Source organism: Phyllostomus discolor, chromosome 3, assembly GCF_004126475.2.
Source record: "Phyllostomus discolor isolate MPI-MPIP mPhyDis1 chromosome 3, mPhyDis1.pri.v3, whole genome shotgun sequence".
NCBI lineage: Eukaryota > Metazoa > Chordata > Mammalia > Chiroptera > Phyllostomidae > Phyllostomus > Phyllostomus discolor.
Window position 1 is genome coordinate 102,619,417 of NC_040905.2, and position 288,358 is coordinate 102,907,774.

General features: G+C 39.0%; 2 protein-coding genes, 1 long non-coding RNA gene and 1 other non-coding gene across 8 annotated transcripts; 1 reads left to right on the top strand and 3 right to left on the bottom strand.

The window, feature by feature from the left end:
* Positions 1 to 9,012: 9,012 nt before the first annotated feature.
* MRTFB (myocardin related transcription factor B) lies at positions 9,013 to 211,697 on the bottom strand. Of its 5 annotated transcripts, XM_036020918.1 has the most exons (18): positions 211,421 to 211,696; positions 203,134 to 203,197; positions 167,468 to 167,498; positions 146,082 to 146,298; positions 79,045 to 79,110; positions 76,674 to 76,729; positions 75,516 to 75,591; positions 71,237 to 71,398; positions 69,401 to 69,579; positions 43,770 to 43,907; positions 40,423 to 40,670; positions 34,278 to 34,410; positions 32,415 to 33,467; positions 30,713 to 30,850; positions 25,313 to 25,471; positions 24,854 to 24,991; positions 16,846 to 16,906; positions 9,013 to 14,540 (listed from the first exon to the last, which is right to left on the bottom strand). In XM_036020918.1, the coding sequence occupies exons 4-18, from the start codon at positions 146,233 to 146,235 to the stop codon at positions 14,005 to 14,007; spliced, it is 3,297 nt and encodes a 1,098-aa protein (XP_035876811.1). In that variant the 5' UTR covers positions 146,236 to 146,298; positions 167,468 to 167,498; positions 203,134 to 203,197; positions 211,421 to 211,696; the 3' UTR covers positions 9,013 to 14,004. The 5 variants fall into 5 exon arrangements, with proteins under 5 accessions (XP_035876811.1, XP_028385775.1, XP_035876810.1 ...); XM_028529974.2 differs by lacking the exon at positions 167,468 to 167,498 and having other exon boundaries at positions 32,565 to 33,467; positions 211,421 to 211,697; XM_036020917.1 differs by lacking the exon at positions 167,468 to 167,498.
* On the bottom strand, positions 38,813 to 38,919 carry LOC114513915. Its single transcript, XR_003685888.1, has one exon. It is a non-coding gene; the product is annotated as a U6 spliceosomal RNA (small nuclear RNA).
* On the bottom strand, positions 134,145 to 138,372 carry LOC118499565. Its single transcript, XR_004902060.1, has 2 exons — positions 134,816 to 138,372; positions 134,145 to 134,642 (listed from the first exon to the last, which is right to left on the bottom strand). It is a non-coding gene; the product is annotated as an uncharacterized LOC118499565 (long non-coding RNA).
* LOC114499249 (60S ribosomal protein L14) lies at positions 196,174 to 196,780 on the top strand. Its single transcript, XM_028515257.2, has one exon. It carries the CDS (start codon positions 196,201 to 196,203, stop codon positions 196,771 to 196,773), a length of 573 nt encoding a protein of 190 aa, XP_028371058.1. The 5' UTR covers positions 196,174 to 196,200; the 3' UTR covers positions 196,774 to 196,780.
* Positions 211,698 to 288,358: the final 76,661 nt, after the last annotated feature.

A 288,358-nucleotide genomic window follows, 5' to 3' on the forward strand; every position in this document is an offset into this window, starting at 1 on the left:
ACCTAGGTTGTTTCTGATTTTTCTTCATTACTAACACAGCTGCTCTGGCATCTTTGCACTTGACTCCCTCTGCACCTGTGTGAGGGTTCTTTAGCCTGCACGTCAGGGTCATTGCTTTCCTAAGGTAACTTTTGTTTTTAGCAGCCTTAAGCAAACAGTTCTGCAAATACCCGCTTGCTGGTGATTGAACCAGCCATCAGTGCCCCTGGGCCACGGGAGTGATACCTGCACCCTTTGGGTCCCTTCTTTTAAACTTTGTGTGGAGTTTGTTGGGGAGAGGCAGAAACAGTCAGCCACCCACTTTGTGAGACAGCACTGCTCAGGTCTGCCAAAGTGGTGCAGACGTGTGTCGTGGGTGTGAGTGTGTTGGTGTCAAACTGAGCAGAGTCCTGGGCTCCTTTCCGTGTCAGGAGCTTGTAAGAAACAATGTGTGAATGTCTCAATTGGTTCCTTCACATGTGCTACCACTTTCTATAAAGTGGTACCAGCAGCCCACACACGGATGATCCACAGTGTGTGTTCTCAACACAGTATAGGATCATTCCTTTCCTGTAGATTTATTAGTATTATGTGATATTTCAAAAACTCAAATCTTCACTCATACTGACTAGAAAGTCATTTTGATAGACAGGGAAGGTAGATGGGCAGGCACCTTTTTTGAGGCCACCTAATTTAAGATCACTGTTACGTAAATGATACTTGACCTGGTGGGTTGCACATGTTTTTAACCGGTACGTTTTGATGAATTCGTGTTTGCTATTGGGTCGTCTTCCACAGACGTCCCCTCCGCCCTTTTAAAATCTAGGAGTTGAAGCAGCATATGCATATCAAACAAATACATACAGTTAAATAATTAACTATACATAGTGAAATACACATAGTTAAAGAAATAGAGAAATATGAAGTTGGAAGTGACCACTGGATGTCACTTGCCATCACCAGATGCCAGTGATCACATTGCCAGCACTTGGTGTGGGTGGCGATTAGTCCCAGGTCTGTTCTTGGCGAAGTGGAAAGATAAATGGAGGAAGGAAATGAAAGCAAATGTGATGACACGTTGAGTGACAGAGAAGAACATGCCTTTCACATTTTCCCTTGCAACTGTGCTCTAGTGCTATTACACCATAAATGTATATGCAAAACTCAGATGTAAGAATGTCTAACACAAAATACAACTTTTTCCTTTCTCCTCATTCTCTTATGGACACATTAGAATTTCTTTCATGGAGATGTAAGATTTTATCAGAAACATTTTGTTGTTCTGTCTTATTTCACGGCTCTTAAAAAGCTGTCACCGTGTTTCTTGTGACGCTTTCTGCCTCTGTAGCTGCTTGTGGGATGTCAGCAAATGCCCTGGAGGCGTGGATGGTTTCTCCTGCGTTTACCTCAGTGTGTTTGCCAGTCGTCGGGCTGAGTTAGTGAGCACTGTTTAATCCTATGTTATCTTGAAAACAACACAAGGGAAAATATTTAGGGGAAGTATAAACACTACATTCAGACCTCAGCTCAAATAAAAGCCACTAGTTCGTTGGATAAACACACCTACAGAAATCCAGGGTGGCTTCTTTCTTCTGAATGGGTTGTTTTATTTGGTTATTTTTTTATACCCTTTTGTAATCATCCTCTCCTACCCCACTAAAACTAGCATCCTGCTCTCTGTCACTGTATGTTAGCTTGCATAGTCTAGAATTTTACTGAGTTGACCAAAAACTCTGTTTAGTTTTTTCCATAAAATAAAGGACACATGTTTCATTTTCACCAAAAACTTTATTGATTTGGATATTCTGAGTATGCTGGCTATCTTCCCCTATTGGCTTCTAGTGGGCAGAGGTCAGAGGTGCTGCTAAACACCTTCCAATGCATCAGACAGCCCCACAGCAAAGAATTATTTGGCCAAAATGTCAAGAGTACCAAGAAACTTCGCAAACCACTTTTGACATGTTCGCTCAGTTACAGTACCTTCTCCATACACTGCACAAATCTTGTTTTGCATTTCAGTTGTGTTTTTACCTTTCTTGAAACAATAAAGCATAATATGCAGAAAATGTGTACTTTCTTCCATCTTCAATATTAAAATGGCTGCACAAAGTTTTGATATGTTTTTTAAAAATGCACACTGATATGACAGCTGTCACAATACAATATAACAAAATTGTTTGGAATAAAGTTAAAGATAACTAAGCACTACTAGAGTCATTGTGTGAAAAAAAGTAAATGAACTTCTAGACCATCCTAATATATAAATGGAATCAAACAGTGGTTTTTTTCTGGGCTTCTTTTAGAACTCATCCATATTGTATATGGTTGTGTAGCAAGAATTCGTTCCTTGTTGTTATTAACTGGTGTGGACATTGATTTGCTTCATGTTTTAGGTGATTACAAATAAAACTGCTATGAACATTCATATGCAAAACTTTAAAAAAACTTTTATTGTTGACACTATTACAGATGTTCCCCATTTTCTCCCCCCTTGCCCACCTCAACCCCCCTTCCCTCTGGCCATCCCCACACTGTTGTCTGGGTCCTTGGGTCACGCATCTGTGTTCTTTGGCTAACCTTTCACCTTCTTTCATCCAGTCCCCCACTCCCCTCTCACAGCTGTCAGTGTATTCCACGTGTCCAGGCCTCTGTTTCTATTTTGTTTGTCAGTTTATTTTGTTCATTAGATTCCATATATAAATGAGATCACCTGGTATTTTTCTATGACTAGCTTATTTCACTTAACATAATAATCTCCAGGTCCATCCATGCCATTGCAAAGGGTAAGATTTCCTTCTTGTTTATGGCCACGTAGTATTTCATTGTGTGAGTGTACCACAGCTTTTTTATCCACTTGTCTCCTGATGGACACTTGTGCTGTTTCCAGATCTTGGCTATTGTAAATAACCCTGCAGTGAACTTAGGGGCACATATATTCTTTTGAATTAGTGTTTTGAAATTCTTAGGATATATTCCCAGATATCAAAAGACAGTTCCATTTTTAATTTCTTGAGGAACTCCATACTGTTTTCCACAGTGGCTGTACTACTGCATTCCCAGCAACAGTACAAATGAGCTCCCCTTTCTCCACACCCTTGCTGGTGCTCATTTGTTGATTTATTGATGATAGCCATTCTGACAGGTGTGAGATGGTGTCCCACTGTGGTTTTAATTTGCATTTCTCTGATGATTAGTGATGCTGAGCATCTTTTCATATGTCTATTGGCCATCTGAATATCCTCTTTGGAGAAGTGTCTATTTAGATCCTTTGTCCATTTATTCTTTTAGGGTAAAAATTTTTTAAGTACCTTTTATTGATTATGCTATTATAGTTGTTCCATTTTTTTCTCCCCTTTATTCCCCTTCACCCTGCACCCTCCCACCATGCAGCATCTCCCCACCCTTAGTTCATGTCCATGGGTCATACATGTAAGTTCTTTGGCTTTTTCATTTCCTATACTATTCTTAATCTTCCCCTATTTTCTACCTACCATTTATGCTCCTTATTTCCTGTACTTTTTCCCCATTCTCCCCACTACCGCTCCCCACTGATAACCCTCTATGTGACCTCCATTTCTCTGATTCTGTTCCTGTTCTAGTTTGCTTAGTTTGTTTTTGTTTTAGGTTCAGTTGTTGATAGTTGTGAGTTTGTTGTTCTTTTACTGTTCATAGTTTTGATCATCTTTTTCTTAGATAAGTCCTTTAATATTTCATATAATAAGGGCTTGGTAATGATGTACTCCTTTAACTTGACCTTATCTGGGAAGCACTTTATCTGTCCTTCCACTCTAAATGATAGCTTTGGTGGATAGAGTAAGCTTGGATGTAGGTCTTTGCCTTTTATGACTTCAAATATTTCTTTCCAGCCCCTTTTTGCCTGTAACGCTTCTTTTGAGAATCATCTGATAGTCTTATGGGAACTCCTTCCTAGGTAACTGTCTTCTTTTCTCTTGCTTCTTTTAAGATTTTTTCCTTATCTTTAATCTTGGGTAATGTAATTATGATGTACCTTGGTGTGTGCTTCCTTGGGTCCAACTTCTTTGGGACTCTCAGCTTCCTGAACTTCCTGGAAGTCTACTTCCTTTGCCACATTGGGGAAGTTCTCCTTCATTATTTTTTTCAAGTAAGTTTTCAATTCTTGCTCTTCCTCTTCTCCTTCTGGCAGTTCTATGATTCAGATGTTGGAATGTTTAAAGTTGTCCTGGAGGTTTCCAGAGTTGTCTCTCATTTTTTTTTTATTTCTTGTTCCTTCATTCTGTTCTGGTTGAATGTTTATTTCTTCCTTCTGTTCCAAATCGTTGATTTGAGTTCTGGTTTCCTTCCCATCACTGTTAGTTCCCTATTTGTTTCACTTTGCATAGCCTTCACTTTTTCCTCTAATTTGCAGCCATACCCAGCCATTTCTGTAAGCATCCTGATTACCAGTGTTTTGAACTCTGCATCTGATAGGTTGGCTGTCTCTTCATTGCTTAGTTCTACTTTTGGAACTTTGATCTGTTTTTTTATTTGAGCCATATATATATATTTTTTGTCTTGGTAGGCCTGTTACATTCTAAGGCTTTAGGTGTTCTCCAGGGTAGGGCAGCCCACTTTGCTGCGTGGTGGCACTGTATGTGGGGGAGGGGTGTGAGGGGGAACAATGCTGCTTGTTCGGCTTTTGGCTGGTTTTTAGTCACTTCCTCTGCTACCCACAAGCAAACTGGGCCCGTGCTGGGAATCAGCACCAGGTGGTGCTGGGTTTGTGTATGTTCCCAGGTGGGTGGGTTTGTGTACGTTTTAGGACCCTGTGAGTCTCTCCAACAAACTCTCCTGTGAGACCAGGAGTTTCTCCTGCTATTGCAGCCCCCACAGGTTTTTACAGCCAGAGGTTTTAGAGCTTTACTTCCCTGCGCTGGAACCCTGGGTTGCGCAGTCTGTCTCGCTTCCCAGTTGCTCGCCCCAGTTCATCTGCATGAGAATGTGGTAACATCAGGTTGCCAGCTGCTGCCTTGCCACACCGCCTCTGTGCCCCGGTTGCCTGGGTTGCCTGTCTCCACTGCTCCTACTGGTCTGAATGAAGGTTTCTCCTTTAACTCCTTGCTTGTCAGACTTCATGCAGTTTGATTTTCTGGCAGTTCTGGTTATTTTTTTGCTTTTAAATTTGTTATTGTTCTTCTTTTGGTTATGTGAGGAGTCAAAATATATCTACCTATGCCTCCATCTTGGCTGGAAGTGGATCTCATTTTTTTAATCCATTCAGCTACTGTATGTCTTTTCACTTGGAGAATTTAATCAATTTAAATTTAAAGTAATTATTGATAAGTAAGCACTTACTATTACCATTTTGTTCGTTGTTTTCTGAATGTTTAGTTCTTTTGTCTGTTTTTATCATCCTTTGTGATTTTTTTGTTTTTGCTGTAGTATGTTTTGATTTATCTTTTGTGTATATACTATAGGTTTGTGATTCAATATGGGTTTTTGTCAGATTCTTTTCCTGCATCCTTTGGGATGATTATACAGCTTTTGTTTCTTATTCTGTCGGTGTAGTGTATTACATTAATTGACTTGCAGGTGTGAGATTAACTCTGCATTCCTGGTATAAACTCCACTTGTCATGGTGTATACTACTTTCTGTATGTTGCTGGACTGGGCTTGATAGAATTGTGCTTAGGATTTTTGTATGTCTATTCATTAGAAATATGGGTCTTTTTTTTCCCTTGTGATGTCTTTGTGTGGTGTTGGTATCAGGATAATACTGGCCTAGTTGAATGAGCTGAGAAGTATTCTCTCTCAGTCTTTTTTTTATCAAAGAGTTTATAAAAAATTGGTATTCTTGCTTATATGTGCAGTGGAATTCACCAGTAAAGCCATCTGAGACTGGGTTCTTCTTTGTCGTAGTTTTTAAAATTACTGATTCTGTTTCTTTACTTGGTGTAAATCTAGTCCAATTTTCTATTTTTTCTTGATTTCAATTTTTGGTAGTTTGTGTCTTTCTAGGAATCTGCCTGATTTGTCTTAGTTAACGAATTTATTATGTAGTTGCTAATGGATTTCTCTTGTCAATCTTTTTACTTTTAAATCAGTCTGTTTTATATGAAATGTTCCTAACTCACTGAAAAGAATGGGGGGGTGGATAAAGAAATCAACTGCTGTTAAATAAATGCTTGTTAATATTTTTCTAGATGGCTATAGAATTACGAATTAAGACAATGAAGAAATTAAAAATATTCATTGTTAATTGAAGCCTACTCTCCCTTTCTTTCCAGAAGTATTGTGAATCTCATTATTGATATGAGTCCTTACCACCCATTTTTTATATTTATATCTTTATGTATATAAAAATACACAGCATTCATGTTTTAAAATGTTACTTGTATTAGATAGGCTTCATGCTATTCATTTCTTACCCTTAGCATTTTATTTCCAGATTCTTTTACATTGTCATAATTGGTGATAGTTCATTTATGTTACTTGCTCTTTGAATGTTCTTCAAATGAAAGACAGATCGGTTGTTTTCAGTGTTTTCTTTGTAAATGCTTTAGTGTTAATTCTTGCAAGTGATTGCCTGTGTGCATGTGTGTTTTTCTTAAGGATGTGTACCAAAAAAGTTGAGTTGCTGAGTCACAGAACTTGTATCTTCAACTTTTCTAGATATTGTAAAACTGTTCTAAGACTCTTGGGCTTTTGGGTGTGCTCAGGTGGCTACGGAAGTCCCAGCCTAGATAGGTAGTGTTTCATAATGAGCCATTGTGTGTGGCCTGGGCAGTGCGGGTCATTTAAGGTGCTCAGTCTCGTGCCCCAGCTATAGTTGTGGATGCTCTTAACCCTCTGTGTGAGTAGTTCCTTTTTAAAATGTGTGAGACTGAGGAGACTGGGGAGACAGTCAGGGGGGTGAACTTCACAATTGTCGTGAATTAAGTCAGCCAGTCAGCTGAATTTGTAGTGTATTTGAAGATATAGAGTTGGATGTACTGAGTCTACAGAAATGGTCTGGGTTCTGGGGTGTCAGAGCTCGATCTCAGATTCACACTCTTATTCCTTCATAATTTCAAGCAAGTAATTTTCCTTGTGTCCTTAGTTGCTACATCTGTAAAATGGGATAGTAAGACTTCCTAGGTCATGGACTTATAGCTCAATGATGTTATACATATAAAGTGCTTGGTGCAGAGCCTGGCATCTAGGAGCACTTAATACATTTGCTGCTGTTTTATCCTTCTGCCTCCAATCTCATTTCCATTCCCTGGCACTGTGTACCAGCAGCGTGTGGAAGTTAAGAAGCATTTGGTTGTAGCACCTGTTTTTGGTCTTCCTATTGTAGCTTCTATATCTCTAGTGAATGTGATATTCTAGCCAACTTTCCACATTGCTTACCAGACAAGTTAAGAAAATATGAGTACTTGCTTATTTATTTTTTTAAAAAGATTTTATTTATTTTGAGGGAGAAGGGAAGGGAGGGAGAAAGAGAGGGAGAGAAACATCAATGTGTGGTTGCCTCTCGTGTGCCTCCCACTGGGGACCTGGCCTGCAGCCCAAGTATGTGCCCTGACTGGGAATTGAACCAGCAATCCTTTGGTTCGTAGGCTGGCACCCAATCCACTGAGCCACACAAGCCAAGGGGAAGGGTATTTGTTTAAATAGCTTTGTGAACTTTTTTCTAGTGCTTAAAGAAGTCTTATAACAAAACCACTGGTAATCTCACTCTTTGTCTAGAGAAATTCACATGCCAACAGTTTTGTTTGGTGTTTTGCTTAGTGTTACCCAGACTTCTCCAGCTGTGGATGAGAAAATGCAGCAAAGCTCTCTGATGGGAAATACTTTAAATTCTTAGCTATCAACCTGGATAAAAACGCCCCCCCCCCCCCCCATCAGTCAAAAACTTCAGCTTCGGACAGGACAGTGCCAGCATTTGGATGCTTTTGAGTCTCCTGTCTGTAGCACAGCGGCAGTGAGCACACTGAAGTTACCTACCACCCACACCTGGAGTAATCACTCACACAATCATTCCTAAGATAGGAATTCAAAAAGGTGATGAGTGTCCTTGTTTTCCATCTAATTATACAATGTGTAGGGTTAGTTTTAATAACTTCTCAAGAAATTAGCAAAAGGGAGCCAGGAAGTCAGGATGAGGCTTTCTTTCTGAAAGTTAATATCCATCAGAAATGGAAGCTCAGCTACGTGTAGGAGGAGGAATGGAGGAATGGTCAGTAGGTGACTTGGGAAATCCTCAGGATTATGTAACACATGAAATTGTTGGTGATATTTCATTTACATCTGTCCTGAAGTTGGTCTTGTGTGTTACCATAATGTGGCCCAGCTGTCATTCACTTCGGGACTACCAGGTATGGGCCTGCATTTACAAATGCTTTGGTATTCACCCCAGTTGTACGGCAAATTTCTGGAGAGCGTTATAAAGACGCTAAACGATGTCTGTGCCCGATATCTGAAAAGCTTTCCAAGCCCTGTATTACTCAGTGTGAACGATGATCTGCACAAGATCCCACACCCTCCAAGGCCTGGGATCCTCGGATGCCCAATGGTTGCCCGCCCTCCCAGGCTGGGCCTCAGCACTTCCTGCGTGGACTCTGCGGCAGCCACACTGCAGCATCTGGCCCGCAGCCTGGCAGACTAGTTAACTTTGACCTCACCCAAGCTGCTTTCTCTGACAGGAATGTCCCCTCCATGTCCCAGCATCGTCTCACTGTGCACGTATGTATGTTATTGATCCCCGGGGGGAGCTACAGATTTATTACGTCTTTCATTTAGTGTTTCCTTATGTGGAAGAATGAGCGTGATTTTGGTATAAGTCTTGTCATGCTCAAGTTCAGCTAGTACCTTTTCTACTCTTCATCTCTGGTCCTGGGCCGAGGGGAGGGGGGTTCCCCTGATGTGTGATCTACAAAACCCTCCTTGACAAGCCCACTTGTTTTGTGTGGTGACTGTCTGCTGTGCCCTGTGTTCTAAAGGTGGCATCCCCTCCCAAATCCCCCCACAGGTCTACAGTGGCCGTCCTCACCTGCAAGGCGGTCTTTTCTTTGCACAGCAACAATCATTAAGTACATCAAAATGCCTTTTATTTGAGACACAAAAATGCAAAATTGCTGAGATATCAAACATTTTCCGGTCCGCTACAATACTGCCACTATGTACAAAAGATCTGATGATAAATGTGCACACATATAAAAATACAGTATGCATTACCTATGTACAGTACATGTGCAAAACGTATGGCATTCAAACATGATATGGAATTGATTTCAGGGGTGCAAACAGCAAATACAAAGGCATCACGGTTTTCCTTTTAAAAAACAACATAAAGGCAATACATGAATGGACCCCCGATTGCCATAATTTTTTTGTTTCTTAAACGAGTGCTTGAATAAGCAGGGCTCTGTAGATTGGTATCTTTCTCCTTTTTTTCATAAAGTGAGATGCTAAGACATAACGTGACAATGAAAATAAGAAGAGAAACACCTATCATGTTGCACTTCTATTGCAAGCAAGAAAACTAATTTGTACGTAGAAAGGAAAAAATTTTGTACTACTACTAAGTGTGTACTATTCCTAAACCAACAGAACAAATCTATACTATTTTACATGAAAACAATACAGAAATATCTACACCTTTGTGAAAATTATAACCTTAAATGGATAATACCTTTTTGGGACTGATTTTTGAGATCTCATTAGTCTCAAATTTTAAATAAAAAGTGCCTCTTTTTGGCAAATACTTGGCAATGCCTTTGGTTCCTTTAAAGCAAGTTTGCATTACTACTGGTTACTTGAGGTTAAGTACTTTTGGTAGATACTAAACCCTTTCCTAAATGCTTCTTCCTCCTACCAAATCAGCAAGTGTTCTTACAGCACAATGTAGAGAGGTAATCGCTATGAGCCTCAGTGATCCTACGAGCTTGGTGAAAGCTTTGTCTGAGCAGTTGGCATAAAGCTCTGTTACACACGACAGCGGTGTCACTGTCACCAATGACATGTTTGATCTGATTCCAGACAGCACCTTGTAGATCTGAGATTGCCATCCTGTTGTCACAAGATTGTGGTATTTTTTCAATAACGATTCACAGAGCAATGTGTTTGTGTGGAGGGTCAGAGCGCTTTTGTAAACATGTGCAGCTTTTTGCATTATAGGCCTCAGATGAGATTTCTGGTAGAAACCCTTTGCAATGATGCGTTTCCCTCAAACACTGAAAAAAGGGGCGAGCAGGGAAGACACGCACTGCCATGCAGACAGTCATTTCACATCAGAACGCAGCCTGGAAAGGTCACTGAGCAAGGTATTGAAAGTCTGACAAGGAATTACTGCATCTGAATTATTTTCCAGTTTTGACGGAAGCCACTTAAAAGATGAGCTGAAATGCAGTGAGGATGCTCTCCAAACACATGCCTGCACTTGTAAGCTGTGTCCCTTGATAAGCCTGATCTTCCAGTTGATGGTTTTTGATATTTTGGGCTCATTTTGTGGTGCCAGGGCCATGGACAGTCTGTTATTCTGCTCCATTGCCCATAGCCAGGACTCATGTTTGCAGCGATGGACGGCAAAACGGAGGGTTATTTGTGAGTGGGGGTAAAGGGGACTGTGCTGCTCTGCTGGTAGACGTCTGCACCAGATGGCCCACGGGGACAGCGTGTGGTGTGCACGGGACAGCTGCTTAGTCAGCTGTGTGGCTGGATTCAGCCTGGTAGTTCTGCAAGGACTCTGAAGAAAGCTATGTGGCCTGGAATGATCTGGGGTCGAGGGTAAGGGAAGCCTGAGTCAGCTTTGGTGACAAAATGAGTAGTGCTCCTGATATGGCTCTCAGTGTCTGCTGACTGCACAGCTCAGGGGCCCTATCCTGTGACCGCCACCCTGCCCACAGCAGGCGGCAGTTCGGAGGGGGCGCTAAACCGCCTCTGCCCTGCTCTTAATCTACCCTGGCAGGAGTGTCAGTTACTCGGGTCACAGAACTGTGCAGTTTTTAAAAAGGAAATTTAAATAAGATCTCTTTAGTATTATAAAAATATTCATATAAAACGAACACAAATAGTGTCTAAACGAGAAATTCCCTTAATTCAGAATACACCTATGTACAAATATGTGGCGATTACTATACAGTAGATTGCACATTTCAGGAAAAACACTAGAACATGAACCACTAACACTGTCCCCAAGGTTGTCTAGTACATGCTTTGCTGAAATGTACAAGATGACCACATACCCTTAGACTTCCAAAGACTATGTAGAAGCTTTGGTGTAACTGTGTGCCTCCCACCCCCAACGACACGACCTGATACCTATGTGCACTAGAAAGGTAAGCTTGATACTACTGTGTTTCAGGAATATTTAGGGAAATGAGACTGCATGTGAGATAATATGTTTTCTAGGAATTGTTTTCTTGGCAGTAGGATCTTCTGCAAGATGATACATAGCACTGCCGCCTCTAAACTACACACATGTGCACTGAAAACCCAGCCGGCTGTTCTGACCCGGGCTTCCACGGCTGTGAAACTCACCTCAAACAGTAAAAACCATCCTCTCTAGTAAACACACACCTTTCCCATCGCATTTACCTTTAAGCACACTGAGTTAGGTCAGAGGAGCCTTGGTTACAGAGTGTCATCTTTGGTCACGTCACACGTTGCCCATGGTCTGTGTCCTCACTCTAACCTGGAATAACCTGGAACGTGTAGCTGGGACCCTGGAGAGCAGCAGACACCCAGCTTGCTGCTCAGGCCAGGCCAGGCCAGGAGGGCCCAGCGGAATGGTGGGAATTGGCAGCTGGTAGACTTCCTAACTCGAGACTCCTTGCCTTCCTTCCTTGTAAAGGAGATGCTGGTACAGAAAGGTTTGAACACATATGTAAGGTGGACACATTAGCAACATAATGAAAAGTGAGCAGGCTGATGCGATGGCATTCTTTGCGCTGCAGTGTGTGTTTCTGGAGAGCAGCCTTCCAGTGGCATGTTTCAAACTCTATTTAAAGACACGATAAGGGGACCCGAGGGCTAGGAAATGATCTATGTACACAATTTGAAAAGATGGAAATAGAAAGTTAATTCATGGACAGTCAATAGCATTAGCTGTTCAGTTGCCTCCTATAGTCCCACTGATACTTGGTTCTAATTTAATAAGCCACTTAAATCTGAAAAAGGTGATGCCTAGAATCCAAGTATGGACCAGATTAGTTGCAGACAAAAATCCACTGCTGAGACCTGCTCTAAGAAATTACCTGCCTAAGTCACTAGCCCTGCCCTGGGCGACAGGCCCTCTGGAGAGGAAATGAATGACTGAGGATGCACATGCTGGGCTTGGTCACATGGCAGCATCTGGACGCCTCGAGCTGGGTCACCCATTTCTGAACGATTCATCTACTCACCACAGACCACACTGAGCACCACCGGCTCTGCCTGGAACCCTTCAGAAGCGCTTTCAAGGTGGAAGTGTCAGTTAACAGGGGGCTCCAGTGTTCTGGGCGACTGAATTCTGGAAAAATGGACTTTTCTTACACGTAGTGAAATTTACAAACTGAAATAAAAATTTGAAATAAGATCAGCTCTTAGGCAAAACACAAACCCAGAAATGATTCACAAATTCTTTTCAAATAGCGGGTCAGGCTGCCTCTGCGTGCCACCGTGTGACAGTCCCTGCTCAGTGACCCGGAGAAAGGTCACCCGGCTCTCGGGCTTACACAGGGGAGTGGAGAGCTTGACAGTATTTAATAAAAACCTACTTTTTGGTAGACTTGTGTTTTTTTTTAAAGTTATATACATGTCACGTATTTCAACAACTATTCTAAAATCATTTTGGAAATCCTGTGACAATTGGCATTTCAGAAAATTCTTAAGAAACTACTCAACAAATGTGATAACTTTCTCTCTCTATAAAAAACTAATAAAACCTCCAGTTTTTCAGTCTTCGGCTTGACAATGTAGTGAGAGCTCAGGTACAACTCCCAGTGCCAAGCCTGTGAAGTGAGGACCAGGATAAGCGGGAGGAGAGGTGGCCGGAGCAGCAGTCCAGAGGCTGACCTGGCGACAGGCTAGCCTGGAGCTGTTGTGGGAGTTTCCTGGGAACGACAGACCTTGCCTTCGCTTTGCAGCTCACCAGCTCAGAAAGATATTTTACACTTAAAGCTTTTTCTTGGTTCTTTGAGATGGGTCTGGTTACCTGAAAGTTAGTTCTTAAAATACAGAAATACATTGGCTCAAGTACTCTAGAAATATTTGAGTTATTAAAACAAGTAGGGCCACCGGATACCCAATTTCTCACCCCAAAGTAGGCTGTACAAGTCCCAATGTAGCGTGTACACAGACATGTCTAATTTATACAGTAAATCAATCTACTCAGTGCAGAGGGTTGCTAACAGGATTTTCAGTGTTATCAATAGACTTGGACTTTTTACAGGGGATCATTTATGACAGTATTTTGTATACATTGTCAGGTTATGGTGAAAACACTTCCATTTAAATTTAAATTTGGAAATCTGAAGTAAGATTCCAAAAATCACAAAATAAACTACAACGCAAAAAAAAATTACATTGGTTCTGAATGGAACTAAGTCTTCAGCTGGCGCTGTCCACTGCCTTTGATCCCTGCGGCATCCTGGGCGGGGCGCGGGCTGTTTCTAGAAACACACATGCAGTGACCTCTCACCTCCCTCACACCGGCATTCTTTTCTGAGTGGAGCTGCATGCTTTTTTATTAAGGGCCTGAAAGTGACCACAGCGGTTTAAATGTAGTTGGTTACCAGAGAAGCCTCATGTCGTTATCCTGCACATTACTCTCTGTTTTTATCTAAAGAACTCTTCCTTCTTTAGTGGTGTTTGAAGAAACAGATGAGTCTTCTTTGACCAGAGATTTTTCAGAAGGCCCTGTGCTGCATTAAACTGCACACATTCACTGCTGGATGCAATGAAATGTTCTTATACTTGGTTTCCAGGCTGTGACCATCTATCCATTTGCAATGATGCAACTATGGACCTGTCTCTAAAAACTGACCTTTGACTCATCTTCATCATCTTAAAACTCATGAACTCTGAGACGAGAAGCCTGTGATGTTAGTCCCATGGCAACGGCAGGTCTTGTGGATCCAGAAAGTCAGCAGAGAACATGCTGGGGGCAGTGGCGCTGAGAGGAGTGAGTCCTGACGACGCATTAGGCATAGTGATGTCTAACCACTCCATGTTGTCCAAGTTGGAGTCAGAGAGGTCAAGTGACAGACAGGGAGTGCTTGCGGCAAACTGGGCCTCGGCAGTCTCCATGGGTGAGTGTGAATGGTCCAGCACGCCCGCGTGACTCAGCAGGTCATTCTGGAGATCCTCGATCAGAGAGAAGGGCTCTCTGTCTTCACCGCTGCTTTGTAGTGGAGCAATGTCATTGGCTGAAGGTAAAGTCCCATCCAAGAAAGCTTCTAGTTGGTTCTCTAAGCTGGCAGATAAACTGCTCATAGGTTCTAAGGATACCGGTGGTGCCATTTGGACCTGGGGTGGTGGCCGGGACACCACTGTGTTGACTGGCATTGTGGTGATGCTGGCTGTCACTGGTCTCATTTTGGAAATGGGAGAAGGCTCTTCCTTTATAGGGAGGGAAATCTCTGTGCAAAATAACATAAGTAATCAGTGAGTAAAGATTTACTACTATTTAAAATTTTTATTAATTACTAACACAGTTATTTTGCTATTTTGTGGGGACTTAATTTATAGTCCATTTTAGAGAAAGGAAAAGAATGCTGTTGGTCCTTGATAACCTTTAGGATGATAGATCATTTTAGTTAAATAAACATTTACATTTATAACATTCTGATATGTGAATTTTTAGTGAGACTAAGCATTAAAGGCCATTATATCCCACCAGGAAGGAGATGATTATTTAGATTAATGGATCATTTGGTCCCATTCTCAGTTATATTTTAGGCTTAAGACAGGGCTTACGTCCTACTCTGCACCATGAACCTGCTGTCCCAGCAGCAAACCAGCCTCAAATGAATGTGGAAGTGTGCATCCTTGGGATCATGACAGATCTGATTTGATTTTTTCTTGTTGATCTGTTATTTATGTGTTATCAATGATCATTGATATAATTGTATATTATCATTGATTATATCATTGATATAATTATTGAACAATGTATAATAATCAATTATACATTTTATGTACAGTTCTGAAAAGATAACATGCCATCTTATGTCTTTTCTGATTAAAGCTAACATATGGCTTTTCTGACCTTATTTAAGATGAGGTGGATCAATTTCTTACTTTTTTTGTATTTTTTGAGTTTATATAAAATTTGAGGATTTGGTAAATATCTTAAGGAAGTACTAATCATGTTATTCCTTGCCAGATCAAGTAGCAAATTCATGAACTATCTGCTATAGATACCAGTGTTCACTCAGCTACATATATTTTAAAAAGTATCTTTGTCACTCTGAGGAATATCTGATTTGGTTTCATTTTTTACAGGTACATTAGAAACTGACTTAATCACAACTCTCACAGCTCAATGACTGAGGTGCGTACATAGGTGAGAGAAAACAGTGACGCCTGGTTTCCTCTTTGTGAACAGCTCGCTGTGCATACCATGTGTTTTAGGATGGCCCGTTCCTTTCCATTATCTGCAAGTCACCTCTAGAATTGTTTTGAAAGCTGAAGGTGCAATCTAAATAACTAGTCTTATAATCAACTATTTGAATCCCTGTTCTCATTGTTGGCATCAGTGTACAACAGTAATTTTCAACAGGTGGGCCATAAGGGTTTTTGAGACATGCAGTTTCTGATTAGTCAGAGGTATTGAACTCTCTTCCCCGAGACTGTCAAATAAAATGACGGCAGCCAACTCAGTAACAGCCATCTGCTATGACTGGATCAAAACTGCATCTATTCTTTTGTCAGACTGGCAAAAACATAGTCTTTGGTGTGGTGCAGAATTCTAGTAATTAGTTTATGTGTGTAATGAGATGAAGAAGGTTGAAAATCACTGGCTTACAGTAAGATAAAAAATATAATCATTAGATACTTTGCCATGAATATATTTATATTTAGAAAATAACTCAATTGTTTGATAAATTTGTTACATTTTAACTTCCAGGTTTAGGTTGTAAAAATTATTGTTTTTAATCAAAGTATTTTCAATAGATGTGGCAAAAAGCATTTTTAAAATTTTAAGTTCAAGGCATGGAATGTCTGTTTCTCTAATTTCCATAGTTTAGCTACATCATGATTTAAAAATATTTTGCAAGGCCAATATTATTCTTTGCAAAAAATTGCTATTTGCACACATAGATCTGTAGTCCAATATCAAGAGTTTTCTGTATCATGCCAAACACTGTGACAAGATCATTAACATCAAAATCAGACAGCACCTGGTATGAAAGGAGAAATTTTGATTACCATTTAAAAACTTGAATAAAACTTCTTTTACCAGGAAATTTAAGAATACTTAAACATATTCTAAAATAACATTTGAATTTTTGAAGTACTGATTTTATACTTATTTTTAAAGATATGTAATCTGAGGCAGAGAAATATCCTGGATATTTTTGGTGTGTGTTTTATATCACTTACCCCTTTTTAAGATGAGACATTGTAAAATCTAAGATTTTTCAGTTGTATGTAGACCATGTTTTAGAATCACCTTTGAATATTAATAAAGTTACTAGACCCCAAGCTTGGTAATTTGGTTGTTACAAAATTAACCCATGAACTGGAATATTTTTATCCCATTGCAGTGACTGATAAAACAAATGGAATGAGTTTTGAAGTTTTCAGTGTGCAATTTGAATCTGGTTCTACGTTGCTATTTTGAGATGGTTTGTCTTTTTTCAGCAGGTATATATATCTGTGGATAACTCCAACAGAGTTTAAAGTAGCAAATCCAGTTAGAATTAGAAGATGGAGACCTACCTCCACTCTTGATGAGGACATCGAAGAGGTCGTCCATTTGCTGACTGTGCGTGTGGGAGACCTGTGACCAAGGAGAGTGCAGATCAGCTTTCCTTCCCACACACCCAGGTGTGCCATGCACCTGTATGCTCCAAGAAACCTCACACAACATCTAGTTCTAATCAGTCATTCAATCATTCTGAAAACGCTGAGGTCCCCTGAGAGGTTAAACCATTTATGCAGTGTCCCAGATGGTACACCGACAACATTTAGAGAGGCTTCTCCTATTTTCTTTTAAAAATGTTTTAATTTACTTGTGCATTTTGGTAAAAATATAAAGTATGTATAAAGGTGACCATGCTATATTATTCAGCTTTATTGAGAGTAACCCGACATACAGTAAACTGCAGCTATATGAAACAGACAGCTTGGAAAGTTTTGACATATGTATATAACCATGTAAGACTACCAGCAAAGGAGAGATAATGAATATTCCAATGCTCCTAGTTTCCTCGTGCTCCTTTGTGATAGTTCTTCTATCATCCCTAGGTAATGCTGATTTCTTTCATTATAGATTAGTTTACATTTTCTAGTGTTATGTAAATGGACTCATATATGTACTCATTTTTTTGGTGGGGGTGGCTTCTTTCATTCAATATGATTTTGTGGTATATCCATGTTGTAGGTTATACCTTAGGAATAGTTCATTCCTTTTTATCACTGAGGTTTTTTTTTATTGTAAGAAACAGAAGTTTGTGTTGTTTCTAGATTTTGGCTATTGAAGATAAAGTTGCTATGAACATTGTGTACAAGTCTTTGTATGGACATATGTTTTTTTTCTCTTGAGTAAAATACCGAGGAGTGGAATGACTGGATCATAGGGCAGGTGTGTGTGTAACTTTTTAAGAAATGACTGTTTCCAAAAGCAGTTGCACCATCATACATTTTCACCAGTAATGTATGAGGTTTTCAGTGGCTCTACCTTCTCCAATATTTGGTACAGTTGGTCATTTTATTTTTAGACCTCTAATAGGTATGCAGTGCTATGGCACTGTGAAGTTAATGTGCATTTATTTCCCTAATGCCTTGACACTGAGCATCTTTCCACGTGCTTATCTGCCATCTGTGTATCTTCGGTGATGTCTGTTTAGATCCTTTGCCTGCTCCAGCACTTCTTATGCTCACTGTTTTTACGGTATATCTTTTTCCAACCATTTACTTTCAACATTTAAAGTATGTTTCTTGTAAGGCCCTTGCAGGGTAGCTCAGTTGCTTAGAGCATCGTCCCAATAGGCCAAGGTTCGATCCCTGGTCAGGGCACATAAAAGAGTCAACCAGTGAATGCATGAATGAGTGGAACAACAAACTGATGTTTCTTTTTCCTTCCTCTCTTGATAAAATCAATAAAAAAATAAAGTATGTTTCTTGTATATGCACACATTAGTTATCTATTGCTCTATTACAAATTTTCCAAAACACTTAGTGGCTTAAAACACTAAGTGATTATTATCTCAGTTTCTGAAAGTCAGAAATTTAGGAATGATTTAGGTGGGTAGTTCTGGTTTGGGATCTTTCATGAGGTTACAGTCAAGATGTTGGCTAGGTTACTGCCATCTCCAGGCTTGGCTCACTATGTGATTGGCAAGTGGGTGCTGAGTGTTGACGGGGGTGTCCACACAGCCTCTCCGAGAGCTGCTGGACTGTCCATGTGGCATGACAGCTGGCTTTCCACACAGCCAGCAGTCCGAGAGAGAGCAAGGCGGGAAGGGTGTGCCTTTTTATCACTTCATTTCAGAAGTCACATACCACCACTTCTGCCAGTTCTGTTAGCTAAAACTGGTCACTAAGGCCAACCCCGGAGAGAATATCAAAGAATCTGCAGAACTACCACAGAGCATATAGTTGGTTTTGTTTTTTTAAAAATCATTCTAATTATCTATAATTTAATTATATTGTTAACTAGTGTGCCTTATGTAATCATTGGTATTGTAAAATTTATACTTGCCATTGTATTATTTCTATCCTGTTTTGTTCCTCCTTTCCTGTCCTTCTAAAAATTTTTGCCTTTTTTGAATTCTTTGTCTCCCCCCCCCCCCCCTCAAACTGTACTTCTTAGATTCCTGTATAGCTATACGATATATATCCTTGCCCTGACTGGGTGGCTTAGGTTGTTTGAGTGTTGTCCCTTACACCAAAAGACTGTGGGTTCAATTCCCAGTCAGGGCACATACTTGGGTTGTGGGTTCAGTCCCCGGTTGGGATGTGTATGGGAAGCAACTGATGGATATTTCTCTCCCCCTGCCACCCGCTAAAATCAATAAACGTATCTTTGGTTGAGGATTAAAAACATTTATATACATCCTTAATTTTTCATAGCTACTTAATTTTATTTTTTTAAATTATTTAAAACTTTAAAAATAGAATTTATTGGGGTGACAGTGGTTAATAAAATCATAGGTTTCAGGAGCACAAGTCTATAACACATCATTTGTGTACTGTGTGTTTGGCACCCTGAGTCGAGTCTCCTTCCATCGTTTATCCCCCTTTACCTTCTTGTACCTCCCCCCACCCCCCTTTCCTTCTGGTGATCACCATACTGTCGTTTGTGTCTGAGTTTTTTTTCTTAATCCCTTCACCTTTTTTAACCATCCCACCAACCCCCACCCCCTGATGGCTGTCTGCCTGTTCTATGTATCTGTGCTTCTGTTGCTATTGTTTTGTTAAATTATTTTGCTCATTAGATTCCACATGAGTGAGATCACTTGGTATTTGTCTTTCTCTGACTGGCCTATTTCACCTAGCATAAGCTCTCCAGGTCCATCTATGCTGTTGTAAAAAGATTTCCTTCTTCTTTTTTTAATGACTGAGTAGTATTCCATTGTGTAATGTACCACAACTTTTAAAATCTACTTGATCTACTGATGGATGCTTGGGCTGCTTTCAAATCTTGGCTGTTATAAATAATGCTGCAATGAACATAGAGGTGCATATATTCTTTCAAATTAGTTTTGGGTTTCTCATATTCCCAGAAGTGGAACCATGGGGTCAGGCTACTTAATGTTGTACCACTGCATATAAAATATAAAACCCCTGTAAACATACAATCCATTTATTTCCCATATCCTTTATTAATTTTGAGTATTATATCTATGTATTTTATAAATCTACCAGGACAATGTTATTTGTTATAGTGCAGGTTTGCTTGATAAGAAAATATCTCTAGTTCACTTAACATTCTTCAAAGATATTTTTACTTGATACAGAATTCTGGGTTGACAGTTCTTCCCACCTTTTCCACTTGAAGAACTTTAAGGATGTTTTGCCACTCCTTCCTGGCTTCCACTGTTTCTGATGAAAAGTAGACCACAAATGAAACAGTTGTTCCCTTGTGTGTATAATTTGCTATTTTCTTGATGCTTTCAAGTTTTGCTCTTTAACTTTGGCTTCAATAACTTGACTATGATATGATGAGGCCTTCTATTTATCTTGCTTGGTACTCACTGAACATCTCAAAGCTTTATGTAAACTTGTTTTTTATCATATTTGTGAAAAAATTCAGCCATTATTTCTTAAAATATTTTACCTGCCTCATTTTTTTCTCTCCTCTCCTGGGATCATTATATTCATGTTAAATTATTTGATCTTAAATAACAGGTTTCTAAGGCTCTCTTAACCTTAAAAAGTTTTTTCTCTGCCATTCAGATGGGTAAGTGCTATAGATCTATCCTCAAGTTCAGTTTTTTTTAAAACCTCTGCCACCTTCATTCTGCTAAGATCATCTATAGTTGTTTCATTTCAGGTAGTATATTTTGTAGTTTTAGAATTTCCATTTTATTCAAAAAAATTTATATTTGCATACATTTACTATCTTTTTTCTTATTAATGTTTTATTTTTTAAGTTATTTTTTATTACAGTTGACATATAGTATTATATTAGTTCAGGTATACAACACAGTGATTACACATTTATATAAGTTACAAAGTGATCACCTCAATAAGTCTACTACCCATCTGCCATCATACACAGTTATTACAATATTATTGACTATATTCCCTATACTATGCTTTACATTTCTATGACTGTTTTTAATCTGGCAATCTGTACTTCTTAATGCCTTCTCCGTTTTTGACCATCCCTTCAATCCCCCTCTAATCTGGTAACCATCAATTTGTTCTCTGTATCTATACGTTTGATTTATTTAGATTCTACATATAAGTGAAATCATATAATATTTGCCTTTCTCTGATTTATTTTACCTAGCCCAATACCCTTTAGGTCACAGGTGGCAAACACAAGGCCCACAGGCCGAATCTGCCCTCCGCGTTTTTTTATCCGGCCGGGCACCTTGTTTCTACCCGGCGGCAGAGCCAGCTCCTTGCCCCTAGTTAACAAGTAGTCACATTTACACAGTCCTAAAATTATATTCAGCCCTTTGAAGGCAACTGCAAGGCTGATGTGGCTCCCGGTGAAAATGAGTTTGATACCCCTGCTCTTGGTCCATCCATACTTTTGCAAATGATAAGATTTCATTCTTGATTATGGCCAAGTAATATTTCATTGCATATATGTACTACACCATCTTGACATTTTAGTCCAATTGTCTGTTGATGACTAGGGCTGCTTCCATATCTTGGCTTTTGTAAATAATGCTGCAGTGAACATAGGTGTACATATATCTTTTTGAATTAGTGTTTTGGATTCCTTTGAATACTCAAAAACTGGAATTGCTAGGCAATATGCTAGTTCTCATTTTAATTTTTCCAGGAACCTCTGTACTGTTTTCCACAGTGGCTACAACAATTTGCAATCCTGCCAACAGTGCATGAGGGTTCCTATTTCTCCACATCCTCACCATCACATGTTGATTTATTGATGACAGCCATTCTGACAGGTGTGAGGTGATACCTCATTGTGGTTTTCATTTGCATATCCCTGATGGTTAGTGATGTTGAGCATCCTTTCACATGTGTGTTAGACATCTGTATGTCCTCTTTGGAGAAATGCCTACTTAGGTTCTTTTAGTAGATTTTTTCTTTTTGATGTTAAATGTTTGAGTTCCTTATAGAGGCTCCAACAGAAGTAATGCCTGCTTGAGTGTGGTTGGTAGGGTAATAACACAGGTATAATAATTATAGTTTCAATTTGAACATTTTGCCTAAAGTGTCATATGGTGTGCTTGAATGTGATATTGTTATGTTACAGAATTACATGCTTATGATTTTGTAATAAAAGATTTTACAATAAAAAAGGAGTGTTATTTGTGCCAGACCCTGTATATTTAGGACACTAGCCCCTTATCAGATGGGTCATTGGCAGATACTTTCTCCTGTTCGGCAGGCTGTCTTTTCATTTTGTTGATGGTTTTCTTTGCTGTGCAAACCTTTTAGTTTGATGCAGTCCCATTTGTTTATTTTTTCTTTTGTTTCCCTTGCCCAAGGAGACATATCCAAAGAAATATTACTAAGAGTGCTGTGAAAATTTTACTACCTATGTTTCCTTCTAGGAGTTTTGTGGTTTCAGGTCTTATATTTTGAGTTAATTTTCGTATATGATGTAAGAAAGTGTTCTAATTTCATTTTTTGGTATTTCTGTTGTTTTCCCAACACCATGTATTGAAGAGATGTCTTTAGCCTATTATATGTTCTTGCTTCCATTGTCATAGATTAATTGACCTTAAAGGCATGGGATTATGTCTGGGTTCTCTATTCCTGTTGATCTATGTGTCTGTTTTTATGCCAGTACGTGTTTCCATCCCTGGAGAGAGCTGCCCCTCCAGCCTTTGCCCTGAAGTTAGTCAGTTTAATTCCTCCTGTATATCCTGGTGCTTTTTGATCTGCTACCCCAGCATAGGAACTTAAAGTGAGTAAGTCTGTGAGCAAGTGAGTCAAAGGCATGATCACCTTCCAACATACAACATTTTGTAATGTATCAAAATGCTGTCATATTTCTTATCCCCTTTACACTTCCCAGGACCAGTAGCCAAATGATGTGGCTGTGACCAACCCTATTTATACATATGACAAAAATGACTTATCCTTGCTCCCACCCTTCCAAGAAAGCAATTGCTAGAGTGTCAGAATGCAACTGAAAATCCAGACCCCCACACCCTCCAAATTCTGCCTCTTTGCCATAACAATATTGGTCAGTTTTTGGTGGCCAATTTTTTACCCTGTGTGTACATATATTTTTTTCTTTGTACTAGCACTACCCATTTCAGTTTGAGGATTTTTTATTTGCTCCATAATAATGATCATCACCATAACAAGAGCTGCTACCATTTACTGAGTCACTGAAATTGCTAGACCCAGTACAAGCTGTTTTAAAATACATGATCCAATTTAATTCTCAACCCTGTGTGGTAGGCAATATTACATGTCTTAAAGATGAAGAGACAGAAGCTCACAGAAGCCAAGTTCATAGCTGCTGAAAGAGAAAGATACTACTAAAACACTGATCACATGACAGCCTGGCAAACTCAGAGACTGAAAGTAACCACACAGGACAGTCTGATCGCACATTCCTAACTGGGCTGGTCATAGCAGGTAGTCACATCGTAGGCTACAGCAAAGATCAACGTTTCCTTAAGGGAGCTCTGTCCATTGTTTATGCATCCAGGATAACATATCGGAGTAGTTTTCTTCTCCTCCTCCTAAAGGCGCAACCACCGGCACTGGAGCACGAGACCATGGAACCCCTCATTGTCATCTTGTTCCCCGCATACCACCTCTACGTGCTGTACCCACCAATGCAAGAGAGGTGTGTGTTCTTCTGTGATTTTTCCCACTTCCTTCACCTACCAACAGTGGATTTCATATAACTCTTGTCCTTTAATTCTAATGTATAAAAATAAGCTGCAAAACTGCCGTTTTGTGGAGATCAATTTGTAAGTTATAAAAATGTGTGATCAGTACATTCCGTATCAGTATGTTCTAATATAATAATGCATGTCAACGTGAATGAACCAGCACAATGAGAACCGCCCTTCCTAACCCGCGGAGATTTTCGGCCTAGCATCACGTGTGCTCTGTGCAGGCAGGTCCTTCTCCTCCCCCTGCCCCTGTCCAGCAGTCAACTACTGTATGGTCCCACTTATATGCGGAATCTAAAAAAACAAAATAAATGAAGAAAAGACCCAGAAACAGACTCAGATCTAGAGAACAAGCTGATGGTTCCCAGCTGATGGTTGTGGGGGGATTTTGGGAATAAGAAAAATGTTACAACAAAATGAGTACTGTATACAGCCCATCCATTCAATAAACACTTATGTAAAAGATTGAATTATGAAGTAGTATGATTCCAGATACATGTAAAAAGTTCTATGGACATAAAAATGGATTATATACAGAATATAAATAAAAGGACTCTGAGTGGTAGGATCATTGGTGTTTTTTTTTCTATTTTATACTCTCCTGGGATTTCCAAATTTTCTGAACACACATTTTTTATAATTAGAAAGCAAGTTATGCAAAGATTTTCAAGAGACTAGACGAGCAAAACATAAATGTTAAAAGTGAAAGGTGAGTAACAAGCTCTCTAGGAGCACAGGAAAAGACTGAAGTCAGATTGTTTCAAAACCTCAGACATGTCGCTGTGTCTCTAAACCTGCAAGAACTTGAAAGACATGGTCAGAGCTGACTTACATTTTTCTTCATTTTCTGTCACTATCAAATTGTCAATTCCCCTTAGAGGAGGACCTTATAGGAAAAAAATGGAAAAGGAAAAGAGGGACCTGTGTAACAATCACCTCTATCCTAACATGACCCCACTAACAACTGGCCCCAAAGGAAAAGTTGAAAGAGAGGCCCTTCATTTCTGAGAAATTGTAGGTTACACAGCTGTTGAAACCTGCTTGGAAGTTGAAGTCTTCACAGTAAAGGATATTTTGATTTTAAATAGCATTTAAAATGCAAATAAGGCTCCTAGCCATGACCTCTGTATTTCTACTGAGGCAAGTCCATTTTAGAAAAGATTTGATTTGAGGATGACTTGAAATTGACAGATGAAACAGAAGCCACTGGCCTCACTTACCTCTGGAAGAGAGGACTGGGTGCTGCGTGTCTGCTTGATGGCCTCCTCATAGCGGGGAGGGTCTTTCGTCTTGGGGACTGGGCTCCCAAACAGAGAGTGCTGGACGACAAACTGCTGGGTTGCAGGGGGTGAACTTGGCTGTGGCAAACACAGGAGCACATGTCAGCTTGGGGCAGTAAGCTTCCTCACACCCTGACTGGGCTCAGCTCCACTGTTCCTCACACAGTAATCAAATCATGGAGCTCCTAAGCCTATGAAGCTGAGTCAGCACGGGTGGGCCACTTGTGTGGGGATGGCCGTCTTCACTGTGATAACAGCTCAGATGCCCCTTAACAATGTCACCACAGTATTTTTAGCTATTTCTCCTACGAATACTGACCTTCAGCCATTCCAAGCCTAAAGCTTTGGAACGATGTATACCCAGTAAGCATGTCACTGCTGCGGTCACCACAGGATTACCTTGCTGGGAGGGCTGGGTCCGTTTTGCAGGGATGGGAGGGGTGCACTTCTGGACTGGAGAACACTGCTGGGTGTCTTGTTAATGAAGGGCTGCTGGACCGCTGGGGCGGGTGGTCTCTGATACGAAAGGACTGTATTGGATGCTGAGCTGGTGAAAGCCTGTAATGAATAAATATTTCCCCATCAGTTTATCCTTCTGCTGTTCCTACTAAAGAAAATCATGTTTTAATTAAAACAGGGGTCAGCAAACTTTTTCTGCAAAGGTCCACAGTGTAAGTTTAGGGTTTGTGGGCCATGCTGCCTCTGGGGTGACTGCTTACTTCTGCCACTTTGGCACAGAAGCAGCTCGGCCAACACATAAATAAATGTGTGGGGTGGGGTTCCAATACAGCTTTATCTGCAAAAATGTGGGGCTGGGTTTGGCCCATAGGTATGGTTTGCCACATGATTTTCAGGTGTCAGTGGTCCCTTTACTCGATGGTTTATCTTTGATGGCAGGGTGGACAGTGCTTTGTGGGAAGGCAGTATTGGCTCAGTATAATTTCCCTTGAAAATGACATCTCAATTTCTTCTTTTATAAATTTAATCTTGTTTTTCCATTACCATTTAGTCCCCTTATACCCCTTGCCTCCCAGCAATCACCACACTGTTGTGTATGTCCATAAGTCCTTTTTCCTTTTTGCTCAACCCCTCCACCCCAATCTCCCCCTTACTCCCACTAGCTATCATCTGTTCTCTATAAGTCTGTCTCTATTTTCCTTGTTAGTTCAGTTTATTAGATTCCACACATGAGTGATATCATATGGTATTTGTCTTTCTCTGACTGGCTTATTTCACTTAGCATAATACTCTCTAGGTCCATCCATGCTGTTGCAAAGGGTAAAATTTTCTTCTTTTTCACGGCTGAGTAGTATTCCATCATGTAACTCCCCCACAGTTGTTTTGTCCACTCATCTACTGATGGACACTTAGGCTGCTTCCATATCTTGGTGATTGTAAATAATGCTGCAATAAACATAGGGGTGTTTATATTCTTTTGAATCAGTGTTGTGGGTTCCCTTGGATCTATTCCCACAAGTGGGATTGCTGGGTCAAAAAGTAGATCCATTTTTAAATTTTTGAGGTATTTCTATATAGCTTTCCATAGTGGCTGCCCAAGTCTGCATTCCCTTTTCTCCACATCCTCACCAGCACTTCCGTTGTTTGTTGATTTATGGATGATGGCCATTCTGACTGATGTGAGATGATACCTCATTGTGGTTTTAATTTGCATTTCTCTGATGATTAGTGATGCTGAGTATCTTTTCATATGTCTATTGGCTATTTTTATGTACTCTTTGGAGAAGTGTCTATTCAGGTCCTTTGCCCATTTTTTAATTGTGTTTTTTTTTTTTTTGGTGTTGAGTTTTGTAAGTACTTTATAAATTTTGGGTATTAACCCCTTATCAGGTGTATTGGCAAATATTTCTCCTATTCTGTGGGTTGTCTTTTTTTTGTTGATGATTTCCTTTGCTGTGCAAAAACTTTTTAGTTTGATGCAGTTCCCTTTGTTTCTTTATTTTTTGTTTCCCTTGCCTGGGGAAATATATCCAATAAAAGATTTCTATGAGCAATGTTCAAGATCTTGCTGCCTATATTTTCTTCTAGGATTTATATGGTTTCTGGTCTAACATTTAAGTTTTGATCCATTTTGAATTTACTCTTGAGTGGGGTGTAAGAATGTGGTTTATTTTCCTTTTCCTGCATGTATCTGTCCATATTTCCCAACACTTTTTATTGACTAGAATATCTCTAGCCCATTATATGTCTTGCTTCCCCTGTTGAATATTAACTATAAAGGTGTGGGTTTATTTCTGGGCTTTCTATTCTGTTCCATTGATCTACGTGTCTGTTTTTATGCCAGCACCATGCTGTTTTGAATACTATGGCTTTATAGTATAATTTGATATTAAGTAGCATAACTTTTTTAAGTAGCATAAGCTCTAACTTTGTTCTTTCTGAGGATCACTGTTGCTAAGTGGGGCCTTTTGTAGTTCCATATATTTTTTTGAAATATTTGTTCTAGTTCTGTGAAATATGTCATTGGAATCTTGATAGGAATTGCACTGAACCTATAGATTGCTTTGGATAGTATGGACATTTTAATAATGTTAATTATTCCTCTCCAAGAACATGGTATGTACTTCCACTTATTTGTACCTTCTTCAATTTCTTTCTTTTTCTGAGTACAGGTCTTTTACAACCTTGGTTAGGTTTATTCCTAGGTATTTTATTCTTTTTGAAGCAATTGTGAATGGGATTGTTTTCTTAATTTTACTTCTGTTAGTTTGTTATTGGTATATAAAATGCAAGTGATTTCTGGATATTAATTTTGTATCCTGTCACTTTGCTGAATTCATTTTTCAGTTCTAGAAGTTTCTTCATGGAATCTTTGGGGTTCTCTATGTACAGTATCATGTCATCTGCAAATAGACAATTTTACTTCTTCCTTTCCAATTTGGGTGCCTTTTATTTCATCTTCTTGTTTTGATTGCTGTGGCTAGGACTTCCACTACTGTGTTGAATAAGAGAGATGAAAGTGGGCATCTCTATCTTGTTCCCGATCTTAAGAGGAATGCTTGTAGTTTTTGCCCACTGAACATGATGCTGGCAGTGGGATTGTCAGATATGGCCTTTATTATGTTTAGGTATGTTCCTTCTATTCCCACTTTGCAGAGAGTTTTTATCATAAATAGGTGATGGATTTTATCATAAGCTTTTTCTTCTCTTTTGATATAATCATGTTGTTTTTATCCTTCATTTTGTTTACGTGGTGAATCACATTTATTGATGTGTGAATGTTCTACCACCTTGCATTCCCGGAATAAATCCCACTTGATCATGGTGTATGACCTTTTTGATGCATTGCTGTTTGGTTTGCTAATATTTTGTTGAGGATTTTAGTGTCTATATTCATCAAAGATATTGGCCTATAATTTTCTTTCTTTATAGTGTCTTTACCTGGTTTTATCTGGACTTAGGATAATGCTGGCCTAATAAAATGAGTTTGGGAGTTCCCCTGGCCACTGAAATATCCCTCTGGTACTTCTGCTGCCACCTGTGGGAGCCCCACCCGCCCTCTCGAGTCTCCTCTGCACTCCCTACCAGTCAAGTTGCAGTGAAGTGGTTTCTTTTGTCCGTCTGTGGTTTTAAGGCTTCTCTCCAGCCAATGTTCAGTTGGTTATTCTGGATGATTTCTCTGTAAGTTAGTTGTAATTCCAGATTGGTCCTGGGAAGAGGTTAGTGTAACCTCCACTCACTCCTCTCCACCATCTTGGATCCAGTGACTCTCAATTTCTTATATTCCTCACTAGAGTGGTTGCACCTAATCTGGCTTTAGTGTTCACAGTGAATCTAATGATCCCCAAACCCACCTCTCTCTTACAACCTTGCATCCAAGTGCCAGAGCCACTTTTATAAACACAAGTATTTGGGATATATCAAGTTTCATAGATTCCAAACTCAGCTTTCCCTTTTCTTCCCTCAATCCTCAGCCTCCAAGGAAAAGTAATTCCTGGTTTTGCCTTCGTATTTTTTTAAACTTTAGTAAATGGAACCATCAGCCTATTTTCCCTCAGAGCTCACACCTCTTGGAAATGCCTCTTGGTTTGGGCCTCTGTTCTCAGTGTCCTACTCCAGGTCCTTATTATTTGTCACTGGAATCCTGCCCTAGGGAGCTCACTGTACCTCCCTGCCTGTCAACCGCCCACCGGAAGTATAATCTTAGCACACACACCTGATGGAGCTCTGTCTTTAGGGTAAAAGCCTAATTTTTGCTGGTGTGTAAACCTTCTTATTACCTGACCCCTTTCCATCCTACCTGAAAGGTTACACATGCTGTGGCCACAGTCAATTTTCTAGTTGCTTGAAAATTTCTTCAAATCTTTGCAAGGCTCCATTTAAAATCTGTTCCCTTCTAAGAAACGGTGTTCTGCTCTGTCAGGCAGAGGTGAGAATTTCTTTCTGTGGAACTACAAAGTGTTCTGTTTAGCTCCAGTGAAGAGCCAAAGGTTTTAGAACCTTTTGCAAATGCATGGCCAGACTATTGGTATTGTAACAATTTCACAGAACTGGTTTACTCATAAAAATATTTCAAATACTTCATGCCACTAGTTTCCTGAAGGAGAAAAACTTATCCCATATTTTTATTGTAAATAAACATAAGTATTTCTTAAACATGAAAGTACGTGTGTGTTTATATCCCTCCAAACAGTACAACTTCTCTGGGTGATGAGTTCTGTTAAGTATATTCCTCTTTTGAAAAATAGAATTTACTAATATTTGATAAAATTTTCTTCCTTTAAGCTGAAAGTAATTATTCCTAATTCTATTATTTTGAGATTCTGTGAATAAACTCTTATTTGTATAGATACTGTTTTTCCCTTTCACCCTAAAACAAAGAAAACTGTCTCAATGTGTGAACATTCACGAAGCTTATTCTACACTAAAATGTTATTTTGGGCCCAAACTAAGAGATACGCAACTAGAACTCCTGCCTTTTCTCAGAGAGTCTGAAAGAGAGGATGTGCATTAATTAACATCACGGTTCTGATGTGAGAGGCTGCCTCCGTCTGTCCTTTGAGTTGTCTCAGTCGAAACAGCTCACACCACCCTGGGGCACAACTACAGGTCCACCTACTTATCTAGGTTCTTTCACATAGGAGACAAAAACTCTGGGACTGATACTAATTCTCAAGGTTTACAATAATAAGACCTATTTTTGAGGCCTTAGTATTTTTCTGGCAAGATGTACACATAGCTCCACCTACTGGGTAAGTGGGAATTTTGCTAACTTTTGGGTGGGAATTGGTGTAGAGGACACTGAACCCTAGATCAACACCATAATTTTGAAGATGAGGAAAATGACACTCAGAGAAAGAAAGTGAACTGTACATAAGGCCCAACATGCAGGAGAAGCAGAATGGGATGTGAGGGTGATCTGGATGCGACATCTGTCACACCGTTGATCGCCAGGGTCGATTCAGCTGATCTGGCTGGCTAGGCGGGTGTCCCCTTTCTCACTCACCAATCCAAGTGTATCCCTCCTGAAGCTGCACACTCAGTGAAAGAGGATGACCTTCCCAACCGGGGGAGAGGGGCAGTCTTTGCCCAGGGGTATACGAGTAGCTGCGCTCCCCTGCTAACAACCTCCAAAGGAGCTCTCAAGAACTCTTTCTCTTTCCCAAATAATTGGATAATCTGCAGCCAAATGACATCTGACTTGATGCTCCTGGATGGGAGACAGTTCATAGAACAGAACAAAGGGAGCTTCCCCAGATGAAGCCCTGTGAAGATGCTGAGTGGCTGAGCAGATGAGAGTGCCAATCAGCCACTGTCTGTCACCCGTTAGCATTCACCAACCTTTCTGACTTGCTGTGGCTGACTGAGCACATGTGGTGTGAACGTGTCTGGTTTCTGAGGTACAGTCTGGACCAAGCCTGAGGACAAGGCGGTGGCTGCTATCTGAGGCTGAGTCTGGATTCCTGCTTGTGGTGGAGTCTAGGATGCAAAAAAATAATAATAAAAAATAAATTGTTGTAATCAAAGTTAGAATCAGGAGTTTAGATGTGGTCATTTGGGGATCACATCTGAAATAAGATAAAATACAGATAATACACTTCAACTCATCAGCACCTAAATTTGAGCCTTAACAATTCGAAACCATAGAGATAAACACCAGACCAGTTATTTTCATGTTCTTATTATTCTTTAAGTGGCTAAGATGTTCATCTGGAAATTCTGTGAAAATAAAAAACTGAAATAAAAAGAACCTGTAGCAACTGTATATTGAATAGGTCAGGTATTATGAGCAGCAAGGAAATCTGTGAGGCTCGAGAGCCCAAATTCCTGCATTTAAGCGGCAATGTGATGGCTCTCTGGGGACAGTCAGCCATGTGCCAGCACACACAGGCCCAGAACGAAACGCGGTTCTTCTCTTAGAGCTGGGGTGTCAGACTCATTTTCACCGGGGGCCACATCAGCCTTGTGGTTGCCTTCAAAAGGCCAAGTGTAATTTCAACTCCTACCAGTTAAGGAGTAGTTACATTTATACAGTCCTAAAATTATTTCAGCCCTTTGAAGGCAACCGTGAGGCTGATGTGGCCCCCGGTGAAAGAGAGTTTGACATCCTGTCCTAGAACATTAACTCTAATGGAAGATTTGGACAGGGGAAAAGTTCAGAAAAGCTACATTAAAGAGCAGGCTTTCCACTTCATAGATACTCTAAAGATTAAGCAGGGGAATTAGGATTTTTGCAAATGCCAAGGGCCTGTGGACCATGCCTTCTCACCTCAGGGCACACTCTGCTAAAGATACCTGGGTAGTCAAGGTGGAGAAGCACTGCTTGTGGACCATATTGTGCTGAAACCTATGGCCGTCACATTACATAAAAACAAACTTAAAGGTCAATGCACAAGTTATGTAAACATAAAAGGAAATTTCACTAGTAATAACTCTCTCAAAACCTTCACTTCTAAATGTTATGGTCACATTTTCCTTAGTGCAGGCATCTTCACATTACTGGTGCCTTTCAAGGACTACATTTGGGAGGTAGAATGTAAGAGTGGACATAAGAGTCTCAAAGCTCTGGAGTCAGAAGGCTGAGGTTTAAACACTACTATTCTCAGGCAACTTGCTAAGTCTTCAGGGGCCTCAGTTTCACTATCTAGAAATGGGTTTTATCACTTGGTTCTTCTAGGGAAGGGGGGATTAAATGAAGTAAGTCATTTAAAGTACTTGATGTTATGCCCAGTGCATAAAAAGTGCTCAGTGACAGCAACTATTATCATGATATCATAGGTATTTAAAAATGACTACATATACCATGCTATGTTCATTAAAGGTAAAAGGTACCATAAACAGAAAAGCACCCTGTGGTTTTGCTACACAAAAACAGTACTGATGATTCATAATTCTGAATACCCCAGTCCCCCCCAAAACAGTTTTCTGCAACTGTGAAGCCTGATTTGGATGCATGTATGAAAAAGCTCAGGTATTTGTCACTAGCAGAGTGTCCATTCTATGCAGGCTGCAAGACAAAGTAGTTAGAAGACACACTTCACACCTGGAGTTTGAGGCTGCCTACGGGGAGCTGCACTGAGGTGACACTGGAGCCCTGGATGGATACTGGGAGCAGCAGCTGAGCAGTTTGCGTGGTCAGCAGAGCCTGAGGCTGGGCAACAACAGCAGGCGGTGCCTGTCCCTGGGAACTCACGTAGAACTGTGGGACGATGCTCTGCTGCTCTGCCTGGGCCACAGACACCTCTTGCTTGATCACCACAGCCTTTTTGGCAACAAGGGTCTGGCCACCTGTAGAGACAGGCTGGCCCACAGAATGGCTCGCTCCTGGGACAGGCTGCCTGGGGCTGGAGCAGTCTGTGAGTGAGGTCTCATCTTTGATGGCGGAACTGATGCTGCCATGCTTCTGCTCTAACTGGCTGACAGAATTAGCTGGGGCACCAGGCTGGGGTTCCAGTGGTCGCTGCTGCTGCTGCTGCTGCTGCTGCCCTCGTTTTTCAACCTCAAGTTGCATTTTCAGAACTTCCACGAGCTTCTGCTCTTGTTCCAGTTTCCTCTTTAGCTCTTCAATCTGCTTCTCTTTCTCCTGAAGCTTGCGATCCTTCTCAGCTGCATCCAGTTCCAGATTGGACAGAGTGCTGCTGGTGGGACTTAGGCTGTCTTCATTACCTGTTACTCTCAAAGGAGATGAACACAAGAACTGTGAAGGAGACATCATGGTCATAATCTCAGTGAACGTGTCTGCCATGTTTGTGTCCTCGGCGCTGAGACTGGACTGTTCGGAAGGAGATGGTGAGATCGGCAGAGGCGAGTTAACAGTTTCCACATGGGCTGCATTGCTGGTTCCAGTAGATGGCAGTTCTGCCTTGAAAGTGGAGCCTGAGCTAGTTACACAGTTTTGTAGTGTGGTAACTGGCAACGCCATGGTGACTTCTGGGTTACTGGTGATGATGGCAGATGTTGACACTGCCACAATGCCATCAGTAGCAACGCCATTGCTGTTCATTTCCTGGTAGGGTTTCAGGCGTTCGATAAGGTTCGGTTTGGTGCCTGACACTGGAAGACCCCTTAACTTCAGTTCTGTCTTCAGTTCTGATACCTAGAAGTACAAACAAATCAGCTCTCTTCTGGTATTAAAACTTTCTTTCAAACCCACAGGACAGTTTTATGACCAGGAACGGGGCCTACATCTGGTAGACAACTCTGTATTATTGCATATCTGAAAGTGGGACAGTTCCTTTTTCCTTTTTAACACACAGAAACACACACACTATAGACCTGAAGACACTGAAAGGCCAGTAATAAATAACAAGGCAAGAATTTTTAGGGGTTAATTTCTGTTATGTCAAAGAAAAGATTTACTACTAGAAATGTTGATGACAGCAGCTCCATTTATTGAGTAATTACTATGTGCCAGACACTGTTGGAAGTGCTTTATTCTTTCACTTAATCTTCACATGAGGTGTAGGTGTTATTATTACCATTTTAAAGATGAGGAAATCAAGGCAGAGAGAGGTTGAATCACCAGTCCAAGCTACCTTAGATAACAGAAGGCTCAGTTTGCTTAGAAACTCAGAAAGGCTGGCCCTGGAGGTCACATTCTTAACTCACATTTCCCCACTTCCCCCAACTTGGCAATGAGCAGGGGGAAAAAATCTTCTCTGGAATCAGAAACAGGTATGGTGGTGGCACGTGGTATTATATACTCAATAAATGAGAGCTATTACTGGTCACTATAATGATACTGTAAAGTAAACTTAATGGATGTAAAAGGTAAGTGCCTCTATGAGGGTTATCATATTGTTGGTAAAGTTAAACATCTGCTGAAAACTACCTAGACAAACCTTCCAAACCATTCACATTTTTGTGGTACTCTCGTGGGTGAATAAACTCTACTTGGAATTATCACCTTTAAGTCATCCAGGCTGGACGGCAGAGGTCCTGGCTTTCTCATGGGAGCAGACATATTCTGTCTTGCTGTGTTAGGTATGGTGTTATTCAAAGCTGAATTCCCACTGTTGTTATTTTTGTCATTGAGAGGCCTTCAAAAGAAAAGGAAAATCAGAGTTTATAAGAAAATAATTTCTGGATTTGATATTGCTTGTGCTAAACATTTGACTGTTAACTTAGAAAGAGAAAAATACCATGGTCATGAATGGGAAGACACAGTCTGGTAAAGATGTTGATCTAATTAGGTCCCAATAAAAATCCCTGTAGGTCAGGGGTGTCTAACCTTTTGGCATCTCTAGGCCACACTGGAAGAGGAAGAGTTCTCCTTGGCCACACATTAAATACACTGAGGCATGTGATCACAAAAAAATCTCATAACTTTTTAAGTAAATTCATGATTTTGTGTTGGGCTCCACTCATAGCCATCCTGAGCCACATGTGGCTCATGGGCTGCAGGTTGGACACCCCTGCTTAGGTTTTGCTTGTTTGCTTGCTTGGTAGAAATTTACAAAACGGTTCTAAGCTTTATATGGAAATGCAAAGAGCCAAGAATGGCCATGGCATCCTTGAAGAAGAAAAACAAAGTGCAAGGCTGGGAGAGCCATACCACTAGATACCAACATTTATTAAAAAGCCAGTTATTCAGGTGTTGTGGTGCTGGTGTGAAGACAGAATAATAGACAAATGGGAGAGATCATAGAATACAGAAACAGACCCCCCTGCCTCGCCACAAAGGTGACATGGCACTCCAGTTCCACTAAATGGTACTGGGCCAAACTGGATATTCATACAGGGAAAAACAGTGTTCCAGATTGATCCCTACTTCACATCATTCACCAAAACCTGAGTGTGAATTTTGAAAACAATACAACTTTTAAAGAAAACTAGGATAATATCTTCATGGCCTTTGGATAGGAAAAGATTTCTTAAACAGAACACAAAAGCACTAGCTAAAAGGGACATCTTTAAGAGGGTGAAAAGTCAAGCCATAGGAGAAATAATATATTTTTCTCACAAAAGACTCATATCTACAATATATAAAGAAGTCTTGCAAATCAGTAAGAAAGACAGAAGACTCAAAGGGAAAGTCTTGAGTAAGCTATTCACAAAAAAAGTATGAGGTGTGTCCAGAAGGTATCTAGGCATGTAGTATGAAAAACAGACATTTACTGAAAAAGATACAAGATACAAGAAACATACAAAGGACAATGATGCCTCAGTCCCCTTCAAAGTAGACACCTTAGGACCTCACACAGTCGCCATTGGTTGCCCCGTCCTATTTTCCTGACTCTCATCAATGGTCTGAAATCTCTTCCCTTTCAAAGGGGATTTTAGTTTTGGGAAAAGCCAGAAGTTGCAGGGCACCAAATCTGGGCTGTAGGGGGTCTGAGTCACCTGGGTGGTTTGATGTTTCACCAAAAAACTACATGAGATGTGATGCATGAACTCGTGCATTGCTGTGATGAATCTGCCAATCACCACTTGCCCATAGCTGCGGCCTTCTGAATCATCCAAATAGATTTTGTGGAGGAATGTTCAAGCTTAATGCAAAATCTGATGCAGATGTGTTGCTCTACTTGCTTAGTCATTTTGAACTCGATGGCCACACAGACACAAGCTTACTCAATGGTGTCTACGGCCCCACTGACTAGAACAGTGAAGTTGTCATTGTTCACACATGCACATTCCAGTCCATTCTCCTTGGCTGCCAGGTTACATCGAACTGCTGTCACACAAACTCCTCTCGTTATATTAACAAAGGCTGGACTTTTTCCAGCTAGACCTCATATATCCAAATGATCAATAAATATATGAACAAAGCCTTAATCTCAATAGGTATGAGAAAAATGCAAATAAAAAGCACAACGAAAGAGCACTGCACATCCAGAAAGATTGCTGCTATATTATAGGCTGCTGATACCAACTACTTGGAACAGCCAGAACTCTCCCACACCCAAAGCTGGTAGAACTGTGAATTGGCACAACCACTTTGGAGAACTTTCACAGTATCTACTAAACAAAAACCCATGCCTCTCTGCTGACCCATCAATTCTATTCCTACACAGATATCTGACAAAGACATATATTTGTCAGTCAAAAGATGCACACTAGGATATTTATTATGGCATTTTTCGTAACAGCCCCAATTGGAAGCAATCCACCTGTCCATCAAGAGTATGGTGGATGGATAAATTATAGAACACTAGACAGCAATAAAAATGAACTGCTACTATTTGCACCAATAAAGATGTATCTCACAAACATAATGATGAGCAAAAGAAGCCAGACACACAGGTGTATTGTAGGGCTGTATTTATACAATATTCAAAAGTAGGCAAAAGTAGTCTACAGGATAGAAGTCAGGGCAGTCACCAAGAAAGTGGCTGATGATGTTCCATTTCTTGATTTAGGTGGTTATAGGGGGATGCTTACTTTGGCACCAATTTCACTTATGATTTATGCATTTCTCTGTATGTATGTTATACTTCACTTCTTAAAGATTATAAATGTTGGGTAGTACAAGAGTTAGGTGCTTTTGTACTGACTTCCTTAAAAAAGGAAGAAAAAACTGAGGTCCCTGTCCAGAAAAAACTGAGGTCCCCTTTAACTTCTTTTGATTGTGATATTCCTGGCCACAATGGCATTTCCTTTTCTCATGGCTGACACCTATTAAAGAAAGGTGATAAGATGGCTGACACCATACAGTCAATTCCACTGTAGCCTGAGGCTTTACCATCATATAAGCCTTGGTACTGAAGCCAGAGAGACTCTGAATTCCCCACTCTGAACTAGGGACCTGAGGTGATGATGTATGTGGGGTGAGGTCTGTAGTGGGAGAAGCTTTCTCACGTGAGCACGTTTGAAGCCAGTTCTGGCCTTGTCAACAGCTAACTCTGTACATTTAGCTGAGTCTTTTTAAACCTGCTTTAAATTTTGTTGAAGTTAAATACCTGACATACTTGAAGTGACAAATATTTTCTGTTATTCTCATTTCTAAAAACTCAACTTTTCCTATTTTTAAATTATGAAAACAATTTATTTAAATCAAAGTGTCTCAATTTTACATTTAATACTGTCCCTGCAAGAAGCCTTTTTATACGCCTTTTCCTTAATCACTTTCCCTATGAAATTTTAACACCATAATTATACCATATACCCACCTATGTAATCCATAACTGTGCTTTATTAAGTAAAAAGTGTTAAGACTCCCCTCGACCAACTCTTGTTCTCTTATGAATGAGATCATCTCCTTGAGAATGCATGACTTCAATGAATTAGTCTATTCATGCTGTCATTTTGGTTGAGATTCTATAATACACTTGGTAACCATGATGAAGAGTCAGTGTTTAATTTAACCTTTAAAATAAGAGAAATAAATTGATCGCTTTTTCCCGTAAATCAAGAGGAAAAAGTGGGTGATGAATGGGATCACTGTGTGGATGAGAAATCTGAAGTTGAGAGGGACGGCCTGACCTCCCAGACCCTCAGCCAGTGTACGGCTGGCACAACACTGGGACTACAGCCCCGTGTCTTCAGGCTCTTGCTCCTTCCACAGCACCCAGGGGCTGCATTATCAAGAAAATCCCACTATTGTGGGCACTACAGGACTTCCACATTTAGTTTCTTGTAATGGAATTTTGGTAAAAATAAAGTATGTTAGAAAACAGCATCCCCACTTTCAGGACCTGAAGTTAAACAGAACTGGTGTTCAGTCTTTGTGTTGTGAAATAATACTGAAAAATCAGTGATCTTTCCCCTTCCTGGCTCCTGTATCTTTTTGTGTGATGTTTTCCTTGGATGGGTTGGCTTGGCCACTTTAGTGGTGGGAATGTTTGAGGAGGAGAGGGGAACTGAAGCCTTGATGGAAAGACAGAGAACTGCTCAAGTTTAGAAACCCTGCACCTCAAATGTATTTCTCCCATCCATGAAGCTGGTCCCATGTAGTCAATTTATTTCATTACAGGAAAGACTATTTCATTAACAGCACCAAAAAAATCCTTTTATGGGGTTTCAGTTGACCTGTTTCCTCATCTGGGAATGGGGTCAATAATATCAAACCTCCTGGGGTAACTGTGCGGATGATGATGATGTTAAGTGTTGAGCACACGGTGTGGGGCACCCCAATGAGCACACAAACAGGAGCCATCACTGCTGTTACCATCACGGTGCCCAAGGAGGGTGGCACAGTGGGGATGCCTCCCTGGGACCTGGACAAAGCTGTGAAGCAGTGGCTGTGTTTGATGCTCTTCCAGCTCTCCACATTCCCAGTCCCCCGCCAATGTCAACAGCTCTCTCAGGCCTGCATGCTCTTAAAACAATAATATGCTACAAGATTCTTCCCTCCTTCATCTCTGTGCTCTGACACAGATTTAAGTGCTTTACAGGAAGGTCTGAATGACTAATTGGTCTAACCTTCCTTGACATATTTGGTTCTTGAAAGAAAACAGTGAATTGATAATCATTAGCATATGAGTAGATATTTCTTTTTATTTTTAAAATATGGAATGCTTCCTGAACTTGCATATTATCCTTGCACAGGGACCACGCTAATTGTCTCTGTATTATTCCAATTTTAGTACATGTGCTGCCAAAGCAAGTACAAGATATTTCTTAAAGAGAAGTTCTGAGTGAGTCTTAATTGTTTTCCACTCCTAGAAAACAGGGGCTCCCCACAGAAGAATGCTTAGCCTACGTGTACAAAACAAGTGTCTATAACTCATGTGATTATAAATCAAGGGGCTTGATTACAGAGAATAATTTTTCCTTGTATGAGATTTTTTCTTTAGAAGTATCTTTTTTTTAAAGATTTTATTTACTTATTTTTAGAGAGAGGGGAAGGGAAGGAGAAAGAGGGAGAAAAACATCAATGTGTGGTTGCCTCTCCAGCACCCCTTACAGGAACCTGGTCTTCAACCCAAGCATGTACCCTGACTGGGAATTGAACTGGAAACCCTTTGGTTCATACCGGTGCTCAATCCACTGACCCATACCAGCCAGGGCCCTTGTATGAGATTTGATCTTTTTCTAGAATTTTTTTTCTCAAGTTGAATGTAAATATCCCTTTCTCCTAAAAAGTGAACAAAATGAAGGACAGGGGCTTTGCATTTTTATCTGTTTCCCAGAAAAAGCACATTGAGGATTTATTACATAATTAAAGTAAGCAATAGATGTCTTGCTATGGATTGAATCTCAGAGACTGTCAGAACTCACTCCCTCTGTCCCTCCCGATTGGGCTCAAACTTTGTAAACGTGTTTTTTCTTCATGGTTGTTGGTCACAAAGACCTTTTATTCATTGTCTTTTGGAATATCCATCCTGTTCCTTCATTTCCATTATCAGTGTCCTTTTATTTTCTTGCATCTACTTTACCACACAATTTCTAACTAGTTTTCCTATTTCCACATCCCCTTCAGTACTGGGATCAAACTATTCTTCCCCGCATGTTGATTTTACCACGTCAGTGCAGCCCTCTGAAACATCTACCACCATCAAGATGAGAGTCATCCCAACTTCACAGTCCTCCAGACACTGGCTCAAATCAATTCTGTCTTCCACTTTTCTTATAAATTAATCATATTCATTATTTAACAGGCCATTTTTCTCACCATCCAATAAATAGGCATTGCACGGTGTAAGCAATCACATCATTCCCCTCTGCTTGGAGGGGCCCTTCCCAAGTTTAAGGCCCTTTCCAACATAAATATCCTGCCTTTTTCATAAAACTTTTCTTGACTACTCCAGTTTTTATGGTCATGCTTTTTAAAACAAACAAACAAGTAAAAAACTTTATACTTCTGATACTTTTTTTTCTTAGCATTTAATACTAGGCAAACCTTTCCTGGATAAGTAATTTTGAAAAGTCCCTTCTAACTTGAAAAATTCAGAACCTACTTTGGAGGACAAAAACTGGAGCAGCACACAGGCTATTTTCACTATCTTGACGTCAGACCCTGTATGCAGAGCTTTGATGACAATAAAATGAAAACAGTCATTAAGCACAAATAAATCACAACATTCAACCTTCAGTAACTAATGGGTCCTCATTAAAAAACCACAGTAAAATCCATTTTAGAAGCCAGCACTGCCCCCAGCCCCAGCCCGTACTTGAGTGGTGCAGGCAGGATGGTCTGGTAGTTGTAGTGTTGCTGCTGTTGGCTCAGGATCTGTAGCTGCAGGAACAGCTGCTGCTGCTGGAGCAGGCGGGCATAGTTGGAGTCCAGCTGTGGCTCGCTCTTCTCACCTTTCTGGTCTGGTGGAATGTATTGGTGGTACTTCAGCTTCTTTACCCGTGGTTTAGGGTCTTTGCATTTTTTGCTACGGTGTTTGTCATTCGGATTCTTAGGATGGCTTTGCTATTTGTGAGAAAAACAAAGTAAGAACATTTTTAAAGATGTCACCACATGTAATCTATTTTACTGTGCCTCAGTGATTTGAAATGAAAAAGCAATGCAGCTTCAGAATTGGTGGAGCCACTTTGGAAGGCAAGGTACCAAACACATTTCAAGAGCTAGGAAAACATATGCATGTACCCTTGACCAAGAAATCTTGTTCCTAAGAACTTATTTCTCCTGCTGCCTTGTTCCCTCAGACTAAGGGCAAGATGCTCAGCTTAGCATTATCCATTCAAATTCAACAAACATTAGCTTTGAGTTTTCTGTGTAGACACACTGTTAAGTGCTTACATATATTATCCCTAGTGAAAAATAGGTCATATATTACATATATAAGAGAAAAAATATAAAATAGTTTACTATAATATTTTATAATCATTAAAATCAATAAAGAATATGCAAAACCAAAAATGCTTGTAATGAGAATAAAGCAGAATAAAAACTATGTATTTCTATGGTAAATATACACATAAAAATACTGTGTAATGTGAATGAGTTTTAAAATTTTTTTCAAAAATACATTTTTATTTTGAAAACGGGGTGTGAGACTCCCATCTTATGACTAAGAATCAGATGACTTTTTTCTGAGTTTTCTTTCTCCTCCATTTATAAGTTATCAGATCACTTTCTACTTTTAGTATTCATATTATAGTTTCATCTGAATAAAAAAGTCCATCAACAAAACAACAAGGTATGGGAAATTATTCCTAAGTTTCCTTAGGTAAAATACTCAATAAGAAGACTTTGAGAGCACTACATTAAATGTGGTTATTGTGATCCTGTTATATATGTTCATATTTGAAGGAGGAAATTTAAAAAATAAAGAAGAAAATAAAAATCACCATATTCTACAGACCAGAAATTGTCACTATTCATATCCACTTTTTACCCATAGATATCCCCAAGGCAACTCCATCACCTCTTGTATATCTCTGCCCAGATGTCACCTGCTCACCTTGCCCAACCACTCCAAAAGACAGACGTGTCTCCCCTGCCTCCTCAAAGCCCCTGTTGTCACTTTATTCTTCACTGCCGGCCCACTCTGTGTGTTGTTGTCTGTTTACCTCCTGTTCCTAAGCAAGGTGGCGGTGCTTTGGGATGTTTTTATCACTGCTTTACTGACTCCTCGTACCCAGAACAGTGCCTGGCAATAGAAGGTGCTAGATAAATATCTGCTGAATAAATTAATGATGAATGTATATGCCATTAGAAATCACTTGAATTATCAGGCACTTACAAAAATCACGATGTCAGAAAATACCCTTGCCCACTTAAAATCCTCCTGTAATCTCATAATATCAGTCAATTCATTGTCGCCTGCTTATGTTGCTATCAATAATATATTTAATTTTTTGTCTTTTCAAACTGAACATACCAATGAATGGGGTCTGGGTTACAGGGGTTTGTCTCTAACTGCTGTGTACCAGTAAAACACCTGGCCCAGCTGCAGTCAGCAAGGAACCTGATGACAAAGGAGGGGACATAAACTCAAGAACCAGTATTCCTCAGACCAAATCTGCTATTACCTATTAGCTGGTAGGCAACATGCTTATTCTCTCAGGAAGTGAGGGTGGGAAATAGCTTTCCTTATAGAAAAACCCAAAGAATTGTGGTCTCTTTCCTAATATGTACTTGTTCTTTCCTCCACTAGTATAGTCCCAGGGTTCCCTTCCCAACCCCTGAACCTCACATTCTTAAGCAATGCCTCTTGCCCTAGAACCGAAGCCCTCCTTAAAGACAGACACTAGCAAATAGCAGAATTTCAAAGATTAGGAGAGGCAAAGGACAAACTCATAGTATCTGCAGGGAAAGATGGGTTAGCATTCAAACCCCTTTTGTGCCATTAGTGGTGCATGCTTGGGGATGTGGGAAGAGAAGGTATGAGCTGATTTTATTGAAACAGTTGCCACTTGCCACCCTCTGGAATTTCTGGCTCTAATACTAAGCGATGGAAGACAGTGAAATATACTACTAGATGCCCTTGAAGCCACACAGACTCGGTCACATTGACAAAGAGAGCCAGGAGTGGGAAGAGAACCTTCTTCCAAGAAGGTTCCAAGGACAGGCCCAGGGACAGATGGACATGAGGAATGCACCAGGCTATCTGCCTCTGAAGACGCCTGCAATGGGTTAACTGAGAAGGCAGAAAAAAAGCTGGACTGGACTTCAGGAGATTGAGGTCTTTCCTGGTCTTGTCACTTTTTTACTGCTTTGGGTCTCGGTCTCCTCATCTGGGAGGTGGATAGAGGGTTAGCTCGCTCTTTAACATTCTTTCTTAGTTCTGAAAGTTTGAGATTTATGTTCGGCCAGTTTTGGCAAAAGCCACATCTGAAATGATTAAAATTATTCTGCAGTTTATCTACCACCCACACTTTATTTAGCAGTTCTAAGTATACTTCAAAAAACCTTAAAAAGGTACTATATATTAAACATTTTGATCTGTCCTGGGACTTATTCTAACTGAATTATTTTGACCAAGTACAATGCGGGAACACTGCCACAAATCTGCAGCTTATCTAAGAACAAACCAAGCTTCATCAGGCCAAATCTGCTAAACCAAAAGAAGTATTTGCTTCTATAAAACCTTTAACCTATCGTGTAATGTATCTGGAATACCACTGTGCTAAACCTTGTGTAGAAAGTCCAAAATTCATCTTACCGCTAAAGGCATCTGTTTGTGAGGTTCAGGATTCCTGTGAGCCGTGTGAAAGCACCTCCGTCTCACCCTACCTCCCTTCGTTCTGCTCTCGTGGCTCGATGGGAGCAGAACTGGGCACTGCTGAGACAGTGACCCCTACAACCTTTCTCACTGCCCCAACCATTTTCTACAGACCACACGTGTGCTGTTCTGCGACTATAGCACAATAGGTCACACGTTGAAGGTGGCAGTTGCAAATTTTAGGGCCTGGTCTAGCAAGTCCTCCCATCATTTTGTTTTTAAGGCTTCAGGCTAAAAGACAGGCTGGGCAACATGGACACGTGCCTTTGTCTTTCCCAGGGGGTGACAGACAACAGTCCCAAGTAAAGACACCCAAACTAGTGCACATGCAGGGTACCCACCTTCACCAGTGCTGGCCCAGGCTTTGTTGAGGACACAGTGTTTATAGGGACCACAGGAGCTGTGGACCTTGTGGGGGGCTGATCCGTAGTAGCAGGAGTTTTCAAGAATTCAGGAACTACTGGGGACACTGAAGTAAACTGGTGAAAAAGGCAGAAAGGGAATAATCTGTGACATAAATGACAGTAAAAATAGAAAAACCAGAATTATAAGGTAGTGACTTCACTTAAAAGTCTAGTACAAAAGAAACAAAAGGAAAGTATATTGTTATAATGTGCCTTACCTCCATGAAGCCAATTATTTAGTCTTTGCCTCAACAGTATTGGAAAGCTAGGACTAGACTGACTATCTGTAGTGTTTTCTCAGAAATATGGTCAGAATTGCCCTTTTTTGGCAGAAAACAAGAACAACAATACATGGTATTCATTAGATTTTTCTTGTCAAACAGGTCCACTAACCCAGGCTAATTTAAATGTCATCTTTAGTCTTTGTTACAGGGCCTGATGTGTCTCCTCCACCACACCCAGACCCACGGTCAGGCCGGGTCTGGTGAGAAGCTTCCACTCCCTGAGGTCCACTCCATGCTTGTGTCCTTAAATGTGCCTTACAGCTTACGTTCCTACCTCCAAACCCAACTAGTACTCCCTAACTCTTTCCCCTGTTCTCACAATGAAGAAAATTTGAAGAATGTATTCTGGTAAGATTGACTTGTTTCATTGACAGTACCTTCACAGTCAAAGAGCAAGACGCTAATTTGTTACCTGGGCAATTAATTATTCAATCTCAATTTGGAGTCATATATTAACAAAGGAAACTACAGAAAGCTTTTTGGGTTTTTATCAACCACCTAAAAACCTATTCCCATTAGCAATTTACATTAAGTAGACGTTAAGTATTCATCTACTGGAAAGAGATATTACTATTGCAATAAATTAGTTAAATGTTGCCTATCCATTACTACTTGGACTTACTATCATCAGCCTTATCTTAAGGAAAAACATGCCTTTATCACTTACACTTCTCTGAACAACTCTCAAATTCATCGCACCAATCAAAATCTGTTCTCTTGTTGAAATACTTGGGTTTAAAAATAGCAAATTGTATTTTCCCTCCTTAAAATAAATGACCTGGGGGGTCAGAGGGCTATTAGCCACAACAAATATGAAGCTTGGCGCATAGTAGCTACTTAATAAATATTTAATGGGTGAATGGAAATTCCTTGTGGCTTCACTCATGCTAGGTCACACTCTCAAGCCTGCTGAGACTATATGTGTGTGTGTAATTAATTGTGCACGGCCATGTCAGCACTCTCCCTGAGGTCTTTTCTTTTGCCATTGATTTTAGCTTTTAACTAATTATCAGTAATGTAAATGTCGACAATATACAAGACTGGCCTTTCTAAAGATGGTTATACTCAACTTAATTTTCAAACAGAAATGAGAGAACTTATCCAAAAGTTTTGATACCTATGTTCCAGGCTGACTTTTGCCCCTAAATAGCCCTGAGATAGCCAGCTCCTCAATGAACCTCTGACATGAAGTAAAAGATGACAGCTAGCTGATCACTGCTTTAAGGGATAGGGTTTTATGTTATTTGTTTTCCTTTCACTTTGCATAGTTTTAGGAAATGAGGATACTTATCCCTGGGCCAATTTTCACATAGGAGAAAAATACTCCTAGGCTATTAAAAAATTGGCATATGAAGTAGAATCAGATATTTGAATTTTAAATATATATTTCTTTGCAGATAAAATCTACTAAGCTGGCAAGCTATTTTACCAGTCCAGATCTCACTGGCTCATTTGATAGTAATGATGCATCTGATGCAATCTGAAAAATAACCCAGGAGCATGAATGTGGTAGTAACTGTAATATTTATAAAAATGCTTTGCCTATTATTTCTAGACCTTGCCTAATTGACTTCAGCCTTGACTACCGACATTCTCCATTGAATACCTCTTTTGGTATTTCAGTGTGACTTCGTTATCCAGAAAACCACACACTCCAGCATAACACCAGACGAAGTCAACTGAGAAAGCAGTGATTACCTTTACCTAATTTGAAAATAAATTCTGGCTTAAAAAGGAGAACTGTTTAAACTCTGATTTAGATTGTGCCAGTCCTATTTATGTGTCTTAGAAAGGACTCTCCAAAATCCTGGATCATATCTAAATGTTAGGATCCTAGTGGCTGGAGCTACCAAAATAAATAATTAATTTATTAAAACCTAGATATTAATGCTTCTGAAATGATAGTATTCTAAAAAGGATTGAGAGACTATCCAAGCAATAAAAATACTATACTGAATTTGTTTCACAGTATATTGAACAGTATATTAAAAATCTTAAAAGAATGCTTTAAATATGTTTAAATTGCCACTGAGACCTAAGTTCACCTTATGTATTATCAAAATTATATCTGAAAATGGTTCAGAATCTTTTCTCCAAAGAAACAAAAATGCTGCAAACTTTGCTTTGTTCTCCTGGATCTGGTCACTGTTCTCATCACAAGTTATAGGTGTCAAGATTACCAGTTCTTTAATTATCATCATGAAAGGATATGTAAGGAAAAAACTGTTTAACAGTGGATATTTATATGTTAAATACAAAAGAAAAAACAGAGCAAATATTTAGGCTGACTAAAGTTTTATAACATTTCAGGTCTGCACTGGTTCCTTCTGAAAGGATGATATTACTTGCCAAGGACCAATCATTGTTGTCTGGTAAGTTCCTTCACTTTCTTAAAATATATTTTATTGATTGTGTTATTATAGTTGTTTCATTTTTTCCTCCCCTATATTCCCCTCTGCACTGCATCATCCCTCTCACCATCATTCCTTCACCTTAGTTCATGTCCATGGGTTATACATATAAGTTCTTTGATTTCTACATTTCCCATACTATTCTTAACCTCCCTATTTTGTACCTACCATTTATGTTTCTTATTCCCTGTACCTTTCTCCCCATTCTCCCCCCTCCTCCTCCCTGTCTCTGATAAGCCTCCATGTGATCTCCATTTCAGTGACTCTATTCCTGTTCTAGTTGTTTGCTTAGTTTGTTTTTGCTTTAGGTTCAGTTGTTGATAGTTGTGTTTGTTGTCCTTCTACTGTTCATAGTTTTGACCTTCTTTTTTTAGATAAGTCCCTTTAACATTCATATAATAAGGGCTTGGTGATGATGAACTCCTTTAACTTGACCTTATCTGGGAAGCACTTTATCTGCCCTTCCATTCTAAATGATAGCTTTGAGGGATAGAGTGATCTTGGATGTGGGTCTTTGCCTTTCATGACTTTGAATATTTCTTTCCAGTCCCTTCTTGCCTGCAAGGTTTCTTTGGAGAAATCAGCTGATAGTCTTATGGGAACTCCTTTGTAGGTAACTGTCTCCTTTTCTCTGGCTGCTTTTAAGATTCTCTCCTTCTCTTTAATCTTGGGTAATGTAATTATGATGTGCCTTGGTGTGGTCCTCCTTGGGTCCAACTTCTTTGGGACTCTCTGAGCTTCCTGGACTTTCTGGAAGTCTGTTTCCTTTGCTAGATTGGGGAAGTTCTCCTTCATTATTTTTTCAAATAAGTTTTCAACTTCTTGCTCTTCCTCTTCTCCTTATGGCACCCCTATGATTTGGATGTTGGCATATTTAAAGTTGTCCTGCAGGTTCCTAAGCCTCTCCTCATTTTTTTGAATTCTTGTTTCTTTATTCTGTTCTGGTTGAATGTTTATTTCTTCCTTCTGCTTCAAATTGTTGATTTGAGTCCTGGTTTCCTTCCCATCACTGTTGGTTCTCTGTACATTTTGCTTTATTTTGCTTTTCATAGCCTTTACCTCTTCCTCTATTTTGTGACCATATTCAACAATTTCTGTGAGCATCCTGATCACCAGTGTTTTGAACTCTGCATCTGATAGGTTGGCTCTCTCTTCATCACTTAGTTCTATTTTTGGAGCTTTGACCTGTTCTTTCATTGGGCCATATTTTTTTTTGTGTGTTGGTGCACCTGTTACATAGTAAGGGGTGGCGCCTTAGGTATTCATCAAAGTAGGGCAACACATGTGGCTGTGTTGTGGTGCAGTATGTGGAGGAGAGGTCTGAGGGGGAACAATACCGCTTGTTCTGCTTTTGGCTGGCTATCAGTCACTTCCCTCACTACCTATGAGCAAATTGGACCATTCTAGTGCTGATTCCCAGGTATGGGTTTGTGTACATTCTAGGACCATGTGGGTCTCTCCAACAAACTCTCCTGTGAGGTTGGGAGTTTCTCCTGCTGCCGCAACCCCCACATATTTTTACAGTCAGAGGTTTTTGAGGCCTTATTTCCCCACACTGGAACTCTGGGTTGTGCTGTCTGTCTTGCTCCCCAGTTCTTCCTCCTGGTTTATCTGCATGTAAATGTGGGACTGCCCAGTCTGCCAGCTGCCTCCTTGATCTCCCTGGTCCTCTAGCCACTGCCTTGCTGTGAGTCCTCTCCACCTTGGCTGACTGTCTCCACCCCTCCTACCAGTCTGGATGAGTGTTTCTTCTTTAACTCCTTGGTTGCTGGACTTCCATACAGTTTGATTTTCTGGCAGTTCTGGTTATTTTTTGTTTTTAAATTTGTTGTTGTCCTTTTGGTTGTGTGAGGAGGCAAGGTATATATACCTACACCTCTATCTTGGCCAGAAGTCCCCTGGTAAGTTCCTTTTTTATTAGAATTCTTTATGCAATTTCAAGGGATAGAAACTAGGTAAATAAAAACAAGGTTTCTTTGCGTCGTTGATTTAAAATCAGTAAAAATGTGTTGTTAATTTAGAATGCAGCAGAGATCTTAATTATACTGATAATATGCAAATAGATTCAAAATGCAACTATTTAAAAAAAAATGTTTCCATATGCCAATCTCCAAATAAAATGAGCACTAGTCAATGAATGACATGAATATAAATCAAAAACATGAGCTTCAGTTAATAGATGGATGTTTTATGTAATGCTAGCTTTGTTAAAACATATCACCTAGAACTGACCACTTGTTTATGTAATATATAATTAGAAGTTTAAACACTTCATTTTTTAGAACAAGTACTTAAACATTAAAAGTGAATTAACCCATTAACACAATATCTAGTGGACAGGTAGTTGTTACTTGATTTCTTGATTAGTTGTGAGGTATCCTCCTCTTGTAAAAAAGTCTCTTAAAAACTGTAGTAAAATAGCCCTGGCTGGCGTAGCTCAGTGGATTGAGTGCGGGCTGGGAACCAAAGTGTCCCAGGTTCAATTCCCAGGCAGGGTACATTCCTGGGTTGCAGGTTATGACCTCCAGCAACCGCACATTGATGTTTCTCTCTCTCTCTCCCTCCCTCCCTTCCCTCTCTAAAAATAAATAAAATCTTAAAAAAAAAACTGTAGTAAAATACAGAACATAAACTTTTCCATTTAAACCATTTAAAGTAGATAGTTCTATGGATTTAAGTACATTCACATTGTTCTATACCCATTACCTCCAACAGTCTCCAGAACTTCTACTGAAACTTTGTACTCATCAAACAACTCCTCAGTCTCCCCTCCCCCGCTCCAGTGCCTGGCAACTGCCATTTACTTTACATCTCTATGAATCTGACTGTTCTTGGTACCTCATATAAGTGTAATCATAGAACATTTTTCATTTTGTTGCTGGCTTATTTCATTTTGTATAATATCCTCCATGTTCATCCATGTTGTAGCATGTATCAGATTTTCCTTTTTTATTTATTGATTTTAGAGAGGGAGAGGAAAGGAGAAAGAGAGAGAGGGAGAGAGAAAGAGAGAGAAAAGATAGATAAAGAGATAGAGGTAGAGACAGATAGATGATAGAAAGAAAGAAAGAAACAAACAAACAAACAAACAAAACTTGATTTGTTATTCCACCCATTGGTTGATTCTCTTATGAGCCCGGACAGGAGATTGAACCAGCAACCCTGGCACACCAGGATGACACTCCAACCAATCAAGCCACTGGTCCAGGGCAGATTTTCTTTTATTTTTTAGGCTGAAAAATATTCCACTGGGTATATATACCATATTTTATCCATTCCTTTGTTGATGGATGGACATATGGGTTGCTTCTACCTTTGGTTATTGTGAATAATAATGCTATGAACATGAGTGTATAAATACCTGTTCAAGTCCCTGCTTTTAATTGTTTTGGGCATATACCCAGAAGTAGGATTGCTGGATCATATGATCATTCTATTTTAAATTTTGAATAACTACCATACCATTTTCTATAATGGTTGCACCATTTCACAATCCCACCAACAATGCACAAGGGTTCCTTCCAGTTTCTCTGCATCCTTGCTGACACTTGTTAATTTATGTTCCTTTGGTAGCTTAATGGTGTGAAGTGAGGTTACAGCTCCTTGTGGTTTTGATTTGCATTTTTTTTAGCAATTAGTGATATTGAGAATCTTTTCATGTGCTTATTAGCCATTTATTTATCTTCTCTAGAGGAATATCTGTTGTAGTCCTTTTTAAAATAATTTTTATTGTTGTTGAGCTGTGTGAGTCTGGATATTAACCCCTTATCAGATACGTAATTTGCATATATTGTCTCTCATTCTGTGGTTTGCTTTTCACTCTGTTGATAGTATCTTTTGATGCATCAAGTTTTTAATTTTGATGAAGCCTAATTACCTATTTATTTTGTTGCCTTGTTATCCAAGGCATATCCAAGAAATCACTGCCAAATCCAATGTCATGAAGCTTTATCCTACGTTTTCTTCTAAGGGTTTTATAGTTTTAGCTCTTATGTTTAGCTCTTTGCCCATTTTGAGTTTTACTTCACATATGGTGTTAGGTAAGAGTTCAATTCCTTTTTTTTTAATGTGGGTATCTAGTTTTCTCAACACTATTTATTGAAAAGACTGTCCTTTACCCATTGAGTGACCTTGGCACCCTTGTTAAAAATCATTTGACCACATAAATAAAGATTTATTTCTGGGCTCTGTATTCAATTCCATTGGTTGATATGCCTGTCTTTACGCCATTATCATACTGTTTTGATTACTATAGCTCTGTAGTAAGTCTGAAATCAGGAAGTGTTAAGACTTCTAATTTTGTTCTTTTTCAAGATTGTTTTGGCCATCTGGGGTCCCTTGAGATATCGTCATGGTTTTTAGGATACATTTTTATACTGCAAAAAACTGTCATTAGAATTCTGATAATTTATTCAATTTATAGATTGCTTTGGGCAGTACTGACATCTCGACAATACTAAGTTTTCTAATTCATAGTCATGGAATACTTTCCATTTATGTGTCTGGTTGATTTTTTATAGTGCCTCTTTTCTCATTTCCTTTGTGTATATTCTATAGCAGTGGTCCCCAACCTTGTTGGCACCAGGGACTGGTTTCGTGGAGGACAATTTTCTCATGGTCTGGGGCACAGGGGCAAAAGGGGTAGTTTTGGGATGATCCAAGTGCATTACCTTTATTGTGCACTTTATTTCTATTATTATTACATTTTAATATGTAACAAAATAATTATACAACTCACCATAATGCAGAATCAGTGGGAGCCCTGAGCTTGTTTTCCTGGAACTAGACAGTCCCATCTGGGGGTCACAGGAGACAGTGACACTTGAAGTGTGTTGCTTATGTCCAGTCTATTCCATAATTTCGTTTTGGTTGCTGTCACTGCAAAATACCCTTCTTCGCAAAGACAGGATGTTGGATACAGAACCAGGCTTTTCAGTGCTTTTGTGACAGTCTGAGGATATTCTGCCTTGACTTTAATCTACATTGCATGGAGATTTGAAGTTGTCTCAAACATACTTTTAAGGCCACTGTCATTTGTGATCTCAACCAGTTGACCTTCCAGCATGGACAAAATCGATTCACCTGGCTTATTCACAAATGGGTTGTGGATCCATTTCTTTCTTCCCAGTTCAGGGGTCTTTTGTGGTTTGGAAGTGATTTTCAAACTCTTTTGAAAGCTGAGATAGGTGATTATGCACCAGCTGGGAGAAGAAGGCCACAACTCAATCTCTTTCAAAATCTCTGCTAATATTTGACACACGTCAAAAATCCCAATGTTCACTTGTTGCCCCCATAATTCCAGTTTGGCTTTGAATGCAGCCACTTATCTGCTGACTTGAACACAGTTGTCATTCTCCCCTGAAGTGACAGATTGAGCCCATTGAGCAGGTTGAATATGCCACACAAGTAAGCAAGTTTTGTGACCCATTCTGTGTCACTGAGATGTGCTGCCAGTGGTGACTGTTTTTCTAAAAGAAGTCTCTGGAGTGGCTCTTGTTACTCAGAAACTCTGGCCAGTGATCTACCTTTAGAGAGCCATCTCACTTCTGTGTATAAAAGAAGACGTGTGCTCTGCATCCATCTCCTCACAGACCTGCATGAACAGGCTTCAGTTAAAGGCATCATGCACTTTAATGTGGTTGATAATTTTAATCACATCCTGCAAAACGCTGTTAAGTTCAGGTGACATTTTTCGGCTAGCCAGTATTCCTCCATGGATGACACCGTGCAGAGAGTCACATTCAGAAGCGAGCTCTTTGACCCGAGCAGTGAAACCAGAAAGCCGTCCAGTCATGGCAGCCACCCCACCCGTGCATATACTGACACAAAATGACCAATTCAGTTTTCCTGATATGTAATCATTCAAAGACTTGAATAGTTCTGCAGATGTGGTGTTGGTTGGCAGCAAAAGTGCACATAACATATCCTCATGCACACCCTCCTGAAAAATATATCGCACAAAAACAAGCATTGTTGCCTTGTTGTCAACATCGGTAGACTTGTCAACCTGGATTGCGTACCACAGTGACTCATTAATCCTCTCTAATGGTTGTGCCTCAATATCCTCTGTTATCTCATCAATTTGTCTAAGTTATGGTGCTAGCCAAAAGAGGAACACATACCAGCTTTTGAATTGCAGCCTAAAAGTCCTTAGCAGCAGGCAGGATCAACTCTTCACCAACAGTAAAGGGCTTCTTAGCTTTAGCAATGTGGTTATGAGTTTGCAGTTAGCCACTAAGAATGATGCTGTCAGTGCAGACATTGACGAAGTGGTGGCAGTCAATAATTATCTGTTCTTCATATTTATGTTTCTTTGTTTTGAAAAACTCTGAAGGTTTTTCTTTTAATGCAGGGTGCTTGGTCTCCACATGGTGAAGCAGTTTTGAAGGTTTCACAGCTTCCTTGGATTACCAGTCACCACATATTATACAAAGTGGGCTTGGACAATGTGAATCACCTGTTGCAATGAACCCATAATTTAAGTAGGACTCTTGGTATTTTCTTTTAAATGCAGTTTTCTTTTTGTTGGCAGCCTTAGAGTCTTCAGCTGTCTCATCATTGGGTCTTCCTCCCCTTTCAAAGAAGCTCTGCAGTGACATTGTTTTTTAATCATTTTGGCTAGGGTTAGCTTGTGCGCTTACCAAAACTGTGACTGAGACAAGTGTGCAGTGTGGGAAAGAGTTACAGATGGAAGTGGTAAATAAAAAATGGGCAGGCCACGAGAGGACTAAAATAATTGTTGGATTCTGACTTAAAACCTTCCACCAGATACAGCTGTATAATTGAAGTACATCAACTCACTTGCCACTATAAAGCCTGCCATCACATGCAGCTTAACTGTTGCTTGCCACTCACTGACAGGGTTTTGATATGAGTTTTCAAGCAATTGATTTGTGCAGTCAAACCTCTCTGCTAACAATAATCTGATTTGCAGCCACTACCCAGTGCTAGTGTCACCGCTTCAGCTCCACCTCAGATCATCAGGCAGTAGATTCTCATAAGGAGCGTGCAACCTAGATCCCTCGTATGCATGGTTCACAGTACGGTTTGCGCTCCTATGAGAATCTAATGCTGCCACAGTAATGTGAGTGATGGGGAGCGGCTGTAAATACAGATGAAGCTTTGCTCGCTCACCTGCTGCTAACCTCCTGCTGTGCGGCCTGGTTCCTAACAGGCCACCCCTGCTGCATAGATATTATCTTTGTGGTTACTTACCATGGGGGTTACATATAACATCCTAAAGCTATGACTTCTATCTCATATTAATACCAACTTCGGCTACATAAAAAATTTCTTTAGCTACATCCCCCCACTTTGTATTACTGATTCACAAATTACATCATTATACAATGTATCAGGCAGCCATTAACATAGACATAATTTTGTGTGCATCTGATGCTTAAGTTATATAGAAAATAAAAAGTGGAGTTACAAAAAAAATTACGTCCCAGGTGTCTGTGGGTCTGCAGTCCCTCTAAGCAGTCCCTCGGAGTTTCATATGCCATGGCTTCTGTTAGCTTGAGATCCAAATCATGCGCTTTTCCCTGTCTGCGTGCTGAGTCAGATAAAATGGAAACCAGTCCCTCTGGCAGCCCACAGACAAGCCAGAATGATGCAAACAAGTTCTTCCCTGCTCCTTCCATCCTGGGGAGGGAAGTGGGTAGTGGGCCACTTCTTTCTGACTATGCATGCTGGGAAGGGGGTGGGCAAAGGGTGAGTAACAACGCCATGACAATTTCTACTTTTTTGAATGTGGCTTCTTCTTGATGGGGTGTTGGTTTGGCTGGTATAGATCACTACCTGGTTTTCAGAGCTCTTACAAAGTTTTTTTAGTCAGTCTATAATTTAATGTCTCTGTGGGAGAATGAGAGTCTCCACCTTCCTGTTCTGCCATATTGTTTATAGTGAGACTTTCTATCACTTGTGAGACAGTGTTAAGCAGGAAATATATGCACAAAAATCTAAAATGAGAGTCTATTTATTTAGTACTTTTATATTTAATAGTTCTATTATAACACTACAACAATTAATGCTGCAAAGCAGAAGGGTGATTAGTCAGAGTATCACCAACCTACTCTAACAATTAATGAATCTATTATTTTTGGTGGTAAGAAGGATCAACATAAAAATTTCACTAATAGTTTAAATCAACTTTGAAAACCCCAGAGGCAATGTCCATCTTATTAAAATACAGTCCTCTTTATAAAGTTGTCACACATATTTATCATGTTCTCCAGAATCATGTAGAATGTCTATTACAACCTTGGTGTGACCCAGTTGGTGATTCACGAGTTAATCAAAGTGACCATTATAGGCCAGCATGTGGAAGCATAATAAGTATCAGGATTACTACTATTCATTTTTTAGTAAATGAGTTACAATACTTGAGTAGGCTGCATAGTTGAGGAAACAATGTTATGCATGTTTTTCTTAATACAAATAACAGTTGTGACTATGAGTTATGACAGGGTGACACAGGGTGATGTGTTAAAAGTGGTCTAAGGTGAAGGGATTGATCAAAGAACATATATGAAGGACCCATAGATATGGACAATGGTGTGGGGCTGACTATGGACCTGGGAAGCGGGCTGGGTGGGGGGGGGGGGTGAAAGGAAAAATTGGAACAACTGTAATAACATAAACGATGAAATATTTAAAAAAGACCTCAATTGCTGACCTGATAAGAACAAGGTCATTAGCTCAAACCGTGTGTGGGCCCAACAAATGCTCTGTTTTCATGACATCTTCTCCAGGAAATGCGTGCAAAGCAAGTAGCTCAGTGCTGGGCCCAAGTAAGTGCTTGGCACATATTGGCCATTCTTTTTTTATCATCATCTTAATTGTAGTCAATAAACATTTATTTATTTACATAAACAAAAAAGGTCTATTCTGCATAATGCACTATTTTAGGCATTTTCCTGTTGGTCACAAGCAAATTAAGAATTAGGATGGACCATAACTTCACAGTATTAATGCTGGAAACAAGGTCAAAATCTGTGTTAAGAGCAGCAGAGCCCTCTTGATGTATAAAGCATAAAAAGCATAATTGAAAGGACAACAATAGAAATGACAGTTGGAGACCCAAGATGGCTGAGGAGTAAGTGGAAGCTACCCTAACCTCCTCCCAGGACCAATCTGGAATTACAACTAAATTGTAGAGAGATTATCCTGAATAACCAACTGAACACTAGCTGGAGAGAAGCCTTATAACCAGACAGACAGAAGAAACCACTTTGCCACAACGTAACTGGTAAGGAGTGTGGAGGATGTGCTAGAGGGCTGGCTGGGCTTCCGAGGGCAGCTGCCTACGTTCCAGAGGGATATTTCAGTGGATGGAGGTTCCCCTGAGAAATGTGGGGAACCCAGGCTAGGTTCCCCAGTCAACAGCACCAGAGCTGAAAAGGAACCCAGGTAACATCCAGCTGTGAAAAGTAGCAGGGTTTCTGTCTGCCAGGGAGAGAACTCTTAAAGGAGAGCCTCTTAAAGGGTCAGTGCTCAAAATTTCATTTGCAGCCACTTTCCTGGGCTTTTACAGAGGGAGGGCAGAGTGGACTAGGGCTGCATAAGAGTCTGGGATTGGTGGCTCTGGGGAGACAACTGAAGGAACAGCTGCCAGGATCCCAGTGCTGAGTCATTTCCTCACACTGCAGAAGCCATCTTTCTCAGGCAGCGCACTCCCCTCCAAGTTGCATCAGCCTGAGAGGAGACAATAGCCCCGCCAGCAGGAATTACTTTGCTCCCCCCATCCCCACAGAGATTAAGCAGGGCTGCTGAGTATAACTTGTGGGTATATCACTGATTAAGTTTAGCAACTCCGGTGGATCTCTGGGAGCTCTGAGACTTCAGCTGACCCTCCCCAAGGCCTGGTGCTGGTAAACATTGGCCATGATATGCAGACTGGTTCTTTCTGCACAGAAACAGGCCCAGAAGAGGGAACCACAAGCTATGAACTGCCGACAACTACAAACAGGTTGCCCAGGGCCAGTCACAAGAGGTGTCTGAAAAAGGCCTGCACCAGGGCCTTTGCAGAACTATCTAATAAATAGAAACAAATACAAAGAAGCAGCCTAAATGGGAAGACAAAGAAATACAGCAGAAAAGAAAGAAAAATTGTTCCAAAGAACTAGATGAAATGGAGGCAAGAAATTTATTAAAGAATTTAAAGTAATGATTATAAGGATACTCAAAAGCATGAAAAAATACATAGAAACCATAAAAAAGGACAAGTCAGGAAAAAAGAATGAAATATCGGAAATAATACACAAACACATGGAAGCTAAATGACATGTTATTAAACAATGGGTCAACAATGAGATCAAGGAAGAAATAAAAAGATACTTTTAAACAAATGAAAATGAGAATAAAACAATAAAAAAATCTGTGGGACTAAAGCAGTCCTAAGAGGGAAATTCATAGCATGACAGCCCTTTCTCAAAAAATAAGAAAAAGCTCAAGTAAAAATCTAACTTTACACTTCAAGGAACTTGAAAAGAATAACAAACAATGCCCAAAGTGAGTAGAGGGAAGGAAATAATAAAGATGAGAGTAGAAATAAATGAAACAGATTCTAAAAAAATGATACAAAAGGTCAATGAATGCAAGAGCTGATTCTTTGAAAAGATAAACAAGATTGACAAACCTTTAACCAGAATCATCAAGAAAAAGAGAAGACCCAAATAAATAAAATCAGAAATGAAAGAGGAGAAATAACAAATGACACTGAAGAGATATGCAAAGGATTGTAAGATAATATTATGAGCATTATATGCCAACAAACTGGACAACATGGATGAAATAGATAAATTCCTAGAGATAATCTTCCAAAAGTAAACCAGGAAGAATCAGAGAATCTGAACAGACAGATTACACCTAGTGAAATTGAAGCAGTCATCAGAAAACTTCCAGCTAACAAAAGCTCTGGATTGATGGTTTCACAGGTGAATTTTACCAAACATTCTGGGAAGAACTAACACTTTTCCTTCTCAAACCATTTAAAAAAATTCAAGAGGAGGGAAGACTCCCAAACTCATTTTATGAGGCCAGCATTATCCTAATTCCAAAACCAGATAAAAACTGTTAAAAAAATTATAGGCCAATATCCCTGATGAACATAGATGCTAAAATCCTCAAAAAAAAAAAATACTAGCAAACTGAATATAGCAATGCATCAAAAAAATCATACACCATGATCAAATGGGATTTATTCTGGGAATGCAAGGTTGATACAACATCTGCAAATCAGTAAATGCGATTCACCATATAAACAAAATACAGGATAAAACAACATTATAATATTAACAGATGCAGAAAAAGCATTTGATAAAATCCAGCATCCATTTGTGATAGAAACTTCCAGCACAGAGGGAACAGAAGGAACACACCTAAACATAATAAAGGCCATGTATAACCAAACCACTGCCAGCATCATACTCAATGGGCAAAACTACAAGAGTTCACCTTAAGATCAGGAACAAGACGGGGATGTCCATTTTCACCTCTCTTATTCAGCATACTACTGGATGTCTGAGCCACAGCAACCAGACAAGAAGAAATAAAAGGCATTCAAAATGGAAAAGAAGAAGGAAAACCATCTTTATTTGCAGATGACATGATACTGTACATACAGAATTGCAAAGATTCCATCAAGAAACTTCTAGAACTGATAAATGAATTAGCAAAGTAGTAGGATGCAAATTAATATCCATAAATCAGTTGAATTTTTATATAGCAATAATGAACTAACAGAAAGTGAAATGAAAAAAAAATCTCATTCACAATTGCTTCGAAAAGAATAAAATACCTAGGAATAAATCTAACCAAGGATGTAAAAGACTTGTACTAGGAAAATTGTAAGACATTGAAGAAAAAAATTGAAGATACAAATAAGTAGAAGCACATACCATGTTCAAGGATAGGAAGAATTAACATTGTTAACATGTCCTTACTACCCAAAGCAATCTATACGTTCAGGGCAATTCCTATCAAGATTCCAACGACATATTTCACAGAACTAGAACAAATATTTCAAAAATTTATATGGCACCACAAAAGGGCCCACATAACAACAGAGACCTGAGAAAGAACAACAAAGTTGGAGCAATCACACTACCTAATATCAAACTATACTATAAGGCCATAGTAATCAAAACAGAATGATACTGACATAAAAACAGACACATAGATCAATGGAACAGAACAGAGAGCCCAGAAATAAACCCACACCTTAACAGTCAATTCACATTCGACAGAGGAAGCAAGAAATACATTGGGCTAAAGATATTCTAGTCAATAACAAGTGTTGGGAAATATGGACAGATACATACAAGAAAAGGAAACTAGACCACCTTCTTACACCACACCCAAGAATAAATTCAAAATAGATTAAAGACTTAAATGTTAATCTGAAACCATAAAAATCCTAGAAGAAAACATAGGCAGCAAAATCTTGGACATTGCCCATAGCAGTATTTTATTGGATATAGCTCCCCAGGCAAGGGAAACAAAAGACAAAATAAACAAATGGGACATCAGAGTGAAACAGTTTTGCATAGCAATGGAAATCAACAAAATAAAAAAGACAACCCACAGAATGGGAGAACATATGCACCATTACATCTGATAAGGCATTAATATCCCAAATTTATAAAGAACTTATAAAACTCAACATCAAAAAAACAAACATCCCAGTAAAAAAATGTGCAAAGGACCTGAATATACACTTCTCCAAAGAGGACATACAGATGGCCAATAGACACATGAAAAGACACCCAATGTCACTAATCATCAGACAAATGCTAAATTAAAACCCATCTGGTTTTAATCAGATATCATTTCACACCTGTCAGAATAGCTATCATCAATAAATCAACAAACAACAAGTGCTGGCGAGGACGTGGAGAAAGGGAAACTTTTCCACATTGGTGCAGCCAACGTGGAAAATAGTATGGAGTTACTTCAAAAAATTAAAAGTAGATATGCCTTTTGACCCAGTGATCCCACTTCTGGGAATATATCTGAAGCAACCCAAAACACTACTTCAAAAGGACATAAGCACCCCTATGTTCATGGCAGCATTATTTACAATCACTAAGATATGGAAGCAGCCCAAGTGTTCATCAGTAGATGATTGGATAAAACAACTATGAGACATTTACACAATGAAATACTACTTGGCTGTAAAAATAAGGAAATTTTACCTTTTGCAACAGTATGTTTGGACCTGAAGAACATTATGCTAAATGAAATAAGCCAGTCAGAGAAACTAAATACCATATGATTTTACTCATATGTGGATTCTAATGAACAAACTGAACTAACAAGCAAAACAGAGACAGACTCACAGATGGAGAGCAGGATGACATCTAAGGTGGAGGTGATGAGGGTTGGGGGGTGGTGGTGAGGGGGTGGAAAGATTGAGCCAAAAGGAAAGGACTCATGGACATGGACAACAGTGTGGTGATTGCTCAGGGGAGGGTATAAGAAGACTAAATGGTAATGGAAAAAAATACAATAAAAAAGAGAAGTTACAGTCCATATCTTTGGTACCCTATGCAGGCTTTCATCAATAAGTACATGTAATAAAAGTTAGTGTAATGCTGATTATTTAATGTATTAGTGTATGGCTTACCTACTAGACCTTGTTCATTCTCTTTGTTACCTTAAACCTAAGGTTTCTATATTACATGGCAAAAGGTAGTCTACCTAACTGATAAAAGTTACTGATACAATGGGAAAAAATAGATAGTAGATAGTTTACCAAATTTTCTAAGCTTGTCTCCCTGAAAGTACACAGAGTAACTGACCAACAAGTTTCCTTTCAGCACTACTTTGAATTTAGCACAGGCTTTGTCCTTATAGCACAGGCTTGAAAGTTAACACAGACCTTGTCAGACCTCACTTGCAGTTAAACATCTGTGTGTTTATAATAAATACTTAATTAAATAACTTAAGAAACTGCTGAGATGAAAAACGTCTTCAAATTAATAGAACCAGTGTAACAGCTTATGGTACCCACATGTGGCTAGCTGTACTTAATTTTCTACAGCTTTGCATTGTTCAAGAGTTGCTCAAGCATAAAACAGACTGAGCTCCAACATGTGATGTGTTCCATTAATATTTTGGTAAATTCCTTTCCAGCTGTAATCAGAATTGAAAAGACAAGAGCAAAGTCCAAGGAAAAGCAGTTTTAGTCTTTTACAGACTACACTGAAATACATATTAAAGGAGAATTGTTTTCACAATTAAAATCTACATTTTAAGGGAAAAAAATCGTGGTGTACTGTACTGTCTACATTTCAAGGTCATTAGCATTTTAGCACTGGGATTTTAAGAGAAGTACCTGAAAAATCTGTTCTTTACTTAGGTGTTATGTATTAAAATTTTTGTTGTAGGGAATGTTTCCTTTATCTGAATACTTTCCTGTAAGACTTTCCTTAATATTCTGGTGTCTGTGTGTTCTGAAAAGAATTAAGGAGACACTATGTCATAAGACATTTTGGGGGACTTCCGGCAAGATGGAGGAATAGGTGGATGCACCATACCTCCTCGCACAACCAAGATTAGAACAACAATAATTTACAACAATAATTTACAGACAGAATAACGCCCAGAACCAGCAGAGGATTTATCTGAATGGAAGTCGGGCAGCCAAGAAGTTGAAGTAGACGCGTTCATCCAGACTGGTAGGAGAAGACGACCCGGGCGGCGTGGGGCTGGCTCGGGTCGATGGCTCGCGGAGGTCTGGGAAGGTTTGGCGCGAAATCGGCGCGACAGCCATCCGGGGCGCAAGAACGCAGCGGTGATCCCTGAGTACGCAAGCTGCGGCTGGCAGACCCAGAGGGGTAGCGATTGTGGACCCAGGCAGAACTCGCAGCCCAGGAGCCCAGAGTAGGGTCTGAGTCCAGGAGACTGGAACTATCGCCATTGTTTTCTCCCGTCCCCGCTCCCGCTCCGCCCCCACATATAACATCACAACCTAGCAACTGGGGTGCCCAGCCCCAGTGAACACCTAAGGCTCCGCCCCCCACCGTAACAAGAGCAACCAGACTGAAAAAAAAAAAAAGGAGAGACAGGGGAAAAACATGTTTTCAACAGAGCAGATCAGTCCCCCAGGACTCATCCTTTTGAGCGACCAAGAAATAGCCAATCTATCAGATGCACAGTTCAAAACACTGGTGATCAGAAAGCTCACGGAATTGGTTGATTTTGGGCGCAATTTAGATGAAAGGATGCGGGTTACCATAAAAGAGATGCAGGAAGATACTCGGAGGAGAGCCAATAGTGAAAGGAAGGAATTTAAGTCTCAAAACAATACAGTGGACCAGAAGGAAGATAGAATCAACCAAGCAGGAAACCATGATGAAATAAGAATTCAAAAAATCGAGGAAAACATTAAGAGCATCCAAGACACCTTTAAACGTTCCAATATCCGAATTATAGGGGTACCAGAATCGGAAGGGGAAAAGCAACAGATTGAGCACGTATTTGAACAAATAATAAAGGAGAACTTCCCCAATCTGGCAAAGGGAACAGTCTTCCAAGAAATCCAAGAAGCTCAGAGAGCCCCAAAGAAGTTGGACCCAAGAAGAAACACACCAAGGCACATCATAATTACATTGGCCAAGGTAAAAATGAAGGAGAGAATCCTAGAAGCAGCAAGAGATAAGGGGACAGTCACCTACAAAGGAGTTCCCATCAGACTGTTAGCTGATTTCTCCAAAGAGACCTTACAGGCAAGAAGGGGCTGGAAAGAAATATTCCAAGTCATGAAAGACAAGGACCTACATCCCAGATTGCTCTATCCAGCAAAGCTCTCATTTAGAATGGAAGGGCAGATAAAGTGCTTCTCAGATAAGGTCAAGTTAAAGGAGTTCATCATCACCAAGCCCTTATTTTATGAAATGCTAAAGGGACTTATCTAAGAAAAGAAGATAAAGAAAAGACATGTATAGTAAAAGGACAGCAAGCTCACAAATATTAACAACCACACCTAAAGCAAAACCAAAAGAAACTAAGTAAACAATTAGAAAAGGAACAGAACCACAGAAATGGAGGGCACATGAAGGGTTAGCAGTAGGGGGGTGGGAGGAGGAGAGAGGGGGAAAAGGTATAGAGAATAAGTAGCATAGAATGTAGGTTGAAAATAGATAGGGGGAGGGCAAGAATAGTACAGGAAATGTAGAAGCTAAAGAACTCATAAGTATGATACATGGATATGAACTAAAGGGGGGAAAGGTGGGTGGGGGGGTACAGGGTGGAGGGGAGAGAAGGGGGGAAATGGGACAACTGTAATAGCATAATCAATAAAACATATTAAAAAAAAGACATTTTGGAATAAAGCTAATCATTAAGTGCCCTGGCTGGTGTGTCTCAGTGCATTGAGTGCCAGCCTGAGAACAAAAGGGTCGCTGGTTCAATTCCGTTAGGGCACATACCTGGGTTGTGGGCCAGCTCCCCAGTAGGGGGTGCTCGAGAGGCAACCACACACATTCTCTCCCTCTTTTTCTCCTTCTCCTCTCTAAAAATAAGTAAATAAAATCTTTAAAAAACCCAAATCATCAAGAAATTTTTAGCTTAATTTTCTCTCAACTTATTGTCTGTAAAAATAATTCCTCAAAAAACTAAAGGTGAGCCCTGGCTGGCGTAGCTCAGTGGATTGAGCGTGGGCTGCGAACCAAAGTGTCGCAGGTTCGATTCCCAGCCAGGGTACATTCCTGGGTTGCAGGCCATAACCCCCAGCAACCGCACATTGATGTTTCTCTCTCTCTCTATCTCCCTCCCTTCCCTCCCTAAAAATAAATAAATAAAATCTTTAAAAAAACAATATGATTAAAAAAAAAACCCAAAAAACCCTAAAGATGGAATTGCCTTTTGATGTAGCCATCCCGCTGCTGGGATTATAGCCTAAGGATCCCGAATCCCGAATTCAAAATTACCTATGCACCCCAATGTTCAGAGCAGCATTATTTTACAATAGCCAAGTGCTGGAAACAGCCTAAGTACCCATCAGTAAATGAGTGGATCAAAAAACTGTGGTACATTTACACAATGGAATTCTATGCAGCAGAAAGAAAGAAGGAACTCCTACCTTTCTCAACAGCATGGATGGAACTGGAGCACATTATGCTAAGTGAAATATGCCAGGTGGTGGAAGACAAATATCATGATCTCATCTATAAGTGGACCTAATCAACAAAACAAGCAAGCAAAATAGAACCAGAGACATGGCAATAAAGAACAAACTGACAGCAACCAGAGAGGCAGGGAGAGGGTTATAATAGGGGAAAGAAGGGGAAGGAGCAAGTCAAGGAACACGAACAGAGGGTTCATGGGCATGGACAGTGGGGTGGAGACTGACTGTGGGAGTGGGATGAGGGGTGTGGGATGGGGCAGGGGAGAGCAACAGGGAAAAGGTGGGATAACTGTAACTGAACAACAACAAAAAAAACAATCTAAAACAAATACACAGACTTGAACTTCCTATTAGGCCAAGTATTTTTAAAAAATGAATAGGAAAACTAATATACTTAAAAATATACTATAGAAATATACTATAAAATATACTTAAGCCATAGGATTAAATGTGCAGTACAAAATGATGATTAGTCTATCAAACAAATAAGTAAACAAAAACCAAACAAACAACCTAACCTGATTCAGGTAAACAAGAAGGAAAAGGAATTCTATGACAGGGCTACTCAAAGTATGGTCTGTGAATCTTTGTTAACTGCTTGCAACAAGTATAGGAAGACTTACAGAAATCTGATGTTGCCCCATTGATTTTGTTGTATTTTACAAGAAAATTAGTCTGTTAGGCTGTGGAAATTAAACAAACTATATGAAGAACAAATATACACCAGTCCCTCCCTACAGGAAAGAGCACCACTGGTCTAGAGTAACCAAACTCACCATCAAATCTTCCAGAGTTTCCATTTTAAAGATTAAAAACTAAGAATCCCAAAGAATGTCCAAAATAGAAAATATGTTGTTCTTTTGTTATCTTTGCTTTATAAGGGCTATTTTAATAACAGTAAAGAGACTGACTTTGGGTGGGGATATAATGATAATTCTAAAGCAGCAAAAAATATATTTCAGAGACCATCTCCTGGGACTTTTTCATTCATTAAGGCAATCAGCACTTGCTATGTGTTGGATCCTGTGTGTTCAGTATGAAGTTACTAAGATAAAATGATGGGACATCCTGCCCATTGGAAACTTTGTATCTAATGAGAAGCAATGTTTTTAGGTACTTTCCCCTGGAACTAAAAGTGTGAAAGTAATTATATTTAGGGAGATAAATATATTTTTTTATATATCAAGTGAAACACCTGAATAAATTCTATAAACAAATATTAGATAACTGAAAATACAAAATTTGCCAAAACAATATAGCACAGTTAACATAGAGATGCTTCTTTAACTGCATGAATAAAAATATAAATAATAAGAATCTGAATTCCTTATTTATAAATACTATAACATAACACAAGGGAATAAATGACATATTTTAAGAAGGTCTCAAGGTGTATCATACAGAAATTATATAACAGCAGTGAGCCAGCTTTGATTCTAGGTTCTTTTATTCAAATTGTAAGTAGGAAGTGTACCATTCTCTAAAGTGGGTCTTCTCCCTCAGGCCCAGTTGACAACTGAAGAGCAGATTGTCAGGGGTCAACACACAGCAGGCAGAACGGGTGCTGTAGCAAGCCTGAAGTGTTACAAAAACTGCTTAAGTTCAGGAGTGACCCAAGGCTTACTGTGTGTTGCACTGGCAACAAACAGAGCATATTTATTCTTCAGGAAACATTGCTATACCTTTTTCTCCTTCAAATAATTCTGGAATGTCAGCCGACTGGGTGGCACTGCCTCTGGTTAAAGTTTCTGACTTACAAACTTAGCTGAAGACCAAATTTCAAGAGCAAAGTAAAAAATCTACTAGTAAAAGCCATGCTGGGCAAAGGAGAATGACAATCTCCTACACAGGTGGAACAGTCATGAAGTCATTATTAGGTAGATGGCTGAGGTGGCAGAAATTCTGTGTTACTAAAAGCTAAGGACATGGTATTAGCTGTCTGATATTCTGACCTACTCAGAAACACAGAACAACCCAAATGGGTAAGTAGAACTGTTTTTTAAGGTTATTTACTTGCATACTTGACATTCCTTTTTAGCTCTATTTTTAAAGCTCAAAACCAGGGTGCAGCAAAAATGTGAGAGTGCAGTAGGGGCTGGATTCCCTTGCTCTCCCTCTCTGCCTGCTTAGACCTCAGACTGTGGGCTGGCCACTGACCCTTATCCTTCTTCTAGGTCAAGTTCCAGCAAACCTGAGGGGCTAGTCACTCTTGCCCTGTAAACTTTGACAGGAGCATATGAACTGCAGCTACCCATATTACTTTTGATGAATCCAAGCTGGAGAGGCTCTCTTCTTAAAGGAAGAACACAAACACCACATCTACAAGCTGGATGTCAGTAAGCTCTCATGGTGCTGAATTCAATTTAATGTTTACTAAGCACCTTTTCTGAAACAGGCCCTGTGCTAGATGTTGAAGACATACACACATGCAGACACATACACAATCACACGCACACAGCTCTTGCCCTCTAAGAGTCAAAGTCTTTCTCTCATAGGCTCACATTTTCACATTTAGAGGTGTAAAAAACCCCCAAATAAATTAATATATTTCACACTATGCTGATAAGTACAATAAAATAATGCTGAAAGACATAGTCCCTACCTAACAAATAGATGTTCATGAATGAGAAGAAATGCTGTAAGAAAATAAAATTTTTCTGAACCCAGGCCTTCTCTGGTATAAGAGTTAAGGCAGATAATTGCTAAATATCTTTCCAACTCAAAAATTCTATGATACTAGGCTTTAATGAGAACATTTTCTACTGAACTCCATCAATCTCATTAAGCAGCTCAATAGTTTTGAATTTAAAATAACAAAATTCCTCCCTGGCTGGTGTAGCTCAGTGGATTGAGCATGGGCTGGGAACCGAAGGGTCAAGGTTCAATTCCCAGTTGGGGCACATGCCTGGGTTGCAGGCCAGGTCCCCAGTAGGGGACTCTTGAGAGACAACCACACATTAATGTTTCTCTCCCTCTCTTTCTCCCTCCCTTCCCCTCTCTCTAAATAAACAAAATCTTTTAAAAAAATAACAAAATTCTTTTAAAATTTCAGTGTCAAAAACACCATGTGAACACTAAGAAAGAAGACACCTACTAAGAAGTTCTAGCGGCTAACAGGGCTCAAATTTAAAAAAACAACCAACCAACTAACCAACCAAATGATCAACCAGCCAACCAACCACCCAATCAACCAACCAAGAGTATAGCAGTCACTTCTACACAGGGACCTCTCACACAAACTGCACTTCAGGGAGAAGCCAGCACTGAAATGCCACCCTCTGCACTGAACTGCCTGCGTGCAGTGCATTTCTGCCATCTGAGCCAGCCCTTATAAAGCAGTACCTGGAATCCTATTTTAACCAATAGGACTGAGGCTTTCATCATCCAATCGGAGCTATGCAGCTCCAATCAACTACAGTGGCTCTATTCTGATCAACCAGGACAGTGTCTTTTGGACCAATCAAACTTTGAGGATTTGGAGTCCTCCTCTGCATAAGGACAGACCAATTAGGGCCAAGGAGTGAAGACTTCTGTCCATATAAGCCAACTCTCCTCTGGCTCTGAGTGTGCATTTTCCTTCTACATCAATTGTGTCTCCCTGGCTGAGCTAAAACACCAAAGATACATTGCTGAAGCAGAGCAGACCAGAGTGAAAGCATAGCACAAAGCACACCAGCAAGGAGAGCATAGCACAAAGCACACCAGCAAGGAGGAGGGCAGAGGGGCCTGGCCATAGGACTGCCTCAGAGCCATGCTGTTTTCACTGCCGTGCTATATGACAGTTGGGCTATGTTGCACTGAATAGTTTCCTTCTTCACTGCACCCCAAATTGGGGATTCCTATAGGCACAGAGTTGATGCTAATGACCATCAGTTGACAACCATAAGGAAAGAACAAGAAATTATATGAAGGACAGAGGTCCTTGTGAAACTGAAAGAAACATGAACACCCACTGAGAAATAAGAAATGTGAATTTCCAATGCAATTATTAAAAAATATTTATTGGATTCCTTTGCATGCACTAGACTCTTGTTCCCAATACCATCTGATATATAATAGGTGCTCAATAAATATTTGTTGAGCAAATGAATTCAATCTAACCAAAATCAAGGAGTCAATTAAAACAGTCAAATATCCAAATGGTGTTCAGGATTCAAGGTAATGATATTACCTATTTATGGTAAACACATAGTGACTGGAAGTCAGTATTACCTTCCCGGAAGGCAGTTAAAGTGTCTATCTTTTGCCCAACAAAAGGTTCAAGCCCATTTCAATATCTGGTAATTAGTCAAAGAAATAGTAAGTGCTCGACAATGTATATATTTTAAAAAAGGGTGTAGCAAATACGTGATAACACAGAAGGGGCTCTTACTGTGTTTATGAGTAAAAACAGGAAATAATACCAAATAACCAACAATAGAAAATAGGTTAAAAGTGATTCAGTATATCAGTTCAATTGAATACTACATAGCAATTAAAAGTGATAAGAATATATTTATTGATAGGGGACTATATCAAACTTAAAAAGTATGTGCATTAAAGGATATTATTAACAGAATGAAAAAGTGACACATGGAATGGGAGAAAATATTTGCAAATCATGTCTGATACAGATTAATATCCAGATATATAAAGAACTCCTACAACTCAACAATAGAAAAATAACCTGATTAAAAAATGGGCAAAAGACTTCAACAGACATTTCTCCAAAAGTAATATAGAAATGGCCAACAAGAATATGAAAAGATGCTCAACATCACTAAACATCCGAGAAATGCAAATCAAAAGCACAGTGAGGTATCACCTCCCACCACTGGAATGGTTACCATTAAAAGAACATAAACTAAGAAGTGTCAGCAAGGATGTGGAGAGTATGAAACGGTGCAGACACTAAGGAGACTGATATGGAGGTTCCTTAACCAATTAAAATAGAATGACCATATGATCCAGCAATCCCACTTCTGGGTATATGCCACAAAGAACTGAAAACAGGGTTTTGATGGCACATTTCCACCCCCATGTACATAACACCATTATTCACAATGGTCAAGAGGTAGAAGTGACCCAATGTACACTGATGAACACATAAACAAAATGTGGTAAATCCATACAATGGAGTATTATTCAGCTTTAAAAATAAAGATGATTCTGTCACATACTACAACATGGATGAACCTCGAGGATATTATATTAAGTGAAATAAGAGTCACAAAAAGACAAATACTGTATGATTCTACTTATATGAGATAGCTAAAGTAGTCAAATTCATAAAGACAGAAACAGAATGGTGGTTGCCAGGGCCTGGGGCAAGGGGAAACTGGGGGTTGTTTAATGGGTATAGTTGCAGTTTTCCGAGATGAGAAGGCTCTGGCGATCTGCTGCACAGCAGTGCCAGCCTACTTAACACTACTGAACTGTGCACTTTAAAATGGTGAGATGGTTAAAAAGAAGGTGGATTTTATAGTATGTGAATTATACCTCAAAAAGAAGTTTTGTGAAAAAATTCTTAAAAGTTACAAAACTGTGAAATAAAAATATGTATATAATACAGAAATAAAATGTAAGAATCCATTAAAAAATGTTAAGAGTGATTAGCTTACAGGTGAAAAATTGATATTTTCCCGCAATTTCAGACTAACCTGCTTAAGAATGTACTGGTGTGTAAAATACAAGATATATACTTGACATAGAAAAAACAAGAAATTTTTTTCTGTTTAGGGGTAAAAACAAGAAAGATGATACCTGGGTTGGAGTGCTGGTAGTCGCAGGAGATGGTGATTCACTAACTTTTGGCTCACTGGGGGATGCGGCTGACCCCTGCGACTCCTGGCTGGCTGGCTGGTCTGGAGACAAAGCATCACTGCTGTCTTCATCAAATGAGAAATCGCCCTGAGTTTGGGGATAGTCCTCCTTCCCAACGCCTAAAGAAAAAAAATCCTTAACTTATTTTGGCTTTTGGAATACCAAACTTAAAATGAAAAAGAAAGAGAAGCTTTTTTTTTTTAAATATAAGACACTAAGAAGCTGTTTAAAAAAAAAAAGAACATGATGTACTTCCCAGTGGAAGAACCCACCACTACCTACCATAAGTACTTGGGAAATGAACAAACAAGCAAATCAAATCTGAATTGGATTAAGCCTTTGGATCTGACTACCTGTTACAGGAAGCAGAGGAGATAAGAAAGTTTTTAATAACACCTGGGGATGCAAATGCATCCAGTAAAATTCAGAATGTGGAAATGTGATAGATAGAACAAGCACGCTTACCAACAGATGAATAGTAAGAAAAGAAAGGAAAAGACCCAACCAAACTATTAAGACTTAAGAAGCATATCAGCCAAAGTCAATGTGTAGACATTGTCTGGATCGTGATTTGGAATCCAACTGTTACAAAACATTATGAGGCAATGGGGAAAATGTGGTGGTGACTGGGTATCTTGCTAATTCCCACTTCCTGGAGTGGCCCAGCTATACTGACACCTTACTGTTGGGAGCCCATTTCCTTGGGATGGAAAGGTATCATAGTTGATTGCCCTACTTTTCATTATGTACTACAAATAGCCTAAGTTTGAAACTTATACTAATGCAAAATAGAAAGTCCCCATGAGTAATGGAAACTATCACGGTTTTTCAAATAGGATAGTAACTTTTAAAAATTGTTTGCTGAATAAGTGACAGTATTCTGGAATTTTTTTTCCTGCTAAAGCTTATGCCAGAAAAAAATGAAAACATTAGTAACTAAGTTAAGAGTGAGATAAAATGGACAGATACTATCATTCATAATGAATACATCTATAACCTTGCTGAACTAACACTGACAAGCTATTTTTCTCTATTTTTCCTGAAAGAAATAGAAAAATAATGAAAACTATATAAAAATTTTAAATATAACAATAGAAACTAAACAGTATAATACAGTAAGTTTAACTTAGAAAATGTAATAAAATGAGAACTTAAAAGACATAAACCTCAGATGTAAGGAGAATCTCTCTGTGAATAGGTAAAAGATGCTAGTCTTAAAATATTTAATATACAGTCAACCCATTGTATCCACAGGTTCTGCATTCTCAGATTCAAACAACCCCAGATCAAAAATATTTTTTAAAAAAGTTAACACTATTGCTGACATGTGTGATGTAGTTAAGCCTAAGATGATTGTGTCTGTACTAAACATGTACAGACACTTTTTTGGTCATTATTCCCTAGGCAATACAGTATAACAACTATTTACAGAGAATTTATACTGTATTAGGTATTATAAGTAATCTAGAGATGATTTAAAGTATATGAGAGGATGGCGGGTAGGTTACAGGCAAATATTACACCATTTTATATATGGTACTTGAGCATCCAAGGATTTTGGTATTCATGGGGATTCTGGAACCGATCTACCTTGAATACTGAGGGATGACTGTAATAATAATAATAATAATAATAATAATAGAACCAGCATTAAGTGTTAATTTCTAATTGATGCAGAAAACAATACTTATGATTGGTGCTGGTCTTTTAAATTAAATTTGTTTTATCTAAAACTGCCATGCCTTTTTCCCCCAGAATAAATTTTGAGAGTCTTGCCTATAATTGCTTCCTTAACACTGGAGTCTACAGGCAGGATGTTCTTCTCTACCAGCTCCATAGGACCAGGTCTCTGAGCAATCTTTTCATTCAGATCATCAGCTAGGCGAGCTCTTTTCAACTTCATCTGAGTGGCCTGGAGGGATGGCTCCGCAAATGTTTCTAAAAGAAGAAACATAGTTTTAACCATTACTTAAATTACTATCTCTATTCTATAATGCTATTTCAGGCCAACTAATTTAATTTAAACCAGTTTAAACATATTTATGTGTTCTTAAAATATCCGTGGAAAAAGAAAAATCCTCCTTAAGAACGTTCCAGTACACATTTTATATTTTTAGTCCTGGATAGCTTTATATTGCCTATTCAATATGATGTTTACAGACTCAAATTAACATGAACTTGAGCCAAATATGGGGTATTGCTATTATTTATTTATTGTAGAAGGGTCATATTCACATTTGTTAGGTATCAGGGATATAAAGGTGAACAGGAGCGATGTGGTCCATGGCTCAAGAAGTTCATCATTTTAGATTTGGCTTCGCTGGAAAGTTAATTCCTGGAAGTAGAGATATTGTATCTTAGGATATAAAGGTCTCTTCAGGATTCAATGAGAAGAGCTTCAAATCATATTCTTATATTGATTCCTATGTGTCTCAGAGTTGATCATCACAGTTAAGAATTTGGGTTTGTTTCTGCATATGTAATCTTATGTCTGTCAGGAACATTCAATTACTATACATAAGTAACAGTCACACAGAAGCATTAACTCATCTATTTACAACTGCATGAAGTTGTACAATGATGTGAAATTATTATAAACATAGCTTGTTCATGTGTGTAATTCTGTCAGTTACTTGTGTTTCTCATAACTCTTAAGTTTATTACACTGTTCTAAATAATGTTTAGAATTTATTAAAAACGATGAGATGTTGCCCTGGCTGGTGTAGCTCAGTGGACTGAGTGCTGGCCTGTGAACCAAAGGGTGGCCAGATTGATTCCCAGTCAGGGCACATGCCTGGGTTGCAGGGCCAGGTCCCCAGTTGGGGGCACATGAGAGGCAACCACACATTGATGCCTCTCTCCCTCTCTTCCCCTCTGCCTATAAATAAATAAATAGATAGATAGATAGATAGATAGATATCTTTAAAAAAATGAGGGGTTAACTCAAGATTCTGATTTGAAAGTACTTGCCTCTTAAATTATACAGAATGTCTTTAAATGAAATTCTCCATAACTATTCTCAGGATTAACTAATGTTCTTTATTTTGTAGGTAAAATGTCCTTGTTGAAGCCCAAAGGTCAGGGCAAGCCTGTGGACGATAAACTACTCTTTGGAACATCTCAGTATAGCTGACCCTTGAAAAATAGAGGGATTAGGGGTGCTGACCCTTCCCACACAGTTGAAAATCCATATGTAACTTCTGACTTCCGTAAAACTTAACTACTAACAGCCTACTGTTGACCAGAAGTCTTGCTAATAACATAAATAGCCAATTAACACATATTTAGTGCATGTTATATGCATTATATACCATATTCTTATAATAAAATATGCTAGAGAAAATTGATATTAAGAAAATCATAAGGAAGATAAAATACATTAATAGTATTAGTTGAAAAAAATCAGGTATAAGTGGATTCGTACAGTTCAAACCCATGTTGTTCACAGGTCTCTACTTCTTTTTCCACCAGTTAATTTATATAGTTACCAAAAGTGAACCTTGATTGTTCACAAAATACTTCATGTCTGTTGGGATTGCTATTGTTAATACATAATAAAACCAAATGTTGTGGGGGAAGAATAAACTTCCAAAATAAAATAATTATTTTTCAGAAACCTATGTTAAATGCTTTGGAACAACTTGATGAAGGTGAGCCATTAAAAAAAAATCATTGTCAAATTAGGGCAATTAACAACTGTAAAATATTTGGGAAAAAACTGTAAAATCTAGGATTTTAAAGTGAAGACTGCTTTTCAAGTGCCCTTAAGTTTTTGTTCCACCATAAACTGAAATTGTAGTCAATGTACAATGGTTTTGCTTTATGTAAGAAAAATAAAGTGAACTCTATTCATTAAAACCTTCCCCAAAGTGAAGGTCCTAGCCCTCAGTCAGAATTTTGGCAAATAAATGCACATTTTTATAAGTTAAAATAACATGTGGTCACCTCATTTTTATAATTTTCCTGTGTAACTAACTCAATGTGGCCCCAATCTTGTTAGATAAAAGACTTCTAACCATACAGGAAGATGATAGGTAGGGCGAATGAGATCATGCACACCACACTTAGATTGGTATTTAAATACTTCTGTTAAGATCTAGGTAGAATAGTCTTCTGCTTTTCTCTTCTCTCCCATAAATACCAGCCAAGTGATATCAGGAATATGTTTGAAAAGAAAATATTCCAAAAATAAATATCGGAGGTTGGCATTTTGGTATGTTTCTTTTCCTAGTCTTATTACAACCTCATTTCCATTAGGCTGAAGCTGGATTTTAGCTGCTAACCTTCAGAAAATAATTTAGACTTTTGCCTGCCAAACATCCAATCCAATGAAAACTGGGATAATGTTAAATAAGTTGGGGGTTGTTTTCAAGGTATTTAAAAGTTAGGATGACATTTTTCTTACTTAAAAAATCCCAACTTGAAAATAGATGTCCTAAAAACAGTGCTTATGGTTCACTCATGCACATGATTAGGTTTTTAAATGTTGGGTTGTCTTCTTTAATAAAAAGCAAATATTATTCCTTTTATGTATTCGTCTTGGTTTTAATTATATTAAGAAAGCCTGTTACAGTTAGGAGATATGCTGAAACAGAGAGCATTGTTGCATAAAAATGTCCCTTATAGGTCAAGATGTCTGCAAGCAGAGAAGCAGCCATTTACCTACTTACGAGTCAACTTACTTCTTTGAAGATGAACTTATCCCTGATAGCTGGTAGTTGCTCCTACCCTACCAATAAAATTCTGGAAAAGCTTTATCAGTCCAGTGGACTTCTGAGAACATGACCCAAAGTAGAGTTTATTAGGCAGGAGCTTTCACTTCCTGCCCCAGGTATGAAGACAGTTACATAATCATAGATTCTTTGGATGAGAAGAGACACTATTCAGGGTTAGAGAGTCCAGCTTTACACTTGGAACTTCTTTACAACATCCTTAGTGTGGTGTCAGCTTGTGCTTATTCCCTACCACAGCAGCCTATTTATTCCCTGTAGAGCACTTTTCTGAATTTATAATTCATTTGTTTTGCCTGTTTATCTGCCTGTGCCATTAGAATGTAAACTCCATGAAGACAGGCTAGCTTGTTGGGCCTCTGGTGTCGAACTCACTGTCCAATGAATAAACACCTCCAATAACAGCAACCATAGGCTTCCTAAAGATTTTATATTTGGACATGCCTGACCTTTAGGAATAATATGTTGAGCTACGATCTAACACTTTATAATGTCAATCTAATTCTAAATCTGTCATCAGGCCAGACACAACAAATCTTATTCCTTCTATCTGGTAACTTTGTCTAAATATTTGAGTTTTCAGATTCTTTCTGTAGCTTCTCAAGGTTTAACACACTCAGGAGTATTGCAGGGTCAAGCTCCTAGTCTTGTTTAATCAATTAGTCAGAGAAGCAAAACAATGAAAGAATATGTAACTTGAGGAATTTTTGGTGGAGATATCAGCTTTCAAGGATGTCTCTGTCTTTAGAGAGAAAACATACTGGCCTTAGGTTTCCACCAAAGATGGAGTAGAATCATCCCTACCAGCTTCTTAAGTGATACGGCTGTATCATTGAGAAAATCTTGTGGGCCGAGTAGAGAGTACTTAAGATAATGGTCAGAATGAGCTGGAGTGTTGTGGGTAAGCAACAGAGAGAAAATGTTAAGTGTGGGCATCATACCAAACAGACATAACAAGGTCCAAGTAGCCAAAAATCTATGGTTAGACTTGTGGCTATTGTACCCTTTATGACATAATGATTGGGTACATGCCCCTCGCTGATGAAGGAACCCTCTGGACCAAAAATGTTTTTCCAGGACAGTATGGTAGGAATACCTATGGCACCAGCTAGTGGGGAAGAGTCAGTCTATCAGCTGGTTATTTGGAAAATCAAACTTTCCCCATGTATCTAACATAACATTTAATACTGGGTTTACATGTTGCCATCTAGTTCAGAATATGCCAGCCTGTGGGATAAAAGTTATTAAATTAGGTATAAACAGAAATTGTGGAATTCTTATTTTTTTGAGAAAATGCAACAAAATAAGCAGAAATAAAATTTTACCTTCTAAAATGTGCATCCTGACAAGTTCAGAACGATCTGGTCGGCTCCGAATCTTGTGCTTCAAAAAGTTTTCAGTCTTTAGGGGAAAAAAGAGAAAGTCTTACCATAAATTATTTATGACTTATTGTGGTTTTATATGTTTTTCTCTCAAGACACCCCATTTAAATTAATTGATACCCTTTTGGCCATGATTTTGAGAGTAAGAAAAGAGCAGAAATTAGTACTTTGAGAAACAATTATCCAATACATGATTTAAACTATAGCCTTTAACACCGTACAAAGACTTGAAGTGTATGCTGGAATAAAGTAATCAATTTATAGACTTTTCTTTTAAAACTTGGGAAAGGCAAAGGCTCATAATTTTGAAGTTGATTTTTGAAAAGACATTAATTTTGCTTATTTGAGTAACTAAAATCAATAAAATCTAAATAAAATCACTTCAGGTCAAGTGAAAAATCCACCTACACAACAATTTCCCTAAAAATTTCTCATGTATTTTCTTTGATGAGTTCATCATATCCTTGGTCATATTTTCTTACTCAGAACTGTATTCAGCTGAAAATAATAGGGTTTTAAAATGAGTTTTATATTTTATAAGACTCAAAGAGATCATTATTGCATCCTGAGAAAATCCTAGAGAAATTTTTAGAACATGCTTTTCATAAAACATAATAAAAGTTTTCCTTAAAATGAAAAGAAAAATGTACATTTTAAAGAAGTATAATAAATATCAATTAGATGTGTAACTACGATGGAGTCAACCCAAAGAATAAAGCAGAGTGGAACACAGCCACAGTCTTTCACTCGGCCAGACTCTCCCACCCTTGGTCAAGAGTACAGGTGACACAGTTAGGGTCTGTGTCCATCTGCTGGGGTAGCACATTGCAGAATTACTCCATTATTATTCTAAAAACTGTGGTTATGCCCTGGAAGCAAGTGAAAAAGTGTGATTTGTCCTTTATGTACAAAATTAGTCACTGGTTTTAAAAGAACAAAATTTGAAAGTCATGTATTTTCTATCAATCTCCAAATAAAACCACCCTAGAATATATTACTCCATATACCATGTATCCTGAAAATATACTGCAACTTGTCCACAGGCACTTTGAAATAAAAGAGAGAAACAGAGAACAAGAACATTTAAAACAGATTTCTTACTCTGGCTCGTTCCAAGCTTTTTATTTGCTCATGGAATGCCGCTGGGCTCTTCAAAGCTGTGGGAGGAAAAGAAATCGGTTTCACGGTATAAATAGAGGAATTAATACTTCAGTCAAATGTTACAGTATGTCTTTGTTGATGTTTCCTCTTAATCATATTAGTTCACATCTACAGTTCCATTTATTTACTAGTTCCTTTAGTAGATCTGCAAAATTTGGAACCTTAAATGTTTCAGAATTAAAATTACAAATTGTACAAATAAAACAAGTGAACATTTAAAATGGAGTTGTAGTCCTAAGTGGTGTGGCTCAGTGGGTTGAGTGTCATCTCGCAAACTGAAAGGTGGCCAGTTCAACTGCCCGTCAGGGCACATGCCTCAGTTGCCTATGGTTGTTATTATATTGGCTGGGGGTGTTTGAGAGGCAACTGATTAATGTTTCTCTTTTAAAGTGATGTCCCCCCCCCCTTCTCTAACAGTAAGTAAATAAGTAAAATCTCTAAAATAATAAATAAAATGGAGTTGTATACATAATGACAATGCAAGTATCAAATCAGACTTGTTCCAACCAATAGTTTGGGCAAAATATTATGCCACTACAAAGGAACTCTGATGATTCCTTGATAGGTCTTTGCTTTTAATGGTCATATCAACTACTGGAAAAAACCCAAATATCCTTAGGACATTTAATCATGAGTGATCTAACCTTGAACATGAGGACACTCTGCATTCCATAGTTCACAGATCTGATTTCTCATTTACTGAGAACCCATAAGAGGCTTAACCCAGTGTTCTGTGGTCAATCACAAATATATTGCTGTTGGTCATCACAACAACCCTGCAAGGCAGGAATTACCCCAGTACAGATGAAAGGCTCAAAAGTAAAATGAATTCTTTAAGTCATATAGCTAGATGATGGTTGAAGTGGGATTTAAATCTAGAATTTTGAATTGAAATGTTCATGCTCTTTCTACCACACCACAATGCAAATCACTCTAAGGACACAGTAAGTCTTGAATACATTAACTGCTAGTACATTAAATAATGCAGAATCCCAGAGAAAAGGTAAGGGTAAGCACTGTTTATTTACTAAAATATTGCCTACTACAGTATTTCTGTCAACCATCTTTGCAAATTCTGTTATGTGTATGTCCACCACTGTCTGATAACACTCCGCACCTATGGCTACAGGCAGTCAAATGATACGGGTGAGATATAGGGCTAGGCTTACTTGGGCTGTCGTCTCTAAAACTGGGCCAGTCAGCTCTTGGTAGCATTACTATTGCCAGCTCTGGTGCTTGAGGCATAGCAAAGACTTCCAGCAACCCAGTCCAAACAGGACAGGCTACGTACGGATCAGCTTCCACCAGATTACAACTGGCTTAGCAGCGGTGTCTTAAACATCATAATTTGATCCTATTTGATTGATCCTGTGCCCAGTCAGGAATGTAGTGGTGGAGAAATCTGGCAGATTACTAAACAAGCTTTGACTCTGTCACAATGCCAGCTTTAAAATATTTAGATAATTAATAGTCCAAAAAAAAAGGTTTCAATAAGGAAAATCCACTGCAGAGAAAAACTGTTCTTTATAAACCAAAAAAGGTAGTATCAGTGACTCAGAAGACTAGGAAGCATAAAAGCATTGTGTAATTTCTTTCAGTTTTTTAAAAACCAAATACCTTACTTCTTAGATAAATCAATTTTTTGACAAAATCCATAAATAATCCTAATGACCTACACAAAATCACTCTTCCCCTCTAAAATATAACATCATCCTCAAACTTGGTGACTAAAGGTAAAGAAGACAACCTGGACAAATACTCTAAAATTAATCAACTTGCAAAAAATGGAGGGCTGAAGCTTAAAGATAGGTGGAAAATATCTGTACTTGGGGAAGAAAAATCTTACTAATTAAAATAGGATGTTTATTAGTCCTTAACCGATTATAGCCCATACATTAGCAAAGATAATTTAAATTAGAATAAGATTTTGAGTTAATTTTATCATGCTGCTTTTGCAAGTCTAAGTAACACTGGACCTATGTAGAATGATTATTTCAATTTCTTAAAACTAAAACAAATGTTGCAGTTTGAAGGAACTGATGTTAGCCTAATTGCAGAATTTTAAAGGTGTTCTTTATATAATATAAAATTTGAGTCCATCTTTTAATCAGCATTGGTTTTCCAAATGTGTTTTAAATAGTTCTCTTAAGTTGGCAGTGCTGAAGCCTGGTTTTTCCTTATACATTCATCTGGTAATTAATTATCTACTTGAGTACATGGATACAACTGAGTATAGTGTGTTCCAGGTTCTTCTTGGACATGCTTATTTTGTTACGTCACACTAGACATGACAAGGACACTGAAATCTTACGTGGCATGATGCCCTGGTCCACTAGCTGTTCTCTCGTTCTCCTCTGTTGCAGCCTCAGCTGGAGCACTGTGAAAAGGAAACAATCATTTACCACTGGCGTTTGGAGGTGACTGCAGGAGTCAACCTTATTAAAAACTTTCTAATTTCTAACTGAGTAAGGATACCACCTGTCACCATGAAACCTGTAAAAAGAAAATCAGTCCATGATTTCTGACTGTGGTGAACTTTGAAGTTCTTGCAAAATACTCTCTGATTACTTAGTTAATAATCTTAATTTGATGAAGAAAGCCAAGTATTGTTGTTTAAATACAATCACCCAGTACTCAGCAAATAAACAAAAATTATTGGCTCATACATTGTCTTATTTGTAGGAATAGAAATGTGAGTTCCTTAACATTGCTTAGTTTTTTGTTAAAAAAGTTATAGCAAAAAATGTATTTTTAAGAAAAGACTGAATTATTTGGAGGGATTTACTCCATTAGGAACAAATTCTAAGTAGCTTTAATGAAGGCCAATTGCATAATTATAATTAGACCAAGGAGATATCACTAATGATACAAGGGAAAATTTTCCAAATTAAGAATTTCAAGTTTAATGATCTTTGCACAAACAAAACACCATACCTCATTCTATAAGTTCTAAGAAAGTCACAAATCGATTGACACCATATCATTTTAATAAAGAGGAAATAAATAATTAGAATTTGTAGAAATCAAGGTATATATCACAAAAGGTGGAAATCCAGTTTGCTAACTTAATCAAAATAATCTCTTTTACTCAACTTCTCAAGTGGATTCCTTTTATAGCATCTCTATAATTTTAGCTGGAAAATGGGCTAATTTCAAGAGGAATAAATAAAGTAACTTTGAAAAATACTTTCCTTGGTTTACATTAAATTTTAAGTTTCTATTTTTATTTTTGTTTCAAACCCTGGATAAAAACCAAGGTTGGGATTAAGTATCTGCTTAAGGGTTGTTAATAAGCAAAAAACCCAACAATTTCCTATGTGTATTTCTTAAATGTAGAGAAGACAGAATTTTCTAGCAAAAGGGTGATGGCTGGAACAGGAGCTGGCTTAGACCAGTTTTTTACCCAGGCTCACACACAATGCACATGATGGCTCCTACTTGCAACAAACCCCTCAGGCCTGAAGATCCAGGGCCTGTGGCCCTCATTGCCTTTGCTTTTTGCTTGCCTTTGTGCTGACTGAAGAGCAAAGCACAATTTTAGGTACTTCAAAAAGATGCTATATGGTAAAACACCTTTTAAACATTTTTTAATTCATTGATAGATATGAATGTCAACCTTTATTAAGTACTTAAAATTTTTTTTTGCTCCTCTTGGGGCGGGGGGGGGGTCATAGGATCACAAAGCTTCCAGGCATCCCATTTTGAATTGAAGCAACAAAATTCTATTACACAAGCAAAAGAAAAATGTAATGAGTCAAAAAAAAATAAATGCACGTTTCTCACATTAAAATGCTTTGTGATACTTTGGATCAATTATGCTCTAACTCAAAGATCTGTTCCCTGATAATTTACAGTTTATTGAGGACAGTTTGTTCCCACTCTACTTTACTAGGAACGAAATTAAAGGAGTTGGCCTGTGAATCTGATAGCACCCAAATGGCTACACACTCCAACATTCTTCTGTGAATGTTAAAGTTAATGCTGGTATGAAATTAACACAGTTATATTCAGGTGGTAGAATCCCAAGAAAAGGAATATGAGAGGAGAAAAGGGTCAAAACAATCTCCAGTTCAAAGGCTGACACTTCTGGAACACAGTGGTCCACGTCTGTTGGAGACTCTCTAGCAGTCTTGCCTTTCTCCAAAGGGAGTCCTCAAAGAAAGGAGTAAAATAGAAATGGCAATGAAAACATCAATAGCCCTCCTCTTCGTTTTACAGCAAACAAACAAAGCACCATACTTGTGAGACAAATGTTATCAAATGCAATACATATTTTTGGGTGATGGTGTCTTGGAATGATGGATACATTTGCAACAACTTGATTTGCAAACCAACACTGAAGACAACAGCTTGTCAGTCTTGAAGCAGCTCCTGCCTGTACATTGGTCAGTTGCCCTCATGCACCTTGACAGCTATCCTGTTGGCTATATCATCCCTGATTAGAAATTACACTTTCATGCTGACATGTAACAGGTATCTGCTACTCGGAAGGAACACACAAAATTAATGCATCTCATCAATCACCAATTGTGAAAACAAAAACTGAATGCAAACCTGTTTATCTGATGGCAAAGCAATCAGTTTTACTGATGTCATACCACTTGAATAAGAAGCAAGCAATATCATTACACTACAAGCATCACTCAAAGTAGTATGGCAGGCAGCCTTCACCAGGCATGTTCATTTATTAAGACATTAGGAAGAACATGAATGGAAGAGGAGGCATATCACTAGTCACATTGTTAAGACTGCTGGTGACCCTGCTTGACTTAGTTTTAATCTATACTAATAGGTGGACAGTACTAGACACATTATATTGAATATGAGATCCTATGTACCATGTTAAAACATAATATACTATAACATTCATTCATATTAAATATAGCCAGTCACTCACAACTTGATAGTGGCTTTTCTGAGAAAAACTAATGTTACAAAGAGTCCAATCAAATAGGTATAGCCTCACAATTCTGGAAAATATCAAACTTCCTTTTAGCACTTCCCACTCATCATATTTATAAAAAAATTAATACACAATAAATGGCAACTATTAGATGAAGATGATATCTTCACCTTACAGAATGTCCAAGTCCAAGAAGAACAAGGCTTGAATGATGAAGACCAATGATTTTCGACTTTTTCATCCCATGGCACACTTAAACTAATTACTACTAAAATTCTGTGACACACCAAAAAGTACATTTTTTGCCAATCTGAGAAAAAAAAGGGTATAATTTAGATTCATCCACACCAGCTGGCTATTGTGTTGGCTGCTGTCATTTTTTAATTTGACAATGTAAGGGAAAAGAGGTCAGTGTCTCTGACTAAAGATACTGCATGTTTTAACTTGCAGCCCATCAGCTATGTCATAGCAAACTGGCTGAAAATCACTGATGTAGACAGCCTGAGCAGAATTTGGCAGTGCTTATCCAGGACTGCGGAGGGAGAGGACCAGACTCTTAACGACCAGAGGCATCTTGTGGGACCAAGATGCTTTATCAAGTTTCCTTGGGATCTTTGTGAACTAGGCCTGGAGACTGTCCTCCTCCCTCTGCAGCCTCCACATTCACGTCTGCATGGAGGAAAGGCCCAGATCATGGAATGTAACAGGGCCTGTTGCACAGGCGTACTTTCTTAACAACAACAAATTAAATGGTATGCTGGCTGATCTCTGGAAAACCTGACACTGCATGTGTCAACAAAACTGTATTTCTGAAAACTGAAGACTAGGCCCTGGTCCAGCACTGCTTCTCTGAGGTGGCAAATGGGTGGTGGAGGAGGAGGAGGAGGACAGCAGCCTAGGAAGACAGTTTCTTGGGCAATGGCCCCGTGTCCGAAAACTGAACCCAAGAGCAATCTCCCATGGTGCCTAGTTGAGCTGATCAACTGTGCTACTGGGCTGGCATAGCTTCCATCTTAATTTGTTAACAGACTAAAATTCAGTATCCTCCACGGCCACCTTGCCAATAATTACAAGCAAGTAAAGAAAACACATAAGTCTATAGAATTCTCAGGGAGAAAAAAGTTCAAAGCACTGTGTGAGCAACTACATCCTTTCAGAAAACAAAGGACATAGTAATAGAGTTAAAATAGAATTCATGTTATAATTGCACACATTTAAACATTTTCTAACAATGTCTTATTTATTTTAAATGTATATTTATTGTATTTTTTCATTACCATTTATCTTCCTTATACCCAACTCCCCCCTCAATCACCACACTGTTGTCCATGTCCCCTTTTTCCTTTTTGTTCAATCCCTCCACTCCCTAACCCCCATACCCCAGAGCTGTCAGCCTGCTCTCTATCTGTGAGTCTGTTCTACTTTGCTTGTTGTTACTACCGTTTGTTCATTAGATTCCACATATGAATGAAATAATATGGATTTGTCTTTCTCTGACTGGCTTATTTCACTTAGCATAATATTCTCCAGCTCTATCTATGCTCTAAGAATGTCTTTATCTTTGAAAAATATATAAACAAAAAATGATTCAACTTAATGGACCTATGATGACTTTAAGTTTAAAATGTTTGGGTTTAAACCTGTTTAATTTGTTCAGAAATGGGGGGGCATATAAAGTATGTATATCTCATTATACAGCCAGTATTATGTTCTCTGTACAAAAAAGTTCCTGCAAGTTAAGAATTCTATCATAGCTCTGTATTTCCTGACAATAAAACCACAAGAGACACGCAGAAGGCCCTCATCAATAGAAAGAGATACAGTTATGGAGCACTCGTTTATCATTCATTCAACCACAATTTCTTATTACATTTCAACAAAGAAAAAGGCATATAATTTTGAAAATTGTACTTAGTGTTCGCTTGTTAGAACAGATAAAAACAATATTGTGTCAGAGAGGTGCTTTAAATTTGTTTTTTTTTTAAATAAAAATTTGACTTTAATTACCATTCCAAAAAAATGAAAGGCAGCTTATTTAATGGTAAAGATAAAATGTCATTCTTAGTTCAGATATTTAAAAGTGTCTTTATGTAGTTCCTTTTTCCTGCTTTTTAAATGGTTTCAAGAGCTTTTAAAACAAAATTTTAGTATTAGTTTTCAATATGAAAGACATTAAAATATCATACTGTCTTTCACATACTTATACCACCTTTTGAAATTTCTAGGTGCTTTGTGAATCAAGCTGATATATCTATTATTTTTGTTTCTATAAGTAGATGCTTGAAATGTTTCCTTAATATGACATAATTAAAGTTGTTTTTCATGGTAAAGAAAAAATATGCAGCATTTTAATAACATATAGCAATTTAGCATCATTTGAATAAGCCAAAACAAAGCACAGTTTTGGCCCAGTGTTGCAAGGGGACATCTGAGGACTATACAGTAAGAACAAGGCAGAAATGCCACTTTCTGGAAAGCAGTATGGCAGGTAGCCATGGTCATAGAGATTCTTTATAAATAGCTAGTTATGGGGTATGAAGGAGGGTAGGCTGAAGAGCGGAGGGGAGATGAGCAGCTGTCTGCAAGCTGGAAAGAGGGTCCAGTGTATATTTTTTAGTTATAAGACACTGGACAGAAAAACTGCAGAATCATGAGGGGTGTAAAAAACAAAAAAACCCTGACCAGGCAAGAAAATGGCCGGTGAAAGCAGAGGTAGAGGCAAAGATAGGACACTGAAGAACACTGTAGGAACTATGTATTGAGTCTGGAGTTAATACTAGGCAAAAAACAAACACTGATTTCAGGGGTTTTATTGTATTTTTATTTTTTTAATTATTTTTTTAAAAATCTTACTTTTTTTTAAAGATTCTATTTATTTATTTTAGAGAGGGAAGGGAGGGAGAGAGAGAGAGAGAGAAAGAGAGAGAGAGAGAGAGAGAGAGAGAGAGGGAGAGAAACATCAATGTGTGGTTGCTGGGGATCATGGCCTGCAACCCAGGCATGTACCCTGACTGGGAATCGAACCTGCGACACTTTGGTTCGCAGCCCGCGCTCAATCCATGGAGCTACGCCAGCCAGGGCCTATTTTTAATTTATTTTCAAACAGATGTTTGAGTAGTTAAGAGAATACAGTATTTGGTTGGCAAAAATTTATTATGTATTGTTTAAACAGCGTTAAATTAAGGGTCTGATCCTATAAAAACAAAAGAATTTAGAAAAGTCAACATTCTCATTGCCTTTTGAATTTAGATAAAGAAGGGATTCAGTGGCAGCTAAGTAACACCTTAAGACAATTAAGTTTGAGGGCCCCATTCAATCCTGGTTTTAGTGTTTTATCAAGCAGTAGTTCAGCAGTAAAGTTTACAGTTGCATTTGTATATGCAGGTAGAAGCAAATATCTTAAAAATTTATACTGAAAGAGCAGAAGACTGATAAAACTATTAGTTTTCCTTTACATTAAAAATAGATGTTAAATTATTATTGTTACTATTACTTTAGATACTTGCCAAAGATAACCATATTTTTCAATATAAAACCATAGAATTTTTTAAAAAGACTATTTTTTAGAGCAGTTTTATTAGGTTTACAGCAAAATTAATGGGGAGATATAGAAGTTTCCCATATACCCACTGCTTCCACACACAGACAGCCTCCCTCATTATAAAGAGGATTTAAAAAAAGTAATTCTACAAAAACTCATGTATTTACAGTGCTTTGCTGTCTATGGTTATTTTGCAGTCAGACAGTAAGAAGTCTCATCCTGAAGGGTCAACTTCTGGACTGGGACGCAGAACTACCCTACTATATGTAGCACTAATATCTCTATTTAAAAATCCATGCTTTATACTTTTTTGTTAATATAACAGTGAGACATTAAGATAAAAAAGGCATTAAAAAGAAAAGTGAAACTTAGCCCATGTTACTGTAGACCTCCAGATCTTCTTATGCACAAAGGTAACCGCTGCTCAATTTGTAAGGCTCCAGAGAATTTTTTGTGAATATTCCAACAACATTAAATAGAAAACATGCAAAAGAGCCCTAACCAGTGTGGCTCAGTTGGTTGGACTGGCCCACAAATTGAAAGGTTGCTGGTTCGGTTCCCAGTCAGGGCACATACCTGGGTTGCAGGTTTGGTTCCCAGTTGGGGCACATACAAGAGGGCAACTGAATGATGTTTCTCACATTGATGTTTCTCTCCCTCTCTTTCTCTCTCCCTTCCCCTCTATCTAAAAATAAATAAATAAAATCTTAAAAAAATATGCAAAGGAAATACATGGGTTGGGATCAAACTAGTAATGTAGTTTGTGGTTTTTCTTCAAAAAACATTAAATCTAGCTCATTCTTACTGGCTGTACTAATGGCTGTATCTAACATATGGATGTATCAGTCATATTCTTTTAAGTTTTGAGATTTTTTGTATTATAAAGAAGGCTTCAATGATTCTTCTGATTCATTTTTTTTTGCATCTTTTGATTTTCATACCACACACACATATTATATTTCTAACAGTGAAACAGACATTTAAATATTTGGTAGGGGCACTCTGCAATCCAAATGATTGCACCAATCTTTATTTCCACTTACAAGGTAAGAGAGTACCTTTTTGTTCACTTCTTCCCCACCATGTACATCATCATATTTTAAAGTAACTTTAAATTATCTTCTTTTCACCTAAAACTGGCAATACGATCTCAAAATAATAGTAAAATTTAGGATAACTAATAAGAGGAAAGGGACCACCACAAGATATCAAAGGGATTAGTAAAAGTGATGGGACTGGTTTTTTGACTGGTTGCCAGAGCTCAGGTTAAGCTCTTGGAAATCACATATTTATTTATAAATTTTATAGATTTTTTTTCCTGATGTTCCAGGGTAGGAAACTTAAGCATTAAGACTTGCATTTTTTTCTTCAACTCCAACACAGTGTGGCAATATACTGGCCAGATTTTAGACCTATTTAGAATGTAACCAACAGTATGTGGTAAAGGACTGGATGTTGTGTTTGAAGGAGAAAGAAATAAAGATGACTCCTGGGTCTCTCGCTTAAGCACCTGAGTAGACCATTTACTGAGGTAAAGGGCACTAGTTGGCCATTAGGGAGTTCAGTCTGGGACATGTCTGAATTGGAAGTGGACACGACCAGACTTCAGAAGGTAGGTCTTGGCAGGAAATTGAAATTTGAAGTTGTCACTTATGTAGTATTTGAAGCCAGGTTTGCCAAGTTAGAGAATATAAAAAGAAAAGGCAAAAGAAGCCCATGTCTGTGCTCTTAGGAAAGTTAACAATTAAATGTCCATTTATAGGTTGACTAGGCAAGGAAGATCCAATAAAGAAGGCAGAGGAAGCTGCTTGGGAGGAGGAGGAGCCTGAATGACGTGTGCAAAGTGTTTCAAGAAGGGACTCATGATCAGTGCTGTCAAATGCTGCTGTTGTAACACACAGAGGAGCCAGCCTTTTGGAGTAATGAAAAGAAGTCATATTGGGAAGATAAGAAATAAAGATGGAGCAAGAAAGTGAATGACACTAATAGAAGCAATATTTTCAAGATGTGGCTCATGAAGGGTAGGAAAGAAGGTGAAAATCTTGAGAGGGTACAGAACTTCATATAGAACATACCAGTACTTGAGCAAGTATATAACCAATGAAGAGCGAGAAACAGGAAAGGGAAGGAAAGGGAAAGGAAGCAAAAGAGTGAGAATGAATATGGATGAGAGTGAACAAGAGACTAAAAGGCAGCTGGTCCCTTGAAGGGGAGGGGGTGAAGAGCATACAAGGACAGCCTTTGTTAAAAGACACCTCCTCTATCATAATAGGAGGGCAGTGAGGATGGGGTATAGCTGCAGGTAGGTTTATAGATTTGGTCTGGGATGTCCACTGAGTTCCCAAATGATGGCTTTTATTCATTCTCTCAGAGAAGGAGAAAAGTCATCTGTTGAAGGTGAAATGAATGACAGAAAGGTCAGTTCTGAGGTCAGTGAAGGAGGTTTGGAATAATCACTGCAGACTGTGAAGAGCAAGTTGAAAAGAAACATGGTTATTTATTACAGAAAGGATCCAACTAATAATGGCAACAGCTTGGGGAACAGAAGTCAGTCAGAAAACTGAAAAGTCACTCATTGGCTCTCAACTGTATCATTGTTATAAGAGAAGACCAAAAGATACAAAATTAAAATATCTGGCAGTTCTTTCCAAACCTCATTATATAAAATTTTAGTTAAGAACAGCGGCAGACCCGGAATTCCACTTCTAGGTGAAAACTGGTACTCAAACATACATGCACACATACAAGGTCTGTGAAAAAAGTCCATTGTTAATAAAATGAGAACAGTTTGTACGACATTACTGTACCCTGGCAGCCAAGGAGGGTGGACTAGAATGCGCATGCATGAACAACGACTTCACTGTACTAGTCAGTGGGGGCGGTAGATGCCGTTGAGTAAGCATGTGTACTGTGTGGCCGTTGCTTCAAAATGACTGAGTGAGTACAGTAATGAATCTGTATCAAATTTTGCATTAAGTGTGAACATTCCTCCATGGAAACTATTTGGATGATTCAGAAGGCTTTTAGGGAGATGTAATGAGGGCAGCACAAACAAAAGTGTGGCACAAACACTTCATCAAAGATGGTCAAGAATCTGTTGACAGTGATCCACATTCTGGAAGGCCTACAACAAGCAGAACACCTGAGAATGTTGAATGTGTACGGGCTGCAATCAACAAAGATTGGTGACTGACAGTGCAAGAACTAGAAGCTGATTTTGGGATTCCAAAAACTACTGTGTCTGAGATTTTCATCAGGATCTCAGCATGAAACGTGTCATGCCAAAATTCGGTCCATGGCTTCTGCTACCAGCAGAAGGAACATCGTGCTGCAGCTGTTAATGATGCTGGGAGAACTGTGTGAGGTCCCAAGCTATCTACTTTGAAGGGGACTGAGGCATCATTGTCCTATATACAATGTTTCTTATTTTTTCTTCAATAAATGTCTCTAATGTTCATAGTACATGGCTGGCTACTTTCTGGAGAGACCTCTTATGTTCACAGCAGCACTATTCACAATAGCTAAAGACCAACAGATGCATGGGTAAATGAAATGTGGTCAATCCATACAATGAAATGTTATTCAGCCATAAAAAGAAGTGAAATATTGGTACATGCTACAACACGAATGAAACTGAAAAGCATTTCTAAGTAAAAGAAACCAGACACAAAAGATCACATATTATATGACTCCAGATATATGAAATATCCAGAATTGGTAGACTCACAGAGAGGTCAGATTGTTAGTTGCCAGGAATTGGGGGTAAAGGGGATAGGAGTAAATGTTTAATGGTTACAAGGTTTTCTCTTGGGGTGATGAGAATGTTTTGGAACTAGATAGAGGTGTAGTTGCACAACATTATAAACATACTAGATATTCCTGAATTGTTTCATTTTAAAATGGTTAATTTTATAAAGTTATCAGAATTTTAATTCAATTTTAAAAAGGCAATTGCTAGAATGGACTTTAAGAAAGTAATTACAACCTAGGAAAACATCTACGGTACTGCTTCCCTGGCCACCCCGCCAGACCAAGAATGTGCAGGCGCACACACAAAGAATGGCTGTTGTGAAAGGGGATGAGCGGACTTGCAGGCTCTCTCCTCTGCATGGTCTTTTAGAGAATGTTTTTTTTTTTTTGATTTGGGGCAGCCTGCTTTCCAATGTTAGGCTGCATACCTTTAAGTACACACAGATACATATGTGTGTATGAGTACCCATATATATAAAATATATAAATCTATGTGTGCACATGTATATATGTGATATGTGTATACATGGTATTCTGTAGGGCTGGCCCCCAACACCTAAGAGTTTAAAATAAAAGCAGTTTTAAAAGATTAAAAGAAAAGAAACTAATTACATGGTAATTAGGTTTTCTTACTTCCCACTCAGCCTCCCTCTTACCACCATTTAACCACAAATGGTGCCATCACCTTTTACTGATTCAATAACTACCGTAACAATTACATTACATGTTCCTGATCATACTGAATTCTAGGTTTTGTTGGGGTTTTTCAGGCCTCTCTTCTGGACCTCATCATATATTCTAGCACTTTCTACAATGCTTTGATATACATGTTTTAATAAACATATTTGACTCAATTTTGCATGGTACACTTAATTTTCTAAGGAAAGAGATTGCTATGCCAAATTTAAGAATAAATCACCAAAAGGATTTTCTATGGGCAAGTAATTATCATGAGGCAGAACCAACACTGTTTTGCTTTGTTGTATGAATTTGAGGCTGGGGGTATCTGTGAACTGATGGTGGTGGTAGAACAGAAGACAAAATCTAATTGTGTTGCTTTGCAGGGCACAAGAAGGTACAAGTGGTACAAGAAGGGCAAGCACAAAGAAAAGGAGTGAAGAACACCATTAAAACCTAGTAGATACTAATTTCTTTTCATCTCCACTTAAAATTAATGTGAAATTCATGCTGTATTAAAGAGAAGAAACACAAGTACTTCTCTCATAGATGACAAAAATAGCAGCGAAAGATTACAGAACTTTGGTTATGTTTTTCAGGGGTCTAATTTGCCAATGAAAAAAAAATGAGATTCTTTAAGTCATTTTAAAATACAGAGAGCAAAGAGGCCAAAAACAAAACGGTGGTTTGTCCTGTGAGAGCCATGCTGTCCGTACTGACTACGCAAACTTCCATCACTGCTTTCTGTCTGGAGCAGACAGCAGAGGTATATGGTGTGCACACAAGCTAAACCTCAGGCACGATGAGGAGCAAACAGCATTCTGATCAGGAATTTTTATACTGTGATTATTTTCTGTTTAAAAAAGGGAGGGAAAACATAAAGTTAACTTAAAAAATTACACACAGGTGTTTGAAAAAGTTGGGCCTTAAATTAAGGCTACATAGAAAGCACTGCCTTTTATCACAATGTCAGGAAGTCTACCGTGTCCTTATGAAGTCCACTGGGGTGGGGAGTGTAGGGGAAGAGGCAGGTGGTATAAACTGCAGAATTCTAAACCACCGACCAACCCTTGCTGGTAAAGAGGTCACAGTCTAGAATGCAGAATGTACCCTCTATCAGGAATTACAGAGCAAAAATGCACTAAAAACTAAAATGCTAGCAGTCCAGGCTACCGTACTGTAGGCTTCCCACATTAACCTGCAGCACGAAGTGAGGAAGACAATGTTTTCAACACTGTGCCTTGGAAATTTACAGGCACTTTAAGAACTCTGGTTGGCTGCTGCTTCTGTTACCATGGAGACAGACTGCTAAAAATGGGGCATATTTCTTTAAACTGATCATACCTTCACACAAATTCCCTTCTCCTTTTTGTCAAAAGTTGGAATGAATTTAAAGTGTGCTTCTCATGGCATGACAACGTGATGTCAAGCCAGGGGGACTGGTACAGACAAAAAGACACACACATACACACACACACACATACACACACACACACACATCTCATTTGGTTAAAAAGTAGTGAAAATAAAGTACACAGTGGGATAAATGGAAGTATAACACAAATAAATAACACTCCACAAGCAAAATTATCCACCTAATTGCCTGACTACCAGCAATGTAAAGAGGTTAAAAAAATACTTGATTTTTTGGACAACTTTTAGTCTGTAAGAACACACTGGTTCCACACCTGATCTTCTAGATTTCTAGAAGTTGCCCCATATAATCCAAAAACCCCATATAATCCAAAAACAAGCTAATATTATTTTTATTATCTTGGGGGCAATCAGAAATTCTATATTCTACCACTGTATTAGAATTTCAGTGTGCAGCTATAGGTAGGGGTGCTCATGGGTTAAAGCTCTTTCCTAATTCCTCTGGAATGGGAAAATGTATGCTGTATAAAAGATTCTGAAATGTCTCAATGTAAATTCCTAAGGGAGGCTGCCTGAAGAAAAGGACAATTAACAATGAAACAGGAAAATAACAATGTTTTTTACCTCTAATTTTTCCCAGAATAGGAAATTCTACTCTCCACATGCTACTCTCTTGAGGTCACTTCATCCTGGCTCAGTATCTTGGTCCTTCTTCTCGTTTTGTGGATTCAGGAGTGTGACTTACACACACACACATGTATGCACACATGCATGTCTACACATAGACATCCATATTTATACCTAGGTATGTGCCTACACACATGCCTATCTTCCCCTTAAACATAAAGAAAACCCAAAACTGTCACTACTTGTGTGCTATTCTAACACAGCAACCATGCATGATGCAGGTGGAAGGATGAGTTACAGTTGTTCAGGCCAATGGGGTGGGGGGGTGGGGTGGGTGGGGAGAGGCATTTTGGGAGATAATAGGAGGGAGCGAGAAACCCGCACGCTTCTGAGACAGGGCAGGACCTCATTCAGTAAAGCAGGCCAGAGTGGGTAGAGAGGGATCAGCTGCAGGTCTATCTTTACTTGAATAAAGATTTCTATACAGACTCTATTTCAGGAAGGGTGGTGCCCATGGTGAAAGTGCTGTGGACAAATGCAATATTTTTTTGAGGTAGAATTTAGTAATAGGATTTGGTGATGAGGAGGCGGTCAAGGAAGGTGTCAAGGATTACTCTCATTTAGGTTCCTGATGTGGGTCAATGGACAGAGAGATACCATTCATCAGAGGATATGTCTCACGAAAGTATTATAGTAAGGGGCCCACTGGAGACATCAGTGGCGTAGATGACTTACAGGTTTGGAGCACAAGAGGCAGGCCTGGCCCTCACAGTTCGTAATGCTCACTCATTTGGACCAAAGCATACATGGTTTTCTTTTTTAGCTCTTTCACATGTGTGCATATTTTAACTCCTATGTCATCACTGCTGTGGCTTAAAGAGGTTTACAACTTCTATCATGATGCTCTGTAGAAACACTCAAATTTTGCCAAATGAAATTATTTCTAATAAACTAAACTATATAATTTCATCTCAAAAGTAGCATATGCCCATTTAAAAAGAAAACATTGAATTATGTCTGGGAAGAGGAATCTTTTACCTCTTCCTTCACACCTATATGCTATTTAAATTTATTGTAAGTACCATACATTACTTTTTAAGTTTACCTTTAAAAAACATTAATTTAGTGATACCTCACTTGTGTAACACTTTCAATTACAGTAGAGCATTGGCAGGGAACAAAGAAAGAAGTAATTTCCAGATAAATAAAAATAGATGTTGCAAAATTCATGTACTTTACTTAGAAGGCTTTGTAGTGTGCTTTATTTCAACAGCCTATTTGCCTATTTCTCGGTCTATGGCTCAATACATTGTAGTTGAATCAACAATAGAATCAGGATTCCACTATCACATTTTGTTAATTTGTTGCTTACTTTAAAGAAGATTAGAAGCAGCAAATCAGAAGAGGGACTGGAAGTAGCAGATGACAAAAATCAAACAATAAATAACAGTTCTAGCAATCTAGTAATGATCTAGGGATCATTCTGTGCATGGACAAATTATTTTATATACTTGAATAGTGCCTTAAGGCATCAATACATTATATTTTGGGCTAGCCATTAATTTCTAATTAAACTATAAATTGTATCTGAAGGTAATAGTTCAAGTCATATTGTTTAAGAAGGCAGGGCCGGGGGTATAATACTCTTTAAATACTTGTTGCATAATAATAATGTGTCTATGAGAAGCAAGACTCTGGGGATGAGGTATTAAAATGATCCAAACAATGATTCTATCTTCAAGAAATACTGTGCTCTAATAATGAACATAGTACAGCTATATACCATAATGGCAAAAGGTGAAATGTCTTGAAGAGATGTAGATGAATTTATCAGGAATATATGGGGGAGAAGAAATTATTTTTAGCTGACAGGATTGAGTGACTTTCTTTAGCGAATGGCATGGGGATTAGGTTTAAAGAGACTGTGGACCTGTAAAACTGCTGTGAGAGGAACATTGTGAGCAAAGGCATGGAGGAGGGAAAGGTGGAGCAATGCTGTTCAATGTAACTTTCTGCAGTGATGGAAATGATTTATGATCAATGCTGCTCAGTACAGTAGCCACTAACCACACAGGGCTCCTGAGTAGATGAAATGTGGCTCATCACATGTAATTAAGGGGCTGAGTGTTTGAAAATTATATTTCACTTTATTTTAAATTTAAATTTAAACAGCCACATGTGGCAAAGGACAGCATAGGTAGTATATGCATGAGACAATTTCCATCACTTAAAAATGTTTTGGTGCTTGGATAAAGGTATTTATTTATTTCCCCAGATTGGATTACTTAGAATTTATCAGACAAAAGTGCATTTTTTTCATAAACGGGTCTATTCTAGCCACGCCCTAGCACACCACAATAATCTACTACACTGTCTATACGCAGCATACCACAAACTTTCACACACTTTATCTCAACTGTTATTAACCAGCCTGTTGCCAGATCGGGAGTGTGGGCCCCCAAATCTGTAACTCCTACCTCCACGCCTACAACTGAGTGGCACAATGAAAGAGGCCCAGATCCCCAAGTCACTTCTTGAAGGACAGCTGACTAAGACAGCTGTCCAATCCACCTTGGACTATATTTTGAGCAAGAAATCACTTCAATTGGTTAAAAAAACACTTGAGTTTGGTGGTTGTTTGTTAGAGCAGTTAGTTTAGTTCAGGTAGTTCATACACAACTCAGTTTTCTTTTGGTGGTATTTCGTTTTTACCATAGAGAGCTCTGTACATTGAACATCAGTTCCTCTTTAAATCTATTTGCTACCATTTTATATTGATAAATATGGAACATGAGTAGCTGGTAACACTGGTATTATGATTCATTATCTTAATGAGTCTTATCAAGCCATTTATCTGAATTAAGTCATCTCAATTTATCTAAGTTTCTCTCAAAATTCATAATTCTTAATTCTTAATTTGTCAAGTCAGTGATTTGTAATATTCTTCTTTAGCTGTAGAATCAGAAACTATATTTATATCTCCTCCATGCTGATTATTATTTGAAATATTCTAACCTTTTTGTGGATTAGTCAAAAGTTGAGATTCCCTATTGATGCTCTGACAAAAGAAACTAGTCTAACGAAAATTCTCTATTTTGAATTTGATCAGGATTCATGTCATTCATTGTTATTGTCACCTAAAGCAAAAAATAATTAAATTCTCCAACTGTACTTATAGGTTGGCATTTATCAAAAGTAAGCATTAATGAAGCTGCGAGGTATTATGCTTTATTATCCAAATGACTCTCTGGTGTGTACTGACAACTACTTACAGGCAGCAGACACAAACATTTTCAACAGGTATTACTAAATTTTTTTGTTTAGATGTCACATAAACTCTTGAAATCTATGATTATCTGCTTGCAAAGTCTATTCCCCCCCCGCCCCCCCGCCCCCAGTAATAATTTCAGCTAACTAGTACTCTCAGGAATAGTAAGAATTTTAAAATATCCTAATATAAGCAGGACCTAGACCAACTACTTGAGAAACAGAGTGGACTTCCAACCATAGAGTAGACACATGTCAGAAACACCAGTGAGATAAACTGTGTCTTGATTAGAACTAAATGGACCCAAATTCATCCTTCCTCGTTACCTAGACACTTATGATCCAGACATTACAAATAATCCCAAAGGTTGTTCTTCCAAAAAAACAAAAACAAAAATCAACTTTGCCTAAAATGAATGGAAAACCTAACACAGTTGATATGAAATATAATAAATATTTTGTGTCTCTTAACAGATAAGGCATAAACCATTAGACATTACTAACACTTATATATTTGTCTATTATGACAAAACAGCATAGAATCTAATTAGACTCTAGGGTGTTTTAATGTTTGAACAACTGCAGCCAACTTGTGTGGATTAATACAACTGACGTCTGACCCCGTGCTTAAAAGCAGATGAAGTTCTACAGTGTCCTGTCCCTTGTTTTACCCTATGACTTTGAGAAGCTGGCCATTGGTTTTCATCTGCAGGCAGTGACTGCGACAACTGAATTTCACGAGTTCAATCTTGCATAGGAACCAAGGTGTTTTCATAGTACTCCAAATAATAAAGTAGCTTTCTTCAAAATTTCTCTCATATTTTCTGTTCTAAGTAAACCCAGGTCTAATCTTCTTTCACTAACAGATCACCCTCAGTCTCTCTATATGTTATTTTTCAAACCCTCAGCTATATCTGTACCAGAAAATGAGTAGAAATACAGTCTGTTGAGATAGAAAGCAAAACCCAGTTCAGTGCAACTGTGGTAAGAGAGATGAATTTTTATCAGCCAATCATTTCTGTAAAGTGTTTTAAAATATAAAAGGTCTTTCTCCTTACTTCTTTATACCCATAAATTTACATGATACTAAAATATAGAATACTTCTATATTTTGTCAATATATAGGATCTCAAAATTTAATTTTAAATAGAAGAGGAAAATAATTAAGGGTTAAAAAACCAAATAAGAAGAGGGATGGTAAGCTGGCATTAAACCAGGCACTTCATAAAAACACTGTGAAGTACATACAGTTTCTCCTCACTGCCCGAAACTTGCCCAGGGTCACAAGCTAGAAAATGGTATGTCTGGGATTTGACCTCAAGCATACGTCTCCCTTGAGAGTCCATGCTTTTGCTCTTTTGACATTACACTATTGCACATGTATAAATGGAAAGCGTGGTCACAATTGTTAGGGAAACAATCTATGCATTATGTAATCATCTCAACTCCACTTTGCTGTTCCTGTTGACAATTCCCCTATATCCTGTTTTTGTATTTATAATCCTTGCTTTCTATGCTCTTTTATCATATTAGGCTGTTGTGACATTCTAAAATTTTTCCTATTCCATTTTCCTCTACTTTCTCAGTTTTTCAAATAGCACAAAAATTGTTTTATTTTTAAAATTTCTTTCCCACAAAAATTGTTTTAAATTTAAGGCAGTAATAATAGCTTAACACCTGAACTTGATATAAATGATGCACAGATAATTCTTAGCTTTTTTTTAAGTGAATGATTTAAAAATTTTTAAGGTCCCCTCAGTGAATCTCCAGAACATGTCCTGCAAACTCCACTAGAACTGCCTCTGTACCAACCTGGGGTAAGGCTCTCAGTGCACAAGCAGAGGCGACCCCATTGTCTGGTGCCTGGCAACAGCTATTTATACCTCACTGTGTGTCATCTGCTTCCACCCAGATGTTTTTTCTACTCACAATGAAAAGTAGTTCAACTCTAGCAAGTCCACCTATTGTTTCTTATTACCTTTTAAATCTGTTACAACTTATCATGCTTATATTCTAAATGAGGGAGAAAAGGAGGAATATTCTTTTGGAAGAAGCTTAAACTTCTGCTTAGGTGGATAACTCTACCTTTACTCTCTGGGTCTCTACAAGATGAACAAGAGCGAGTGGAGAGATGAGGGGGTGGCTCATGGTACGAGCTGAAAGCAGATAAAATGAAAGAGAGGTTATTGTGGGGTTTTGCCTCCCAAAGAACACTAGAAAATCAAATTTAAAATTAAATGAGTATTGAGAGAGGTGATCTTCATACCTCAAATTTAGGAAAAACTTACTCTCTGTAGACCCTGAATTTCTTACACTATAGTCCTTGGTCCCCAGCTGCTACAGTGAAGCACAGGGTGCACTGGTCTTGGCACACTCAGCATGCAGGGACAGACACAGGACGGCAATGCCTATGCATACCTTTGGCCATTTCCTTAAACTAATCAGAGAGGTACCTCTGCAGTGGACACTGACAATAATTAACAGTATTCTTAAGCTTATTCTTTGCTTTGTTACGAAACCACAAAACTACGCAATGTGCGTTTAAAAACAAAACAATGCAGTATGCACTATAATCAATTAAACCAATCGTTTTGAGATATAATTGAGAAAGATAGCTACCTTCCTTGTTTTAAACAATAAAAGCCATAAACATGCTAACTGGAAAAAAATAATTTTCCTGGAATCATGTGTTTGTAAACCTAAAAGAAGCAGTGCTCTGAATAATACTGAAAAAGAAATGCCCTCTCCTGGGGTGAGGGAAGAAGGACAAAAAATTGGAGAACACGAGAAAACATACAAAATGAACCTGGAAAGATTTTAGTGAAGTGAGGACTGGCTTCCTAAATCCCCTGATTGTATTAATTACTGCAAAATCCCTGGAGTTCTATCGGTTAATGAATTTTTAGAGAGAGCTACCAAGAACAGCATTAAGCTTTCATTTCAAAGAACTCAGACCGTGTAAGCTACGGCAGGAAACAGAGAGACACGGCACAGTAATAATCAGACAAACATGCTCAGCCTGGTTGATGGGAATAGGAATTTGGCAGTTTTGGCCCTGTCCAAAGAAACACTGACCTTCCTTGAGACTTTTCTGGTTGCTCCCCTCAAGGCATTCCTTTTCTTTTAATGGCTCGAAATTCCCAGCAGTTAAAATCTCTGGGAACCCCTGTTGCTGCTTCTTAGAGCTATCGATCATGGTGAGAGGCTTCTGGAGACAGGAAGCATCAAGCAGGAGAAGAGCTCAATCTGCCGAACAGCAGAGGCTGGTGCTCAAAATACTCTGGTCCCTGGGTCCTGGGAGCCTCCTCACAATACCCCAATCACCAGTGGGCAATTATGTCTTTAAGCGGCTGAAGGCACCCATCAATCAGCCTTCAGTTCCCAGCCTGACCTGCACAGACACTCATGCCGCTGGAAGCCCCGAACTCTCTCCCACATTGGGAGGCAGAGCCTTGGAGGTTCGGTGATGCTGAAATCCCACCCCTTTTCCCAGCCAGCCCCTTTCCTTTGCCATTCCAGCTTCCCCCGTGCTGGGCACTTCAATCTGCAGTTTGATGGTCCAAATCATCTGACAAACACTGAGTCAAGCTGTTAAAAATAAATCCTCTAGTTGTTAAAAGAGAAGACGTTGCTGATACCTAAGACGACAAACTGCTGCCTGTGGTCGCTCTAGCTCTCTATAAACACAGCCGCAGTCTGTGGAAATACTTTCTATCAGCCAGACAAGCACATTCATTACTCATTAAGTTCTGCAGCTAAACAAGCGGCAGTCCAGGGCATTTGACGGAAGCAGGTCTTATCTCAGCAGAGGCACCGTGCTGAATAAACATGCTACTAGCCTATCTGGATAAAAACAGAGGCATTGCACGACCAAAGTTCTTTTGTGCTGTGCTTTTTACTGCATCTGGCTCTTCCTGGCAAAGCAGTGCTCTTTGTAACAGGGACATGTACTATCATTGCAGCTTTCAGCCTCACCAATTCAGACCTGAGCAGCACTTTTCCTCTGTGCCGCTAGTCGGCTGAGCGAGTTAACATCGCCATGATGGTTCTAAGGAAAAATCTCTTCTCCTGTACTAAAAGGAGAGACACTGAAATCTTCTATTTTACAACGTTCAACCCGTGACCAGCCCAAGTTTAATTTCCCATGTGCTGTCAACAACGGGCACCTCTTCTGCAGGTCCCAGACTGCTGTCCAGATTACACACAAGGGACGTTGCCTGAAGGAAGTCTCTAGGGATGGCAATCCCAGGCACACGTGGAGTCAAGCCTGTTTTTGTACATGCCAAACATATAGCCAACTGTAACTGTAGCCAAAAGAATCTAATTTTTCAGTGACTCAAAGTATGCTCCTTTGTGGGGAGCTCCTCTAAAGCCCACTAGGGGTTGTAAGGGCAGTAGACTGAATCCTCTTCCATGAGGAATGTTTTGTTCACGTTTTCATAACCAACATCTAGCAGAGTGCCAGGAATATTAGTTGTCAATAAATACATGTTGCATGATTGAGTGAATGAACTAAAGCAGAAGAAAGTGCAACAGGAAAAACTTCCTTTAATAATACTCAAGAGTTCTAAAGAAGTCCTACATCAATGACCAAGAAGCACTAATTTTAGATGAACGAATACATGTTCTCTAAAGGAGCACATTTTCTTTTTAAAAGAAAACACTTTGACATGATCCTTCTGTGGGATAAAGCAAGGCTTACATTTTTAGAGCCAGAAAAGTCAATACTCTCTTCACCATTTAAACACAGATGGGAACTAGATGAAGTCTATCCTTTGTCCCCAGTTTCAAGGCTGCTGTGCACTAAACCCGTGCTGTTCTAGAAAGATAGTTATCTATCCTTCTCCGGCGTCTCTTGAGAATGGGATTACACAACACATGACATGTTTCTTGTCAACTGAAATTCCTTCTGAAGCAATTTAAGCCCGTCGTTGGTAGTCTAAACCTCTGTAGGAACAAACAGGCACAATAAGCTTATCGCACTCCTCAAAAATGCCCTCAGATGCTCTGCTACTTTTCTGATCCTAAGACCTTTATTCTTCTAAATTAACTGTTCCTGCACCTTTAAAGGAGTAAGAAAAATAACCATTTTTTAAAGACATTCTTTAGAGTGGTCATTTTATTAGAAGTTTGCAAAGCTTATCTCATTCAACCCCCAACAGTCCTTGTGGTCTCTAAGATTATTTGTACATTATAAACATTTTACAGACCAAGACCAAAGTTACAAAGCTGGTAAGTGGAAGGCCTGGAATTTAACAAATCTGAGTTCTCCAAAACCTAAGTCTTTTTTTCTGTTGCATTGCAATGCCTTCTGTCTTCTAAAATATGCTCCATTTCTAGGCTTTAGTTTGATCTTGGGACAAGTTTAAGAGCAGAGGACATAATTTCGATGGCCTAGTACTTCTCTTCCTGGAGGGGGAGAAGGAAGCCAACATAATCATACAAGAAGGCTTTCATGAAAGCATTTTAACTTCTGAAATAATAAAGCAGGAGCCGCCTTTATTCAGTACTTACAATGTGCCACAGTCTAAGCACTTTTCATATATTATCCCATTTATTCTGTTGACCCGTGAGTTCAACATTATTATCCTGATTTACAGATGATAAAACTGGGGTCTAGAATAATACAGGCTATATTTTATAAGTGGTGACCAGGATTACAAACAGAAAGCTTTTCTCCAGGGCTTATATTTGGAATTACCTTACAAAAAGATTAAAAAAACAAACAAACAATAAACCCTGCCCTGGCTGGTATGGCTTAGCTGATTGGAGCATCATCCTGAAGATGTAAGGGTCTTGGGTTTGATTCCCAGTCAGGGTACACAGCCAGATTGCGGGTTTGATTCCTGGGTCAGGGTGACTTCAAGAAGGCAGCCAATTGATGTTCCTCCCTCTCTCCTCCTCTCTTCCTCTCTCCCTCCCTCCCTCCCTCTGAAAGCAATGAAAAAAAAAAAAGTCCTCAAGTGAGGATAAAAAAGAAAAAACAGAAAACAATAAACCCCAACAATGTCTTTTTCAGGATGCTGCTCTTTAAATACTGCCCAAGTTTAGAAACCTGAGTACATACAAGCTACACCAGAAACTTTAAAGTTCTTCGCTGGTTTTGTGTTGTGTGTGTGTATAGCACATGTGCTGAATGTGTTAACACACAAAACTTCTCTTTTAAAGATCCTCTGTAAGTTTACTATTTTTGTATCTGATAAACATCAAAACTCTTAATAAGGAAACATGTTGTTCAGCTACAGGTTTATATCAAAAGTCTTGTCTCTGTAGTTTTGAAAGAATATAATTTCTTTAGTGGTGAATATGCCTGACAGAACATTTATTTTGCTATTTTTAAAGATTTGACCCCTGGCCATTGTGGCTCAGTTGGTTAAAGTGTCGTCCCAGGGACTGAAGGTTCCCAGATTTGACTCTTGGTCAGGGCACATACTCAGGTTGTGGGTTCAATCCCCTGTCAGGGCTTGTACGAGAGGGTAACCACTCCATGTTTTTCTCTCACATCAGTGTTTTTTCTCTCTCTCCCTCTCTCTCAAAGCAATGAAAAAAATGTCCTTGGGTGAGGATTACAAAAATAATAATTTCAGGTTCACAGAGCATTTTCCCCCCAAACCATCTGTAGGTGGGCTCTGACATGATACCTCTCAACCTTCAGTGGTTCATTTCTACAAACAAGGATTATCTAATACAACCATAATATAACCATCAATATCAGGAAATTAACATTGATATATCACTGCCATCTCATCCACAGACTCCATTCAAGTTCCACCAATTGTCTCGACAACAACATCCCTTCCAGCAAAAGATCCAAACCAGGATCACGTATGGCACTGGATTGGTGAGTCTCTTTAGTTATCTTCCCTTCTATCTTCCTGGGCTTTTCTTTCCTCGAATTTGGAAGATTACAGGCATGTTATTTTGTAGAATTACCCTCAGTCTGAATTTGTCTGATGTGCCTTAATGATTAGATTTAGGTATGGCAGAAATATTTCTGTGGTATGGCAGGAATACCACAGAAGTAATGATGTGTTCTTTGTATCCTATTAGGGGGTGCAAAAATTCCATTTGTCTCATAACTGATAATGATTATTTTGATTAACTAGTTAAGGTGGTAGTGGCCAGGTTTCTTTATTGTAAAGCTTTACCTCTTTGTAATTATTTTGTGGGGCTGAATTATTGCTCTGATGATTACCAAAAGGTGATTTTAAAACTGCTATCATCCCTTCTACAATTACTAGTGGCACATCTGACTATAAGAAAAAGAATTTTCTTTATTTGGTTTATGGTATCCATTTATATTAGCAGGAACTTATAGATTTCTATTTTATTCAATTGGTTATAACATGTTTCTATCATCATTTATTTTGACACTAATTATTCCAGATTTGGCCAGTGGGTACAACTTCAAGTTGGTTTCAGTTTCTTATTATCATGACCCCGTATTCTTTGAGCACTTTCTCACTTTCTGGACAAAACGTCCCAGGCTCACCTTATATGCCCCCTGCTCTGATGAGAAACCAAGATTTGATGCGAGGTGTGCTCATGGCTATTAAGGTGTCACTACTCCCTTCTCAGACTTCTGTAGGTTTAGTTAGGAAATAATCTGTGAGTTCATTTGTGTGTATGTGTGCAAACACACACACACTTACATCTCTACATATGGATAGGTGTAAAGTATAGATCTATAGTTAAATATATATATCTACATTTATCTATGAATACTGAAAACCATGAGTTCACCCTGATGCCTCCAATTCTGATCCAATGTCACAGACTCACTCTAATTTTCTCTCTTTTCTACATTTGTAACCCTCTTCTGTAACAAGAAGCTTGTTTTCCATGGTTTCTGCCACCCCACTCATGAATACCCTGTTCACCCCATTGGCACTGCTGTAGCCAAAACCTATGCAGATGTCTCCCCAGCCTACGCAGCTTCTGAAGCCCTATGCTGGGTCACCTCCCCCCACTCCCACAGAGCAGCTGCCTTGCTTGGCCCCACATAATGTCTGTTGGATTCAATAAGGAACAAAGGACGGAAGGAGACATGCATTCTCTCTGAGTCAGAGAAGCCCGCAGTTGTCATATGAACTGCTTTCCAGAGGGCCTGCCCTTGCTCCTTACTGTACGTACTACATCATCTTCAGTGTCATTGGCTCTATTGTCATGAGTGACATTTAACTTCAACTGATAGGTGATTAAAGTCACTTTGGCTATGATAAATTTGTTCCCACAGGGTTTGTGTGTATGGAAACTCAAAAAAGCTGTTTTGTTGTGAAAGAGAGTAGCATAAATCAAGTCAATTTTCTCACTACAGATATTTAATAAGCGTGAGAAAAACTGTATGGCTTGGAGGCTAGGAACAATCCAAAAAAGACTTCAGGGAATCAGAACAGAAACAAACTAGGCTCAAGGGACCTACACTAAAAACTTGGCAGAGTCAATATATGTTTATAAAACCGGTGATAAAAAAGATTATCGCTGTGATGATGCTGGATTTCAATAAGGAAAAACCTTAGAATATCACCAAATAGGAAGTGTTCACCAATGTAAAAACAATCAAGAGTAATGAATAACGAAAATAGTCACAGAATGCAAAGAGAATGCTAAACATATTGAGTCTCGTTTCTCTCGTGGCATCCTGATGCTGCGATTAAGATGCACTGCCTTTTTCCTTTTCACCTTCCACGTTCTTGCACTTTGTAACAGGTCCTCAAGTAGCCACTTGCTGAAGCAAGTGGGGGTACACTTTGGGGCTTCCTTCACACAGTGTGAGCTACAGCATCACAAAATTTATGTAGATATAGTCAACTAGATTAGGTCCATTTAGGGAGAAAAATTTCAGTCTAGGTTACACCTTAATTTTTTCCTAAGGATACCACATTTTGAGTAAAATATATATTTGATCCTTAATTTTCTCCTTTTTAACATTATAAATACCACTATAAAATACTGTATCTTTAGATAATTGCTAAATGGTAATGATAAATCTCAATAATTTAATAATTATAAATGCCAATTTGTCATTCTGATAATTTAAAATATTTTTTTAAAAAAGGATGATTAAAGGGTGCTGTACCTGAAACCAGATGGCGTATCTTAAGTCCTTCATTTTTACAATTTTTTTAAAATACATGGATATCAAACATATAGTACTTCAGAATATAAAGAGATGAACAAATTAGCACTTATGAGAGCCACTGTTTCATGAAGAATACATTTTTCTGCCATTTCTAAGATACTAAGATTTTGAAGGAGTATCAATGATTTAAGCAATTAAATATTGCTTAACTATTAAATATTGCATAACTTACACACACACTACAACAGGGTAAAACAGCCTAATAATTTGGTTTGTAATTTGTGCTGATCATCTACCATCCTAGAATACAATCTTGGCACGGATGGCACTATGTTCTTGTATTTGCTTTATACTCTCTAAAGACAGGAACTGTATCTCTGGAAGGTTTTTCAAGGTTGGAATTTCACCATTAATGGTCTGCTGATTAACCTTGCTCAGTCTGACAGCAGAAAACTTCATGTGGAAGTTTTCCCAACAGGAAAGCGGCAGGTGAGGCTGCTCATTCCTAGTCAGGTTGTCACAGTATGACAGCCTCCCTCAACTGATGTCATCTGACTTCACACATGGAAACGACCTGTGCGCTTTGTCGTCTTCTGCCTGGACCTTTAGTATGGGTGATCACGAGACAACAGAGCACACTTTTATCAGCTTTTTAAACAAGTCACTCAGATCCTTTCTCTATTTTTTTTTTAAATTTCAGATCTTTTCTCTATTTCTAAACTTTATAGTTACTTATATAAATACAGACAACTGGCTGGAACATTTACAACAAAGAGCTTCCCTTAGATTATATATCTTTAGCGTGGTCTTCCTCAAATTCCCAGTTATGGAATATGAAGGAGAATGAGATGATTACAGCTTTAAAGGTCTAACAGAAATAGAAGGGAGTGATGAAAAGTTAAGAGGGTCAAATCCTAGCAAAGCCTAGAAGGCATATTATGAAGTTATCATCAGTGTGACTTTGAGGTCAGTGCTTATATTAACAACAACAACAAAAACTATCTACATAGTGTTTCTCAACTATTTTTATATCACTGTCCCTATCTCCTGACCCTCTTCTATGTAATGGTTTTCCTAATCACTTTCCATGAAATTTTAATACCACAAATTTACCACATGTCTGTTTATGTTTTGTATATATAATAAATATATATTTATTTATCTGTGCCTTATACATTAAAAAAAATTTGCCTATTCTCCAAGAACCAATTTTCACCCCTTTGAGAATTTACAAGGAAAGCCAACTTTTTCCTATTTTGGTGAAAACAAAAAAATTGGATAGTAAGAGTCAACTGCATGTAGGAAACCCATTATGAGAAAGTATTAACAAGTGTTTGCCATCTGTGATAAGGATTTTAGATTACAAGTCAAGTCAGCATATCCTTTGAGGATCTTTTGATACTCAGCAGCTGAGGTATAGTAAACATGTATTGATATTTGTTTGTTTAAAAAAAAAGAAACTGAAGTTCAAACATGAAATGATGTGTTCTTAAGTTAATCTGCTACTGAACACATTTTTAATACTGGTTTTCTGACTCCAACATTCTTTTCACTAAAAGCAAGAGCCTGTATGTCTTTTTTGTCCTTTTTATTAAATTTACATGTGATTTTCAGAGGCATGTATTAAGAAAAATTGGTCACTTAATTTCAGAAGGATATGATTACAGACAGATTTATGAAGGTTAGAGGCAGGATGGCTTTGTGGAAAGAACAAGTTCAGAATTAACAAATTTGGTTGTGAGATCTATGAGATCTTGAAAAAGTGGCAACAGCTCTGTTCTGTGGCCGCCTTATCTACAGAAATGTAAAAACAGCAGCAGATGTTTTCTGTGATTATAAAAATTAGGAACTTCCCAAATGGTAGTGTCTGTTAGGACTAATTTCTGGAATGGTCTCCCCTGTGTTATTCTCGATGGTTGCATGTTTCCTAGGTTTGGGATTTCTCTGGCAACACACACACACCACGCAGACTAGCTCACTGACCACAACAGCACACACGTGTTCTACATTTTCTACCCACACACTTTAAGGCTGAAGTGGGGTGCAGGTAAAATTCATCATTCTTTGGTTTGGTACTTAATACCTTCTAGTAACTTCCTACTACTTGAAATTTCACTTATTAGCTTATACATGCAGAGAACCCTGTTGACACTTTTTCACTTACTGGAATAATGATATAGAAAAACTGTCCCAAGTGACAAATCATGGCCAAAAAGTCAGCCGTAGGGGTCTAAGAATTGGTTAGAACCAACACACGTCAGCTTTGGTCCAGAGGGCAAAGCAAGTACACTCTGTGCTCACCTCTTCCCACAATTACATCAAAATTACAGCTAAATTATAGAATAACCATCATTGTGAACCACCTGAAGACTATCTGAACAGAAATTCTATAACTAAGGATATAAAGAAGCCATGATGAGACTGGTGGGAGGGGAGGAGACACAAAATGTACTGTTCTCATGCATATGGTGTGGTGATTAAGAACAGGGATGAATATCTAGGCTGTGGAAGACCACCCTGGGGAGTGAGGGGTCCTAGTATAGGGAAGGAGTCCACACAACACCTGGCCATGCAAACCTGTGGGCATTGCGTCCAAGTGAGATGAAGGGCTTCTGGAGTATCAGGTGTTCCTCTTGAGGGGCCCATGCATGGACTCACTTGGTCACAAATTAACTTGCTCTGTGCTACAGCTGAGAAAGCACCAGGGGCATACAGGGAGGAGCTGAACTGACTAGCTTAACAGTTAGGAGTTCAAGGAGCAGAAGTCAGAACAACTCCTTCAGGGGACAGAGGTGCTGGTATGCGCCACAGCCCCTTTGTGAACCACTACCCCCCACCAGCTGGCAGGTGCAGGTGAGTGCCAATTAGGAGCTTTCCATTAACCTGGCAAATATGGTCCCACCCTGGTGATGCCTTGTGACCTGGCCCCATCCAACTTGTGCACCCAAGCTGCTTCCAGTGGCTTTCCAAAACAAATGGCCTGCCTCTGCTCGTGCTGCTGACTTTCTTAAAATCTCTAAAAGGTACACAAACCCCAAACAAGCATCAGCTGGCCTCACTGTGCCCTGTACCTCTTGCTAAGAGGCCACCTGGCATGAACAACAACCAGTCTCATCTTGCATTGTAACTCCCACCAGGTGGCCCCAAGCCTGGCATAAGCTGCAACCAGTGTTTTCTTGGAATGCAACTTCAACTGAACAGCCAAATCCTGGCATAAGTGGTGGATGTCCTCAGCTCAGATCGTGTTACACACCAAAAGGTCCTAAGCCTGGCACTAGTGGAGGCCAATCTTGGTTTGCAGCATAGCCTCTTGCAAACACCTCCAGGTAAAGCACAAATGTCAAACAAGTGCAGGTCCCTTTGTGGCTCCCACCAGGTGGCAATCAAGCTGGACACAAATGGCAATTCACCTTGGACTGCACTGAAGCCCCTCCTAAGAGGCTTCATAATCAACACACCAGGTAGTTGGCTTCAGACTATACCAGATCACCACCAAACCAGCTCAACAAATGACATACCTGAAGGATGGATATGGTTGTTACCAGTGTCCTGCTAAAGAGACTACTACTATTTGAGGTCAGTCCCCACCCCCCCAAAAAATATATCTGTTGTTGTTGTCACGGCCAGCCCTCACAGTCAGTCAGCCTGAGGGTCAACCCCACCTAGTGATGAGCCAAAAGCAATCAAATCTCAACTACAACAGGAGGGTGCACACAACCCACACAAGGGACACTGCTGGAGCACCCAGCTCAGGTGAACAGAGAGAGATTGTGCCACTGGGCCCCACAGGACACTTAACATAAGGCAACTCAGCCAGAATTGGAAGATGTAGTAGATCTACCTAATACACAGAAACAAATACAGGGAGGCTGTCAAAATTAAGAGACAAAGAAACATACCCCAAATGAAAGAACAGGACAAAAAGTCAAAAAAACCAACTAACAAAATGAAGACAAGCAATCTACCAGATAGAGTTTAAAACACTGGTTAGAAGGATGCTCAATGAACATAGGGGAAGAAGAGATGAACTCAATGAAAGCTTCAACCAAGAGCTAGAAACCATAAGAAAGAACCAGTTAGAAATGAAGAACACAATAGCTGAAATGAAAAAAAAAAAACTGGAGGGAATCAATAGCAACTAGATGAAGCAGAGGATCAAATTAGTAATCTAGAAGAAAAGGTAACAGAAAACACCCAATTGGAATAGGAAAAACAAAACAAAACAGAGTTTTAAAGAGGACAGCTTAAGGAGCTTTCAGACAACATCAAGCTTAACAACATTCACATCATAAGGGAACCAAAGGAGAAAGAGAGAGCAAGAGATTGAAAACCTTCCTAACCTGGTCAATGAAATAGAAATACAAAATAAGGAAGCACAGAGAGTCCCAAACAAGATGAAACCAAAGAGGCTCACACTAAGACACATCATACTTGAAATGCCAAAGGCTGAAGACAAAGAGAGAATCCTATGAGAAGAAAAAGACTACCAGTCATGTATAATAAGGAAGCTCCCATAAGACTGTCAGCTGATTTTTCAACAGAAACTTTGCAAGCCAGAAGGAATTCACATAAAATATTCAAAGAAATGAAAAGCAAGGACCTACAGCCAAGACTACTCTACCCAGCAAGGCTATCATTTAGACCCAAAGCAGAGATAAAGAGTCTCCTATACAAGAAAAAGCTAAAGGAATTCATCACCAGTTAACCAGTATTGAAAAAAAAATGTTAAAGGGGCATCTTTAGGAAGAAAAGATCAAGAAATGAATAAGAAAATATAGGGAAAAGGCATCTGCTTAGAAAACAAACAAACAAACAAAAAACACTGAGTCAACCAACTATAAAACTGTTACGAAGATCAAAAGTCAAAGTTAGGAAGATCATGGGCAATTGCACAATAAACTAAGGGATACACACAAACAAGCACAAACAAAAAAGGAAAAAATGATCAAAACATAAACATGTAAGGGGAGAGTAAAACTTATAGTGATTTTAGAATGTTTGAACTTAAGAGCCCATCAACTTAAAACAGACTGCCAAAAATGTCGTTTGGTATACATGAAGCACATGGTAATCACAAACCAAAAATCTCTAAGAAATATACAAGAAATAAAGAGAAAGAAATCCAGTCCGGCAGGAGTGGCTCAGCTGGCTGGGCATCATCCTGCTGCAAACTGAGTTTGTCAGCTTGATTCCTGGTCAGGGCACATGCTTGAGTTGCAGGTTCGGTCCCCAGTTAGGAAGTGTGCTGAAGGCAGCCAATCAATGTTTCTCTCTCATATGGACATTTTTCTCCCTCCCTTCCCCCTCTCTAAAATCCAAAAGAAAAAAAATAAGAGAAGAAATACAAACACAACACTATAGAAAGTCATCAACATACAAGAGAACAAGAGAATAAGAAACAGTGAACTACAAAAACAATCAGAAAACAATTAATAAAATGGTAATAACTACATACATATCAATAATTACTTTAAATGTCAATGAAGTAGCTCTGGCTGGTGTGGCTCAGTGGATTGAACACTGGCCTGTGAACTAAAAGGTCACTGATTCGATTCCCAGTCAGGGCACATGCCTGGGTTGCAGGCCAGGTCCCCACTAGGGGGTGCTCAAGAGGTAACCACACACTGATGTGTCTCTCCTTCTCTTTCTGCCCGCTTCCTCTAAAAACAAAATAAAATCTTTAAAATAAAAGCCCATGAAGTAAATACTCCAGTCAAAAGACATAGGTTAAAATGGATAAAAACCAAGACCCACACATATACTGCTTATAGGAGACCCACCCACTTTAGAGTGAAAGGCACACACACAGACTGAAAGGAAAAGGATGGAAAGGATATTTCATGCAAGTGGAAACAAGAAAAGTGGGAGTACACATACTTATTTCAGGGAAAAACTTGAAAACAAGAAACAAAGCCATTTCATAATGATAAAGGAATCAATTCAACAAGAGATTATAACTCTCAAAAATGTCTACACACCATATAGGGGCACGTACATATATAAAGCAAATACTGATGGACACAAAGGGAGTGATCAATGGTAATACAGTAATAGTAGGGGAATTTAATACCCCATTGACATTAGTGGATAGATCATCCAGACAGAAAATTAACATGGAAGCAGTGACCTTAAATGGCACATTAGAAGTGATGGACGTAAGATTGTAAACATATCAAATATTCACTCTGATTACAAACATATGAAACTAGAAATTGATTACGAAAAGAAAACTGAAAAACACACAAACATGTGGAGGCTAAATAACATGCTACTAAACAATGAATGGGTTGACAATGAGATCAAAGAAGAAACCTAAACATACCCTAGGGCAAATGAAAATGAAAGCATAACAATTCAAAATCTAGGAGACACAGCAAAACTAGTCCTAGGAGGAAAATTCATAGCATTACAGGCCTATCTCAAGAAACAAGAAAAATCTCATATGAACAATCCAGCTCTTGAACTAAAAGAAGTAGAAAAAGAACAACAAAGTTCAAAGTAAGTAGAAGGAAGAAAACAATAAACATCAGAGGAGAAATAAATGAAATAGTTAAAAAAAATGAATGTCTAACTACTATGATGTATACCTGAAACTAATATAAAATAATATTGGATGTCAACTATAATTAGAAAGAAATTCCATTAAAAATAATAAAAAATAGAAAAAAGCAAAGAAATCAAGAGCTGATTCTTTGAAAAGATAAACAAAATGGATAAACCTGTAGCCAAAATTATCAAGGAAAAGAGAGAGTGCAAAAAATAAAGTCAGAGATGAGAGAGAAGTGATAAGTGACACTACAGAAATACACAGCATTATAAGAAAATACTACATGCAATTTTATACCAAAAATACTGGACAACCTGGAAGAAATAAAGAAATTCTCAAAAAAATATAATCTTCCAACACTGAATCAAGAACCAGAAAATCTGAACAAATTGGTAACAGCTCATGAAATTGAATCTGTAAACAAAAAACTCCTAACAAACAAAAGCCCTCAACCAGATGGCTTCATAGGTGAATTTTATCATTTCCAAAAAAGTTAATACCTATCTTTCTCAAACTCTTTCAAAAAAACTGAAGAGAGGGGAAGGCTCCTAAACTCATTTTATGAGGCCAACCTTAATACCAAAACCAAAGACATTACCAATAACAATAACAACAACAACAAGCCAACACCTCCAATGACCACAGATGCAAAAATCCTCAGCAAAATATTAGCAAACCAAATTCAGTAATATATTAAAAAGATCATACACCATTATCAAGAGAGATTTATTACTGAGATGTATTATCTGCAAGTCAATTGACAAGATATACTACATAAAAAAGGACAAGAATCATCTGATCACATCAATGGATGCACTCACAAAAGCCAACAACCATTTATGATTTAAAAAAACCTGTCAGCAAAGTGGGGCTAGAGGGAATGTAACTCAACATAATAAAGGCCATGTATTACAAACCCGTAACTAACATCATACTCAATGGTGAGAAGCTGAAAGCTTTCTCTTTAGGATAAAAAAACAAGACAAGGATGCCCATTTTCACTGCTTTTATTCAGTATAGTATTGGAAGTCCTAGCCACAACAATCAGACAAGGAAAAGAAATAACAGACATCTGAATTGGAAAGGAAGAAGTAAAACTGTCATTATTTGCAAATGTCATGATACTACATAGAGAGAACCCTAAGATTCCACCAAAAGTATTAGAACTAATACAAAAATTCAGCAAAGACGCAGGATACAGAATTAATATTCAGAAACTGTTTACATTTTACACAACCACAACAAACTTATCTGAAGGAGAAAGTAAGAAAACCTTTTACACTTGCATCAAAAAGAATAAAATACCTGAATAAATTTAACCAGGTAAGTTTATTCAAGAAGGTAAAATGCCTATACTTGAAACTATAAAACATTGAAAAAAAGAAATTGAAGACGATCCAAATAAATGGAAGGATAAACCATGCTCATGAACAGGAAGAATTAACATCATTAAAATGTGCATATTACCCAAAACAATCTACAGATTAAAGTAATCTTTATCAAAATAATAAAGGCATTTTTCACAGAACTAGAACAAACAATTCTAAAGTTTATATGGAACCACAAAAGACCCTAACTAGACAAAGCAATCTTAAGAAAGAAGAATGAAGTTGGATGGATCACCCCACCTGACTGTAAACTATATTACAAATCATCAAAACAGCATGGTACTGGCATAAAAACAGACACATACATGTACCAATGGAACAGAATAAACAACTCACAAAATAACCCCATGCCTATATGGCCAATTAATCTATGACAAAGGAGGCAAGAATACACAGTGGGGTAAAGATAGTCTCTTCAATAAATGGTGATGGGAAAACTCCACAGATACATACAAAAAACCTGAAACTAGACCACTTTCTTATACCATATATAAGAATAAACTCAAAATGGATTAAAGACTAAAATGGGAGACGCAAAACTATAAACTTCTAGAAGAAAACTATCAATCACCTCATACCTATCAAAATGGCTATCATCTAAAATAAACCAATAAACAAGTTTTGGTGAGGATGTGGAGAAAAGGGATCCTTCCTGGACTGTTGGACTGCAAATTGGTGCAGTCACTATGAAAACAATATGGAGGTTCCTTAAACAATTAGAAGTTAACTAAATTACCTTATGATCCAGCAATTCCACTCCTGGGTATTTATCTGAACAAATTTAAAACACTAGTTTGAAAACATACGTACTCCCATATTAATTGTAGCATTACTTACAATAGCAGAGATATGGAAGCAACCTAAGTGTTCATCAATAGACAACTGGATAAAGAGGAAGGGGTACATATCTACAATGAAACATTACTTGACCATGAAAAAGAACGAAATCTTACTACTTATGCAACATGGCGGATCTAGAGTGGCAACTTTCAACCTTTTTCCACTCATGGCACACATAAACTAATTACTAAAATTCTGTAGTACACCAAAAATATTGTATTTTCTGCCAATCTGACAAAAAATAGGTATAATTTTTATTCATTCACAAAAGATGGCTATTGTTGTGTTGTCATTTTTAAAATTTGACAATCTAAGGGAAGTGGTCAGTGACCCTGAATAAATAGTCAGGTACTGCATGTTTTCAAAATTCTTGTGGCACACCGGTTAAATATTGCTGACCTAGCCCTGGGTGGTGTGGCTCAGTGGACTAAGTGCTGGCCTGCAAACTGAAAAGTAGCCAGTTTATTCCCAGTCAAGGCACATGCCTGGGCTGTGGTCCAGGTCCCCAGGTGGAGGCATGCAGGAGGCAACTGATCAATATTACCACTCACACATCTCTCCCTCTCTCCTCTCTAAAAGTAAATAAATAAAATCTTTTTAAAAAATTTTAAAAAGGAAAGAAAATTGCTGACCCACAGGGTATTTTGCTAAGTGAAATTAAGACACACAGAGAAAGACAAATACTATACAATTTCACTTACATTTGTAATCTAAAATACAAAATAAATAAAACAAACAAACTCATAGATACATAAGACGAACTGATGACAGCAAGAGGGGAGAGTGGTTGTGGGGACAGGTAAAGAAGGGGATGGGATTAAGATGTACAAATTGCTAGTTATTAAAAAAGTCATGGGAATGTAAAGTGCAGGATAGGAAAGACAGCCAACGACATTGTAATAACTATGCATGGCATCAGATGGGTATGTTTTAGACTTATCGGGTGATCACTTTGTAACTTATATATAAATGTCTAACTGCTATGTTATACAATTGAAACTAATATATGTCAGCAACGCCTGGGAAACTATGACCACTTAATAAATGCTGCCTGCATGAATAAATAAATGTCACTCAACTGCCCAAAACTCATCTGGGCCTCTCCCCTACCTACCTAAATTCTGCCATTTCTCAGCGTGGCATAGAAAGCCATCAGTGCTTTGCTGCCCACTCTCTGGAGCAGTATTATTATTATTATTATTATTTTAAGATTTTATTTATTTATTTTTTAGAGAGGGAAGGGAGGGAGAAAGAGAGAGAGAAACATCAATGTGCGGTTGCTGGGGGCCATGGCCTGCAACCCAGGGCATGTGCCCTGACTGGGAATTAAACCTGCAATGCTTTGGTTCACAGCCCGTGCTTAATCCACTGAGCTACACCAGCCAGGGCTTGGAGCAGTATTATTAACCCCCAACATGTTCCGTATGCTTTGGTTACTTCAGTCAAGCAATCTTTAAGAATTAGTTCCAGTATCAACCTCTGAAGCTTTCCAGGATGTCTGTCAGTTACTCCCAAAAATTGGATCTCTTTTTTCTGCACACTCTGAACACTTGGGCCTGTCATGGGAGGATGTAACATTCTGTGAATAATGATGATGACGGTTCTAGTCACTAATGCTTATATGTCACTTACTGTGTACTGGAGCACTGTATTTATGTATGCAGAGTGCTAAGTGCTTTACATATATTCCCTCAGTTTCCCCTTCTCAATAGCTCTATCTACCACTATCTCCATTTTACAGTGAGACACCAAGAGTTTAAATTGTTCAGCCATGCTGCTTTTAAGCAGTAGAGAGTTTAACCTATGCAGCACAGTAGACTTCAGTCTACTCACTTTTTGCAATGGATTCCATGAGAAAATTAAACTCTAATGTCAACAGTTGTCCAATGTATAGGATGAATTAACGTCTCCTCTATGTATCTAAAATGGTATTAGTTATGTCATCCTTGGGGTAATTGACAAAGCAATTACTCTAATCACATTTGTAGGAACTTATTTTCTCACACAGTCTTGGCTGAGAAACACTAGGTGCTTTTAATCATTCCTCTATGCTTTCTCTCAGCACTTGTCTGAACACTTTTTCATATTCCTGATATCTGTTGTCCATCTCAGTAAATTTTACAATCTTCAAAAGCTGAAACTGAAGTTCACTCATCTTTCAGTTTCCTCAGAGATCTATTCCAGTGGTTTAATCATGTGCATATGGTCAAGTTTCTCTTTAAATAAATTCTTACATTCAATAGTCCTAACTAGATGATTAGTAACTTCCTTAAAGTAAACTAATAATAAAAACTACCTATTATAATATTTGGTTGTGGTTTACAGACATTTAAGATAATATTGCTGAGGCATAAAGAAAATAATATACATTCATTTAAAGTGTTTAGTGTGGTAAGCTGTGCAGGTAAACACCTGTGAAACCACAGTCACATTAGAGACACAGAACATATTCAGCAAGAAAAGCTTTTTTCTTGCCCCTTCTACTGTACCCAGCTCCAGATCATCAATGATCTACTTTCTATTACTATATATTAGTTTGCCTTTTCTAGAATTTCAAGTAAACTAGATCATACAGTACGTAGTCTTTTGTTTGAACTTTTTCACTATACCTTTGATTCTGAGATTCATCCATGTTGTGGCAGACACTGGTAGTTGGTTCTTTTCTACTACTGGGTAGTAATCTGTTGTATGAATATACCATATTTTGTTAATACATTCATCAGTTGATGGATTCCAGTTTTGAGCTACTATGAATACATCTGAAATGAACATTTATATAAATCTTTGCATATTTATACTCCTTTCTTTTATATAAAGGCTTCTCATACAGAAGGTATATGCTTAACTTTTGAAGAAACTATGGTTTCTTCAATAGAACTTTATTGGCCACTTTATTTGTAACAGCCTAAAACTGCAAGTCCATCCATACAATGGAATACTATCAGCAATAAAAAAGAGCAACATACAATAGGGATAAATGTAAAAAAAGTATGCCAGATAAAGAAGTCAAATAAAAAAGAGCACATACATATATTTCTGTTTTAAAAAATCTAGAAAATGCAAACTAATGTATAGTGACAGAAAGGAGGTCACTGGTTGCTCGGAGCCTGTGGTGGAAACAGGAATGGATTACTACGGGGCAAGAGGAAATTGTTAAGGGTGATAAAAATGTTATCTTGATTGAAGTAATGAAGAAAAGTCCTCAAGTTAAATACTTTAAATATGTGCATTTATTCTATGTCGCTTATATGTCAATGAATTTGTTTTAAAACACACATAATAGCACTTGTGGGAACAGACCGGAAAATTCCTTTATGTAATATGATAACTCTGAAATGGTCTCTGCTGTTTATAAAGCTTTAATGTAAAAAAATTATTTATCTGGGCACCTAAAATCTGAAAGCAACTAAGCAGCAGAATTTCTACAAATAATCTTAAAAAAAAAAGGAAGACAGACCAAACCAACAAACCTATTTATCCATTTAAAATAAATAGAATAATATATATCCCATGTGTAATCACAATGATTTCTCAAGTACATGGTGTGGGGTGATGCGGTATGCTGTGACTCATGGAGAGGCTTGTATGATTTTGGTGGACTGATATATGTTACAGATCAAAGTAGTGAAGGGACAGTGTTCCTAAACACAGGAAACACAGAATTCAAGTACAAAACATTATATGTGACAAAAATTATAGTGAGAATATACCAGTTATGATTATGCCCAAAACAACATAACCACCATTATAAAACAAAAATAACAGGAGATGGAATGACATAGAAAAGCATACAAATAATAGGAGCCTTTAATCCGCCACTCTCAGCACAAACAGATGAAAGAAATAGAGAGAAAACAAGGAGATATATGTATATCCACTCCAAAAAATTGGAATTATCATCTAGAGGGCAGTCCCCTTGTAGTACAGGCTCCCCTGACTAGGTGAGTATTCTGGTAACCCATCTGTATCAGTGTGCCAGCTGGCATTGTTGTGAGAGTCTGTGCTAGGCTCCCATGGATTTTTTTTGAAGACGCTTGTCCATTTCATGATGGGTGATTTACAAGCATGCCTGCCTATACCATGCTGATGTTCAGAAGTTTCTGACCAAAAATAGCATGACCCCCATGCTTTACTCTCCCTATTCACCTGATTGTGCCCCAGATGATTTTTTTATTCCCCTGGATGAAAAAAGGTCCCTGAAGGGAAATGTTTTACCAATGTGGAAAAGGTGAAACAAAAAACAGCAGAAGCACTAAAAGGAATCAAAGTTGACACATTCAAAAACTGTTTTGAGCAGTGGAAAAAATGTCTTCATAGGTGTACTACATTAAATGGAGAGTGTTCGGAAGATGACCGAAGTTTAAACACATATATATACACACAATTAAAAGTAAATTGTTTTTTGGGGGGGTATATATATCCATCCAAAACAATATAAGCAATAGAGATTTTATTGACAGTGAACTTGACACATTGTTGATAGAGAACATACACTTTCAAACATATGTGAAATATTTAAAAACAACCACATATTAGGTCACAAAGAAAACTTGAGTGAGTTCCATAAAATAAAAAATAATGTATTGCTATGGCCTTATAGTTAGTTTGAAAGAACAGAAGCATCCCTATGTTCACTGTAGCACTATTTACAATTGCCAAGATACTGAAGCAGCCCAAGTGTCCATCAGTAGATGAGTGGATAAAACAGCTATTTTACACAATGGAATACTACTTGGCTGTAAAAAAGGAAAATTTTGTGCTTTGTAACAGCATGGCTAGACCTGGAGACACATTATGCTAAGTGAAATAAATAGTCAGAGAAAAACAAACACCATATGATTTCACTCATATGTGGAATCTAATGAACAAACTGAACTAACAAGTAAAATAGAGACAGACTCACAGATAGAAAGCAGACTGACGGCTCTGAGAGAAAAGGGGTTGGGGGCTGGAGGGACTGAGCCAGAAGGAAGGAGGACTCATGGACACGAGCAATAGTGTGGTGATTGCTGGGAGGAAGGGTACAAGGGGAATAAATGGTGATGGAAAGAATACAATAAAAGAAAGTAAAAAATACTGTACACAACATTCATATCAATGTCTATATAAATACTAATAACATCTAGTAACTTAGAGAAAAGAGGAAAAATTAAAATAAAATGAAAGAAAAATGTTTTTGTATAATTAAAATCTATGGTATATATTTAAAGTAATACTCAGAGAAAATTCAAATCCATAAACCATTATGTCAATGAAAATGAAAAAATGAAAATAAACTATGTGCATAAAGAAAAAATAATTAATAAAAGAATGGAGAACAGAGTCCAGTGACTTAAATGGTTTCAAGTCTATCGTATATGCAACTGGAGTTCCAGAAGAAAGGCAGAGAGAGAATGAGGCAGAAAATGTATTTGCAAAAATAATGCCTAAAAATTCCCCAAGTGTGATAAAATACATAAATTTACAAAGGCAAGAAGCCTGGCAAACTTCAAGTGGAATAAATTCAAACAGAAATCAATAGCCTTCAGATACACAGACAATAAGCAGTTAGTAAAACAGTAGAGAAAACCCCATCATAACAGCAACAAAGAAGATAAAAACTCAGATGTAAACAATATAAAATGTGCAAAACTCCTGAAAAATACAAAAGTAGGCTGGAACAAACTGAAAGACAGCCCTTGTTTTTGTATACCACAATGAAAAAAATGTTGGTTTCCTGTAATTTACAAATTAAATACAATTGCCATAAACATACCAACAAGCTTTTTGATGGAGTTAGACAAGTGATACTTAAGTTCACATGGGAAAAACAAAAACACATAAGAAAAACTAGGAGACATAGAAGAAAAAAGTGTCATAGAGGGGAGAAAGAAAGATCTTTATTAGATAAAAATAAAATCCAAGTGGTTCTGGGATAAAAATGTTTTAAAAAATCATACCATATAGCATTCTACGTAAATACTGATGGGATAATTCTACAACCTGGACATAGGAAAAAGTTTTCTAACTATGACCCCAAAACCAAAAGCAATAAAGATTGATAAATTTTGGCCATATTAAAAAAAACCAAAACAGTGAAGAGGAAGGGCTAATCTCCCCAATGCATAAATAACTTCAAATATTAAAACATATAAAAACCTGACAAAGAAATGAACAAGTAATTTACATTTTCCTCCAAAACAAGATTTTTTTAAAAGATTTTATTTATTTATTTTTAGAGAGAGGGGAAGGGAAGGAGAAAGAGGGAGAGAAACATCAATGTGTGGTTGCCTCTCGTAAATCACCCACTGGGGACCTGGCCTGCAGCACAGGCATGTGCCCTGACTGGGAATAAATGGGCAACCTTTTGGTTTGCAGGCCCATGCTGAATCCACTGAGCTACACCAGCTAGGGCCAAAACAAGATTTTGAAATAGCCCTTACAGGTACACACAAAAAGTTCAACTTTGGCATGCAAACTGGTACAACCCTTTGGGAGAGGGATTTAGTAATATCTAACAAACCTATGAATGAATTTATACCTTTTAACCCCACAATCCCATATTTAAGAATTTACCTGAATATTATGCTAAGTGAAATAAGCCAAAGAAAGACAAATACCATATGATTTGACTTAAATGTGGAATCTAATGAATAAAATAAACTAAAAAACAAAATAGAAACAGGTTCATGAATAGAGAACATAATGATAGCTGTCAGAAGGGAGGGCTATTGGGGGGCTAGATGAAAATGGTGAAGGGATTAAGCAAAAAAAAAAAAAAATCCCTCACAGGTACAGACAATGGTATGGTGATTACCAGAGGGAAAGGGGAGTGGGAGAGAGGTAGTAAATGGTAAAGGGGGATAAATGGTGATGGAAGACTTGACTTCAGGTAGTGACCACATTATACAATATACAGATGATGTATTATAGCACTGCACACCTGAAACCTATATAATTTTATTACTAATGTCACCCCAGTAAATTCAATAAAATTTTTTTAAAATTAAAAAGGACAAAAAAAGAGTTTACCTGAAAATTATAACACTATAAAATGGTACATGCCAAAAGTTATTTATTGCAGTGTGGTCTGTAACTGAAACATACTGGAAATTATTTAAATGCCCATACACAGGAGAGCAGTTGAATGAACTGCGGTATATCCACACCATATATAGCTTATCGAGAAAGGACTAAGAGCTCCAAAAATTGATATGAGGGGTCTTCTGATGTTAAGTGACATAAGCAAACAAACAGTATTAATGTTATATCTGCTGTAAGAAAGAACAAGAAAATATACTTATGGCTGCTTATTTGAGGGGAAAAACTGAAGGGAAGGTAAACTAGGAACTAATGTGTGTGGTGAAACAGGGTGGGAAGAATGGGAGAATGGGAGGGGGCCAGAAGGTGGGAATGGCTCTTCTCTGAGGACATCTTTTTTCATACAGCTTTGGCTTTTAGAACCTTGTTAATATGTTACATAGTCAAAAACAAATGAATGCAATTTGCAAGGATGGAGGAACACCCATGTTTTAATACAGACACAAAAATGAGCCCAACTGTTTTCAAATAAATGACGTGGACACCTGAAGAGGGGATACAACCAGCCTTATCAATTTTTGAATAAAATATTTTGAGTTTGTAACTTTGTAGTACAGACAAAAAGAATGTAAACAAATATTCAACTCCAGTTAGCAAATATTTTTTAAACAGCTTTATTGAGATATAATTTACAGACTATAAAGTTTACCTGTTTAAAGTATAGCAGATTTATTTTTCATAGTGGTATGGGTTAGTGATTCTAAAACTAACTTAGGTATATTCTAGAATTAAACACACAGGAGAATTGATTGTGGATGATGTGAGCAGCGTTTTTCACTGACAGAGAAGGGACTTAGAAATATGGAAAAACAAAATGCTAGAATAAACCCTGTGAATTGAAATTGTAGGTACCAGTAAAGATGCATGATTTTTTAAAAGGTTTTATTTATTTATTTTTAGAGAGGGAAGGGAGGGAGATAGAGAGAGAGAGAGAAACATCAATGTGTGGTTGCTGGGGGTCATGGCCTGCAACCCAGGCATGTACCCTGACTGGGAATCAAACCTGCGACACTTTGGTTCGCAGCCTGTGCTCAATCCACTGAGCTATGCCATGCAGGGCAAGATGCATGATTTTTAATAATACACATGTAGGTATATAGGAACAGATGTGTGTGTATATGTGAGTAAACACGTATTTCCTATTCCTGTCTACTGAGAGGATCTAGAAGCAATGAACAAACAGTAGCAATGAACACATCTACTTCCCAAGATCTTGGTTATAAACATTCCACTAAAATGAACCAGACTTCCCAAAAGAAAGGGCTGATTCCAGGGCTAGGGCAGAAAAAAAATATAAGTTGAGCCTAGAACATCTTGCTGTGCCAGAAAGCAAATAAGTGCTCCAAGAATGATGGGAACTTGTCAAAAGAACATAGAAGCCTGCCTGAACTAGCAGAATCTACAACAATTTGAGCATCAAAATAAATAATAAAATTAACAGGATTATTATATAATAGTGTTATTTATTAATAGGTAAGACTCCATCATTCACACTAATATAAACAATAAAGGGGGCATAGAGAAAAGCTGTCTTTAAAGTGGAATGTCATTTACTAAATGTTATTTTCAAATGGCCATATTCTTAATGTTTAAACAAGAAATGTCAGGCATAACTTACTTGCCAAATAACATAGAGGATGACGATAGTTTGTACTATACCAGAGTCATTTCCTAGAATGATATCAGAATTACATGAGATAAGGAAATACCTATTTTGCAATGAGTCAGAATATAATGATTTGCTGACAGTTCTCATAAAATAAAATATTCATTTCTTCTTGGTCTTAAATTCGTACAAATGCTTTAAAATTGTTAAGTACTTCCTCATAGCTGTCTTCTTTTTGTAACAGAGGTAATCTTACCCCTAATTATAATACATTAATGTTTGTGTAAATGAATTATATACAAGTTGTTACTCTGAGGATACAGTTTAGATTAAAAAACCAAAATAATTTTAATTTAGAAAATATCTTTTTTCAACATAAATATAATGCATGCTTATTTTATATTTAGACCATTTTTAAAATTCAGAAAGATAAAAAGCAGACCACATAAGAAAAGTATAACTCCTATCTTTCCTGATATATTTCTATTCATATGATTTTTAGAAAGCACAATGGGGACCACACTGAGCATATATTTTATGAACTCCTTTTCTCTTCTCACTACTATAGTAAACATTTTTCCATGTTATTAAATATTCCTACAAAAACAAAATCACTTTTTATTTCTTTGGTTCATTGTAAGCACCTAATAATTATATTTCAATTTTGAAGTCATTATTTCAATAGCTGTACAGTACATTATTATATATGTATCAATTTAATTAATCCCTTATTATTCATATTTGCTGGGCTTTGTTGTTATGGTTAATTCTGAGATAGATAGCACTGCACCTAAATCACTACACGTATACATATTCTATAATATTTCTTTAGAATAAAGTTGTAGATATTCAATTATAGAATCAAAGAGTTTAACCTCTTCCTGGGTTCTTTAACATATTTCTAGTGGCTTTCTAGAAACATGATACCAACTTTTATTTAGTAGTACTTTCATACTTAACAACTTTTTATTGGTAGTGTTTGACAGCATTCACAGCATTCTCATCTACTTGAATAATTTTTGTCATTAAAATTTTTTAGGTTGAGCTATATTTTACACACATCAAAATGCACAGATCTAATATGTACAGTTTGATGACATTTTTCAAACTTTACTTTTAAATAATTCCTGACATACAGGAAGGTTGCAAAAATAGTACAAAGAATTCTTATACATCCTCCACCCAAACTCCCTGCTTGTTAACATCTTCATAATGCTTGCTATGTCATGCTCCTCCCATATCTGTACCTCATGTTTCCCAGAACCATCGGAGAGTAAAAGTTGCAGACAGGTTGCCTTTTTACCTCTAAACACTTTGGTGTGTGTTTCCTAAAAATAAGGATATTCTCCTATAGAACCACAGTACAATTATTTAAGCTGGAAATTAACTTTGATACTATACTATTTACAAATCCCAGATCTTATTCAAATTATGCCAATTGTCCCAATGATATCCTTTAAAAAAAAAGTTTCATGATCTGGTCTAAGATCACATGGAGCATTTAATTGTCAAGTCTTTCAGTGTCCCTTAAAGTGAGGCAGTTCTGTAGTCTCATTCTTTTCTATTTTTTTGTCTTTTAGAATCTTTTTGAAGAGTACAGGTCAGTTATTTTGTGAATGACACTCAATTTGGGCTCATCTCTTGGGGTCCCTCTGGACTAGAGCAGGTTATGCCCTTTTGGCAGAAAGACCACAGAAGTGATGGTGTGTGTCTTCTCAGGGACACAAGGTATCAGTTTGTACCAATACTGGTGAGTTAAGTTTGGTCACATGGTTCAGATGAAGTCTTTAGGTTTCATAACTGTAAAGTTATTTATCTCTCTATAGTTCTGTAATTAATAAGTATTCTGTAAGAAAATATTCTGGTATTATATAATTATCCTTTCCTCATAATACTCTCTATTCTAAATTTTAGTGTCCACTGGAAGTTTTGACCTAAAGCAATTATTGTGCTGGTAATTGCTAAGTGATGATTTTCAAATCTTTCTGAATTTTAAAAATGGTCTAAATGTAAAATAAGCATGCATTATACTTATGATGAAAAAAGAATCAATCCTAAATTTTCTAAATTAAAATTACTGTGAATTGGTAATCTAAATTGTCTCTTCATAGTAATGACCTATTATTTATTTATTTATTTATTTATTTATTTATTTAATCTTCACCTGAGGATATTTTTTATTATTGATTTTAGAGAGAGGAATGCGGAGGGGGTGGGGGGAGATATCATTGTAAGTGACTGGTTGTCTCCTATACCTGCCCTGACCAGGGATTTAACCCACAACCTAGATATGTGTCCTGACCAGGGATCTACAATCTTTTGACCTACAATCTTTTGGTGTACTGGACAATGCTCCAACCAGCTGAGGCACCCAGCCAGGCCTGTATGTAATTCATTTAAACAAATGTTAAGGTATTATAATTATAGATATGTAAATATATATCACTGTTATAAAAAGAAGCAAGATAGCTACTAAGAAAGTATTTAATTTAAAGCATTTCTATGGATTTTAGATTGAGAAGAAATGAGTAATTTATTTCATGAGAACTGCTAGAAAATCATTATATTCTGATTCTGTAAAATAGGTCTTTCCTTTCCTCATGTAATTCTGATATTGTTCTAGGAATTGACTCTGATATAGTATATACTATCATCATTCTCTATGTTATTTAGCAAATAAGTTATGCCTGACATTTCTTGTTTAAACATTAAGAATAAAATCATTTCAAAATAATTAACAAGATAAAAATCATTTCTACATAACATGGATTCCACCTAATTTGACTATCTGAGGGACAGACAGAGGACATAATATACTATGAACTTCAAAGCCACAATTTTGTAAAGCAATCTAATAATGTCAGAGAAAAACATTTTAGTGAAGTCTATGATATATAAGTAACAAGCAGTCCAGGATTTCTAACTACAAAATTAATTTACAGGAGGACTTTTGCCATCTCACAAACTGAAATTCTCTCATTTACCATGTAAACATACCTTGATGAACCATCTGAACAGAGGATATGGCATATTAGGCATAATATATAAATGAGACTAAATTTCAACTTAACTCCTTTATACCTGTAAAATAGAAACAATTCAACAATTACTCCAGATTTTTACTTAGCATTGTGTACAAGACACTATGCTAAGAACTTTGTTTCATTTCATTTAATTCCCTCAACAACCCTAACACATATTTATGTTTATTATCTTCTCATCCCAATTTACAGATGAAGAAACCATGGGTGGTAAGGTAACTGACTGGGATTCTTATTCTTAGAACTGTCTCTGGCCAAAGTCCATGCTCTTAGCCAGGAAATACCTTAAAACTTTGGGGATGCAAGGATGGTACAATATCCACAAATCGACAAATGTGATACATCACACAAACAAAATGAAGGATAAAAACCACATGATCAAATCAATAGATGCACAAAAAGCATTTGATAAAATCCAGGACCCATTTATGATAAAAACTCTCTGCAAAATGGGAATAGAGGGAACATACCTAAAAATAATAAGGCCACATATGACAAACCCACAGCTAACATTATATTCAATGGGCAAAAACTACAAGTGTTCCCCTTAAGATCAAGAACAAGACAGGGATGTCCAGTTTTGTCACTGTTATTCAACATAGTATTGGAACTCCTAGCCACAGCAATCAGACCAGAAAAAGAAATAAAAAGCATCTAAATGGATAGGAAGAAGTAAAACTGTCATCATTTGCAGATTTCATATTGTATATAGAGGACCTTGAAAATGTCACCAAAAAACTACTAGAACTGATCAATGAATTCAGTAAAGTAGGATACAAAATAAATATCCAGAAATCAGCTGCATTTTTATATGCCAATAATGAACTATCAGAAAGGGAAACTAGGAAAATAATCCCATTCACAACTGCTTTAAAAAGAATATAATATCTAGGAATAAATTTCACCAAGAAGGTAAAAGACTTTTACTCAGAAAATTGTAAGACAATGAAGGAAGAAATTAAAGAATAAATGGGCATATGTAATAGATACTCCCTATGGATAGGAAGAATTAACATTATTAAAAGGTCTCCACAAACCAAAACAACCTACAGATTCAACAGAATTCCTATCAAGATACCAATGGCATATTTCACAGAACTAGAATAAATATTTCAAAAATTTACATGGAACCACAAAAGACCCCAAATAACCACAGCAATCTTGAGAAGGAAGAACAAAGTTGGAGGAATCATGCTACCTAATATCAAACTATACTATAAGGCCATAGTAATCAAAACAGCATGGTACTGGCATAAACAGACACAAAGATAAATGGAACAGAATAGAGAGCTCAGAAATAAACCCACATCTTTACAGTCAATTAATATTTGACAAAGGAGGCTTTCAACATACAATGGCTAAAGACAGTCTAGTCACTAAAAGGTTTTAGGAAAATTGGACAGATGTGTGGAAAAAAAATGAAACTAGACCACCTTCTTACACCACACACAGAATAAAGTCAAAATGAATTAAAGACTTAAATGTTAGACCAGAAACCATAAAGACCTGAGAGGAAAACATAGGCAGCAAAATCTCAGACACTTGTAGCAATGTTTTTCCTAACACAAATTCTTGAGCAGGAGAAACAAAAGAAAAATAAGTAAGTGGGACTATATCAAACTAAAAAGCTTTTGCACAGCAAAGGAAACCATCAACAAAATGAAAAGATAACCCACTGAATGGCAGAAGGGATTCCCCGAAGATTCATACATATGATAAGGGGTTAATATCCAAAATTTATAGAGAACTTAAAAAACTCAACTCTAAAAAATCAAACAATCCAATTTAAAAACTGGGCAAAGGACCAGATTAGACACTTCTCCAAAAAGGACATCCAGATGTCCAACAGACATATGAAAATATGCTCAATGTCACTAATCAGAGAAATGCAAATTAAAACCACAATGAGATACAACCTCAAACCTGTCAAGATGGCCTATCATCAATAAATCAACAAACAACAACTGCTGGTGAGGACGTAGAGAGAGGGGAACCCTTCTGCACTGTTGGTGGGAATGCAGACTGGTGCAGCCATTGAGGAAAGTAGTATGGAGATACCTCAAAAAATTAAAAATGGAACTGCTTTATGACCTAGTGATTACACTTCTGGGAATTCAGCCAGGTTTTGGAAGCTGCCCAAATGTCTATCAGTAGATCAGTGGATAAAACAGCTATATGGTAGATTTACATAATGAAATACTATGTGGATGTAAAAAAAGAAGGAAATTTACCCTTTGTGATAGTATGGATTGACCTGGAGAACATTATGCTAAGTGAAATAAGCCAGTCAGAAAAAGATGAGTACCGTATGATTTCACTCATATGTATAATCTAATGAATAAACTGAACTAACAAGCAAAATAGAGACAGGCTCATAGAGAGAGAGCAGGCTGACAGCTCTGGGAGGGGGAGTTGGAGGGGTAGAAGAATCAATAAAACAAGCAAAAAAGCAAAATAACTGATGAACACAGACAACGGTGTGTTCATTGTGGGGGAAGGGGAGTGGGTGGAAGTGGAAGGGTATAGGGGGTGATACATGATGATGGAAAAATAAAAAAAAAAAAATAAAATTTAAAAAATTAAACAAAAAAACTTTACCTGAGGTAATGAAATAAGGAGTACCTTAAGGGGAAAAAAACCCCCTAAAAAAGCATTTTCAAAGTTTCAAATGTGGTAGTAGAAAGATTTTAACCTGTGACAAAAAGTAAAAAATAAAAACAGTTTAAGGGTTCAAGGGTAAGGATCTGGCCCTGACCAGTGTGGCTCAGTGGATTGGGCATTATCCTGAAAAGCAAATGGCTGCTGGTTTGATTCCTGGTCAGGGCACATGCCTGGGTTGCAGGTTTGGTCCCAGGCTGGGGTGTATGTAAGAGACAACTAATCGATGTTTCTCTCCCTTTCTTTCTCTCTCCCTTCCCTTCTCACTAAAAATAAATAAATAAAATCTATAAAAAAAAAAAAAAAGACTGAGGATCTGGTTAACTGATGCACTAACTTGAACCAGTAGAAATAATTAAATCACTGCTTATAAAACAAAATTAAAAATAAATACAAATATATGTAAAATTGAAAAATAAGAAATAAACTTACATTAGTGACATTTTAAAACCCAAACAGACTACACAGAAAAAAGATTAAGGAGATGCTACAAAAGTTAACAGTGAGTATCTGAATTATAGGAATATATATTAACCTTTTTGTCTCTCCTTTTCTTCTTTCCCACAAATTTACCATAGTATACATTAGTGACATTTTAGAATGAATAATCAAAGTACTTTTTAAAAAGCTAACAGGTTAAGTCTCCAAATAGCAGAAAAAGACCAAAAAATGAAAACCAAGAATGAGAAACAGAAACAATGACTGACAATGAAAAAACTTCATAAAAATGGTTATCAGCTACTTGCTTATGCACGATCACAAAATGGTTTTCCAGAGTTGTATTTGTTGTGATTTCATTTTGTTCCCTAAATATTATTTTTGGACACAAAGTTTAAAAACAAAACCCTTAGAGGATATTTCTTACATGTTAATAACAGCATATGGAAGTTTCAAAGAGAAGGGTGAACACTTCTAACATGGAAGAGAAAAACAGGAAAGAAAATATGAAACAGGGCAAACGTACCTAAAACACTGTCAAGGAAAAACACATTCTTAGTCACAACATTAGAGACTACTCAGACACAGAATACAAATATAAACAAAAAAATGTCAAAAGAAAGCAAGAAGTGGGATATGAGATATATTCAAACTATATTGAGAAGACATATAATACATATGTACTATATATATACATACACATAAATAATATTTAATAAGAACAAAAACTTTGTTTATTTCCCAAAACCTTTTTCCCAAAAACTTTGAGAAATAACATGACAAAGTCTATCTTTGTTTTTATGATACTGCATACAATTTTCAAAAAAGCCAATTTAAAAAAAGCTGGAAAACTAGAATATTCTAGAAATAGTTTTAGAAATAACAGGGCAAATTCATGAACACAGAGATCTGTAAAGAGCTAAATTGTGTGGATAGCCAAATAAATGCAGCTTAGAATGGTATTAATATCACCAATAATCAATCTTTTTCAAAATGAGGTTTATTATTACTTCAGAACATTCATAATCACATGAAACTTCATAAGCATCATACAGCCTAAACAGATGGATACACTCTCTAGGGCCTAAGAAAAGTTTTTTCATTTCCAAAGTCTGGTGTTAGTACTATGAATCAGAAAACAAACAAAATCCCCAAAACAACAAAAAACACCTGATTTTCTAAAGTATGTGCCAATGAGAGTAATTTTCTGTCACAAATGGCAAGGCTGCTGGGAGATGGTACTGACTGTACATAGTGTTATACTGAATAACTCAAACAAGTTAAAATAAAGAAAACAATATACTGTTTAGGAATAATATAGAGGCCCTGTTTCTATCAGATAAGAAATAGTTTTAAAAACATGGGTTTTATTGTGTTTCTTTATATTTGGTTGCTCCGTTTCTATAGCAAGTACAATACCAATGACTCTTTATCAATGATTGAGAGAAGAAATTAACTTTCCCTCTTTGCAGCCCTAGCACTTCAGAGGCCAACACTTAAATAATATATGCTACATCAACAAACAATAATCACAAAACCAGTTAGGTCAAAATTCATCCACTGACAATGAAGGTAAGAGTTCTCTATTATTTTCTTCAAAATAGAAGTATCTACACACACACTTATAAATGACCATAACATATAGGCACCCCCCCACCCCCCACAGACACACACCACCCTGAAAGGCTTCTAGCAGTTTTGGCAGAAATAAATCTTTATCTGAATTAATGCAGAATGAAATGTCTTCCAAAGGGGTCTTTACCCAACGCTTCACAAAAGCATAAATTAGTATTTATGCTTTCCTACATCATGTCCTACATTTCCTCCATCATTGATTTCCACTAATGACATTTAAGAAAGGGTTATTAGAAGTCTACAAAATCGTCAGCAAAGCAGAGCAAAGAGCAATGTTAAGGTCGTAAGTCAGCGTAACTAAAATTAAATTTAAAAACCAATTTCACTGACAACACTGTCAAAAACAGACTTATGTATAAGACATCTACACTAAAAATCAGAAAACACTGCTGACAGAGAGATTAAGGAGAGCCTATATAAATACAGGTATCATACTGATGAACAGGAATTAAGATGTCAGCTCACCCCACATTAACATATACAAATTCAACACGTTCCCAATCATACTCTGCTAGTTTTGATTTTTTAAAATTTATTTATTGCTCTGACTGGTGGGGCTCAGTTGGTTGGGCATTGTCTTGCAGAGTGAAAGGTCATGGGTTTGATTCCAGGTAAGGGCACACACCTGGGTTGTGGGCCTGGTCACCAGCTGGAGTGTGTGCAAGAGGCAACTGGTCAATGTTTCTCTCACACATCAATGTTTCTCTCCCTTTCTTTCTCCCTCCCTTCCCCTCTCTGTAAAAATAAATAAAATATTTAAAACTTTTTTAAATTGCATTTATTAATTTTAGAGAGAAACTGAGAGACAAAGATATCAATTTGTTGTTCCACTAACTTATGCATTTGTTGGTCTATTACTGTATGTGCCCTGACCCTGCAACCTTGGCCTACTGGGATAATACTCTAAGCAACTGAGCTACCTGGCCAGGATCCTGCTATTTTTTTCAAAGAAGTTAATTCTAAAATAGACATAAAAATGCAATGATACATGCAAAATGTACGATAAACCTACAATTTACTCCTTGCTTTTTTTACTCAATGTAACCTATATATTCTTGACAAGAAAATTCCATTAACACACATGTGAGAAGAAAAATATAACCTTTAAGTATCACCTCTAAAGTCTATTCTGCCGAGCTGAATCAAATTCAAACACTGAGGCAAATTTTTTTTCTTAATTTCAACATTTCTATAAAGAAATTAATATCTAGTCAGTTCTTTATTAATGAAGAATAGATTCTGCTCACCAGTGAAATCTTTCCTCTTTGGTGATCCCCACCACCACCTAAATGATGACTTCTTTTTTTTATTATTATTTTTATTTTGAACTTTTGATTTATTTTTATTTTTTTTAAATCAACTTAACTCTGCCATTGGCTCCAAGTGATACAAGAGACCCCGCCATGATTTCTTTTATGTAAATCTTGCTGACCATTCTGTGCCTACAGCAAGAACTGGAAATCTACTTGCCATGAGAACCAACCATAACTATGGGCCTCAGTCTTTAAATAATAATTTGGTTTCGTTCATTCACTGATCAAACAAGCCAGGAGCAACTCAGTGTGTTCAGGAGGTCTGAGGGTTTGAGTGGATCCAAAGAGACTCGTAAAACGACACTGCTGCTGCAGTCTAGTCTGAAAGCTAAGTTACGTGTCCTCAGAGAGGAAACGTGTTTCAGCGGAACAGCATGGGCCTTGTGTTCAAGTCCCAACTCCAGACTCCCATTTTCAGCTGTGATGGGCTACCAAGGAGTGCACTTTATCACTTGCCATAAAAAAAGAAGAAAACAACACGGTAAATGAAATAATTGCTTTGGGAAACAGGCAATGAAAGACCCACAGAAGGAAAACAAATGAGATAACCTTTACAGACACCCTAGCTTTCTGCCTGGAAATAATTTCCAGACTGAGTCCAAGGAGGGGTAATTCAAACAGAGTCAGTCTAGCTGAATTGAAGAGATAGAAATGAGAGCATGGAGGGCTATGGCAGCTGGAAGTTTCAGGGCAGATTTCTGACAAGGAAAGGCCAATGATGAAAAAAAGCTCTAGAAATCTGCATAAGGGTGGCTTTGAGTCTGCTGAGTACTAAGTTATACGTTGTCCATATTGTGAAATTTCACAAGGCTGGCCAAGAAATGAAACAAAAGCTAAACAACATCTGAAGTACACACAAAACTGGAGGATGTTCAAGCTCCCACCAGTAGAAAGAAAAGCCCTCTCTGGGGCATTAGTGGGCATTCAGCTGGGATTCCCAAGGGGGTCAAGGGTCAAGTCCTAGTAGATAAGGAACCATCCCTGGCGTGAATGCTATCCTGGATCTTTCCTAGGGACCTTTGAAAAGGCCTTGATAGTGACCCAAAAGTCCAAGATTTTTACCAAATCAAAGTCCAACACTCTTTAAAGATAACAAAAGCACAATCCAGCCACTTGGCAATATAACACAATATTACATCAAAAAAAAATTACTGGAATAATTGCCAAGAGGCAAAATGTCTCTTTAATAGGAGAAAAACTGTCAATAAAACACTCAGAAATGACAGGAAAAAAATGAAAATACTAACAGCTATTACAACTATGTAATGTATTTAAAGGAAAACATGTATATAATGACAAGAGAAATGGACAATGCAGAAAAGAACAAAAGGGAACTCATAGAAATAAAAATATAATATCTAAGATAAACATTTTATTAGATAGGATTAGCAGCTTATTAGACCTATATTAGAAAAGACAAAGACCATATGATCTCACCTATAACTGGAACCTAATGAACAAAACAAACGAACGAGCAAAATAGAACCAGAGACATGGAAAAAAGAAACAAACTGACAATGACCAGAGGGGAGGGGGGGAGGGGAGAGAGGGAAAACAGGGGAAAGAAGGTGAAGGGTCCAGTCAAGGAACATGTATAAAGGGCCCATGGTAATGGACAACAGTGTGAGGACTGACTGGGGGGGGTGGGGGGAAGGGGAGAGCAATGGAGGAAAAACTGGGTCAACTGTAATGAAACAACAATAAAAAAAAGGAAACTACAAAACAAAGAAATTAGTGTTCATAATATATGTGTGTATGTAAAAAAATCTGTGAACTCTTGAAATAAAAGTATAGCTAGTAAGATATAAAAATAGCAAAATGAAATACTAAAAAAAAGGCAAAAAAGAGGGTAAAGAAACAGAGAAGAGACTGGATCAACATAAAGCAAAATGATAGATTTAAACTCAATTACAATAGGTAATGCCTAAGACAGTCCCCAGTGATCCCTACCTTCTGGTATTTACTACCTTTTAGAATGTTCTCCCTTTGAGTAACTTGTTTCTAATCAATAAAATTGGCCTATGTTGAAGAAATGTTACAAAGAATTGTTACTTTGTCTTGCCAGTGGACTTTCTCTTACTGGCTTTGCTCAAGTCAGCTGTCATGTTGGAGAGTGACCCCCGCTGCCCCACACTGTGACAAGGAATTCAGTGTCCAACATCCCTTAAGGAACTGAACCTCACCAAGGACAATGTAAGTTTAGAAGTAGATCCTTTTGCAAGGGAACCTTCGGATGAAACTCCAGCCCTGGCTGACACAAATGCAAGCTTACAAGAAACCTTGAGGCACAGGTATCCTCTATCAGGGGTGTCCAACCTTTTGGCATCTCTGGGACACATTGGAAGAAGAATTGTCTTGGGCCACACATTAAATATACAAGCACTAACGACAACTGGCAAGCAAAAAAAAAAGGTTTTCAGTAAATTTATGATTTTATGTTGGGCCACATTCATAGCCATCCTGGGCCACATGTGTCCCATAGGCTGCAGGCTGGACACCCCTGCAGGCCGTGCCTGAATTCCACACTCACAGAAATTGTGAGGTGATAAATGTGTCTGTGTTAAGATGCTAAAGGTGTACTTGTTATACAGAAATAGATAACCAGTGCACCAGACAAAATAATAATGACCTTGCAATTGAAAGACAGAGATTTTCAGACTAGTTTCAAAAACAAAGATCCAGCTCTATGATTTCTAAATAAAATGTACTTTTATATAAAGGTATAGATGAGTTAAAGATGAAAGCTGGGAAAAGATTTATCATACAATGCTAAACATAAGAAACTTAGAAGGGCTATATTACTATCAAACAAATAAGACTTTAGTAGAAGAATCATTACCAAGGACAGAGGAACATTTTATAATGTAAAGGGCTCAATTCATCAAGAACACGTAACAAAGCCTCAAAATACAGGAAAGAAAAAACAATATTGAAAGGAGAAACACGCAAATCTACTAGTAGTTGAGGTTTTCAACATATATCTAACTCTTTGATAGAACAAGTAAAGACAGTAAAGATACATAAGACTTGAACAACTTTATAAGCCAACTAGACCTAACTAACATTTATCTCATCCTTAAGGGTACATGAAACACTTATGATCATTTACGAAAGGTACACATTTTCATGAGAAGTATACCTTAAATAGTTTTAGTGTAATAGGAGAATAAAACAAAAATCAAAGTACAGTTGACCCTTTAACAATGTGGGGATAAGGATTCTGAATCCTATGCAGTTGGAATTCACATATAACTTAAGTTGGCCCTTTGTATCTGTGGGTTCCCAACAGAGGATCAGGAATTTTGATCCACAGTTGGTTCAATCCATGATGTGAAACCTGGGGACACAGCCAGCCAACTACATATTTTTGGGAAAAAAAAATCCACATATGATGGACCTGCACATGGTAGACCTGAAACCTGTGTTGTTCAAGGGCTGACTGTACTGTCTAAAACCACTAAAATCCAAAATTTACAGTTTAGGAATAAGTTCTTGAATTTCTTTAAATTTCACTTTGTTCAGTCCTAACTTGATGTGACTGGGGTTAAATTTAAATTTCTTTATCTGGAAAATTCTCAAAATTATAGTATTTGGGTATCCAAATAAAATCTTCAACTTTTTAAAGTTGTAAGCATTTTGTTTCTGTTGAGAGTTCAGAAAACACTCAGCAATCAATCAATCAGCTACTCTGCTTCTATGCACAAATAAACAAACGAGCACACAATTATGCAACCAGAGATTTCACTGGTTTATCAGTGAGTTGCTATTCAACTAAATTCCATTTAGTTGAAAACTGAAAAGACTAGCTAATAGAAATAGATAGCAAGGGATAGAAAAATTTATGCTAGAAGAATAGACTGTTAGAAAAGTAATACCTTCTCATATTACAATCATGCCTAGTTTAAATATCCCTTTGCATTCTTGGCCTGAGAAAACAGTAACATAAACATTTATATCTTTTCCATCATAAATTTTATATATCACTCAACATCCACACAATTTTTCACACATTCAATAACTACTTGTGATCAATTACAAAGCAACTTATCATTTCACATTTGTATCCATTTTATTTTACTAAGAAATCTCTGAAACATCTTGGGTTTCTGACAGGTTATTAAAATACATGTAATAAAACAAGCTTTATTTTTACTACTAATTTTGAGAGGCTTGGGTGAGATCATATGTCAACTTACTTGCCTGTGTCCTATTTTTAAATTTGTTCAAAATGTATTATAATCCTACAACAGAATGAGATATCAAATCATAAGAAATTTTTCATTGTGAAGATCTCTTTAATTTAATAGGACTAACTCACTGAAAAGAAACATGCAAAGAAGGAAGCAAACCATACAAAATCCCCAGTAAACCTGATTCTTCAAATGAGGAACACTATTCACCTCTGGAACTTCATACATGCTACTCACAAGACTTCAGACTCAGACAACCATGAGGCTGAGGCATTTAAGGCCAACTATAAACCAAATAAGCCCTAATTACCCATTTCCTTAAGTTGTCCAGGCTTCAAATCTCTTGGGTTGTGTCCTTCTCATTTATTTTTAGGAGTGTATTCTTTTTTTAAAAAGAAATATATAATAATACACAGTAAAATATTTTTAGAGGATTCAGATTAACTGAAAAACAGCTTAAGATCTGCCCCCATCCCGGGTAACCTTAAACCCTCATCTATACAACTGCCATCACACCAAGACTTCATAGAATATTCTACAACAATAGAACTCTTTGTTTTCACATATAACAAAGGTCATTGTGAAACAAGTGATAATATACATATTTTAATGTATATTTGTTTTATACGGGATCATTTCTGAATTTAGTCAATTTTGGGAGGTTAATAATGAAAAAATTAATTTAGATATGGTTATGACATAGATTTCCTCAAATCAAAAAGAAAAAGAACTTAAGACAATTCAGAATAAGAAATTTTTCAACAAATAACTGTTTTATGACTTCAAAATACCAAATGTCTTCTGTATAGTACTTATCATATACATCAAATGCCTTAAAAGAGTCTCAGCAACCATATCCACTATCTTAATCTCTTCAGAACAAGCACATAAAGAGAAAAATCTGTAAATTAGTCCTCGATGACAGAGGGTTTGTTTAGGAGTTTACCAAATGGAATGACCCTGCTGGAATTCCCTCAAGCAGCCTGTGAAAATGTCAGAACAGACTCTGTTTTGGAGGTCATAGTCCCTAGAGAGCTCTGAGTTTTGGCCTGTTTGTCTTTTCACATGCTTTAATATTTGAAAATCATTTCTTGTAGACACTGACTGATGCCCAGGGAATGCTAGGATTGTGGGAACTGGCAATACCAACGAGAGAGAAACTTCATGGGAAATCAGTGCCTATTACATTTGCCCTCTCAGCTCTCATCAGATAAGTGGCTCTTCAAATGTCATAAAGGTACCCAGTGGGACATTTAAAATGCATGTCACTCTAAGGTCTTTAAAAAGAAATACTTGTGGAAAATGGGAGCAAAAATTACTGGGACTACTGAAAGCAACACTAAGTTATCAACCATGGCAGAACCCTGAAAAATGATATTCACTTAGTATGAATTGAAATGTTGCATTCTGGAAATATACACAAGTAAAAAATAGTTACAGTGTGCTAATTATATGCCCACACTGTTCTAAATACTTGACTTATAGGGACTCAATTTAATCCTGATAGCAACTCTAAGAAGTATGATCCCCATTTTGCAGATAAGGAGTTGAGGCAAAGGGAAGATATCTAATTTGTCTGAATTCACATAACTAGTGATGTTGTAGCTGGAATCCGAACTCACACAGGCTAGTGGCTCCAGAACTGGTGCTCTCCACCACAGTGCAGGCTGCCTCTTTCATGGAATGTTCACATCACCCATGCAGTGCTGAGTAACTGTAACATGTACTACTAATGTGCTAGTTACTATAAATGCTTTATTTCATTTAATTCTCCCAATAACCTATGAGGTACAGTTCACATGGCTCCTATTTACACATGAGAGATACAGGCTGTGTGTAACCCAACACCACACATCTAGTGCAGGGGAGCAGGCTCTAGGCTTGACTCTGCAGTTCTCTTTCTTTAAGACTGGGTTTTTTTCCTCTCAGTTATCTGCAAGAACCATCTCTACATTAATTTTCTGTAGATAGTTGAAGGAATTACTTTTAAAGATCTATGTGTGCAACATTTTTATGAGAATATAGTATATTTTGAATTGCCTATATTGTATCAGAGGCTTAAAATCTAAGAATTATTTTAAGGTAAGAGATGCAATGATCATTCAATAGATCTTTTCTAACAATAAAAAGTATGCCTATTTCCACTCTTGAATTTTTTAATACTTTGGGAGAGGTGAATATTCTGATATGGCAAACTTTTTTTAATATAATACATGATGTGGTTTGATCAAGCAATCCAACTGATACACTTCTTAACTGATATGTCGGGATCAAGGCTTCTGTCAAAGAGGGTCTCCTATTCTGTAGCTATAAATCTCAAATCTGAACAGTGCTGACAAATTCTAACATTTGTTAGTTTTTAAACTTAGCCTACAAGAACCAATGGCAAGTTGTGAATCAGACTTTTTGCTTTTCTTGTTACACCTTTATTAAACAGAGGTCATATGTCAAAAATTTAAATTGGTGAAGCAGACACCCAACTATTAACATTTTCTTAATGAAAGTAACAACATATATAAAAAGAAAAGAATATGAATAATGTGACCTCAAAAGAAAAAGCTAACTGTCTTTTAACTGATAGCTGAATGCTATTATAAAAACGTTAACACATACCTGCCAACCCTTGAAAACCATAAATAGAAAAATATTGCAATTCTAAATTTAAATATTGCATAATAGATACATTATTTTTTAGAATAACTCAATTTTTCTTTCCTCTTCAATATGGTGGAAAGTCTGACTAATCACGCAAGCTTGCATGTGTGTTTAATAATATACCTATGAGGAATGTATTAAACAGTGACATGACTGATTTCTGTCTATGGCAAATTCCATCAGTTAACTGAGACAGAAGTTATCTTCCGTTCTTTCCATTTCTGCTGCCCAATGCAGAGCACAAGGCAAAAGTGATGAGATATAAGGACACACAATGTAATGAGGGAGGGCAGCCAGAGAAAGACACATGGGCTGAAAGCTACCACATGGATATTACAATAAGCATACCGTGACACAGAGAGCGTCTGAGACTTACCCATGCTCACAGACTGAGTCAGCAGAGGAGACTGGAGTCCTGACTCCCAAAAGACTACACTTCCTGTTAATAATAGTGAGGGCAGCAGGTGAGGGTAGCCAACAGTATGGATTAATTTAAAGGTGTTAGAAAAATATTGGGTATGATACTTATTTATAGTCTGGGTAATTATTAACTATAAACCCAAGAGAAAATTCCAATACATTTGTTATTCCAACATATTTATCTTGTTGTTTTCTCCTACAACATTACTTTCTAAAAATAAAATAACAGAGGAAGAAAAATAATCATGAATCACTTTTTTCCAGTACACTCCCTACATTTATTGGGCTTTTGTAGAGTTATGGTAGGAAGGCAGGTATCCAGTATCTATCCTTTCGCTTCCTTTTTAGCTAGAAGAGGTGACTATGGTTGGGTTAGATGGCAGACATAAGCAAAAAGAGTACTGACTTAATTTTAACAAAGTCTCTTGGCCCAGCATAGGGTCTGATTCAATAATTCAACTACAAATTAACTATTCAATTCCAAGTAGCCCTAAGGTGCTAGAGGGTTATAGTTGAGTAATATTTAATAACTAATTATTTATACTAGGTTGGCCAAAATGTTTATTTCCATAAGATGGCTCTAGTAGTGCTTAGTTGTCTTTAGCTTCATTTGAAACAATCCTGTATTGTGACAGGTGTCATATTAGCGTGCATTAAAAAAAAATCAAAATTGGTGAATTTTGGTATAGTCATTTTAATATTAAAGATGGAAGAAAATAAGCAAAAATTTTGGCATATTATGCTTTATTATTTCAAGAAAGGTAAAAATGCAACTGAAATGCCAAAAAGATTTGTGTAGTGTATGGAGAAGGTGCTGTGAGTGATCGACTGTGTCAAAGGTGGTTTGCAAAGTTTCGTATTGGAGGTTTCTTGCTGGATGATATTCCATGTCGGGATAGACCAGTTGAAGTTGATAGTGATCAAATTGAGACAGTAATTGAGAACAATCAATATTACACCATGCAGGAGTCAGGTGACATTCTCAAAATATCCAAATCAATAAAGTTACTGTTGAAAATGAAAAATGTGTCTTTTATTTTAAAGAAAAGACTACACAGACTTTTTGGCCAACCCAATACTTTATATATTACCTTTTAACATTGCTCCCTGAGAAACAGGAGACTATTAAATAATAATAAATTAGCTTAATAAATAATAAATTAGTTTCTGTTTATTCACTGGCCCAATGTCTAATATAAATCACATGGTGAACTCCAGTTTTATGAAAATTATCTCAAATAATCTATATAAAATATTATATACTTCTATGGGTAATAACTAGAAAAGCTTTGTAAAAATTTTAGACATTTTTTATAAATTTAAGATAATGTGGTCTCATGCTGGATGAACTGTGAATAACTACATTCTGAATCTAACTTCGAATATAAATGTGTTAATTGCTGACACTTTAAGGGATTTCTGTGAGAGGATACAATTTAAAGAATGAATAAATAACTCGAAATGAGGCTTCAGGGTGTTACATAACTGGAGCTTATGGTCTTGCTGATGTACTTTTGAAACTGTAAGCTTCATCTACCCCCTCAGCAATAACAGAAGTACTCCTGTGTTAGTGTTTTGAACATGCCAGCTACAAATGGAAGACTGTAAGTTAACACTCACCCCCCTCCCTCCCTCAACACACACACACACATATTGCTTGGGTGTGTTCAGCAATGCACTGAAGCAAACTAAATGCTCAGTAACAGCAAAACTATCTAAATAAGAAACCCAGAGTACAAAAAAGAAGGTGGACAGGGTTACAGGTGCTTATTTACATTGTGAAACAAAACATGCTATTTAATAGCAGACTTTATATAAAGCCCATTGTGAAGGACAGCACCTCACCTTCAAGCTACCTATGTGGCTTCTTTTTCATTTGGAAAGGGTTCAAGAAACTGTCACAGATAAAAACAGTAGGAGAGCTACCACAATTAATCGAGAATTTCATTTGCCATTGTCAGGAGGTTCACAGCTGGCTTTTAAACTTTATAATTGTGGTTGGTATAAGTGCTAAAGCTGAATTTTCAAAAAATATTGAAAACTAAAAAAATTATATTTAAGGAGTACATATTTCTCTTCTAAGTCTAAATATTCCTAACAACTCCTAAAAACAGAAAAAGAAATTGTCTAAATATATTAGAATATTTATATCTTTAAGAATTATTTTAAATATGCAAGCTCCTAAATGTGTTAATAGTAAAGCCAGTCACAAGACAATTTTACAGAAAATTACTCATTTCTACTACCTCCAGTTGTAAAAAGGGAAAATCCATAGTTCCCTGCCTTGGCTATTTACCCTCTAATTATTTCTCTCCCATTAAGGACACTATGAGAATTTTATGCCTGGCTGTTTGCTCCAGAGAAAAATAGTTACATTTTCTCTTTCCTTTACCAGTCTCCATTAGGCTACACCAGCTCCTGTACATTCTAAAGAACAGAGCTGCACTCAAGACACACTCATCACTTTTGCACACTCCTGAACACCTGGACTGCCAGTAAGCCTAACAGGATAATGAGCAGTGGGGAAATGTTTTCAAAGTAAAACACAAAGAGAACTGTGAAACAGTTCACAGTGAAAACACTGAACATGTGCCATTTATTTTCCATGGAACAAAAGGAGCAGGCTTTTGGGTTTGTATTTTTTTTCTGGGTTCTATGGCAAGGCAAAATTCGTCTGACAGCAAATGGATTAATACTGGCATTGGATCCAATACAAACAGCCACCTTGTGTTCCCTTGTGTGGCAACAGGCTTTTGAATAAATTATTTTCTCTCTAGTAAGTGAGCATTTTGGAACAGAACGAGAGATGGTCTAAAACTGTTCAGTTTAATAAATTCAATGGACAGAAATCTTAAGGAAAAAAGAATTCAAGATGGGACTATACAAAAACCTAACAACTGTAGTAACTAGGTTTTACCAACGTTTAAGAATACCAACGTTTAAGAATAACAAATAAGTCTCTCCTCTTCACTGAGGCCTAAAACATGCTGACGATGTAATAGTAAACACAGTTTCAAAAGGTAGGTTAATACAGGAAGAAGAAGGGGCAAATGCTTATTCTCCATGCACTTGACACTACTACTTACAGCTGGCCTGTGTTGTCTGTGGCCATGTTAACATGATTGAGCCTTATCTTCAGAGATATACCATGAAGTCCTAAAATACCAAATAGTTTTATAGAAGGGGAATCTACATCAACTTACCCACTTACTGTAAGATACTGCTGGTAATGACTTAAAAGCTTAAATTCATCAACCAGAATAGATTAGTCTTACAAATGGCCTCATGAATGAAAAGCTGCTTCTTCATCGTCTCTTCTAGGTGTGGGCCTCAGCAAAGGAGCCACAGTTCTTTCCAATATATTGTTTCCATCAACTTTGCCTTTCCCTCCTTTTATAAAATTATATTCACTTTATATCACCTGAGCTTTTCCTATTTAAACAATAAAAGAGCTAAATGTCCCCTTGATTGATTCCCCTTTTATTCCCGCCATCTGAAGGAATGTTAATATTGAAACATGAAAATGAGTCTACTGTGTGTATAAAATGTCCAAACAAACCTCAATATTCCAGTGTATGCACTGTCTTAGGAAAGATACATTATTTATGTGTTTTTGTATATCTACTTTCTTTTATAAAGGATTCACTTGTTGGGAAGAGTTAGTTGCCTAAATGGCTGCCTTACTTTTGAAGTACCACTAACTATACAATTATTGTGGCCACGTTTATAGGTAAAGGAAAATGCTAGCTTATCTTTACTAAACATTTTTCATGTTTACTCCAATGGTGGAAATATTTTACCACTCCACTAGTGCCAATATAAATATTAATCAAAAATAAGGGAGATTTGCCCTGACCAGTGTGGTTCAGTTGGTTGGGCATCGTTCTGCAAAGCAAACGGTAGCCAGTTTGATTTCTGGTCAGGGAACATGCCTGGATTGCAGGTCTGGTCCCCAGTTGGGGCACATATGAGAGGCAACCAGTCAATGTTTCCCTCTCACATCAACGTTTCTCTCCCTTTCTTTCTCCCCTCCATCCCCTCTCTCTAAAAATAAATAAATAAAATCTTAAAAAATAATAAGGGGAGATCCTGGAATCATTACTTAAATGCCAACTTCATCTTCCTTGTAAAGTTTATATATAAACTATTTGGTGACATAATCCTTCTACATGCTGGGCCCAACTTGAAATGTTTTCACTTACCTCGAAAAGAATTCTAAAGTGAAATTCAAAAACTTAGGAATAACAATAAAACACAATATTTTAGAAAAATATCTAAATCTGATTATCTCAAAATAGCTAAACCATACTATGCATTAATTAATTTTGAGGCTAACACCTACATTTTGTATATGACATGATTTAAACATGGCATTAAGAAGACCTAAAAAATGAAGAGTAAGCTTGAAAAAAGCATTAAGGTAAGAAAGTTATGGTTCTTCTGTTTACATATTATTTGATGTGGTTCTAGTATACTCACATCAATGTATCAAAAATCCTAGATTTCTGATAGTTGTACAAGGATTCCATTTATGCTTTGTAATGTATATACAAATTAAGCTAATATATCATAAACCTAAAATTAGTGTATGCCTAAATATAAGGCAAGGTTTTTAACTTCCTCAGTAACTTGTCAGAAAAAAGGAGATTCTCTCTTGTCAGAATCTTTACACAATATCTCATATTATGAGATGCTCTTTCATTTAGTTAATAATAAACAAAAAAGGATTTGAGGAAAATGCATTAGCTATAGAAAACAATATGGAGGATCCTCAAAAAATTACAAATAGAGTTACCAAATGGCCTAGCAACCTCTCTTATGGGTGTCTACTAAAAAAAATCTGAACATATTTATTTGTAAAGATGTATGTACCCCTATGTTCACTGCAGCACTATTCACAGTGGCCAACACATGGAGACAACCAAAGTGTGCTTCTATAGATGACCGGATAAAGATGTGGTACATATATACAATGGGATACTTTCTCAGCCACAGATAAGATGAAATACTGCCATTTGCAACAACATGGTTCAATCTTGAGAATATTATCCTAAGAGGAATAAGCCAGACAGGAAAAAGTCAAGAATCATATGATTTCACTCATATGTGGGATATAAAACTGAGAGCAAACAAGACAAATAAATGAACAAAAACTCATAGACACAGACAACAATATGGCGCTTACCAAAGAGAAAGGGGGCTGAGGAAGAGGTGGTAAAGAGAAAAGGGGGTCAAATATATGGTGACGGAAGGACATTTAACTTTTGGTGGTAAACACACAACGCAATGTACAGGTCATGTATTACAGAATTGTACACTGAAACCTATGTAATTTTATTAACCAGTGTCACCCCAATAAACTTAATGTAAATATTTTTTAAAATTTACTTCATTCAAAGCTGGTTTTAGGACATTTACAGATATACCTTAATAAAATCAGAAAAAAAAACCTGGGAGGAAAAAATCAACACATTTATTATTTCTAGGGTATAACCTTAAAATTTAAAGTGTTGGATGTTGTTACAAAGCTTTCAAAACTGCTTTTAGAAAGTCATCAAATACTATTCTCTCAGGAAGGACGCAAGTTAACAGTTGGTAATTCTGGGGAAGTAACTGAGTAGTTAAGGGACAAGACTGGGAGGGTGACCTACTTTTCACTGTGTACCCATTTGTACACTTTAATTTTAAACTGTGTGAATATACAATGTTATTACTCAAAAAAGGATTAAATTCAGAAACAGAAACTACATAAAACAATATAATCTACCAGAGATCAAACATGAGTAACTGTGAATTATGAATATACAACTATAGATTATGAATATATAACTCAAGATTATGAATATACAACTATAAGACACATACAAAAACAACAACAACAAACAAACCCAGCCCACTGTTTTGTGAATGGTCCTTGTGGTTTATACATAAAATCTTCAGTGTTAGATCATACATGTGTTCAAAAACTGCTGTAACTCAAACAAAAGAGACAGAAATGAAGATGCACCTGGATTTCCATGCTAGATACATAATGCAAAGGGATTCTACTGATGATAAAAACACTACAAAGACTCATGGACAAAGTTTGAGCAAGATGATTTTATGAAATATGAGTTGTTAAAGCAATCCTTCTATATTATTGCACTCCTTCATAAAAGGTGACTTAAATTATATACATGTACCTAAATTAATAAATTAAAACTTTTACGATTTCATCTACCTTTCTAAAAGTTTATAAGGGGAGACTACGTTATATTTGAGCTTTCCTTATATTTAGGCATACATATTCAAGAGAACATTCTTGCAAAAGAATGTGGTAAGCTGGATTGAGTAGATCCCCACAGAGCAGAAACTTATTTACACACTTCACTTCTCTCCTCTACTACACAAAAGGGAGGGACTCCACCAAAAATGGATTTTATTTATAAAAAAAGTGTATTTATTCTTACATGTTTAAACTTTAGTCACCTTCAAAGTATCCTCCATTTGATGCAATATATCTATTGAGACATTTTTTTCACTGCTCAAAAGAGTTTTGAACTTGTCAATTTTGATGCCTTTTAGTGCTTCTTGTAATTTTTTGTTTCCCCTCTTCCACATCAGCAAAACGTTTCCCTTTGAGGATTTTTTTCATTAGGTAAACCAAAAAAAGTGGCTCAAGGCGAGATGAAGTGAATGGTGGGGGCCACAGCGGTTATGCCATTTTGGGTCAAAAGCTGCTGAACACTCAGCACAATGTGGGCAGGTGCACTAGTAATTCACTCATCATGAAATGGGCAAATACACTGAAAGAGTCTTCAAAAAAATTCACTGAAGCCAACACAGCATCTCACAACAACACCAGCTGGTATACTATTACTGATGGGTTCCTAGAACACGCACCTAGCAGGGGAAGCCTGTACTACAGGAGGCCTGTCCTCCAGAAGATAATTTCAGTTTTTGGGGGGTCATCCCTCATATGACCATTTTCTTGAGCAATTGTATATTAGGGCAATTTTATATCTGCTCAACTCTCTTTTGGCAGATAAAAATTTGAACATTATCATACTGATCCAAGTGTACTGTGTAGATTTGATCACATTTAGCCATGTTTCATGAAGTGTGGTTATTCTCTCTCAGCCACTAAGATAAAGCTTGGCCTCTAACTGATAGAAGGTTCTAAGGCCATCACCTGTCAACCACAGCCTCATGAAGGCTTTGACAGAATCTTAGCCAAAATGCTGCTGTATACCAATTGAACTGCACAAGCGTTGTGCCTAACACCAAATATAAGACACACGTATGAGATATCTTATTTGAGGGGGGAACAGTTATACTCCAAAGACATGTACTAAAGAACTAAGAATAGTAGCATACACCTTTTATCCATTTTCCTGAATAAGAAAGGCAAATACTGAAAAGAATTGGGAAATAGAACCCAGAAAAATAAGCAATAACATAGTACATATGGAAGTGTTCTACAAAGAAACAGTTTTATTTCTTCTGGCATTTAAAAAAATATAAATTTGTGAATATAAGACTCATCAGAACTGAGGAAAGCATAGTAAATCTGGTTGAAATTCTTCACTGTGTACTTTTCATATGCAGAGTTAGTGTGTTTGTAAATTTTAATATTTTATGTTTCTTAGTTTTTATATTTTAAGTATTAAGAATAAGTGTATATCATCTCTCTCTATTCACTTCCATTAAGAATTGGCAGTATGTGTTTTTTTAAAAACTCCAGTGATCAATGAACATTTCCTGAACAGATAGCAAATAAATAGAAACTATTCATTTTGTATACAAGGATAAATCAGCCAAAGGTGGAAAATATGGCCATTTCCAATACCCATTAATATAAAAAATAATCAAATAAAACACTCTCGCTTTCTTAGTGATCGTTAAGATAGTGCAAATTTTGCCAATTCTGAAATTAAGTTGCAACACATTGGAGGTGGGGAAATTGGGAGGATAATCTATTTAAATCCACAATCTGTTTTCCTGAGAATCAGCACAGGATGTGACTTTCCAACACCATTCTAGCATGACATCTTCTGCTTGTATTCAAATGACTGAATCTAAAACTTATTTCCAAAGATAATGTTGCTACCAAAGATGCAGGAGAAATAATGGAAGAATGGGATGGAAAGTGAAATTCTGCCTGTTACTCAAAACTAGCCAGTACCTCTATGAGGTTCTCTCTTCTGTGGCAGACTGTCAAATGCAACTGGCAAAAAAACAAAAACAAAAACAAACTACCAAAGAGAAATAAATTAGGCTCACAAAGAGATAAGTCTTTAAATCGAAATCCCTACTGCACGTGCTGAAGAACTCACCATTCTTCCTTTCATTCAGAGGGGGCAAGTACTGACTGGACTGCAAGGAAAGTTCCTGGAATTCGTGAGCAACGGCTTCACTTTGAGGACTTGGAGCGAGATGGGCTAAAGGTCCCAATTCATCCTCGGTGTCTAGTGTCCCTGTGTGATCCATTGTGCTCCAGCCACTGGCAAGAGGGAGTCCGAGACAACTCTTAAATGTGGTCTGTTGAAGGGTCTGTCAAAATAAAAAATGTGTAAGTATGTGGTACATTTATTTTTCTCAATTTATACAAAAGTATTAAAATGGGATCTTTTGGTTCTAGTTCAGGTTCATTGTTGTGTGACAATTCACCTCTCTAGACCTCAGGTTCTTTGTACAACACACAGGAATATTTCCCATCTAAAAACTGTATAAATAAAAGCTGAAAGTATTTTGTACCATTTTTGTATAGTATCAAGAAAAGTTATAACTATTGGTGTCATTACTTAAAGACTTTAATGCACCCTAAAATGGCAAAACTAATACTGATGAAAATAAACAAGCAATCTGGCTTGAAAATCTACCTGAATTGCTATAAACTAACCTGACTGACAGAAAAATCAGGATCAGAAGAGTCAGAGAAACAGCTTAGGGGCTGAGTAGTGGGCAGTGAGAAAACCATTACTGAAAACTAGAAAGATGGTAGTCCATATTACACAGTGGCAAAACATTTAATAGAACTGTTGCCTGCTTAGTAGCATTTCATATCACAGTTTGTTTTATGGAGTTGTCTACTGGTGGACATTTGAGTTGTTTACAGTCTTTGTCTATTAGAAATAAAGATTCTCTATATATTCTTATACAAGTATTTACATGGATATATGCTGTCACTTCTCTTGGGTAAATACCTAGAAATGAAATGGCTGGATCATATGGCAGCTTTATGTTCAAATTTTAATGAGACTGGCTTACTGTTTTCCTAAGTGGTTATGCCATTTTGCACTCTTACCTGTAGTGAATGAGAGTTCTACTTGTTCTACTTTCTAACTAACACTTGATCTAATCAATCTTCTTTACCTTATTTATTTTAATGGGAGTGTAGTGGTATTTCATTGTGGTTTTAATTTGCATTTCCCTAATGTTGTTGAGCATCTTGTAATGTGCTTATGCGCTATCTGTGTATCTTTGGTTAAATATCTGATCAAATATTTTCATTTTTTAAAATTAGGCAGTTTATTTTTTTATCATTGTTTAAAGATTTCTTTACATATCCGGGACAAAAATCCTTTATCAGATATGTAGTTTGCAAATATTTTCTCCAAGTCAGGGAGGGGCTTATCATTCTATGCTCTTCCTAGTGTTTTGTAAAGAACAGATAAGTTTTAAGTCCAATTTATTAATTTTTTCTTTTATGGATGTTTTTAGTGTTGTAGCTAAGAAAACTTTGATTAACCCAAGGTCACAAAGATTATCTCTTATGTTTTAGATATTTTATAGTTTTGTTTTACATTTAAGTCTATGATCCACTTTGAGTTAATTTTTATATACGCTATGAGATCTGAATCAAAGCTTATGCTTTTGGGGTGTTTTTTTTTAAATAAAGATATGTGATTGTCTCAGCACCATTTGTTGAAAAGGTTAAAATCTTTTCTTCACTAAATTGTCTTTGCACCTTTGTTACAAGTCAACTGACCATGTATACATGAATCGATTTCTTGACTGTATATTTAGTTTCCAGAAAGAAGAGATCCACAAAGAAGGAGCCCCTAAATTCTGTAAATAAACTCGGCCCAAGCCTCTGGCTGACCCCTAAATTATGTACACGCAGGGCAGACTCCCAACAGCCCAACTAAGGCAAAAAGAACGGAAATGAGATGTCAGCTGGTGTTCACCACAGGAAAGATGGAGTTTGCAAAAGTGAATTCAGCAAAGTTAACTGCCTGTTAAAGTAAAACAATACTCTTGAGAGGGAACCTTACTGAATACAGTTTCTTATAACTGTGCATCCAGAATTCCATATCCAACAAAAATACCCTTTAATGGTGAAGGCAAAATTGTCACCAGCAGACACATAGTACAAGAAATGCAAGAATTTCTTAGGCTAAAGTGCAGTGTTATCAGATAGAAACTTGGATTTTAGCAATGAAAAGCATCAGAAACAGTAAACATGTAGATAAATACCAAAGACTAGTTTTTCCTCTGCATTTCTTTAACATTATAGTCCAAAGTAAAAAATTATAACACTGTTATGGGGTTTATAATATATATATAGATACAGTATATATGGCAGTTATAACAAAGGATGGTGGAGGGTTGATAGTATAACAACATTCTTATATTTCTATACATTACATTAAAAAGTTGTATAATTTTAATTTGAAGTAGACTGAGAAGGCTGTATACTATAATTCCTAGAGCAACCATTAAAAATATACAAATGTTTTTAGCTAAAAAGCCAATAGGGGAATTAAAAGAAATTCTAAAAATACTAAATTAACCTAAAGAGAAAGACTAGAGAAACAAAAGATAGGCAAAACAACAAACACAGTAAAATAGTAGGCCTAAATCCAACCTTATCAATAATTATATTAAATATTAATGAATTAAGCACTATTACATAGGTTGACGGAATGCATTTTAAAGGCCTAACAATATATTACAATGAGTGACAGACTTTAAACATGAAGATACCAACAGGGTGTAAGTGCATGGATAGAAAAGACAGGCCATGCAAACTAAAAGCCCAGGAAAGCTAGCATATCAAAAATACGTGCTAGGTAAATGAATATGTGTGTAAAATGGCTTATTTTGCTAAGGAATATTAAAATATGACTTCCTGAATTTTTTCACAACTAAGAATTTTCTTTTCAAATTATTTATTCATTTAAAATAAAATACATTCACAGCAAAATAATTCTAAGCTATAAGTACCATAATGCCCTATAATGGCAAGATGTACAAACTCTGACATTAGTGCTAACAATTTTAAAGATTTATTTTATTTTATTTTTATTTTATGTTCCAATGAAGCTTTTTTTAAAATTGTTGTTCTATTAGAATTGTCCCAATTTTCCTCTGTTGCTCTCCCTGCCCTGCCCACCTGCCACTCCCAGAGTCAGTCCTCACCCTGTTGTCCATGGCTGTGGGTCATTCATACTTGTTCTTTAACTAGGCCCTTCTTACGCACAGCATTGTAAAGTATTTCCATGCAACAGTATCTATTCTTCATATTGAATAATTTTTCCCAACCTATTATTCCTTGGCATTATGCTCACCTTAAACTCCCACACATCTCTTCAAATTAAGAAAATTATAAGCTAAAAAAATCTTTATAAAATGTAGCAAAAGGAAATGAATAAGTGTTAGTGTATTCAGAAATTCTACTACCAAATTTGCAAACTATCACTTAATATCTTAACTGCTTTTTCTTTTGAAATCCAACATCAAACATAAAGAAACACTCTGTCCAACAGACTCTATTTGAGATATTTTTAAAAATGGCATTAGAACAGAATTCTTATTGGATCATAATTTAGTTATTAAAGTAAGGCAATTAGTGTTAACTAAACAAACTGTGATACAATATTAATTTGTCTATAACTGACAAAATAATATCAATGTAACATCTTACCTATCCCAGTAACATAACTTCATTTCAAAATGAAACCAACCAAACATTATCCCGCAACAGGTCAAAGTGCAGCACAGCACTGGTAAGATCACCCTGGGATATGGCTTCTGCTCACCAAACACAAAACCCTTCACTGCCAGATACTATGCTTAGAGACAAAATATATAATATGGAAAGAAAACAATAGGTATCACACTTTATTTGTTTATCTATTGATTCACTCATGGTTTTTTTTTTCTGAATGGAATCAAGGTGACACCAATAATGACCTTATATTTAAAAAGATATTAGGCTATTAACAGGCTAAGACAGTCCCAAAATCAGTGCTAACATTTGATTTGAGTCAAATGAAGTCCCAAGGCAAATCTCTTTCCACTGCATTTTTTTGCTCATAATGACTAATTTACATGAAATATTAGTAAAGTGATTCATAATCACCATTATATTAAAAATGCTAAATAATAAAGGAATTCAAAGAATGTAGATCAATATCAAACTACAGAAGCTTAATATACGATCAGCCAAATGCAGACAGGTAGGAGATCCAAACATACTAAAAAAAATGTTTTAGCAACAACAAAACTCTTCTCTCTGGCCTTTAAAGCTCCCCTAATTACAGATAGAAAAATACCTGCCTAATAGCCAGTAAAAATAAATTTCTAAATTAAAAAAACATAAAACTTGCATTAAAAACTTCAAAGACAAAATTTTCCACACACACAAAGTAATCCCCCACATTAGACAAATATTCACAATTAAGTCCTATGATCAAACAAGTTGAAAATTCCGTATTAAATGCACTTTGGAGAAACAAGACTTTGTGTCATTGGGTTGGGCAAACCACTGGGGTCAACCCTGTGCTATTCTATGTTATTTTTTCTCCTTCCAAAGCTCCTGCTGACATTTGTTAAACACCTAATGTTAGAGTTCAAAATTTAAGATAAGAACAAACTCTTGTCAACTGTATATAAAAAAACATTTTCTTAATAGTATATTGCTGCCCTGACTGGGTGGCTCAACTGGTTGGAGCATCATCCTGTACACCAAAAGGTTGTGGGGTTTGATTCTCAGCCAGGGTGCATACCTAGTTTGCAGGATTGATCCCCAGTCAGAGCACTTACAGGAGGCAACCAAGTGATGTTTCTCCCTCACATAAATGCTTCTCTCTGTCTCTCTGTCTCTCTCTCTCATCAATAAAATATATCCTTGGGTGAGGATTAAAACATAATATTTCTGTACTGTCTTCTAAATAAAATTTCTTAAGGGCATCAAGAATTCAGGATCGAATCTGTTTACATTTTTGAATAAATAGCATTCACCTCCCAGTTTTAAAACTGGGGAAAAGAAGAATTGCAGAGATAAACAATTTATCCAATCTGTCCAATATTCATTTTTAACAAACGGGATGGAACCAGAAAAATCAGAGTTCTAAAATTAAATGTTTCTACAATATATAAATATTATTTCATTACATACTACTTTTCCGTAACTCTTACCATGCAAAGTGTTTTTGTACCCCTATATTTTTTTTGATTTAATTGCTGGTTTGATTACTTGAATGTTCTTATATTTCAAAAGACTATATATATAAGTTCATTGAATAACAGAATATTTTATATAAAAGATATCTTAGAACCAAGGTTTAGTATAAGTGCTTCTCAACCTTCCTTACAATATGATAATCATTTGAGGGGAAAAAATCCTTGATAGGTGGGGGCCAAGGGAGAGTATCTGCAGAGATTTGGATACAATTGGTCTTGGACAGAGTGATTCTAACATGTAGCCAGTGTTGAACACGAGTTTTGTAGTTGCAGGCACAGAAGTTTTTCTCATCCAAGTATAGTGGCATGAGCAGTTATCACCCAGTGCAGGACCAGTGTAAAAAGAGCATGACATGGGGGGTCAGAAGATAAGACTGGTATAAATTAAAGCACAATTGTGAAGGAATGTGGACTCTAATAACAATGATATGATCAGATTGGTATCATAGAATGATAATTCTGGCAGAGGTAGGCAAATGATAAAACTTCATGCTGTAATGGTGAGGGACTAAGTTAAGATAGTGGAACTGCAAAAAAAAAGAATAAATTCAAATTAATATTTAAGAGGCAAAATGTCAAGACTTGGTGACTGGCTCGTTTGAGAGGTAAAGGAAAATAATGAACTGAGGGTGGCTGAGGTGTTTAGATTGGGGCAGTTGGGAAGGCTAGAATGAGTGGGAGGGAAGGTGAAAGTAAACTTTGAGAATCTACAGGCTCCTGGAGTGAGCTCTAAAAAAGGGTGTGACTGCAGAGATGGAGATTTAATTTTTGGCAAGTCACTTAACTTCTCATGGACCCAATTTCCTAATTTAAAAAATGGAAATGACAAATGAAAAGAAGAAAAGGGAAGAATAGTTACTGCATTTCTACTCAGTTTGTCACTAAGCCTAGTTTATGCATTCCTTAACTGTATCCTAATGACCACACTGTGGGTAGGTATTATTCTCATTTTACAGATGAGAAAACTAAGGCTTAGAAAAATTAAACAAATTTGAGAAACTAGTATCAGAGCCAGGATTCTTAACTTTAGAGCCCATATTCTGTCACAATTACATAACATTTATGTGCCAAAATACAAATAAGTTGGAACAAATAATTGGTAGAGACAGATATTTGGGGAGGAGTCATGAGAAAAATGGAGGTGAAGTTGTGAACATATTCATTTATATAATTCTTTAATATTCATACTGAAGGCCTAGGAGGGGTGTCTCTGCTAGGGCACCAAACTTTGGGCATCTCTGGGCCACACTGGAAGAAGAATTGTCTTGGGCCACACGTTAGACACACAAACAGTAATGAAAACTGGTGAGCAAAAAAAAGTTTTAAGTAAGTTTATGATTTTGTGTTGGGCCGCATTCCTAGGCATCCTGGGCCGCAAGCTGCCTGCAGGCCACAAGTTGAACACCCCTGGCAGAGCATTAGGCACTGGGATTCCAATGACAACTTAATCATACTTCTCCATCCCCGTATCTTCTGGAGGTAAAGACCTTGTCAATTAGGCAATTATAACATAACATTAAATGCTATGTAGAGCTCCTAGTTCTACTAGGAGCTAGTAGAATATGCTTGCTTTGTGACAGATGAAGGAAAGCCTCTTCTCTTATTGTTCCATTTTAGCAAACACAAAATGTAACTGACACTCCAAAAACAGAAGAAAATGAAATCTACACCTGTAGATTTACTGAGTATAAAAGGGCATGTTTTTTTATATCAAGTTAAAGTGTTACAAATAAACAAATTCTTTTTTTTTAAGATTTTATTTATTTTAGACAGCGGAAGGGAGGGAGAAAGAGAGGCAGAGAAACATTGATGTGCAAGAGATATATCAATAGATCGGTTGCCTCTCACATGCCCCAACTGGAGACTGGCCTGCATTCCTAGGCATGTGCCCTGACTGGGAAACCAACCAGTGAACTTTGGATTCTCAGGCCAGCACTCAATCCACTGAGCCACACCAGCCAGGGCAACATTAATAAATGCTTTATTTAACAGATGAAAACTATACTGTATTCCTGTTTCCCAGTACTGTAAGGCAAGAAGGGAAGGAGGATGGGAAAAGAAAGGGAAGAGGAAAAGAGAGAAAGGAGAAAGGGATACTAAAAAGAGGAAAATCTGTTTTCTAGCACTCCACTCTTCTTGATATTAGGAATCACTAGAATTTAAGCAAAAACATTTTGCTAAATTCAAAAGTATTACAAAATACATGAAAAAATTTTAATTTACTTGTCTAAAGTACCGTGACTAGTTTGGCAGCAAAGCTGGGACCATGAGTCCCCTAACTTGTAATCCAGTTCTTTGGTTTCTAATTACCAGAGGAGAAACCTCTTATCTGAGGCAAGCATGCCACGTAGTTCATGGGTAAACTGAAAATCTCAGTTAAAAGAGTCGTCATTAAAAATGATACATATAATAAATGTTTTAAGAACTGTATGTTTTAAGAATACATAAGACATACATACATACAATTCTTAAAACATTTTCATTTAAATTAGACTGCATAAATGTGCATTTGTTTGCCAGTCTTCCAATACAGGTTCAAAACTTTCCCTTTCCAGATGGGTCAGCTCTCTGGTGTAAACCATGACTGTCTGAATTTCTAGTTTCCACTTCTTTAAAGTAGAACAAAAATGTTTTTTTGTTCTATTAAAAAAAAGCTTTTTGAGCAAAGAATGTATCAACATTTGTCTAATTTTTAACCCAATTTTTTTAGTTTCTTACCCACATTCAATTCAAAAGTATTAAGTAATATGCCTTTGTGTTTCCAAACATTTCATTTTTTTCACACTCATATTTCACCAATTTACATAATATTTAGTCAAACTATTTATCATGATTACTACAACTACTGGCATGAACAGATTTAGGAATAAATACAGCTGACTTCTGGTTAGCACACAACTTGATTAGTGAGAATGGATGTGTCACGAGACTTCAGTGTCATTTCCTAGCTATGACCGTTCAGTATGTCCTAAGACAAAGGGACTGGAGAGGGCTGGTATTCCAACAAACTAGAAAAGTGGGGGATAAATAAGAGAGTTTCTATGACAAAGCATTTTAAAGCTTTATGTTGATGATAAGGACATCTCAAATTAGAAATGTTTCTTTTTAAGTTTTCTGGAATCTGTTAATACAATAAAATAATACACATAAGAGTTCACATTCAGAGTTTTATAACAGCACTCTAGTAGACAGTACAACTATAAATAAGTTTCTAGTATCATCAAATATGAAATCATCTATTCTTACTGTATCATAGTCCTTCAGAATGCTTATGAATTCTTCTCTGTATTAAATACACTGGTATATATCATAAAACAGCAATTTCAATCAACTTTGAAAATTTTATTAATTTTATAACAGTTGTAAATAAAAGTTTTTTATTGTTGTTAAGATGTAATTCACATGCCATAAAATTCACCATTTAAAAATGCACAGTGAAATAATTTTTAGTATTTTCACAAAATGTATAACCATCACTGTTTAATTTCAGAAATTAGAATTAAAAACAAAATTTCAGATTTGTTTTACATCTAAAAGAAATCCCATATACATTAGTAGTCATTTCCTATTCTCTTTCCCCCCAGTTCCTGGCAATGACTATCTATAAATTTCCTATTCTAGACATTTTTGTATCAATAGAATCATAAAATATGTGGCCTTTTATGTGTAGCTCCTTTCACTTAACATGAGTTCAAGATTCATTCATGTTGTACCAGGTTATTGGTATTCCCTTAATTTTTATGGCTGAATAATATTCCATTGTATGGATTTACCACATTTTGTTTATCTATTCTGCAGTTAAAGAACTTCAGACTATTTCTGCTTTTTGGCTACTATAAATAATTTGCTATGAACATTCATGTACAAGTTTTTGTGTAACATGTTTTCAATTCTCTTGGGTATTCTCATAGAAGTGAAATAACTGGGTCACACAGTAACTTTATGCTTCATTGTCTGAAGAACTGCCCAACTGTTGTCCACAGTGGCTTATCATTTTACATTCTTACCAGCAAAATATAAGAGTTCCAATTTCTCCAAATCCTTCTTTAAAATAAAAAACACGTAGCTATCCTAGTGGCTATGAAGTAGTATCTCATTGTGGTTTTGATTTACATTTCCCTAATGACTAATGATATTGAGCATCTTTTTATGTACTTATTGGTCATTTATATATCTTCTTTGGAGAAATGCCCATTTAAAAAATTGGGCCATTTGTGTTTTTATTGAGTTGGAGTATTTCTTTCTGTGTATGTGTGATACTCAATATTATTTATTACTGGGGCAATGCAATTAAAACCACAATGAGATACCACTTTACACCCACCAGAATGGCTATAATAAAAAAAACAAAACAGACAATAAAAGGTATTGGCAAGGATGTGCAGAAACAGGAACCATCATACAGTGCTGGTTAGAATGTGAACAAATAACCTACTTTAGAAAACAGTTTGGTATTTTCTTAATGTGTTAACCATAATTTTACCATGTGATCCAGCAATTCCACTCCTATGTTTCCATCCAAGAGGAGTAAAAACATATGTCCTCACAAAGTCTTATAAACAAATGTTCAGAGCAGCATTATTCATAATAGCCCCAAACTGTAAACTTAAACGTCTATTAACTAGTGAATGGTTAACAAAATGTGATCTATCCCAATAAAATATTATTCAGCAATAAAAGGAAATTCTTATACATGGACAAAACTAAAAACACGCTAAGTGAAAGGAACCAAGATACCAACAACTACATTGTATGATTTCATTTATATGAAATTTCCCACTTTCACCCCTAAAAAGCAAATCTATATAGGTAGAAAAAAGATTAATAGCTTTCTGAGGTTGAGGGTGGAATAGGGATAACGGGTAAATAGGTACAAGGTCTCTTTTTGAAATGATTAAAATGTTACAAAATTACTGTAGTTATGGTTGCCTAACTCCTGTAAGTTAACTAAAAATCAGTGAATTTTATACTTTTAAATGAGAGATTCCTATGGTATGTAAATGCTATCTTAAATAAGGATGCTTTTAAAAAAAAGTAGTCTGTCTGTATATGTCTACAGCAACTTTATTCATAATTGCCAAAAACTGGAAACAACCTAAACGTGTTTCAACATGAATGAAATGAAAACAAAAGTGCAGTGTGTCCATATATAAAATATACTACTCAGTTATAAGGAAGAGTGAAGAAGCTCTCTGGTTAATACTTATATGGAAAGACAGCTGATTACTGCTAAGTGAAACAGTAAATGAGAACAAGAGAGAAAGAATATAAACATACTCAACTTTTTGCTAAAGTGAAGGTCTATGTGAATATACAAGAAAGCAGGGGGTATTTCTGGTCAAGATTGTAGAGTAGGTAAACTGAGTTTGCCTCCTATAACCACATCAAAATTACAACTAAATTATAAAACAATGATTATTGAGTACCACCTGAAGACAAGCTGAATGAAAGTCCTATAACTAAGGATATAAAGAAGCCGCATTAAGAATAGTAGGTGGAGCGGAGATGTAGAACAGGCAGGTGCCACACACAGGGTGTGGCAATTAAGAGTCAGGAGGGATATCTAGGCTGAAAAGGTCCTCCCTGAGGAGCATGGGTCCCAGGCCTACACTGGGTTCAGTAGTCCAGGGTACCAGTGCCAGGAAGGGGGGTCTCCATAACATCTGGCAGTGAAAAACAGTGGGAACTGCATACAGGTAAGACAGAGGGCTGATGGAAACTGAGACACTACTCTTGAAGGGCTCACAAACAAACCCGCTTGCTCACAGACTCAACTCACTTTGGGTTCCAATATAAGGACAGCAGCTTGAAGGGCACCAAGGACATATGAAGAGGAACAAAACTGACTAGCTTCAGGAAGATGGCTAGAGGGGGAGGGATCAGGACAGCTCTCTCTATTGAAGAGCTTGCAGGCACCATTGTTCTTTTCCTGATTGCTCCTGCTACCCAGTCAGCAGGAAGAAGCAGACACGGCATCTGTTCTCTCATATACCTAGCTAACACTGTTTACCTTGCCCTTGTAATTCCCTGAGACCCTGTCCCCCCAAACTCACCAACCCAGCACAAGACTCCAGCAGTTCCTCCACACAAGCAGACAGCCTCAGCCCACACATGGACTTTCCTAAAATCTCTTCAAGGTCCACAGACACCAAACAAACAGTGACTGGCCTCAATGTGTCCTGTACCTCTTGGTAAGTAGTCCTAAGCCCAGAAGCACCAAGCAGCAACCAGTCTCAACTTGCATTGTAACTCCAATCAGGTGATCCCAAGAGGTGGCTGGGCTTGGCTTTGAACACTTTCAACTAAGGAGCCATAAGCAGGCACAAGTGGTGGCTAGCCTAAGTTCACATTGTGATGTGTGTACCAAAGGATCCCAAGCCTGGAACTAGTGGCAATCAGACTCCGGTCCCTGCATTGCCTCTCCCAGGTGTCTCCAATCCCAGCACAAGCAGCAACCAACTGCAGATCATTTTATAGCTCTTACTAGGTGCTCCCACACCAAGCACAAATGGTGGTTAAACCTGGCCTGCAGTGGAGCTCTACCCAGAAGGTAGGTCAGTTTCACACTACCAGATCACCACCTGACCAGCTCAACAAATGACATACCTGAAGGATGGCCTTGGCTCTTGCTATGTGGGGTCAGCCATGTGCCCCCAAATAAACTTGTCTGTCATAACCAGCCCTCATAGTCAATCAGCCTGAGGGGCAACCCCACCCAGTGATGTGTGAAGGCTCAACTACAATAAGAGGGCACTCACAAGCACTCACAACCCACACAATGGACACCGCTGGAGCACCTGGCTCAGGTGAAAAGAGAGACTGAGCCACTGGGCCCAACATGATACTTAACACAAGGCCACTCAGCAGAGATTGCAAGATATAGCAGATCTACCTAATACAGAGAAACAAATATAGAGAGGCTGCCAAAACAAGGAGACAAAGAAACATGACCAAAAAAACAACTAAATGAAAGGGAGACAAGCAATCTACCAGACACAAATTTCAAAACACTGGATATAATGATGCTCAAGGAACATAGAGGGTGAACAGGTGAACTCAGAACCTGAACAAGAGATAGAAACCATAAAAAAGAACTAGTCAGAAATGAAGAATACAATGAACTGAAATAAAGAATATATTAGACAGAGTCAACAGCAGATTAGTTTAAGGAACTTCTGGGACAACATCAAGCATACTAACATTAGCATCAGAGGGGTAACAGAAGGAGAAAGGAAAAAGCACACTATTGAAAACCTATTTAAAGATATAATGACTGAAACTGTCCCTAATCTGATGAAGGAAATAAACCTACAAGCCCAGGAAGTGCAGAGAGTCCCAAACAAGATGAACCCAAAGTCACATCATAATTAAAATATTAAAGGCTAGAAACAAAGAGAGTAGCATCTTATAAGTAGCAAGAGAAAAGCTGTTACTTATGCACAAGGGAGCTCCCATAAGACTATCAGCTGATTCCTCAACAGAAACTTTGCAGTCCAGAAAGGATAGGCATAAAATATTCAAAGTGATGAAAGTTAAGAACCTATAACCAAGATTATTCTACCTGGCAAGTATATCATTTAGAACTGAAGGAGAGATAAAGAGTTTTCAGATAAGAAAAAGCTTAAGGAGTTCATTACCACTAAACCAGTATTACAACAAATGTTACACAGACTTCTTTAAGAAGAAAAGATCAGAAATATGAATGAGAAAATATAGGAAAGAATAAATTCTCACTGACAAAGGCAAACACTTAATGAAAGCAATTGTTCAACTAACTATAAACCCAATATAAAGGCTGAAAGACAAAGTAGTAGGACCATGTATAATTACATCAATAAATTAAGGGATAGATACAAACACACATAAAAAAAGTAAACAATAATGAAGAACATAAATATAAAAGGAGTAAAAACTGTAGTGACTTTAGAGTGTATTCTAATTTAAGTCACCATCAACTTAAAATAGGCTGCTGCCATAAGAATAGCTTGGTATATATGAAGCACATGGTAGGTAACCTCAAAACAAAAAACTACAAGAAATATACAAGATATGAAGAGAAAGGACTCCAAATACAACACTATATAGAGTCTTTAACATATAAAAAAGAAGAGCAAGAGACTAAGAAAGAAACAGAGAAGACACACAAAAAGAATCAGAAAGGAATAAAATGGCAATAAATAACTACATACCTACCAATAATTACTTGAAATGTAAATGGACTGAATGCTCTAATCAAAAAACCTAGAGTAGCTGAATGGATACAAAACAAACAAACAAACAAGAACCATGCATACACTGCCTCCTAGAGGCCCACTAAAAATCAAAAGTCACACTAACAGTGACTAAATGTAGAGTGATAGAGTAAAAGACAGACTAAATGTAAAGTGTTAGACAAAGATATTTTATGCAAATGCAAACTAAAAAAGGCTAGGGTAGCAAAAACTTACATCAGACAAAGACTTTAAAACAATGGCTACAACAAAAGACAAAGAAGGCATTTCTTAATGATAAATGGATCAATCCAAAAAGAGCATATAACTCCTATAAACATTTAAGCACCTAATGTAGGAGCACCTAAATATATAAAGCCAATATTAAGAGACATAAAGGTAGAGATCAAAAGATACAGTAATAGTAAGAACTGATATCAACACCACACTGACATCAATGAATAAATCATACAGACAGAAAATCAACAAGAAAACAGTAGCCTTAAGTGACACATTATATCAGATGGAGGTAATTGGTATTTCAGAACATTTTACCCAAAAGCAGTAGAATATACATTCCTTTCGAGTGCACATTGAACATTTTCCAGGACATACCACCTGCTATGCCACAAAACAAGCCTAAATAAATTGAAGAAGACTGAAATCATCTCGAGCATCTTCTCAGATCACAATGGTATGAAATAGAAATCAATTACATGACAAAAACTGGAAAAGAGAGGGGGAGACTAAATAACATACTACTTAACAATAACTAGGCTAACAATGAGATCAAGGAAGAAGTCAAAAGATACCTTCAGGCACATGAAAATGGAAACAATCACCTCAAATCTATGAGACACAATCAAAGCAGTTCTAAGAGGGAAATGTATAGCAAGACACAAGAAAAAAAATCTCAAATAAAATATCTAACTCTACACCTGAAAAAACAAGGACAAGAAGAACAAAGCAAAAGTGAGAAGAAAAGAAATGGTAAAGATCAGAATGAAAATAAACAAAATAGAGTTTAAAATGAATAGAAAAGAATAGTGAATCCAAGAGCCAGTTTTTTTAAAAGATAGACAAAACTAACAACCTTTAGCCAGACTCATAGAAAAAAAAACAAACAGAGTGGACTCAAATAAAGACGGAAATGAAAAAAAAAGTGACAACTGACACCACAGAAACACAAAGGATTATAAGAAAATACTACAAACAATTATATGTCAAAAAACTGGACAACCTGGAAGAAATGCATAAATTCCTAGAAACATACAATCTTCTAAGACTGAATTGGGAAGAAACAAAAAATTTGAATAGATCGATAACAAAATCGAGTCAGTAATCAAAAAACTCTCAACAAAGAAGTCATGGACCAGATGGCTTCACAGGTGAATTTTACAAAACATTCAAAGAAGAATTAATACTTAGCCCTCTCAAACTATTCCAGAAAAATGAAGAGGAGGAAAACTCCAAACTCATTTTGGTACCAAAACCAGATAAAATCTTCAAAAAAAGTTAGCAAACTAAATTCAGCAATACATTAAAAAGATCACCTACTCTGATCAAATGGGATTTATTCCTGTGGTGCACGGTTGGTTCAATATCTTCCAAGTCAATGGATATGATACACCACACAAACAAAATGAAGGATAAATAGCATATGATTATATCAATACATTAAGAGAATGCATTTGACAAAATCCATTTATAATAAAAACTCTCAGCAAAGCAGGACTAAAGGAAACACACTTCAATGTAATAAAGGGCAATATATGACACACCCACAGCTAATATCACACTGAAAGGTAAAAAATTGGAAGTTTTTTTCTTGGAGATTAGGAACAAGACAAGGTTGTCCACTTTCACCATTTTTATTCAACATAGTATTGGAAGTCCTACACACAGCAATCAGACAAGAAAAATATATAAAATGCATCTGAATTGAAAAGACGTAAAATTTTCCTAGTTTGCAGACGACATGATACTATACAGAGAGATTCCTAAAGATTCCACCAAAAAACTAGAAACTATTAAACCTAATAAATGAATTCATTAAAGTAGCAGGATACAAAATTAATATTTGGAAATCAGTTACATTTTTATATACCAACAGCAAACCAGTAGAAAAATTAAGAAAATCTCATTCACAATGACATCAAAACCAATAAAATACCTAGGAATAAATTTAACCAAGGATGTAAAATACCTGAACTCAGAAAACTATAAGACACTGAAGAAAGTTATTAAAGATACAAATAAATGAAAGGCTATACTGTGCTCATAAATAAAGAGAATTAACATTATTAAAAATAGCCATACTATTCAAAATAATTTAGAGATTCAGTGCAATCTCTATCCAAACACCAAAGGCATTTTTCACAGAACTAGAACAAATAATCCTAAAATTTATATGGAACCACAAAAGACTCTAACTAGTCAAAGCAATCTTATAAAACAAGATCAAAACTGGAGGTACCATGCTACCTGATATCAAACTATACTATAAGGCTATAGTCATCAGAACAGCATGGTACATAAAAAACAGACACATAGATCAATGGAACTGAATAGAAAACCCAGAAATAAATCCACCCCTATATGGTCAATTAATCTATGATAAAGGAATATTTTAAGAATATACAATGGGGTAAAGATAATCTCTTCAATAAATGGTGATGGGGAACTCAACAGATATAGACAAAAAACTAAATTAGACTACTTTTCTTATACCACACACAATAAACTCAAAATGGATTAAAGACTCAAGATCATAGAATTCCTAGAACTAAACATAGGCAGTAAACTCTGACACTGTTCTTAGCAATATTTTTTGCATGTCTCCTTAGGCATGGAAACAAACAAAAAAATCATAAACAAATGGGACTACATCAAACTAGGAAGGTTTTGCACAGCTAAGGAAACCATCAACAAAACAATAAGACAATCTACTGAATCGGAGAAGATATTTGCCCATGATACATTTGATGAGCGGTTAATATCCAAAATATGTAAGGAACTCATACAACCTAACACCAAAATAACAAACAATCCAATTAAAAAAAGAACTGAGAGCCTCAACAGACATTTCTCCAAAGAGGACATACAGATGGCCAATAGATATATGAAAAGATGTTCAACATCAGTAATCATCAGGAAAATACAAATTAAAACCACAATGAGATATCACCTCATACTGGTCAGAATGGCTATCATCAATAAATCAACAAACAACATGTGTTGGTGAAGATGTGGAGAAAAGGGAACCCTTGTGCACTGCTGGTGGGAGTGTAAATTGGTATAGCCACTATGAACCAGTATGGAGGTGCCTTTAAAAAATTAAAAATAGAACTACCATATCACCTAGCAATCCTACTTGGGGTATTTACCCAAAGAAATCCAAAACACTAGTTCAAACAGATAAATTCACCCCTATGATCACTGCAGCATTACTTAAAGTAGCTGAGAGATGAAAGCACCCTAAGTGTCCATCAATAGATGAATAAACAGGATGTGATATATATATACACACACACACACAATGGATATTATCCATAAAAACAGGTGAAATCCTGCCACTTGTGACAACACAGAGGGGCCTAGAGGGTTATGCTAAGTGAAATAACACAGAGAAATACAAATACCATATTTTACATATGAGGAATCTAAAAAACAATAAATCAACAAACAAAACAGAAACAAACTCAGATACAGGGAAGAAACTGACGGGTGTCAGACAGAAGGGGAGTTAGGGGGACAGGTGAAAAAGGTGAAGGGATAAAGAAGTACAAGTTACCAGTTATAAAAACAGTCACAGGGATATAAAGTACAGCAGATAGAATATATTCAGTAATATGACAATGTAATGTATGGTGTCAGATAGGTACCAGATGTATTGGGGTGATCATTTAGTATTTATAAAAATGTATAATCACTATGTTTTACACCTGCTTGTTTCCTGGCCAAGGATATTGGCCTATAATATTGTATGTCAACTGTAACTGAAAAATAAAATAAATAAAATTTGAGAAAATATGAAACAGTTTCAATTATTATATATCTATAACACAATACTACACTGTTATAAGAAAGAATGAGAAAGTTCTCCAGGTAACATTGATACAAAAAGATATCTGATTTATTGCTACTCAAACAGTGCATTAGAAAAAGAGAAAAAGAATAGAAATATATTCACTTTTTGCTAAAGTGAAATTCTGAATGAATACATAAGAAAATAGTAGAGCAGTTCTGAATTGTGTGTGAGTGAGGTGATGTGATGGAGCAGTTGCTGACAGAGGTGAGAGTGAGTTTTAGTATTGTTTTATTATTATCTTTGAACAAGTGAATGTACACTATTAATTATGTGTAAAACTGAAAGAAATCATGAAGATCTTTTTGAATATTGTTCCATCCTCCAATATATATACTACTCTCAGCTTTGTCATTTGAAATTTGCCTTCTGTATATTCATCTTAGTCAGTACTTAAAATATTGAACTAAACAGAACTCAACAAATCTTTGCAATAAATAAGAAAAACTTTCCTACTGATGTTAATCCATTACTCTGCACTATCCTAACTTCAAAAGTTGCAAAAAGCTCAACTAAAGGGAAGTCATTTAACCTCTCTAAGCCTCTTTATAAAATAGGTATAAATAATATTTCCATTGCAGGGTGCAAATTAAAGGAGACAATATATATCAAGTGCTGAGCATCATGGTTGGAACTAAGAGGGCATCCAGTAATTGCTCATTGGCTTCATTTTCTGTTATGGCTGTTTCCTGGCTGATATAGTATTCAAAATGCCATAATGTTCAGCCTATATTTTAGGAGAGACCTTGTCACATAAGACCTGTGGTTGGTAAGAAACCTTTGTCCTCTGTTTGTTGGCCTGGTTAGGTTCAAAATCCAGCTGAAATTTTCTAGTTGGTGGTCAAGCCACTTAAACTTTTATAGCGCAGAATTTTTATTTAAAAATGGGGTGACAAAAGTACTTACTTCCCAGGATTAAGGGGAGAATTAAAGAAATATTAGATGTGAGGTACACAGCAGAGTTTTGGGCACATAGTAAGTAGTCAATAAATGTTAGCAATTAGTGTTATTATTTTGTCAACTATATTCCTGGTTCCCCATTATGTGAAATAACATAAAAAGTATTGCAATTATTACCTAACTTTTTGAAGGAAAAAAACCACTCATGCTAAACCTCATTTCTAGCTTCTCTTGACTTTCTAATTATACGTCAAACTTCCAAATAAAAAATGTATTCCTACCAACCATTCTGATACACACACACAAAATTATTCTGATGAATACATGATCATAGGGTTTAAACAATTTCCTAATACAGGCATAATGCAAGCTAGCTCTAAAAGTAACAGAGGCTAAAATCAGTATCAATATTTTTGTATTATTTTCTCCAACATTTAAGATTTAACAGCTTTGGATTTCTAGATATTTGGCAATATAACATGGCTGTATGTATTAGCTTAAGTTTTCTAAAAGAAAAAAAAACAAGTATGATTTTTAAAGAAAGAGATTCCTACAGTCACCTCTTAAAACTAAGTATGCAAATTAATATCAGCAGGTTACAAGAATTTCCCAAAGATTTTTTTAGTATAATCAGTAAAATAAATGTTCTCCATACACTTTTTATTCCTTATAACATGTTATCTCTTTAGCTTTTCCTTAAAGTAGCCAGAAACATTCAGGATTTTGAATTTAGTCCTTGAAAGTAATTACAATTTCTGTACTGGAAGTGACTAAACTAATGAAGGGAAAGGAGGCTCAGATTTCTGTGTTCCGCAAGCCCTTTGTTTTTCAAGTGGCATTATGTTAATTATTTCCTATAAATACATCATTGTCCTGAAAGAAAATATTTTTCAGATAAACATTAGAAATCTTTAATCATCACTTGGAACATCACTTGGAAATGACCTCAGCATATTATAAAACCTTCAAAACAGATTTAGTGCATGAAAGCCCATTTGCAAAAATAAAAAAAGCAACTATTACATGGAATTTCATTAAATAAGTTATTTTAGAAAGACTTTAGGGCTTTTATGTGTCACAACAGAATAGTTTTAGAAAATTCTGGGAGATAATGACAAAAAAAAAAGCGCCAACTGCACAGAACTGAGGTGTTAGCCAAGAGAGGGATTCTGCTGACCCTCACACACCCCTACTGCTACCCTCAACTTTTCTGAGGCTTCCGCTCCAAGCTTCTTCATTTGGCTGACATGACCATTCTCTCTGCCAGACCAGTATTTCAATTAACCTTGGGTAGAGACTGAGATTTCCTTCCAAATCCAAGAGACACCTGGGACTCCAAGTACACTTCCCCAGTGGAATTCAGACCATGAAGCAAAGATGGAAGGATTGGAAGAAGGTGTATCAGCTGCTGCCTTTATATACGCCCTCACCAAGATGGCCTGAAGAAAGGTGGACGCAGTTGCAAATGGCTGACCTGAGATAGACAGCAATGGACAGAGAGTCCTGTCAATATAGCATTCTAGTTTCTTTCTCCTTAGTACAGTGCACTGTTAAAGGTCTGCAACCTTAATATGGTCCTCGAGGCTGTAGGCAAGTGACTCTAGAGGGTCTTTATTTGAAATGCTAAGGGAATTCCAACAGGTATAAAGTACCAAGCAAAAGGCAGATTTCAGTTCTGAACAACCCAACCCCATGCACAACAGCAAAGTACTCAAAGAACACACAGGATAAAGCATAATAGGAAAAATGGCAGTAGTTAAAAATATGCAGTGGTTGTCTGTATGGAAAATTATACAATAATTAATAATTATACAAGAAGAAACTCAGTGTTTCATGAACTCACAAATGTAAACCTAACTTTTATCCACCCCTGTATTTATGAAGGAAAAAACTGGAAAAAAAAAACCCCTACTGCCCATCAGGTTAAATAAATATTTGTACATTCATGCCACTAAAATAATGCTATAATTAAAAAAAAATTCTAGAAAGATCTATAAGTACTGAAAAAGAAAAATGTTCATGACATATAATTAAGCAGAAAAAACTGCCTACTAAATAGAATAGATTACCATATTATTTTTCAGACTACAAGATGCACCCCCATTTGGGAGGAAAGGGGTACGTCTTATAGTCCAAATGTAGCTTACCTGACTCGCTGCGGGGGTGGGGGAGGGGGAGTGGGGGCAGCAGTGGAGTGGAGTCACAGGTTATTAAATATTTTAACTGCATTTTTTGCTTCAAAGATTTTTTTCCTATTTTCCTCCTCTAAAACCTAGGTGCGTCTTATAGTCAGGTGCATCTTATAGTCCTAAAAATACGGTTTGTGTGTATATAATACATACACAGAGAAAGCAAGAGAAAGAATGAGACAGGTAAGGAAAGCACCAGAGAGGCTGGTAGACAAGAGCAGGCAGGGAAAGTATGTGTAAAGCAGGCTGAAAACCAAAGAAATAGAGAGAGGGTGAGAGGAAAACAGGTAAGAGACAGAAGAAATGGGCAGGAGGCAGGGAGAGACCAATAGATATACAGGGACAGACAAGAAGTGTACATTCAAAAATGGCTATCACTCTGAGTGTCTCACACAATAGCCACTAGCCACGTGTGTCTGTTTAAATAAAAATTAATTTAAATTAAATAAAATAAAAAAATTCCCTTCTGCAATTGAACGAGTCATGTTTCAAGCGCTCAACAGCCACATCTGGTTAATGGCTGCCATACTGGCCATACAGAATAGAACATTTCCAACACTGTACAAAGTTCTGCTGGGTAGGGCTGTTCTACACCCTTTGATATTGTGTAAACTTTTTATACTTTTATAGTCTGCAAAGAGAATAAAACCATTTCCATTTTGAAAAAATAGTTTTTTTAGTCCCTATCCCCCCATTCTGTATCTCTTTTAACAGTTCTTTTTGAAACATCACAGAAGCACCAGAGGTTTGTTTCATAAGGGCTTTATGACCTGTATATTGCCAATTTTCTCTGTTATTTGATTCTTAATAACTCAGCTCTACTTAATAAGAGTTCAAATGCCACCAAAATAAGGAAGACAACATACATTTGGAGCATCGTGACATCGCTCTTGTTCTCTAAAATCAAAAAAAGGTCATGTTACTCATTCTTAGTAGAAGCAAGCACAGTTGACAGAAAACCCCTGAAGTTTAGACAAACATTTTAAATTGAACCTTTTCTTCAAAAGAATAATAGTATTTAAAAATAGCATTCATTTTATGACTCAATTCAGCACAAAGTAGAGAAGAAAAAAAAGAAAACCTAAAGTTAAAAAAAAAGTGCTACATTAACTAAAAAAATGACAATGCTAAGAACCAGCTTTCAAATGAAGGCTGTAATACCAAAACAATGAAGGTCCATAATAACCAGTTTTTAAAGGCTTTCTCAGGTTATACAAGTCTGAAGCACCTGGTAAGGTTTTAAGAGGGTAACATTTTAAGGAAAAGTTCATGGAAAAGACTCCAGGGGGAAAAAAAAGCACAAAGCATATGTACAATTTTGTGGGACATGTGCAAATAACATTTTGAGACTCCTAGTCCTCTTTGAAAAAACCACTAGTTGCTGCTGAAAATTGAGAGTCCAGCCCCTACTGCTATCTCCACCAGCATTCAGTGACCCACTGGGCCCTACAAGCAGATCTAAACTGTGTTCTCAAAGTTTTGCTCAAAAACCTTCACAATATAACATCCACCTATTTTCCTAATGCAACCACCCACTATTCTATTGCCAGAACTATCACCAGAACCAAAGTTCTTACCACAGGGCTTTACATAATATATAAATCTAGACACAAGAATATAGTACAGACCAATGGAGCAGAACCCGTGCATACTGAGCAATCTGATTGAATGCAAGACTAAGTGGCTTTATGAATTAGTGGGGGAAATGAGGCACTATGCATCAGACATGCTGGCTTGTGCAACTAGTTTATTCACACAAAAATTATTCCCTATCTCATACCCACAAACAGAAAAAAAATCCATATGGATTAGACTTATGCTGAAGAGCAGAACAAACTTTTAGGAAAAAAAAATATGGTAGAATCTCTTTATAACCCCAAAGTACTCAGAGTAAGACTTATAAACGTGATGCAAAAAGCTCTAACCACAAACAAGCAGACTAAAAAGTATGACTTGATTAAAATGTCAAACTTGAACACAACAAAGCATGCAATAAATAAAGTGGTAAGATAAGCCATTGGGAGAGTATATTTGAAGTTTAAAATATCAACAAAAGATAATCAGAATATCTAAAAACTAAAGATACATAAGAGGGGAAGCAATCTAATAGAAAAATATACAAAAGAGCAACAAAACCTCACAAAAGAAGAAACTGAAAGAGCCAGAGAAATACAAGAAATGATGCTCAATCACACCATAAATCAAGACAATACACTATTTCAAAATTAGCAAAAAATTTGAAAGTCTGACAATACCAAGGCTTGGCAAGGATATGGAGCAATAGAAACTCCCAGACAGAGATGTCAGGCATTGAAATTTGTACAACTACTCTGGAGAATGATCTGGCCACATCTAGAAGTCAAGGATGTGCATACCCTATGTATAAGCAATTCTATCTGTAGGTACAAACTCTAGAGATGCTATTAAATATGCAGAAGAACATAATGTACCATGTATTCATAGCAATACCGTTTAACAGCAAAACATGGAAATACCCAAAACTTCCACTGACAGGATGAACAAACTGTAATATAATCCTAAAATACCATATAAAAAAAATAAAGGAATTACTGCCATACATATCTACATGGATATATTTCATACAGAATGTTAAACAAAACAACTTGCAGAAATACACCCACAATATGACACCATACTGTACAAAGTTTGGAATCCACAAACTAAGTACATTGCTTATAAAAACATATGCATATAATATAAGAAGGAAACCACAAGATGGAATGGTACACTTCAGATGATGGTTCTTCTGCAGAAGGAAAAAGGGGAAACAGCACCTGAGAGGAGTACACAGGGAGCACTGACTAGGTGTGCAATGCTTTATCTTATATTAAGTTTTTAATGTAAAACAAAGAAAAACAATGTTAAAATTTAACTATGCTGTATTCGCAAAATATTTCAAAGTATGAGCAACTTGTATTTTAAAGAAGGAGAAAAAGAAGCAGAGGCTGAAATTTACCAAAATGGTTGTCTCCTGATATTAAGCCTTTGGCTATGGATAGTTTTTATTTTTTTTCTTTCTAGTCTTCTATATTTTCAAATTTTTTCTTTCATAAAGTCAACCCAGATACTTATAGCCCAATTTATTCTCACATTTTACTCCAAAATTCAACACTATACTTGCTTGTTCCTTTGGTGGAGAACGTGGCGGTGAAGTTCGCACTATCTCCTTTACTCAAGCATGGGCTTTTGGAGGCCATACCACATACATTCTCAGCCCTGGCAGGTGTAGCACAGTGAACTGAGCACGAGCTGAAAACCAAAGGGTCACTGGCTCGATTCCCAGTCAGGGCACATGCCTGGATTGCGGGCCAGGTCCCCAGGAGGGACCATGTGAGAGGCAACCACAGGTGTATTCTCATTTTTATACAAATTATGTATTAAATGCCTACAAGGTGCCAATTACTGTACCAGCAGCAAGAGAAACGTAAGTGAACAAAACATACACTTCACTTCTTCCACAGAGTTTAGTCTCAATGAAGAGAAACATTAAATAAAGATAGAAAGAAACTATATAACTAAAATTGTAAAGAATGCTATGAAGGACAAGAATAGCTGCTATGGAACAATACAACAGAAAGCCTAATATAACCGATAGATTGGGAAGGAGAAATAGAAGTATGCCAGGAAGGGAGGGGCGGAGGGCCTCTGAACAGAGACAAAACCCAAATCCCTCTTTGTGACTGGGCTGGAGCACCTATTACTTACACAGTGCTTAACAAATGTTTCCTAGTTGATTGCAAGGCAGTCTGAGCAATCAGGAGATTCTGTGCCTGCAGCTCTATGGCACCAAAGCAGTCTTTGGGGGATAGCCCCAGAGGCCAAAGAAACAGCCATTTAAAGAGACAGAACAGAATCTGAGCTCACTGTGTGTGGTAGTTCAACCCTCAAAAATCATTTGCTATATAGTCTCTCAACCCCCACCTCAAGAGAGAGCTAATTTACCTCTCTCTTCATCTGTCCATCCATCTGTGCCCTTCCTTGTCCAGTACCCTCACCCCACCTTATTCAACAACTTAATTAAATACATTTAAGGGGACCTACATATGCCAAGCTAGGAATATGAAGACCCACACAAGCATAGCCTCTGTCTCAAAGAACTTTCCTTCTACACCAGTGGATCTCAGCTAGGGGTGATTATGTCCACAGAGGACATTTGACAATGTCTGCAAACATTTTTGGTTGTGACAGTGGGGATTGGGCGGTGTGCTACTGGCATCCAGTGGTAGAGTCCAGGGATGCTGCTAAACATCCAACAATGAGGCTTACAATGACAGCCCCCACAAGAAAGATCTTCTGGCCCCAAAAGTCAGTAACGCCAAGGGAGAAACACCTAGTGTAGGTTGCTTAGAAACATGTCTAGAGTTGACTGCCAAAGCAGGGCAAAAGAGGTCAAGGACAAGAGGCAAGCAGGTCAAGTGTCAGAGGAGAGTATTAAACACCAGGTCATTAGATGAGCATATAAGAAATGTCCATAGTGCCTAGGTTGAGAAACCTATTCTAGAGAATTAGTGAAGTAATTATAACATAATACAGCAGGAGTGTAAGATGTCGACCAAATACAAAGGTGGGGCATCTACTCTAGAACTGGGATGGAAAAGCTTCTTTAGAAATGACATCTAACTCAGAACCTGAACAACAAATGAGTTAGAAAGGGGTGTAAGGATGGAGGCAGGATAAAGGGGCTATTCCAGACAAAAGGAAGGCAACTAGGACTGTGGAATGAAAGACATGTTTATACAGTGGAAAACTGGGGAGTAGCTACAGGAGAACTGACAAGCAAATGACCCAGGTCATAATGAGCTTGTAAGATGGGTTAAGAAATGTGGCCTTTATCTTTAGGGCAATAAAAGCCACTGAGAGAATTTACACAGAAGAGTGGTATAACCAAAACTTGTTTTAGGACATTCACTCTGGAGGATGGATTGCTAAGAAACTGAGCAGGAGGAGACTCTTGTAATCCAGGTGACAAAACTGGGGCTTGACCTAATGATGGCTCGAGGATGGAGGGGAGGCATTTGAGAGATGCTTAGACATAGTCAGCATTATAACAAGACATGTACCCATCATGGTTCTCTGCCTAGTAACTCCAAAGACTCCAAATTCCTAAACCTAAACCTCAACTAGGATCTAAGGCACCATACCAGAACCTGAACTGACTTGAGGCTATTTACCCTACTTAATGAGAATATTTCAATACAGAAATATTAATGTTTGATTATAGGGTACCACCCCAGACACCACTGGGTAAGCATATCAACTTATTAAATTTCAAAAAAGCCTATATTCCAAAATGCAGCAGGGCCCAAAGGTGTAAGATGTAGAACTGAAGACATGTACAAGGCACTGAATAAACCTTGTCAAACTACATTAAATTGGACAAAGTGAGTTTCTGAATGATTATGTATTCAGACTATTTTTTTCTAAATCACTGCTCTTACTAACAACAGTATGAAACTTCCGTGTGTGTGTGTGTGTGTGTGTGTGTGTAGATATATGCATGCACACCACCCATACCACATGACGCATTTTATGGAATTTGTCTTAAAAACCTAGAAATTTGGCATGTGATCCTTGCAGACTCACAGTAGTGAGATTTGGAGAAAGACCTAAAAAAAATACTTCACAGTAATTTCTTTCATAATTCCTGCTCCTAGATTTCCACACAGAAGGAAGAGTCAGCACAGCCACAAACACACCAAGGACTTCATTTTCTTGGTAGAGGAGACTTGGCCCTTTTGGTACTTGAGTCAAGCACTGCACATACTGTGTCAGGTGGTCACTGGCCACATGACAGTGGCACAGAGGAAGGGCCTAGGACTCACTCTCATTCATTCCTTCATTTGATACAAATCTGTGAGGAGGTTTCTGTGTGTCCTGGTTATTCTAGGTGCTGAGGATACAGTGACTCAGGAGATAGACATGGTGCCTCAGAGGTTATGAATTTCATGGAGGCACATGGACATGAAGCATATATTACAAGAAGGTGTACAATTTATGATAGGAAAGCATAATGTTGATGATATACACCATACAGACCGAATGTCATAGGAAGGAAAGAATCTAGAAAGATCTGCCTGAGAAAGTGATATTGAAACTGAGACTTAAAGGATAATTATAAATTATTGCTCTGAAAGGACTAGAAAGAAGGAAAGAAACTGAACTAAAGCAAAGCAGAAATCAGAAGAAAAGCCAAGATTAGGAAGAAATAATGGTTAAAAAAAGGCTGCGGGTGGGAAGTAGAAGTCAGTGAAGCTCAGAGCCACCAGAAACATGGTGGAGTACAGCTTCCAGTGTGGTCCGCAGAGGAGCTATTACCTGGAAGAAATCCTACTGGAAACTGGACTAGATTTCTTGATATTCTGGAAGGCACTTTGCACCAAAAAGTAAAAAAAAATCTGGGAACTGGGCTTTAAAACACTTAAACGTTTATTTTGTGCTTATTTGGGCTAGAGGAAAACAACCCTTCTATGTAATAAAGTACTCCTCAAATGCACTTCAAATGTTTAAAATGAGTAGTTGTATATTGAAACACTTAGAACACTTACAATGAGTGTGAATAATAAATTAGGTCATCAGCAATATATGGCCAATATTGTAAAGCATTATGGTCTGGCAGTGTGTTTTAAAATAATAAATTGACCAGATACATAATTGAGATATTCAGATGTCAATTGGAAAGATTTTGGCAACATTCAAGTTTCCAACCACGAATATAAATCATACTCTCTATTCTGAACCTATGACAGCTTGAAAAGCAAATGCTAGTACTCTATCCCCAAAGATCAGCAGGAACTAGCTCTCCACAGCAGCTATTTTAATTGTTGGATACTTGTTATCCCACACCAGAATAACACACTTTTAAAAACCAGTGTCAGTACATTTTAGTTCTATTCATCTAATACCTTTTATTCTGGAAAAAAAAAAATCAAGAGACCTACTTAAACTACAAGAACTCACAATGAACTAAATGCAGCAGGGAGAGCTGGGGTGGAGGGGTGGGGAGTGGGAATGAAACTTGATTGTAAGGTAGACAACACTTCACAACAGTTGCTTAGTTTTTTTTGTAAATATGCTTCTTCTTCTTCTTCTTTTTTTTTAAACCATTTCCTCCCCTATAGGCCACCCAGACCCTCCTAAAGTCCTCAATTAGGGGTGGGGCCTGATTTGCAGCTTCTCTCTCTGTGTAAACTCCTGCCATCACACTAGAGGAGTTGGAATTCCCTCTACTTACCAGTGTCTCGGTAATTCAACTTCCTCAACAACAGGAACCTTTCCATTCTCTTCAAGTTCCCACAATAACAATCACATCCTAGACCCGTCTTAAAACCTGAATTCTGAATTGCCTTCCTGTGAATACATCGTTTCCTCCTCCTTTATGCCTTTTGCACCTGTTGGTTCATCCCTCCCTTAATCTATCCATCCAGCCAGTCAGCCCACATCAACTAATGTTAAATATCTGCCTTTCGACAAGTTCTCTTCTAGGTGCAGGGGGTGGGAAAAGCATTATTTAAAAATGATTTAATAACCCAGACAGAAATCTCTGTCCTGATGTAATACAAAGAAGCAAATAAGTAAAATGTATACTATCAAAGAGTACTATATACTGAGAAATGGAAAGGCGGGGAAGGGAGGTGTTAGCATGTGGCAAGAGGAGCAACATTTCAAAGAGGGTGACCAGAAATGCCCTGAGGAGGAGACACCTCAACAACCCTAACCCTGAAGGAAGTGAGAGATCAAGCTATGAAGAATACTCTGAGTAAGGTGGAAATAAGAAAAGTGGACTTCTACTTTAAAATGATCGCTCTGGCTGCTGAGTCAGAACAGTTGATGGTGGAGGAAAAAACAGCAGGAGGAAAACCTGGTTCTCACCTTGCTTCCTCCATGGCCCTTTCAAGCGGTAGTGTTCTTTTTCCTCCCACAGCTCTCATGCTCCTGAGCTTGAAAGTGGGGTGGGTATCATCATGCTCATCACCACTGTTTCCAAACCACTCTCTCTCCTCCCTAAAGTCCCTTACCTTTGAACCTCATATCATCAGACTCCATCATCTATTTTTAATGTCACTGTCATCAAACTCTGTCACCACTTGTGGCTTTTAGCCAACAAGCCATCACCCAATCACCTCGATGATCATTCACCAAACCAAGAACATGCCTCCATCACCACAATTTCCTGCAGCAACTCTTTGACCAGTACCCCCTAGATTTACAGCTCACATTCTTTCAAGTTCTGGATCCAACAATCCATTCACCTTCTGAGGTCTCCATGCCACCAATCCTGTCACCTTTTTACTGTCTCTTGTTCCTTGATATGGCCTCTCTACTCTTCTACTTCATGGTCACTTAAACTCCACTGCTTCTTTGTGCCAGCTTACAGACCCTCAGTGGCAATTAACTCCCAATCCAGCCCTACTCCACACCTGACCCTGAACAGGGACAACCCACGGGGCAGAAGGACACCAACACTCAATAGAATGGTGCTCTTGTGTGGGTAAGTGGGGACAGGAGCCCCGAATGCTCACCTGCAGTAAGGGGAGGGAAAGCTCAGTGCAGCACACAGGTCTATACGGGTGGGTGGGTTTGGCAGAAGTTTGAGGACATTCTCTTCTGGTTGCTTCTATGTTCTCAGTGAATGGGAGTAAGGCCATCAAATGAGTGTGAAAAGGAAAGAAGTGTCAGAGGATTGAGAAAATAGAGTGGGAGAATGAATGGGCATGGTACCTCCCTGAGGCTGTGGCACCTCCCTCTGGTAACTTAACCAGACCTCTTCTGCCCTCACTTGTCTATTTTTCCAGTCTAGAACTGTGCAGCAGGTGACAGAAGGGATATAAAACCACTCCAACAATACCTACCCAACTCTGGGTTTCCCCATTCAGATCGCTAAAACCAAACAGAGCTGAACAAACTCAGAAAACTGATGAGTCCATCACAAACTTATGTTAATTCATTTCAACTGGATTCTCAATGCTGCTCAGTAAATCCTTCATTCATCTTTAGTTAAAGCCCATTCCAAGGCCCACTATCCTTACTAACAATAGTATGAAACTTCCAAATACCATACATACATACATTATGATTCATTCTGTGGAGCTTTTGCCTTGAACCCTTAGAAATATTTTTTAAATTTTTGTATTGTTGTTCAGTTACTTTTGTTCCCCTTTTCCCCCCATTACTCTTCCCTGCCCCACCCACTGCCCTTACACTCAATCCTGCCCTGCATTGCCCCTGTCCATGGGTCCTCCACACATGTTCCTTGACTTGACCCTTCCCCTCCTTCCTCCCTGTCATCCTCTTCCCCTCTCCCCAATGGTCACTATCAGTTTGTTCTTTATTTCACGTCTCTGATTCTATTTTGCTCGCTTGTTTGTTTTGCTGATTAGGTTCCACTTATAGGTGAGATCATATGGTATTTGTCTTTCACTTCCTGGCTTATTTCACTTAGCATAAGGCTCTCCAGTTCCATCCATGCTGTAATGAAGAGTAGGAGTTTCTTCTTTCTTTCCCCTGTAGTTTATTCTTCCTTTCTTTCTGCTGTGTAGTATTCCACTATGTAAATGTACCACCGTTTTTTGATCCATTCATTTACTGATGGTCATTTAAACTGTTTCCAATGCTTGGCTATTGTAAACTGTGTTGCTATGAACATTGAGGTGCACAGGTTATTCTGAATTTGTGTCTCAGGATTCTTAGTATATAATCCCAGCAGTGAAATTGCCAGGTCAAAAGGCAGTTCCATCTTTAGGAAAACCTAAAAATTTGGCATGTGATCCTTGCAGACTCACAGTAGTGAGATTTGGAGAAAGAACTAAAAAAATTACTTCACAGTAATTTCTTTCATAATTCCTGCTCCTAGATTTCCACACAGAAGGAAGAGTCAGCACAACCACAAACACACCAAGGACTTCATTTTCTTGGTAGAGGAGACTTGGCCCTTTTGGTACTTGAGTCAAGCACTGCACATACTGTGTCAGGTGGTCACTGGCCACATGACAGTGGCACAGAGGAAGGGCCTAGGACTCACTCTCATTCATTCCTTCATTTGATACAAATCTGTGAGGAGGTTTCTGTGTGTCCTGGTTATTCTAGGTGCTGAGGATACAGTGACTCAGGAGATAGACATGGTGCCTCAGAGGTTATGAATTTCATGGAGGCACATGGACATGAAGCATATATTACAAGAGGGTGTACAATTTATGATAGGAAAGCATAATGTTGATGATATACACCATACAGACCGAATGTCATAGGAAGGAAAGAATCTAGAAAGATCTGCCTGAGAAAGTGATATTGAAACTAAGAGTATTTAGAAAGTGGGAACTTTCTACTTTCTTCAGATTCTTAGAAATGTCCCCCTCCCATCACTCTGAATAGATGAACTTGGCTCCTACCTCACGGAGGGCAAAGCCCACTTGATGTGAGTGAACGTCTTTAAAACTTCCTTTCTCTGTGCCTCAAAATTCCCGCAGGTTAACATTTATTTGTCCCTCCCTCCTGGATCCCAAATGTTCTTCCCTTCATTCTATGACTACCCCACCCCTCTCTCTACCATTCTCACCCCCTAATCCACAGAGCTTTATTCAGTTATCCTACCTTTCTTGAATTTTGAATTTGTTAAATTTATGAAGAGAAAAAGATATTCCAGATGAAAGCCACAAAATGAACAAATTGTATGAGTAGGAAAAAACAGGAATGCTTATGAAAACAGTGATAAAACTGGTATCACTGCATAATAGGGTATGTTGGATGGTGACAGAAAATAAAGTTAGATGGGTAAGATGGGACAAGATTACAGAGGATCTTAAAAGCCACACAGAGTAGGCTGATGACTGCTGAAGAAGAAAATGCTCGTGATGAAAGCAATATTTAAGAGAGATGAGACTCAGAGCATGGGATGGGATGGGATGGGATGGGAAAGGAACAAGAACAGGATGGAGGTTGGGGGCCAAGAGGTGGAAGGCAAAAGGGTGAGGCAGTCATCCAGACAAGTATAATGAGAACCTGCCAAATGTGCAGGTAGTGAGAAGGGAAAAAAGAAAAGACTAAAGACATTTCCCAGAGAGAAATGGGCACAACCTGGTGACTAACAGCATATAATGGATCGATTTCAATGTAGAGGGGTGGTGTAATTACTATAAGATGGAAGGCACAGTGTTAGATTGGTAAAATTCCTAGAATCATAGGGCTTGAAGGGTGGAGATCATGTGATTTGGCATGCTCACTTTATAAATGAGGAACCAGAGACCCAAAGAAATGAAGTGACTTGTCTAAAGTCACAAAGCAAGTTGCTGAGAGAGCTGAGACCAGAACAGTTTCCTGTCTGCTTTTAGAGCTACCTCCCTGATGCTATGCTGTCTCCTGCAGGACCCATGCTAAGCTTCCTATTTGTCCACTGAGGCCCTCTGGTGCCACACTTCCACTGATAAAAACTACACTAGAGAGCTAGCCACCTGACTTTGGCTTCTGCACATATCCGTTCCAGGACAGTTAACTCTCAACCATCATGGCTTCAAAGCTGCTGGACTGACTCTACCCCAGGACCTTTCTAAAGATAAGCTTGGCTTGTTCTTTCATGGTGAGCCCAGCTCAGACTGTGGTATGTCTCCAGGCACTGTTTTAAAATTTTTAGTAAGTCTCAAGGCAATAAAGTAAATAAGACACACACCCTACTCTAAGAATCATTAAAATGATTTTGATATTAAAGGGCAAACCATATTGATCCTTATTGTTTCCTTCTCCCGCCCCCATTCTCCCTTAGTAACAGAATTTAAGATGCTGTTTGTTTCATCTATGATGGAAATCTTGAGCCATGTGTACGATTCCCAGGGAAAACTAGAATTTGTGTTTAGTATTCTTCATAATGTCAGTTCACAGAACTCTGCTGATAACAATAGTAGTCTATTATATTTCTAGCAGGGCTTCTACATATTTTTCCAGACAACATTCATTAGTAAAATAGGAGTTTCTAGGTAATTTCCTAGTGAACTTTGAGCCTTAACATAAATTAACACGAATACAGCTTCCAATGTTTTATGTAAATCAAGCATGATCATTTACACTAAATAAATATAGACAACTTGGCCATCTCATTTCCTGTCAGTATCAAGGACTTTATCAAGCTACCATGGACTTGACCAAGCAACACATATTATAAGACATTTACAGTGGACTGTCCTATACTATTTGAACTTATCAAGAACTTACTATTTGAAATCAATAGATAATACTGAATAATTTTATAACAGAAGAATTTAGTACTATTTATGTTTTCTCCTCATTTTTCTCATGAATTATAATAACAAAATTTTTTAAAGAAAGAAAAACTATAAACTATACCAAATCCTTCTTTGGGAAAATATTGACAATTCTGTGTTTTCAAGGACAAATTTTCAAAGTACCAGTGCTCACAGTGATGACAGTATTGCAATTAAATGTACACAATTCAGGCAGGCAACATGACCCCTTCGTTTATACTTTCTTCTAACTTTATTTCCTCATACTACTCATTTTGAAATTTATTTTTTAATCACATGCTTTGAGCATCTCAAAAGCACAAACTGAATACATTTGTTTGCTTAGCAGCTTTAAGATATTCTCTTTTATGACTAAGTGGCAGGTGCTATTCAGTTTATTTTCATACACGTAAACTAAGCCCTTGAACTTGGAGTGAGGAAAAGCATTCGGCTAAAAGTTCAGAAAGGAAGGAACTACACAACAGCTTCCTTTAGAACAGCCTGGTTTTTCAGCTTCCTGTATGAAAATAATATTATACTTTTATAGGAATTTCTAAGAAGCAATGAAGAAATTATATTTAAGCCTTTAGGCAGTTAAGCTTCAAGTCCTTTAAGAAGCAATTTCTTCCAATAATTTTGATATTTAAGTCAAGCCAACAGAAAAAGAGATTAATAAAATAAAATAGAAATATGGTACAAAGTTTAAAGTAGATTATGCAATTTTCAGATTATCATAAGTTACGTTTTCTTCCAGTAAATGACAGACATTAACACTTTTGGCTTTAAAAGTCCCCAGTATCAAGCCACTGTATTTGGCAGAGATGAAGAAGGAAAGGTTTTTCTCTGTTTGTGTGGTTGCTGCTATTGTTGTTATGAAACTATTTTGATTAAAACACAAGCACACCAAGTTTATTATTAAATGTAGTTTCTTAAACTCTAACTGAGCCAGAGGTAATTGACTATTCTCTTTAAAAATAAAAATAAAATGCATGCAGAATGTCAATTCCAGGGGAGAGAGAAGTAACCTCCTCCGAGTACAGGCCTTGAATGTCCTCTCAAACTTCTATGAAGTCACCAAGTGACCCAGCAGGTCGCTCCCAGGGCCATCTCTCACATAACAGATTTCAACCACTAATGTGCGTATGGCCAGCAAGGTGATTATACTGTCCATCAGCTCTAAGTTCTCTCCATGCGTAATTCTGTAGGTCACTTCTGTGCATTTAGAAATTTTCCATCAAGGGTCATTAAATGAAATAAAGCTTATGATGAAATTCAACCCATCCTCCTTACAGTACTCTTTCCTGAATGCTAACATTTCATCTTATTCAAATATTCAAGATTCAAGTTTGTCAGAAAACTCCAATCACTTGTACTATTTAGGAAAGAGCAATACAGACATGGGAAACTATAGCTATGGAGGCTATAGTCTCCTGGGTGTTCTTTAACCCACCCCAGTACTACTCCTGCACAGCATCCAGCATCGAGACCAGTAGCTGTGGCAAACACAGGGCTCAGGGAAGCATATGGCCCTGGCCTACGAGGCCAAAGCCAGGTGGACAGCAGCTCCATCCACTGCAAGTGCCAACCCTGGAAGCACTGCAGAGCACTGCTATAAGCTGGACCCTGTGAAGTAAAAGACTACTTAGAGGAGAAGCAATGGTAGGAACAGAAGGTGGATGCAGCTGATGTCTGGAACGAGAACTGTGTGCTTCCTGTTCCTACTTGAAATCAGACACTCAGAAAAGACAGTTAACAAAGTGTGTTTTCTGGAGTTCCCAACAACTCTTGCTGCGACCTGTCCCTGGTAGACCTTGTACCGTACTGCTACCCACCCTTCTGCATCCTCATTACCGGCACTGCCAACCCAGCATGTACTACATTTATGTTTATCTTTTCATTCGCCTATAAGATTTTAAGGTCATTGACGTAGAGGAGTTCATCTTTTCATCTTTGTACCTATCCCTAGTTTTTAAAATAAATTGGCACAAGGCAAGCATCTGGTATTTGTTCTTAACCTTTTTTTTGGAGAGTTGTTAGAAAAATAAAGCCTGTCTTTGTCTAGAGTATGTTCACACACCCCCAGCTGTGCCCAACCCCTATTCTATGACTAGTGTTCATTCCTTGAATCTGATAAAAATCCACTCTCAGGAAAGGATATAATAAACCTGTTCATTCTAAAAGGAAAAAGATATGGGGTTGACCTCTCTTAGTGGCCCTACCAAATGAAGGAATTCCAATTATCTATATGTGAATGGGAAAGAGGTTCCAGGTGGCAGCCCTGGAATCACACCACAGGGGCAATTGCTTCCCTCTTATACTGGGCAGGTCCATCACACAAAAAGGTTTTTCTGTTTATTTTTTTCTACTTCAACTCCTTTTTTTCATCTTCAACTCCTTTAGTTATGCCTAACTGCTATCTCTATCCTCTGTCCTCTCTCTGGTAACCAATCCTTAGGCTCCCTTGAAAACAGCAACTGGGCCACACAAGCAACTACACTATAATTAAAATGCTGAACAGTTACACAGATAGCCATATAGTACAGTTCAGTGTACACTTTATTTCATATTTGCCCATTTTCATTCTCAACTACATTGGAAGTTGCTTAAAGATAGGAGCTACATATACTTTTCCACACTGAGTCTTAGCCCAATGCTGAGCACATAGTAGGTAGGTATTCAATGGGGTACTGCAAATAAATTTTGTATTCCAGCAAGACAGAAAATGTTCTACATAATAACCTAGCTGTTACAAAAGCATTCAAAAACTGTCAGCAAGCTAGAATGAACAATGGCAATACTGATGCTGTTAAAAAAACAATTCACATTTATTTAGAGTTTATGGTCAAACTTTGACTTATGCTCTTCACAGTCAGTCTCTCATTTAATCTTCATGAGGTTTGGAGAGATTAAGTACCTCCCAGTTACTCTGTCAGGTGGGACAGGTGGCAGGGTGATTCCAGGGTCTACATTCAACCAGGTTATGAATTTAAAAATTTGAGATTGACCCTGACTTGTGTAGCTCAGTGAATTGAGTGTGGGCCTGTGAACCAAAGGGTCACTGGTTCGATTCCCAGTCAGGGCATATACCTGGGTTGTGGGCCAGGTTTTCAGTTGGGGACACATGAGGAGTAACCACACATTGATGTTTCTCTCCCTCTCTTTCTCCTTCCCTTTCCCTCTCTCTAAAAAATAAATAAATAAAATATTAAAAAATAATAAAATAAAAAATTAGAATAAAAATGTGAGGTTGCCCAAACATTTCCTAACATTATGGCTAAGGAGATGTATAGTGATATAAAAGAACTGCTTTAAAATAACTTCTCCTCTTAGCCTCTACCCATGTGGTTTCCTTTGTGGGAACATCATCCCATCTTCCTGTCTATCAGGCAAAATCCACATGTCCTTAAAGCCACCTTGAGCATTCCTTCTGCATTACCTCCCATTGCACCTCACACACACTTGCACTGAACCAACAGTCCTGCTCTAACCCAGGTGTCTATTATTTGCCCATGAAAATCAGAGCTCCTAGAGTTGAGAACCTAGTCTTTTCATGTGTATGTAGATATCTAACACAGTACCTACCATACAGCAAGTACAAGGTCAATATTTTTTTCTTGAAATAGTTGTAGGAGTAGCATTAAGATTTTTAGTTTGCAACATCTGTCACAGCAGATCTGTATCAAGAACTACATGATAACTTTCAACTCAATAATTTAAATTTGTTTCCATAGCAACTAGACAAAGTGCTTCTTATAACACTGAGGAAGGCAGGCTAAAACTTCAGGTTCAACCCACTGAAATACTTCACAATCATATGCTTTTGTTCTTAGTATAAAGAGACAGAATGACAGCATTTAACTTTCTGTAACTTCCTCTCTTTTAAGAACATTCTATCTAACTTTATCACTAACAATATAGCAAAACTTACTTTTTCAAACATAGCTATAATTTTCATTAATAAAAGGACAGCATCTTATTTCTTCACAAATCCAAAATGTCTGTAACAGAATAATATACCTGATCAAGCCATAGCTATATTTCAGACACTGAAAGACCAAAAGACATTTTTAAAGTAAATGTCACTCCTTTCTGACCACTGACCTTTTATGAAAAATGTCATGGACCATTCTGTAAGAGAGAGAGAGTACAGGAGACCTCTCTGGGCTAATTTAAAACATGGCCTAAATTAGGCAAAAGGGGTGCTATAAGACAATGTCTTCAGACCTCTTCCACCTCAGTAATTTTAACTTGAAGGAAAGAAAAAAAATGGGCTCATTTTTTCATTCTTAATTAGACTGCTTACTTTCTGAAAGTTTGCTAATTTCTATAATAGCAAATTTCAATTTCTGGGCATTTGTTCACATCTTTCTTTTAAAAAAAAAAGGAAATAAGATGGTCTCCTTCCTTCCATCCACTTCCTCCACCACTAACTATCAGACTAACAAAAAGCACTGGTGGAACTTAGAGAGGCCTAAGCTCTTATAGGGAAAACAAAGTAGAAATTTAAGTATGCCTCAGCTCAAGGGAAGGCTAACTACACACACACCGGTATAATTTCTTCAGCATGGAAGCCAACAAAACATAGATGGTGATCACACATCCTGACTGAGAAAGCTACGCAGTGAAAAAGGACTGGGGTGCCTAAGACTTTGAGTTAATTAAATCCTTAAAGAAAAGATCTCATCTTAAATTTACTGAGTCTCTCAAACCTTACATTTTAAAAACCTGTCTTTCTCAAAATTTTCAAAATCAAGGATCAGCAAAGGAACCCTCAGAGAAAATAAGGAATACAAAGAATAAAAAATCTTAAAGAATAAAATGGAAAGGATAGGAAGGTGAGGAGGGAGGCAGGGAGCAATCCAAGCAGAGGGAGCTGATATGCAAATGATCTCTCTACTTAAAGACTTTTTGTCACTCAACATTCTCCACCTCACTATCCTCCTTTAACCTGAAAGCTAAAGCAACAGGAAATGCACAGTCCAAAGTACCTATCTTACACTGTGAGGCTATTTATATAAAATTCAATACTGGGGTCGTGAGAGAAATTAACATTTGTGTGAGCACATATCTACTGTTTGCTGGAGACGTCATTACAAAGTTTGAGGCCAAACAAAATTGAAAAGCAAATAGTTTTAAAAGCATCTATACAGCATAGAAATTCAGTTGCATTTGTTGAATTAGAAAACAACTTTTGTATAATTCTAAAAGTAGATGGAGTGGATGAGGTGAAATCAGGTTAGGAAACAAAAACTCTCAATTAAGTGGCTTCTTATCTGCACAGATGACCATTAATTATTTCCTTGAGTCCTTGAGAAGAGAAAAATGATTCCCTACCCAAAATAGTATTAGACATTTACTGAGTGAGAGCTCTCACGTTTACTCATCTAGAAGAAAAGTACCATTATCAACTCCATTTTACAGATGAAAGAGATGAGGCTAAGTTCATGGTTATATGGAGTATAGAGGAAACAGGCAGGGTTAGAATGCAGGTTTCCTGACTCAACAGTGTGGGTTCTGGTCCTGGCACTATCACAAACTGGCTGCATAATTCTATTGCTGTTTCTACTCTACAAAATTAAGAACTTGAAAATTTTATAATGTTGAGAAGCAAACTGTTAAAGGAGTAGCTTGCTCTTTCCATCATAATTTTTTAAAATAAAGGATCAGGTTCATGTTCTTTATCATTATTATTAAGAAACTAAAATAATGCACATAACCCCTGGCCCTCAGGACCATTTGAAAATAACTCCTCTATTTTTTTACCTTTTGTTTCTTCCCTACAATTGACCACACTGGTATATCCCAGCAAACAGCTGTTCTGTATTTTCAAAATCCCTAAATATAGTACCTTGATTCAGATTGGAAAGAAACTCAACATTCTAAATGGATGCCAAGATGATGTTATTACTGGTTTCACTTCATTTGTAAAATAATTATAGAATGAAGCCTTCTTAATAATAAAAAATACTTTTAAAGAAGTTATAACATGTTAAGCAAGAAACAATTTTTGTTAAAACTCATTACTAAAGGAGACTAACTTTGCAGTGAAATGCTAATGTAAATCTTTAAAACAATCCCCCCATCCCACCCCCAGATTTTCCTCCTATTCAACATAATCCTGTCGGCAACACCTGGCACCACTGTTACAGCTACAGTTACCATGACCACTGCAAACAGTCTTAATAGAAATAAAGAGCAGATTTGGCAATTAAACCCAAGGGAACATTAGCTGTATGCAAAATTACTCTTGGAATATTCTAACACATTCTTCAGAATGCAGCAACCAAGAGAGAGATCTGCAGTCAGTGCAAAATAAACTTTAAGAACTAATACTTGAACTTGGTCTCATAGATTTATCCTAGACTTCAACAAAATAAGATCCCCCAGACATAACTTCTCCAAGGAGGCCCTCTTATTCTGCTCTTTACAGGCTAAACCCCCTTCTTATTCAAGTTGCACCATTCCTTGCCTTTATCACAGCATTGATTACACTGTAAGAACAAGAGTATAAGGCTGTGCATTTTAACTGTTTGTTTCTTTTCACTTCTGAGCCTCAGTATCCTCATATGTCTTAAGGAAAAAGTAATTTAAATTAAAACCTTAAAAAAACCCATACTGCAAGAAATTAGAAAAAATTAGCAAAAGAAAAATATTATTAAAATTATGCACAATACAATAAGCAGAAGAAAAGAAAAATGGAGATCAGAGCAGAAAATGAATGAAACAGAGAGAAAGAAATGAAGGAAACCAAAAGCTGTGTTGTTTTTCTTTTTGAGAAGGTAAATAAAATTGATAACCCTAAACTGGACTAAATAGGGAAAAAAAGAAGACATGAAATACCAATATCAGAAATGAGAGAGGTGGTATCCCCCAAATTGTACAGATATGAAAAGAATAGTAAGGGACCACTGTGAAAAACTTTATGGCAATAAATTCAACAATTCAGATGAACTAGACAAATTCTTGGATACAAAGTACCAAAACTAATTTCAAAAGCAATAGACAACTAGAATAGTCATATTAAAAACAATTTGTAGTTTTAAATCTTCCCACAAAGAAAATTCTGGATTGAGATGGCCTTGCTGGTGAATTATCACAAATGCTGAAGGAAAAAAAACTACCAATTCTACACAAATTCTTTCAGAAAACTGAACAGGAGGAAATAACTCCCAACTTACCCTATAAGGTCAGGATTAACCTGATACTAAAGCTAAACAAAGATATTACAAAAGGTTATTATGTCCCTTATGGACACAGATGCAAATTTTTTAAACAAAATTTAGCAAATCAAATCCAATCATATATAAAAAGGATAATACATCATGACCAAGTGGAATGCAAGGCTGGTTTACCATTCAAAGTACAATCAAGGTAATTTACCATATTAACAAACTAATAAAGAAAAACCATATGATCATCCTAATAAATTCAGAAGAATATCTAACAAAACCCAAAATCCATTCCTGATTAAAACTTTTAGCAAACTAAGGATAGAATTTCTGCAATCAAGGAAACATACACATATGTATGTGTTACATACACATATACGCACATACACAATCTATAGTTAACATCACACAATGGTGAAAAAGTAAATGATTTATGCCCTGGTTGTTGTGACTCAGTTGGTTGGAGCACTGTCCTGTAAACCAAAAAGTCGCAGGTTAGATTCCCAGTCAGGTCACATACCAAGGTTGTGGGTTCAGTCCCCTGTCGAAGCACCATCAGGAGGCAACTGATCAATATTTCTCTCACATTGATGTTTTTCTCTCACTTTCTCTATTCCCCTCCCTCTTTTTCTGGGATCAATGGACATATCCTCAGGTAAGGACGGATGGATGGATGCATAAATAAATAAATAAATAAATAAACAAACAAAAAAACACCAAATAAAATTATTTCTGAGATGAGAAACAGGATGAGGATGTCTACTCTTATCACACAGATATCCAGATTACAAAGGAAGAAATAAACTATCTTTATTCAAAAAAATGACATGATTATTTATGTAGAAAAATCCAATGAACTCCACAAAAAAGCTACTAAAATAAGTGAGGTTAGCAAAGCTGCAGGATATACATTCTGTATACAAAACTGAATTGTATTTCTATATTAGTAATGAATGATTTTATACTGAAATTTCAAAAAATATCATTTATAATAATGTCAAAAAATATGAACTATTTAGAGATAAATCTGACAAAAGATGTGCAAGATTTATACTTTAAAAAACTGCTGAGAGAAATTAAAGACATAAATGGAGAAAAATAACATGCTCATGAGTTGGAAGACTCGTTATGCTAAGAAGTCAATTCTCTCCAAACTGATATACAGATGTAATATAATCCCAAACAAAATCCTAGCAGGCTGTTTTGTATAAGATGATAAATTTATTTTAAACTTCATATGGGTATTCACAGCACCTGGAAAAGCCAAAACAACTTAAAAAAAAAAGTTGGAGAATTAGCACTATCAAATTTCAAGACTTATTATTAAGCTGCAGTAAATAAGACAACATGGTACTAGTATAGAGATAGACAAATAGATCACTGAAGCAAAATAGAGTGCAAAATAAACTGCATACATGGACCATTGATTTCTGACAAAGTTGCAAAGGCTATTCAGTGAAGAGAGAACATTCATTTCAACAAACGGTGCTGGAATAACTAGATAACATATCCAAAAAACATGAACTTTGATCTATACCTTGCACCACGCACAAAAACTAAGTCAAAATGGATCGTGCTCCTAAAAAAATATAAAACCTAAAACCATAATTCTGTAAGAAAAAAAAAGATAATCTCTGTGATTCAGAATTACGTAAAGCTTTCTTAAATATGATACCAAAAGCATAACTCATAAAAAAAACAAATTAAATAAACTAAACTTTATCAAATTAAGAACTTCTGCTTTTTAAAAAGATTTTATTTAATTATTTTTAGAGTGAGGGGAAGGGAGAGATAAAGAGAGGGAGAGAAACGTTGACATAAGAGAGAAATATCAATTGGTTGCCTCTTGTGTATGTCCTGACCAGGAACCAAACCTGCAACCCAGGCACATGCCTTGACTGGGAATCAAATTGGCAACCTATCATTTGCAAGATGATGCTGAACCTACTGAGCCACACCAATCAGGGCAGAACTTCTGCTTTTTGAAAGAAGCCATTAAGAGAATTAAAAGACAAGTGCTGGAAGCAACCCGAGTGCCCATCAGTAAATGAGTGGATCAAAAAACTATGGTACATTTACACAATGGAATACTACATAGCAGAAAGAAAGAAGGAGCTCCTACCCTTCATGACAACAAGGATGGAACTGGAGAGCATTATGCTAAGTGAAACAAGCCAGGCAGCAAAAGACAAATACTATATGATCTAACCTACAAGTGGAACCTAGTCAACAAAACAAGCAAGCAAGCAAAATATAACCAGAGACATTGAAATAAAGAACAATTTGACAGTAACCAGAGGTGAGTGGGGAGGGGGATATAGGGAGAAAGAAGGGAAAGGGTTGTCAAGGAACATGTATAAAGGTCCATGGACAAAGCCAAAGTAGGGTAGGATTGAGGGTGGGAATGGGGGTGGGTGGGGTGGGGGAAGCAGGGGAAGTGGTGGTGGGAAAATGGAGACAACAGTACTTGAACAACAATAAAAAGAAAAAAGAAAAAAAAGACAAGTCAGACTGGGAGAAAATATTTGCAAATCCTATATCTGATAAGGACTCTATATGCAGAATATATAAAGAACCCTAAAATCTCAATAATAAAACAAACAATCTAATAAAGAAGTGGGTAAAAGATCTGACATTTCACAGAGAAATGGCAAATAAGCACATGAAAATAAGCTCAAGTCAGCCATTAGGAAAATGCAAATTAAAAACAAAATGAGGATACCACTCTACTTATTAGGATGGCTAAAATTAAAAAGACTGACCATATCAACTGCTGATAGAGATGTGGAGCAACTAGAACTCTCATGCATTGCTGGTTGGGAAAGTAAAAGAATATAACAACTTGAAAATAATTTGGTAGTTTTTACAAAGTTCCACATGCACCTACCATACAATCCAGCTACCCCACTCCTAGGTATTTGTCTAAGCAAAAAGAAAGCATATTCCATACAAAGACTTGTATATAAAAGTTCAGATTAGTCTTATTTATAATAGCCAGAAACTGGAAACACCCAAATGGCTATCAACAGTGAAGAGATATACAAATTGTGGAATATCTGTATTTCTCAGCAATACAAATGAATAAACTATTGATATGCGAAACATGGATGAATCTCAAAATAATTATTCTGAGTGAAAGAAACCAGACAGAAGAAGAGTACACGGTATACAAATCCACTTACATAAAATCCCAGAATAGGCAAACTAATCTATAGTGACAGAAAGCAGATCAGTTGTTGCCTGGCAATGGAGGCAGAGGGGCATAAGGATTAGTTTATAAAGGGGTACAAAGAAACGTTGGGGAAGCATACAAATTTCATTATTCTTATTGTGGTGGTGGTTTTATAGGTGCATACATTTGTCAGAACTGATTAAACTGTATACTTGAAACACATGTCGTTTATTACATGTCAATTATGCCTCAATAAAGCTGAAAAAAATTGCCTAAGTTTTACAATATTCATTTTAAATTGCCCCTTTTTCATTAACATCTGAAAATCACTGGGCAAAGCAATCGATGTAACTGCCTCATATACACCTTTTCTTTTGACCTTTACTCTATATAAACACAACTGTAAAAGTAAATTACTATTGGATGAAAAAGTGAACAAACTGGTCTCTCTGGATTGCACAGTGGTCTGTTTACTGGCTTCAAATGAAGCCTGAATATTTAGCTAAACTACCAGTACTGAAAATATTACAACCACAAGCTGCCCTAGAGCAATTCATTAATTCAAATAAACATTTATTGCACATGAATTCTGTCTGGCATTATTGTAAGTGTTGGATTTCATGCAGAATGTTCAGTACAAAATTACAAAGCCATTTCGTATCTACTTGAGGAATAATCTGTAAGGTTTTAGTCATTGCATTTAAATAACACCACTAAAGAATAACAATGGAAATAAGCTGATTCTTCTAATACAGTGAAAGTTAAAATAAATGCTAGTGATAAGATGACTAAAGAATTGTACATTGACAGCTTAGAATTCCAGAACAAGGTATGTCTTGAAACCTAATTCAGGAAACTATGAATTCAGGGAAAATATTAAAAGTACTTCCATACACAGACAAAAGAGTGCAGCTTCTCAGTGCCAAGTCTTTCCAGCATAAAAAAAAAAGTGAAAAACCTAGGTAGTAGACAAATCCAAAATGATATGCATAAAAAATTAAAAAAATAAAAATAAACTTGGAAGCTTTAAGTAAATTACCTAAATATTAGTATCAAAGACAACACTCTGTGTCTTATATTTTTTTTTACTGTCAATTTTAGGGAATTCTATGCTAACTGGACCAAGGAAAGTAATTACGATTAATAAGAAAATGTAAGCTTATTTACTCACCACAAATAAAACTCAAAAGGTCTACATATCTTGCTATAGATATACAGACTATTTTATAGGGGTATCCATTTAAAAACCTTTATTTTTTTCCCTTTTGTAGTAGCACTTCTCTTTTAGGCTTTTTCTATAGAAGAATTAATGAACTCATGCAACAGACATAAAATCAATAAATATCCTTTGTTAAGAATAACTGCTTCAGATTCCCTTAGAAACTAATTCCTTTAGTGAAACGTTCAGGTTGCCTCTGAACTGACATATTTTGTGTCCTCAAAGAAACAATATTACTACACATTACGCTTTTAGTGAATTATGACTAACATAATGGAATGACCCTCTGTGCCACATGTCCTAAACATATGTCCAAATTCACACCCACATTACAAACCATTGCTAAGACTCTAAACATTCAGTAGCCCATGGCATTCCAGACCACAGGTTCTGTGGGCACAATCTCATCCCCACAGGGAAGCAATAAGCATTGAAACAAAAAGTGAAAAACACCATAGTACTCAGTCATTTTATCTTCTGTCTTTAGTTTTCAGATTAAAAAAAATGAAGGTTCTGTTTTAGGTAAAATGGTAAGAAAAGTATCCAAAAAGTAGATGCATTCAACAGCTAATGGTTAACATCAAGTTCCCACTATGGAACTTTTCCATCTTGCCTCCAATATTTACCTGGATTAAAGTGATAAAATGGCACCTGCCGCAGTATGAGTTCCACTCATGCTGGGAACCAAATATGTATTCCTTCCTGACACCTCCACTGTCAATTTGCCTTACTGTTACATTTCCTCTTGAAGAAATATACTGTTCTATTGTCTAACATCTACTGGTAATTGATAATGTGTCAGGCACTGTGCTAAAATACTTCATATGCAACATTTCCACTCACCCTCACAACAACATTATGAAGGTGTATTTACAGCTATGACCTTCAGAACTTACCCAAGGTCACAGAGCTATTTCACATGACTCATAGTACAGAGGAAATCTTGAACCCTTACGCAGTGAGCCTCCCAAGCCAGGCCCCAAGTGAGGCCACACCTGCCTGAAAATATGAACTCATGTAACCATGGTATTTGCTGTTCACTTATTCTCAAAGTAGTTATTATTCTCTAATTCCTTGTATGACTTAATATGGGAGGAAACAACATCGTGACAGGACTAGGTGAATATGACAATTTATCTTTCAACTTACCTTCCATGCTTTGGCTTTCAGGTACTTTTTATCAGAATCTTGCAAAGTCAGGCAAGGGCTCTTTTGTAAGAAGATAAGACTATTTTAGAGCTATGGGGTAGCCTAAGCAGTAGTGTGATTACTAAATTTTTAAACAATTCTGATTTAACATCATGTTAGCATTTACCATGTAGCCATACAGCATAAATGATAACAAATGGGCTATATGAATAATTTATCCTTTGCCCTACCCCCCCAAAATTTTGCCATTTTGTTAATGATAGCATGGAGCAACGGTTTCAAATGATGCTCCCAAAGCCCCTGCAGTGCCAGCCCAGCCTTCCACTGCCCTCTGAAAACACACTGGGGTTTCAGAGCTAACACACTCATAAAGTAAGTTGTGCAAACCACACACTCCACAACCCTTTTCAAATTTCTGTATACTATTTTACCATCTTTGAGATGTAGACAACAACTTAAATTCAGACTTTACTATCACAGGAGCAAGAACTGGTTGACTGGCCTTTGCCTTCTCTTTGTCTACTGAAGACTATTCAGTAGAGTGCGTAAACAAAATTTGTCAGCTACTTCAACTACAAAAACTACATCTAAAGTATATTAAGAATGTCTAATTACAACCAGAATACGTACATATTACTTAGAATCACTTATCAGATTCTTTATAACTGCTACGCAAACACATTAGCATAAATTCTACACATATCTAAATAGAAATGCATTCCAATTGTTTTATACTTTCCATATCTCAAACAAATTCTTCTTAGACTAAATCTAGGTAGAGATAAAATGTTTGAATTTCCCCCCATTATTTAATGCTCCTTTTTGAATTCTATTTATCAGTCACAGAAAAAGCCAAAGATGAAATAAGCGGAAATACTGTGTATGTGAATTTTACCATGCTCTTGCTGCCCTTTTAGCTGGTACATAACAGCGGTGACCCTGACAAGTCCAGAAACCAACTGCCAAAGGATGCGGGCCTCTTTCTTCAGGGCCACATGCTTACCACTATCTGTAAGAGCTGCTCACTCCCTCCCTCATACCTAGTCTGTTACCTTTTCTATTTTTAATAATGCCACTTCTGAAGAATTAATTAGCAAAGAACACAACTAACTACCTCTTAAGAATAAAATTATCTCAGAATATAAAATAAGCTATACAATATCAAGTGCATTTTAACTTTTTCTTTTTCTGACAAGGGGCCTCCAAAAATCAACATTTTAAAATGTCAGCTCAGATTTCAAAAAGGATACAATTTGCAGGGGTCTGGGGTTTTTCCATGTAGTCATGTATTTAACTAATTTATGCAAGAATCAACTATATCTTATGGTAATTTCAAAAGCTGAGATGTTATTATCTACTCAATTTGAGTTCTTAGAAATGCTCTATTAAATTACAAATTGCTAAAAGACACTGGCCTGTATTTAGAGTCAGGTAAATTTAGTGGAAGTTCTTTAGTAAAAAATTAAATAAATTTTTAAAAAATGGTTTACATCATTGCTGCTGAAAGGGAATATAAATACAATTATATTTATGCCTTAAAATGAAAAACAAACCACTTTTCCCAAGTATGAACATAATAATACCATTTTATATAAACATTGCCATGTTTTTCTAATATTTAAATAATAAATGTTATGGCATACCCAAACTACCAGTGATTTGGTTTTTCTAAATATAAAGGGCTGGAAGCACACTCACCCCAAAATTAATGGGTAAAAAACCAAAGTCAAATTCCATTTCTAGACTAGTGTTCCAATAGTAATTAAGAGATTAGAATCAGGAGTCAGATTTCAAGATGTGAAGATCTGAAACCTGCAATTCATTTTCTTTTTATATAAAAAATGAAACTAAGATAACATCTGCTATTCAGAATACAAAATTTAAGCCTTGATGTGCACTGAATTCCTACTTTTAAGGTGAACTTCCAGTCCTTTCCATTCACAAATAGGATTTGATTTATTAAGTTCCCTGCTTTATATCTCCAGAGTTGATCAAAGCACATTTTCTTAGTACAATCTGTATTGTTCCAAGTGTTTTATAAACATCTTTTGTGAGAGTTTACAGGAGTGATCTGAAATCATATCCAAGGTTTCATCCCATGAGTCAGTTATTCTTAAAAGCAAGTAGAATTTCTGTCTCTACCACCTTTATTTCCCTATCACAACCCTAACTCTATCACAAAATTTTTAAAAAATCATTGACAGGATTGTCAGTAGATAATTACTGGCATTAAATACTAGGCAAGGCAGAGAAAAGACACAATTTCACTACCTGGACACAAAAATTACAGGTCTACACAATACAAGGAACTTTCACTTCCTTAGCCAATAAGGACAACTCTCAAGGCTTGTCTCCCTTCTACCCCATACTGATGACTCCCAAGTCTATTTTCCTGTCCTCATCTGAGATCCAAACTGTCCATCCAGCTGTCTGCTGGAAGTGTTCACTTGAATTCATTTATTCACATCGATATTTACTGAAAACCTACTACTGCCAAGTACAGTAGGCTAGGTTATGGAGATTGATGGCAAAGAGAATAGAGAGTCTCTGTCCTCGCGAGGCTTCTAATGGTGAAGGAAGCCAAACCAATCAAAGAATTATAAAAATATGTGACATACAAATTGTGATTAGCCCTACATCCCAGCCTAGGCTGCTCTAAAACTGAACTCAGTCTACTCACTGCACTCTGATCTAATTGCTCCTGAACCCTTATTTTTGAGTGGTGCCATCATAAGTTACCAAAGCCACAAACTTGGGAGGTACTCTTGATCCTCACTTCCTCCTCAGATCTTCTCAATCTCTGGGTCTGGTCTATATCCCAGAGTAGGGGGATAAGGTTGGCTCCACTCAGAACCACCTTTTCCATACTTCTGTGAACTCTCAATGTGATGATGTTAGAGAGCTTCCACAAAGACCCCAGTGCCTGATGAAGCCACAAAACCTGAAGCCAAGAGAGCCCCTGGGATTTAAAAAACTATAGCTGGGAGGGAGAAGCTCTTTCTTCCTATTGACTGGAAAGTGTGAAGATGGCCACTGCTCCGTGGAAAAGTCTGAAAGAACAGGGGAAAGAGCACCTGTGATAACAAGCACCACTCTAATCCCCAGCATCACTGGTCTCTGCAGCATTTCATTTCTTTTGGGATCTTCTCCAGGATCTTCCAATTAATTCCCCTTTTCATTTAAGATAGTTTCAGCAGGGTTTCTGTTACCTGTAGTCAGGATTCCTGACTAATAGCTCCTAAACATTTACAGCCTGTGTCTTACCCAACTCAGCCACAAATGCCCTAGTTCAGGTCCTCATCAGCTCTCACCTGGATTAGTATTAACAGCCTAATGGGTCTTCTGTGTCCAGTCCTGCCCCTGCACCCAGCATCCATAATACAGCAGCAACAGTGACCACATCACTCTCCCCCTGCTGGACTCATCAACAGTGCCCCATCAATATGGGCAAAATTTGAATTCCTTAACAGAATACACCCAACTCTCCATAATCAAACTTCCTCTCCAACCAAAAAGCAACTGTTACTCCCTGCCTCAAATTTTATGCTCTGACTATATGAAACTACTTGGATTTGTTCTGCTTAGACAAACACATATACACTGCGCACATACCATGCTGAACTAATTAGACCTAAAGAAATTAAGCTGGTTTCTTTAGGCTCACTTCTAGGCATCAAAGTCATCACAGCTATATTGACATTTTATTATAGCAACAATCCTAAATATGGTTGCTGTAAGATATCTGGGGCCAGGAAACATGGCAGACACAATAGTAACAACCAGAAGAGAGAATCACAGACCATAACAAAAAGTTTTGATAGCCTACACATCTTTGTAGCCTGAGCACAATGTCTCCTCTTAATGAGGCATTCTCACCCAGATGGAAGAGAGTGCTCCCTCTCTCTTCTGTGTGCCTCCTCTGTGCATGTTTCCAGCGTGGTGTGTGATCTCTTATTCCTTGAGGACAGGGTGCATGTTCCACTCACTTTTGCATCCCCAAGCCCAGTCAAGTGCTCAGTGCACGAAACACTGATCAATGTTAACAGAATGACAACACGCATTTGAAGCTAGGTAGAAAACTGAAAAGAAATCTTACTTTTTCTTTTGAATTTTTTAAGATTGTATTCATTTATTTCCAGAGGGGGGAAGGAAGGGAGAAAGAGAGGGAGAGAAACATCAATGTGTGGCTGTCGAGTGCCCCCAATGGGGACCTGGCCCACAACACAGGCACGTACCCTGACTGGGAATTGAACTGGCGACCCCTTGGTTCACAGGCTGGGGCTCAATCCAGTGGGCCATACCAACCAGGGCTTTTCTTTTTAATTTTTATTTACTGAATTAAAGGGAGAGAGAGGAAGAGAGAGAGTCAGAGACAGACAGATATTGATTTGTTGCTAAACCAATTCATGCATTCATCAGTTGATTCTTATACGTGTGGTGACTGGAATCAAACTGCAACTTTAATGTATCAGGGGAAAATGCTCTAACCAACTGAGCTACCAGGCTAGGGCAAAAGATATCTTTCTAATTAAAAAAAAAAAAAGGGCACACTGGGTATTAGATTAGGAAACTTGGTCTTCTCACATTGAATTAGATGAGAATATTTGAAAACACAAAGGGCTTCTCGCCGAACGCCGCCAACATGGTGTTCAGGCGCTTCGTGGAGGTTGGCCGGGTGGCTTACGTCTCCTTTGGGCCTCACGCCGGGAAGCTGGTTGTGATTGTAGATGTTATCGATCAGAACAGGGCTCTGGTTGATGGACCTTGCACTCAAGTAAGGAGACAGGCCATGCCTTTCAAATGCATGCAGCTCACTGACTTCATCCTCAAGTTCCCACACAGCGCCCGCCAGAAGTACGTCCGGCAGGCCTGGCAGAAGGCGGACATCAACACGAAGTGGGCGGCCACGAGGTGGGCCAAGAAGATCGAAGCCAGAGAAAAGAAAGCCAAGATGACAGATTTTGATCATTACAAAGTCATGAAGGCAAAGAAAATGAGGAACCGATTAATCAAGCTTGAAGTTAGGAAGCTTCAAAGGGCAGCTCTCCAGAAAGCTTCTCCCAAAAAAGCACTCGCTGCTAAAGGTGCAGCAGCGGCAGCAGCTGCTGCAAAGGTTCTGGCCAAAAAGGTGACCGCTGCAGGCAAGAAGGCCCCAGCGCAGAAGGCTACCGCTCAGAAAGCCGCAGGCCAGAAGGCAGCGCCTCCAAAAGCTTAAAAGGGTCGGAAAGCTCCAGCCCAGAAAGCACCTGCTGCTCCAAAAGCATCTGGCAAGAAAGCCTGAAAACATAAGAGGCTATTTTAAAAGTAATAAAGGTTCTTTTGGAAAAAAAAAAAAAAAAAGAAAACACAAAGGATGTTTAATACCTCTAACCCACTATACAGTTAACTAGCTGACCATTCAATTTTGCACCAATTTTTTAAGTGGAAGATGACTAGCCCTGGCCAGGGTACTCAGTTGGTTACACTAAAAAGGTTGTGGGCCTGACCCCCAAAGTGGGCATATACCTAAGATGTGGGTTTGATCTCCAGCTGGGGCAAATGGGAGGTAACTGATTGACGTTTCTCTCTCACATCAGTGTCTGTCTGTCTTTCTGTCTGTGTCCCCCTTCCTCTCCCTAAAGTCAATAAACATATACTCAGGTGAGGATTTAAATAAATAAATAAATAAATAAATGTCTAGAAATAAGGGATGAGTTTTTAACTTACACAAAATTTCAAACACAGAGAAGACTGCACAAGCAACCAAAGAAGAATAGATGAATTGGAATTCATCAAAATTAAAAGCTTTTGTTTCAAAGAATGACATCAAGAAAGTGAAAGACAATCCACAGAATGGAAGGAAAATTTTACAATTCTTATATCTGATAAGAATGTGTGTGCACATGTGTATATCCAGAATAAAGAAATATTACAATGCAATAGCAAAAATTTTTTTAAATAGGAAAAGAACTTGAACAGCGATTTCTCTAAAAAAGATATATCACTATAAGTGGCCAATAAGCACATGGAAAGATGTTCAATATCATTAATAATAGAGAAATGCAAATCAAAACTACAATGAGACACAACTTTGCACACCCATTGGGATGGCTACTATAAAACAAACAAACTAAAACCCAGAAAATAAGTGTTGGCAAGGACATGAAAAAATTGGAATCCTCTAACATTGCTGAAGGAAATGTAAAATGGTGCAGCCACTTTGAAAAACCGTTTGGCAGTTTCTCAAAAAGTTAAATGTAGAGTTATCATAGGTCCCAGCAATTCTACTCCTAGGTATATATCTAAGAGAAATGAAAATATATGTCCTCCCCAAAACTTGTATGCAACATTTTCAGCATATTATGCTTTATTATTTTAAGAAATGTAAAAACACAACTAAAATGCAAAACAAGATTTGTGCGGTGTATGGAGAAGATGCTGTGATTGATCAAATGTATCAAAAGTGGTTTGTGAAGTTTCTTGGCACTATTGACATTCTGGTCAAATAATTCTTTGCTGTGGGGCTGTCTTATGCATTTGAAGATGTTTAACAGCACCAGTGGCCTCTACCAACTAGAAGCCAATAGTGGGAAAGAGGCAACATACTCAAAATCTCCAAATTAATAAAGTTATTGGTGAAAATAAAAAGTGTCTTTTACGGAAAAAACTAAATGGACCTTTTGGCTAACTCAGTATTATTCAGCCACAAAAAGGAATGAAATTCTGATACATGGTACAACATAGATGAACCTCAAAAACATGGTAAGAAGCCAGACACAAAGAGCCACATGTTGTATGACTCCATTTATATGACATGTCCAGTACAGGCAAATCTATAGACGTAGAAAGTATTTTCCAGAGGCTGGAAAGAGGTTAAGAATGGAGAGTGACTGCGTACAGGCATGGGGTTTCTTTTTGGGGTGATGAAAGTGTTCTGCAATTAGACAGTGGGGATAGGTGCATAACTCTGTGAATATACTAAAATCCATTGAACTGTATTCTTTAAATGGGTGAACTTCATGGTATGTGAGTCACATCTCAATACAGCTGTCATTTAAAAAGGGACTGAACAAAATCATATAGTGACATCTCTGGGCAGTGGCCCGGTTAAATCGCTCTGCCTACTATAGGATAACCTCCTGTAAAAAAATACACAATCTGTTCAAAAGAGGAAATGATTTCTTACAACAACCAACCATAAAATCAAATGTATAGTAAAAAGAGAAAAGAACAAAAGAGCACACAATTTGCAATTCCCTGGCAGTTATGAAATGGAATTAACCAAAGACTGCACAAAGAAAAATGTTTACCAGAACTGTTCACTTCCCTTTGATTACACAGATATAAACAAATCAAAATCCTTATTAACTCCTGAGTAAATGTGCCAGCTTCTTTATTAGCAAAGAGCAAGGAAAAACAAGCATTCTCTCCTGTAACATCCCACAGAATTAACATCCCACAGAAGGTCTGTTTGTACTTGGCCGTCAGAAACCTTTCATCTCAGAGCACTGCTAAATTAAACAAGCCTACATTGTATTGGACACAGTGAGCCAGACACCCTGGCAGGCTCTGAAACTTCATTGGTTGATATTGAAGAACTTAGAAATAAAGGGGATGGTATGAATGATGGTGATGATGGTGACAAAGTAGCTTTGTCTTCATTCCGTCCAACATTTCAATTATCTACAAAAATGGAAACAACCTAACAACTGTGAAATCCCTTTCTCTCTCTATGTGTATAAAGGAGAGCACTGACTCCCGAGCCACAGAGATCTGGATTCAAGTCAGATGTTTTTTTAAACCTACTGAAGCTGTATGCCCAAGGACAAATTTCATAACTGTGGCCTTCTATTGAGTGATTATATCTGCCCTCTCAGAGCTGTGAGAATGAAATGAGGAAATGCACACCAACAGTGGGGCCCAATGTTCAACATGTACATCCCACCATAAAAATCCCCACTACTCTCAACTCTTCAAAGCACAGATTCATTTTAGAACTTAAATGATCATATAAGGAATTGACATCTTTCATCCTTGTTTTACCCCAAGGACATCTAAACAACGAAAAGATCCTATGAAGATTTCACATTAAATCAATTATCCCCCTTCCCATAGAACTGAAGGTAGGAAAGTCATCAAGAAAGTCTGTTTTTAAATGTGTTTAACCAGGGCATAACACAAAGCATTCATTCACCTGAGAAGTATTTGAAAGCACTGAACCAAGAGAGATACACCAAGAGAAACACTTACTATTACAGAAAATGCATATTTTTAGTGCAATAATTGGTTACCTTTCCATAAAGATTGATGCAATCTGATTATAATTCCCATGTCAGTAATCAGTTCTTAAAGTAAAAGAAAAAGGAAGTAGGATGGTTTCAAGCACTCCAGAAAAGATGTAGGAGGATATCTTTTCTCACTGACAGCAATTAATGTTTGAGTAATGGCTGCTAGAACATTCAGACTGACAAACATTATTACATTACTGAAATCTATTTAAAACAAAATTTATTGGGTTTAATCTACACGACCTTCACCATACACTAGGTGTCTTCTCTGAACAAACTGGCATGAAGGAAAAACTTGCATGGAATTCCCAGATTTGTCATTATATTGCTATGATAAAGAGGAAATGATGCTTTACAGCCATACTCCCATGTTGGCATCTATTTAAAGAGAGCATCTAAATTGCAGTAATAGGCAGAGTCAGACTTCCTCTACCCAGCTCCATACACATTTCCATCATGCCACAACACTAGGCAAAGAAAGCTTCCAGGGTTAGGAGGGAAATATTTCTCAAGTAGGATGGGACAATCAGAAGCTAGGGATATCCCTAGAGAGGTTCACTAAGCTTTGTACTCTTTATGGAATTTGTGGCCCAAAGCTACTGTTCTCCATCTCTTTTTCTTAAAACTACACTTGAGATTCTAACTTAGTAAGACCTCTGTGAGAGACCAAGTCAATTACAGATACTGTAGATGCCCAGTGTTGGCTTTGCTAGGGATCCATTACCCACTGTATAAAGAAAGCACTTACAGTTTTTTTCCTTCCTACTGCAGTTCTAAACTCACATCCTGACCACAAGAGTTTCATCTAAATATTCTGCTACCACAAATTCTGTATATGAAGACAGATTCTCCTCTTTCCAACTTTTCAAACAAATAACCACTAACACTGCCAGTCTAAACTTTAAGCTTGATGGCTGAAGTAGGAAGAAACTGTTACAAATGCACAAAATCCAACCCATTAAGTATGTAACGATATCTTAAAATCTGTTTTAACACCATACAAAAAGTTTTACAAGTGCAGCTAAGAGGAGAAACAAATGATAAAGTCTTAATTTTAATTGCAACTTCAGTTTAACCATTACTACTAGTAATTCCTCACCTGCCAGGGGTATTTTTGGAATTAGGGTTTTAAAGAAGGGTTTAAAGAAATTAATTTATCAGTGAAATAAAAGCTACCAATAAACAAATTCCTATATAGCCACAGAAAAGAGATTTGAGAACCTAAAATTTTGGTTATTTTAGAAAACAAATACAAGGTTATACCATTAGCCACAATATCAGAGGGAAGAAGTCTAGGAAATCTTATTAATTTAGACTCAACTAACAAAGATTCAGTAATTTTAAGTTTGCCTACATATAACTTTGAATGACAGTATTTTTTAAAGAAGGAGTTGCTAAGCAAATTAAAATACAAATAAATTGCTAGGGGATTATAAATAAATTTTTTAAATTTTTACACGCAAATAACAGCTACTGAAATACTAGTTAAAACTAGCTCATGCATTCCCTTATAAAAATCCCATATTCCAGTGGAAACAAAATGTATGAAGCAAGAGTCTACAAAATTGCTAAATGTATTAGATAACTTTTCCATCTTCTGTTTATTTTGGCTGTAAAAAACTGGTGTAGGAGTCAGAAAAGCTTAATAGGCAGGGTATGGGACAAAGATTTATAAATTCTCCATGTCTGGCAATCCATATCTCTACTTTTATTTTTATAAATGTCAAAACCTACAATTAAAATATAACTCAGTTTCTTTCCATTATAACTATAAATTATTTGGGGGTATTCATTTTATCCTGTTTTCAAATAACCTAACTGACAAATACTCCCATGTCTATAATAGGAAACACACATAGGATTTCTCAGTAAGATCTAGAATCTTACCTAGTTTAGATTCTCATTTGCCCTTAACAGCAACAACAAACACAAATGAAAAGCATTATTTAAAACACACCAATATAAGTGAATCTGAAAATAAGTTGAGACATAGTTCAAATCAATAGTCCAAACAAAACGTTGTAAAATGTTAGGGTAGCAAGTGTCAACTATAATTAATTACATACATCTATATTTATATAAATTTAAAAATCAGAGGTACTAGTTTTAATCTCCAAGAAATTTTGTTTGAAGATTTTGTCATTGTTATTCTATTAAAGTTGTCTCAATTTCCCCCCTTTGCCCTCCTCTGCCCATCCCACACCCCCCACTCCCTCAGTCATTTCCCACACCATTGTGTCCATGTCCATGGGTCATTCATACATGCTCTTTAACTAGCCCCTTCCCCTTCTTTCCTTCATTATCTTCCTCCTCTCTCCCCTCTGGTCATTGTCAAGTCTGTTCCATATTTCCATGCCTGTGGTTCTATTCTGTTTGTTCGTTTACTGTTGTACATTTACACAATGGAATACTATGCAGTAGAAAGAAAGAACTCCCACCTTTTGCAATAGCATGGATGGAACTAGAGATTATGCTAAGTGAAATAAGCCAGGTGGTGAAAAACAAATACCACGTGATCTCACCTATAAGAGGAATCTAATGAACAAAATAATCTCTAAGAAATTAAATTTCTTTTCTTTTTTATCATCACTTGAGGATATGTCCATTAACTTTAGAGAGAGGAAGGTGTAGGGGAAGAGAGAGGAAGGGAAAGAGAGAGAGGGAGGGAGAGAGAAACATCAATCAGTTGCCTTCTGTATGTGCCTTGACCAGAAATCAAACCTGCAACCTAGGTATGTGCCCTGACCAATGATCAAACCTGGAACCTTTTAGTGTACGGGACAAAGCTCTTCTCAAAAGAGAAGAAGTGCCTCTCTTTTAAATCTTAATTCAAACTTAATGACAATATACACCAATCATTTACTCCTTCAAAAATGGTTTGTGTATGCCCTGGCTTTGTGGCTGTTAGCTGGAGCATCATCTTGCATACCAAATTCTCATTTAAGAACAAGAAGAGTTGCTTTGTCACCAGAAGTGACTTCAAATCCCTCAATTCCCTTTTTTAAAAAAACAATGTCTTTGCTGAATGTTATATATATATATAGTTATCAAACAGCTTATGGGTTTCCACCTACTAGGTCTCCTTCTCAGTAGCATGCTCTAAAACATGGAGATAAGGGGAATTTAAATGATCGCATTCAAACAACTCACATTTCTGGCATCCACCTTAAGAACCCCAGGTTCCATGAACTTAAACACTCCTAAAACAATCTCCCTTTTACACCTAAAGAAAGCAGGCTATGAAGAGGAATTAAAAACAATAATAAGAAGAAAAGGGTTTTTTTAAAGTTAAATAATAAAAAACTTACCTCAGTCAAATATTTAATTCTTTTCTTGTCTTACATTCTCTTTATCAGCACCTTTATTTTGAACCTAGAAGAGGAAAAAAAAGTGAAAATTACTTTTTACTGAACCCCTACTTACATGCCAGGAAGTGTGGTCAAATAAAGCCTTCTGGAGAACATGAAGTCTGAGATTAATAGGAAAGAACAAAACAGAAGTCACTAAAATGGGATAGCTGGGAAGGAAAGTGAGAGTTCAAGTGTAATTAACTAACCTCTCCTAAATTTCTCAAAAAATTATATATATATAAATGACTATATTCCATAAATAGGCTTCAAGTACTTAAGCAGGTGGGTTGCTAGACTCAAAACGTCTGCGATGGAATCCCAGCTCTCCCACTCCCTAACTTTTGTTACCCTGGGCAAGTCCCTAAGCCTCCGTGTGCCTCATTCTCCCCATACACAACACAGTAATAGTACCCAACACATAGTAATAGTACCCAACACATAGAATGCTGAGGATTATATGACATAATCCACATCGGGACTTTTTGAGTTCCTGGAATGTAATAAATGTTGAATACATGTTAATTATTGCTTTTATATAATAATAAATCTGTTTGTGTTTCACTGCCTCTACCATCACCATTATTATATTATTAAGAAATGGCATAATCTTGTCTTCAAGAGGCTTACAGAGTACTGGGAGAGAGAGAAGAGTTACCTAGACACACAATATAAAAGAAAGATCAAAGTCAATTATTATTCATTTATTTAACAACCCTGAAAGTCTATTCGCTGCCAGGTGTTTTGCTGGGCACTTCGGTGGACAGGACGGGGAGTTTCTCTCTTCACAGCTTCCAGTCTATCAAGGGGCACGCTACATAGGACAGATGAGCTACTCAAGGAGACAGATACTGTTTTCTACTAGGTATGGGACAGCATGTATCTGAACTGGTAGAAATGGACAGTGGAACACTTAATGATAGGAAATGCAGGACACCTGGGTAGCCTTGTCAAGGTGCATCCAAGAGGGCAGTAAGGTGTAAGGATAGAAAGCAGGAGGGATGGCAAATGCTGGTTTGGTCTGTTCTCAAGTATGTTGATTTTCCTGCTCAGGTTGAACCACTTCAATTTTAACACCTTTTATTTGTTTTAATTTCAATTCTAATATCTTTTTACTGTTTTTTTTTTTATAATTTCTTTTTTTCCCTTTTAAAGGTGAGAGGGGATAAGTGTAGGAGAAAAAAAAATAACAGCAACCTCAACCCACTGTGGCATTAGCAGTGATGGCAGAAGTGGCATTACATGATGAGCTTTACATGTTCATTTTTAATTCTCCCAACTTTCTAGCAAAGATAGAATTGTTCCTTTTATAGATTAGGAAATGAGTCTGGGAGAAGTCAAAGAGATTCCCTGATGTCCACACACCTAATAAATGCAGACACAAAATTAAACCACAAGTTTAACTGCTCAGTCTTTCTCTTAGGCAAACATGTGTAAGGGATTTTGTAGAATTTAAAGCCTGTTAAAGTGACTTATATATTCTGGGTCTGTCAATATCCGTACTTACACAGAAATAAAGAGCTTTCATACATACAATCAAAATCACTTAGAAAAGATAAAGAGAAGATTGCACTTACAAAAGCAATGAAAAAATAAAATATTTAATATGAATTTAACAAGAAATGGGCAAAACCTCTTTAACTGGTGTGGCTCAATGGGTAGGGTGTCACCCACAAACCAAAAAGTCACCAGTTTGATTCTCGGTCAAGACACATGCCTGGGTTACAGGTCAGGTCCCCAGTTGGGGTTTTGCAAGAGACAAACCAACAAGTGTTTCTCTCACACATCGATATTTCTTGGCCTCTCTTTCCCTCTCTAAAAAAATAAATAAAAATCTTTAAAAACAGAAATGGACAAAACATATGAGAAAAACTTTAAAAGTTTCAGAAGGATTCAAGAGTAAAATCAAATGAAAAAAATATATATAATACTCTTGGATAGAAAAATTCAACACTAGAAAACTGTCAATTCTCCCTATGTCAGTGTATAGATTTAACATGATCTCAAAATTTTTAAAGAGTTTTCCCCAAAAACAAGACAAAATGACTCTCAAGTTCACATGGAAAAATAAACAAGCAAGAATTGCCAGGAAATTGAATGACAACAGGGGAAACTAGCTTCACAAGATATTAAAACATTTTATAAAATCAATAATGTATACTAGTGTATGAATAGAAAGACTAACGGAATAGAACAGAGTTGACAGGTGTACCCCATCAGGAAGTTCAGAGTACAATAAAGGTGTGCTATATTCTGAAATAAATGGATAGATAAGACAACTGGTAGTCATATGGGAAAAAACAAAATTGAAACTATATATCATTCCTGAACACCAGAATAAATTCTAAATGGATCAAAGATTTAACTTAAAAATTAAACCACAAATGTGATCAAAGACAACAGGGACAAATTCCAAATTCATGGAAGCCTTTCTGTGATTCAATCCAGACACCATAAAAGATTAATAACTACCTAAAATTTAAAGATACAACTTTTAAGCCTGCTCTATACCAAAATACATGAAAGTAAGTTTAAAAAATGACAACTGGGGGCAACTGAAACTCATCACAAAGGGCTAATCTAATTTACAAGGAGAAATTGATTAGAAACAAAGCAATTCAAAGGAAAGATGTGCAAAGGGCAGGAACAGAGAGTTCATAGAAAAAGAATTAGAAATAGTCTTTAAGTATATAACATGTTCAGCCTAATTCATAATCAGAGTAATGCACATGAAAACTACACCAAGTTACCATTTTTCACCTATCAAATTGATATACATCCAAAGGTTGGTAAATGGAGCCTACTGCAGAGGCTGCAGAGAAACAGGTGCTCTAATGCATTACATAGACACCTCACATATACAACATGATATGCGTAAACGTTATTCATGCCAGCTTGTCTGCAACTGTAAGAGATTGGGGAAAACTCAAATGTGCATCGGTAGGAGCGAGTTCAATCAACTACAGCAGAGGCATACATGTTTGTTTTCTATACACCAACCTGGAAAGATCCCAGAGATATATTAACTAAAAAATGCAAAAGCAGAATAATTTACAAAGAATGCTATATTTTATATAAAAAGGAGGGAGTGTATACATAGTATACCGATATTTACTTCTATCTACACAAAGAAACAAGAGACTTCAATGGGAAACAAAAGAGGCTTTCTGTGGGAAGAGGGGAACAGATCAGACCAAGACAGTTGCTAGACTCCTCAAAACATTGCTGTTTTAATATTTAAACAATATGAAAATTTTATTTATACAAAAATAATTTTAAAGTATTAAAAGTATAACTCATAAAAAAGAGAACTACCCATAAATCAAAGCCAAATCTAACAAGCATTTAAAAAGAGATTTTTTTCTCTGAAATTAGATATTGACAAGCAATTTTAGTGTGAACATCACTGAAAATTATAAAAGACAATGTAATTTTTCTTCTTCAACCAAGCTAAAGTGTATGACTATAATTATTTAAGTTATTTGGAGGGGTAAAGAATTAAAAGAGAGAACAGGAAGCTGCAATGGAAAGGAAGCTTTAATATAATGCTTCTCCAAGTACGGTCCCTGTACCAGCAGAATCAGCATCTCCTGAAAACCTGATGAAATGTAAATTCTCTAAACAAGAAACTGTGGGAGCAATAGGTAGCAATCTTAAAATACACACTCAAGTTTGAGAGCCAATAATCCGATCCGACACTTCCCACACATTCACCTGCATCACTTGGAGGAGGATCATGTTAAAATGTAGATTCTTGTCCAGTAAGTCCGGGATGGACCCCAGAATCTGCATTTCTGCCAAGCTCCAGGATGCTGCTGGCTCAGGGGCCACACTTTGTGAACAAAACCTGATGTCCACTTGCAGAAGAAGGTGAGCAGTCTTCGTGTGGTTGAGTTTTCTGTGAAACTTGCCCTCAACATCAGATGGAAAAAGTCCTTACACAGGTTTTGTGGCTAAGAGATAACCATGTTGCTTCCCATATAAATTCTGTAATTAGCACACAGTAAATATGTTTTCAAACATTTTTCTTATTAAAACAACAATTATGAATTATTGAAATCCAATGTAAGGATGTCCCATTTGAGAAAAGTTTCATTTATAAAATGAACCTATGAGCCTTCCAGAATGATAAAAACCAAAAAACCATATTGATACATCTGCCTGGTTGTACCATCTGATTAACTTTACCTCAAAACACATTAACCACACTATGTGCTTGCCATGAAAATCACCAAGGAGTTTGTTTCTTCTATTTACAAATACTGATTCTCCATTGTTCTATATGGAAATAATTTTTACAGGAAGTTTCTGAGTAAAGAATTATGGTTTAGATGGAAAGATCTAGACATGTTATATATCTTAATTTTGCAAGTCATCCCTTGGATAAAGTTTTTGGTGTTAAAAATTAATTAGCCCTGGCTGGTGTGCCAGTCTGCAAACCGAAAAGTCACTGGTTTCATTCCAGTCAGGGCACATGCCTGGCTTGCAGGTCAGGTCCCCAGACAGAGGGTATGTGAGAGGCAACCCATCAATGTTTCTCTCCCTCTCCTTCTCCTTCTTTTCCCCTTCTCTCTCTGAAAATAAATAATTTTTTTAAGTTTAAAAAATTAATCAATGTGCCAAAATTTCTATGTATTCCCTATTTCACTGAATCTAAGATGTCATCAATTTTCAGATACACTATTGCAAGGATGTCAAACTCATTTTCACCAGGGGCCACATCAGCTTCAAGGTTGCCTTCAAAGGGCTGAATGTAATTTTTAGGACTGTACAAATATAACTACTCTGTAACTAGGGGCAGGGAGCTCGGCACTGCCACCAGGTAGAAACAAGGTGCTAGGCCAGATAAAACAAGGTGGAGGCATGGATTCAACCCTCAGGCTGTATGTTTGCCACCTGTGCACTATTGTTTTAGGTAATGCTAAGAAAAGCTGCTAACTAAACTAGGCCAATTTTAAGATACCATTCCATCTTAGATAGGCATCTTTAAAAAAAATCAATGAAAGTGCTTAGATTTATAATTAAGGTTTATAGGCTTAAGATTTATAATTATAATCGAGTATGTGCATAATCAGTGACTCATTTTCATCCATATAGGCATGAATTTTTGCCCATTCAACAATGTATCCCCCACATCTAAAAACTGGAATAATTTCCATATCTATGCAAATCATATTACTTGGTTCAGTTTTGTACAGATGAATGTAAAAAGTAGTAGTAATATTTTTTAAAAAATAGGTTTTTCCTTGGGGAAAAAAAAGGAAGTGACCTCTTTTTATCCTGGAACGTGATACTGCTTGTTCAAAGTAATAAAAATTAATTACGCTAAACTTGGATAATTTTCAAATCCAAAAGCATCTGATGTATCTATCTCTAGTCAATTTAAAATATATCTTTCTATTTTGATAAGTATTTACGTACATGTTTTGTTTCCATAGCACCTTTCAAAAGTAACAACGAATGAATAATAAACATCTTATAGCAAGAAACAATTTATCCATTCAACAAAAAGGAAAAATAAACTTGATTTGTAGATTTAACAAGACTTGAAGAAATTTACAATATTACACTGTAGCTATAAAATAGTCTAAGTTGAATGTTCTTAACTCAATTTGCATTTCCCCCTAAACTGCATGTCTGAGATTCAAGTGAAAAGGCAATTTTTAATGAATCATACTAGGAGGACTGAGGACATACGCGACTATAGGTCACTTTAATTTTCACCTTTGTACACATCTACGTTTCCTAAATTCTCTAATATGGATATTAGTATGTAGGAATAAAAGTCATTTAAAAAGTGGTTATACAGTACTGATTTGTATTGTAATTCAGGCCTTTTTATTTATACATCATTGCTGTCACTTCCCAACTCCATGCTAATCTCAAACTGCTCAATGATTCAAGAATTTAGTTGTCAACATTTCTTTATGTACATATATAATTTAATTTTTACACTATTTTTGTATTGTATTTTTTAATTACCATTTATCCCCCCATATCTTCTACCACCTCCACCCACCCCCTTCCCCTCACAATCACCAGACTGTTGTCTGTGTCCATGAGGTCTTTCTCTTCTTTTTCTTTCTTTCCCTCTTCTTTCTTTCTTCTCTTTTCCTTCCTTTTCTTCTTTCTTTCTGCCTCTCTCTCTATCCCTCTACCCCTTCAATGTTTCTAACAATTTCCATTAAACAAAGAAAATTTTTCAAAGGGACATAGGTACTAACCTTGTCCCCCACCAGAGATTAACCAATGCAAGTGTCAGTAGCCGACTGACAGTAGTCAGTAGGGACTGATTTTTCCATGTTAGAACAGAAGGAAAATTTCTTCCAACAAAACTTGTTTGAGTCAGTTAAATTCTGCCCCCCTTTCTCTAATAAGTGAAAAGACAATGGAGACTATTGGGTGTCAAGGGGGCTAGTACTGTATCCTAAGAAACATATTTAGTTATCAAAGTGATTGGAGACACCACTGGCATTAAGCGTGTGGGGGCCAGAATGTTGGACTTCATAAGATGCATGGGACAGACCCACATAATGAAGATGCATCTCAATCCTGAAAATCTTTTACAGATCCAGTCAGATTAATCACTGTAAAGTGGCATTACTCTAGGGCATAACACTAAAAAGTTTTTTATAAGACATTATGGGAAACCCACAATAATTTAGGAGAACATAGCTAATGTGAGGAATGTTGAGATAAAATAATCTTTGAAAATTAGTGACCATTTTCCTCACATCATATATTGTTAACTCAACACATAATTGCAGTGTCATAAAACTGAGCATATCTCAACCACTAATTGAGATACCAGCATTGAATCCTTAAATCTCAATCTTGTTATTTTATTCATTACTATGAGTGTCAGTACCTTAAAGCTTGCAACACAAAAGGTGCTGTGCAATGTAACTTGAAAATATGGCATCCACAAAGGGGTTATATTAATATTATTTATGTACTGATTGAGGTAGTCTGTTATCTTGACAATTTTATCTTATCCTGCCATTTTATCTTTAATTTAATGTAAACTGTTTATTATCATAAACAGGTTATCCCAACACTCAGGTGTATCCCCCACACACTCACACACAGTGTCCATCCATATCTCTGGCCCTTCTTTTTCTTGTTAGAAATACCTCCTAATATTTTTATCGCTCTTTAATCCAAGTGCATTCATTTAAAGCAGGTGCAAGCACCCAGGCACGTGCTCTCTTCTCCCACAGTATGTGCTACAATGCATGTCATACATTGTTCTCCATTTAATTCTCCTTTGCATTTAATCTGGAGCATCGTATGATTATGTGTATTTCATGATAAATTTTATTTCAGGGCCGTAAAGTGGGCTTTATAAACGTTTGCTGCAAAGGGAAATGGCCTCAGTTCTGACAAGTTTGAGCACCACTGCTCCAAAGAGTGCAGTCACATGCTTAACAAAAATCAAACTTAAAAGTTTCCTTCCCGTAACTAAGGAAGCCCAGGGCTCCAATATTCCAGTTCCATTCGACCTGACACCCCACACCTGGCACATCGCTACTCTAAGTCCACTTCTGCACTCTCACAGAGCCGAACAACAGCTCTTAACCATCTCAGGATCAAGGACCCTTTGGGGAATCTGACAAAAGCCAAGGACCATCTCCCAACAATTCATATACCATGTTGCATTCAACGTTGGGGCGGGTAGGACTTCCAGACACACCCTCCGCAGCCCAGTGGGGACCCGAGGAACAGAACTAGAGCCTTAAAGCTCTGCGAGTGGGGGTGGGGAGAAGGATGGGAGGGAAGCACGGGAGTCAATGTGCCTGCTTTTGAAGCCCCATTCTGCCCCTTCCCAGCAGTGTTAACTTGGGGCTGGGCGCTTCACCTCTCCATGCAGCAGCACTGGAGTGGAGCCGCTCAAGTGCTGAGCGTACAGTAAAGGCTCAAATGGTGTTACCACAGCCAGCAGCACCACGTCCTCGGAGCCATCCCGCCGCGGGAGTAAACTGAGGCGGGCCCGGGGGTCACACCGGAGCGCAGGAACTGCCTGCTGGGGGACTGGCCCTGGAAGCCCTGGCCCGGCCGCCCCGCCCCGTCCGCACGGGTCCCGGGACGGGGCTGACCGGGTGGCTTCGCCGCAGGCGCGGGGCCGAGCTGGGACGGGAGCTCCGGACTCGGGCCGCCGCCCGACCAGCTCCCTGGTCCGGCCTTTGGTCTGCGCTGCTCTCACCCCCTCCTCTGCCCCCAACGGCCGCCACCGCGGCCCGCAGCTCACCTCCCCGGCCACTGCCGCTGCTGCCGTCGCCGCCGCCGCCACCGCCGCCGCCGCGCGGGATCTCGCGAGACTTCGCTCCCCTCGGCGCACCCCCGCCCTCCCTCGGCGCTGCAGACCCCGGCCTGGAATCGACTCGGCGCGCTCTCTGTAAGCAGCCCTAGGTTCGGCGACAGGCCTAGCGGTGCTCAGGCCTCTGCGTCCGCCTTGCTACATCCATTTCGCCCACTTCAATGACCGCGAAGGGTTAAAAGCCAGGTGCAAGGCTGCCGCCTCCCTCTCACCTGGCCGGCCAGTACGCGCGCGCATGCGCACGCCTGAAGTCCTGGACCTGAGAGCCTTTGGAAAGACGCTGACCTTAGGGACAATAATCCCACCAGCCGGTCTGGCACTGCATACCGTGCAACGAGTACTTTTACCACTCCCCTTGGGTAGTCACAGTAGCCCTCAGAAATGAATATTACTATACTCCCTATTCCAGAGAGGAAGCAACAGAAGCTTGACAAGGTTAAGTCACTATCTCCAGGACACATTGCTAGGAAATGGCACCCGGGGTTGTCTGATTCCCAAGTTAAAGCCCCATTTTTCCCGCTCTGTGAACCGCACCCCCACCCCCCGGGTCCTGCCCCTGCCCCTGCCCCTGCCCCAACTCTCGCTGAGGGAGACCAATCTCAGCGCCAGTCTTTATTTCCCTCCTAAGCGTCACCAAAGTGAGAGGAGGCCCTCCTGGGTGGTTAGTTACTACAATCCCTCTGGGGTTTTTTGGAGCTGCTGGTCAGAAAAATGCTTCTCCCACATTACACGACCTTCATAAGGCCTCCCTGTCCAAACTCTTTACATGACTCTGAAAACTATGTGAAAGTACTCTGTTCTATTTCCTCTTCAGACTGGTGGCGTTTTGATGATGGTAGCATAGTAGTTCTATGGGACACAAGACATAGAACCAAAATGTACATATTAGGGGCACAGCGAACCATGTGACTTTTTCCTAAGGGTAAAATCTTAACATTATAAGCAGTGGTTTCCCCTTATCCAGGGTTTTGCTCACTGCAGTTTCAGTTACCCATGGTCAACCACAGTCCAAAAATATTAAATGGAAAATTCCAGAAATAAACAATTCGTAAGTTTTAAATTGAGGCCGTTCTGAGTAGTGTGATGAAATCCGGAGCCTGCCCAGTCTGTCCGGACCAGGACATGAATCATCCCTCTGTCCAGTGCATCCATGCTGTATACGCTCCCCTTCTGTTAGTCACTTAGTAGCTGCCTCCATTATCTCATCATCTGCCTGGGGATCATAGTGCTTGTGTTCAAGTAACCTTTTCTTCATAGGTATGTATGTGCCTAGTATATCTAGAGTTCAATACTGTCTGAGGTATCAGGCATCCACTGGGGGTCTTGAAACATATTTCCTGGAAATAAAGGGGGACTACTCTAATAGTTTCTAAAGAAGAAGGGCTAACCATGGTTGGGTGGCTCAGTTGGTTGGAGTGTCATCCCTTGCACCAAAAGTTTGTTGGTTCAATCCCTGGTTGGGGTGCATATAGGGGGCAACTAATTGATGTTTCTCTCTCTCTCCCTTCCTTTCTCTCTAAAATCAGTAAGTGTATCCTTGGGTGAGTATTTAATAATAATAATAATAATAATAATGAAGAAGAAGAAGGGCTAGCATTTATTGAGGGCATTTCAAGGTCACTACCAATAGTCTTCCAAGTTAACTCACAGGATAGTGGAGACTTAGGGGATAAAGAAACTGGCCTAAGGTTGTGTAATGAGACAGGATTTGAACCTGGGTCTGAGTTCAGAGCCAAGTACTGCCATGCACTCAAGTCCCATGAGCTAGCCTGATTTAGTTGGTCTGGGCCAAAAAGTTATTGTAAAATCAAGAGCCTTGCAGGTTCTAGCCATCCCTTCACCATGCATCAGAGCCTTACTCAGTCCTCCTGAAAGTCACATCAATGTCAGCAAATATCGGCCTGCCCACCCTCCAAGCCTGTCCACTCCCACCAGAAACAATGCCACTCTCAAAGGTCATAGGTGTCCCTCCATGTACCAGCATCACTCAAACCACTGGTGGAGGAAGTAAAAGAGGAAAGGAAGTCACATCTGATGGGCAGCAGCAAGGTGTTAAATACTACTCCAGGTGCTATCCATTCATTTAGTCCTCCCAGCAATATTATGTGGAAGCTATGATTGTACCCATTTTAAAGTTAAGAAAATCAAGGAACTGAGAGGGAAGAAAACTTGCCAAGGCTACATAGTTGGTAAGTGGGAAAGCTGGGTTTCTACCCCAGGACAGTCTGTCACCAAAACCACATACCCTGACCTCAGTGACCAACAAGATTCTTCCCTGCTCCCCAAAGTCTATATCTTTGTGAAACTGAAAGCCTAAAAATCCCATGAGTCTAAGATAGTGTGTATTGTTTTCTGGGTGGACCATGCCTCAATATTCTCATCTAAAATAAGGATATAAATGAGTTGTTGGGAGGATTAACCGAGTTAGTATTTGTGAAGCATGTACTAAAGTGCCTCACACAAATTAAGCTCTCAGTAAATTATAGCTGTGATTATCACAGGGATGCCTGTGACATGTTATTCTTCCCCATCCCTTAATATAAACTCCAAATCATTTTTGGAGGGATTTGACCTTATCTGCCCAGGCATAGGAATAAAATTAGTCTCTAGCCTACTGGAAAAACTAAATGCTCTTGAATAGACAAAATTACCCCTGTACTTCCCCCTGATAGTAGAAAGAGACTAGACTCTTTTGAAACTTTTCTCAGTTCCCTGGGAAACTGGCAGTTGGTTTTATAAAAGGCTCCCCTTGTATAGGAAAAGTCACCCAAATATGTTTAAGTTGTTGGCAAAAAAAAAAAACAAACACAAAAGAATGCTGAAACTTTTAAGAGACTTTGGCAAGGCTGAGGGTTAATATAACTACAGTGATATCATGATTGGGGGGAAGGCTTTAATAGGAACTGAGGCTACCACCACCCTCAGGCCATGGTACCGCAAAAGTTACCCTGACAAAAGGCACACCACACATTCCCACCAATGGCAGTGTCACACTGTGGAATGATCCTCACCATGGGTGGGGTGGACATACCAGGGTCTACTGAAGATCCATTGTAGTTTAAAAACAAAACAAAGCAACCGGGTGATTCTAATATGCACATCTCTAAAGGCTTGATGTATGGTTCCCAGGAAGCACTATTGAAATATCTTTTGATCCAAGAGGAATTTTATAAATGCCTATAATGGATTCATTTAATGCTCATTTGTTCATTAAAAACATATTAAGCACTTAAGTGCCAGTTGCTGTGTGAGTAGCTCTGAGTAAGACAGACCATCGTCCAGACTGTCATCACATTATGTCCTGGAAGGAGTGAGAGGTGCTAATTAAATAATTGAACCAATAAAGTGTTGAAATGTTATGTGGTAAGTAGAATGCAAAAGAAGAGCAAATGACTCCCCCTGGAAAAAAGTCTGGGTAGAAGGGTAGTAAATAACTTGTTTGAATTAAGTTCCGAAGGATGCATTAGAGTGAACTAGGCAAGGAGGAGAGGGGAGAATGTTCCCGAGATAGGAATGGCATGGATTGGCAAGGAGAAGGTAAGTGTTGGCAGCTGGGAAGACAGGAGGATGGCAGGGCCTCTAGAGGCATCTCAGACATGTGTGTACCTCGAGCACATGGGAAGAGAGGAGAGAACCCAATTGGAGGCAGAAGAATGTCATGAGAAATGCTGTTGGTCCCCACATACCCATTCCGGCCAATCCAAGCTTATATTGGACTCCTACCACCTCTGTCCCACCAGTGCTTGGTCAAGGATGACACAGCTGTCATATCTCTAGCTGATCTGTATTTGAGGAAATCGAACATTATAAAGTCCCAGCACCCCAAAGCAGAAATCCAGCTGCAAATTTCCTGCCTCCCTTCCAACTAGGACAAGGAAAATGACATAGGCTCTGCCAGCCACATGTACCACGTGAGACTAAATGTGGTCATGAGCTGTGTTCTGGTGAGTGACCAGCAGCCAAAGCAGTCAGCTTTGGGGATAGTGGTTGCAGAGTGGAGCTCCCAATGGAGAAGATGCACCAGTGCTGATGGCAGTGGTGGCTATGGTGAGAGCAGACTCAGGCAGGGTGGCAGCTAGCTCATGGGGCCAGGCCTGCAGTGTGGTTTGGGGCATTTTTCCTAGAAGCTTAGCTTCAAGTTCCTTTCTCCAGCCTTCACAATGATTCTGTGGGATACCCAACATCCTATATTACATTCTCCTTCTGCCTAAACCAGCTAGCATTTCCCAAGAATGCTGACCCTTCACAGGCCCAAGCCAATTGGAGCCAATGAGACTCAGAGAGAGGTTTGCTAAGATTAGAGGCCTGGGGAAGTTTCTCTGTTGTAAGAGAGAGCCTGGGGAAGCCAGCTTACTCTCTCTGCCTGGCATGGACCTCACTAACCACCAATGGCTCTCTCTGCAACTGTGGGATAAGATGTGCCTACATGGCACAGAGAACAGCAGAGGAAACAAAAGATCTTGGGTCCTTAACTACATCAGCAAGCTGCTGGACTGACCCTAGACCTACAAGGCCCTGGATGTCCCTGAGCTAATGCTGTGGTTAATCACCTTGAGTTAGTTTCTCTGTTCCTTGCTGTCCAAATATTCATACTGGTGCAGAAAGCAAGGGATCAACTTATGAAGAACGGGCATGTATCTTCCCTGGCTGTGTCAGGAGCCACCCCAACTCCTAGGCAATCATTTACATCTAACCTCATCCCCCCCACCCCCACTGCACACACTCCCACCCAACATCAATACCATTCAGTAAGCCCTGCCTGACTTCAAACACTGCTTTCAAGAAAACACACTCTGCCCTGACCAGTGTGGCTCAGTTAGTTGGGTGTCGTCCCACAAAACAAAAGTTCGCCAGTTCAATTACTGCACACGCCTGAGTTATGGCCCAGTCTCTGAGTTATGACCAGGGCACATGTGAGAGGCAACCAATAGATGTTTCTCTCACATGTCGATGTTTCTCCCCTTTCTTCTCCTTGCATTCCCCTCTATCTAAAATAAGTAAATAAAACCTTTTTAAAAAGAAAGAAAGAAAAGTTATCCTTCCTTAGCCCTTCCCATCTTTTGACCATTTCTTTGATGGACACAATGTGCTTCTGTTACTTGCTCAGCTCACACATCTGGTAAGTGGCAGAGCTGAAGGTCTGGAGGCAATCCAGATTCCAAGCTTTTAGCCACTAATTTGATGCCATACACCATTCAGCCGCCTTACATTAAAAAAAAGAAAAAAAAAATTATGAGCTTTAGCCAGGAAAAACAATAGAAAAGGAGCTCAAATCCAACTCCATATTAGCTATCTGGCCTTGAGCAAGCTTCTTAGTCTCACTTAGTCTCACTTGAAGTTAATGACGCTAGCTCCATAAAGTCTGGCAGTCATCTGTGCTGTTTGCCCATGACTTCTGGCTTCCCATCTTCTGGGCACATTGAGGACTGCACTTCCTGGTCCACTTGGGTGGGGTCATGTGACTAGTCCTAGTCAAGGAATGCAAATGAAGGAAGTATGTGTTGCTTCTGGGCTGCTGCTCTGTTGAACCAGTTCACAGCCAATCCATTGTGAACATAATATGACCAAAACCTCCAAACCTTTATTGTTTTAAGCCACTAAGAGTTGGGATTGTTGGTTGTCGTGGCACCTACTAGCCTATCCTTATTAATACATACAGTATGGTGATTTGCTCATTTATTCACTCAAGGAACACTTTTCTGCTATGGTTCAAAACCCCAGCTGGACAAAAGAGAAAGTTCAGGCTGCAGTCCTGAGGGTTCTGGTTCAAAATGCCTGGATGGTCCCAGACCACTACAGTTTGGGGACTCCTGATATACTGGCAAGCTTGAGACCAGAGCTTAACCATATTGGTCCACCATGTGATTGTAGAGTAGGACAAGGTCCCTGTCCTTGAGGGCTACATAGCTGGGAACAACAGGTGCAGAGAGAGAAGAATGACAAAGCAAACCTGGTTAAGTGGTCTGAAATCTGTGAAATTGAGAATATAGAGGAGATTTGTAAACGGTAAAGTTGTATGTGATAGAAAATAGACTTGTATTCTGGCAAACTCATTACTCAACTCTCTGAACCAAGACGAGGTACTTAGGCTCTCCGAGCCTCCAGTTCTTCATCATAGCATACACAGTATCATTTGTCTCTGTTTGCCAAATATGAAAATGGAAACTGCACAAAGTTCTAAAGAAACAGCTCATGGTCACATAGCTAGTACGTGGCTACAATGGAATTTACCCCCAGGTCCTTCTGTATCTAGAGCCCATGTTCTTAAACACTGGGCTTAGCTGATTTACACAAGGCCCCTGCTTATCCTTCCAGGTATAGTTCTTGTCTCCCTCTTCATCTACAACCTTATCTTCCAGCCCTAACAACCAGCCTGACATTCTAGGGCCGTACCATGTTATTTTATGCCTCGATGTTTTGGCTCATGCTGGCCCCTCTGCTTAGTGTACCTTCCCCCTCCCTTCCTACCACTCTGCCTCCACTGGCCAAATCCTTGGACTCCCTTTGATGACTCCATCCTTGGTTCTGTGACCATCCCCCACACTATGGTCCTGCAAATGGCCTTGCATACACCTCCATAGATGTTGCTGCCTTGTGGAGGGCAGGGCCTTGGGTTCCTTTATCTGAACTGGTATTGTGGGCACTGTGAAAGCATCAGTCACAGTTACCTGAATACCAAGCAGCTCAGCAAAACCCAAAGGCCCACAGCTTACAAGACAAACCCTCCCAAGACCATGTAGCAAAGTATTCAGAAAGCAGTTTCAGGATTTTAATTCAGCCTCATCACTTTGTAGCTTTGTGACTCCAAGCACCATACTAATCCCTTCTAAACCTCAGTTTCCTAGATGTAAATGGGATTAATGACAGTACCTGCCTCACACAATCATCTCAAGACTCAATGAGAAATAAGTGTACAGTAAATTTATGCATACTGCCTGGGTCATAGGGAAGAAAATGAATTAATTCCAGCCCCCCTTAAATTCTAGCTGTTATCATTGTCATCATTGTCTACTTCTTCTTCTTATGTTGCTGCTGCTACCACTCAGCAGGTCCCATAGCTATCATTATTACTCACCACATTCTCCCTCCCTTTCCGCCTGCCCTAGGTGACTTTGCTAAGCATTCCTTCCAAGAAAGGATAGTATTCTTGGAATTCTTGAAATGAGTTCTTCATTGTCTCACTGATGGTTCAGTGCCCGCAATGATTTAACAACCCCAGTGCCCCCAGGAAGCTGCCCAGTTGGCTCCTCAGGAAGTTTGTGTCTGCCAAGACCTTTCCATCCAGCTTCCTGGATACAACTAAGAAAATATGGGCTCTCCTGAGATTCCCTCTCCACTAACTTGACAACATCTTGCTCCAGGGTATTCTGAGTTCATTTCTGGTCAGCCCAGGCCCCTGCGAAGGTGGCCCCCGCCCTGGCCATGGGAGTGGCAGGATCCCAGTCAAACAGGCCTGGGAGCTTCTGGAGTCATTGATAACACTAAAAGGAATAATATCTGGAACGAGCTTATTTCTTTCTTCCAAGGGGGAGCTAAAAGAGTCAGGCTTTTGAGTTTTGAATAATAAGTGTTCTGTATGCCATCAGAGTGAGCAACACTGGTCCTTCCTAACTTATCTTTCACATATCCGGAGCCTGGTGGGCGAAATTTGGGATTTCAGTAAAGCATTCCCTGAGGTTTCATGCTGAACAACTCCAAGCCATTATGAAAGGACGGAAGAACAGAAAACTTCCCCAGGAATAGGGAACCAAACCTCAGACAACAAAATAAAGAAAACATATACTTGTTTTTTCCTGATTGAAAAGAGTCTGAAGCCTCAACCATGAAAGGTTTCTGCTAAGACCTGCTTTTTGGTGAAAATTCACAGAGTCTGGGAAAAAGGGAAATAAAGATGGAAAGTTACAGGGGAAAAGAACAGCATGTATATGAGAGGGGAGGGAGTGAAAATCAATGAGGAAATAAGATAGTCAGCAAGAGGCAAGGGGCTTTTCCAGGATCAAAGATAGTAGCCAGGTAAGAGGACCACTGGGTGAGTTTCCTCCAGGGGGCTAGAGCAGAAACAGGAGAAGTTCCACCCCTGCAAAACTGTGTTAATACACAACTGCTCAAATAAATTTGCATTCCCATCTGAACTGACTCATTTGGCTGGAACAATGAGCTCACATTCCAGAGCTTGGGCTGACCCTCATGAACCCCACTGCAGACAAAATATAAAGTGTATAACTAGTGCTTTTTGCACTAAGAAAGACCATGCAATCTGCTAGGTTCTCTTTGTCTAGCTTCTGACAGCAATATTGAGTAATGTTGTGTTCTCACGTCAGCCAATTCCAGGAGAGAAAGGATGAGAAGAGGGGCGAAATGGAAACATTGTTTTACAATTTATCAAGATTTGAAGATCAGCCTTTCAATAAAAAAAGAGGTATAGTTAAGGAAGGAGGCAGGAATGACCCTATGCTGATAAATTGAAATCAGTAGTATTGGTATGAAAAAAGAAAGTTTTCTTACATATATATGGAGGTACATACAGATGTAAATATACTAGATGTGTGTGAATGCATGGATGGTATATGTAATATATTTTCAAGTTCTGAACACTGAGAGGGCCTGGAAGCAAGGATTCCCCAGTAGCAATGAGCACACTTACAACCCAAATCTTGGTTTCTAAACACCATTCTCCAATAAAAGGAACCAGGGTTTCTTAGAGAAGTAGTTGATTCCAGAGCTGGGGCAGGAAAAATACAAGATGGACCTGGAACCAGAAAATAGTAACTTGAATACCAGAAATAGGGAAGTGCTTTAAAAAAAGTTGGAGGCTTTTGAAAAGATATAGGAGTTAATGTTAAAGAGCTGCCAATGGCCAAAGCTAGAATAATCTGAGCAAACAAAGTAAAGGTAGTGTTGGATTACAAGCCATAGAATAAAATAAATACCCCTAATTCTATATTAATTACAGATGCCACATTAATCCAGGGATTGAGTTTAATGTCACTAGTATAAGTCATGTTGTTATGATCCTCTGATACGATTTATTGAGAAGGGCACTTCGTCTTTGTGGTACCCTTTCCCAGACCCCCTGTCACATCAGAAGAAAACATCATACAAACCCAGCCCTGACCAGTATTTTTCTTAAGTGTCAATGTCATGAAGGACAAGGAAAGACAGGAATTGTCACAGATTGGAGGAGACCAAGGAGACATGATGACTAAATGCAATGTGGGACCCTGCACAGAAAGAACGTCAGAGGAAAACACTGGTGAAATCTGAATAAAGTCCATAGTTTATAGTTAATGTATCTATGTTAATTTTTTGTCTTGATAATTGTACTATAGTGATAAAAGACAGCAACATTAGGAGATGCTGGGTAAAGAGTATATGGAAATACTCTGCTGTGTTTGCAACTTTTCTGTATGTCTGAAATCATTTCAGAATAAAAAGTTTTTAAAATGTGGTGCTGAATTTTCCTAGTTATTGCCGATAGGATTTTCTAGGAGCAACCTGGAAAACATCCATTCCAAAACTGGTATAATTATTAATCATTGTTACCCCAATAATTTAATTTAAAAAACTGGTGTAAACTATAAGGCCCTTAAGAGCTATCCAGTTCTTGGGGGAGGAATGTGAGGGGGAGTTTCATTCAGCAACTAACACTTAGGCTTATTGAGTTCTGCACCAGGCCCTGGGTATATAGTGGCAAACATAACACATGGTTCCTATGCTCAGAGAGCTTACTATCTACTGGAGGAGAACAGACCAAACATAAAGTACAAAAAATAAGTAAACTAATTGTGAGCCGTGATAAACGCTTTGAAGGAAATCAGCGAAGTGACCTGGGAAAGTATTTTTAAAGTGATGATACTGAGGTTGAGGTGTAAAGAATGAGAAGGAGCTAACATATAAAGAATGGCAGAGCAACCCCAAGCAGAGGGAATGATGTGTGCAAAGCCCTGAGTCAGGAAAGAGCTCAGTGTGATTGAAGAGATGTGGCGCAAATCACCATGAACATTAGGCCATATGCTGACTTAGAATAGAGTCCTAAACCCACAGCATTTGCCACCACCACCACCACATCCACTACCACCGTATTTCATGTGGTTCTCCCTACCAGGGAGGGATGAGTGAACCAATCAGCACCACTACCGATACAAATGCTTCTAATGGTAATAACAAAATTGAGTATAGTCATGTACTGTGTTCTAAATGTGTCCTCCACCCCCTCAAAAAATTCATATGTTGAAACCTAGTATTTAATGTGGCGGTATTTGGACTGAGACCTTTGGGAGGTGATTAGGTCAAGAGGGTGCAGCCCCAATGGAATTAGTGCCTTCCCAGAGAGCTCCCTCACCCCATTCTGCCATGGGTGGACACAGTGAGTAGACAGCCATCAATGAACTAAGAAGTAGGCTGTCACTGGGAACTGAATCTTGGACTTCCCAACCTCCAGAACTGTTGAGAAATCAATGTTTGTTGTTTAAGCCACATACTCTACGGTATTTTGTGTTAACCTGAAATGGACTAAGACACCAGGCCAGTATTTAGGGTGGTGTGAGGGTGCATGGCATAATTCATAGCAGTGGGTAAGTTAATCTCCATGCTGCTCTTTCCCCTGACAAACCCGATGAGAGAAGAGACCAGATTCGAAGGCAGAGCGCATTGATGAGAGAGGAGAAATGCAAGGCAACATCCAGAGCAGAGTTCAAAATTAGTTTAGAAGAAATGAGTTGTTCTGATAAGAAAAAAGTGGAGAAGAATATTTGGGGTGAGGAGAACAAAAGAAGGGAGGAAAAGAAGGATACTCAGTAGACCTGACATTCACTTATAAGTAGTTGCACTGGAAACTCCTTCCAAACAGTTGTAAAGTCTACCGAACACTCAGATATGAAGTGCCTCTGTGTCTTTATGTGTGTTCATGCGTGTGTGTCTGTGTGAGTCTATGTGTGCATTTATAATGGTTCTGAGTTCGTGTGCACTGTTGTGGCTGTCTGTGCTTGGGTGTATCTTTGTTTCTATGTGCTTCTGTTTGTGCATTTGTGTGTGTCTGTATCTGTATATCTGCTTGTCTGTGTCTGGGTGTGTTTGTGTGTGTCTTTGTGTGTTCTGGAAATCACAGCCAGGGACTGCATGCCTGCAGGGTGAAGACAAATGAATTGCCACAAGGGCCAGAGGAAGAAAGAGAAGTGGGCAGGGACAGGAGGAAGTCAAGGCCCAGGTGACAGTGAGAATGTAAGGCTCCAGGAATTAGATGACATCTTTGCAAGGACATTGGAATTTCCCCAGGACTTGGAATGCGGGTGGGAGTGGCAAGTCAGGTTAGTATTATCTAGAGACTTCAAAGGGCAGGATGGCTTGCCCCCAAATTGGCACCTGGCTTCTGGCGTATTATCTCCTTTTTGTAGCTAGGACTTGCATAAGACTGAACAGAAACAGCCATGACTGATCTTCCTGGGTGGACTGACCTTTGGCTGAAAACTATGAATCACAGAGTGAGAAAATTATCCCTCTTTCAATTTGCTTTCAATCCTTCTGCTGAGAAAGTCTCTTGTTGATGCTACTCTATCTTAATACCTCCTGAACACTTGCTAATATTTTTTTAAGGAAAACATTTTTTCTTTATTATCAGTCAAGAGCATCCCAGCCTCAGGCACACTGCCTAGAATATATTATCATGGCTTTACATAACCATGGCCGTACAGTTATGTGATGTTACAACAATAGCACACCCCGACAAAATAATTCTAGAATCATCCATGAGTTAATTTGTCTGTCTTATGAACATAAATGTGATGGCATGGAAGATATTTTTCCATTTAGTAGACATTTTAATTTTTCCTAACTATTTCGGGAGTGAAATATGAAGAACTGAACTCTTTAGAAAACTAGTATTGACATCCTCCTGAGCTTTTAAACAATTCAAGGCTTTTGTGATATTAGAGATACATTCAGGAGAATCTTTTGGTTGGCTTCTTACTTTTAATTAAAAAAATTAGAGTTGCAAAATAGCACAATAAACTCTCATACCCTTTACCTAGATTCACCAACTGTTTACATTTTTGCCACATTTGCTTTCTTTGTGCATTATTATGTGTTGTGTCTGTGTATGTGAATAAGTGTATCTGTATATACACATATACGCATATAGACAAAATATATACACATATGTACATATAAATACATACACTTTTTAAAAAGCACTTCAGAATAAGTTGGTCAATGTTATGATCTTTATTCCTAAATACTCCATAAATCTCCCAAGAACAAGGACATTTCCTTACATAGCTATAATATTGTTACTAAATTCAGAAAATTTCATATTGGTACCATGCCAGTATCTAATATGCAATATCTAATAGTCAAAGTTTGCCAACTGTCCCAATGAAGTCATTTCAGAGTTTTTCTGATCCCAGATCCAATTCAGAATTCTATTGCATTTATCTGTCATTTCTCTCCACTCTGATTTAATCTGAAACAGTTCCTCAGACTTTGATAGTCTTTCATGTCAGTGACCAAACTCCCTTTTTAACAAAGGGAAACTCAGAGTTTTGAACTAGGCACAGTATGTAGCTAGAATGTGATCGGCTTTTGTTTTCTGAGTATTTATCTTGCCAATTATCTTCTATTTATGGCAAGTGACACTAGTGTCTCACTTACGGTAGTGATATATGGCTTTTTTAAAACTTTTTAATTTAAAAAAGTTAATTAGTTTAAAGAGAAATAGTAAGGCAATAATAGAACATGTGTGTAGATCTAGTCCAGGTCCTCTCAGCCTCAACACTGTGGCATTTGGAGGAAGATCATTCTGTATGGTGTAGGACTGTCCTGTGCAATGTGGGATGTTTAGCAGCATCTCTGCTCTCTACCTACTAAATGCCAGAAGCATCCCTGCACTCCCTTGGTTATGACAACCAAAAATATCTCCAGACATTACCAAATGCTCCCCTGGGAGGTGAACTCACTGGGGTAAGAGCCAATGATCTAGCCAAACAACATAGTGGAATGTGAGTGGTTGAAGTTTGGGACCCCTGGATGGAGTGCTTGCCTCTGTCCAGTTCAGCTCAAGTGATGTTGACCAAGTGCTACCACCATATCTGGCCCTGTGATAGGCACTGCGGGGACAGAGATGAGCAGGACACAGTCCAGGTCTCCAGCAGCTGCTGTGAAACTAAAAGCAGGCAGGGGAGGTCCAAGAAGTGGACAAAAGTAAACCCAAGAAAAAGGAGCTTGGAAAACTATACCATTGCCTAGAATTAAGTCTCCTTAAGCCTTGTGATCCTTACAGCCATTTTTCTGCCCCAATAATTCCTTTCAAGACATGAATCAGATTATTCCACTCCCCTGATTAAAAGCCTCCCGTAACTTCCCATCACCTATTGAAGAAGATCAAATTCCTTCTAGGACCTAAAAGACCCTGCACGATCCAGCTCCTGTCTTCCTCCTTGGCCTTGGTTTTCTTGTTCCTCATTATTTTCATGCTCTACCCACTCTGAACTTCTCTTTCTTCCAAGATCTCACGGTACATGTTTCTGAATGAGACTCTTTGCTTTGCTATGTTCTCTGTGCGGAATATTTTGTTCCCAAGTATTTGCCAGGCTGGCTCCTCATCAGGTCTCTGTTCAAATGTCACCTCCCCCTGACCACCCCATATACAGGAGTCCTCTCTCCCATAGTCCTGTTTGATTTCTCCTTAGTGACCAGGCAGCAGTGGCCATCTGCCTCAGGTCTGGCCAATAAGAAATGCTGGTGCTGTCCCTTGCCCCTCTTCCATGTTCCTGCTGAATCACAGGGGCAGTGGGAGAAGCTGTTCAGCAATTCTAGAGCCATGAGAGAAAGACCATGCAAATACTGGATTCTTGAGCCATAGAACCAGCACCAGTATCTCTTACTATCTGCTGTTCTAGGAAGTAAAGTAAATCCCTAGTGTTTACATTACTACAATTGAGTGACTTCATACTTACAGTCAAAAGTAGCCCTAAGTAAATAAAACACATTTGAAATTACTGCATTAATTTAGCTGTGTGTATTTTGTCCAAATCCCTCCACTAGACTCTTAGTGCCATGAGACCGGAATTCATATCTGTCTTATTCACTATGACATCTTCAGCCCTTAGTTGGGAGCCTAACTCATGATAATACTCGATAACAATAACCAGTCTGTTCCCTAGTTCCCTCACCTATAAAATAGGGACAGTTACAACACCTTGAAAGATCGTAAGGATTAAATGGGTCAATGCACATGGTTAGTGCTTAGAGCAGAGCCTGGTGCATAATCATCACTCAAAGGATTGCTATAATTAGTTGACTTAATGGCCTAATAAGTGTATGAAAGCAAGGATTCCTTCTCTATGTGCTTTGCAGCAGTATCCTGTGGCTTCTTCCTTCTCAGATCGAAGCTGTATTTACTTGGTGTTGACAAGGCAGGCTATCGATTAAGAAACATGACCGTGGCAGTTGGAAGAAATTCACACCATTTACAGTGAGCTGCCGGATTAGCACCTTCAGGGGGTGGAGAGGGAGACAGACACTGACACACAAAGGCAGGGTACATAAAGTCTGGCATATTCCAAAGTCCAGGCCAAGAAATGCTGGAAATGAAATCCAATATGAGATTTTGCTCTTGCGCACCGTGGGAAGAACAGAACTATGCATTGCAGCTGGGGCTCGACCAAAGTCACTCCGAGGTCAGCTGGAGGTTATAGGGTCAGAGGTTCAAAATGTGTTGGGGGGGAGGGGTCAAGTGGGGCTAGAGCCCACTGGGGTCAAAAGTATTTATTCATTCATGTACTCAACAAAATATTGATTAAGCATGCACTATATGTCATGCAGAGGGATGTTCAGGGAAACAATGAAAATTGCCTTGACTGCATGATTCCAAGGGTCCTGACAGTCTTTCTTCACTGCAACCATGTAGATTCCAGTCCAAATTTCAGATCCCTTGTGCATGGCCAAGACTGCTACTACTAACTAACATTTTCTAGTACTTCCTTCCTCTATACTAGGTACTATGTTGAGAACATGTTACCAGCCATGGCAGAAACCATTTGCTAGGAACCTACCCAACATCCAATTCCTTCTTCCTTAGTAACAACAACAAACCCCCCCCCCCAAAAAAAACTGTTGCTTTTATTCAGGTGTCATCAAAGAACACACCCCCCCCCAAAACCAGCACTCTATTTTATTGTTAGCAACCAAGCACACATCCTAATGAACAGAGGGGCATTATTTCATTCATCTCCCATCAGTCAGTGAGGTAAAGGGTAATATCACCCCATTTTACAGTTGAGCAAGCTGAGATTCAGAGAGTTTAATTGATGTGCCAAAAGTCAGACCGCTTCTCGCTGGTGGGGGTTGAATGTGAACCAAAGCGATTTGATTCCCGAACCTACACTCTTTCTGTTCTTTTGGTCTGTTCTTATGTGTACAGAAGCACATGTATCCATCCCTCAGCTGACCCTTGGACAGGTCAGATTCTCAAATATCAGCCAACACACATCTTTAATTGTCAGCTGGCTTCCTTCCTTGAACCACTTTTCCCCCCACTCTCGGACGAGCAGAGTGCAGAGTGCGGGGGAAGAGGGAGAGAAGCAGGGAAGCAGCCAGCTGTGTCAGGATGTCCCAGGCAGCCCTTCTAGAGGATTGTCAGGTGTGGAGAAAGCCAAAAGCAGAGAGGCCTTTGTATCATTTCACATATGGGATTCTAGGAAGAGACAATATTAAAATAAAATCAGTACACGACATGGTTAGGCAGAGGGAGGGCTTTGACTCTGCACCCAGAAGGTTCTGCATGCCCTGTGGGGGGACACAGAAAATAGCTGACAGTGCCAGTGGACACACTTTTGCTGTGGGAAGGTGAAGTGGCCCTGAGACAGAGAGCTACAAGGCAGCCCTACAAGAGTAGGGGGAGCATGGGTTTGGCAGCCAGACCCCATGGGGAACTTTGGCACCAGAGAGAGCTCAGGCAGGGCTGGTCAGCTGGGAGGTACTTTGAGTGGCCTGAGCTGACAACCAACTGTCTAGGAGTCCACCAGCTGCAGACCCAACAAGCACAACCTGCTGGGACCAGGGAAATGGAAATAATGGAGGCCACCTCCCAGGATTAGGAGGATACAATGAGGACGAGGGCCATGAAGGAGCACGACATAGGTCACACACTAGATGTGGGATGTCCAAAGGTGTCCTCCCTTCCATTCAGTTGTCCCGCCATGGATCCTACCATCAGTGGTGCCCAGAGTTGCTGGAACATGGGTGGTGGCTCAGGGACAGGAAAGAGACAAACAGGCTTCATTTTGAGGTTTGTGCAGACTCTGGACCTGATCTCCTGGGTGAGATTTATCTTGTCACCAATAGGAAGATTGATTAAATGAGTGAATGAATGATTAAGGCCTTCACCAAGGACTGTGGAGGTCGTGAAAACCTTTAAGGTGATAAAGAATGGAGACAGTCATAGGCACTGAAACTATGTCCAGGGGAGAGGAAATAGTTAAGTATAGATTTCCTTCTCTAGAACAGAATTGAGGGGGTTCAAAAGGGGATGCCAACTAGGGCTGGAGCAGATAGGAAAGGCCTTACCCTAGATATATCATTTATTATTATCATGTGAGGCTCTGGCATGCTTTTGGCAGGATCACCTAAATAGCAGAGAGAGTAACTTTTCAGTCTCAGTTCAGATGTCACCTCCTCCAGGGAGACATCCCTGATAACCCCAGCCTGGTTTATGTGCCAACTCTGTGCTACTCTCTGTCATCACACTGTGTATGATAGTCTGTTATTTGTGGTTCTCTCACTTGAAGTGAGTTCCTAGAGACAAAGCTGTGTCTCATTTCATCTTCCTGTGTCTCTAGCACAGAGTCTCACCCAAGGTGGGCATACAGAAAATAATAGGTACTTTAGCTACCAATGTCCTTGACTTTCTCAATAACCTCAGGAGCCAGAGTTGCTCTATTATGACATGTACAAGGAAGAAAGCTGAGGCTCAGAAAAGCTAAGAAGCTTTACATCCCTTCCTCATTTCTGCATCCTTCCCTGCCAGAGTGTCTGGCCTAAATTCTTGAGGTTTGGAAATAGTATGGAAACTCAGGATGATGGGGCGTTCTGGCTGGGTGGGTGGTTGGGTGGGTGGGTAGGAAGATGGAACAATAAAGAAAGAGCACATGTTAGCAATTGGTATCTGTACCACATGCCAGACACAATGCACCCTCCTAGACCACCCAAGGAGAGATGCCTAGTGGTCTGAGTGAGGGGTGTGAACCACGTGCTCTCCAGGCACCATCTGCTAACCCGTTTAGAACAAATAGGCACAAGGGAGCTTGTGATGTTAGGTACATGATGCCTCTGGCAGAGAGAACTGGGAGAAAAAACCCCTCAAAATCCCTGCAACACATGCAGACTTTACAGAGGTGAGCTGATGTGGGACATACACAGTGACATGAAAAAGCAGCTCCAAGAGCCAAAAGCTAAGAAAACTTCATACACTGTAGCACATCCAATTTTAAAAATAAAATAAAAGAGGGCCACTATTTTTGCTTTTTGAGAAGCCCCAGACAGACTCCTGAAGTCCCCCGGGACTTGTTCCTTTGTAGCCTTTCCTGGCACACTCTGGGCTACCCGTAAATCTGACCCTCTCCACGGCCAGGAGGCCGCTGGAGCTTGGAGACTCACCGTAGCAAACAACTTCACAAAAACAATCTGTCCCATAAACAAAGTCAGTGGAAAGCGTCCAGCCCCACACAATAGAGCTAATCTTCTGGGCACACATTTCCCGTCCGGGGTATTAGCTTAGACACTGCTTCCTCCTAGGTGGAGGTAACGCAACTTGGCCTGCGGATCCAAGAAAAATAATGCTCCGTAGACTCCCCACTTGTCAGAGGCACAACAGGCAGGAATTCAGAAGCCGGAGCCACTCTTTCTCCCTCCTTTCTTTGCTTAAAGAAGCAGAGCAAGTTTAAAGGCAGGGTCATGTATCGGAGAGAACATGGGTATATGGATTCTGATTTGGCTGCCCCACTGAGTAGCCCTGAGGGAAGTGATTTAATCTCCCAGAACCACAAGTTCCCTCTTGTTCAAAGGGGAGTGTGTAAAGATGTCCAGCCTTACTCGTACTCAGGCAGAGGGAAACCTGAAATGTTCAAAGGCCATTATCAAACAAACAAACAAACAACCAAACAGAAAAGAACATGTGTTGATGAGAATGTTGAGAAATTGGAACCTTTGGGCACTATTGGTAGGAGATAAAATGGTGCAGCTGCTATAGAGAACGGTATGGAGGTTCCTCAAAAAATTAAAAATAAAATTACCACATGATTGAACAATCCTACTTCTGGGTATATATCCAAAACAATTAAGAGATATTCATACACCCATGCTCATAGCAGCATTGTTCATAACAGCCAAGAGGTGCAAGCAACACAAATATCCATTTATGGGTGAATTGGATTAAAAAAACGGGTATATTCCACACAATGGAATATTATTCCATCTTTAAAAAAAGGAAAGGAAAGAAAAACCCCGTCACATGCTACAACATGAATGAACCTTGAGGACATTATGCTAAGTGAAATAAGACAGTCACCATGAAAAGACAAATGCTGTGTGTTTTCACTTACACGAGCCATCTGAAGCAGAATGGCTGTAACCAGGGGCCGGGGGAGGGGGGGGGGCGGGGGCGGCTGCTGCTCGCCTGCACGGAGTGTCCGTTTTGCTGACGGAAAGAAGCGCTGCCTGCACGAGGGCGTGAGTGGGCGTAACACTGCCACATGGTGCACTGGCCAATGGTTACGATGGTACATTTTAAGTTACGTGTTTTTACCACAATTTTAAAACTTAAAACAATACCATTTCTCTGATCATCAGATTGGCAAAAATTAAAATGTCTGGAAACATCAAGTGTTGGTAAATTGTGGTGGAAAGGAACATCCCTCTCTTGCAGGGGAGGTAAATCAGTGTGACTGCTATAAAAAACAATTGGCCCCATCCAGCAAAATATAAAATACACATACTCCAGAACCCAGCAATTTGCCTTCTCACTATCTATCCTAGGACCATATATGAGGATGTTTGAGTCATCACTGTTATAAATACAAAAATTTAAAACATCTAAATGGTTTGTTTGTAGGGATAGATAAATATTGATAAAAATAGTGTGGACTTAAATTTAAGGGAATGAATCATATCTATTTCTATGAACAGAGATTGATTTTAAAAACATATTGTTGAGTAAACAAAGTTCAGGTTATACATGTATACATGGTATATCACTCATGTAAATTAAAAGCACAAAATACTAAAACAGGGTGGGGCAAAAGCAGGTATACCATTGTTCATATGGATAATAATACAGTAATAATAAATAATAATACAAGAATAAACTGCTTTGCCCACTCACAACTGTAAACCTACTTCGGCCCCACCCTGCATATATTTTCTGTGTATACATAGAAATATAGATTAGGTAACCAGAAAATGAGTTACTCAGAAGATAAAACTCTTTATTAACGGCTACTGGGTCAGTCTCTGAGTGGCCGCAGTGATCCTGGCCCCCTGGTGGCCTCCTGGTGGCCCTGCCCTTTTGTGTTGCGCTCCCTTGCCTGTGCCCCATTCATTCCTTGGTGTCCCAGTCAGGAGACTGTGGACAGGGCAGCGTATGCCTCCTGAGGTTACGATGCAGAAAGCTTTGTGGCTTCCTCCTTGCTTTCTTGCTTTCTCCATTGCTCACTCTGGGGGAATCCAGCTGCCATGTTCTGAGGACACTGGAGCAGCCACGTGACAAGGAATAGTCAATGCCAACTTGACCTACATTCAAGGTGTAGCCGCCAGTCCCAGTCAAGCGTAGGTGACTGCACCTCATGAGAAAACTAGAACCAGAACCACCCAGCTGAGTTGCTTCTGAATTCCTGACCAATGGAAACTATGGTATGATAAATGTGAACGTGAACAGTGTTAAGCCACTGAATTTGAAGGTAATTTGTTATGTAGCGATAGATAGGTAAGTAATACAGATGTGGTCGCCTGCCTGAGGTTCTGTGCCTGCGGCCTGTTCTGCATTTGCTTTGGTAGGTGTTGGAAAGGTTGCCAGGGCACTTTGGTATTAAAACAAACGTTTTCTTCTTGAAGTAATTAGAGGGATAGATTGTTCTTCAAGGTGTATTTCTGCATTTGATATAAAGTCAGTTCTGCCAGTGGCAGAAACCCCTACCTTGGGAAACAATGATCCGGTCTGTCTGTTATGGGCTGAAATATGCCCCCCTCCCCGATTCATACACAGAAACCCTGGTCCCAGCACCTCGGGGTATGACTCCGTGTGCAGACAGGGCCTTTACAGAGGCAATGAAGTTAAAATGAGGACATTGGGGTGGGCCCTTATCTAAATATTCCTGGTGTCTATAAAAAGATTAGGCATAGACTTGCACAGGGGTGACCACTTGAGGACACAGGGAGAAAACAGCCATCTGTAAGCAAGGAGAGAGTGCTCACCATACTGGCACTTTGATCTTGAACTTCCAGCTTCCAGAATTGTGAAAAATAAATTTCTGTTGTTTAAGCAGAAATCGACCACCCATCTGTGGTACTTGGTAGTGGTAGCCTTAGAACACTGACACAAAGCTTATTACACTTGCTTTATGAATAATGACCTTAGGCCCAAAGGGTAGAAATGACTTGGCCGAGGTCATAGGGAGAATGTAAAGCAGGACAGCAATGAGAGCCCACATCTTCTAACTGTCCAATGGTTCTTCCAGTGAGAGACCAAGGTCCCAGAGTGGAGGAGAGTTCCCAGACAATGCTGGTTGACATCATTTGTGCTCCTTGTTCCCCGTTCACAAGGGCGAGTGCGTGTCCTCTGCCCGCAGCCTCCATCACCTCTGCCTGACACACTGCATTTCTCTCTGAGAACAAGCCCAGTTTGACTTCCCTTTTTCCTGTTTTCACAACAAGCCTTCAGAGCATCTGATGTGGAGGTGGTGGCCAGAAGCCCATGAACTTTCAGAATTCTCAAGAGTATGTGCATAAAGACTTTTTTAAAGGTCTCACCTCTTTGTGATGACAGACTCTCAGTGGAAGACCCTCCCATCCCAGAAGGAAAGTCTCCTGCCCCACCCCACACATTTCCAACCATCCCTAGACATCTCAATCTGGGTGTCTTTGCAACACCTAAATCCTGACAAACTCAAAATGGAATCAGTTCCCTCCAACATCTCCACCTACCATTGGCCCTGATCTCATGTAATGTCATTGTCATACAAATAACAGTGATCGACCATCTACTAAGTGCCTGCAATATGCCAGGTAATTGATACAAATAGCCAATCACTCAAGCTCAGCTGTGCTAAGTGAGCACTATCGCTGCCCTTCCACAGATGAGGGCACCCAAGTGTCCCACAACGATGTGTCTGCAGACTTGTAAATGGCAGAGTTGAGATACGCCTGCCCACCTCTGAGGCAAACTGGTGTTCCACTAGCCACATCTGGTCTGCAGATGGGTTTTGTTTGGCCTTGACAGTGGGTTTTTTGTTGCTTTTTTTGTTTTTAATCCTAATGAAAAACATTACAAAATCAGGACATATCCCATAAAAAGCCAGATTTCTGGAGTCTCCAGAAATAAGAAGGAGAGAGAGATGATGATCTGGCTGTGTAACCTTGACAAGATCATTAACTTCTCTGAACTCAGTAAGGATAATAAAAAGGGGGCAGCTGCTGTTCAGCTCTAGAGAGTGTTGCATGTAGGGTGGGGACGGGCCCAGCGGGTCATGATGGTAGAAATGGCTAATGTTTACTGTACACTCATCAAGGGCCAGAAGAGTGGAGGGGAGAACCGGGGTTCTGTCTGAGACCAGACTCCAAATCCCCAGGCCTATGCAACCCTGGACTAGGACGGACTTAGGTAGCCCAGATTCTAGTTATCCAGGGATTCAGGGATTGATCTGTGAGAGTAGCACTCAAGCTCACTCTTTTCTCTGTCTTCTCAGGTGCTTTTGTTAAATCACATGGAATAAGAGTCTAAAAACAAAATAAATATACACACAAACAGAAGAAACGCATGGATTCAGAGAACAAATTGATGGTTGCCAGATGTGCAGGGGTTTGGGAGGTGAAAAAGACGAAGGAATTGAGACATATAAATTGTCAGTTGTAAAAACAGTCACAGGGATGTAAAGTACAGCATAGGAAATCTAGTCAGTGATATTGTGTCAGATGGCACTAGACTTACTGGGGTAATTGCTTTGTAAGTTACATAAATGTCTAATCACTTATTGTACTCCTAAATCTAATATAATATTGTATATTAACTGTAACTGAAGTAAAAAAAAGAATTGGTGACTAAGGTAAAGTTAGTTTATAGCCTGGTTGCTTACTAAAAGGATAAACAAAGAATTGCGGTAAAAACAAAATAGCATACTGCACATCCTTTGACTTAGCAGTTCTACCCCAAGGCGTTTGTCTAAAAGATATAGTCACATGCATGTGGATATCACACATGTAAGAGGAAATTCACAGCAGCAGAATAATAGCAAAAAGTTGGATTCTGGTTAAATGCGCTCAGGGCCATGTGTCCACGCAGACACTCTGCTGCGGGGATGGGACTCGTGAGTAGAGCACAGACCAAGAGGCCAAATCCCAGGGTGGCCTCAGGCAAATCACCATGGAGCCTCGGTTTTCTCTTCAGGAAAATGCGGAAGTGATATACCCACATCATTGAGTCACTGAGGATTAATATCGGATAAAGATTTAGGGAAGAGTCTGGCACACGTTTTTAATAAGCATGACCTAAACATATCAACAGCAGTAATAGTAATAATAGTAGTATTGTGATTCTCTATAGCCATCAAAGGCAAGGTGCAACTCTGAATTTTGCATCACCTCTATATAAACTGCCTATTCAATAAATAACTAAATTTTTAAGAGAGAAAGGCAGGAAGGGTACTATGGAGCAGATCAGTTAGAATAAAAGCAGAGTTGGGGTCAGAAGATTCCTACCTGGGGATCCACCACCTGTCAGCTGTGCACCCCCTGCAGTCAGATGACTCCTCTGCACCTTGATCTCCTGGTTTATAGAGAGGAGTACATCACATGAGCTCGGAAGGAACGTACTCTAACACACTCTCCACAAAGCCAAGTTTGGTGTAGGGGCTGCTGCAGTTGCTTAGGGTATATGTGAGCATACTTTTGTGGCTTCAACTACTCTTCTGTTTGGGGAAGCACATACCGGAGTACAGCTACCCCAGTAGTGAAATTGCCAAAGGGTAAGGGCCAAATACTTCCTGACCATATTTCTGTCTCCACGGGGTGGAGGAAAACATGCCCTTCCTGGAACCAAAGGCAGGGTTGACCCAGTGGAGAAACTGTGGAGGAAACTGGGTGTGGGAGAGGCAGGCCTGGGGGGGTGGGGGCTTTCTTCCCATCTCACTGAAATGGGACTATTATGGGTTGAATTGTGCACCCCCAAAAGATGGTGAGGTCCTAACCCACCGTATCTATGAATGTGACCTTATTTAGAAATAGGGGCTTTGCAGATAATCCAGGTAAGTGGGCCCCTGATCAACAAGACTGGTGTCGTTATAATAAGGGGAAATTTGGACACAAGACACGTACAGAAGAAAAATGATGTGAAGACACAGAAAGAGTACCATTTACAAGCTAAGGAATGCCTGAGGCCATCAGAAGCTAGGGGAGAGGCATAGAATAGATTCTCCCTCCCAGGCTCAGAAGGAACCAGACCTTGACCTTGGACGTCTAGCCTCTGAGATGGTGAGACAATACATCTCTGTTGTGTAAGTCACCCAGCTGGTGGTACTTTACAGCAGCCTCAGGAAACCAATACAAGGCCTGAATGTCAAAAAGCAGTGGTGAGGCCCTGGGCCTGGCCCTGTCTGCCCTGGTAGGTCATGGCTAGGAGAAGGGCAAGGTAGTGCCACCTGTTGGTGCCAAGACAGACTGGAGCTCACAACCACAGAACAGGCAGGAGTGGTGGGCATTTGCCTTTTCACCCCCATTGTCTGTCTTCTTCAAATAGTGGTTTTCCTTTTTTAACCACCTCGTGCTCCCAGCATGACTTTTGATGTCTACTCTAAGAACACAAGGGCCTAGGGGGTCCCAAGGTCCAGAACTTCCCAACTGTGGGTCATATTCTAATGACTTTCCTGGAATTTGCATATCCACTTACTGCTGGCTCCCATTGCTTAACATGTCCTATCCACTTAAAAAACAAACTGAAATGCTTTCTTTACATTTATCTGAATACAATATTCATACAACCATGGCACTGATGTGCTAGTTATTTTTCTAGTATGTATTAAATATATAAACTATTAAAATGATAAATGTTGTTTCATGTACTCAAGTTTGGAGAACACTGGCCACAATCAATCCTAGCCTTTCCTCTTTGTTCCTCCTAAGTGACCAAAGAGAGGCCCGAGGCTACACGAGCCTTGCTTAGTCCTGCAGGAACCCTGGACACCCTGCCCCAAGTGTCTCATCTCACTGGAGGCTTGCCCTTGGGTCTGTCCTCACACAACAGTGCTCTGTTCCCTGGGTGTTTGTTAATGCATGGGTTTCTCATTCGGGGGCGACTGGCATTTGGAGCAGGACAATTCTTTGTGTTAGTCTGCCCTGTGCATTTGAGGACATTGCTCACCTCCGACTCCCTCCCATTGCATGTTGGCAATGGGCCTCTATCATCACGACAAGCAGAGCCTCCCACCTCCATTTCAACTTAATACCCACAGACTTACATTGTCTCCTGTGCCCAACATTTTATCTCATTCTCAAAGCATGAGGTTCATTTTATGGTTCCATTTCACAGATGAGAAAATTGAGGCACAGAGGGGCAGCCTCTGCAGCTTTACTTCCCACAGCAAATAACTGATGGAACGAGGGTCTGAGCCCAGTCATTTCCAGATCTGTAGCAATGAGGGGAGTGGGAGGGCACTGAGCTGAGAGCTGGGAGACCCGGTTGGGGGAGTTGCTTTGCTCCTGCCTGTACAAGGACATCACCTCAGAGATCTCATTGGAAAATAAGGGCTTTGGGCCAAAGGCTTTCCGGGGTTTCTGCTGACTCCTAAGACCTGATAGTATCTTCTGTGAGCCCCAGACAGCTGGAGTGGACGGGAGGTCAGCAGCAGGCCCCACGAAGGCTGTGGAAGCTGACCCTGCAGGACACAGAGCTCCCATCCTCACCATGTGTGGCGAGGCCGCCTGCTGGCTGATCACAGGGCTTTTACTCTTGAGCCTCTCCTCCTCATGCCCAGGCATCTACCCGACCACACTCAGGGCATCTGAGGACATGGAGGATGTTATCTGGCCCAGAATGCTGGGCCCGGTTTCCGGGGAATGAATCAGGTGAGGCTGCAGGTAACCCAGATAGCCACTGTCTGCATGGTCCCCAGAGGAGGCTGCCCATGAGAACTGCCATGCCCAGGGGACAGCACGCAGGAACAGTTGCCTTAGCTGGACACTGATTCCTCCCAGCAGCTCCAGAGGTGGAGGAGGCAGTAGCCACAGCTACAAATACCTGCAGATTCTACAATGCCATTCCCTGCATGTGGTGTGCATAGTAATGATGAACATGGCAGAGATGAACCATCGGTATTATCTCTCCCATCTATTGAGGGGACCCTAGGTGGGGGGCAGAGTGCTTTCTACTCAGTATTTTTTCCTTTTAAAGTATTTAATACTCTGAGCCCTCTGGGTCAGGGACCTTTGCCCCCACTTTAGAATGGGGAAACTGAGATTCTAAAACCTTAAAGAAGATGCTCAATGGTTGATAAAGAATAGAGCTGGGATTCACACCTGGGCAGCTGACTCGCCACCAGCTGCTTGCCACCCTCACTAAAGCCCTGACCACTTGATGCTTGTTTTAACTTACTTTCACCTGGATACAAATGAAAAGTCAGTAGAGTAGGTCAGTGGGAAGAAGAAACCCAGATGCTGGGCCCAGCCCTCTCCACTGGTGCTCAATGGATGCAACATCACAGAGAGGAAGGTGAAAGGCATCGTACTCTCTGAGCACAAATAACCTGCCTAGCCTTAAGCCCTTGACCTGAATAATCTCAATATCCATCCACACAAGAGCTTAACAAGCTAAGGGGATGTTAGTCTCAATTTACAGATGGAAACACTGAGGCTCACTGAGGTGAAGTGACTTCTCTCAAGATCCCACAACGAGGAAGCTGCTATGGGGATTGAAACTCTGGCCTAAGAGGCTCCAAGGGCAACAATAAAATTCCAAGAGTTGCAGGGAGGTAACAGTTCAAAGGCCAAGTCTGTGCCAGGAGAAGTTCTTTCTCTCCTGGGCTCTTTGGCCAGATAGGAACCCTGGGAAGATTATGTCCCCCGCTAGGCTTGGGCCATCCTTGGTGTCCTCTGCCCACTTGTTTATTGCTCATCCAGAAATCCCCAGCTCTGTCACTCAGCCTCACCAACCTCCACCTCCAGGCTCCAGGAAACCTGAGCCTTCTTGCACCTGCCTAGGCAGGATCCCAGGACACAGCCTAAGTCTGAGCTTTTTCCTCCTATGTCAGAGTCAGACTAGGACAGACCTCGCACCAAGGTTATTCATTTATTTTCCAGTCACTTGTTTAAATTGGTTGCTATATGCCATGCATTATGGTGAGCACTGGGGAAACAGTGAATAAGATAGAATTCCTCCATAAAGATACTCCATCCTTTTTTATGGCTGCATACTGCTCTATTACTGTCCCCAGACTTTTATAAATAAGCCCCTTTAAAGCTTTTTCCCCCCTAAATTTTTATTTTGAAATAATTTCAGACTCATAAGCAGTTGCAAAAACAGTACAGAGTCCTCGGGTAACTTCACCTGCTTTCCCTAGTGCTAATACCTTACCTAACCACAATACAATGTCAAAAGCTAGAAACTATATACCTTATTCAGATTTCAGCAATTTTTCCATGCATTGCTATTTTTTATAGCTCTCCAAAATTCCAATGTGTGCAAATTTGTGCAATTACCATCACAATCAGGATAAAGAATTATTCTACCACCACAAAGTCCCTCATGCTGCCCTTTATGTAAGTCAGATCCTTTTTTGCCCTGACTGCTGGTGGCCTTCAATCTGTTCTCCATCTCTAGAATTCTGTCATTTCAAGACATCCTGTAAATGGTGTGATAGAGTATAAAACCCTTAGGGATTGGCTTTCTTTTTCATTTTGTATAACGCTCTTGAGAGCCATCCGAGTTGTTGGGTGTATCAGTACTGTATTCCTTTTTGTGGCTGAGCTGTTTTATCCATTTGCCTGTTAAAGTTCCAGGGCCATTACAAATAAAGCCGCTATGAGAAGCCATGGATAGGTTTTCTTGTGGATGTACCTTTCCATGTCTCCAGTACTATATAATGGGCAGGAGTGCAGTTGCTGGGTCAGATGGTGAGGGCATAATTAACTTTATAAGAAATTGCCAAATTCCTTTCCAGAGTTCCTGTACCATTTTATATTTCTACCAGCCATGGAGGCAAAGTTCAGCGCCCAACCTCCTCACCAACCCTTGGTATGTCAATATTTTTTTTTTATTTAAGCCTCTCTGATGGGTATATTGTTATATCCTATTGTAACTTTATCTTGAATTTCCCTAGTGGCCCCATCTTTTCATGTGCTTATTTGCCATTTGTACTCCTTCTTCAATGAAATGTCTGTTTTGCCCATTTTGTCGTTGGATATATGAGGGCATATATATATTTTTGCTGTTGAGTTTTTAAAGTCCTTTATATATTCTGGGCCCCAAATTTTGCAAATATTTTCTCACGCTCTGTGGCTGTCCTTTCATTTCCTTAACTGGTTCTTTCATAAAACTGAATTTTCAAATCTTGATGAAGTTCAACTTAATATTTTCTCTTTTATGAATTGTGCTTTTGGTGTTATATACAGAACTCTTCACCTAATCCTAGGTCATGAAAACTTGTATATTTGTACTTTATGTTCAGATCTCTAATCTGTTTTGAGTTAATTTTTGTACACAGTGTGAGGCTTAATTCAAGGATCATATTTTTGTCTATGGATTGCCAATTATTTTTGCACTTTTGTCAAAAATCAGTTGGGAATACTTGTGTGGGCCTCTTTCTGAGTTCTCTATTCTGTTGCATTGATCTAGGTGTCTATCTCTCTGCTAATACAGTTTTGATCATTTACTGTATAATAAGCTTTAACATCAGAGTAAGCTTATAACTTCCCACTTTTTCCTTCTTTTTCAATATTGCTTTAGTTATTCTCGGTCCTTTGCCTTTCCATGTAAATTTTAGAATCATATTGTCTGTATCTACAAAAATGCTGCTGGGATTCTCATAGAAATGTGTTAAACCTATAAATCAATTTGGTGAAAACTGACATCTACACTATGCCGAGTCTTTCAGTCTATGAACATGGTATGCCTCTCCATTTATGTAAGACTTTTTAAATATCTTTCATCAATATTTTGAAACCTCCAGGATATAATTTATGTCCATATTTTATTGGGCTTACACCAAAGTATTTTATTTTATTTTTTGGAACAACTATAAATGATATTGTATTTTAAATTTTGTATCTAGTGTTTCATGGCTAGTCTATAGAAAATTATTGATTTTGTGTACTGACCTTGGATCCTGCAACCTTGCTATACTCAATTAGTAGTTCTAGGAGCTGTTTTTGGTCATTTTTTTTTTTTGGTTCCTTGTCACTCTCCTGCAAATTCCCAGCGTTGTCACGTAGCCTCACAGACCTCTGTCTCCAGGCTGCAGGAAGCCAGAGCCTCCCTGCACCTGCCCAGCTGGTGTCCTTGTGCACAGGGCCTGGAGGAGGGGCAGCAAGGGACACAAAGCTCTAGGTCCCTTTTCCCACATTCAGAGTCACAACAGGGCAGACATTGCACTGAGGTTATGTGCTTATTCCCTGTTGCTTGGGGAGTTCTTATTATGTATAAGGTGCCTTGATATAAGCACTGGGGAAACAAAGGTAGTGAGGTGGAACTGGCCTGTAAAGACCAACTTTATCCTTTTCATGGCTGTATACTGCCCTACAGTGATCTCAAAACTTTTGTAATCGAGCTCCTTTAAGGTTTTGAACTTTAAACAATCAGTTGCTGCATACTGCTTTTTCATACATGAAGCTATGGGCTACTCTGTGAATATGTTAGGTACATTATAGGAAAGGAAAATTTGCTGTTTAGCATAGTGATTAATCTCCCTTACTTGGGAATGACTGCTAAAGTCCAGGTTCTCTGTGTCTCACATTGGGATAATAATAGTACCCCCCTCACAGAGCTGCTGTGGAAATTAAATGAATAAACAGGGCCTCACCCACAGCAAGTTTGTTCTTATTAAATCATGTGAAGTACAAATAGAAACATGAAGTTTAATAATAGATATAGAAGTTCTACATTTATTTCTTGCACGGCCTCTCTGAACGTGCTGTGTTTTAGTCAACCATTCCTCCTTTGGTGAATGTTCAGCTTGTCTCATTTTTGCTACTCTGAAGGACACAGCAGTAAGCATCCTTCTCTGTGGCTTCTTTGGCTTATGTGCCAATGTGGTTCTAAGGTGTCTTCTGAGAAGTGAAACTGCTGAGTCAGGAGAAACGCCCATTTTTAATTTTAACAGCTACTGCCAGGCTGCCCTCCGCCGTGGCCGTATCAGTTTACCATGTCCGGGTGCTGCTACTCCTCCCCCACCACAACACTTGATATTGGCGGACTTCGGGCTCTTTCTCTCTGGGGAGGGCAGAAGAGACCAGGAGGAAACGTGGTATTCAAAGGAGACACTGCCTTTATCCTCAGTGTTTCAGTTTGTTGACAACATGTATTCTTGAAGACATGTAATTAAGAATTAATCATAAACAACTCCCTTCAACATAATAGTCCTGATGGAGCTTAAACCTACTGGTTGTAGTATACATTGAGCAAACACAGAGTCAAAAATTCTGCTTGCAAATTGCATAAGGGGCTGTGGAGGACACTGACAGTACATGCTGATAACAAGGTGGATGATGGCGACGATAGCTGCTGCCATTAGGGGCCAGACACAGTTCTAAGCACTTTACACTCATAAAATCACTTACTCTGTAACCACCCCATGGAACAGATGCCACTCTCTCCATTTTACAGATGACAGAGCTGAAGCACAGAGCTTAGAAACTTGCCCAGGGTCACGCAGGAAAGAGAGAAGCCAGGATGGAAGCACTGCTGTCTGGCTCCAAAGCCCAGGCTCTCAACCATCTCTGCTACAGCTGCCCCTTCACTCTGGAGAATTCCTGACGGTGGCAGAGGGGGCGCCACACAACCTAAGAGCCATCACAGTACCGTGCGCTAGAACAACAGTGACTTATGTGCTGAAATTGAAGAGACAAAGTGCTTTTGCACATTAATTTTAAAAGGTAAAAGAGGATAATGACAGAGTTGTTAGGCCTTAGCTCTCACTGCTCCTCTACAGAGACTGAATTGGAGCTCAAGGGGGTAACAGGTTTGCCCATAGTGAGAGTACGTGTCACATTCCACTGTAGGAGCACAAATTCCATTACTCTGCCTCCTGGCCCAGTGTGGTGGACAGAATGGGGCCCCAAAGATGTTCACACCATGATTCCTGGAACCTGTGAGGATGTCATGTTACATGGGAAAGGGGACTTTGCATATGTGATTAAGGTTATAGACCTTAAAATAGGGAGATTATCCTGGTGAGCCCAATAAAATCACATGATTAAATAAATCCTTCAAGCAGAGATCTTTCTCTGGCTGGAAAGATGTGGCAGATGAAGTCACATTTTGAAGCAGGAAAGGGAGTCACCACACTGTTGCTGGAAGGGGGCATGAGGAAAACATGAGAAGGAATAGTTGCAAAGACCAGCCTCCAGATAGAAACAGGGACCTCAGTCCTACAACCAGAAGGAACTGTGTTCAGTTAACAATGTAAGTGAGCTTAGAATCGAATTCATCCCCCAGCTTCCAGAAAAGAATGCATTTCCATTGACTGAGAAGTCAGGTGAGTCTCTAGGCAAAGGACTCATTGAGCCACACTGTGCTTGAACTTCTGACCTATACAACTGTGACATCACAAACAGATGCTTTAAGCCACTAAACTTGTAGTAATGCATTATAGTAGCAGTGGAGAAATAACATACCAGTGTTGGTGTCACCACACCATAGGTGATTTGCAGGGCCTGAACACTCACTCGGTCTAAAAATATCCCTTCTGCTGACCTGCCACAGTGACTGATATTCCCACTGACAGAGACATATCTAAAAATTAAGGCTTTTTTTTCCTTTTAAGAATCTTGCTGATAAGCACAGATATAGCCTGAGGTGAAGTAATACCTTAGTAGTCTATCACTAATTAATGTGCGACCACCAGTGGTGCTTCCTGCCTCAGAACATGGAACTGGCATGTTTTGATGCAGAGTCCAGAACTTCCAAATGGAAATGGACCCTGCTCTGAAAGTCCTGAATAGCCTGTAGGGACTAAGGGCTCATTGGCAACAGGAGGAAGAATGGACCCCAAAATAATTTCATCTGGTGCTGCCATGGTCTTGCAGTAGTACCCTGACCTACTGCCTTTTCACCTGCTATTCTCTATGCTGAGACTGCCTTTCCCTCAGCTCTTCCTGGAGATGGCTTCCATTCATCGTCCAGGGTCAGCTCATCAGAAAGGTGTCCTGTTACCATCTGGCTAAAGCAGCATTTCTGTTTCCTAGTCACTGTGATCTTCTCCATGGCCCTATCACTCTGAATGATCTTCTTTGCATGTAAAGGTACTTACACTTCCCACCCCAACTAGGCTAGCAGCTCCAAGAATGCTGAACTTGGCCTCCTTACTGGGGTATCTCCAGTACCCACACAATGGCTGAAACATCATGGACATTCAGTAAATATTTTCTGAGTGAATAGAAGACTTAAATACAAGCTAATGTCTGCCAAATGCAATAATAAATATAAAGAATGAGATTCCACATGGGAGTAGAGGAGGCTGGAAGAGAATTAACGGAAAAGGTCCAAGATGTTTTTATGGGAGGAACATGGTTGAGGCAGATAGAATGTGGTCTATAGGAGGGTGAATCAACACAAGCAAAGGCAACCCTAGGGCTGCTCAGGTAATGGGAGTCAGTCCCGTTCGGCCAGAATAAAGGGTGAAGCTCATTAAGATGAAGCTTCAGCATTTACCACTTGCATGAGCATTTCCAAAGCCCTATCTAGGTGCTCACCTGGTCATGTGTTCCTATACAATTTATAAGACTCTGGTTGTTTAATCATAATCAATTAAAAGCAATCTCTCCTTCTACCTAACTTCCCTTCCACTTCACTTATCTCACTTCCTTTTATTTTCAGTGGTACTGGAATCCCTGGGGGCATTTTTTGGATCTAACTATGGGAAGTTGAATTGGGGATATTTTTAGTTTGGATTGAGTGGGCTATATTCCTGCAGTTCACAGTCGCTTCCTCACATAAATAAGTAATTGCTAGCCATCCTTGTATAGGAATAGTTTCCAGGAATATTCTGAACACCCATTGGGTCCATGCACCTGGAATTATGACATGAAGGTGTGTGGCAATAGGAATATACCCCCGAGTATGTGGGTGGTGGAAGAGAAACAGGTTTGAAATGTACAGAGCCAGAAGCTAGTCTGTGGAAAGTGATTCTAAACCTTTCAGCTCATACCTCAAAGAGAGTTGACAGTGATTTTCCAAAACTTAGCAAGAGTCTAAAAATTTGTTACCAATCAACTGCTGTGAAGTGGAAAAAAAAAATTATCACTTATCAATAACAGAGAACCAAATCCAACCAACATGCTGTAGAAAGATGGAAAAATCTTTCTTTTCTGTCTACAGGTAATGACATTTTAAAGACTTTGTCCAATGTAGAGGCAAAGAGGAGGAAGGAGAGAGGTGTGTGCCATTGCTTGCACCTGTGGTTATGGAAGTCAAGTGGAGGGAAGCAATGGTCAATGTTATAGAAATGGGATTGCTCGCCCACAGCAAGAGGAGAATACAGCGAGAGAAGGGGTTGGAGGAAGAGAACTTTGAGATTTATTCTCATTTAGTTAAGGGAAAGGAACAAGCATTGAGCAACTACCCTTTGCCAGGCATTGTGCTAATGACTGGATGTTTATTCTCTTGTTTAATTTTCAACGTACCTACAAGGTAAGAATGTTGTACTCTTTCCATGGACACGAAAAGGGAGCTCAGAAGAGTTAGAATTTAACTGAGGTCTGCTCTAAAACCCGTGTCATTCCCAGCACAGGGGAAGTGAGATAAAAAAAGAAGTACTTTGGGTCAGTGACAAGGAAGCTGGTACAGGACAGAATATGAGAAAGGAAGGAAGCAATGGCCAGGGTGGGGCAGGGGCTAAGAAGGAAAATGCAAATGTCCATGGGCCAGGCAGTAAAGCAAATGAGTGAAGGGATTTACAACATAAAAGTCCTGCCCTGGCTGGGTGGCTCAGTTGGTTGGAGTGTCATCCCATACACCAAAAGGTTGTGGATTTGATCCTCAGTCAGGGCACACAGGGGAGTCAACTGATTGATGTATCTCTCTCTCTCTCCCCATCCTCTCTCTCTAAAAATTAATAAACATGTCCTCAGGTGAGGATTAAAGAAAAAGTCACAAGCATAGTCTTTTTCTGCACAGATTAACTTATACTTCCTTTTGAAAATACATGGCCTCCTTAGCCTAGGTTTCATTTTCTTGGGTACAAGAACTGGTTTTTGACTGCAGGGAATACAACTATGTAAGTGCACTGGATTCTTGGTTTCAGTGGTGGGAACTGTGGCAAACTGGAGAACTACTCAAACTACTCAGCTCCAGCCCATAACACCAGGCAGAAATGCAGAACCAGGATTGCCAGACTGGATTTTCCGAGAGAAGTCAAAAATCCAGAATTTCATGTGAACTCTTAATTTATAAATGTTGTTGATGAGCTTATTATTATTATTAGAATTATGTGTAGCAACAAGACATAACTATGAGTCAGATATGGAACCATGTTTGACCTATAACTAATGAGGTTGGTGAGAATAATGAACAATGAAACTAAAATAATAATGATGATGGTAATGAACATGTGAGTATTTAATCCATGCCAACTACTGTTCTAAATGCCTTACCTGAATTAAGTCATTTAAGTCAACACAACCCTGTAAAGTTAGATATTATTATCCCCTTTTTATAATTGGGGAAACTAAGGTTCAGGTAGCCAGGAAGGGTGGAGACAGAATTCACAAGTAGTCTGACTCCAGAGCTTGGTTTTCAATCTCCAAAGCTGGTTAAGAAAAGGCCTCTGGACTTCACACTCAGGAGCAGAGTTGAAGGGAGTTGAAGCTTGGGTTCAGAAGGCACATGGACTCCTGAAATTACTTACCAAGTTTTATGTGGCTGCAAGACCGCGTTCATTGGAAAGGAAGTAGCTTTCCAATGAACTATGAAAGCTATGAAAGCTATAGCTTTCATAAGGTTCTCAAAGAGATCCTGAAAATGTGATGAATGACTGATTTAGGACCCCAAGTAACTTCAGCACTGGAGAAGCCAGTCCCAGAGTAAGGGACAGAGGCTGGATGGCCAGGGGTTAAACAGACAGGCAGTTGGAAAGGGTGGATGGGAGTCTTTTTAGAATATTGGCAGTGAAGGAAGAGAAAGCAGGGGAAAGGGAAGATTCTAAAGATTAGAGAGACCTGGGCATTTTGTCCACTGAGGAAGGAGGCCAGGGGAGAGGGAGATACTGAGGAATTTATGGTTCTTACAAGGCAAGGATGCTTTGGAAAAGGGCCATGATGTAGCTGCCAAAACAAGGATCCCGAGAAAGCCAGTTAAGCTGAACTAAAACAAGACTTCACAAAGGGAAAGCAGCTTCCCTCCCCTTTTCTGGCTCCCCCAGAAGTAAAGCTGGAGAGCTTTTCTTATCCACTCACCCCTTCCTACTCCCCTGTGGGGCTCCTGCCAGCAAATCTGCTCACCATCCAGAGCTGGGGTCAGTGCACTGGAGGGTCTGCTAGTGTATGTCTCTTACACAGCCACTCAGCCTCTACTTCCCTCCAGGACTGGGGGACTGTAATTACCTCTTTGCATTCTCAAGAAAAACAGCCCCCTTATAAATATCCATTCTTCCAACATAATTCTCACTCAGATTCACTTGATTCCTACAGTATATGAGAACCACTTCTAACAGGAAAGAAATGTGTGATCATCTCTTGAAACAGAAATCTTCTGAAGTACACTCTGACATCGATCTAATATGATTGCATCTATTCAGCTTATTATTTTCTCCAACAGCCATTTACAGAAGGCCTGCCATGCTAAGGGCTAGGGGCCAAGGGATATAATGGTGAGCAAAACAGGTGGGTTTCCCTGCTCTCTAAAGACTTAAAGTCCAGTAAGAAAGACTGGATTTAAAATATAGAAACTATGGTAAGTAGATGAATTTAAAAGAACAAGATGCTGTGAGTGTATGCTATAAACTGAACGTGTCCCTCCAAAATTCTCATGTTGAAACTTAGCCTCCAAAGTGGTATCAGGGAGTAGAGCCTTGGGGAGGTGATTAGGTCGTGAGGGTGGAGCCCTCATGGACAGGATTAGCACCCATGTAAAAGAGACCTCAGGAAGCTCCTTTGCCTATTCTGCCATATGAAGACACAATGCAAAGATAGCTGTCTATGAAACAAGAAGTGGACTCTTACCAGACACTGAATCTGCAGCATCTTGATCTTGGACTTCCCAACATCTAGACCTGTGAGAAATAAGTTTCTGTTGTTTAAGCCACCCAGCCTATGGTATTGTTGTTATAGCTGCCTGAATAGACTAAGACTAAGGATAAAGGTAAAGGTCAGAATTGGCTTTTCTGAGGATACTGTGTTTGAGGTGAGACATGAAGAATAAATCAAAGTTTATGAGAGCTAAAAATGTGGAAGGGTGGTGGTTGGGAGGTAAAGGACAATTCAGACCAAGTGAGCTGCAAGCACTGTGAATGGAGAAAAAGTGCACCCTGCCCTCCCGGAGGCAGTAGCAGACCAATGAACATCATGTGCCATCACAGCTTTAGGCACAGGCCCTGTGAGAACAACAGAAGCACCTAACTGTGAGTAGGACTCATGCAGGTGGATGAGTTAGTGGCAGTGGTGATGTCTTAGCATAATTAGGAAGTTTAATGTATAATTTCTTGGACCTTTTGCTGTACCGCTTAATTCAAGTCCTAGATTTGGAAAATTTTCCAATTTAAGTGTCTTTTCTCCTAAGATTGGAAGTGAGAACTCACTTTCCTAGATGCTCTTGAAGCTAAGATATAGGTGTTGTGTTTGGCTGTGTATCCTTCAGGTTCACTTATCTGATCCTGCTGGACATTCTGTGAGTTACCTACTACAGTCTAGCATTTTCCCTTTCTTTTCAAAGTAGCTAAACTGGATATTCTTGTTTGCAACCAGGAACTCTGACAAATACAGGAAGGATGATTAAGTCAGTAGAGGAAAATGGTAGGAAAGGAGGCAGGAAAGGAGCCTATACACAGGGTTGAAAAATAGTATGACGTGGCAAGGAAAACATAATAGTTCAGGATGCAAATTTCTCCAAAGTCTGAGAAGGAAGTATCTTCAGCTTAGGAGCAAACAAGCCCTAGGGGTATTTCTGTATTCCTGACCCTTCTGAGAACTTACTGGCTATCTGCTACTCCAAACAAAGGATTCCAGTGATGGGACATGTAATAAATGTGTAGAAAGGAGAATGTTAGGTACAATGAATACAATACCTTGTTTGTGAAGTTAGGGTATTACCTATATCTCCTCAAACCCTTTAGTCATCTGCCATGGGTATTTATGAAAAAACACACTCTTGAGAACCATGACCTGTTAATTGTGTGGCCTTGGGTATTAGGTCACTTCAGTTCTCTCTCTGTTTCCTCATGTAAAGTGAGTGTTATTTGATAGAGTGTCTGTAAGAAACTTTTGTAAACTGTGAAGTGATAAATAAATATGATAGATGGTTCTCGCTATATTTGTGGCACCAAAATAGATGTAAAAAAAACAAATGAAAACTAAGATGAATAATTTCAGTAGATCAGTATGTTCAGATGGGACATGAGGCCACAAGTTAAAAGCAGTCCACATCAAGAAAGGAACAGCATTTGACAAAGATGTTAAAAACACTGTAGTCAGTCAGGACTCTCTTATGGTTGCAAGTGACACAAAATTTGTGCCAAAGTGGCTTCAAGAAAAAAGAAGGAAGGAAGGAAGGAAGGAAGGAAGGAAGGAAGGAAGGAAGGAAGGAAGGGGAAAGAAAAAAGCAATCGAGAGAAAGAAAGGAAGAAAGAATTCTCATGTTACCAAAAATGATTCAGGCACAATGGGATTCAATGATTGTAGTTATAAGACCACAACTCTGACTCTTCTCTTGTTTCATTCTTATTCCCAGTGATTTTCAGACAAACTCATTCCTCCTGCTGCCAAGAATGCTATAGCAGCTTCAGGTCCGTATAAACCTAGGCTCTATCTATTTGAAATGGACATGGTTGCATCTCAGAGTTTCCTGTAAAAGCCTCCTTTCATCTCTTTGGCCCAAACTAAATGATGTGTTCTACCTGAACCAATAGTTTATAACTGGGGGAATGTGATGATCTAATTGGCCACTTCTGCATCAGATGACCATATCCAGAGCTAATCAACACCACTTCACTCACATGAACTGGAAATGGTATACAGCACACATATAAAAAGGAGTGGCTTTAAACAACTGAAAATAAGATTTCTGGTCAAGATGGAGGCATAGATAAACATGCTTCATCTCTTCACACAACTACTAAAGTTACAACTAGACTACAAAACAAAACCACCCAGATTCATCAGAAAATTGAGCTGTATGGAAGTCTGACAACCAAGTATTTAAGAAGCCACATATATCCAGATGAGTAGGAGGGGTGGAGATGTGGAGGTGCAGAGAGGCGGCGGAATGGGTGGTCCCACATTCATGTGTGGAGGATAAAAATTAGGAGGGACACCTTGGGAGCAAGCAACCCCAGCCCCAGACCAGACCACACAGTCCAGGGTTCCAGAGCCAGAAATATAAGTCCCCATAACTTCTGGTTAAGTCCTATGAGGGCTGGGGTGGTGGAAGAAACTGCAGGATTCTCAGGAGACACCTCTTAAAGGGCTTATAAAGGTCTCAGGACTGACACAGACCCACCTCCTTTGGGATTCAGCAAAGGGCAACAGCTGGAAGGGCACAAGTAGCATATGCAGAGAAAGCGAAATGACTGGCAACAGGGAGAGTGCCAGAAGATAGCTTCCTCCTGGGCAAATCTCCAGAGGCCAGGCCGTGCCATTGTCCACTCTCTGAGCCTTCCCCACACAAAGCCACAAAGTGGTGAAATGGGTTGCCCCACCCTGAAGATTGCCTAAGGCTCCTCCCTAATTTACAGGTGCCTTTTCTACAATAGGCCACACTTCTAAGACAGTGAGTCAAAGCAGCTCTACCTAATACAAAGAAACAAACACAAGGAGGTTGCCAATTGAGGAGGCAAAGAAATATGGCCCAAATGGAAGAATGGAACAAAACTGCAGAACAAGAACTAATTAAAACAAAGATAACCAACCTATCAGATGAAGAGTTCAAAACACTAGCTATCAGGAAGCTCCAGAAACTCACTGGGTACTTCAACACCATAAAAAAGACCCAGGCACAAATGAAGGTTGCATTAAGTGAAAAAAAGAAAAATCTACAGGGAACCAACAATGGAAGGGATGAAGTTGAGAATCAAATCAATGATTTGGAACATAAGGAAGAAAAAAGCATTCAATCAGAATATCAAGAAGAAAAAATAATTGAAAAAAAAATGAGGATAGAATAAGGAGCCTCTAGGACATCTCCAAATAAACCAATATCTGAATCATAGGGGTGCCAGAAGGAGAAGAGAAAGAGCAAGAAATTGAAAATTTATTTGAAAAAATAATGAAAGAAAACTTCCCTAATTTGGTGAAGGAAATAGACATGCAATTCCAGGAAGCACAGAAGAGTCCTAAACAAGTTGGACACAAAGAGAACCCCACCAAGACACATCATAATTAAAATGCCAAAGGTTAAAGAGAAAGAGAGAATCTTAAAAGAAGCAAGAGAAAAGGAGATAGTTATCTACAAAGGAGTTCCCACAAGACTGTCAGCTGATTTCTCAAAAGACACTTTGCAAGCAAGAAGGGACTGGCAAGAAATATTCAAAGTGATGAAAAGCAAGGACCTACAACCTAGATTACTCTATCCAGCAAAGCTATCATTTAGAATCAAAGAGCAGATAAAGTGCTTCCCATTCAAGGTAAAGCTGAAAGAGTTCATCATCACCAAGCTACTATTACATGAAAAATTATGGGGACTTATTCAGAAAAAGAAGATCAAAACCATGAGCATTAAAAGGGCAACCAATTCACAACTATCAACAACTGAATATAAGAAACAAACTAAGCAAACAAGCAGAACAGGAACAGAATCATCGATATGGAGATCATTTGGAGGGTTATCAGCTGTGAGGGGGAAGAGGGAGAATAGGGGAAAAGGTGCAGAAATTAAGTACAAATTGGTAGGTACAGAATAGAGGGATATTAAGAACAATGTAGGAAGTGGAGAAGCCAAAGAACTTAGATGCATGACCCATGGTCATGAACTAAGGGGGGACTACTGGAGGGAGTGGGGGTACCAAGTGGAGGGGGCAAAGGGGAAACATTGGAACCACTGTAATAGCATAATCAATAAAATATATTTTAAAAAACAATTGAAAATATATTTCATATATAGTTACTGACAGAGGGTATTTATTAGGCTTTGAAGAATCTGAGTGGGATCCATCTTAAAAAAAATTCTTACTAACAATGCTGCAAACAGCTCCAAGTTCCACATCTTTTCTGGCTGGGAGGAGCCTTACCTACTCTAGGAGCTCCTAAGAGTTATGAGTCCTGAGGGCAACTTGAATCCAGCTCTCTGAACACACCTTTTACATCTTAGGACTCTTCTAACTTTCCATAGAGTTCCCAAGTCTGTTTCTTTATTTGATCTATTCAACAACACTCCTATGAGTTAGAGAAGTTAAATAACTTGCTTAAAGTCACAGTTAACCCAGTTATCCTGCCTCCTGGGTTATAAACAGGCCTGTGGGCCTACCCATTCTGATCCTGGCTACTGATAGAAATATTATGGGCAAGTTATGGGAGGAAAGACGCCATCAAACAGGCATTTAAGCATGAAGGATTACGAAAGCAGAAGGCGAACCAGACAGATTCGGTCTCTGCATAAGCTCGAAGTCTAGTGTGGATGTAGGCAAAAAAAGTAGACTGTTCCCTGTTCTTATGACAGAGGAAAGCACAGACCCACCTGGGAGATCCTAGTGATTTTGATGGTGACAGTGTTCTTCAAGTGAAGACAGGACGAGCAAGTCTGTATCTTTAAGGATCACATAACCCCCATTTTAATTATTAACTTGCTGCATTATTAACTGACCAGCTGTGTGTGCCGGAAAACCACGGCTACGATTCATTCCTCATGGAACCTCCAGCCCAGTGGTTCCGAAACCTTCTTAGGGAGCATTAAGAGCCTGATGAATGATGGAGAACCTCCTTCCAGAAAAACACATGATTTGTCTATGATTTCAGGCTTCAGTTAAGATTATGGCTCTAGGTATCTCCTTCCAGTGTCTTGGGGGACTACCCACACCAGAGCTAATGTTGTCCCAGGTGCCCTATCTTTCCTGGTCTCTTTCTGAATAATACCCCGCTCCATCTGCCAAAAAGCAGCCTCAGGAGAAAGATGAAGAGGTAGGGGTTAGGAGGTGAGGGTTAGCACAGACCTACATTATTTTGGAAGAAAAGAAACAAAGTTCTCTTTACTGAATTGCCTTTCATAAGGCCAAACAGACCTGTAAGTGGACATTCCCATGGGTGAGTGTGGGCACCTGCAGCCTCCACCATGCACATGCGTGTTCATTCCCACCTTCAGTCATGCAGCTGGTGTCTTCAAAGCTTGTTTCATTCTACCTGCACTGTTTCCATTTTTCTCTAAAACAGTGCACTTGACCTTAAGTTTCTCTTAAAAGGAAACTTTCTATCACCACCATAAGTGAAGAGCCACAAATATTATTTGAAAAAAATTAAATGCTCTGAAATAAAACAATGTCATTAAATCCTAGCTAGCTTTGGTACCTGTCCTTAGCTCTGAGCCCAGAGATGTTCTTTCTGTTAACAAAAAATAGGAGGCAAGGTGGGTGGACAGGGGAATAGCAAGTGTCAAAGAGATGTGAGAGGCATATCAACACCCAAACTCTTGATGTTATTAGAAGAATTGAAATGGTGGCAAAGTCAATAACTTTCTCACAAAATGGTTCAAACTTACTTTATTCTCCACCCAAATTGGGGAACATCATGGTTTATTTAACAAATGTTTATTGAGTTGTCTACTAAATGTTCCTGGCCCTACAGAAATAGGGGTGCATGGCTGATAGCATGGGTCCTGCCCTCCTGAAGAGAATATTCTCAGGGTGGAGACAAGAGAGCTAAAGAGAAAATAAAACAATTTCAAGTTGGGTTGAGTACTACTAAAAAAAACCCCCAAACAAACCAACAAAAGGTTACAATAGTGAACTGGAGGGGCACAGGATGTGTGAGGGTGGGCTTCACAGGCTGGAGCTGAGATCAGAAGGCAGTTTGGTCTTTGAGGGAACGAGACCTGAGTTTCCGGTAGAAAACTCGTGTTCAGGATTAGATTCTCAGGGAGTGGGAAAGTGTTAGCAGCTGTAACTTGATATCCCAGGCATGATCTGAAGGAGGGTAGAGAGAGATGGCTCTGTTCTCCTGAGTCAATCAAAAGGCAAAGCAGATGTTGTCTTAATCGTTTTCCAGTCCAATGACCAAGAGAAAACAAAATATGTCATACACGTGGTTGTATTTAAAGGCAAGATTACAACACATGTTCAACAAATGGTGGTGGTTGCCAGAGCAGGGGATTCCATTTGTAAACTCAGCTGAGTTAATTTAATTAACTGTAAATAAAGATGCCTGTTTTAAAGTTCAGCCCAAACAGTCACAAGTACACAGTGTTTACCATGTTTTGCCCTCTTCAATCTTTGTAAGGCCCTAACCTGCCATCCTGATTTTCAGTGCTGAAGTGCTGGTGACAAGACGTGAGGGTTCCTGTTTGCTGTGTTGGCTTGATCCCCCACAGAGACACAGGGTCAATGTCCTTAAGAAGTTACGTCTTTTTAAAATAGAAATCGGCACAACTGCTTTTGATTGCAATTGATCAGTATCAGGTCCCAAAGTGGAGACTGCACAATCCACCAAGAGACACATTACACTTACAGAATTCGGTGCTCTGGGCCACACCCCCTCATTTTTCTCCAGAGCCCAGGCTCCCACCTTGCCAGCCGGTACCTCTGTGTTTCCCTTAGAGAGCTCTGGTAGGATAGAAGTTCCCAAAATCTCAGGCTTAACACTGGCCTGCTAACTGCAGAATTCCCATGGAAGTGAGGGATGGCACATGGCCAGGGTGAAAAACTGATTTTAGTTCTACTTTCAGGGCCTCTTGGATCATCTTTGTTGGGAAGCTGGACAGAATGGGGAGGATAATGGAGTAAGCTCATTCCATTCAAAAGAGCTCACTCAATCAGACATAAGGAAAAAGCCAGGTGATGCCAATACTAGGTTTACAAACTACAGACAGTTGCTTACCCATCCTGCAAAATTAAAGTCCAGGGTCCTCACATTTTAGGCTTCCTGAAGCAGAAGGCAGCCTACTAACCTCCAGGGTATGGGGCTTTGGTAGCCCTGGGTTCAGATTCCAGCTCTGTCGCTTACTACATGTTGAAATGTGTGTAAGTTGCTTCTCCTCCTTGAACTTCAGTTTCCTCATCTACTAAATGGGCATGGCACTACCTGCTGATGCATGCAAAACGTACGTGCCTTGTGGTGTTGCTCCGAGGATGGGAGCTGATGAGTACGAAAATCTCAAGGTCAGAGCCTGGTGTGCAGTTTATTTGCATTCAGTAACCATAGCTTCTATCGGTCATTCCATAACTTCCTTCCCTAGATGTGCCCTCTTCCCTCTCTTCTCTGCTTTCCTCTACAAGCTGCCTCAACTCTAAGCAATCTCTATGATGTCATCCAACCCAGATCTTTCAAATTCTTCTTTAGGTCATGCATTTTTCAGAGGTGACTCTGGGTGACAACCATCAGTACAAGTTACGGCAGAGAAGTGTCCCATCCCTGTGAATGTTGGTTCCCACGAGTGTTCCATGTGACAGTTACTGATGGCTATGCGCATCCCTTGGGAGAACTAAAGAACTAAATGGAATTCTCTGATCATACCAAGTTGGGAAATGCGTAGAGATGCATATAATGTGCATTTAGAATATCAAAGCTCCGAGGAATCCTGCAGCAAATAAAGCCATTTAGCTTTGTTTACTTGAACTTCCCCACTTTATCTGACCTAGCGGTATCCTGTGGTGTCTGCTCTTTTCTCTAAACACTTTCCTTTACATCCTCTCAGTTCATCCCCTCCATAGTCCCCTCTTTGCAGATGTGGAAACGGGCTTCAGAAAAGTTAAATGACTTGCCCATGATGGTACAGCTGGGTAGCACCAGAACCAGCTGCTCTCTCTCCGAGTCCAAGGCTCTTTTCTCTACATCTGGAAGAAACATCTGAATATACTCCTTTATGGCTAAGTAGTCATAGAATCTGTAAATCACTGGATGGAATCCTAGGATTATATTGCCCAATTATTTTATTTTCTTGGCAATGAGAAAACCAGAGGGGAGAAGTGGTTTGTCCAATGAACTGGGGGTGGCAGAGCCAGAACTGGCGTGCAGCCTACTAACCTCCAGGCTTGGCTGTCTTTGCCTATGTCCAGGGCTTGTGAGTCAGCCTCAAGCTCCTCAGCCATCTTCTTTAAGTCCATGCCCCTCTCTCTAAAACTACAGCAGTGCTGTCCAACGGACCTTTCCAAAGTGATGGTGGAAATGTTCTATGCCTGTGCTGTCCATTCTAATAACCACTACCTACATGTGGCTATTGGTCACTGGAAATGAATCTAATGCAAATGAAAACTGGATTTTTAGTGCTGTTTCATTTTAATTATTTAACATCTAAATAACCACATGTGACTAGTGGCTACTATATTGGACAAGATAACTCCAGAGACAAGAAATGATACTGAGTCTATAGACACAATTGATGCAGTTATCATATGAGTAGAAGATCCTTCTAATAACAATCAAGTCTGTGCTACTTGGACCTTACTAGGTCTTCCATTCAGTTTCATTTAATGACAGGGCACAACCTGAGACACCTTTGCTCAGGAGATGTTGTCCTACCCATTCTCCTAATCTAGGCTCAAAGGCACCCTCCTTCAGGAACCTGTGTGGAACTCCCACTCTCCTATACTTGTCCCCAGATGGATGAAGTAGAGAGTTCTCTTTTGCTGAAAGCCCTTGGATGGACAAGTGGATGAGAGAGGAGAGTTTGCCTGGGGAGAGAGTTGTGGCTAGGACATTTGGGGAGTGGTGTGAGAGAAATAAGGAAGATGTAATTAAAGGAGATAGATGATATATGACTTAACCTTCTCTATCTCCCCTACGAAATCCTTAGTAAAAGTAGACATTACAAACTTCAGTGACTTGTGGATAAATCGCACAATCAATGTTAACAGAGAAATCCAAATCACATGCTTCACAGTAAAAACATTCAACATTCTAGGAATAGACGGGAACTTCCTCAGCCAGATAAAGGGCATTTATAAAAAAAAACCCCAGAGCTAACATTACATTTAAAGTCTAATTTATCTGTTCTTGGTAAAGACAATGCTTTCCCCCTAAAGTGAGGAATAAGACAAGGATGATCACCTTTGCCATTTCTAGTAAATACTGTAATCAAAATTCTAGCCAAAGGAAGAATATATATACCAAAAATGGCATCCAGATTGGAAAGTGAGAAGTAATACTATCTTGATTTGAAGATGAAATATTCTTCTGTGTAGAAGATCCTGGGAATTCACACACACACACACACACACACACACACACCATTAGAATTGTTAAATGAGATCAGCAAGGTTGCTGGATACAAGATCAGCATACAAAAAGTAATGTACTTCTTGTATGTATTGACAATTAGTAAATTTAGAATGAACTTAAGGAAACAATTTCATTTACAACAGCATCAGAAGAATGAATACTTAGAAAAAAATTTAACCAAAGAAGCACAAGATTTTTGAACCAAAAATACTGTTGAAAGTAATTTAAGAAGATATAAGTTGAAAGCTATCTCACATTCATAGATTATAAGACTTAATATTATAAAGATGGAAATACTCTTCAAATTGATCTACAGATTCAATTCAATCCCTATCAAAATATCAGATAACTTCTTCACAGAAATTGACATGCTGGTCCCATAATTCAAATGGAAATTCAAGGGACCCAGGAGAGGAAGGAACAAAGTTGGAAGACTCGTATTTTCTGATTTCAAATTTTACTGTAAAGCTGCAGTAACTAAGACAGTGTGGAATTGGTATAAGAATAGACAGATGGACCAACAGAATAGAATCAAGAGACTAGAAATAAACCATCACATTTATGGCCAATTGATTTTCAACAAGAGAGCTAAGACAAGTCAGTTTAACAAACAGTGGTGGGAGAGTTGGGTACCTACATGAAAAAGAATGAAGTTGGATCCATGACTCACACCATAAACAACAAGTAAATCAAAACGGATCAAAGTCCTAAGTATAAGAGCTAAAGCTATAAAAAACTTAGGTGAAAATATAAGAGTACAAGTGCATGACCTTGGATTAGGCAGTGGATTCTCAGACACAATGCTCAAAGCACAAGCAACAAAAGAAAAAATAGACTCTGTCAAAAGGAACAGCTTTGGTGATCCAAAGACAATACCAAGAAAGTGAAGATAATCCACAAAATGGGAGAAAAAATTTCAAATCACATATCTGATAAGTGACTTATAGTTAGAATATGTAAATAACTATTACAACTCAATAATTAAAAGACAAATAACCAAATTTTAAAAATAGGCAAATAATCTGATAGATATTTCTTCAAAGAAGATAAACAAATAACCAATAAGCACACTAAAAGGTGTTCAATGTCGTTAGCTACTAGAGAAATGCAAATCAAAACCACAATGAAACACCACTTCATATCTGCTTGGATGGCTATAATAAAAAAGACAGACCACAGTAAGTATCAGCAGGAATATAGGAAATTGGAAACTTCATACATTTCTGGTGGGAATGTAAAGTGGTACAGTTGCTTTTGAAAACAGTTGGGTGGTTTCTCAAAAAGTTAGGCATAGGGTGATTGTATGACTTAGCAATTCCACTCCTGGGTGTATAGAAGAGAAATGAGAGCATGTCCATACATTAGTTCATAGCAGCATTATTCATAATAGCCCCAAAGTGGACACCACCCTTATGTCCATTAACTGAATCAATAAATAAAATGTAGTCTATTCATACAATAAAATATTAGTTGTCAATAAGGAAGCACTGATACAGGCTACCACATGGATGAACCATGAAAACATAATAAGGGAAGGAAGTCAGACACAAAAGGTGAATGATTCCATTTATAAATAGAATTTCGTAGGTGAAATATCTAGAAGAGGCATATCTATAAAGACAGAAAGGAAATTAATGGTTGCTCAGGTTTGAGGGGAAGAGGGGATTGTGAGTGATGGCCAAAGGGGGTTTGGCAGGGTTCTTTTTGGGGTATAAAAGTGTTCTAAAATTGGTTGCGGTGATGGATGCACAACTCAGTGAATATAATAAGAGACATTGAATGGTATATGTTGTGAGCGCATTGCATAGTAGCAATAAAACTGTTTACAAAAAGCTGGTTGCATATAGATACATATTTGACACCATTCATATAAAAATATTGACACACACAAACAACACTTATATTTAGGAATACTTACAAATGCAGCAAAAATACAAGATGTGGCAAAAGTAGGTTTACAGTTGTTCAGATGGAAAATAATACAATAATTAATAAATACAAGAATAAGTGGTGTTTTGTGTACTCTCAACTGTAAACCTATGTTTGCCCATCTCTGTATAAAGACGCACATGTGAATGAGAAACACACAAATCAGGATGGTAGTTATAACCAGGGAGGGGATGGTTAGTGAGTGAGGGAGACACAGGGTGCTGAAACTATAATTGTAACATTTATTTCTTAAGTTTGGTGATAGAATGTGGGTGTTCCAGATATTATTCCATATACCTTTCTTGTTTGCTTGAAATGCTTTGTGGAAAATTTTCATGGACATTCCCTAACATGTTGGAAGCTGGACATGTGTTTGATGCAGGAGGCTGGCCTCAGGGACACCTGGACTGGGTGAACACAGGGCTGGACCGGGAAGAGCCGGCCCCTGCAGGTTCCCACACTCAGTGGACGGTTAGTAAATAAGCCAAGTAGGGTACCATCTTTGGAGCATCATTTCCCCTGGTTGGAGTTCTGCAGCACAGAGCTTAAGCTCTGTACCCAGTCAGCCCCTGGTTTGAATTCTGACTCTGCGCTCATTAGCAGCATGTCTCAGTGAACATTACTCAGCCTCTCTGAGTTGTACTTTCCTGTCTGCCAAATGGGCATAATAACACCTACTCCTCAAAATTGGTGCGGATTCAATGCAAAAGCCCTCACAATGTGCTTGGCTTCCTTGCCTGGTATTCCTGCCTGTGCCCTACTCACCTTCCTGCTCCATCTTGTGCTGGCTCCCTCCCTCCAGGGTGTGTGATTGGCCACCAACCAGAACTTGCTCAGTAGAAGTGATTTTAAGGGCCCAACCCTCCTTCCTCTCTTCCCCACTACTTTGAAAATGCCTGTGGAAAGAGCACCCTTTCCTACTTTTAAAAACCAAGAAATGTATAACTAAGCTGGTTCTGTCATTCTCTGTGGGTCATTTCTGTATCCCCAGCTGTTGTTCATCAATTCTTGGAGGCTCTCAAAGCATGGTGAGCCCCTGGGGGCCCCAGGAAGGGACCGTGGTGTGTATTTCTGCAATCTTCCCCGGGTGAGCTCTCTCAGCCCTTCTTAAGAGCTGAAAGGTTGGATGCCTTGGCCCAGGCCCTTGACAGGTCAAATCCAGGAGCGTTTCAGCAGTGCTGCCAATGGCAGCCGAGTACCTGGTGAAGAGCTGGGCCTGTGAGAGTAGCTGACCTGGGTAGAGGTAGGAGCTGCTGGGCAATGGCTCCCATGGAGGTAATTCCAGTCACTGAACAGAACCCAGAAAGTGCATTCTCAGAGCTTTGGGCTCGAAGGTTCCTCCACATGACCCTGCACAGAGCTCTGGCAGTTGGCCATTTCTTTGCTCCCTCTGGGATTTGGCTGGTTTGTTTTGGGAGGGCTGCAGTCTCTGTGCCTGGTTTGGGTCTCACTGCTATCCAAAGCCTCTGTGGCTAACGTGGAAGGAGAGCAGGGAGGCAGGGCCCGAGGGAGACACATGGGCCATGCCCTGGCCAGTGCGGAGAGCCTAGCCACAGCGCCCCTGAATGGCACCCAGGCAGGTCAGACCACAGGCCCTGTTCATTCCACTTCCAACTGACCTGCAGTTACCCAGCTGCGATTTCCTGTGGTCATAACTTGGCCTGGAAAGTGATGTATCGCCTTTAGCTACTTCTATGGTCCTTTGGGATAGCTTGTGACCACATCTGTCCTATTGACCTGTGGTCTTCCTGGCCCAGTGTGGGTGAGGACAGAATGGGATGGGTGGCTTTGGGAATAAAGGGAAAATCGCAGTCTCTTCTGTCCACTCCCTGTGATTTCTTTGGCATCCAGCTAGGCCATGCTCCCCCCTTCCCCCAAATGAGGGTTTTCTAGAAATCAGGGCCCAGGGCTGCCACCAAGCCCTCTGGCTTCTCTGAGATCTTGGGAGTTGCAGCTAGCTGCCCACGGCTACCACCCTCCTCCCATCCACCCTCCACTCAGCTGCCAAAGCCATCCATCTAAAACTCAAATGGGATCACGTCAGAGGCCTGCCTTAAAAACCCTGCTTGGCTCCCCTCCATGGACTGGAGGCCTACAGATGGGTTTTTTTTCTTGGCCTATATTGTGTGTGTGTGTGTTTAATTTGGAGGTTTTACATGAAAAACTGGAGACGCCACACCCTATTCCTGCATAACTGCAGTTGGCTGGAGCTGACTGAGCACAAGCACAATGCCTTGTCCCCTAGGCAAGTGCTCCTTAGGGAACAGTCTCCACCAGTCCCTATTGCCTTACAGCCAGCCTTCCTCCCTCACTGCATTACCTGCCTGGTACCCACATGCGTTTTAGTTTTCCCCTCTAGGCTCCAGGCAAAGCCCTATAGCATGGCTTGAATGCACCACGTAGCCTGTCCTCTGTCTACTTTCCTGCCCACCCCTTCATTCCCTCCCTCCCAGTACACTGGCCACACTAATTTCTCTCTGCTCACCAAACAAGCTGGGAACCAGCATGGTCCCCACCCCATGTAGCTCCCACTGTATGCATTTCTGCATCCTCATTCAGAAGATATACATTGAGTACCTACTATGCACAGGGGGTCTGGGTCAGGTACTGGGGATGGGATAAGAAGACAATGTGTTAGTCTGGGTTCTCCAGAGAAACAGAAGCAATGGGATAGGTAGACATATGTCATATGTGACAGAGACTGTTATAAAGAATTGACTCATGTAATTATGGAGGCTGAGTATCCAAGATCTATAGCCAGGAAGCTGGAACCTCAGAAGAGGTGATGGTATAAATTCAAGTCTGAGTTCAAAGGTAGGAAAAGACCGGTGTCTCTGCTCTAAGATAATTGGGCAGAGAGGAAGAATTCTTTCTTACTTGCCTTTTTATTCTATTCAGGCCTTTAATGGACTGAGTGAGGCCCTCCCCACTTGGGAGAGCAATCTGCTTTCTCAGTCTACAGATTCAAATGCTGATCTCATCCAGAAACACCCAAAGACATACCAGATACGTTTCACCAAATATCTGAGCACCCAGTGACCCAGTCAAGATGACACATGAAATTTAGCCCTTGTTCTGCTGGAGCCAACAGTTTAGGAAGGTATTCAGAGAGACCGGAAAATAATTTCAAAACTAAATAGCAAATGCAGGAAGAATTCTCACTCATATGTCAAGCTTCACCTTGAACTGTACCTTCTCCAAATCTTTTTCAATGTTCCCATACACTCAGCAACTTTTTCTCAGGTGCTCCCAGAGCAAATGTCTCTTGAAGAAATTCTCTCTCTCTCTCTCTCTCTCCCTCTTCCTCCTTCCATCTCAGTGAAATGTTTGAAGTCTATAAAAAGGTACAGAGTTAATACAGCAAAGTGCCATGTGCCCACTATCCATCCTTAAAAGATAAAGCATCAGATAGAGCATAGGCCAGGGTGGCCAAGTCATCCCCATCTGCCCAAGAATGGCCTGATTTTAGCACTGCATCCTGAGATACCCTCCTTCCTGGGCAAACACAGAGGGTTGGTTACCCTAGTACAGCCCTTCTCTACCCCTATCCCCATCCTCATGCATACCCTTCCTTGAAAGCCTACCCCCGTTCCTTATCAGAGAAGACATTAATTTAAAATTGTGGGTTACCACTTACGTGTCTTTATACTTTGACTCATCCCTAAATGGTATGAGAGTGCTGTTTTGCACACACATCCTAGATTGGGTCCAGACGACCCAATTGGATGGTTCACCCTTTCCTGATGGGCAATGATGATGAATTAGAAGCAGTAGATGAAACTTCCTGCACATTCGAAGGCAAAAACTAGAAGATCAATAAAGTACATAGCACAGAAACCAGATGGGGGGGATAGAGGTAAGGGAGAAGGGATGCAGTGGGAGCCAGAGAATCAGGGAAAGAGTGTCCCAGGGAAGCAGGCAGAAGAGCACCAGAAAGCAGACCCGAGGCCAGAGAAGGTCTTTGGGAGAAGAGAAATGTGCAAGGGATGTTTGGGGAGGTAGCTACAAACTCCCTCTTCGGATATTCCTGTGACACACTCAGGAAAATCTATAGCCCTCACCATTGTGTGGGGGCGAGAGGATGCTTTCAGGGGGCCATAAGGAGAGGTGCCTCAGCACCACTGAGGGCCAGGCTGTGCATGCTCAGTGCTTCCCATGTGTCCCCCACTATGATCCTGAGGGCTCTCCACACATGGAAGAGGTTCAGTATTATTCGTGGAAAGGAGGAGGGTGGAAGGAAGGAAGGAAGGAAGGAAGGGGCCCCCTCAGCTTTGTTGGGAGATCCAGAGTGGCCTAGCTGTGGTCTTTCCTGGGGTCTGATGGCCTAATCTGCAGAGCAGGATGGGAGGCGCCTCCACAGGCCTCCACCCTTGAACTGCTGTGGCCCACTGAGAGGCACAGGCTCAGGGACTGTTCTCTGATTTCCCAACTGACAGGCAGGGAAGAGCCTGATGAGCAAGCATGTGTGGGGGTGGAGGGTGGAGAGAGAAAGACAGCGGAGGGAAGTGGAGAGGGAGCAGAGGCATGCTGCTTAGCAACCACGGGAGAAGATTTAGAGAAGTGACAGGACCATTTCTCCCAGTGCCTCAAAGGGAAGATTTTTAAAGAACTCCCACGCCTACATGGGCTGATTTTGTTGTGGCGGCTCTGAGTGTCGGCTGAGATTCGCAGGGCTCCTCTGGGAGTCAGGGCCCTTGCTGCCGAAGGCTGGCAGGCCACGTGGGCTGTGGGAAAAACTGCAGGAACAATGATTCTGTCACTCAAAGGGGGACATTCTCCTGCCCCTCAAGGGAAGGGAAGGAGCCTCAAAGGAAAAATGTGGGGACACGGCCTCCCCCCTCCTCTCAGCTTTTCTCTGGCTCCTAGTTCCTTCAGCTGCCCCACCTCCTAGGCCAACATCTGGGCTTTCATTTTCTTTCCCCCAAGACCCTATTAGCAGCCCCAACCCTGCTCCTTCCCCTGCACTGAGAACTCTCTTTTGCTTTTCTTACTTAATTTGATTTTCTCTGGCTCAGAATTGAGATCAAAAGAAGAAATTCTTTCCAGCCTTTTAGGAAAAATTCCCAGAATCTCCCACTGGAAATGCATATATAATTACCATAATTATTTTTTAAAAATCTTTCTTGTTCTCTTATCCATTTCTTTCCCCTCTCTGCTGCAGGCTCCAAGAGGAGGGGACAGAGGGGAAGCTTCAGAAGTGTCTTTGTGGTTGCAGATTGACTAGTAGTAATCATATTCTTGTAGGCAAAATGTGAGACCCACACCACTCCCCCGCACTCCCCCCAACACCCTAGAGAATTTTAGATGTGCAGGCAATGAACACGAACAGCACCTCACTAGTGCTAAACACTGCAGAACCACCTGGTGGAAAGTTATTCCCTTTCTAATCTGTTTTGTCTTAATTTCTTTGAGTCTCAAGTTGGTGCTGTCTTGCTGTCAGCACCTCCCCGACACTTGCTAAGGTTCCTTTTAACCACGGCCACAGCAGCAATTTCGCCATGCCCATGGCAGCAGTCCTGGGGCTGGGAACGGGCAGCAGCAACCAGCTGCCACTGAATAATAGCATTGTTTTCCATTGTGGGTGTTTTCTGTGCCCCATGAGATGGGCTTTTCGTTTATGGCTGGTTCCTTTTTCGAGGAAAGACACATAATGAGTAAACAGTAATCGAGGTGGAACAGGGATCTGGTGCCTGGAAAAGCCCCCAGTTTGTCAGCCTCCTGTCCAGGATGCTGCTGGCTCTGCACCTGGCAGGCTGTGGGTCAGGCTCAGGGAAGGATCCTGTTAGAGGTCAGCTGGTCCAGCTGGTCACGAGCCAGCACTGAGCCAGCCTTGATGAGAGTTTTATTTTTGTCAGGGCCACTCAGCTGGGCTTTGTAGCCCAGTTGTAGCTCATTCCACTCCCTGGGATTACAGAAGCCAACCCACTGATGTTCACCATGGGACACAAGACCATAGAGGGTGGCCAGCTGCCAAAGATACCTTTTTTTTTGGCAGGCATGTCTGATTTCCCTCTGGACAACCACTGATCTCTCCTCTCGCATCTGGGGTTTGAGTGGAGCAGAGCCATCCCTGGCTCTAGGGGGGGCACGCCATCCAGGCCTGACTCCCGCAGGGCATCCTGTTCCTCTGGCCACAAGGGTGGATGGGTTCAGGGACAGGCAGTGAGATGCACGGAGACTGGATGGTCATGCGGGAGCAGGCTCTTTCCCACTGGCCTTGATCCTAAGAAGATGAGACACAGGAGTTCCTACAGCCATTTCTGCCACCACGAGGAGGGAGCCAACAGCAAGGGAAAGGGGCTGACAAGCTGGGAGAAGAAAGCTGATCCCGATGGTATCATTTCCATCCTCAGATCCAGCTGTGCCTGAAGTTAGCCTCCACCCCTGGCTGCCTTTAGAGCTCCCCTCTGTGCCAGCAAATTCCCCTTTCATGTTATCTACTTAGGATCGGCGTTTCAGCGTTTTGGTCACTTGCAACCACAAGTCTTAACTGATGAAATGGCTCGGTGCAAGTCCTTGGCCCCCTAGAAAAAAGCTCGAAGGCTCTGTCTTGCTAACAGGAGTGAGTGGCACAAACACCAGCACAGAAAAAGCTGTTGCTATATCAGGAAGCCCTAAATTTCAAATTGGTACATAGTAGACACAGGCTGAGTGTGTTTCATGCAGTAGGTTATTTATTCCTGTAACAGTCCTAGCACGTACATGGACTTTTACCACTAGGCTCAGGGGGCCTCTGTGAACCTTAGTGGCAGAATCGAGGCCTGGTGCCCCATCCTGTGTCATCCCAATGGCGTGTCTGAGGTCAACAAGTAGATTGCTCATCAGTACCTACAGAACTCTGAGAATGGGTGAGAGTGGAAACTCTGAGGGAGGGGCCACAGGGTGGGGCTGGTGGGTAGCACCTGATGATGTTGCAGGTGATGTGAAGGCTCCCCCCAGCAGTTGTGTGGAAGCCAGCCTATGTGGCTGTACCTGGCACCTGCAGAAAGGGAATCAAACTCTTTTGACCCCAAGTCACAGACAAAATGGTGGGCAAGGCCCTAGGTTCAGATCGGAACATATTAGTACTCATTTGCTGTATGGCTTAGGACATTGCATCTTTTCTTTCGAGCCCCCCTGTTTTTACCATCTGGAAAATGGAGACCCCAGTCTGGCCTTGCTCATCTTGCCTGGCCATGAGGAGCTTCAAATGAGGACAACGATGTGAAAGATTATTTGTGAAATAAAAAGTGGGGCTGCAGAGGGAGGGGATCACTTGCTTCCCAGGACTGGATGAGCAGGCATGGGCAGCTGTAAACCAACCACCTACACTTCCTTCTCCCCATCCAGGGCTGGGGAGAGGCAAGCCATGCTGTGACCTGAAAGGAACCTTTCTGTCCCCAAAGCAGGGAGAGATAAGAACTGTGAAGCAAGAGAAGTGAGTGCAACTACAGGCGCTTGGGAGTTTATTTTTACCCTGTTATCTCTATCCTGAAATGTCAAGCCTGAAGCTGCCTCTCTCTCACCAGTCCCCACCCCCACCCTCCCCAATCATTAAACGTGGCAACACAGCCTGGAAACAGGCCCCTTCTCATCTGGTTCCTCTGCCTTTCCAAGAGAGTCATAGTGCTATGGTGACGGGAGGCATGGAAACCCTGAAATAGAGAAGTGGGAGGCTAGGCATTTTATTTGGGTTCTGGAACAGGCTCACTTCCTCCTAGAGGCCATGGGGTGCAGAGGAGGCTCTTGGCACTGTCGGGTACCTATTCTAAGATTTGCATCATATGGGCTCTGTATGTTGTAAGACACAAAAACCCTACTTAGGCTGGTTTATATAATAAGGAATGTTTCATTGGCTGAGGTCACTATAAAGCCTAGCAATTGGTGGGACTTCAGGTGAGGCTTGATCCAGGGGCTCAATACTGTCACAGACTTTGGTTCTCTCCATCTCTTGGCTCTGCCTTTGGTCATGTTGGCTTCACCCATAGGTACAATGTTGTGCTCCCTCACAACCTCCAGCAGTTCCAGAATCTACCCCCATGATTACAAATGGCAGGAGCAGTTCTAGACTTTATACCCTCATAGTGGTGGCCCCCAAAGAAGAGACAAGAAACATCTTTTTGCCAGAAGGTCCCAAGAAATGTCTTCTTGTGTTTTATTGATTCTAACTGGACACTGTGGCCATCCCTGAGCCAATAATTTTGGTGTAGGGGCAGGAGGTAAAAAATATTCTAACTTGTTCCAAACCAAGTTCTCAAGAATAGGGAGGTGGTGGTTTCCCAAAGGATATTTGATGGAATCGCTGCTGAGTAATAAGCAGAAGACTGTTTCATGGTTTGTTCACTTTGCAGTTTCATCCTACCCAGGAAAGCTCCCAGTTAGGTGTGATTGATCTCTCTTATCCAGGCCAACATTAATTTCTTCTCTTTCCACCTAGAGGTATACCTGGGGTTCTGAGTTGTAAGACTCTGGGGTCTCACACTCCCAAAATTTTATGGAGGTAACTGGATTTCTGTCTGGTAAATAGGTAAGTACAGGCTGAAATGCTATCTGTCTACCTGCCAAAGGCTTCCCCTGCATTCAAAATAAAGCTCACACTCTGCCCCCTGGCATACCTATCACCCAGTCCCTTGCTATACATTTAGCCACACCAACTTCTTGTTATTCCTTAAGCCCATCAACTTTGTGGCCCACTTTCTATTTTATTTGATCTTGAGTGCTCTTCCCTTAAATCTTTTCATAGTTGGCTCCATCTCATTATCCAGGGCTCAGTTCAAATGTCATGCCTTCTGAGAGGTCTCCTCTGACCAGCCTAGCTTGCAAAACTATCTGAAATTGCCCTGTTTATTGATGGCTTGAGTATCTGCCTCCTTTCACTAGGCTGTAAGCACCACAAAGCAAGGGCTGTGCTGCACGGACCTTCCAACTCCTGGCTGGGTGTCTGGCACATTGTAGGTGCTCAATCAATATTAGTTAAATTAATGAATGGAATTCTTTTCTGAATGGCCTTGAAAAACTTTTAGAGAGCAGGGAAATTTCTTATTCTTTTCTTGGCTTTAACATGGTATCTAGCAAAACACTGGGCATAAAAGAGACAAAATATACCAGGTATTTTTGACTTTTTTTTTAATCTCATGGTATAAACAAACTAATCACTAAAATTCTGTGGCACACTAAAAAATCTATTGTATATTTTTTGTCTGCCTGACAAAAAAGGTAGGTATAATTGTGATTCATTCACATTGGATGGCTATTGTATTGACTGTTGTCATTTCTTTCACTTGACAGTCTCAGGGAAAAGAAGTCAGTGCCCCTGACTAAATAGTCAGGTACTGCATGTTTTAAAAATTCTTGTGGCACACAGTTTGAAAATCACTGAAATATGCATACACTAATATTTTTCAGATGAAGAAACTGAGCTCTCTGCTGAAAGAATTTGCTCAAAGTCGCACCCAAATTAATACAGAAAGATATCTGCAAAGTTCCAACTGCTTTTCTGAGGAGTTCCCTTCCCAGAGCCAATGCCTGTGAATACCTGAAGACACGACACTGCAGAGGGGAACACGGGGGCATCTGTCCAACCAGGCCTCTGAGGGTGGTGGCAAGACCACCCTTCACAAATAAAAGCATGAAAACAACATATGATGATGATATTGTTACTCCTTTACTCCATGAGGCAGAGTGAGAAGAATGTCCCATAAAAAACAAGAATTATCACCCTTTCCATTGGAGACCCACAGGTCAATGTGGAAACCTCAATGTGCCGATGACTCTGAAGGAACCCCCATGGTCTCTGTGGACACAAGCTCTCTCCAAGGCTACCAAGACCTACTAGCCTGTGACAGCCCTCAGGACAATCAGGGGAGAGTGTGGATGGCTCAGCACAGCTAATGGAAACTCGAAAACATACCTCCTGCAGATAGACATCAGCTGTCTGTGTACTTGGTAGACACTACACTGTCTGGGGCAACTCAAGTATTCTTAGTTGTCGCTAATTCTCTGCCAGTGCAGCCAGGTTGATCCCTCCCTTCGGCTCTCACATGGCACCCTGAACTCAACAGCACTCCTCAATGTTTGTAATAATTCCAATGTTTAGGTGATAATTTAATTGGCATCCATCTTCCCCATGGGATTCTGAACTTCTTAAGGGCAAGAATGGATTTCTTTAGTTTGTTAGTGTAGCTAATGTACCCACCCTGTGCCTGACATGGAAAGCATGCCTCATAAACACTTGTTGAATGGGAGAATGGGTAAATGAGCAAAACTGGGGATCTGCTGGGAAAGTGCCTCACAGTCAGCGGGAGCAAAGAGGCTGATTTTTTTCAATGTGAATCAGACCTTATCACCACATGACCACTCTGTCCTCTTCATCGAGGCATCTCCAGTGCCTAGAATAGTAGCTGACACAGACTAGAGGGTCAACAGATATTGAGAGAATAAATAAATGAGGAGACACTGTCCTTTCCCTTCCCAGAGAAGCCTGGTTACCTTCTTAAAGATAAATTCTTGGAAAGAGAGAATGGAGGTGATATGCAAATATACGGAACCAAACCCAAAGGTTCCATTAGGTTATTTCCTTCAGACTCAGCGGGTCTGGTTTGAGGAGTTGCTAAACCAGCAGGGCAGCACAGGGGAAGGTTGGAGCGCAAACTAGTCTGCTAGTTACAATGCTCCCTTGAACTATCATGTGCTGTGTTCTGGGGTTAGATACTTAAAGTTTGAGTAATGGCTCCTGGTGCTCATCACACACTCTGAAAAAAGAAGACCCCGTATCTTAGGAGATAGCCGGGCTCCAGTCTTTGCTACCAGGTCAGGAGGGTACAGGAAGGAGAGGGATTTCCTTCTCCAGTGCCACCACATTCTCCTGACCGAGGCATACCTGAGTCCTACTGGGTCTCTTTGCACCTGAAGAGTGACCAGGCAAGGGCTCACGACCTTTAGTCTTTGTCCTTTCTTTGGGGGTAACAATGAGGTCCAGGGTCTGTTTTCAATCACCAATCCAAAATCAAACACCAAAAAACCCCTCCCCAAACCATCATGAAAACCCACCATAAAACCAAATCTCCAAACACGCCTGGGTCTCAAGCCCACCCCAGCCCAGCAAACAAAAGTGGCTCACCTTTGAACTACAGAATCCCTTCCAGAACCAGAAGGAAAGGGGAAGGGATTTACGGTCGTCTCAGAGTTGTAGGCTCTGGCTTGTCCCCAGGATGAGTTCATTATTTATTCTTAGAGACTGGACTCAAATTAAACAAACAGTGCCTATAAATAGAGCGGGATACACTCGGCTCAGTGTCACCGAAAGGTCCTTTTCACAGGGACAGATGCGCTAAATGGATGTTCTCGGGTTACCCTGCTGGTACTCCGTGGGGAAGGGTTGTCCTTTTTCATTTAAGCGTGGTCCAGGAAGGGGAGAGAAAAGCGGGTGAGTCAGACATTGGGATTTGGCCCGATTCTGTCTCCATCTCTTTTTCTAAATGTCCATTCACATTCTAACCGAGAAGGAGGCGTGGAGGAAGGATGTCACTCTATTCACACCCTGGTGGGGCGGCTTGGCAGTTCCCTCTGGGAATGGGTCCTGGTTCGGGCTGTATTTGACAGAGTGTTCTGGCCTTTCAGATTAGATTGCAAACTCCCCAAGGGAAGGGACCAAGTGGTAGGATTTCCCCTTGGTTTCCTCCACATGGCCAAGCTCAGGATGGCCAGGCACTTTGAATGAAAAGGGCCCTCTTCAAGCACTGCCATTTTTATACCAGGCCTGATGTGGCTTTGCCCTGAAAGGCACTGAGGGCTATGCTTGAGGGGTGGAGTCATCACATCACCAAGACAGACCAGTACGGGGTAGAAACCCCTGGAGCAACTGTGAACACACATCAAGTGACGGGGCAACAGAGTCAAGTCAAAAAGGAGCAACAAGAGCTACCACTGATTCAGCACTTGGCCTGGACATTGCAGACACTATTCTGAACACTCTGGAAAAGCTCAGTAATCTTTCCCAAAACCCTACAAGGCAGAGACCATTATTATCTGTCTCTGTTCTTTAATCTTCACCCAAGGATAGGTTTATTGATGAGAAAGAGAAAAAAAGAGTGGGGAGGGGGTGGTGTGGAGAGAGACAGAGAGAGAATGAAACATTGATCAGTTGCCTCCTGTACATATCCTGATTGGGCATCAAACCCACAACCTAGGTGTGTGTCCTGATCGGGGATCGAACCCACAGCCTTTTAGTGTACTAGACAATGCTCCACCCAACTGAGCCACCCAGCCAGGGCTGTTACCTCTATTCTACAGTGAGGGATGTTGAGGTATGGAGAGATTGTGTATGTCGTCCAAGGTCACACAGCTGTTAAGTCGGGATTGGAAGTCAGGCAGTTTAGTGACAGCCTGGTCTTTTGTAGTAAAAATTAAGTATTTGGGGTACATATCCATTGGTTTTACTGCTTGGTGCTGACCAAGCCCATAACTCCCTATCAGCAATAGTCATGCAGGCATGGCCACAGGAACTTGATCAGGTCAATGACATCAGGACGTTCTGGGAATGCTAGGATGAAGACACACAAAGCTTCGTTCTGGATCTGCACTGGAGGCAGGCAGCCTTGGGGACTTCCATCGTGCTACTCTGGGGCCAGGGAGCGGGGAGGCTTGGCTGAGAGGCAACTCAGCACTGGGAGAAGGCCGAGCTGGAAAACAGATCCTGGTGACATCATCTGACCTCTTAATCCAGCTGGTCCTGATGCCAGACCCTGCTCTTCAACTGTGCACTTTCACAAGCCAATCTTCTCCCCTTGCTGTGGAGGCTGGTCAAAGTTGACTTTTCTATCACTGTCTGCTGAAAGATTCCTTGCAGAGAGGCTGGCCCATAATCAAACAGGATTTTGAGAGCCCTATTGGGCTCCTTCCAAAACACAGACCATCCTGCTTCCTCCTCTGTTTACTGAAATCCCAAATACCATGACCCTGCTGCAGCTTCCTTGGATTGCACCCAGTCATGATTACCTACCACCTCATTGTTGCCATGATACAGAGTTTATATAATTTTTTAGCACTGATTTTTTTCTGCCTTGAAACACAGTTAGTTATTTACAAGTCATTCATTAACATTTATTGAATACTTCCTATGTGTCATATTCTCAGCTGGGTACCAGGGATTCAGAGCAAATAATATCAGCACATATCTGAGCCCTTCGTAAGTGTCAGGCATTCTGCTTAGCACTTCATGTCCATCAATTATGTCATTCATTGTATCTCCTAAAAACCCCACAAGGTAAGTGTGAATAATATCTCCCCTTTACATGTAACAGGAGGGTGAATTAGAAAGTTAAGGCAAGACACCAAGATCAAGTAGACATGAAATTGCAAAATGGATTACCCGATGAAGACATAGGTTTTAAAAGCAAATACTTTAGAACTAGTTTTGCAACTCTAATCCTTCCAGTTTCATAAGTCCCTAATCCACAAAGAGGGTATAAAAGACTCAATAGGGTTTTAGGAAGATTTTTTTGGTGAATCCCATGCTGTCATTCACCTCCCAAAACACACACACACACACACACACACACACACACACACACAGAATGGAGCTGTTTAACCTATTCCTGCACCTCATGTTTGAGGGAGCAGCTTCTTTGAGACACTGTGGAGGTTGATGAGTGGTCCCTGTAGTTGGAGAGAGGGAGGTACAGTACAGGGAACTCACTCCTGAGAGGGTGAAAGGCGTGGCCAGGAAGCTGACATCAGCTTGCATGCCCTAAGCTCATTCTGGAGGAGTATGAATGTTTCCTACAGGTCGTCTGTGAACCATGAATGAGCAAGCTGGCCAATGGATGATGTTACATGAGGTCTCATAGGGAGGCCTAGAGAGGCAATGAACTCTCTTCAAATAGAGGCTGCAGGTGAGTCAGATTCCTAAGAGCAAGAAGGAGCTGGTGGTCTGCATAGCCCTGCCCCATTGCTGGGGTCTTTCCAATACCCGCTTTTACCCATGTGGTACATGAGCATTCCCAGAAGGTGGAATGCCATTTTTTGACTCTAACAGTCAAGTAAGTTCTTTCCCCTCTCCCTCACCCTCATTTGTCTTGCATTTCCTCTCTTCCACCCCTTGTGTTTGCTGGGGGAAGGTAGTATCTATTTTCCTCCCCCCAAAGCAAGTTACAGTGGGCCACAGGTGGAGAAAGAGGAAAAGAGGCTTATCTTTAAAAAAAGTTTGAAGTATTGATTAATGTATTGGATGGGACTTCCTGATTTTAGAAACAAGGCTAATTTATGACTTAGAAATCATAGAATTTTTTTAAAAAACTAATTCTACAAAGGAAGGTCACTGTGCTTCCCCAGAGTTTTCGTCCAGTGACAGGAAAAGGGTTTACTCCACTGAAATTGTAAAGACACCATAGGAGGCACAACTAAAGTTGTCTTGATCTTACCCCATGAGTTTGCCCAGACAGTCGGCCAGACAGTTTGAGTGACCTCCTTAGGGTCCCAGAGCTGGTAAAAAGGCAGAACCGTGTTCTTAACCACAGTGTTATGCTGTTTCCACCTCAAGGAAATCACTGTCTCTCCTGTTCCTAACTGGTCCATTTTTATACTAGTCTCATACTCATCAACTTCTTTTGAATTCCCTTCCCTTTCCTCGACTAATCATAAAGGGCTCAGTGTTGACAGAAGTCGGGTATCATGAGAGGCGGGTAAGGTTATCCAAGGGCCACTTCAGTCAAGAATATTATTCAAAGACCAGCAAATCCCTGAGAATCCAATCTGGAGAATTTCCTATTTCTAGCTACCTGAATTCTTTGATGATGATGATGATACTGGTATTGGTGTTACCAACACAATCACCGAGGCTCACTAAGTTCCCAGCACCATGCTAAGGTGCTCTTCATGCACTTTGTGATCAAATCCTGCCAACTCTGTGCAGTGGGCTCTTTACACAGGAGAGAACTGAGGCTTGGAGGAGCACCTTGCACAGGGGGGCCAGGTCGCCACACCAGGTCGGGTCCTAGAGCCTGTGCTCCTGACAACTAAGTACCCTGCACCCAGCACTTGGTCTTAGATCACCACAGCCACCTCCCCTCATGGAGCCAAGCCTGCCAAGGGTTACCTGCTGCAGTGTCCTCGTCACTAAAATGGACCCTCTCTCAGTGTTTTTGTTGGTTTCCAATAAAGAAGTTTATTTTACCAGATCCAATCACACAGGCCTCTCAGGTCGTTAGTCTTTGAAAGCAAAGACGTGGTGCATACGTTGGGGGGTGGGCAGAGGGACACAATTTGTAGTTAAGAAGGTAGCGGCAGGACCAGGGGTCTTCTCTACTTTTTAAAAGAATATTACATGGACCCTGGTGTAAGGCAGGCATCAAGGTCCAGCAGAACCTGGTGACTAGGATGAGAATCTCTCTAGACCTGTGATCTACTCACTATGGGATCAAGCATGGCCTGTGCCAAAGTCTCCCTCCTTCTCCCCCACTGGTGCTGTGTCAAAAGTCCATCTATAATCAACAGTGTCTCCACAAAAACTTTACTGTAGTTGTTGGAAATGCAAGCTTGCGAGTCGAATGGCCTCGGTTCCATTTGTTAGCTATGAAACTGCCATCAAGGCACTTAGGCTCTGAGCTTTGGTTTCCTGATCTGTAGAACAGTGATGGTCATACCTCCTCGCAGTATTTGTGAAAGTCACTGTTCACAAATGTTTCAACTCCCTCTTCCCTCTAGATAAATGATAAATGATTATCATACTTTTCGTCCCTTTTGAAGTTAACCATGACCGTATTACTTGCTGGCCAGGGAAATAAGAGGGAAAGTGGTCAGGTAGGAACTTTCAGAGTTGGTGTGCAATTTTCCTTTTAATCCCCAGAGTTTCCAGCAGCCTGGGCCCCTGAATGTCTCTGATAGCCCGCCCACCTCCCTGTCCATGCTGGACAGGTAGCATGAGTGAGACATGAATCTTTGTTTGTTTGGTTTAAGCCAATGAGGTTTAGGGGTGGTTTCTTATCACAGCGTAACCTAGCCTGTCCTGACTAATATAAAACTAAGGACATGATAAAACTAAGATACCTTTATACACCCACAAGAATGGCTACAATAAAAAAAAAGACAGACACTAGTTAAGTGTTGGCAAAGATACAGAGAAACTAGACCCCTCATATATTGTTGGTGGGGATGTAAAATGCCGCAGCCACTTCAGAAAAGTGTGACAGTTTCTTTAAAAGTTAAACATAAACTTATCCTACAAGTCAGAAATCCCACTCTTAAGTAACTCTCCAAAAGAAAGGAAAGCATATGTCCCCACAAGACTGGTAAGGGAATTTCACAGCAGTATTATTCATAATAGCTAATAAGTTGAAATGATGCAAATGTTCATCAGCTGGTCAATAGATGCACAAAATGAATCCATCCACACAAGAGAATACTATTCAGTAACAAAGGGACAAAGCACTGATACATGCTACCACATGGACAACCCTCAAAAACACTGTACTAAGTCAAAGAAGCCAGGTGCAAAAGACTTCGTATTGTATGATTCGATTTCTATGAAATATGCAGAAAAGACATATTTGCAGAGACAGAGAGCAGTTCATTGGTTGCCTGGAACTAAGAATAGGAATATAGATTGACTGAAAACAGGTTCCAGGGAGTGTTGGGAAGTTCATTTTTTTTTCCAAGAAGAAAAGATTTTATTTATTTTTAGAAAGAGGGGAAGGCAGGGAGAAAGGGAGAGAAACATCAGTGTTTCAAGAGAAACGTCAATTGGTTGCTTCTTGCACACCCCAAACTGGGGACCAAACCTACAGCCCAGTTTTTTGCTCTGACTGGGAATCGAACCAGCAATCTTTTGGTTTGTGGAGTGAAACTCAACCTACTGAGCCACACCAGTCAGGGTGAAGTGGTGGAATATTCTAAAACTGGATTATGATAATGGCTGTACAACATTGTAAATTTTTTGAAAACCACTGAATTGTACATTCACAATATGTCAATCCTTTGCTATATAAATTCTATCCCTATAAAGTTGTTAAAGAAAACTAAGCACAATATCTGGCACATAGGGAAAGCTCAGTAAATGTTTATTACTCATCATTTTAGGAGTAAAATGCGAGGACTGAGACCCTTGAAGAATTGATTATACCTGAAGATCTACATGCAGTGAAGAAGGGAGGTCTGGCATTTGGGGCTTGGAAAAGACCCCCATTCTTCCATCCCTAAATTTTGTACTTCCTCTGTGTTGACTTCCACCTGCAAAAGATTGGTGGATATTTACATTGTTCTGCACCAAGTTCCACCTGGAAACCTGGGACCAGGGTCAGGTAACCTGGGACCAGGGTCAGGTATCCTGGCCCCTGTCCACTGCTGTCCTCTGCTGAGGTTCCAGGAGGACTTGAAACTGAATCTTCTCAAGACATCACTGCAAGCAGACTTAGCCCAGTCAGGCTGAAAAATGTGTTTCACTCCCCACTGTGTGCCCATCCTCAAACCTGTACTGACAATTTGTATTTTAAATCAACACACATCGTAGACTCCCTGTTGTTTTTATCTTAACAATCCTCCATGAATCCTTACATAAGTTTCCCCATAGCCAGAAGGAGAGGAGAGATTGTTAAGGAGGTGAAGGTTGGGAAGGGGGAAGGCACTTGCACCAGGGTGTACAAACATGCCCAGGCGATGCAGCCGTCTGCCATGCAGCCACAGCTGATGCGACTCCAAACACTCAGCATGTAGGCCCCAGCTTCCCCTCCTCAAAATAAGACAAAAGGGATTCAGAGAGGCCTTGAATCCTATGGGATAAAGTTCAAAGGGCTACAACGGTAGTATCACTGCTGGAAAGATGGAGTCATGCCCTTAACTGGTGTGTTAGTCCTTTCTGCTGCTATAAGAGAATATCATGGACTGATAGGTACTTTATAAACAACAGAAATGGTTTCCTCACAGTTCTGGAGGCTGGAAGCCCAAGGTGAAGGGGCAGGCAGATTTGGTGCCTGGTGAGGACCCCGTTTCCTGGTTCATAGACAGTCATTGTTTCACTGTGTCCTCACATTGCAGAAGGGGTGAGAGAACTCTCTGGGGCCTCTCTTATCAGGGCACTGATCCCATTCACCTCCTGAACTGATCCCCTCCCAAACACCTGGTCTCCTAACACCATCACACTGGCAGCTGGGTTTTAACATGTGAATTTCGGGAGGTGGGTCACAGACATTGAGCTTCTAGCAACTAGAGGCCACATTGGCTCCCTAGTGAGTATTCAGCAGGAAGCAATGATAGAAAAGAGGTGATGCGTACAGCAGCATTATCTGAACAACTGGTGTTTGGGATGCACAGCCAAGTCCCAACAGAGATGTGTGTGTGTTTGATCTTTTCTACCTCCGGGCCCTCTCTCCGAGTTGCAATGTTCTCAAAGTGCATCCATCTCTCTGCCTGCTCACTGGAGAAGAGATACAGCTTAAATGGTTTTGTTATTAAATGAAAGTAAAAAAAAAAGAGCAATTAACTAAAAAAGCTGAGATTAAAAACTAATAAATCTAAGGACGGCAGAAGGAACAAATGAAAGATAAAAGCAGACATAAGCAAATTAGAAAACAGAAAAACAATAGAATTCATGATAAATCAAAGAGCTGGCTCTTTTAAAAGACTCAATAAAAGAGAAACCTCTGGAAAAGTTACACGAGAAAAAAATGCAAATAAATAGCACTAGAATATAAAAGGGACTAGAAACAAAGGCATGGAAGAAGATTAAAGTTAAGAGCATACTGTGTTTAAATTTATGCTAATAAAATCTTAACCAACATAAGGCAATATAGTTCACTTAGGAAGATGTGAAAAAGACCAACTGGAGGGGAGACCTAAGATGGAAGCAGACTGGGTGGATGTTACACTCGCCCAGGACCAAACTGGAATTTAGTTAAAATGTAGAACAATCACCTGAATAGACTAGCTGAGTAGGATTCTTATAATCAAAGATTTCCAGAAAAAGCTACATTGAGACTGGTAAGAAGAGCGGGGATGCAGAAAGGGTTGCCCCTACTCCACGGGTGGTGGCTGAGATCCAGAGGGATATCTCAGCGGCAAAGTTTCCCCCTGAGGAGCAGGGAGGTCTTAACCCCGCACTGGATCCCCAGCCCAGAACACCAGAGCCAGCAAGAGGCACCCGTATAACATCTGGCTGTGAAAATCAGTAGGGGTTCTGTCTGCCAGGGAGAGATGAAAGTCTGCTAGAGACACAGGCAGCCTTCTAAAGGGCCATCACACAAAATCTTGTTCACAGCCACTCAACCCGGGCTCTGGCAGAGGGAGGGTTGAGTGGACTGGAGCCATGTGAAGAGAGACTGAGGTTTGTTGGGCTCCGGGGAGATAGCTGAGGGAATAGCTGCCAGGACCCTTCTGCTGGGTCACTCTACTATACCATAGACACCATCTTTTGGGTGGAGCTTTCCCCTCCATATAGCACCAGCCTAGGGTCAGCAATAGCCCTAGGCTCCCTCTTGCTTCCTCTTGCTCCCTCTTGCTCCCTCTTGCTCCACCCTGTGGAGCTCATGCCCTGCTGAGGAGTCAGCAGCCTGGGCCAGGGTGTAGAGGTCTGGGCAGACTCAGGAGGTGTCTACTGATTGGTAGAGCTTTGGGGTAGGGGCCATTCCCCTGAGTTTCCTATGAACCTGACTGGTGCCTCCTCCTCATGGGAGATCTGCTAGCCCTACCCTTGGGGCTCCAGGTGGCCCCATCCTTTTGACTCCTGGTGGCTCTGTACTGCTGAGGTCTGGGCAGAATCTGAGACAGACTGACTTGTATGGCCCTGGGGCAGAGGCCACTCCTCCCGTCTTCCCACAAGCCTGACCAGTGCAGAGCCCTCCCTTCATGAGGCCAAATCTTGGTCTGTTTGGGCTTGATAAACACTGCTGGCCTCACCCTGATGACTCCCGAGACCCTGCCCCAACACAAAGGTCTATGGGCATCTGGTGGATAGCAGCTTGACTTGGTATACCCTGGGACATTTGCTGAGTAGTCTCAGACTCAGCACTAGCACTGAGTTTGAACTATATTAATCTGGTGAACACCACTCACCTGTACCTGGTGACTCACTGAGAATCTACCTCATGCAACCCAAGTATAGCCAGAGGCTACTTCAGTGACTGAGCCTAACAGGTAGCCAGCAGATGGAAGCAGGCAGAGGTGGATCCCAGGGTGCCTTGGGACTTTTGCTGACCTTCCTGTGGGCTCAGTGCTGGTAAGAACTGGCCTTGGTGTGCAGCTTGGTCCTCTCTGTGAACACCCAGGCCCACCAGAGGCATTTTGTAACTCCAAACAAGTTATGCAGGGCCAGTCACAGGCGGTGTCTGATACTGGCTGCACCAGAGCTCTTTCTAATAAGTCCCAGAACCAACATATCCAGTGGCCAGCTTCAGACAACATCAGAGCAGGATCCAATTAGCTTCACAAGTGGCATATCTAAGGGGAGATCTTGGCAGGCACCAGACCCTACTGAGGCAAATACCATGATGACTCCCGAGACACTGCCCCAACACAAAGGTCTGTAGGCATCTGGCGGATAGCAGCTTGACTTGGTATACCCTGGGACATCCTGAGGCCAGCAGTGTTTATCAAGCTGCTGTGTGGTTAGCATCCACACAGCAGATTGTACACTGTGGTCAAGGCCAGTCTTCTCAGTCAGCCAGCTTGAGGTTGACTGCACACATGAATAGGCAAAGAGCAGTCAAGACTCAATTACAGCAGGGAAGCCCACATAACTGACACAAAGGACATCCCTGGAGCACCAAGCTTAGGTGATCAAGAAGACTGTGCCACTGGGTCCCACAGGACATCTACCAAATAAGGCCATTCTACCAAGAATGGGAATCACAGAAGATCTACCTAATACATAGAAATAAACACAAAGATGCAGCCAAAGTGGGGAGACAAATAACATAGCCCCAAATGAAAGAACAGAAGAAAACTCCAGAATAAGATCTTAATGAAATGGAGGCAAGCAATTTACTAGATATAGAGTTCAAAAAAATGGTTATAAGGATACTCAAAGAACTTAGTGAGAAATCCAACAAGGAGCTAGCAAGCTTAAAAAGGGACATAGGAGCCATAAAAAAAGAATCAGTCAGAAATAAGAATTACACCATTGAAAATGAAGACTACTAGAAGGAATAAACAGTAGGTGAATGAAACATAGGATAAAATCAGTGAGCTGGAAGACAAGGTAGCAGAAAACACCAAACCAGAGCAGCAAAATGAAAAAAGAATATTAAAAAAGAGGAAAGTTTAAGGGAACTTTGGGACAACAGAAAGCATATCAACATCTGCATTGTAGGGGTTCCAGAAAGAGGAGAGAGTGCAAGAACCTATTCGAGAAATAATGATGGAAAACTTTCCTAACCTGGTGAAGGAAATAGACACAAAGTCCTGGAAACACGGAGAGTCTCAAACAAGATGAACCCAAAGAGGCCCACACCAAGACACATCAAAATTAAAATGGCAAAGTTTAAACCCAAAGAGAGAATCTTAAAAGCAGCAAGAAAAAGATAGTTAGTTACCTACAAGGAAGCTTCCATAAGACTGCCAGTTTATTTATCAACAGAAACATTTCAGGCCACAAGAAATTGGTGTGAAATATTCAAAGTGAGGAAAAGCAAGGATGTACACCAAGATTACTTTACTCAGAAAGGCTATCATTTAAAATCAAAGGAGAAATAAAGAGCTTCCCAGATGAGAAAAAGCTAAAGGAGTTTGTTGCCATCAAATCAGTATTATGAGAAATGTTAAAGGGTCTTCTTGAAGAAGAAAAACAATAACAACAGCAACAACAACAAAGAAATATAGTTAAAGGAGTGACATGGCAAAAAATATGTACCTACCAATAATCACTATAAATATAAATGGCTTAAATACTCCAATTAAAAGGCGTAGGGTAACTGAATAGATAAGAAAGCAAGACCCATATATATGCTGCCTGAAAGAGACCCATGTCTGAATGAGAGATACACACAGACTAAAAGTAAAAGGATGAAAAAAGATATTTCATGCCGATGGAAATGCAAAAAAGGACTGGTGTTGCAATACTTATATCTGACAAAACAGAATTTAAAACAAAGGCTGTAATAAGAGACAAAGAAGGACACTACATAATGATAAAGGGAGGAATCCAACAAGGGGATATAACCCTTGTACACATTTACACACCTGACATAAGGGCACCTAAATATATAAAGCAAATCCTGAAGTACATAAAGAGAGAGATCAACAGAAATACAGTCATAGTATGGAATTATAACACCCCATTGTCATCAATTCATAGAACTTCCAGACAGAATCAATGAGGATACAGTGGCCTTAAATGACACACCAAAACAGATGAATTTAATTGATATATTCAGAGTGTTTTACCCCAAAGCAGTAGAGTATACATTCTTTTCAAGTACACATGGAACATTTTCTAGGCTACCACATGTTAGAACACAAAACAAGTCTGAATAAATTTAAGAAGACTGACATCATGACAGCTGGTCAAGGGGAAGGTTAGGGGGTGAATGGACTGAGCAAAAAGCAAAAAGGACTCATGGACATAGACAACAGTGTGGTGATTGCTGGGGATGAAGGTATAAGGGGACTAAATGGTAATGGAAAAAATACAATAAATATAAATCAAAATAAATAAATAAGTAAAAATAAGGGAGAAAATAGAAAGACTGACATCACATCAAGCATCTTCTCTGATCACAAAGTTATAAAACTAGAAATCAATCACAAGAAAAAAAATTGGAAAACACAGAAACATAGAGGCTAAATGACATATTCCTAAACAATAATTGCATTAATAATGAGATCAAGGGGAAAAATCTAAAGGTACCTTGAAACAAATGAAAATGAGAACACAACCCCAAATGTACGGGACACAGCGTAAGCAGTCCTAAGAGGGAAATACACAGCACTACAGGCCTACCTCAAGAAATAAGCAAAATCTCAAATAAACAATCTAACTTTACACTTAACGGAAGCAGAAAAAAAACAATAAAGCCCCAAATGAGTAAAAGAAAGGAAATAATAAATAGAGTAGAAATAAGTGAAATAGATTCCAAAAATTACAAAACATCAATGAAACCAAGAGCTGGTTCTTTGAAAACATAAATGAAATTGACAAATCTTGAATTAGACTCATCAAGTAGAAAAGAGAGAGGACTGAAGTAAATAAAATCAGAAATGAAAGAGAAGTGACAACTGATTCCACAGAAATACAAGTGAATGCAAGAAAATATTATGAAAAACTATATGCCAACAAGTCAGACAATCTGGATGAAAAGGACAAATTCCTAGAAACATACAATCTTCCAACACTGAATTAGGAAGAATCTGAAAATCTGAACAGACTGATTACAACAAATGAAATTGAAGCAGTAATAAAAAAAACTCCCAACAAGCAAAAGTCCTAGACCCGATGGCTTCACAGGTGAATTTTAACATACATTCAAAGAATAATTAACACCTATCTTTCTCAAAATATCCCAAAAAATTTCAAGAGAAGGGAAGACTCCCAAGCTCATTTTACATGGCCAGCACTATCCTATTTCAAAACCAGATAAGGACACTGCAAAAAGAAAATTACAGGCCAATATCCCTGATGAACATAGATGACAAATCCTCAACCAAATATTAGCAAGTTGGATCCAGCAATATTAAAGAGATCATACACTGTGATTAAGAGGTCTTTATTCTGGGGATGTAAGGTTGGTACATTATCTACAAATCAATAAACATGATAAAACACACACAAAATAAAGGATAAAAACCACATGGTCATATCAATAAATGCAGAAAAAAACATTTGATAAAGTCCAGCACCAATTTATGATAATAACTCTTAGAAACGTGGGAATGAGGGAACATGCCTCACCTTAATAAAGGCCATATGTAACAAACCCACAGACAACATCATACTCAGTGGGCAAAAACTAAAACTGTTTCCCTTAAGAACAGGAACAAGACAGGGATGTCTGCTTTCACCACTCTTATTAAACATAGTATGGAAGTCCTAGCCACAGCAATCAGAGGATAAGAAGAACAAAAGGCATCCAAACTGGAAAGGAAGACATAAAACTGTCAATACTTGCAGATGACGTGATACTGTATATAGAGAACCCTAAAGATTCCACCAAAAACTACTAAAACTGATAAATGAACTCAGTCATGTAGCAGGATACCAACTAAATATACAGACATCACTTGCATTTTTATACATCAATAATAAACTAGCAGAAAAGGAAACTAAGAAAACAATACCATTTATAATTGCATCAAAAAAGTAAAATATCTGGGAATAAATTTAACCAAGGATGTAAAGGATCTATAGTCAGAAAATTATAAGACACTGAAGAAAAAATTGAAGATACAAATATGTAGAAGTATATACCATGTTCATGAATAGGATGAATTAACATTATTAAAATGTCCATACTACCCAAAGCAATCTATAGATTCAATGCAATTACTATCAAGATACCAATGGCATATTTCAGAGAACTAGAACAAATATTCCAAAGATTTATATGGAACCACAAAAGATCCTGAACAGCCACAGCAATCTTGAGGAAAAAACAAACAACAAAGTTGGAGGAATCACACTACATGATATCAAAGTGTAAAACAAGGCAACAGCAATAAAAAAAGTATGATACTGGCATAAAAATAGACATAGATCAAAGGAACAGAATAGAGAGCCCAGAAATAAACCCATGCCTTTATGGTCAATTAATATTCAACAATGCAAGCAAGAACATACAATGGGGCAAAGAGAATCTATTCAATACATGGTATTGGGAAAATTGGAGAGATACATGCACATTCTTACACCACACACAAGAATAAACTCAAAATGGATTAAAGACAAATATAAGACACAAAACCATAAAAATCCTAGAAGAAAACAGGCAGTAAAATCTCAGACATTTCTTATAGCAATATATATATTGATATGTCTCCTTGGGCAAGGGAAACAAAAGAAACAAATGGAACCACATCAAACTAAAAAACTTTTGCACAGCAAAGGAAACCATCAACAAAATGAAAAGACAGCCTACTGAATGGAAGAACAAGTTCGGCAATGATACTTCTGATAAGGGGTTAATATCCAAAATTTATAAAGAACATATACAACTCAACACCAAGAAAAAAATAAACAATCCAATTAAAAAATGGGCAAAGAACCTGAGTAGACACTTCACATAGGACATATAGATGGTCAATAGACATATGAAAAGATGCTCAATGTCACTAGTCTTTAGAGAAATGCAAATTAAACCACAATGAGATATCACCTCACACCTGTCAGAATGGCTGTCACCAATAAATCAACAAACGTGTTGACAGGGATGGGAAGAAAAGGGAACATTCATGTGCTGTTGATGGGAATGCAGACTGTTGCAGCCAGTATGGTTGCAACAGTACAGAAATGGTATGAAGTTTCCTTAAAAAATTAAAAATGGACCTGCCTTATGACCCAGCAATTCCACTTTGGGCATATAGCCGAAGAAACCTGAAACAGTGATTCTAAAGACCATAAGCACCCCTGTGTTCATTACAGTTATTTACAATAGCCAAGATTTGGAAGTGGCCCAAGTGTCCATCAGTAGATGAGTAGATAAAAAAAATGGTACATTTATAAAATGGAATACTACCCAGCTATGAAAAAGAAGGAAATCTTGCCTTTTGTGATAGCATGGATGGACATGGAGAGTATTATGCTAAGTGAAATAGCCAGTCAGAGAAAGACAAATACCATATGGAATCTAATGAACAAAATAGAAACAGACTTATACACACAGAAAACGGACTGACAGCTATTAGAGGGAAGGGGGGTTGCGGGATTGGGTGAAAAAGGTGAAGGGATTAAGCAAAAACAAAGAACAAAAACAAAACACAACTCATAGATACAGACAACGGTATGGTGACTACCACAGGGGAAAAGGGAATGGGGAAGCAGAAGAGAACAAAGAGGGTATAAATGGTAACAGATGGAGACTTGGCTTTGGGTGATAAATGCACAATACAATAAACAGATGATATATCAGAACTGTATACCTGAACCCTATATAATTCTATTAACCAATGTCACCCCAATAAATTCAATATATTTTTAAAAGAAAAATCCAAGTGGACCAAAAGTCATTGGATAAACTGATCAAAAACTCTCTGCTACTTTTTTTAAATCCTCACCTGAGGATATGTCCATTGATTTTTAGAGAGAGAGAGAGGGAGAGGGAGAGGGAGAAAGAAAAGCAGTGATTGCCTGTCTCTCCTACATGCCCTGACCTGGGACTGAATCCGCAAGCTAGGCATGTGCCCTGACTAGGAATTGAATCTGCATATTTTTAGTTTACGCTTTGATGCTCCAACCAACTGAGCCATACCCGCCAAGGCAAACTCTCTGCTACTTGCATGAAACATAAGGGCTCAGATGTCTTGGGAGGTGTGTGGTGGAAGTGGGTGTGCAAATTCTGTCAAAAATTATGGGAAGAAATAATATCTATATAATTTAGTTGGTTCCAGAATATATATGAAGTTTTGAAGTGTCCCAATTAATTAATTAATACAAAGTTAACCCAACCCTGGTAACCAAATACTGAAAAGACAGAGACACAGAGACAGAAACACCAAGGGAGAAAATGACAGCATTACTGACCAAACTTATTTATGGATAGTATACTGGCTTGAGGTGTCCCCTCAAAACCCACATCTACCTGGAACCTCAGAATGTGACCTTATTTGGAAATAGGGTCCTTGTAGATGTAGTAATTAAGATGAGATCATACTGGATTAGGGTGGACCCTAAATCCAATAATGGTGTCCTTCTAAGAATAGGAGAATAGACACAGAGAACATTCAGAAGGAAGAAGGCCATGTGAGGATGAAGGCAGAGACTGGGGTGATGCGGCTACAAGTCAAGCAATGCCAAGGATTTCTGAGAGCCACCAGAAGCTGGAAGAGACCAGGAAGGGCACTTCCCTAGAGCTTCTGAAGGGAGCACAGCCCTCCTAACACCTTGGTTTTGGACTTTTGGCCTCCAAAGTATGGAGAACTATGAAAGAATAAATTTCTATTGTTTTTAGTTCCCATGTAGCGGTACTTTGTTATTGTGGCCCTAAGAGACTTGACAATAGACTTTGGCTCTATAATTCCACCGTGAGGAATGTAACTTCATTCCCACCTGAGGAGCCAAGTTTGAGTTACAAATTCTCCCAGGCTCCTTAGCATTCTAAGATATTCTCAGGTGGCATAAGGACACCTGGATACCTTTTCCTCATAGAGCCCAGCTGTGCCCTATATCATAATGTGGAAATAGTGTGGACACTCTAGCACACATGCCCAGGCTTTGTCCACCCTCCCCACAATCAGACCTCTTTGCTGACTGACTCCTCAGGCCTAGGAGTATGAGTGACTGCAGTGTGGTCCTCCCGTGGGAGAATGGAGCTAGGGGAAAAGCCTGCACAGACCCTGGGTGCAGACTCAGTAGAGGATTCTGCAGTCCTGGGTATTTAGAACATTGTCAGGAAGGCAGGAGGCACTGGATCCAGGACCCCAGAATCCCCAACCCAAATGGGCCTGCACCCACTTACAGGACTGTGTCCTTGGCCCAGTGGTCAGGGCACCACCTCACCTATTGGGGAAGAGTGGGGCTAAAGGAGGGACAGAGCAGGGCCCTCTAAAGCAAGGGTAGGAGCTGCCCTTTCCTGTGTCTAAGGGTGGTGCTGTGTAGCCATCTGTCACATTGCAAAAAATACCCAACTCTATAGCACACCAAAGACAAATGCAAACTTTGTTAATAGCTTTGTGGGACATCCAAGAAAAGAACCACATACAAACCACAGTAGACATTATTAGACATTTTGGTCCCCTTCCCCCAGTTCTTTCCCACAATTCCCTCAAAGAGCCCCTAAAGACAGAGAGAAAACTGAAAAGATTTCTTTACTGTGAACAATCTACTTTAACCTTTGTCCCCCCAGCAAAACAAAAGCCATGTCTGATGCAATGAAGTATTACCTCTTCCTTCCCTCAAAGCAGTGAGTCAAGCTATTTACCCAAGAAAACAGGTACAGGATGGTCATGGCAGTGGGGTAGAGAGGTAACGGGTGAGTTTTGCTGCTAAAAAAGAAACAAAACAAAACAGAAAACCCCCAAACTTTCTTGCTTCTATTTTGTAATCATCAAAAAAAAAAAAAAAACCAAAATAAGGAATACAGGAAACAGCATATTTTAAACAATGATATACCATGACTAAGTATAGCTTGCAAATCACAAGGGCAAGAATGTTTTGATATTAGAAAAGTTATGGATTCATAACATTCATAGGTCAAAGAAGAAAATCATACCAGCTAATAGAATTTTAATTTCTCTCTTTCTACAACAATCCTGTTAAATTGGAGACAGAGGCTTAACATGAAAATAATAAATCAAGAATCTACAGAATAGCTAATTGGTCAAACAATGAAAACCTTTTTACTAAAGCACAATACAGCAAAAAATGCCTGGTATTCCAACCCAGCACATTCTGAAATTTTGTAAGTTCTAGCCAAACTGGGGCACATGTGAGGTTGAGCTGAATCTGACCATTAGATATTCTATATTTGACTTGCCTGATGTGTTAAAAAATTTGAATTCATTTTCAACACTGAAAAGGCTTATATATTTCCCCTTTAAAAAAAAATCTTTGGTATATCTCTTTAAAAAATCTGCCCATCTGCCTACCCCAGGCCTTTTTCCCAAATGACAGAAATTGGCTGGAGCTGAGTAAGAACTTCCCCCTTAAGATAAGACCTGTGCTCTTTCATTTGCTGAGGACCACCCCTGGCCCAGTTCACTAGTTTACGTTATTGCCTGGGCACATGGGCGTCTGAATTTCCGAACTCATGCTGTAAGACAAAACATAGAAAAAGAAGTACAATTATTGAAAGGGGACAAAACCATCATCATTAGTTTTGAATGAAGTGATGCCCTACCTGTAATACCCAAAAGAACCAACTGAAATACCACTGAAATGAAAAAGTGATATAAGATGGTCAGTTATAGAATTCATGAAAATTAACAGCAGAATGACTAGGGGTTGTGGAGGAAGGACAGTTTAGTCACAGTTTGCGATAACAACAAATAGCTCTGGCTGGTGTGGCTCAGTGGATTGAGTGCTGGCCTGTGAATCAAAGGGTTGCAAGTTCGATCTCCAGTCAGGCACATGCCTGGGTTGTGAGCCAGGTCCCCAGTAGGGGGACCTCTAGAGGCAACCACACACTGATGTTTCTCTCCTTCTCTTTCTCCTTCCCTTCCCCTCTCTCTAAAAATAAGTAAATAAAGTCTTTTAAAAAATAACAACAAATAACTTTGAATTGAATTGGAAAGAAATGCACAGGGTTTATGACACAAACTACAAAATACTGCTGAAGAACATGAAAAATGACTTCAACACAAGTAAAACATGCTATTTTCCTACTATTGAAAGGATATCCATTATTAACAAAATAACATACATGTAATGTAATTCCAATAAAAGTCTAAACAAAACATTTGGGGGTAAATTTGATGACCAGAATCTTAAATGTTTATCTGGATAACAAGTTAGTCAATACAAAATTTCAAAGAGCATACCAACAGACAGGCATCTGTCCAACAAATTTTAAAAATATATTTTAAATTGATAATTAAGCTTATAAGTTATAATTATAGGGATAATCAACATGATAGGAACAGAATTGCAAACCCATGTCCAAGTGCAGGAATACAGGATAAGATGAAGGTAGTGATTCAAATCAGCAGATAGAGAAAATATTTTTCAGTATATGGTGTTAGGTTAACCATCAAAAAAAGTGAGCTGCATAGCTCACATCACAAATCAACATAAGTTTTCAATGGAATAGAAATTTAAATGTAAAACAATGAAATGAAAGGACCAGAACAAAATTTAGCTTAATTTTATATAGTCTCAAATAAAAAAGGAACTTTTAAAATACTGAAAGATTTGACAAC

Bases quoted from the DNA above. Each gene is read 5' to 3' on its own strand.
- MRTFB (XM_036020917.1), bottom strand. From the start codon at position 146,235: ATGGATCACACAGGGACACTAGACACCGAGGATGAATTGGGACCTTTA. The intron at 71,399-75,515 runs GTAAAATTTTAT...TTCTTCTTTTAG, and splicing joins CAGGATGCACATTTTAGAAG to AAACATTTGCGGAGCCATCC. The intron at 43,908-69,400 runs GTATCATCTTTC...CTTTTTCACCAG, and splicing joins CTACCAGCACTCCAACCCAG to TTTACTTCAGTGTCCCCAGT.
- LOC114499249 (XM_028515257.2), top strand. From the start codon at position 196,201: ATGGTGTTCAGGCGCTTCGTGGAGGTTGGCCGGGTGGCTTACGTCTCC.